General features: G+C 36.4%; 3 protein-coding genes across 11 annotated transcripts in view; 2 read left to right on the plus strand and 1 right to left on the minus strand.

Moving 5' to 3' along the window:
* Positions 1-3,046, minus strand: part of LOC141491090 (aldehyde oxidase 2-like) — a 144,924-nt gene extending 141,878 nt beyond the window's left edge. For both annotated transcript variants that reach the window (XM_074191678.1, XM_074191680.1), the window contains exon 1: positions 2,876-3,046. The gene's annotated coding sequence lies outside the window, so the exon portion shown is untranslated. The remainder of the gene's footprint in view (positions 1-2,875) is intronic.
* A 40,667-nt stretch (positions 3,047-43,713) lies between these two features.
* Positions 43,714-105,597, plus strand: CPB2 (carboxypeptidase B2). Of its 2 annotated transcripts, XM_074191681.1 has the most exons (11): positions 43,714-43,850; positions 53,881-53,956; positions 57,371-57,495; positions 59,532-59,670; positions 67,393-67,494; positions 83,473-83,577; positions 84,492-84,602; positions 86,389-86,482; positions 95,461-95,663; positions 97,564-97,651; positions 105,031-105,597. In XM_074191681.1, the coding sequence occupies exons 1-11, from the start codon at positions 43,780-43,782 to the stop codon at positions 105,213-105,215; spliced, it is 1,299 nt and encodes a 432-aa protein (XP_074047782.1). In that variant the 5' UTR covers positions 43,714-43,779; the 3' UTR covers positions 105,216-105,597. The 2 variants fall into 2 exon arrangements, with proteins under 2 accessions (XP_074047782.1, XP_074047784.1); XM_074191683.1 differs by lacking the exon at positions 83,473-83,577.
* A 1,425-nt stretch (positions 105,598-107,022) lies between these two features.
* ZC3H13 (zinc finger CCCH-type containing 13) lies at positions 107,023-175,302 on the plus strand. Of its 7 annotated transcripts, none has more exons than XM_074191685.1 (21): positions 107,023-107,068; positions 112,176-112,298; positions 112,620-112,729; positions 117,540-117,651; positions 124,608-124,716; positions 129,740-129,879; positions 130,650-130,813; positions 135,225-135,422; positions 140,015-140,188; positions 141,918-141,968; positions 143,981-144,291; positions 144,755-145,222; positions 149,450-149,632; positions 157,061-157,604; positions 160,060-160,163; positions 160,514-161,539; positions 165,100-165,600; positions 169,503-169,655; positions 170,995-171,195; positions 172,723-172,886; positions 174,436-175,302. In XM_074191685.1, exons 2-21 carry the CDS (start codon positions 112,182-112,184, stop codon positions 174,607-174,609), a joined length of 5,004 nt encoding a protein of 1,667 aa, XP_074047786.1. In that variant the 5' UTR covers positions 107,023-107,068; positions 112,176-112,181; the 3' UTR covers positions 174,610-175,302. The 7 variants fall into 7 exon arrangements, with proteins under 7 accessions (XP_074047786.1, XP_074047785.1, XP_074047788.1 ...); XM_074191684.1 differs by having other exon boundaries at positions 107,030-107,068; positions 112,173-112,298; XM_074191687.1 differs by having other exon boundaries at positions 107,030-107,068; positions 112,173-112,298; positions 169,506-169,655.
* Positions 175,303-288,358: the final 113,056 nt, after the last annotated feature.

The raw sequence follows: 288,358 nt of genomic DNA on the forward strand, positions 1-288,358 counted from the left end.
CTTCCAGCTTGCTCCCAAACATCAACATTCTAAATTCTGCTCTGTAAGTCTTTGCTAGCTTTGGTTTGTCAAAGAACATCAGAACAATCTACCTCCCTAATTGTGGAAGTAGAGTAGAGAGAGTGTACCTAATATCCTGGTGTACGGAATCAATCTGAATACTGAACTTGGAGTTAAGAGGATCTGAGTTCAAATCACAGCCTCAGATGTTTACCATCTGTATGACCCTGGACAGGTAATTTTACCTTTGTCTCAATTTCCTCATCTATAAAATTGGATAATAATAGCACCCTCTCTCCTAGGGTTATTGTGAGGATCGAAAGAGGTGCCCTTTGCAAATTTCAAAGTGTCATTTAAATTCTGGTGATTATTATTGTCATCCAGGGGACAGAAAGATGTCATCTTCCTGTAGCCAATACAAAAGGAAGTAGAAATTTAGTAAATACTCCATTGATATGATGAATGTCAGATAACTAAATTATTCAGCCAAAGAATCAGTTTAGGGAAATGAATTATTCTTATCTGGATGTCTGTTGACTAGGCAACATAGCCAAGTGGAAAGATATGGGACTGAGGCCAGAAGACCTTGATTCTGAAGGTCTGAGTTTGAATCCTGACTCTGCCACATATTAACTATGGGGCTTTAAGCAAATGACTGACCTTCTCGAGAGTCCACTTTCCCATATAAGGGAATTGGTTTTTCACCAACAAAATCACAGAATAAAGACCAGATAATTAAGGGTTAAGCTAACGAAACACTTAAATTTGACTACTGGACTCTTCTCAGGAGGTGTGAATTAGTTCCTTTCCTTGAGTGAATCAGAAAGAGACTAAGAGTGAAAAATGGTAAACCAGGTAATTAAAGTTCATTCACTGAGTCCTAGGACAGACTGGAAGAGAAGCCCAGTTTCTATCAGAAATGAATAGAAGTAGCATGGAGTTGGAGAAACAAAAGCCATGTAGCTCTGAGAAGGCATTTGCATTTGGGATAATCACAACAGAGAAAGGAGACAGGACTCTGGGAGAGAGGCTTTTTAGGTCCAGATAGAAACTGTGTTTCTGAATATTTCTAAAGCTCTGGGCCTCCTGATCTCAAAGAGATAACCCTCTATCTTCCACTCCCCCTTGAGCTCTTTTATGGTGAAGATGTCTCAGAGATCTCAAACTCACACATCCAAAGTCAACTTAAAAACCACTCCTCTCTTCCAAACTTTTCTATTTCTGTTGAAGATATCCCCATCCATCCAATCTCCCAGATCTTAAGCTTATAACCTCAGCATTACTGTTGACTCTTTTGATCTCCAGACTCTTATTTTACTCTTCACCTCAAATATTCAATCACTTGCCAGATCTTACCATTTCTACCACCACAGTATATCTCAGATGCGACTCCTTTCCACTCACACAATTAATTAACATGTCTAGATATTAGAGAGAAAGGAGCCTTAATTCAGATCCTCATCAACTCTTGCCTGATTATTGCAACAGCTTTCTAATTCATCCCCCTATTTCCAATTTCTAACCATTCCAGTTCACCCTACAAATCATTGCCAAAATAATTTTCCCTAGGTTCCGATCTCAACATGTCCCTCTTCTCCTCCAAATCCAGTGCCTTTAGAATAAAATATAAACTCTTCTGTTTAACTTTTAAAACCTTTTATAGCCTGTCCCCAATCCATCTTTCCAGAATCATTGAAAATTACTCTTCTGAAGATTGTGCTCTAGTCAAATGATCTTTGTCCCCTGTTGTACACACACACATACACACACACACACACACACACACACACACACACACACAAACATAAATCCATCTCCCTTCCTGGTGCCCAATTGTGCCATCATTATCATTATATCCCCTTTGGATGCAATGGATTTCTCAGAATCTGAGGGTTCAGCTAATTCCTTTAATAATGATGATGATGATGATGATGATAATAATAATAAAAAACACATTTTAATGATGATAATGAAGATGATAGTAATAGTAACACATATTCAATAGTCTTCAGGTTAAAAAGTCATCCTCTAGAAGGTAAAATCACATAAAACCTAAATGTAAGGAGATGAATACACATTTCAGCAAAAGACCTATGAAATTCAGTCAACCTTCCAAACAAAATCCAAAATCTGTCATTTTATAATCTGAAAGCAAAGCTAACTCAAACAATTCCAGTTCAGTTCACTCAATTCTTGGTTCTCAAGAGCTCTGTTGGTAGTGTGGAAGGGTGGGTGTATAAGCAATCTTTTTTCAGTTCTACAAAAGTTCTGGTAGAGGACAACCATTCACATCCTTCTAGCTGGTCATGGAAATCTTTAGGCCAGCAAAAGTACCACCAAAACCACAAAGTTGAAATTTTAGGCTCTAGAAGATCATTAGAATGCATCGTGGAAGTAAAACTGGGGTTTGTGAGTTTTCAAGATATTCAGTCAGTTCAAATGAATAGGGTTTTTGGTATCTTATTGAGCTTGGTCTATTGTGGCTTCCACCACAATTTGAAAATTTTATTGAGCATTCATATTTGGTTATTAGAACCCAGGATTGTTCTCTTGCCTCTTGACAAGGCCCATTCGATCAAAATGGCTCTTTTGGCTGGAAATGGACTAAAGTAACCCCCAACCTCCCAGATATTAAGAAAGGACTGAATGTGTTAACTGTACAGAAAATAGGATGTAAAAGGAATCCACTGGTTTCAGTGGCCACAGCCTGAAGAAGCTATTCCTAGAACAGAAAGGCAGCAGACCTATGATTTTTCCCCTGCCCCCTGCCTAACTGAAACTTTAGCTTTAATGAGTCCTGTGTGTTTCTCTCAAATCGATTTTTTTCCTGCCCAAGTCCATAATAATAATAAATAATTACAATGCCCAGACCTACCTTTTTCCCATTCACAAAGAAGACCAGCTCATTGGATTGCAAATGGGAAGGCATTGCTTCCAAAACAGATTCTCTCTTTTTTAACTCAGAGAGAATGTCTTTAAGAACTGAAGTATAAGTCCAGGAAACTAGGTAGCCTGAAGCTACTCAAAGTCAGAGAGCAAACAGAAAGACAAGAGCTTTAAAGTGTGAAAGAAAGAGGTGGAGAATGTCTTCCTTGGCTTTATAGGAAATGCACCAATCAGATCATTTCTCAGACTTATTAAGCCATGCCTCTCTGAACTAGTTCCTTACACAATCTCTTTTCCAACTTTCTCTGTAGTCTATTAAAAAAATCTGCTGCTTAGCAAGAGGAGCTTTGAACTGCCTACTTCAGAATAGTCTTCTGAGGGAGGAAGGACAAATATTCTTCATTCCTATTTTCTTGATATGGAAACTGAGATTCAGAAGGGGTTAAGGGATTCACACTAAGTCTCCAAATAATAAGAGACCATTCCCAGGGTAGAACCCTGATCTTCATAGTCAAGTTCAACAATCTTATCATAGAACTCCACTGTCTCTTGAACCACCTGCTTGAATTTTGCTGAAAGGGAATGTTAGTGGAATTACCTAAATTCCTAACCAGAGACCTGTAGATAGAGGTTAAGTTGTCCAGTATAGGGCCAGTCTTATGCAAAATTCTTGCTTTCAACTCAGTTTTTTGAGGTTCTCACCCCGATTGGGATTGAATAGGAACCTATATATATTTACATACTAAATTTCTGAACCTCCAAAACTGAAAGAGATGGAAGCAAAAATAACTCCTAGAGATCAGGACATTTAATTCAATCCAGAGACATTTATAAAATGCTTAATTTATGTCAGATAAGATGCCAAGGTTAACCAACAGCTTTCAGCCCAAGAGGGACACATGACACAGATACAAATAAATCTAGTACAAAATAGTGCATGATGCATTCACAGAAGTAGAAATGATTCACACACAGTTAACTAGTACAAAGGAACACATGAATTCATCATTTTATACTCCAGTTATTTGTTTATCATGCGCCTCATACAGAGAGGTACTATAGCTCAACATTAGAAACAGATGTGATTTTATCAAAGGAAAATATATTAAAGAAGATGAATCATCATTTCAGCTTCCTGAGACAATTCTGTCTTAACATTCTGAGGGTCGTTACATAAAATTAATTTCAATTATTACATCTTTCTAGGAATTATATATGATACTAACATAGGCATAGAAGACACATTGTTGAATGAGAGATGATTCAAGGCAGTATTTTGCTCTCTCACTAAATTTTTTTTTATAACAAAGAAATAGTAAGAAGTAGAAAGATTTTGAATTCTCTGAACAGGTCAGTCAACTGTGTGTGACTATGGAGATATTGCCTACTGACTACTGCCTACATATTTCCTCTTCATACCTTCCTTCATCAAGAAATCCTGTAATGAGACAAGTATAGATGGATTCTTATAACAATTTTGTAGAGATGGAAAGATGGTCACATGGTTCAGGAGTTATTAACATTCTCAGTCACTTATTTTGGTAACATTATTTAATACATTCTCAGGTTTGTTTCAAGACTTTGGAATCATTCCCTCTTTTAGATAGTTTGAATTTGGTGAATCAGACAATATACAATTTGAATTTTTTTCAGTAAAAAGAATTTGAATTTTTACAAATAAGGCATCTCAAACTGAAATAATATTTTCACTAAATGCCTTTCCTTTAAAATAGGTTAGTTACCAAAGTGATCACTAGACCAGCCTAGACATTATAACTGATAAGATTTCATCTGATCTCAAACTTATTGGCACTCAAACTATATCTCTGTGACAGTGAGGCAATTCAGTGAAAAAAAAATGAACCAATCAAACCAGTTGACTCTCTTTTGGAAAGTTGATCAGGTGATTATTCTCCTCCTCCCTCCTGCCTTTTGAGCTATTTGTTTTGTGGAGTTTGTTTTGGATTCAACAGAAACTTAGGGAACTGAACCAGGTGTTTGTGATATAACCCCCTGTTTCCTGTTTCCTAATGTTGGGATTAGTATCTACATGGCCAGTCAATCCAGTTTTGTTTTTTGTTTTTCCCTGAGAAGCTGATCTTATAATTCAATGTAAAAACCCTGGACCATGAAATTAGTGGCCAAGTAATCATCCCTGGTCTGGTTTCACTAAGATATTGTCTTTGGTTTAAGGATTCTAAAACCACAGGTGCATTATGTAGGACTATTTCAGTACCTTTGACAACTTGGATTTGTCAGAATTTCTAAGCCCAAATGAGAGATTACATTTATTTAAAATTTTTTGTTTCTTATTTTGAATTTAACAATCATAAAAACTCAGAAAAATCCTAATATACAAAAGACAACAAGAAAGATGATTATGCATAAAACATGCACTTTTATTTTGTCTTTTTTTTAAAGTCATCTCTAGGGTGGGGATGAGGGAGGGAAGAAAAAAAGATAAAAAAGGAAATTTACAGGATAATTTTGTTCTATATTTGGAGGGAATAACAAGTTGTATGTGATAGATTTGCAGTGTCACATGCAATCATCTTTCCCCCTCAATCATATTGTGTTATGGAAATGCTTGTTTTGTTTCTTGAATTGAAAATAAATAAAAAAAATTTAAGGCACATACACACTGAATTTAATGAATTAATAGCAAATTTTTATTCCTTTTTTTGAAAAAAGAAATATGTAAGAGGGAAGAATGAATTTAGATATTCATTTAATAAGGACTTAGTAAATCATCAACATTTTGAAGGTGAGTGCCTCCATGTTTCTTGTGATAGGTGATGAAGCTAGAATTAGAAGCAGATGTGGAGGGAAAGATATAAGCAATGTTTTGGAAATTTGAAATTGGAAAAAGTTCAAATAGAGCTCGATTTAGGAGAAGCAGGTCTACAGTGAATGATCAGGACTGTAGGTTTACGATTATAGGATCATAAATTTAATACTGACAGGGATTTTGGAGGTCATCTTAATCAACTCATTTTCTTTATATAAATATGTTTAAATATATACATGTATATATTTCTGCAAGGCAATGGGGTTAAGTGACTTGCCCAAGGCCACACAGCTGGGTAATTACTGAGTGTCTGAGGCCAGATTTGAATTCAGGTACTCCTGACTCCAGGGCCAGTGCTCTATCCACTGCACCTAGCTGCCCCCTTTTTTTATGTTTTTGAACTATACAAGCATCAACAAACATGACTATTTCCCCTGTGTGTAGAAGGACAAAACAAGAGAACTGTGAATGAAACTGGTGATCTCTTTTTGGAAAGTTTATTGCCTTGTTATTTATGGATTGATTGTGATCAGAATATTGGATCAAGCAATAAATTATAAAGAAGGAAGGAATCTTTGAATTCATCTGATCCAACCCCCTCATTTTAAAGAGGAAGAAACCGAGAAATGAAGTGATTTGCAAAAGTTCTGCAGGTATTCAGCATCAGAGGTGGGATTTGAATTTAGGTCCTCTGACTCTTTCCACTGTGACATGCTCCTTTCCTGATGATCCTGATGGTGAGTGGTGATCTACATTCTTCTATGTGCTCTAAACTATGGAAAGATCATTTTTTTTGTGGAACACTTGAACAATGGACTTTACTGCTGTCCAAAGAACACAACTCAGGTTAGAAACTGGTTTGATATTTTCATTTGTTATTAATGTCAATCAAATCCAGCTAAGTAAACAAGAGAACTTGGTGCTCCTTCAAAAATACCCTGGGCAATTAAGAGATTTCATTATCGTTAATCTAAACAAAACAAAGCCATGAAATGATTCTATCCCAGTTGTGAAGAAGCAACCTAGATCTCAACTTCCTCCTTGTTTCCCAGTCACTAAGAGACAAAATCTACAGAGATCCTGTGGCTATTGCCTAGACTCATATAAGAATGGGAAAGAACTCGAGAGGTCATTTCATAGATCACATTCATTTTGCCAATGAAAATTGACACCAAAAGTTAGGTGATAGCATCAAGCTCACACAGCTGCTAAGTAATGGAACTTGCTAAATTTGGAACCTGTAGAGATTCAAGATTTTAGATCATACTAAAGTTCAATCTACATAATATGAAATATTGTTATTAATAATATATTTATATAACATTAAAGTTTTAAGGGTGCTTGAAAAATATCTCATTTTATCCTTACAAAAACTCTAGGAGTTGGGAACAATTGTTATCCTAATTTTACAGGTATGGTAAATGAAACACACAAAGGCTTAAGGGATTTGTCCAGGGTCAAAAAACTATTACGTGTCTGAGGTCAAATTTGAATTCAGATCTTTGTGAGTTCAAATCTAGTCTCAGATAAATAGCTGTGTGACCCTGAAGAAGTCACATTTGCCTCAATGTCCTCATCTGTAAAGTGAGCCAAAGCACAAAATGCCAAGCTTCTCTGTGCCAAGAAAACCTTATGTTGAGTCATGAAAAGTTAGCCAGGACTGAAAAATGACTTAACACGACAAACTTATTTCTAGATCCAGAACTCCATCTACCGTGCTAACTAGCAGCCTTCTTATTCTATGTCCTGGTGTTCTGCAGATATACCAATATAGAAAATATTTTATTATATTGTTTTGGAAATCCTTATTTATGAATTTTATTTTCCCTTAATTTGATATGGTCAGAAATTGGATGAACTCAGAGATCTTCCCAGAGAGGTCAGATGATTACAGGGAATGCTTGGGTACCACAAGGTCTTGGAACCACCCAATGCTTGTATTTTGGGTTCCCCAAATTTGAATGTTTAAGTTAACTGATATATCTCAATGAACTTTGTCTGGAAACTGCCATCTCTCTGCCAAATAGTTAAACAGCTAACTGGTTGGTGGATTGTTACTCTTCTCCAAAACTTATAGAATGTTCTTCTGATTTCTTCTACTACTAAGTGATCAAATAAATTTCCTTCTAAAATTATTTCAGGTTTTAGGGTTTATTCTCATGAAAAACATTAATTCTATACTCAAATTATTTTTCTAAAATGAAAAAAAGTGATCACAGTTACACCTTCATGTATTTTTAATCCCTCATTAAGATTGCTTACAATTTATTTGGCATATTTGTATTTTTAGTGAACACAATAGAAAAGTTACTTAATATTTCTCCTCTTTTATGTCTCTTTGAATTAATACACAAAGGGCTGGTAGAAGGCATTTACATACTCTATAAAGTGATTGAAAATTGCCCTCTCTGTGCTAAGGCACACTAACTCATTCTGCTGTTGGTGGGCAAATCACTTAACCTCTCTGGCCTTCCTTTCCTGATCAATAAACTGTTAATGATATTGACACTATCTCATGAGATTGTTTGAAAAATATTTTGTTATCTTAAAGTGTTATATAAATGTGAGCTAATATTATTGATGAGACTTAAATTGTCACAAAAAGTACATACATGTCATGGAAAGAAGAATTTTCCAGAATGAAGAAAATTTGTATATATTTTAAAAGCCAGTAGTAGAAAGTATCCCTCATAGCATCCTACACAGGTCAAAAGTGGAGAAATATGGCCAGGGGGTTTGTGAAATCATTTGGTCTGGTGCTGCCAAGGTTACCACAAGTGGGCCTTGAAATTTAATCTAGGAGTTTTTAGAGGTGAATTAATTAAATGTATGATCAAATACAGAGGTTAATAATGATGTTATAAATATCCAAATGGCCCTTGGCAGAAAGAAGTTTCCCTACTCTTGTCCTAGGCGTTGCACTCTAGGCCAATAAACCTGCTTTGCCACTTATTCTTAATCTGAGTTCTGCTAACAACAATGTAAAATTTCCACCAATAACTAAAAATTGTGGTTAGTGAACTTTAAAACTTCTGGGTTCAATATTCTCTGGATTAATTTTTCAACTTGATAATAATAGTAAGCTTGCATACAGTATATGAGTCCTTTCCAATTCTTATTTCTCAAAAATATTCAGATGAATTTGAGAGAAATGGTTATTTCTCTCATATTAATAACCAATTAAATGAGGGGGTGTATCTAGGTTCTTTCTATTTTCCCATTCAAAGTTCAATCTTGGGGGTGGCTAGGTGGCACAGTGGATAGAGCACCGGCCCTGGAGTCAGGAGGACCTGAGTTCAAATGCGGCCTCAGACACTTAATAATTACCTAGCTGTGTGGTCTTGGGCAACCACTTAACCCCATTGCCTTGCAAAAAAAAAAACCCTAAAAAAAACCCAAAAAACCAAAAATCAAAGTTCAGTCTCTGAGAGGACATTTCTATCCTTGCTCTAAAATTTATTCCGCCTAGACCATCTTATTCAAGTGAAATTCTTACCCTACCCAACTAGAAAAACATTACAAAGAGAACCTAACCTAGGTGAATTACATCCCAAAGTTTTCTACTCAGACAAGCTTGAGGAAGGGGTAGATCCCTTTGTCTAGATTGTCTGAGACTGGGGGTGCTCTAGCACAGAGGAGTAAGAACAATAATCAGTCTCATTCTCCAGCTTCTCATTAGAATAAGCTCATCTCTCATTATAATTTTCATTCTCCCATTGTTTACCACTCAGAGTTGTTTTCTGCCCATAGGGAACACCTGCTCTTCCTAAGGTATATAAGCATTGAGAGGCCTCCATGCTTTGTCTTTGGTGTAAGAGGGAAAGTCAAATGACCATCTTTTTATTAATTATTCATTAGTCATAATTAATAAAATTAATTCATTAAATTAATTAAAAGTCTCTCAGACTTTTCATCCATCACAGATAATCAGAAATGCGGAAGACATTGTATTCATTTAATATCCAAAATATTTTATAGTAATTATATATATTTATATATATATCTAAAGATACATATATATATTTCAAATATGCTATGTTGTAAAAATGTAACATTTCTCATGCTCTTCAAACTAATTAAGCATTACTGAAATGATCAGGTTATTTTTATTTCAGGTCCCCAGAAAACAATAAAAATAGAGTTTCCTCCCAAGACCCCCAGCAGTGGGATATTTAGGAAATTTCCAGGGATCCTTAATTTATGGATATGACACATCCCACAGCATGTACCCACTAACCATTCTTATTCTGCTGGGGAAGAGTTACCCAAGCCACACCATAAGCTTTAGGAATAGGGGTCCTATGGACATGGATCCTTATATGAAAAACATCTGGGCACATTTGGACCAACTCTCTTGGAATAATGGTTCATACTGGTAGCTAGCATTTATATGGTGCTTTAAAGTTTGCAAAGTGCTTTATATATCTCATTTGTCAAGAGAGGTAAGTGATATTATTGTCCCCTTTTTACAGATGAGGAAACTGAGAAAGGTAAAAATTAAGGGACTTGCCCACAGTTATATAGTTAGTATTTGAAGATGGATTTGAATTCAAGTCTTCCTAACTTTAGGCCCAGCATTCTATCCTTTGTTCCAACTAGCAGCCTCTAGCTAAGAAGGTTTAAATCTACCTTTACATATTTTTCTATAGATAGGACCTCTTTTCTCCTGTGAAAATCCCAAACTGTCTGTATATTTCTGAGAGGTCTTATTTTTCTTAAATCTTTTCTCTCTTCATTTCCCACCTAGCTGTAATTATGTCTCTTCTTTCTCATACTTTCTGCCAAATACACTCTCATCTTTAGATGTTGAACAGGTTCTTCAGGTATAACCTCAGTTGCTTATTTGTGTTAAAATTACTAGGTATGTGGGGGGGGGGGGGTCCAGCCTCCCAGGGGTCTTTAGAACCTGACAGGAGGGATAGAGTTGGCGAAATGAGTTGAGTCAACACAGGGGTTAAAGGCAGGAGCAGGTTGACTGACTGTCAGCTGCTTGGATTTATTTTTATAGTCTTAGAATCATGTATGCATCAAGCAAGCAAGCTAAGATCATTTCCTTGGTTACAAAAATGTACAATTTTCATTATCAATCATATAGTTCATATGGTTACAAGTCTGATCATGTAGTGGTTACAAGTATGATCATGTAGTTAATTTTTATCCCTGCTCAGGCCATGATGACCTCAACCTATCTGCTACCTAGTTTTTTGGTGCATTGTAAAATTATTAGTTCATTTAAAATTATTAATTAAGCAATTCATTTAATGGAAAGTTTTTTATATTTTCTGTGTAAGTAATGCTCTTCAACACACTCCCTTAACAATCTATAGTGAGGGTCATTATGCTTGTCCACCCATCCATTAACTCTTACAATAACCAATTTTCCTTTCAGGCCTTGTTGGTAGAAACCATGGTTACTGTGACTTTTTTATTCTTTCCCAAGAAACTAAGGCTTTAGAGTTCATATATTGGACACCTATACTAACTATTCTCTCACCATCTTTTTCATATATTCCTGTAAGGGGGGGGAAAACTGTTAATTTCCTTGGAATTCTATCTAACCCATCTTTTATCTGGTTTCCCTCTATATATTCTGACATCTCCTTGGAATTCCCAGTGTTGGGTTTTCCAGAGATTTCATAATGTTGAAGCCTTTTGTATGCCTCAGGGAGAGGCAGTCCTGTTAAATTTGGACAGAGTTTACAATCTGTTTTATTCAGGAAATTTCTCTGGAATCCTTCCTTTATAGTCATTCCACAATTAGGATGAGTAAGTTTTGCAATCAATAATAGACCTATAAATATTGGTATGTATGGAATCCCTATATATATTGAAGGAAATGTTGTTCTATCAGTCAGTGTGACTGCCTTGAGTCTTCTTGCCACGTCTGTGTCAAGTAGCTTAGAGACCCTGGCTCCCAACATAGGTAGTCATTGAAAAATCATTTCTTTAACACAGTATGCTCCAGGCACTGCTGAATATTGAGGGGACAAAGAAAAACAGCAAACAACCAAACAAACCCCTCCAGTTCCAGTTCTCAAGAAATTCACAGCTTATTGAGGGAGACAACCTGCTAACAACTATATATGGAAAAGAGAGGATAAATGAAAGATAATTACAGAAGGAAGGCACTAACATTAAAGGGGATTACTAAGCAAGCAAAACACCTTGCTTTGGACTGAACATATTCCTAGCATCATAGTGCATTTAATTTGGAAGTGCAATTAAAAGTGATTAAAAAAAATGAGAGTAGGGAGCTACAGGGAGGGAGCTTAGATTAGTGAAAAAAATGATGGGGGCAAAAGCAGGAATATTGGGGTTCTTGTTCCAAATCTTCCACCAGTGAGCTGTGTGGGCTTTTGGGCATATACCCTGTTGGGGGGTATGTGCAATATGTAAGGTGGTATGGATAATCACAAACTCCTGGAATCTGTGGTATGTGCAGACTTGACCTGAGGTAAAAACATATAAAATTATTATTTACTCAAAACTGAAAAAAGAGATTTACAAATGGAGATGATGTGACTTTTCACTGTCAACCATCATTAGAATGTTAAGCATAGATTGAGTCTTATTTTTTTTTTTTTTTTTTTTTTTAGTTTTTACAAGGCAATGGGGTTAAGTGGCTTGCCCAAGGCCACATGGCTAGGCAATTATTAAGTGTCTGAGGTCAGATTTGAACTCAGATACTCCTGACTCCAAGGCCAGTGTTCTATCCACTGTGCCACCTAGCTGCCCCTTTAGTGAAAATTCTATCTCTTACTCTAAGAAAGAGAAAAATTGTAATATCCTAAACACCCAACTTGAAGATTAGAAGTAAGGCTGCATTTTGGTTTGGTTTGAGATATATAAAATCAGGCATAGACATAACTCTTTTCCATTCTTTCTCATTTTAGAAATGAGAATGGTCCAAGATTTGTAAACTAAAAGATCATTTCTAGAATTCCAAAAGAATGGACAAAAGAGAAAAATTAGAATATAATTGTTAATGGATTGTGTGATTACTGAAGTGGACCTGTGACCTCATATATCCTTCATTGATGTAAATCCCAATCTATCCATGCCTGTCCATCCTATGAAATTATCCCTTGTCCAATCTTCTCACAAGTTTGCAACAGTGGAGTCCAACTATTGTCCTATATACCATCTTCATATTCTCCTGACATCAAGAGGATGGCAGTGGAACACTTACTTGTTACCCCTTCCCTTTTTCTTCTTATCATATATATTTCTTTTTTCTTTTTTAAGGATTTTTTTTTTTAGGTTTTTTTGGTAAGGCAAATGGGGTTAAGTAGCTTGCCCAAGGCCACACAGCTAGGTAATTATTAAGTGTCTGAGGTCGGATTTGAACTCAGGTCCTCCTGACTCCAGGGCCAGTGCTCTATCCACTGCGCCACCTAACTGCCCCCTCATCATATATATTTCTCAGATAATTTCTTTTTTTATCTGATTTTCAAAGTTTTTCAGTGATTATAGAGTGCAGCCTGCTCACATTTACCATGGGTATTTCCATTGCCCTCTCCATTATACATCCTTTGGAAACTGTTGTGTTTCCTATCTCATAGTCATAATCCAACAGGAAAATAATGCAATTAAAAAAAAAAAGAACTTTGTTTATAAGAGAAACTTGCTGTCTTTTAAAGAACTTTGCATATTCTTGATGTTAATCCAACCTTCCTTCCTCCTCCTATTTCTTTGCTTGCAACTTTTACTCAGGTGTAGCTACCTTCCCACACTCCTTCCCTTTATGCATTATCTTCCCCCATTGTCTTGTTTGCTTGTATTTGAATAACTAAACCTCTAGCACAGAGCAAATGATTTAAAATAAAGGTTAGCATATGTTTCTGTCTATTGCTCTATTTCTTTAAATCGATGTAACAAAGAAGAGTCAAGGGGCAGCTAAGTTGGTGTACTGGATAGAGTGCTGGCCCTGAAGTCAGGAGGACCTGAGTTCAAATCTGACCTCAGACATTTCATAATTGCCTAGCTGTATGATCTTGGGCAAGTCACTTAACCCCATTGCCTTGCAAAAAAGAAAAAGGAAAGGGGAAAAAAAAAAGAAAGCGAAGAATCAGAGCCTGAAAGACCATGGACATTATAGAATAGTAATCATTTTTTCTAATTTTGGTCCTCTAAACCTGACCAGTAAATTGATCTGTTTATGCCATTCTGATGTCACTCCTCCCTCCATCTCCCTGTGCTACAACCACACATCAAAGAATCCATATGCTTCTGTGAACATTCCAACTTCCTCCAGTCCCTGAGAGCAGAGGAAGAAGGAACCAGGACCTCTTTCTTTAGGGATGACAAGTGACACATTCTGCTTGTGGATCTTTTGAAAGAGACAGATTTTTATTTTCCTTACAAGAGCCTCTTACATCCTCCATAACCCAAGTAATTATGTGAAGAGTTGTATAAATGCCACACCAGTGGCTTAGTTACTAGCCAGAACAACTGATCAATTCTGTTCCCTTTTTTGTGTTGTAAAAGTATAAAATGGAAGGATTAGCCTTCCTCAGTATCACAGGTCAAACTATTCATAATGGGAAACTCCATCTTTACAGCAGAATTTTTTTTAGTTTTTTTTTTTAAGGTTTTTGCAAGGCAAATGGGGTTAAGTGGCTTGCCCAAGGCCACACAGCTAGGTAATTATTAAGTGTCTGAGACTGAATTTGAACCCGGGTACTCCTGACTCCAAGGCTGGTGCTTTATCCACTACGCCACCTAGCTGCCCTTTTTTTTAGTTTTTAAAAAAATGCATTTATTTATTTATTTATTTATTTATTTTTAATTTTACAATTTTCCCTCTAATTTTCCTTTCCTCCCCCCACCTCCCACAGAAGGCAGTCTGTTAGTCTTTACATTGTTTCCATGGTATACATTGATCTAAGCTGAATGTGTTGAGAGAGAAATCATATCCTTAAGGGAAAAAATAAAGTATGAGAGAGAGCAAAATTACATAATAAGATAATGGTCTTTTTTTAAAAATTAGACCAAATTAAATTTGGTCTTTGTTTAAACCCCATAATTCTTTCTCTGGATACAGATGGTATTCTCCATGGTATCTTGCAGATACCTCAAAATTGTGCCTGATTGTTACAGCAGTATTTTAAAGACATAATTATGTATTAGTCATAGAATAATAAAAAGCAGAGAATGTTTGAGGGAGAAATAACCTTAGAGGTTGTTATAAATGAATGAAAAGAAAAACCTGCTAGAGTGAGAGGAAGTTGTACATTTTATTCACGAACCTTGCAAGATATACCTTACAAGATACAGGTACCTCACTCCTAGGCGTGAGGCATGCCTTAGTCTCAGGAGTCAGGTCATTTATTGTCCTCAGAAACTCTTTCCCCTCCCTCTTGGATGTTCATAGGCTCTCAGAGTTTGAGTTACAATCTAAAAGGTCCACCCATTCCATGATATTACCCTAATATGATCCCCCCCACACATCATCCAATGCATGATATGTCAAAGAATCCCAATCGTCACAGGGGGTGTGTGAGTTAATATTCAATTACCTAATTGTGCAAACTCTACTGAGCATTAGGTCAAGATCTCTAGGTCACTCTTGGGTTTGGTATCCCTGGAATGGGATTAGGAAGACTCTTCCAGTCTTGTGATTGGCTGGGCCATTCCCCCTTTGTAATGGATTCCCTGAGGCTCCCCTCCACATCCTGTGAAGATCAACACCCTATTTTCTCACAGAGGTCATATAATCCACTTTTTATTTTAAAGACTGAGAGATTGAAGTAAAATGATTTGAGCAAGGTCTCACAGATTGCTAATAGTATCAAAACTATTGTTGGGTTTTAATTTTTTTCATTTTCTTTCTTGGTGGAGAAGAAGCATTTTAATACAGAAAAGAAGAGAAAAATAGACTGGGCATCTTCACCTTAGATGAATGGAAGACTATTGACTTTTAGGAGTGCATTGAAGTGACATTGAACTTTTGGGGGCTATCTAGTGACTGTAGAGATTTTATAATTATCTGGACCCCAAGAGTAAAGAATACCCCTTGGAGAGTATTCAGTTATTCTATTGCATATGAAAATTAAAATATGCTGAATTTTAATGTTTTAGTATAAAAGAATGAGCTTTTTTAAAAAAAGTAATCATTTGGAAGGATGTAAAATTTGCTTATTTTAAAAGCCACTGACATCAACCTCTGTACTAAAACTCAAATATTCAAGAAATCCTTTTTTCCCTCTCCTAAAGAAATTATCATGGAGGATAGAGTTTGTGGTAAAAAGTGTTTTCTCCCTAAAATGAATTTGCTGGAATTCTCATGGGATAAAATGGAAAGAAAAGGATCAGTAGTAAGGGCCTCTTTCTTTCTTGCCTGAACTATTGCGGTCAATTACTCTAACTGGTCTTCTTGCCTCAAGTCTCTCTCAAATTCATCCTTCTTTAACTCCCAGAATGATTTATTTTTTTAGTGTATTAAAATAAATACATCTTTATTGGCAAAACATAATCAATGTAAAAATAGAACATTTTCCTCCTTTGTAAAAATGTCCAATAATTGTAAGAGAAACATGATATTTTAGTAGTCTTCAATATTAGGACAAAAACAAAAATTGTTAAACATAGCTCAATTTATAATACAAAACATTTACAAAATCTTTTTTTTTTGGCTTAGAAAAAAGAGAAAACTATTATAACAATTTATTTTATAATACTAAACTGCTTTCTAGTTAAACTTTTTTCAAGACTTTCACCAACTAATCGAATATCAATACTTTTGCCTTCATCAGTTTGAACCACTAAGAGACCTTCGAATTTTCCTGCTGACTTTGGTTTGAACTGGACTGGCATGTTGATATAATGCTGAGCTCTGTATCAAAGAAAAGGAAATATTAGCAGTATATTCTAATAACATGAACCATCCACTAAATTTTTCAAAATACCATAAGGCTACAACAATAACCTGAGGAAAATATACCCCCTTTAATGCCATTATTTCATACTGTACTAAGTATATTTTGATAATTTTCAACAATTGCTGAGTAATCAAGCAAAAAACTAAAGTATAAAGATAGCTGATGGGAATGAAGTTCTAAAAAAATTAATTTTCAGAGTGAAGTGTTGATTATTGGGGCTTCTAAAAAATTTAGGAAAATAAGTGTGACTGGTGACACATATAAGTAGATGCTATATCTTTTTTTTTTTTTGGTATGTTTTTGTAAAGCAGTGGAGCTAAGCGAGGTCCCACAGCTAGGTAATTATTAAACGTCTGAGGGTCATATTTGAACTCAGGTCCTCCTCACTCCTGCCCTGATGCTATATCACTTAAAGCAAGTAGCAACCTGTCAAAAGTCAATCTTTAAAGTTATTATCCCCAAATGATTTCTTGATAACTTGAACAGCATCCTATGAAAAAGATCAATGAACTAGGAATTAAAAGATCTGTATTATGAGCTCTTCCACTAACAAGTTGGTTAACTCTGAGTCACTCAATTTACTCATCTGTGAAATAATAGAAAGCCCTAAGATCCCCTTTGGCTCTAACTTCTTATGATCCTATTAATTTATCTAAAAACACTTTTTAAACCAAAATTTTCAGGAGACACATGTACACTTACACTCACACACATACACACACACACACCCCATTTGAAGAAATTATTTTAACACATGTGCAATTACATTAGAAACATCTTTAACAAAATGATACAACTATAACATCTTTTTTAAAAAATGTTGCAATTATCCTGCATTAAATAACACTCCACTAAGGCCTTACAATAGTATCTGGTAGTTTGCAATTGACTTTGTATTTTCTCTCTCTCTCTCTCTCTCTCTCCCTTTTTTTTTTTAGGTTTTTGCAAGGCAATGGTGTAAAGTGGCTTGTCCAAGGCCACACAGCTAGGTAATTATGAAGTGTCTGAGGCCAGATTTGAACTCAAGTACTCCTGACTCAGGGCCAGTGCTCTATCCACTGTGCCATCTAGCCGCCCCTAACTTTGTATTTTCAAAGAGAATATTTAGCTCTAGTAGCTCCTACAAGGAGCCAAAAATCTCTGGGCTTATGATTTAGATTGTGAGTCCATTAGAGGGACTACAAATCTGTTCTTCAGAATGATTTTTTTTTAAGATTTTTCAAGGCAATGGGGTTAAGTGGCTTGCCCAAGGCCACACAACTAGGTAATTATTAAGTATTTGAGGCCGGATTTGAAACCAGGTACTCCTGACTCCAGGGCCGGTGTTTTATCCACTGCGCCACCTAGCCGCCACCTAGCCGCCCCCTAGAATGATTTTCTTAAAGGGTAAGTTTGGCTCTATACTCATTATCCTCTAGGATCAAATATAAATTTCTCTGTCATTTAAAGCAGAGGTATCACATACCTCTGGCTGTTGGGAGCATGTGGTCAGCAACATTCTCTAGCACAACCTGAACCAGATTAAAAAATAAATGGGAAATATTGAACAAAATAAATAAAAATATAATGAAATACTTATAATTTTATGAATATCTACATTTTTTTTTGAAAAATTTGTGCTGAAATCCCTGAAATCTCAAGGACACTAGTGTAGCATACAGTCTGTCTTTCCAATATTCCTCAATTTGGTCACATGACCAGATTATTTTCTTTTTCATTCATATGTTTTCCTGATGACATCTTTCTTATGAATGTTAATTTATTTTATTTTTTCAATTACATGCAAAGATGGTTTTCAGCATTCATATTTTTGTAAGCTTTTGAGTTCCACATTTTTTCTGCCTCCCTTCCTTCTCTCCCCACTTCCCATGACAGTGAGTAATCTGATTTAAGTTAGATATGTACAATCATGTTTAATATATTTCCATATTAGACATGTTGTGAAAGAAGAATGAGAACTAAAGGGGGGGGAAAACTATGAGAATAAGAAAAAAAGCATAAAACAAGTTTTAAAAAATGAAAATAGTATGCTTTGGTCTGCATCCAGATTCCATAGTTTTTTCTCTCAATGTGGATGGCATTTTCCATCACAAGTCTTTTAGAATTATCCTTAATCATTGAACTGCTGAGACAAGCTAAGTCCATCATAGCTGATCATCACACAATGTTGCTGTTAATGTATTCAATGTACTCTTGGTTCTGCTTGCTTCACTCAGCACCTGAGGACATCTTTTATCTTAGATCTTCCTAGTTTTTTATGTTACAACCTGCTCACATTCACTTCTATACTTTTTTTTTAATGCTCTCTGCTCCTTTCTTTTTATTTACAGAAACACATATATTTTCCCCAGAGTTCCTAGAAACTGAAGGAATTGAATTCAATTCAAATTTGAAAAGGAATTGTTAGTTTGACATGCCTACTCATTTCATTTCTCTTTGAGGACTTCTGATGTGAGGGACCCACCAAACCTTATCCTTATGGATAAATCTTATTCTTAGGAAGTTAAATTAATTCTAAATTTGCTTCTTTGTTATTTTCATCTATTGCTTGTCTGCCCTCTAGGAACAAAAGAATAAGATTAATTTCTATTTCATATAACAGCCCTTCAAATACTTGAGGATAGCTGCCTTACCCCTTTGGAATTTTCTCTTCATCTTACAAAACATCCCCAGTTTATTAGGATCAGAATTCAATGTATTTTACCATTAAGGTTGCTTTCTACTATATATTCTTCAGGTTATCATTGGACATCTTAAACAGTAGTATCTGGAACTAAATCCAGTACTCTAGATGTGATCTGATTGGGAGAGGGCTAGGGAGAATTTTCGATCACCTCTTTATTGTAGCCCCAAATCAAATTTGTCTTTTTTTTTTTTTGCCATATTACATTGATGACACATTTGTTGTGGCTTGCTTCCTTGGGGCCCACAGCGGTGACCTCCCTCCAGGAGGGGAGCTGAGAATAAGGAGTCAAGCCACTACTGCCTTATGCCTCCAGCTCAATTTTATTATTGCTTAGCTATTACATATATACTGTTAGGTCTTCTGGGGTAGAACAAAGAATAATGAGGTAATTGGGGTGTAAGAATTGTGTACGTGCAGCATCTTGCATTACAGGATGGGGGATACATTAGGGAGGAGATGATAAGGCACAGCTGTGTCTAGTGCCCTTGGTCAGTGGGGCGGAATGTCCAGCTCCCAAGGATTCTGGCTCCCAAGGACTCTGGCTCCCCTTATCTCTCAGGGAGGCATGCCAGCTCCTGAGACTGTCCAGGTGGCGGTTTTACTTGGAGATGATTTGTGTCATGGCTGTTAGAATAGCCTGTGTACCCACACACATTCAGCTTGCAGTTCACTAAAACTTGCAAATCTTTTTCAGAAGAACTACTACCTAATCATACCTTCCTGTCCTGTACTAGTGAATTTTATTTTTGGAATTCAAGTGAACTTTATTTTTGAAATTCAAATTTTAAATTTATTTATCCCTATTTGATTCCCACCTATTGCTCCTGGTTCTGTCCTTTAGGGCCAAACAGAATATGTTTAATCTCTCTTCCATTTGATATCCCTTCAAATGCTTGAAGACATCTGTCATATCATTTTCTTATTATGCAGGTTCTATCCCTGTTAGTTTTTCAACACTCAATCCTTAACATAGGACATGAAGAGACTCAATCCTGTGGGAAAACCCCTGGAATTTTGGTTATTCAGGATCTCAATTTTATTTTGACTTCTATTTTTAAACTGAGTTTCAGTAAATGAAATCTTGCTTTTTTTGTTCACTTTGAAGTTATTTAGCATTTTTTTTTTTTGGATCCAGACTAGACATTTTCTTTATATAGGGAAACTCCTTTTATCATTGTGGATTATCAACTGGATCAAAACACACTTATAATTACATGAATGATAGGCTGTTGTGGAATGGGATTTTCTATATTCCAGATGAATTTTTGGAAAGTGATGATTATATTTTAACCAATATAAAGACTCCTTTCTCTGAAAAGGTCACTGACAAATGTTGGCCCCCTCCCTTATCCTTATTTTTTTAGGGGATTTAGAGAGGAAACCTTCATTTTAAAAATTTTAAAAATTTAGGAACATTAATTTGTTATTGAAGAAGGAAATGGGAACAAATTTAGGTTTGTATTTTTTTAACTAAGGTCCCTGAGCCAGGAACATCTCTATCAAATAGTGAACTAAGTGAAATTGAATACATTCTACATTGGAACTTGATTCCATACTATTTAATGCTGGTCCTTGGTAAAAATTTTTTATTGCAATTATTCCACCTTCTGCCAAAATTTAGTTTGCTATTTTAAAAAATATATATTTTAAATTGCCACTAGGTGGTGCCATAGCATCTTAAACTCTAAACATCTTTGATAGAAGAATCTGCCATCTTAAAAAGAAGAGCCTTCCTCTGTAGTTTCTAAGATGTGTACTTGAGTAGAAGTATTTTTCCTGATGTAAATTATCAGGAATTAGGATTAATAATAAAAAAGACCATTTTCTATAGTTGAGGAAACTGAGGCCCTGAGAGTGAGAGATTTACTTAAGAGCATACATCAAGGATCAATCCATACTGTAGTTATACCTTCCACCTTGCTACTTTTCCCATTATGATTTCAATATATCATGGATTAATATAAAAAAATTAAATGAGAATTTTGGGGAAGTTTTACAAAAGTTGCAGGCAACATGTGAAGGCCAGAAGATAACACAGAAAAACATTAGAAACTCAGAAATGAATTAAATATCTATCATCTCTCTCTCTCTCTCTCTTTCTTTCTTTCTTTCTTTGTTTCTTTCTTTCTATCTATCTCTAGTATTATATAATATTGGGACATTTTGTCTTTTTATACTATTCAGATTTCTTCTCTGGTAGAAAGGGAAGGCCAGAAAATTTTACATGGATTTTTCAGATTGAGGGTGTACCCCACCCCAACATCCTTGATGTGGAAGGGATAACTATAACATATTTTGATTTTGAAAAATTCCTAACTTTTAGGTTTTTAGGGTTTTTAGTAGGTTTAGGTGGAGATTCTTAATCTGAAACTCATGACTTTTTTTCTTAAAATATTTTGGTAATTTCAATAATTAGTTTTATTTGTATATGCATTTAAAAGCATTCTGAGAAGAGAGCCATACGTATTGCCCAATTACCCAAGAAGTCCACAATACCAAAAATGATAAAGAACCCTGGTTTAGAGGCAAAAAGAAACCATATAAAGTTATGAGCCTGTTATACCACTACAACTCATCTGCTTGTTTTATTAGCTCTATCACAAATAATTACTTTTACTTATTTTGATTCATACCATTTTAGTCTGAACTTTTAAACACTTTTATTCCCCCCAAATATGACTTATATAAAACCTGAATAGAGCCTTATAATTGATATTATATATACATAAATTTTTAAAAGAGATCTCATTTTGTGGATGTGGTCTTTATTAAGGGTAACTTATATTTGAATAAGTAAATTAGCCATGCTGTTTAGGATCAAAAGTTTTCCTGAGGAGATTAGGGAAGTGAATGAAAAGAATAGGTCATTTATCTTGGAGCATGAGGCATTTCCAGAAAAAGTAAATCTGGGCTAACATAGCTAGCAAACAAATAGCAAAAGGGTATTATTGGGTGTCTGGGGAGGAGAGTAATGTAGGAGAGAGGAGTCTAGAAAAGGAAGCAAGATAGCAAAACTTACTTCCTCTGCAGTTCTATTTTAAGGTCATGCACATAGTGATCTGCCAAAGAGTCTCAACTCCAGAGCTTCCCAACCAGCACAACCTCCTTTTAAGCTTGCTGACAATGCATGGAGACCTACAAACATAATATACTGATCATATTATATAAAGTATATTTGTATTTATTCAGAGAGTGGATCCTAGGAATAAAACCAGTGGGGATCCCAGGTGACAGTTACAGAGAAGTCACTCTCCCCAGTCCCCCAAACCCTTCAGGGTAACCTAGAACACTAAGGGAGAGATTTGGTAATCTGGCTCTGGGAAAATACTTCATATACTTAAAACATATTGAAACTAACCCCAACATTTGATTATCTTAAGGGACCAACACCCTCTTCATATCACTTCTGGGTTGCTGAGAACAAAGCCATCATTAACAAACACTAGGAGCTCTTTCTGATATTTGACAGGTGGAAAACAATGGGCAAATCAGGCAAGGAGTTTTATACAGCAGAGTTCACTTGAGGTGTCCTTCATGCATATCCTTGTTGAATACCTTTCTCCTGCTATAGCTCAGTCAATCTTTTGTTAACTATTGATGACTTACAAGTGTCCTAATAATCATCATAAACTACTAAAGGATTGGTCTGGGTCATGTCCAACTCAGAACAAATTCAAAAGCGGCATCACTTCTAGATGAATCTCATCTGAGTTATCACTAGATTGAGTACTGATAGCTGTTCCTTGTTCCTTCACTCACTGATGTTGGGCTGGCCAACAAAACCTTCACAAACTTGACTCCCAAACCTCAGGTGCCTAAATTTCTTGACTTTTTGAAACTCACAGAATTCTAAACTCCACTTTCCTTTACTAAAAGAACAAATACAGAGGCCACAAACTGACCTCAGATTGGGGAGAACCTAATGCATCCCCCCTCACTGCATTGTCCCCCACCCCATCTCTCATTAGAATGCTGACAAATAGAAGAGGCTGGTCAGTGAGGGCCTTTTTAATGAATCCTAGTCAATAAAACAGGCTCTTCCCCACGATATAGTTAGCAAAGCAGAGCAAGGTAAAGTCTAGCCAAGCTCTAAGTCTCTCCAAGGAACTTCTATCACACATGGAAGTCCATCACAAATATTCATGAAGTTTATTCCACAACCTCTCCCATGTGACAACTGCATCTGCAGTTCACTTAGGTGAACAGAGCTCAGTGAACAGTCCTCTATTAAATACATAATTACAAAACAAAAGACCTAAGGATTTGAACAGCTACTATATGGCACATACTATATGGCAAGAAAATCACATAAACAAACTTAAAAATCAAACAGAGGCACAACTATCCTAACTATCAATAGGATACCTAATTCTGTTGAAAAGAACTTGCTGACAAAAGTATCTCATTTAAAAAAAGTCATTATTTAAAGTAATTGAAATGTCTTTACCTGTTTAGGTTTCTTGGCAGTAGGCTAAAGTCAATGTACTCCTATTGCCCCACTAAGAAGTATTTCTTTTATATCTGAAAGTCCAATATTGGATTTTTATCATAGTTTGAACATCTTTTATAGTTTCAGACAATTTTGTCTCTTTCTCTAGAGGGAAGAATATAATTGTCCTAATTAAACATTAATATCACATGTTAATGATCTTTCTGAACAAAAATATTTCTTAAAATATATGTTCATCTTTTGATGCTTTTCTTTTGAAACTTGAGAAATGTGTTCTGGGCATAGCACCAACTCCCAGCTTTCCTCAGACTTCTCTTTTCTTCTCTTATTTCTCAGGGAACTCCTTATAGAGAGTAGATTATATTCTCTATTCTTTTTTAAATTCACAATAATTGATCATAGTATTCTACTTTTTTTAGTAGCAGGTGACAATAGAGAACATTCCAGCACCCCTCTCTTTATAGTAGAGAAGGAGCTAATCACACACACACACACACACACACACACACACACACACACACACACACACACACACACAAATACTTCAGGGAATCAAAATAGAGTGTATATACTCTGTGAACTCTGACTATTTGGGGATGTTATGTGGAAGGTAGGATTCAGTTTGTTCTGCTTGTCCAAGGGAGTAAAAAACAGCAAGGAGGCCAATTTAATTTCAGTAGAAGAAAAAAAAGTTTTTAAACAATTGGAACTGTCTGAAAGTGGAATAGGTTGCCTTATGAGGTAAGGAGTTACCTGTCACTAGATGAGTGTCTGAAAGTGGAGTAGGTTGCCTTATGAGATAGGGAGTTGCCTGTCACTAGATGAACATGTCAATCTGGATTACCACTTGTTGGAAACATTATACCAAGAATTCCTATTTCAGTATGATTTGGACTTGATAGTTACTGGCACACCTTCTATCTCTTAGATTCTGTGATTCTATTTTTACCCTAGAAAGACTTAGGGCAATAAAGAAGCTGTCTTCAAGTATTTGAAAGATGATGATAATGATGTTTGTCCTTTGTTCTTGAAAAGTCCATATCAGGGAGGTGATATCATGAAATGCATGTGAATTGAATTTGAATGAGGAGGTGCTATGCTAAGTTACCAGTCTCACTTTTTCCTCTGGAGCCATCTGAATCCGGTGGCCAACTATGGATCAGGATGCCTAGATATGGTACTGGATTCAAAGCAAACAGATTTAAGTGACTTGCCTATTGAAATTGGCAGACAGATGTGACTTTTTTTCTGTTTAAGATAAGGAAAGAGTTTTCCAATAACATTCAATTAAAAAATTGAATGCACTTCTTTGAAACTTTCCAGTAGTTGGAGATTTTCAGTTATAGACTGGTTAATCACTTGTTTGTTTATTTGATGTTGTTTTTAAACAGCAAAGAAATGCCTCAGATTTCTTATTTCTCATTATACATTTCCACCCTCCTATGTAAGCATTTGTTGTTTTTTTAAACAGCAAAGAAGCAGGTCTCAAGTTTCTTATTTCTCAATAGACACTTTCACCATCCTGGTTGTTACCAGTGTAGTCTCAATAACCTTGGATAGAGGGCCTGAAGGGGGTCCCCAGGTATTGTTCTTGCATATCTGTGTATTCCTGTCCAGAACTCGTGGTGCTAAGCGAAACATTCCACTACACTGCATTGCCTCTAGGCTACATTTTTTTTCTACTCTTGTTTTAAGATGCAAAGATTTTGAGAAAAGATATGGGTAAAAATTCTTTTATATTCACTTAACATAAAATTATTTAAGTGATCGAAATGACTATTTGGTTCTTTATTAAGCAGAAAGTAGACCCATCTACTGTGATACTAGCTAACAAATAGCAAATAACAAAAACCTGTCTGCATTAAATTATGACCCTCGATAGGCCAAAATTGGAAAAAAAATTTTCTGTTAACTTGGATTTGTAACCCTACTTGCTCCCCACTCTTTTTTCCCTCTGAGGAGGAGGAACCTTCTCATAATAACCACACAAGACAGTTGTAGAAAAGCAGATAGAGAGACAGTTTTGGAGTTAGGAAGACCTAGATTTAAGTTCTTGACATATACTGGCAGTCTGATCGAGAGTAATCAATTTGCTTAACCTCCCAAGGCACCAGGAGCCTTATTAAGGTTGATCTGTTTGGTAGAGGGAGTTTTCTGTTCTAATATCCATTTCTCCAAAGATCCATTCTAAGATCCATTTCTAAAATTCATTTCTCCAAACACTGACAAACACACACACACACACACACACACACACACACACACACACTCTGTGCTTATCAGCTAAAGAAACATTACTTTTCTATTAGTGCCTTTGGGGTATTTTTTTGGTACCATAATGATTTCTTCATATATAGTTCTCCACAGAACCATGGCTTTTCAAGGAAAAAACAAACAAAAAAACCCAGTGAAACAAAACTGAACATCTCAGGAATGGTGTCTTCCAGTGTATACTATATTCCAAACCTGAAGTCACCCAACACTCTCCTAAGAGGAGGGATGTGTACATCATCATCTCTCCTTCAGAACCAAGATTGGTCATTGCATTAAGTTGGAGTCCAGTGCCCTTCAATCTCATTTTTGCTTGTCTTTTGTGTAGCATGCTCTCTTCATTCTGCACCAGTTCTTAAAAGAAACTATTTCTGTCAGGCACAGTTTCACAAAGTGTTTTCTTCTCCCCATGTGTATGACTTGATCTCCTGAGATCCTAGAAAGAAAACCTAAAAAGATAATGAATAGTAACACACTGGGAAGGAGAAGCTGGATAATTGACTGCCTCTGAAAAATTAGAATAAATCCCAATGAGACAGAAATAATGATAGATATCAGTGGAAATCTGGCAAACTGTCTATAACTGCCCCCCCCAAACCATTGCTTCCATCCTGCCTGATCCCAGTAAACTCATTCCCTAAAGCTAGTAAACATTTGTATCTCAAGGATATTACACATTATCATCTTTTATATTTTAGATACATTCCAAGACAGATGGAGTCTTTTTAAAGGTTTGTGTGTGTCTTCAAATTTTGGAAAGAATATCAGGCAGTTCTCATTTTCACATTGTTTACATGCAATCTGGGAAAGATTGGGGACTCAGTAAGCTGAAAAAATATGGGCCAATGAATGGGTGAAGAAGATACCACCACAATCTGTTACTTGGAAGGGAATGAAGAACATATGCTGTTAGAATTCATCCTTCAAGTCTTATCTCAATTCTTACATATTCCATGTAGCTTTCTCTGACTGTCTCAGTTTGGATTGATCTCTTCTTTGAACAATTAGGGTTAGTACTTATCTCATTAGGGCCTCTGATCTCTCTTTAATCTTCAGTCTTTCCCCAACTACTAGTCCCTTCATTGCTGCATATCAACATACCCATCTCCCCTAGACTTAAATAATCCTCAATAGAACCTATTATCCCCTCAAGAAATCATCCTATTTCTCCTCTTTCTCTCAGCCTCTTCTCTCTTATAAAAAAAAGTTATATTATCCTCATCTCTTACTTTCTCTTCTCTCACTGATTTCTCAGCCCTTTGTAATCTGCTTTCTCAAAAAGAGCATTTTTTTAGCCATTAAGGTGGTGGTGGTGGTGGTGGTATCTTTTAAGGGAGGGGATCAGCAACTAGAATTAGCCCCTCATTGTAGCTGTTCTTTCTTCTTGATGGTGTAGGACTGAAAAGAGCCCTTGGTAGTATTCATGACCTTATCCACCAGAGACTCAGCTATAATCTTGATATTCTGAAAAATGGTTTTTCAGATGTCTGTGCAGAGCAACCACATTACATGGTAGAAGGAGAATATATCCGCATAATGGTGTAGTGTTATAGGAATAATATCCCAACCTTGTTCCCATACAAGTTAAGCTAATATTAGTCAGTCATTTTTAGTAATGTTCCACTCTTTGTGATCCCATTTAGGGTTTTCTTGGAAAAGATACTGGAGGGGCAGCTAGGTGGCATAGTTGGGGGGCGTCTAGGTGGTGTAGTGGATAAAGCACGGGCCCTGGAGTCAGGAGTACCTGGGTTCAAATCTGGTCTCAGACACTTAATAATTACCTAGCTGTGTGGCCTTGGGCAAGCCACTTAACCTCATTTGCCTTACAAAAACCTAAAAACAAAAGATACTGGAGTGACTTGCCATTTCCTTCTCTAGCTCATTTTACAGATGAGGAAACTGGGTCAAACAGGATGCCCAGAGTTGAATAGCAAGTATCTGAGGTTATATTTAAACTTAGGTCTTCTGACTCCAGACCCAGTGCTTTATCCAGTACTTCGCTTCATTGTCCCTAGGCAACTAGAGACAACAAGTCACTTATGCTTTTGCCACTTCTCTTTCCCTCCCCCAGGGACTTAAAGAAATTCTTGTTTCTTTTCATGCAAAAGCTGCCAAAGGAATGTATTCTTCTAATTGTGACTTTTTTATATTCATACCTTTATGGACCTATGGTCAGTTAAGTCTTTTTGACAACATATGATAAACATCAGGAAATAGAAAGAATACATGCTTTAATATTCTTAGAGAGAAAAAAAATGCCCCTTTATCACAGATTTTCAGAAGCAGCCTAGCTAAACCTTCATAAGGTTATACAGCAGTGCAAACATATCAGGATTTTTTTAATGGTTTATTTATTTTATATTATTATAGTAATCTTGCTGTGATAAGCCTCCCTCCCTCCTCAAAAAGAGAAATGAAGTGAGAGCAAAATAGTGTGTGCTCAGATTCCATCAGCTCTGTCTCTGGGATGAGTTTCCTTCTTTATCATAAGTCCACCAGAAGAGTTGCTTCAATATCTTTTCCCAGCTATTACTAGCTGTATTTCCCTCCATTCTATTCCTCCCCACTCCCAATAGTTCTGTTCTCTCTCTCCTTCCCCCGTCTCTGCTCAGAAGTTTGTGGATCTGATTACCCTCTCCCACTATCTTCCCTCTCTTCTATCGCCTACTCCCCCTCCCCTCCTAGTCTCCCTTATCCCATCCCTTTCTTCTTATTTTTCTCTAGGGTAAGATAGATTATTAACCTGTATGCTATTTCATCACTGAGTCACTTCTGATGAGAATGAAAGCTCACTCATTCTCCTTGACTTCCCCCATTCTACTTCATTTTCTTGACTCTTTTATATGAAATATCTTAGCCCATTCTACCTCTCCTTTCCCTTCTTACTAGTACTTTCCTTTATCATTCACTGACTTCATCTTTATACGATATTGTACCATTCATTATATTCAACTCTTTCACAAACATATCAGGATATTCTAAGGACAGGACCATCACTGGACATTTTCCCCTTTACACACTTAGAAAAATAAATCAAACAAACTAGATTATAAATTTAACTGCCATGGTTATTGTTGACCTGTTTCCTTATTCTGTACAATGGGCATTACCCTTCGTGCATATCTCTTCAGACATTATATATAGTCTATCCAACACCAGAGGGAGCTCTTGACTAATGCTAAATTCTGAATGCTGGTAAATCGATATTTTCTTAGAAACCATCCTCTTCCTCACTCTTTTCCATCGTCTAAATGTTTTAGTATGTATTCACCTAATCGGATTTTTGTCCCTTGTTGTCCCCACCCATTATAGTTCTTTCCATCTTTACTTAGTTTCAATTGTGATTGTAGGCAACATTTACCACTTACAATTCTTTAATTATAACATTATAAGGACATAATAAACAAAGTATGTTAAAGCAAATAGCAGAGGGATGGAAGCCAGATAATTTTTTCCAGACCAGGCAACCTACAATACCCTTTCTCTGTGGCAAGCCAAAAACTTAAGAATTCAATCCCTCCCTCTGCTCAGCCTCTACCTCAGGAAGTTAGCAGGTGACCACCCTAGAGTTTTCCCCATTCATAGCAAAAACTCTGGCCAAAGAAGGGGACTCGAACTAAAATCGTACCATCTCCTCTTCTCCTCAAAGGGAACATACTTAAATATGTAGGTTGCCACTAAGCAAACTGGATGAACTTGAATGATCATATTCATAACAATCATATCTATATATAATATTATCCATAACAATAAATAACATTTATATAGCACGTTAAGTCTTGCAAAGTGCTTTTCAGATTATCTAATCACCTTGTGAAGAAGGTGGTATTACTACCCTCCATTTTACAGATGAAGTCATTGAAGCTGAGAGAGGTTAAGTGATTTGTCCAGGATCACAGCTAATAAATATCTGAGACAGGATTTGAACTCAGATCTTGACTTCAAGCCCAGCACTTTATCTACTTACTGTTCCACTCAGCTGTCCTTAATCTCATATCACATCCCTCTCATCTCTGCACTAAACTCCATTCCACAATTCATCTAATTGCTTTTCTCCTTCACACTAGAAAATAGGAAGGAGAATGGGAATAAATAGGCCAGTTCTCTGAGTCCTGTCTTATCAGTGGGAGGAAAAGAATGTTCTGGTGACCCTAGTCATGTACCATTTTCCCAATTTCTCCATAGTCCATGCCATTCAACCAACTTTTCTTTCTCCCTCCTCCCATTGTTGCCCTTAGATAACACACCCTTTGCATCATTGTTTCAGAGTGGTTCTTCACTTGCTTCCTTTTTTTTTTTCAGTCAATCTGCATTGATAGGGGAAAGCTCCATAATCAAATGCCTTGAGTGACTTAGTTTGCTTTGCTTTGTTAATCATTTATCAACTACAATCATTTTTGTAGCTGATAGTCAGTTACAATCCTATATTAGAATGATGAAGTAAGAAAGCTATGTAAAGGCCTGAGACGTCATAGAAAGAACAAATTTAGGGTGTCATAAAGTTAGGACTTAAAGACCTACAAAATTCAATCTTGTGCCTTGCATCAATCAGCTTCTAGAGGACTTTGTTGCATCAAAAATGAATCATAAAGCCTATAAATAACTGTGAATTTTGTATCTCAGGGTCTCAGATTATACTGAGTGGAGACCCCATCTTAGTTTCTCTTAAAGTTTGGTTTCTTTGCTCAGAAGGCTCTTCAGTTTCTTTCTTACAACAGGCTTGACAATGTGGAAGGGATGGGACACAGTAAAGAACTTCGGCTCCTGAAGTTCATGAAGCAAGGCATATGTTTTTGTATACCTCCTAGACTCTAGAACAGTTCTGGCATGTGACAGATGTTCAATTAATGTTTGTCTAAAGAATGGATCATCAGGTGGATGGATACATGGATTCATGAATGCATGCATAGATGGATGGGTGAATGGAAAAAGTTGCAAAATCCTGCCATGCTAAGGGGTATCATAGCTCCCCCACTGGTGACCAAATAGGTTGATGGTGATGGACCATTCTAAGAATGAGAAATCCTTGTAGGAAGGATCTTTTTTCTTTTCCTGCAGCCCAAATCATAAAGTAAGAGCAATTACAAAAAAGATTTTTAGAAAGATGACCCACCAAAAGACATTTAATTTTCTAGATCTGTCAGTAAGTAGCACTTTTGTGTAGAGATCCTTTACTGTTACTCTACTTGTATCAATAGGGAATCCAAAGACATCTGTTCTCTTGCCTTATGTTAGCAGAAGAAAAGAAGGATAGGGAATATTTGGTTAGGACTCAAGACTTTACTTCTCATTTTTTTAAATTTATTTAAGGCAATGAGGTCAAGTGACTTGCCCAAGGTCCTACAGGTAGGCAATTATTAAGTGTCTGAGGTCAATTTTGAACTCAGGTCCTCCCGACTCCAGGACTGGTGCTCTTTCAATTGTACCACCTAGCTGCCCCTTTACTTCTCGTTCTTAAGGACAAAGTCATAAGTTTAGAATTGGAAAGGTCTTTAGTTGTCATTTAGTCCAATCTTCTTATGTCTTAGATGAGAAAAGTGAGTCCTAGAATGGTTGTGACTTGCCTAATATCACATAGATATTATGTGACAAGTGTCTTCTGACTTCAAATACACTTTTGTTATATTTCCTCAACCAATTAATACTCAGAAGAACAGGGACCAGAGTCCATTTCCCCTGAAGCAGTTCAGGGGCATAAAATTGGCATAAAGGAAATATTACATTGAGAGGAAGAAGATCATCCTTTAGCCTCCTGCAGGGGTTTGGGCAACTAGGAACTCCCCAACAGCTTATCTTCCATTTTTGACTTTTGACTACAGTGCACATATCCTCTTCTTTATGACTATGAGGGTGTTCAGCATCACCTTCCCATATTGGTGTAAGAAAAGGGGTATTTAGAGATTGTGCTTGATAGAATTTGTTCCAAATTTCAAGGCACTTTACCATTTACTAATCAAGTACACAGCACTTTTGATGAAACAGACCTTTATATCAATTTTTTTCATCCATTTTTATTCATAAACCATTTTTTATTATCTTTGCCACCCTGACATTAGGTGCTTATGCTCAAATTTAGAAAGAGCACTTTCTTGGGGAGTTTTGAGCTCTAAGAGGACATTGAGAATCTGAGATTGGGGGCTAATGATGAGGGAAATTGAAAGAACTGAGGAAAAGGCTTTGAAGCCACTGTAGGTCAATCAGAATAAGCGGATAACCCATCTATGTTTTCGTAAGTCCTTGGTTCCTCTCCTTGCTTTTTGTTTTTTGTTTTATCCAGAAATACCAGACCTTTTCTGTGAACTATTCAAATTATCCCAGAGAGGTGCCATTTTCCATGAATAAACATAAGAGATGAGGTGTGAGAAGAAAAAACAATGATCAATTACAGGCCTTCAAACCCCACCAAGATTATGCAGCTTTAATGGCTGAACGAGTTTGAAAGGGAAGCACATAAATTGAGAGCTAATGCTTTCTGGCTGCACTCATAATAAAATACCGTTAAATTAATTGTCTCTTCAAGTGCTTCCCCAGCAACAACACTGAACTACCTTAGAAACTGAGCTGAACAGGGATGAGAATCTCATTAACCTTTTAGGCACTGTCTTTTTCTTCAGTGTGAAATGAAAGCAAGAGCATTATTATTTAGGGTTATCATCACTGCTCCAATGTGGATGAGGGCAAAGGGTTGGGATTTTTTTTTTTAAGAATTCATATTACTAAGGCAATCCAATGGGACAGGCAACCTAAGGAATAAACATTCAGAGTAGCTAATCCCCAGGGGTGTTTTTGAATAAAATGGATCTACTAGTTGGTTATTACCTCCTGGTGTGGTAACTCACCTCCTTTTGGAAAGAAAATAATAGATTTCAATAAGTAGACAAGTGAAGAAGAATATCAGTCCCCCAAGTCCCTTCATGACCAAGACAAAATTTAGTATTGAAGACACAAATGGATCTCCTTCCCACCCATCTTCTGGCTTTTAAATTTTATTCATAGAATCAGAGCTGAAAGAGACTTTAGAGATTTTATTCTAACTTTCTCTTTTTTACAAATGAGAAAATGGAAGCTCAGAGAGATGAAAAAATGACTTGCCCAAGACTTAGTACACAGGTAAAATGGAGCAGAGAAAGAAATTAAAAACAAAACACAACATACAAAAAAGCAAAAGACTCTCTCACTCCAAATCCTGCCTTCTAAAAACACAGCAACAAATATATAAATATATGTAAACAGCATTCTTTCCTTGGCACTATGTTGCTAAATAAGTTAAAATTCAGAGATCTAGAGAGAAAAGTGCTCAAGGTCACACAGCAACAAGTTCTTGTTCCCCAAACCAGTTATTGACTTTCTATTTCCTTGTTTTAGGCCACCTTGGTCCATGCTCAGTCATAGAGTAAGTGCTTACTAAATTCCAGATATTGAGGGAAAGGAAAAAACAGTCCCTGCTCATAAGGAGCTCACATTTTAATGGGAGAGATAGCATTTAAATAATTAGATACGTATTAGATCTACTGAGACAGAGTAGATGGAAGATAAACTCCTTCCTTCAGGGAAAGGGATTGGGCAAATAGATATATAGATTCTAGGACGAGGGAAGTTCAAGTGTGTGAAACCAAGAATACCTTGATTTCTTTTTCTTTTTTTTTTTCAGGAACCAAAAATAAAGGTTTATTTATATGTTATTGTGCTTAGCAGTTGCTAAGGGAGAAAGGCAGTTGGGAGTGACTGATGCCCTGAGGAGAATTAGCAGCAGTTGCCATCAGGGGATAAGTAGCATAAAGTATAGTGTAGGGACCTGAGAGTTTATTTGGGGGAATCATGCTCTGCAGGAGCAGGTTGGCTTCCCAAAGGGAGACCACCAATTGCCTTGATGTCTAATTGACACCTTCTTTCTCTATTCTTTCTCTCTCCTGGAGACCTCAACAGCTTCCATGGAAGTTATAATGGGAATGAGGGGGTGGGGACTGGTCAATGAAGACCAAGACATTCTTTGCCTATTCCAGTTCAACATATATAACTTTGGAAACTAGTAAAAGCCATGATGATTCAGAGTTCCTATTAGATGGTAGCAAAAAACCTCCCAATTGGCTTATTGGATAGTATCAAAAAGTCTCCTAATTGGTCCAGAAAGACTAATAACTCAAGATGGGGTGCTGGAACTGAATTCAAGTACAAAGGCCTCTCACTCAACTCTCTTCCCCTTTTCCTTCCTGACATGAGTGTGACCAAGGCAAGAACTATTGTCCTCTGTTGAATGGGAGAAATTTCCTACCCAGCAGCAATGTGTCCATGAATACAAGGTATCATGGTTTCTTTAGCATTTATTCTGTTCTTAGGTAAATAGTATTTTGACAGGAGAATTCTGGGGCACCCAAGTGATCAGTAAGACCTTAGGATCAATCAAAACCAGAGAGAGAGATTTCCAATAGAAATCAGAGATGTTAGCAATAGAAACTGAGGATCCAGACTAGCAGCCAAGTGACAGTGAATTGATCCATTAGCTGAGAAAATGGTAAGCTTTACCCAAGAAAAAAACTCTGTGAAAATTAGAATAGAACAGAGTTCAGTGACTCCATGAGACAGCAAGAAATATTAGAACAGAATCAAAAGACTGAAAGAATAGAAGGTATAACTAACCAACATGGATACTCACCTTTGACCTTTGTCTTGCTGTCTTCAGGTGGGTAAGATTCATCCTTGAGCATTCTTGGAACTAAGGCTGGGAAACTCCCAAAATAATTGCTTCCTTTCACCCGACAATTTTTTCCTTTATGATTCAATATATATTTTTGTGCCTTCAGACCCTCAAGTATGCCCCCTCATTACCTTGGGCTCAGATGATTACATATGAAACAACATAATTTCATTTAAGATGAATTTAGATGAATTTACCAAGTTTAGAGGTGTGTTTCTAGATCATAGCTAAAGCTAGAATATAATTTTTTTTCCTATTCTCTTTTCTTAGAAGTGGGGAAACTAGGACTCAGAGAGTTTAAATAATTTCTCTAGAGTCATATAGTTAACAAGCAGTGGGATTTGAACTCAGGTCCTTTGAGCTGAATTCAGCATTCTTTCCATTGTGTCATGATGCTTTTCTATGCTATTAGAAGTAAGGACTTGAGTTTTAACCCTATCAGGAGAAAATGGATTAAAATTCTACTTAAGAGTAACTTTCTTTTTATATATATAATATATATATATATATATATGTATATGTATATGTATATGTATATGTATATGTATATGTATATGTATTTGCAAGGCAATGGGGTTAAGTGGCTTGCCCAAGGCCACACATCTAGATAATTATTAAGTATCTGAGGCTGGATTTAAACTCAGGTACTCCTGACTCCAGGGCCAGTGCTCTATCCACTGCGTCACCTAGACGCCCATATAACTTTCTTTTTATGTAGATTTTGTATCTCTGAACATAAAGAGATATAGTTCTTTTAGGATGGAAACGTGTGTGTTGTGAATTTACATTTATAATATATACATATATGATATATACATACACATATGTATGTTTGTATGTATATATAATATGAGTATATAATGTATGTATATGCATGTGTGTAATATTATATGTTATTATATTATATAATATATATTATATATAAAATATAAGTGGTTAGTACATCAGCTCTGGAGTCCCAATTATTTGGGAGTTTCCTAGCCTTAGTTCCTAGACCTGAATTCAAATCCAGCCTCATATACTTACTAGCTTTGGGACACTGGGCAAGTTACTGAAACCCATTTGCCTCAGTTTTCTCACCTATAAAATGAACTGGAGAAGGCAATGGCAAATCACTCCAGTATCCTTGCCAAGAAAACCGCAAATGGGATCATGAAGACATGACTGAAAGAACTAAACAGTAAAATATAATATACAATATGCAGTATATATATGTTATAGGCTTCTATAGGTAAAAATGCACTTTTGCTGCTGTTTCTCATACTAGACTTGCCTTTGGACATTTTTGACACTTCTCTTTAAATACCATTCCATTATTTATCAGTGATATGACAAAACAGAATGGTTCTCCCCAACAGAAACACAAAATTATATTTTTATTGCCATCCCATAAAGTACAAGTCAAATGAAAAAGCTTCTGCAATGGCAGTGAATGACGTTGAAATGCTCCTTTACAGACAGGACCAACCATGAAGAGCTCTCCTTCTGGAATGACATCAATTCAAGAGATGTGAGGGCTCTGGACTGAAAACCAGAACACTAGAGTCAATTCCTTCCCCTGGCCCTTAATAGTCCTGTGACTTTGTTAGTAGTGATGGGACCTCTGGATCTTAGTTTCCGCATATGGAACCCATGTGTAATAATTTTAGTATTACTTGTTTCCTAGGCATGTTATGAGGATCAAGTACAATAATGTATTTGAGGAAGCTAGGGATGCCATGCCTGAGTCTGGAGTGGAGAGGACCCATTCAAATCTGGTCTCAGACATTTACTAGTTGTGTGACTCTGGGCAAGTCACTTACTTCTATCTCAGTTTCTTCATTTGTAAAACAGTGAGAATAAAAGTATCTACTTCCTAGGTGGTTTTTTTTTTTAGCAAAGCAATGGGTTTAAGTGACTTACCCAAGGTTACACACCTAGGTAATTATTAAGTGTCTGAGGCTGGATTTGAACTCAGGTTCTCCTGATTCCTGACTGGTGCTCTATCCATGGCACTACCTAGCTGCCCCTGGATTTTTTTTGTAAGAAATAAATGAGTTAATTATTTTAAAGCACTTAGCACATTATCTAGTTAATAGTAAGTATATATAAATGTTAGCTATTATTATTAATATATATTATCTTAAATCTTAAAGTGCTATATAAATGCAAAACATTTTAAACTCTGATTCATGCTGACTGACTCTAGGCAAGTCACTTAACTCCTCAGTATTCTAGGCAGCTAAATTGCAGAGAAAATATGAATCTGCATTGGTAGATGGAGTTTCTTCACCCAAAAATTCCTCATTGGGTTTAATTCACAGGTGCAGTATAGCAGCTAGATAGTACAGCAGATAGAGTATTAATTAGGTTTTCAGTCAGACAGAGCAGAATTCAAATCTAGCCTCAGATACTTACTAGCTCTATGACCCTGGTCAAGTCACTTAACCTCTGTCTGTCTCAGTTTTCTCATGTATAAAATGGAGCTAATGATAGAACCTCTCAGGATTGTTGTGAGGGTAAGATAAGATAATATTTGTAAAACATTTTGCGATCTTGAAGTAAAATGCAGCTATTACTATTATTCCCCAGGAAAAACACTTCTCCCAAAACCTTGGTTATAATTTAATCTCAAGGTACTGCAAAAAGGCATAGACAACTCCTCAAATTTACCTTCTGGCAGACAGATAAATGATCTGGGAGTTCAAGAATCCTATGAAATCTTTAAGCATTTTTAATTCTATATCTAAGAATTATCCCAATTATTTTGTAAGATTATTATGTTTTAATAACTTATCCTTCATTTATAGATATGGAAAGACACATAGGTACACTAACATGGAACATTAATATGATCAGTTTTTATAATCACATAGAATAGGAGGTAGAAGAGGTATTAGTCTAGCCTCAGCAAACCTCCTTCTCAATCCAAGAAGACTTTCTGTGACATCTATAACAAATGATCATTTGAATACTGCTTCAATTCTTCTAATGATGATAAGCTCACATGTAAAATGGAAGCCAATTGCATTTTTGATAGTTGTAAAAAAAAGGGTTTTTTTAGGTTGAATTCATATCTATTTGTTAATAACTTACAAGCATGTGTTCTAGTTCTGTCTATGGAAACAACCTTGAACAAGTCTCCTCCCATATAAGAGTCCTTCACATATTTGAAGATAGGGATTATACCTTTCTCTCTCTCTCTCTCTCTCTCTCTCTTTCTTTCTTTCCTTCCTTCCTTTGTTCCTTCCTTCCTTCTTTCTTTTTCTTCTTCTTCTTCTCTTCCTTCTCCTCCTTCTTCTCTTCTTTCTCCTTTTTTAAAGCAAGTGTATTTCAATATTTCTATAAAATAACAATTTTTTTCCATGTAGTCATTTCCTCTACTGGGAACCTATCCATACCTTCTCATCTTGTGAGATTCTTGTCTTTTTTTTTTTTTATAAATTCCTCCATAGAGTACAATCTAATGACTCAGTGCTTTCCTGGCCTTCTAATAACAATGCATTATTCCTTCCTTCCTATTACCCTTCTGACCCACATTCTTTTCAAGTCATGTATGTCCTTAATGATTCACTTTTCACATACAAATCAATCCTGGCAATGTTCATCACCTACTTATTCCCCCCATGAATTTTTTCATTTTGATTCTTCTAAATAATGGTGTCCCATGATTCACAGGCACACAGCATCAAAAGGAAGAATGCTAGTTAGAAAGGGAGGCTCTTTGGGATCATTGGAAGCATTGTTCAGTTCCCAAATGCAATTCGGTCTGCATTAAATTCTCAGCTGAGCTCATTGTCTATCTGCACTATCTGACCAAAGTATAGGCACTAAATATACTAACTCAATGGATTTCCTGTCCCTGTAATAAGCTGACACTAGGAATTCTTCAACTTTTTTTTTAAAATGTGTGGATTTTTAGTCCAACTTTTTTTGAATGAATTTCATTGTTAAATGTTAAACATGCTGCTAGAGTAGGTCTATAGAAAGTTTGGCACAGTAATGTACTATTACACTCTTCTTGTTTGTTCATTGTTCTTGAAGAAGAACATGACATCAACAATGTGATGCCTTGACATGCAGGTCTTCTTTGAGAACAAAGGACAAACAAACAATCACCTCTTTGAGTAACAGGAGCAGCCTCACTGATGGCAAGTTGGGCTGCACAGCTCTTCCCCTTCTCTTTTTCTTTCTTTTTAAAAAATTTCTTTCTTTGTTTCTTTGTCTTTTCCTTTCTGGCCAAAGGCCTATTAAGATTTTTTTTGGGGGGGTCTCCAAAATCCCTATTACATTCTAATACATTAGTGATGGACCTGAGGAATCCAACCATACTTCAAAATATTCTGAAATTAATGATTTTTAAAAAGTGACTAGAATGTTCAGACCTTTTGATCCAGAGATACCATTAGGTAAATACCTCAAGGTGGTGAAAGAAAGGCTTCATGAATACCAAAACATTTATAGCAGGACTTCCTTATGATAGCAAAGAACTGGAAAAGAAGGAAATACCATTGCTGGAAGAATGGCTAAAAATGACCTTAAAGATTCTGTACTTACTTTAATTATGCTGGCATCACTCAGACATTTTTGGAACAAGTCTGCCTTTAGAATCTGTGACACATTCTTCTGAATATTCTCAACCTTGGCAAATCTCCTTCTTTTATTGTAGATTTGGTTTTTTGGGGGAAAAAAAGTCAAGAGTCATTTAGAGCCAAGTGTGATGAATAAATGTTTCTCACATGAACTGCTGCCAAGCTAGGCCTCTGCCATCTTGTACTAATGCAATTAACTTTAAAAATCTAAATGTACTACTAACTGTAGTTAAATTTAAATATAGTCTCTTACCTTTATCCTGTTAAATTTAATCTTTTCAGGATCTCAGAGTTAGAAGTCTTCAGTTAGCAACCCACACCTGGACAAAAATTCCCATCATCATCAAAACTTATTTTTAGATAGTATTTACAATGAACCAGGCATTGTGTGGTATACATGAGGAGTAGTCATTCAGTTTTGGCTTGAAGAGATCCACAGAAAAAGAGTTTACTATCTCTAGAGATGCCCCATCCCAGTTCTGGATAACTAATGAGAGCTGCAGCTAGGAATTTTTGTACCTTGGTCAAGCACCACAAACCATCTGGGTCATCCTTAATTGAGGAGAAAGATTGTGTTGACCCATGGAAGATGATAGAGAACCCAGGACTCCATGAGTCATTGCTGGGGTGCTTGCCTTCCCTAGCCAATCTCTTACCACAGAGGAAGCAGGCTTGGATTCTTCTTAGTTTAATTATTTTTTACAACTAGGAGCTAAGGTTAATTGTTTCTTCATGTCTGGTATTTGAAAAGCCTGATTACTAGGAGATGGGGGAAGAGCAGTACTTTTATAGTAAATGAGGTGCATGTTTTGGGAAAGGGCTTAAGACCATTTACTCTATTCACTGTCAAACATACCAAAAAAACCCTCAAAGTAACACATCGGAGACAGAAGTGATCTTTAAATCACTGAGTCAGGGGGTGTCAAACAAAAAGAATGCTAGCCCCATGCAGCACAACTCCCTGGTGTGACCAGAACCAGATTAAAATGTAATTGGGAAATATTTACGAAGATAAATAAACATACCATAAGATATAGATTATGTTAATATATATTTTCTTTTTTTTAAATATATATTTTCTAAGTCAATATGTGGCTTTTAGGGAGGGATTCTTATATATACTTTAGTTGATTCCATTTCTATTTGAATTTTATACCACTCATCTAATCCAGTCCTTTCATTTTATAGAGAAGGAAACTGGCCTCCAAGAGAAATGATTTGAACAAGGTCACAGAGAAGTCTCAGTCAACTTTTATTGATGTTGACTCTGAGCTAGAGGGGAGTCAGAAGGAGCTCAGATCTTGTGAACTCATGAATTGTTAAAGTTGGAAGTAATCTTAGAGACCACTTTCCAAACTCATTTTACTTTTATAAGTACTGAATGAATGTCAGTTATTATTTTACCAAGAAGGGTATCTCAACAAGAAATGCCTTAAAAAGAAAGTAAAAACAGCTCAACCAACGGAGACTCCTGCAGAAATCTTCAAGAGCTTCTGACTTTCAGGCATTTGCTTAGACAAAATCAGCCTCTAGCTCTAGCCTAAGGAAGCACCTCAGGTTCATTTCTCTAGGCTACTTTAATTTTAGTATCTAAAATTTTGTCCAACCTCCTCATTTCACAGATGAGGAAATATAGATCTAGAGTTAGTATCAGAAAAGGGATTAGAACCTAGGACTAGGATTAGTAAAGGGATTAGACTCCTAGTCAAGCACGCTTTCAGCTTTCTTCAGGAGCATTAGGGCCCCAACCTTTTCAGAAAAGTGACTCCTGGATTTATAATAATCATGTTTGCCCTTCATTTTCTGGTTTGTTTTTTTTTAGTTTTTTGCAAGGCAAATGGCTTGCCCAAGGCCACACAGCTAGGTAATTATTAAGTGTCTGAGACTGGATTTGAACCCAGGTACTCCTGACTCCAAGGCTGGTGCTTTATCCACTACACCATCTAGCCACCCCTTGCCCTTCATTTTCAAAGAAGATCACAACATTAGGGAGGTGAAGCCATGACAAGCACATGAATTGTATTTGAGTGAGGGGATGCTAAGTTAACCAGCTTCACTTTCTCCTTCAGAGCCATCTGGGTCCAGTGGCCAGATATGAATCAGGATGACTGGAGATGGTCCTGGATGGGAGGCTGTCAGGGTTAAGTGACCTCCCCAAGGTCACAGAGTTAGTAAGCGTTGGAGTGTCTGAGGTCAGATTCAAACTCCTGTTCTCTTGACTCTAAGGCCAGTGATCTATCTACTGTGCCACCTAAATGATTTATTATGATTTATTACAAGCAGCTAAGGAGGGGCAGGACCAGTTTTTAATACTTTCATGTACTTCTTGATCCTCAAGATCTCACCACTTACTCTTCTGGCTTCCTGGGAAGATTTAGACAGCCTGAAGATGATGGGGCAAAGGTTTCATGGAAAGAAAAGATCCCTAGGAAGGAAGTTAGAAGTGTTCTCAGAAAGTGTTGGCTTTTTAGCTGTGGCTAAACTTTCTAGAAGTTTAGGGTCAGATATCATGACATGCCATCCTTAGGGTACTTAACTACACTTCAATTCCAACATTTTCCCCAAATCCCAGCTTCATTTATTTCAAAAATCTCAAAAAGCAAAATTTTGACAGAAAGGAAAGGTCCCTGGTATCAGAAAGGCAGAGTTGACTTTAGAAAGGCATGGTTCTTTAGTAGAAGCCAAGGTGGTATCCTTTGTTTTAGATCAGAGTTTCTTGATCTTTGTGTCATGGATCCATTTAGTAGTATGGCATAATCTTTGAATCCCTTCTGAGGTTAAAAAAAAAAGATTTTTAAAAATTGAAGGACATACTAAATCTCAGCTATAGTTTGTTAAAAATAAAGATTTAATTTTTTTCTTATCTAAATGCATAGATCCCTTACAATCTATCCCTAGATCCTTGGCGAGGAGTCCAGAGGTTCTTAGTTAAGCAGAGGTATAAAGATATATAGGACTCTCTTCTCAAGGGGCTAGCAATTTGACAGAGGGAAGGACAAGTATATAAATAATTGTGATAAAAAGGAAAGTGTGATAAGTATAAAAGAAAAGTACAAACAATGTAATATGAGAAATTTTAGTAGGAAAAGATCATTTTTACCTGGGGGGGTGAGTATGGAGGTGATTATTGAAAATTTCATGGAGATGTGACATCTGAATTGGACCCTGAAGGAAGGGAAGAAGGGACCTTAGCAGACTGCAGAGCTGTTGTTTTTAACTTACGTCCTTTGTTTTCCTAGAGGACCAATGATATCATAGGGTGATGTCTTGATTTATACATGAATTGGATTTAAATGAGATAGAGTTGTGCAAAGTCATCAGTCTCACTCTCTCTTCCAGAGTTATCAAAGTCAAGACAAAAGTCATGGTGATGACTTGAAATGCATTGGATGACCTTGGTGTCTGCTAAGTCTACCCAAGCTCTAAGCATTCCACAGCTCCGGCTTCAGCCCCTTCATTGCCATTGGAACAAATTTTCTGATCAACCCATTCTGTTGGAGGGGGAAATCTTTGTACTTGGAGCAGCCATCCCACCATTTTGCCAGTGGTTTTGAGGTCTATCTTCTAATCAAAATAGTTTTATTGGGATGTGACTTCTGCACATACTACAGCTCCTTAGAACCTCAGGTGAGAATTGAGTGGCCAGTGGGCACTAAAGAAACATGAACAGTCCTGAAAAGTGCTCAGTAAGCCCTCAGACCAAAGGGGCTAAAGTTCACTGACCATTCTATTCACTTCTAGTTGAGTTAGTACTTAAATGAAGACTTCACTTTAAGTCTAGTGATCCTTTCCCTTCACCAGATTGCCTCTCTTGGCTTCATTCTCTGTACCATGTCAATACTTTTTGAATCTGAGTTCTATGACTCAACAAATTGGTTCTCCCTAATAACTTCTGGTTATTTATGGAACTGATAAGAATGCACACTATTTATATCTAAGTCACTGATAAATGCAACCTGGTATAGAGATACTTCTAATCTTTACACCTAGGAAGATCTCTTTTGTTCGATAGAGAATGATTGTTCAACATTGTTTGGGTACAATTGTTCTGCTGGTATTTTACTGACGGCACTATTAACCCATTTCTCTATCATCTTTCTCCTTTGAGATCCAAACACTTCAAAGCAAAAGAGAGAGCAGTGGACTTAGAGTCAAAGCACTGAAGTTAAAATCAGATCTCTGTCAGTTGATTTGAAGTTTCCCCATTTGCAAAGAAGGAAGTTTGCAGTAAAAAATTACTAAGGCCCTTTCTTTCTCTAAATTCTATGGGTAAAGAAAAGAATTGTCATTCAATTGCTTTGAGTTTCACAACCAGAATATTGACTTACCTATGAGAAAATGGAACTATTGAGATGAGACCAATAGAATGTATACTGTCCTTGTTCTCTCTTTAAAGAAGTTTGTGTTGATTGATTGAGTCACTACTGTGAAATCACAAGTGACATTACATTTTAACCACTATGTAAAGAAGGCTCTTTCATAATCACTGATCAGGACACTGGACCCTCATCTTTGCTCAAGTTGTTTTGACTTAGTTCAAATTCCTGTTGAGATGAAGTTTTATATCCTGGGATTCCTTTTAGCTATTGTCTGGCAGGAGCAGCATGTCATCGCATTTCAGAGGTAACTGAATAGATTTATGATGAGAAGTTTCCCTTTGTCTTTCCAGTTTGCCCTATATAGAACTAAGGAATTTGATGCTAAAAGCCTAGCCAGGTGTCTAACTATGCATATTAATTGAACCCAGAGCTGTAAGAAGGAAATTTTAATCCTAGGATAAATACCAAGCAAACTGACCTTGATTTAGGAGGACCAAAATCTGGGATGAAATACAAAGCTGCTAATATTCAGGAGGCCACTGAGGGGGTTGGGGCAACAGGCCAGGAATGGCTAATTAGTTACTTCATATTTTAACTTATTTTTCTTGCTAATTAAGAGCTAAATTTTACTGTTTTCATGATGCATAAAAGTTACAAATTTAAATTTAGCTCCTTGGAGCAAAACCCCAATCACCTACCTTACTTATGACTCTGATTACAATGGATGAAGTAGTAGGATTTAATCTAATTTGGTGCCCTTAGTTTCAGTGTCATCATTTGGTTTTTAGTTCCAAATTAGGAGAGAAGAGAGAAAGACCCTATGAAAATGTGGAGATTAAAAAGATATAGTATATAAAGAAAAAAATTGAAGCCTCCAAACTTATGCTGACATGAATGTTACCTTCTATCACATTTATGGAGATAGTTTGAAAATGGGATGGTAAAGTGCTGATAGGGGGAAAAGAGAAAGTGGGTAATTATAATAATAGTTCTCATTTGCATAATCCTTTCTAGTTTCTAAAGTACTTTCTTTACTACTGCATTGTGAAGGGGGGCTTACACATTTTATTAATTCTTTTTATAGCTCAAGAAATAGCCTCTAAGAGTTTGTGATTTTCTTAGATTCACACAGCAAGAAAATGTCAGAGCAAAGATTTGAACCTTAGTCTTCGGATTAGAAGTCCTGTGTTTCTCCCTCTTTGTAATATAGATTTGTATTGTGTAATGGGAAAAGCATTGTATTGGGACATAGGAGACAAAAGTTCCAGTCTTGGCTCTGCTACCTAGTAGTTAGCAGTTAATTCCAGGCAAATCACTTAACTTGTTTTTGTAAAATGTAAATGAGAGAATTTATCTGTTAAATGAGTTTTCCCTTAGATTATTTCCAATGTTCTTTCCTAGTCCTAAAAGTCTATGATTTGTAACATTTAGAACAGGTATTTATATACATCTAATTAACTGCTGCTTTATGAGATGGAGAGCCATTTTAAGGTTTTCACAAGTGCTATGATGAGATGTATAGACAATTCTGAGAGTTGTATTTTTACCTCTTTTAATTATTTGTGGCATTGGTACATTCATTTTTATGTATAAGAACTGTTGACCATAATTTTCCTAGGTTAAAAATAAAATAATAAAAAGTTAGTTTTATTCATGAAGTTTTATTCTCTAGGATCTGATGAAGCCTATAGGTGGATGGTATCATTAAAGATACCAACCATGATACAAAATTTTGGGAATATTTTATGCAGAAAAGACAAAGAGTCATAAAACTGAGTTAGGCAACCAATGAGATTTCATAGAGATGACATAGTTCTACATTGTGATCCTCTCTTAAGTTATAATATTTGCTCCAAATTTCTATCGATGAGAATTCCACTTAGGTTGGAGAGAAGAAATATTTATACTTTAGTTTTTAAAAAATTATTTATTTTGAATTTTATAATTTTCCCCTAATCTGGATTCCCTCTCCCCACCCCCCACAGAAGGCAGTCTGTTAGTCTTTACTTTGTTGAGGAAATGCTTATAAACAAGTAAAGGATTTTCTTTCCTCATCCAAGATGTCTCTTATCTTGGGATTTGTTGACCCAGGTAAAGGAATTTATTGGTATTATTATAAAGCTGATTAGGTAGTATTGACATTGACCAAGTCAATGTTCAGATGAAGGAGACAGGCCTTGACATAGCAAATTGACATTTTTATACACTGATACAACATTCAGACCTAAAATTCTTAATTGGAGACTGAGAAACCAATTTTCTAAACTAGAAATATAAAAAAAAAGACTTAAAATGTACCACATTTTCTTTTCTTTACCTTTTTTTTTTTTGGTAAGGCAATCAGGATTAAATGACTTGCCCAGGGTCACTTGCTAGTGTCAAGTGTCTGAGACTGAACTTAAATTCAGGTCCTCCTGACTCCAGGATCAGTGCTCCATCCACTGTATCAACTAACAGCACAAATAAGCCACATTTTCAAAATATTTTTCATTTGAAATTTCATTCCTAGCATTAGTAGTGCTAGTAATGGTAAGTTCCCACCCCAGTTTTGTTGAGTCTTTGGCTTAATTGGACACACTATCAAGTGTTTATTTGCAACTTCATGTTGTATACCTAATCTATTCCATTGATTAATCTCTCTATTTCTTTATTAATATTAAATAATTTTGATATTACCATTTTTTATAATTTCATATCTATATTGATAGACTTCCTTTCTGTTTTCCTTCCATTATTTATTTCCCTGAGATTCTTAACCTTTGTTCTCCAAATAAATTTCATTATTTTTTCTAGTTCTATAAAGTAATCCTTATTATAGTTTGATTGGGATAGCACTGAATAAATTGTAGTATTGTCACTTTTGTTATATTCACACAATCCACCAATTAACAATGAATATTTCTATAATTTATTTTTATTTTTATTTCCATAAGGAATGTTTGGTATATGTATTCAAATAGATCCTGAGTGTGTCTTCACAATAATTCATTATATAGTTAGCATTTTTTCTCATTTTCCCAGTCTTAATTCCAAATAAGGATTTTGATTTAAATCAAATTCTGTACATTTCTAGAGGGAAAATTAGAGCCTTGAATGGTCCTGGTCTATATAGCTAGCATGATGTCACTGTATTTTCTGGCTTTTGAGTACTGTGTCCTGTGATGGATGAAATCTGATTTAAATAATTGAGGAAACAAAGGTTGGAACTTCTGAGCACATTCATTTATTAAGCAATACATTCCATTTGCATAAAAAATCAGGAGCAGGTCTCCTCAGTGTGGCACTGGACCCTGATTACAGGGGAGACAGATTTTTTCTTTATGCATGAAAAGAAAACAATTAACAGGATATAAACTAGAATACAAGATTAGCTAATCTATTTTCTAATTGGAGAAAGAGAATAGGGGCTTTCCAAGTTAGGAGGTGAGAGCAAACAGGTACAAGTCTCTGATTTCAGAAAAAGAAGTGCTCCATTCCCTTCCCCATCATGCCTGTATTCAATTAAAGGAACATGGAAATAATAACAGATCGTCCTGTAGGGGGTCAGTTTTCAGATAAGACATAGGGGTTGCTTGAGTTGTATAATTGTATCGATCTTCAGATCTGACTGGGCTTCTGGTCAGCATGAACTATGTTTCTATGTAGGTATCTCTAAGCAACAGGTAGAAGTGGTCCAGTTTCTCAGTCAATCAAGGTTCAAACAATGCAATAAACTTTTCTCACAATTCCCATAGTTGAATAAAATTGTCTCACAACATAGAAATTGGACTAGATCTATAATGGAATAGAAAAGAAACAGTGCTAGATCCAAAACTGAGTCACAAGATACAGTGTGGTTCCCTCATTTCCACAGTTGAGTTAGTGAGCTAGAAATTTTCAGTTGACCCTATATAGTCTGATTTAGGACATGTTCTGAATGTTGCCCACCTAGTCTGAGCCTTGAAAGTCTTGATTTTGCTTTGGGTCTGTGCAAGCCAGCTACAGGAATGTACCCAGGTGGAGAATCAGTTGATGGCCACAACTAGATGCTGGCTAGCCAGAAGGCTCTGCAACTTCCAAGAAGCAAAGTTGTACCCCCATGTTTCTTTCTGCAACCTTTGCCTTGGTTAATTGACCTGAATCTCTGATCCTTTGGGGTCAGAGCTCCTTTTCTGAACCTCCTGATGGATGAAGCAGCTTCTCTACTATGTTTGGATCACTGAAGTAGGATTAGCTCTTTTAGCTAATAGTCCTAAACCGAAGGTTTGCAGAACTTCTCACATCTTTTGACAAGGAACTGAGGCAACATAACACTTTCAGTAAAAAGTAGTCTCTTTTAATCCTGATATATTCAAAGCTATTCTGGTCTTGCTCTCCATAGACATTGAGAAGTCCCCTACCCCCATCCCCATTCATAGAAGATGATAAAGAACAACACAGGGAAGACTTTAAGGGCCTTCTTCCATCTCAAGCTATAATATGGAATTCAAATAGAAATAGATTAGGCTATATATTGATTTAGAAAACCACAAATTAATCTGATCTATGTGGCATTATATTTTTATTTATTTTGCTAAACATTTCACAATTACATTTTAATCTGATTACCTCCTCACTTAACCTCTTATAGGTAGCAGGTCATGAGTTTCACAGCTCTGAGAAAGACAGTCTTTTTTTCCAGTCAACTTTCATGTACCATGGAACTTTTCTCCAATCAGATAAGCTCCCTGAATCAGCAATAGTTTCTTTTTTTTTTTTTTTTGTTTTTTTAGGTAATTATTAAGTGTCTGATGATGGATTTGAACCCAGGTACTCCTGACTCCTGGGCCTGTGCTTTATCCACTGCACCACCTAGCCGCCCCCAGCAATAGAGTTTCTAGTTAGTTTCTACCAGTTTTCTAGAAACTTCTCTAAGGAACTTTTTCATCTGCTTTTCTGTATCTTCTCAACACAGTTTCTGATCTTTCTGTTTATTTTTAAATTTTTTTTAAGAAACAAAGTTTTTGGATTTTGCTTGCTTTTTTGTTTTGTTTTTAGTTATCAACTACATTTTCCCTTCTAGTTCCCCCTTCCAGGAAAAAAAAGAGAAAGAAAAAAAAACTAAGCCAAACCAATGAATATACAAAGAAGCAGTTGGATTTCTTCTTTTATCTTTCTCTTTCAGGCCAAGTTTGGTCTGTACAATTCTTCAGTATTTATGTTTTATTATTTTGTGGTTGTTATTCTTTTCATTTAACTTGTCGTCATTATGGATACTGCATTCCTGACTCTTTTTACTTCACACAATGAATACAAATAAGCATGAAAAGACTTACATGAACAAATGCATTTCAAAAAAGTCTCCTAAGATTTCCTTTCTCATTCTGTCCCCTAATGTCTCAAATCAGGGATTCTTCATATATACAGTAATTTATATATGAAGGTTGAGAAATTCCAAATTCATATGTCTGTCATTTGGGAAACATAATCCATATACTATAATACCATAGTTTCAATCTTTTGATTCAAAGTTTCCCAACAATAAACTTTAAAGTTCTGAAAACAATCATATTAAAATTAGCTATTGGAAAACAATGTACTACCATCTCTATGATCAGTCAGTTTTTGCTTCTCTACCGCCTGCACTCAGGTTCTCTCAGTACTTTTATATGAGAGGCTCTTTTCTCTCTTGGATCCTCAGAACTATTTTTCTCCTTAAGTTGCTTTTCTCTATGTTTCATATAAAATGTCTTTTTGCTGCTATTTAAACTAACAAGTGTCCACTTATGACAGGGCCATTATTTCAGGGCCAAAAGGAATATGTTTTATCAAAATATATAAAGATATCCTGTCTTTGGCAATGAACTTTGATGAATTGTTGCATTGCATTGCCCTGCTGATTCTGTTACCTTTCTTCCAAGAGGAAACCCTGCCTGTAAATAAGATTACCAACTCTTCTTCCTTAAAGTGAAAATCAACTCTCTACTGAATTCTTGTGAATTCATCTTTTACTGAAATGGTACAATACTGAATAAAGAGAAAAAATAAACAAAGAAATTCTAACAACTCTTATTTCATTAAGAACAACAGGATTCAATGAGTTACTTTGAAGGGTAAGACTATAAAACCTACTGGAAAGGGCTAATAGCCTGGCTTCTTCCTAAAGTATTTTTTAAAAATTTTTTTGGTCTCTCCTGCTGTGATCATTTTCCTAATAACTTTTAGGGGCTGATGTAGTCTCTTAGTGGCTGATTTGTTGTTGCATTTTGATAAACCTTTCAGTGAGATGCCCTGGAACAAGAACAGAAAAAAAGTTTTAAAGACTTCTATACCATATGCCAAGAAGAATTCAGCCAAAGAACTCATATGTTCAAATAGTCATTTGCTTTTAAAACTCCAAATGCTGCAATGAGTAGAGATAAAATGCTAATGAGAACCTTGTAAACAAAGTCATTAATTGTGCTGGGAAATGGTTGCCCAAGTGCTGGCTGGCAGCAGAGGCCGCTCATAATGTTAAACAGAAAGGAGAAAGGTGGGGGAGGGGAGGAGAGCCTGTGAGGGAGACAAGGGGAGGAAAAGAAAGAAGCAGGGGGTACTGAGAGGGAGACAGTGGGAGAGGGAAGTAGAGAAAGGGATGGAGAGAAAAATAAAAGGAAAGAGAGAAGAAATGTGTAATGTTCATAAGAGTCAGAGCTGGAAAGGATCTTAGAGATAATCTTTCTACTTTATAGATGAGGAAATTGAGACCCAGAAAGGTTAAATGTCTTATCCAAGGTCACACAGCGTAAGATGAAAATTTGGAAATAAAGTCCCCTAGACCAGATCATATTGTCTTTTTTGGCAGAACAAATTCTGGACATGCTAAATTTTTATTTCACCACTGAAAATGAGACCATATAAAGACCAGCTTATTCTCTTCACTTAGTTCCTACAGTACTAAGTTCTTCTTTTCAAAAATTTATTTTTAAATTCTGAATTTAAATAACATTTCTATATGCCCAGTAGAATATAAGAAAATTCTTTTTTAACCCAGAAATATTTATTTTATGTCACTTTTTTTTAAGTTTTTGCAAGGCAAATGGGGTTAAGTGGCTTGCCCAAGGCCACACAGCTAGGTAATTATTAAGTGTCTGAGACCCGATTGAGACCCGATTTGAACCCAGATACTCCTGACTCCAGGGCCGGTGCTTTATCCACTGCACCACCTAGCCGCCCCCTTATATCACTTATTTTTAAGTGCATATTATAAAATTCTAAACATTACTTTCAAAACTGTCTTGTTTGTCTTTGTTTCCTTCTTAACCTTCTTAACTTTTTTCTCTTCTGTTCTGTGCATTTTAAAAAATGTTACATTAGTCATTTTTTTTGCATCACTCTTCTTAACTTTCCTCTCTCCCATTTCCCATCCCAGTTTAAAACCAAGAGAAAGAAAATCAACAAAATCTTGTCATAAATAAGCATAGTCAAGCAAAACAAATTCACACAGTGGTCATGTTTAGGTGTATGTATCTCTTTCTTCATGTTGTGTCCATCACCTCTTTCTGTCAAGGGGTGGGTAATTTACTTTATTATAGATGCTCTGGAGGTCTGACTGGTTATTGAATCCGTCAGAGTTCTTAGTTCTTTCAAAGTTGTTTTTCTTTATGTCACTCTCCTTATATCAATTGTTCACCAATTGTACTTACTTCTCTCTGTCAGTTCATTCTATCCAGGATTCTTTGAAATCATCTATTCACTTATTATAGAACAAAATATTCCATTATATTTATATACCACAATTTGTATAACAATTTTCCTATTATCTAAGAGGAAATTTAAGGCATTCTTTCAGATTCTAATTAGTTTCTTCTCTCTCTTCTTTTAATTTCCCTCTTATGATCAGGAAATTTGTTTACATCCAATCACTCCTCAGTATTACACTTCCTCTTAACATTCAACCTATAGCCTATAGACTGATTTATCAATAAACCATATTTACATATGTGTTTTCAACTCTCTGTTCATTTCAGATAATAGTGAGGTTCATCTGCGTCAACTCTTCTCATTCTTCCTTTATGTTTGTATATTCTTTTGTAATGTACTCTAATTTTGAGAAATGGGAAATCTGACTCCACTCTTCTTCCTCTTTCACAATAGTGTATTCCTTTTACCCTCCTTAAAAACCCTCATTCCAGAACAAATACACTCTAGGACTACTTGTTCTGTTCTTTTCTTTTTTTTTTTAATTGAATTCTCTCAATACCCTTTGAACACTTATAATATCCCTATACCATGCTAGCCCCCTTCTCTCATTTATGTGGTCCTCTCCAAACCTCCATTTTCAAGGTGGTCCCAGACAGGTCATTTTCTATTTCTTTCTACATTATGCTTCTTACTCTAAGGACTTTGGCATCATGATGGAACTACCCTCTCACTCTGGAACTTCCCTCAGGTCTTGGGAATCTTCTTATCTTGTGATAGGGCCTCCATTTTGAGGACAGACTCAGTCTGGCCTTGTTTTACTTTAGTCCTGTCTGTGCTTTCCGAAGAGCATAAGCATAAATATTATCAAAACTGCCAGATCATATTACTTCTATGAATATCAATTTCCCAATTTGTAAAACAACACAATTGGACTAAATTAACTCTAATTATTCCTTTCAGTTCTGACTCCTAAAGTCATTATTCAGAGGGACTCAGAGGGTCCCTCTCCATTGGAAATCTCTTGATTTTTACAATGAAAACATTAAGGAAGCCCTTTTGATTATTTCTGCATAAAAGACCAGAAAGAAAGAAGAGTATAATGTTTTCTTTTCTGTCTTGCTGGTCAGTCAATAAACATTTATGAAGTACCTAGTATGTGCCATGTTAAGTAGAGAGCTATTTGTTTGCATAGATTCTTTTTCTCATCTGTCCCTTTTTACCCCTTATCCTCTTTTCCCTCTGTCATTAATGAACCATTCATAAATGTCTTTGTACATAACACTGTGTCAAGTGTTTGTTGTTGTTGTTTAGTCATGTCCAACTCATTATATCCCTGTGGACCATCCTGTCCATGGAGTTTTTTTGGCAAAGATACTGGAGTAATTTGCTATTTTCTTATCCAGTAGGATAAGGCAAAAAGAGGTTAAATGACTTGCCGGAGATCACATACATAGTAAGTGTTTGAGACAGAATTAGGGGTTAGGTCTTTCTAACTCCAGGCCCAGCACTCTATCCTCTCAACCACTCAGCAGCCTGTTAAGTGCTTAGAAAGATGCAAAGGTAGGTAGGTGGGTAGCTAGATGCCAGATTGTGGAAAACTTTTTTTTTTAGGGTTTTTTTTTTGGTTTTTTGGTTTTTTGCAAGGCAATGGGGTTAAGTGGCTTGCCCAAGGCCACACAGCCAGGTAGTTATTAAGTGTCTGAGGGCAGATTTGAACTCAGGTACTCCTGACTCCAGGGCCGGTGCTCTATCCACTACGCCACCTAGCCGCCCCTAGATTGTGGAAAACTTTAAAGAAAAGGCAGGAAAGAATTGGAAATTGAGGTGTTGTCTATCAATTGGGGAATGGTTGAACAACTTATGGTATATGAATATTATGGAACACTATTGTTCTATAAGAAATCATGCCTGGTCAGACTTTAGAGAAGCATGGAAAGAATTACATGAACTAATGCTGAATGAAGGGAGCAGAACCAAGAGAACATTGTATACAGTAACAACAACATTGTGAGATGATCAAATATGATTGATGCAGCTCCTCTCAGCAGTGCAAAGATCAAGGACCACTCTGAGAGAAGTGCTATGGACAATGCCACACACACCACAGAATCTGAATGTACACTATGTTCACTTATGTTTTTCCTTCCTATCTGTTTAACACAAATATACATGAACAACTTTTACCAGACTGCTTGCTACTGTGGGGAGGAAGGAGAGAATGGAGTGTGGTAGAAAAATATTTAACTGATAAATTTTCAAATGGATGAATATTGGAAAACCATTATAGTATATAATTGGAAAAATAAAATAAAATTTCAATTAAAAAAAGGCAGGATGTTAAAGTATAGAAGGAAGGATATTCTAGGTGTCTGTAATAACTCTAACAAAGGGGAAAAATCAAGGAATATGTTTGGAGAACCCTAAACAATCCTGATTAGAAGGCACACAGAGGCACACAGAGAGTACTGACGAAAGAGAAATTATTGTTTGAGTTTGAGGGAGGAAAGAGAAGAAGAAATCAAAGATAGCAAACATTTTGAGTCTACATAGCTGGGAGACCTGAAGGAGAATGGAAGAAAGTGGTTATCTTAGGAAGGATAATGAGTTAAACTTTGGATGGGTTGGGTTTGGATGGACTGTAACAATGAAAGTCTCTTTTAATGTTTGTTCTTGATCCTGTTATTTCTTTCCAGTGGCCAGGTTTTAGCTGCTCTCCCTCGAACAAGCAGACAAGTCAGAACTCTCCAGAACATGACAATGACATTTGAGGTAACTTTACTCACAATTATCATTTCATCAATTGACTTTGACAAGCTTCATGTTTAGTTTTCTTCCTTATATAATATCTGGTGTATTTATACTTAGCTTTCCGTAACTCTGCCTAAGACAGTTACTGTCTGTGTAACCCTGGGTAAGTCAATGAACCTCTTAGTACTCTAGGAAATTCTTCAAGGCTGTAAGTTGCAAAGAAAGTGCCAATAGGCATTTATAAGTCTTCTCTGGGATATTGTGTTTGTCATTAAACCATAGGTCCAGTTCCTATCCCCCTTTCCATTTCTCCTTCCTTTGTTTGCTCAGAAAATTTTATTGTACATTGGCAAACATCATACTTATATCAGTTTCACTATTTTGAACTGAGTTAGAATTCAGGCCTTCAGAGAGCTGCAACTGACCCTCCCTTGTCCAAATCACTCACATTAGTCCCAGGAAGCATAATGGAGATGACCCATGTTGTGGTTTTAGTTCTTTTTTGCTGCAAGGGGTTGGTGAGTGAATCATTTCTTTTTGCAAGAGACACTGCTCAGCAGCAACCTCTCTACCTTGAAAAGGCTTTGATTCCAGGATCATGCTGCCTAATAGAAAATTTCCTTTTTCCTTTAACAAGAAGTTGGGATGTGGGAAAGTAGGGTGTGTGTGTGTGTGTATATATATATATATATATATATATATATATATATATATATATATATATACTCCAAGACTTCTCTCAGGTAAGTGAGAACTGGAAGTTCCCATGTTTCTGCCCCAAATCATTCTTTAATAACAATATATGGGCAAAATTGTGCCCATGTGTAGATTAGTATCCCATTTCAGAAGCTAAATCCTGGTTTGTCTTTCAAAAAGTGAAATGGTTAAAAAGAAAAGATACTACATATAGGTCAATGATGGAAAGAAATCTCCCATATACATCAAACTGTAGAATCATTTTTTTTTATTGTTGTAGTAAATGTAGAGAAGGGATTGAATCTTGTTTTCTCTGCCTTAGGAACTCATTTGTAAGGAAACTCCCTTTACTAATTCAGGTTAGTAACTCCTCTAAGAAAACTCGCTTAGAGAGCTATCTAAAGCACTGTAAAGTTGAATGACTTGCCCAAGGTCATACAGGCAGTATATATATCAGAGTCAGAATTTGGAACCCAAGTCTTTCTGGTTCCAAGATCAGCTCTCTCTCCACCCAGACTGCTTCTTATAGCAGCAAAAAAACTAGTAACAAAGTAAATGTTCAGTGACCTGGGAATGACTGAAAAAAATCGTGGCACATAGGTGTATGGCTTTAAGTGATAGAATGCATGAGAAGATTTATATGAACTGTTGCAAAGTGAATTAAGTAGAACCAAGAAAATGATGTATACAATGATCCAACTACATTAATGAAAAGAACAATAAATCAAATGGAGCTAAATCCTGGGAAATTATAATGACCAAACTAGAATGCTCAGAGGGGATATGAGAATGAACTTCCCTTCCTTCTTTGCAGAGGGGTGGGGATGGAGACATTGTGGATCAAAGCAATGCATATGATATTGGATTTGATCAATGTGGTGGTCAGTCTTTATGTACTGGTTTTCTTTTCTTTTTGTTTTATTATGTATAATAAAGAATTGCTTCCTGGAAAGGGAAAGAGAAGAATATACTGGGAAAGATAGGCAATATAAAACTAAGATAAATTAAAAACTAAAGAAAAATTAAAAAGGAACAAAGAGCAGTTTGTCTACTATTTTATATGCCAACACAGAAGGGTGGTTCTTCAGAAAAAAATTTATCATTCCAAAATAACAAGCAGTGTGATCTGGTGGAAAGACAGCTGAGTTTGGAGTCAGAGAACAGTAGACTAAGTCCTGCCTCTCTCTCTCATATTATCTGTGTGATCTTGGACAATCACTTATTCTCTATGGTCCCCAGTTTCCTCATGAATACAATAAGGGGATTAGAACAGAGGAGGAGACTGAAGTCCCTTCTATTTTTAAATCAAAGAATCCTTGATCTTGAGAGCAGGCCCAGCTCTGAGACTTAATCAAAAATTGTTTTTGATCTCCTTACATGTTGCCAATGCACACATCTCTCTCTAAAGCAAGAACAAGTAACATCCCACCCATAGGCCCTATAAGGCCCACCATCTTGTGCTTCCATGGCAACCTCAGGCAAGGTTGAAATTTATTAAATCTCAGAGCTTTTTAGGAATGAATTATGTTTGACCAAATATAGTAGTCTAATGATGTTATAAATATCCAAATGGCCCTTGGCAAAAATAAGGTTCCCTACCCCTGTCCTAAAGGGAGAGGTGTATGGACAACCAGACATTCTAAAAAAAAAGTCTCACCTCCTGGAAAACTCATCAAAATGATTAGGAAGAAACACCTCCATACCACCCTAGTTAGATGAACTCTTTCTTCATTAAAATTTTACCTTCTTCATTTGACATCCTTTTCTTTGTCATTACAACAAGAGAATATATTTGGATGCTGACCAGAGGGTATCACATGGAGTCAAAACTAGTGTAAGAAGATCAGGAATTTGTCCTAAGACATTAAATTTAAAGGGTATCAACTCTGAAAAATAAATTATCAATGACCTCAGAGCTTATATAAAAAAAACTTTATGCCAACTGTCAATTCTGAAAATAAAATGAAATATCAGAGTTCATGGAGGTTATAGACAAAAAGTCTTCTGTTGGAGGAGAAAAACTAGACTTCTGTGCCGGGGGTCCTATTCTAGGTCTGAGAAGACCCAAGGCAGCAAGGCTAAGACTTGATAAATATTGAAGTTGCATCAATCAGTGAGGTATAATGGCAACAATGTAGCAAGTTTTGCTTGTGGTGACTAAATTCTTTTCAGAGCTGGACTTCATGACCTGAATGAGGTTCCTGCAGGTGCTTGTCCAAGATCAAGGGCCACCTGAGACTGTTCAGGACAGTCCTGTGATTTAGCTGGAACAGAGTTCATCCAGGGAGTGAGTGTGAAGGACTGTTGTTCTGCCAAGCTCAGAGCACACCTTACTTGCTGGGTCTTACCTCTGGAAAACATGGTGTCTTCTATTAATGAGAAAAGAGAGGAGTGGTCTTAGTGTGGGGGTCCTGACAAGAGCAATGATGACACTTCAATTTTTTTTAACAACTTATAATTAGTTAATATGGTAAAGTACAAATTTGCTTTCTCTTCTTTCCCTGCCATTTTAGTTTTTCCCACTATGACTGCTTTGCTTCCCATCTCTACCACGTACTCTCATTTCCTGAGGTTTCCTCATGCTCCTGGCTCTAGATTTGATTTGTATTACTTGCCCTGAGTGCAAAAATTGATAGTTACAGTTTTAGTATCTTGAGATTCTTGTCCACTTACTCTTGTGTTTCTATCTATTGAAGGGTGACAAAGTATGTGTCTGTCTTTTGTTATTGAAAATGGCAGGTTGTTCTCTGGAAGCCAGAAGATGTGGAGTTCTTTAAAAAATCAGAAGAAGTTCATTTCTATGTCAATGATTCTTATGTGGACATAGTGAAAACCTTTTTAGACCAGAACAAAATCCCATTCAGGTAGGATCACCATTGCTTTTTTTTTTTTGCAAGGCAGTGGGGTTAAGTGACTTGCCCAAGGTCACACAGCTAGGTAATTATTATGTGTCTGAGATCAGATTTGAACTTAGGTTCTCCTGACTCCAGGGCCAGTGCTTTATCCACTGCACCACCTAGCTGCCCCTCACCACTGCTTTTTTTTTTTTTAGGTTTTTGCAAGGCAAATGGGGTTAAGTGGCTTGCCCAAGGCCACACAGCTAGGTAATTATTAAGTGTCTGAGGCCAGATTTGAACTCAGATACTCCTGACTCCAGGGCCGGTGCTCTATCCACTAAGCCACCTAGCCACCCCTCACCATTGCTTTTTGAAATAAACAGAAGCACCTTACCAAATTCCTGCTATACTCACTTAATCTACTGTGAAATGTTAGGTGGGAAAGTTGCTTAGCTTTTCTAGACCTCAGAGCTTCATCTGAAAAAGGACATTCAAATCAATTGATCACTAAAGCCTCTCCTGGTTAGACATTTTAAGATTCTAAGTTCAAATTGAGGAGACAGAATTTTTCCCCCACCTCTGCAAGCACTTTCCAAAAAGGAATCATGGACTGAAGGGATTTGTTTTTTATTCTGTCACTGAACCTTATCAACCAATTCTCATGAAAGTACTGCCCTAGACATAATCATGTGGTTGATGGATGAAGTTTGTCACATAGACTTTTCAAGCCTTTCTTTGTGTTTTTTTAACCCCATTTCACATCACTTTTTCCTCTCCTCCAACCTTTGTCTCAGATACCCAATGTCCTCATCCTGTTCCCAGACTGGTCAATCCAGTGCTCCAAACAACATTCCATCAGGAGCCTCCTCTCCCCCATCAAACCTCACCTAATCATGATTGATTTTCTTGGCATTCTGTTCTGTGCCATTGAAAATGGTGGTAATGGCTTACTGTGTTAAACCAGTTACAATGTATGCTTCATAAAAGAAAGTACCTTATTTTATAAAGTGCCTTTACAGGAAGGAGTAATTTTGATAGGAGAGTCAGATTTTAAATTACTTTCAAATCCCACCACAGAGGAGAGGGATTAAAATTTTTTTTTCTGTATGTAATGGGTCCCTTTGGCAGCCTGATGAAACCTATGGATTCCTTTTTTAGAATGATATTTTTAAATGCATAAAATATATAGGATTACCAAGGAAACTATATTGAAATATTGGCAACAAAATAATAAAAACAACAACCAAGTTTGTGGACTCAGGTTAAGAAACCTTGATATAAGGGAATGCTTTCTATTTATGCCTATGTGAATGGCTAAAAGGCTATGTGAATTCCTGCTTGCAATGATATTCATTTAATAAATATATTAGTTGCTGACTCTGTACAAAGCACTATGCTAAGGTGATGAAGTGGAAATATAAAAGTTCCTGCAGTTCCTGCCTCAGGCAGCTAGGTGGTTCAGTGGATAGAGCACAGGCCCTGGAGTCAGGAGTACCTGAGTTCAAATTTGACCTCAGACACTTAATAATTACCTAGCTGTGTGGCCTTGGGCAAGCCACTTAACCGCATTGCCTTGCAAAAACCTAAAAAAAAAAAGTTCCTGCCTCAAATGCAACTTAATTTCCTCTTCTTGTTAACTTTATTCGGAGAAACTTTCTATTACTATTGGGCCATTTTAGTGGTGGTGGGAGTAGCCACAGTCATAAAATAGTAATAGCTAACATTAAACTTTAAGATTTGCATAGCGCTTCATAAATATTGTCTCATTTGATTTTCATGACAACTCTGGAAGGGAGGGGCTATCATCAACTCCAATTTTACAGATAAGGAAACTGAGGCAGTTGGAGGTTAAGTGATTTGTCCAGCGTCACATAGCTAGGAAATATTTATGGTTACCTTTGAACTCAGGCTCCAACTACTACTGGCAGTAGTAGTTGGAGGGTCATGGTAATGGTGGTGGTAGTAGTAGTCTTAGTCATGGAGGTCTTTTCTAGGGAAAAACACACCTAAGCACAATAAATTGTCTTTGGAAACCAACTAATAATTTGTTTTTTATAATCTAGGATATTGGTAGAAGATGTTGAAGACATTATTAGAAAGCAAACGATCAATGACACATCTGGCCCCAAGCAAGACAACAATGCCACATTCAGTCCCCGGGCCCCTTCATCATATTACCAACAATATCACTCACTACCTGAAGTAAGTTCCATTTTTTTTCCTATGGTCATATCAAGTAAAGCAATTTCCCCAAAAGTATAATTTATCATAATCACAGAACTACTGTAAAAATCATGCCTACTTAGTGATTAAATTGAAGCACCTCAGATTTTTGGTATCTTTCATCCAAAAAAGACTATGATTACTTAAACTCTTGCCAGAGCATCTTCTTCCATTGTTGAAATTTAGATGCCTCTAGAACAGCAGCAGCAGCAGCAGTGATATAGGCCTATTTATAGCAGTCCTCTAGAGATAAGGTTACATGGAGAGGGGAGACTTGACAGAAAACATGGCCTTTTCAGTTAAAATATTTGCAAAGAATTCCATCACGTATTCACACTGAATTAGAGTTAGGTGCCCTGGAATCAGAGCTTTTATTTTTATTGAAAGACTGATGCCCATTTCATGCTAAAATGTAGCAGATTAAGGAAATAATAAATTGTTACCCTTCATTAATTCTTCTTTTTTGGAGGGGTGAAGCAGAGTTAAGTGAGTTGCCCAGGGGTCACACAAAACTAAGAAGTGTGACATGTCTGAGATCAAATTTGAACTTCGGTCCTCCTGAAATGAGAAGTAAGTCTGTAACTACTGTGCTACCTAACTGCCCCATCCTTCATTAATTCTTAAATCACCTATACATCATGTTTCAAAACTTTTACTGCAGTTTAAAGCTTTAGTAACTTTAAGCTTTAAGAGAGTTCTAGGATATCTTGTATTTTGCATTGTATTTGTTAATATATTTTATTTTCTTTAAAAGAGCTATATTTGACTTACCCTCTTATCAGAAAATGGGCAGGTTCACATGTGATATTTTTTAATGGCAGATTTTAGAAGCTTCGTTTAGGTTCTAACAAGTTAGATAATTATATTTATTTCTATTGTTTATTATGTGACAGAAGGAAAAGAGCTAGCCCAAATTGGATAGAAGAGGAAGGGTGGTGGGGAAAAGGAAATGTCTACATGTGTCTTGGAGTCTCCTACATGAAAGGACACTACTGAACACCAAATTTACATGTCTGGGATTGGGGTGGAAGATGTCAGTTAGAGGCACCTAGCACCTAGATGCTCACTTAGCTAGATGAGAGTCAATAAACTGTAATATGGCCTAGTCTCTCAAATGATGCCTTGAAGTTTAGGGTGATGTGTTCCTGAAGGGTAATTCCAGATACTTTAAGGTTCAGGGATAAAACAAGGCAGACCAATTTCTTAGCTGAAAAAATTATAAGTAGCACTCACCCAACTCAATACAACCAATTTTAGCAACTAAGGAATAGAGAAGGAAGAGAACAAATGTCTAAACATGGAAATGATAGTCTAGGGATAAGGAATGATTAGCTGGGAGCTCTACCACTTCAGAAAACGTAATTGGGGATTATCCCAGGGTGTCAAGCATGTAAAAATATTTCTTGATAGTAAGGAGGGAAATGTGAGTGAGGATTACTTTTCTAACAAAGTGAGAGAGGGTAAGTATAGGAAGTTCATAAAGAACCACCATATTAGAATGTGTATTATTGGATGAGTTACAAGATTGTGCAATAATTTAGCACCATAGTACTTTGGATTTATTTTTTAAATTTTTTTTAAATTTATTTTTATTAAAGATATTATTTGAGTTTTACAATTTCCCCCCAATCTTGCTTCCCTCCCCCCACCCCCCATGGAAAGCACTCTGTCAGTCTTTACTTTGTTTTCATGTTGTACCTTGATCCAAATTGGGTGTGATGAGAGAGAAATCATATCCTTAAAGAAGAGAAGAGAAGTCTAAGAGGTAACAAGATCAGACAATAAGATATCCGTTTTTTCCTAAATTAAAGGGAATAGTCCTTTAATTTTGTTCAAACTCCACAGCTCCTTATCTGGATACAGATGGCACTCTCCTTTGCAGACAGCCCAAAATTGTTCCCTATTGTTGCACTGATGGAATGAGCGAGTCCTTCAAGGTTGAACATCACCCCCCCATGCTGCTGTCAGGGTGTACAGTGTTGTTCAGGTTCTGCTCATCTCACTTAGCATCAGTTCATGCAAATCCCTCCAGGCTTCCCTGGTTTCTAATAGAACAGTAGTGTTCCATGACATACATATACCACAGTTTGCTAAGCCATTCCCCAATTGAAGGTATGTCCTGATTTATAATTTTGCAAGGTGAAACACTTTTCCAAAGGTTTCTATTTGAAAGCTACAGGATTTTAGATGTATGCTGAAATACAGGAATCTGTTTTCCAAGGTATAATTGAAATTTTTTTTGATTTAAAATAAAATATATGAATAAATATGACATTAAACATATACAGAGAAACATATAATGTATAATTTAAGATAATTGTTATGCTTCCAAAATTTATACTAATAAATATTTTAAAGTATAGTATATGTGCTGGGAAAATGAACTTGAGAGGATGTTGGGATGCTCATTAGATCTTGGTTATATTAGTATCAGAATAAAACATCCTTTATGCATTTACAAAAAAAGAGCTATATTTGAGTTAAAATAATGCAATACCATTCTCTTACCTATATGTAACAGAATTTGTAGTTTTCGTAGGGTCAAATTGATTTAGTAAGCCTCAGTTTACTCAATTGTGAGTAGAGGATCAAAAAAGCTGAGCAATCTATTTTACTAGATTGTCAATAAGGAAATTGAGTTATAAGTATCATATAAATGTGAATTGTGAATTGAGTTATAAGTATCATATAAATGTGAATTCCTTTTAGTGGCAGTATAGTCTATTGGAAAGTGTAAATCAACAGAATTGGAGGCAGAAAAACTAGTTTGAATTCCATATCTGACACTAGCAATAGAACTGTGGGCAAGAGGAAAAAGTAGTATAAGAAGAAGTGGTCAGCCACTTAGAAGAACCAGGACAAGCATATATGTATTCAAGAGTAGAGAATTAGCAGTATCAACAGCTAGGAAAGATCTAGAAAGACTGAGAAGAGGCTATCAGATTTTCATAGTGGAAAGGATAGAAGACCGAGATTAAAAATAATTTATAAAGTGTTATAAATGGCTCATAATTATAAATACCTAGTCTAAAGTGATTAAAGTAGACCAGTTTCCCTAGCGGAAAAATGCAGCGAATTATGACAATGTCCAGTCTTAAATGCAGTTTGAAAGGTTTGTTCCTCCACTTTGTGCTAGTCATTGATCAGGGTTATAATCAATTCAATATACTTATCCCTATACTACCCTCTAATAATGTTTTCTCTGCCCTGGTCATTATACTAATGAGCACAGGGGAGTATATGGTAGTATGTCACTTTTAAAGGACAGAGACCCTAGGTCAACTTGGGACCAGATGGATCAGGTCTGATCTAATCTCAAGTCTTATCAGGTTGGGGTCAATTCTTTTGTCTTTCACTCATATAGCTGTACATAGGCGCCAATAGCCACAGACAGATCCCAGTCTTTGTAATGTGTGTGTATTTCTATCTCTATCTCTATATTTAAACTAAAAATTTTCTCATATTCTGTGGAAGCAAAACACCCTTTATTTTTCACAAAAAGAAAAAAGAATATTGTATTTTTGTTTGATTAGATGAAAATGTTTTATTAGATTAAATGAAATTAGATTTTTATTAGATGAAATGAAAAAAAAAGTTAATACTCTGAGAACAAAGTCAACTTTGGCCTTAAGCTCACAAACATCTGGTCACTAATACTATTTAAGGGCTGAATTTTCAAATCCTATTTTCAGAATCTGATTTAAAAAAAAATCTGAACTTAAGCAAATAAGATTAATGTTTCCATATACAAAGGAGAACAGAAAAAGAGACTTACACAGAGCTGTGAACTTGTTTCCAATGGCTAGCCTACTTTTTAAAAAAAAATCTGTATTAGTGAAATGTTATTTTCAGAGCTGTCCTGCAGGTCTGTTTTTCCTAGTAACTTTCGTTCTGTTTTTTATTCATTTTAAAAAATGAGCCCATGACCTTATTTTCATACTTTAAAAAAAATTTTCTTTCTACTCCTTGTCCCCACATGGCTACCACCAGATTTACAGATAGAAAAATAAAACCCTTGTATCAGATATACAGAATTAAGCAAGACAAAGTCTTATATTAGCCATGTTTGCAAAAGTATGCCTCATTTTGCACCTTGGGAATGATCATGTTTACAATCCTTTGAAATTATAGTTTGTTATTATATTGATTAGAGTTCTTAAATCTTTCAAAATTGTTTTTTCTTTTCAATATTTTTATTAATGCTTTTAGATTTAACAAAAACAATTGAGAGATAATTAAGAGATCATAACCTTACAAAAACAGTTTCATTTGAGTGCTGAGAGTAGAAGCTAGATTGGTAGGGGTTGAGAAATGAGTAGCATTAGAAGAAATGAAGGCAAGGATTTTAGACTGTTTTTTCCTAAGAGTGAAAGGGAAGAGAAATATAGGATGATTGCTTTTTATTTTAATTAACTTCATTAACAAGGTGTTTGTTATGTCATTCCTGGTCAGTTTAGAGGTCCCAAGTTGGTGGGTGTAGGAATAAGGTTGATCCAACACCTTTCCCTACATTTGATCCTTTCCTCTGTCACCTTAATCCTAACCATCCCTTTCTACAAATAGATACAATCCTGGGAATGTGCTGATAGTAGATGAAGTTAGTTTTAGGCAGGCAATGCAAAAGAACTCCTTGCTTATCAGACCTAGAGTGAAAAGACCTATGCTTGAGTAATCTTCCCTCACCATGCATATTGAGAGAAGGGGAAGAAGGAGAAAGGAGGAAGAGAAAGAAAGACAGGATGGATTATACTGTCTCTGGCACATCCACCATCCCTTTCCTATAGGTAAAACATCAATAACTGTCTCCTCCTGCTCTGACATGAAAGGAAAAACTGACTTTTCATAGTCAGGTCAGAGTGGGAATTTATGGGGACTATCTTCAAGGATAACTCCTCCCACCTTCAACTGCTAAGCAGCCACTGCAGTGGTATGGTTGGTTCTATCCTCTGACCTACCCTGATGTTTCTTGGAAGAATGAGGTAGAAAAGGTATCCAGAAGATCAGAGCCAGCATAGGTAATGCGACAAATGGGGTCCAATTTTGGAAGGAAGCCACCCAAAACTCTGTTCCCCCTATATACAGGTACCTAGCTCTACTCAGGTGCTAAATGGGTTACATTGATTCTCCCAATTATATACCCTACTCTAGGTATGGACTGGGAGGGAGGTTGTAATGAAGACAAATGAGGAAGATATATGCTTGAATATAATATTCTCAGACTGTCTTGGGGGATCTAGGAAGATTTTTATCTCTGTTGTCTTTATCTTCTCAAGCTGTGAACTTCCAGCTATTCTGTTCATATCTAGGGTAAAGCTTGCTTACCCCCCCACCCCCATTGAAGGCTGAAGTGGGGATGGGGTACATTGAATAAATGTTTACTTCACATGCTTCCTCCTCCTCCAGATATATAATTTTATCTTTTAATGTTTATTTTGTTTTTTGGTCTTTTGGGTTTTCTTTTGAAGTAGTGGGGTTAAGTGACTTGCCCAAGGTGATACAACTTGTCAGTATCAAGTGTCTGAGGCTGTATTTGAACTCAGGTTCTCCTGACTCCAGGGCTGGTGCTCTATTCACCACACCACATAGCTGCCCAGATATGAAATCTCATGAAAGATGATATTATCCTAACCCCAAGGAGGAAGGGTAGAAAGAAAAGGAAGAAGAAAGGACTAAAATCGACTCTATGAAAAGGAGAGGAATTATTCTCCCTCATTTCTAAGAGTCTTACAGAGAGAAGAATATCCATTGGATCTTGGAAAACACATCAGACACTATCTTCTCACTTTCATACTATTTCTACTGGGCATTACTCAATAAACTCTACTTTGACCTAAATGGTACTAGTAACCAGCAGACAGGAAGACTTTTCTAGACCTGGACTAAAAGAAAAATGGAACTAGCTTCCATAATTGGAAGAACAGAAGACTTGCTTGTCCCTAAAATACTTATCAAAGCCCTGGAACAAGTGGAAATGAGAGCTGCTTCCTTAAAGAGTCTGATGATTTTTTTGAGGGAAGCTGGGTGAGTTCTGATGATTACCATCTACTTACTGACAATGCTATCCCTTAGCAGAAAGAAGTAAGCAAAGTTTGTCTTAGGTGCTTCATGGGCTATTTCTTACCCTTCTAGAAACAATTGGATGACCAATGCTTTCAAGCAGCCCTCAACTTATCAAAGTTGGAAGGAACCTTAGTGAGTTGCTAGCTAAATGACTGATACTTTACTATAAATTGATTAAACTTAGCTTCTGCCAGGATGTCTGGCAATTCAGAAGAATATCACAGGAAGAACCCTAGGGAATAAATTTCTCATATTTGTATTGTAGTCAATATTTCACCTGGTAGAGAGGATATATATTTTCAATGAGGTTGAATTTAATAAATTTATTAAGTATCTATTATGTGCTGGATACTATACAATGGGTACAGAATACTTTAGAAGACTTAAAAATAACATAATGTAGCTTATACAGTTACTTTGTTCTGGATGGGAAGGCAAATGATACTTCAATTCCCAAGTGCTAAGGGTTTTGCTTTATACCAGCTCTGAAGCTGTCTTGGAATGTACAACTAGAGCTTGGTCATCACTAATAGAGATGCAATCGTTGCTCATTGAACTGATAACTCTTCTCTAGGCTATTGGAGGACTCACAGGATCCTGTGTTATTCCACTGATCTGGTACCAGTGGCCCTCTAGTGGGGAAATGGTATTTAGACTGTTTTGCTTGGAGCATTGGGTTTTTCCATAGGCCATATTGTAATTTCTTAGACTAAACACCCCCACCTTCCTAAGTCACCCCCAAATGCTTGTCTTCATGACAATTCTTTATAGACTTTTTGGTGGAGAGATTACTTAGTATAACCACTTCATTCATGGTAGATAAATCAGCAGTCTATTGACATTTTCCTTGAAAGTCCAAATATGGAAGAACACAGGAATTGTAGAGATGGATTTTTAACAAAAAGGGATTGATTCTTTGTGAAGAGATTTTTCACAACTTTTCTTTCTTAAAAAAATTTTATAAACTGTTAACCAGTTTCAGGAACTACAATACTTATAAATATTAATTCATCTTTAAAGTTTGTATAGTGGTTATATAGCTTATATGTTTATGTGTATGTATGTGAATAGACATACATATATGCATATATAGATATATATCAGCTATATGTATATATATTTATATAGATATATGTGCATAATTCGATATATAATATATAATATAAGCTATATATTTGTGTTTATATGTATTTGTGTATTTGTGTGTATGTCAATGGATTTAGAGGCAGAAGAACTGGGTTTAAATTCTGCCTTTGAAATTTAGTTGCTGTGTTACTTTGAGCAAGTTAATGTCACCATTTAGGAGTTCAGTTTTTTAATCTATAGAATGAAAGGATTTAAGATAATTTCCAACTATCAATTTTGGATCCTATGATCTTGGCTTTCTTAGCTTCTGATATCATCTCCATATAGTTCAATTCTTTTTTCAGTGCTTTGTTTTTATTTTCCTTTGGAAAAAAAAAACAACCCCAAATTCCGGCTCTTTCCATATCTTCCCCATTGTGCCAAGTGATTTGAACATTCATCTACTTCTGCTGAAGAAGCTATGTTCTTATTGTGGTCCACTAAATTACATGGCATTGTCTATTGCCTTTGCAATCTGAAACTTTATTAGCTAATTGCTCATCTCTATTTTGACAGATTTATTATTGGATAAATGTTATAACTGAGACATATGCTGATATGCTTGAAAAGATACACATTGGATCCTCATTTGAGAAGAGACCACTTTATGTCTTGAAGGTAATATTTTGAAAAAGTAATTGCTCCGTCATTTTGGGGGGGGGGGAGGGAAGGAGGTGATGGCTCTTAGCGACAGATGGCTCTCAGTTTAAAAATCCATTTCCTTCAATCAAACAGCCAACCACAGCAAATATTTAAGTGTTTATTATAACCAGGCATTGTGCTAAAAATTGAGGATATAAGAACAAAGAGGGACAGTCCCTGCCCTACCCAAAAACTATCATGGAAGAGAGTTAGAGTTATCCCCTTACCATTATGTTAGAATAGAGTTTTCTTTTGCAAAGGAAGAGAAGGAAGCAAGTTAAGACTTTGTAGGACAACAGTCTGTTTACAATGTCTTTGTATGCCCAGGTCACGTCCAAGAATCCTAAAGCTATTTTCCAATGAAAATTTTCCTTAGAAATCTTTGATTTCTTCTACCCAAACTGTCTATGAACCAATTTACACAATCTCAGTTTACATCTCAGACTTCTTCAAGGTTTATACCTTGATATTGCTTCTAAACTCAGAGTAAGAAGAAATGGTCTTTTGTTTAATGAATTTATAATTTCAAATAATAAAAATAACAGTTCTTTTAAAACTTACATTTAAATGATTTAAGATAATTTATTTTTAAATATATATGTTATATTATATTGATATATGATTAACATATTAATTATATATAAATCAAGATATTAGAGGAATTGAATTGAATGAATGACCATAAGCCATGCACCAGCCTAGGTACTAGTATATAAAGATAACAATAGACTAATCTGTAACTTTAAGGCTCTTACATTTTATTGTAGGGAATAACATGTATATAAAAATTTAATTTAAAATTTTTTTCAATTACATATAAAAACTGATTTTTATCAATTCATTTAAAAAAATTTTTGAGTTCCAAATTTTCTCCCTACACTCCAACTTTCATTGAGAAAGCAAGCAATATGACATAGGTTATTCTTGTGCAATTCATTTCATATTAGTGATGCTATGAAAGAAAAATAGGCAAAAAGGCCCACAAGAAAAATAAAAAAAATATACTTTGATATTCATTCAGACTCCATTAGTTTTTTCTTTTGAAGTTTTTTCAGTTTTCTAGCATGTTTTTTATTATAAGTTCTTTGTAACTGCAAGTTTACTGAAGTTGTTAATTATTTCAATTAGTTGATTCTCCAGGATTTTTCAAGTATGCCATCTTATCACCTGAAAAGTGATAATTTTGTTTTCTTTTTCTCTATTGCAGTCCCTTCAATTTCTTTTTCTTCTCTTATTGCTATAGTTAGTATTTCTAGTACAATATGGTGGTTGTCATGGTCATTCTTACTTTACCCCAATCTTATGACTTTTAGCTTATCATCATTACAGATGATGCTTGCTGATGGTTTTAGATAGATACTACTTATCATTTTAAGGAAAGCTCCATCTATTCTAATGCTTTCTAGTTTTTTAAAATAGGAATAAGTGTTATATTTTCTCAAAAGCTTTTCCTGCATTTATTGAGATAATCTTATGATTTCTCTTGGTTTTGTTGTTGATATGGTTAATTATGCTAATTTTTAAAATAATATTGAATCAGCCTGGTATAAATTTCACCTGTTCATAGTATGTGATCTTTGTACTATATTACTGAAATTTCCTCATTAGTATTTTAATTAAAAATTTTTGCATCAAAATTCATTGTGGAAATTTCTCTGCTTTTGTTCTTTCAGATTTAGGTATCAGTACATATTTGTGCCATAAAAGGCATTTGGTAGGAGTCCTCTGTCTTCCCCCGCCCAAACATTTTATATAGTATTGGAATTAATTGTTTTTTAAATGTCTAGTAGAATTAACTTGCGAATCCATCTGGTGTTAGGGGCTTTTCCTTAGGGGAACTCATTGAAGGCTCATTCAATTTCTTTTTCTAAGATAGGGTTATTTAAATATTCTATTTCCTCCTTTGTTAATCTGGACAATTTATATTTTTGTAAATGTTCACCCATTTCATTTATATTGGGCAAAATAGCTCCTAATAATTGCTCTAAATTCATCTTCATTGGTGATAAATTCACTGATATAATTTGGTTTTCTTTTTTTAAATCAAAATACCCAATAGAAATAATTCCTATAGTTTTTTTACTTTCAATTTTTATTAATCTTTATCTGATTTTCAGGATTCTTAATTTAGTGCTTAATTGAGGATTTTTAATTCATTCTTATTCTAGTTTTTTTAGTTGCATGGCCAATTTACTGATATGTTCTTTCTCTCTTTTATTGATGTACACATATAGAGATATAAATTACCCCTTTTGGTGTTGCTTTGGCTGCACTGTATAAATATTGTTATGTTGTCTCATTGTTATCATTCTATTTAATGATATTACTTATTATTTCTATGATTTGTCTGTGGACCATTCATTCTCTAGGATTACATTATTTAGTTTCCAATTAATTTTTTAAGAAAGATTTTATTTGAGTTTTACAATTTTTCCCCATTCTTACTTCCCTCCCCCACCCCCACAGAAGGCATTCTGTTAGTCTTTACATTGGTTTCATGCTATGCATTGATCTCAGTTGAATATGATGACAGAGAAATCATATCCTTAAGGAAGAAAAATAAAGTATGAGATAATAAAATTACATAATAATATAATGGGTTTTTTTTCTAATTTGATGGTAATAGTCTTTGTTCTTTGTTCAAAGTCCATACTTCTTTCTCTGGATACAGATGGTATTCTCCATTGCAGATGGCCCAAAATTCTCCCTGATTGTTGCACTGAAGAGATGAGCAAGTCCATCAAGGTTCATCATCACCGCCATGTTGCTGTTAGGGTGTACAGTGTTCTTCTGGTTCTACTCATCTCACTCAGCATCAGTTCATGCAAATCTTTCCAGGCTTCCCTGAATTCTCATCCCTCCTGGTTTCTAATAGAACAATGACATACATATACCACAGTTGTTAAGCCATTCCCCAATTGAAGGACATTCACTTAATTTCAAATTTTTTGCCACCACAAACAGAGCTGCTATAAATATTTTTGTACAAGTGATGTTTTTACCCCTTTTCATAATCTCTTCAGGGTATAGACCCAGTAGTGGTATTGCTGGGTCAAAAGGTATGCACATTTTTGTTGCCTTTTGGGCATAATCCCAAATTGCTCTCCAGAAAGGCTGGACAAGTTTACAACTCCACCAGCAATGTATTAGTGTCCCAGATTTCCCACATCCCTTCCAACATCCAAATAATTTTTAATCTGTTTCTATAGCCTTTTATTGAATGTATGCATATTATCTGAAAAGGATGCTTTTAACATTTCTCCTTTTGGGCCTTTTGTCAAGTAGATTTTATAACAGTCAATTTCTGTGTAATTGCCTTGTATAGTTGAGGAAAAGGGTATATTTCTTCCAGAGGTCTATAATATCTAACTTCTCTAAAATTCTATTCATCTTTTAACTTCTTTCTTGTTTGTTTTTTGGTTAGATTTATGTAGTTCCACTAGTATATTTATTTTACTATTTCCTCCTATAAATAATTTATCTTTTTTAGAATAATAATTTGGGATGCTCTGCCATTTGGTGCACATATGTTTAGTATTGATATTACTTTATTGTCAATGGTATCTTTTAGTAAAACATAGTAGCTCTAGTTTTGCTTTTACTTTGTGATTAAAATTGCTACCCCTGCTTTTTTTTAAACTTCAGCTCAAGCATAATGGATTCTGCTCCTTATTTTTACTCTGTGTGTCTCTCTGCTTCAAGAATATTTCTTGTGAACAACATATTATAGAATTCTGATTTTTAATTCGCTCTGTTATCTGCTTCCATTTTCTGGGTGAGATCATCCCATTCATATTCATAGTTAAGATTACTAACTGTATATTTTCTTCCATCCTGCTTCCCTTTCCTCCCACTGCCCCCATTTATTCTTCTCTCTCTCTCCTTTCACTCTATCCCTCCTCAGAAGGCTTTTACTTCTGACTCATGCCTCCTCAAAATGTTCTCTCTCCTATCACTCCCATCTTTTCTGTTATCCTCTTGCCCTCCTACTTCCTTGTTCTGTATGATGGATTTCTATATCCAGTTAAGTGTGTATGTTATTCTCTCTTTTAACCAATTCTGATGAGAGTAAGGTTAAAGTATTGCCTATTACCCTACTTCCACCATCTTCCTCTCCATTTTAAAAGCTCTTTCATACCTCTGTTATGTGAGATATTCCATTCTACCTCAAATGTGGTAGTTAAAGTACTGGCCTTGAAATCAGGAGGACTTGAGTTGGAATATGTCTTAGGTACTTGACAATAACTAGCTGTGTGACCTTGGGCAAACCACTTAATCCTGATTGCCCCACATTCAGGGCTATCTCCAGTCATCCTGATTACTATTTGATCACTGGACCCAGTTGTCTCTGGAGGAGAAAGTGGGATTGGTGATTTAGCAAAGAGGCCCCTTACTTAGATCCAATTCATGTGCTTGTTATGACATCACCTCTCTTCAAGAATGAAGGACAATCAGTAGCAGCATGTGAGATACTCCTATCTACCTTCCTTTTCCCTTTTTTTTACCAGCACATTCCTCTTTCTCACCCCTTAATTTTATTTATTTGAATATCATCCCAATATAATCAAACTCATACTTATGCCATCTATGTTGGGGACTGTTGTATGTGGGAGCACTGTAAACTATCATTACCTGGTGTCGAGCACCAGAGCCTTGTTTTGCTAGGTGCCATGGAAGTGGCAGTGGATTAGAGACAAGGGAGGTATTTAAGCACTGGTGTTTTGGTAAATAAACAGAGACCTTGGAGACCTTGAGGACCTTGGTGTATAGGGAGAACTTGTCTTCCTTGTCCCCTGCCCCTCCAACACTTGCCTGGGGAAAGATTGAGGGAATCCAGAAAGGGACTCAACATATCTATATTTACTTTTTCTAACTTTCCTAATAATGATAAGGTTCTTAAAGTTACAAGTATTATCTTCCTGTAGTTAACCTTATTGAATCCCTTATGTTTTCATTTTTTTGTGCTTCCCTTGCATTTGAGTCTTGCATTTGAAAATCAAATTTTCTGTTCAATTCTGGTCTTTTCATCAGGAATTCTTGAAACTTCTCAATTTCACTGAATATCCATTCCCCACCCCCAAAAAAGAATTATAGTCTGTTTCACTGGGTAGGTGATTCTTGATTGTTATCCTAATTTGTTTGCCTTCCAGAGTATCATCTTCCAAGCCCTATGATTCTTTAATGCAGAAGCTGCTACATCCTGTGTAATCCTGCAACTGTGTCTCCATGATATTTGAAATATTTATTTCTGGTTACTTATAATAGTTTCTCCTTCACCTGGGGGCTCTGAAATTTGACTAAAATAATCCTATGTGCTTTCATTTTCAATCTTTTTATCAGGAGTTGATCAATGGATTCTTTCAATTTCTATTTACCTTCTGATTCTAGGATATCAGAGTAGTTTTCCTTGATAATTTCATTTTTTAAGATTTTTTTAAAAATTATTTTTTTTTACATATTACTAAAATAGTTTTGTTGTAAGAACAAACATAATTCACCCTCTCCGAACAAAAAAAGAAAAACCTTACAGCTGAACTTATATAGCACTTTAAGTTTTGTAAAAGATTTTATAGACTCTCTTATGTTCACAACATTAGGACTTCAGGAAATATTTTTAAAATTGCATTTTTTCCTGATGAACAATCATTTATTTTCTTTCCTACTCTTTTCCCTTTTGAAATAGGAAGAAAAAAGAAAACTCTCCAAAAATATGCATAGTCAAGCAAATATAATTCCTATATTGACCATATTTAAAATGTTTATGTCATTCTGCATTTTAAATCCATCACCTTTCTGGTTGTATATTTCATCTCTGGGTCTCTGTAATGGTAGTTTGCCATTGCATTGATCTGAGTTCTAAAGCTTTTCAAACTTGAATTTCTTTATAATGCTGTTGTCCTCATTCTGCCCATTTTTCTCTGAATCAGGTCATAGAAGTCTTTATATTTGTTATGAAAATGTTCATTTCATTATTTCTAATGGCACAATAATAGCCTATTATGTCATAAGTATTAGATTATTGTTATTTAGTCATGTCTGACTCTTTGTGATCCCATTTGGGGTTTTCTTGGAAAAGACTGACTTGCCATTTCTTTCTCCAGTTTATTTAACAGATGAGGAAACTGAGGCAAACAGGTTTAAGTGAGTTGCCCAGGGCCACACAGCCAGTAAGTGTCTGAAGACAGATTTGAACTCAAGTTTTCTTGATGCCAGGATTGATAATCTATCTATTGCACCACCTAGCAACATTCATTGGGTAACATTAAATGTTAAATTTATTAAATAACATTTAAGAAGTCAAACTATTCAAGAGATTGGCAGTTTATTTTTCAGCTTACTTTTTCTAGAACATCCACTAAAATACAGTACTATTTAAAATAATGGACTAAAATAAGGTTCTTAATGATCTATTTTTTAAATTTATTTTTTATTCTCATTTTGTGCAAATGTTTTTTTACATTAATAAAATATTCTTGTTTACAAGTAAACAAAATACCCCTCCCCCCATGAATATAGATAGACTTGCTTGGGCGAAAAAAGTAAAGGGGAGAGAAAAAAAAATTAAAATTAAAAAAAATAATGGTAATAATTGTAGGTATGGCCAGGTGGCGCAATGGATGAAGCACCAGCCCTGGAGCCATGAGCACTCAAGTCCATATCCAGCCTCCTAAACCCAACAATCACCCAGCCATGTGACATGCAAGCCACCCGATCCTCACTGCCCTGCAAAAACCAAAACGAAGGGAAAAAAAAGACCCAAAATAAAATAAAATAGTAATAATAGTAGGGGTGGCTGGGTGGCAGACAGAGCATTGGCCCTTGAGCCAGGAGCACCCAGGTCCAAATCCGGCCCCAGATACCCAAAGATCACCCTGCTATGTGGCCCTAGGCAGGCCACCCAGCCCCACTTGCCCTGCACCCTCCCCCAAATAATAATAACAAAAATGTGCTTCAGTCTTTGTTCCAACACCAACAACTCTGTCACAGGTGGATCACATTCTTTATGATAAGTCCATCACAAAAGTTACTTCCATATTTTTCCAATGTTGCCATTGCTGATTGCAATTCCCTCCTTTCTTTTTTCTCCACTACCTTGTACTATATTTTTTCTCTCCTTTCACTCTGACTCTGCTGTAGGGTTGCTGAGTGGCACAGCAGACAGATCCCTGGTCCTGGGGCCAAGAAGCCCTGAGCCCCCATATCACCCCTTAGGCCCAGAATCCACCTGGCCCTATGGTCCTGGGCAGGCCTTCCAATCCCAGCCCCTTGCAAGAAGTAAAAAAGAAAATGTGTTATATCTGACCACTCTCCCCCCATGGTCTATCCTCTCCTCCTTTATTCACATCCCCACCCCTTCCCCCTGCTCCCCCCTCCTTCTTACTCCAGATGTCTATACCCCATTGAGTATATTTGCTGTTTCCTCTCCTAGCCATCTCTGATGAGAACAAAGGTTCTCTCATTCCCCCTTGCCTCCCCGCTTCCATCATTGTAATAGCTCACTGTAATAAAAAAAATCTTATTATGTGAAATATCTTGGACTCTTCCCCCTCTCCTTTTTCTTTCTCCCATTCCATTTCCCTTTTTTTCTATTGACTCCATTTTTATACCATATTTTATCTTCGAATTCAGCTTTCTCCTGTGCTTCAACTATAAAAGCTCCCTCTACCTGCTCTATGAACTGAGAAGGTTCATATGAGTATTATCAGTGTCATTTTTCTATGCAGGAATACATGCAGTATATCCTCATTAAGTCCCTCATATTTCCCCCCTCTCCTCCAATCTCCATGCTTCACCTGAGTCCTGTATCTGAAGACCAAACCTTCTGTTCAGCTCTGGCCATTCCAAAAGGAACATTTGAAATTCCCCTGCTTCATTGAAAGTCCATCTTTTTCCCCTGGAAGAGGACATTCAGCCTTGCTGGGTAGTTCATTCTTGGCTGCATTCTAAGCTCTTTTGCCTTCTGGTATATTGTATTCCAAGCCCTACAAGCTTCCAATGTAGTTGCTGCTAAGTCCTGTGTGATCCTGACTGCAGCTCCACGATATTTGAACTGTGTCCTTCTGGCTGCTTGTAATATTTTCTCTTTGACTTGGGAGTTCTGGAACTTGGCTATAGTATTCCTAGGGGTTGGTTTTTTGGGATCTCTTTCTCGGGGGGATCGGTGGATTCTCTCCATTTCCATTTTGCCCTCTGCTTCTAGAATATCAGGGCAATTTTCCTGTAGCAATTCTTTGAAAATGATGTCAAGGCTCTTTTCCTGATCATGACTTTCAGGTATTCCAATAATTTTTAAATTCTTTCCTAAGTCTGTTTTCCATATCAGTTGTTTTTTCAATGAGATATTTCACATTTTCTTCTAATTTTTCATTCTTTTGGTTTTGAAGTATTGATTCCTGATTTCTGGTAAATTTATCAATCTCCCTGAATTCTATTCTTTGTCTGAAGGATTTGTTCTGCTCAGAGAGTTTTCTTTTGTCTTTTTTCCATCTGGCCAATTTTGCTTTTTAAAGCATTCTTCTCCTCAATAACTTTTTGAACTGTTTTATCCATGTGACCTAAGCTAGTTTTTAGCATGCTATTTTCTTCAGCATTTTTTTGGATTTCCTTGACTAAGCTGCTGACTTCATTTTCATGTTTTTCCTGCATCTCTCTCCTTTCTTTTCCCAGTTTTTCTTCCAGCTCCCTCATTTGATTTCCAAAGTCTTTTTTGGGCTCTGTCATAGCCTGAGCCCAATTTCTGTTTTTCTTGGAGTCTTTAGATGCAGGAGCTTGTGCTTCCTCATCTTCAGACTGAGTATTTTGATCCTTTTTGGGCTCATTTGCAAAATATTTCTCAATAGTCTTCCTCTTATTTCTCTGCTTGCTCATTTTCCCAGCCTAAGCTGGTTTTTTGGGGGTGCTTCCTGAGCTTTTGGGACACTCCCACAAGGGTCTCAGTGTGTGAGGCTCTGTCCTTCCTCCTGGTCTGTGAATAACCATAAGCGCCCCCCTCTGCCATGGGGCCGAGGTGGGGAGGCCCTGTTGTTCTATTGGGGGGCCTAGACTGGGATCAGGATCTGAATGTGGTCAGAGCCCCAGAGTCCTGTTCCAGAGGCAGAGGACAGAGCTTGGCAGTCTCTCTTCACTCCCCTCCCTCAGCTCAATGGGCTCATGCCCTGGGGGCTCCTGCTTACCAGCTCCGTCTGCTTCTGTTTCCTGGATCTGGGCTGGGGTGGTCATGCTGCTCGCTGTGTGCCCTGAGGGCTGGGCTCCACGTGCTTGCTCTGGCAGAGGTCCCCCGCTGTTCCCCCAGTTTGTGCCCGGTGCTCCCTGGGGTACAGCTCAGGAGACTCCCCCGCTGCTGTGAGCCCCGGCTCCCAGCACCCTGGAGGCTGAAGTTCTGTCGCTCTGGTGGGCCACCCCTCTGGCGGGACGCCCCTCCAACCCGGGGAGCAGAGCCTTTCTGCTCTTTTCCAGGTTACCTTGAGTAGGAGAACTGCCTCACTGGGTCCCTTTGTGGGTTTTGTCTCTCGAAAGTTTAGTTATAGTCCTTAGCTTATGAGTTTTATCAGAGAGCTCCTAAGACTCCATCCCTCCTTGTCACCATCTTGGCTCTGCCCCCCTTAATGACCTATTGCTAAATATTTGCCTTTAAAACATTTTTTTAGGTCAAAAATCTTCCTTTTTCATCCTTTTTGGCATGAAAATTCCAAATCTGCAGCTTAATTACTTTAGTAATTGATCAGATCTTTTAAAAATAAATATGCTGACCCTAGCACTGTATTATATGAAGTGAATGAGAGTGAATAGTGAAGAATAACAGTGAAATTGTGAACCTGAGTGACCAGAAGGTTGGTGTCTAAAATTGGGAAGTCAGGAAGAGTGATAGTCAGCTAGGTGATACCATTGTACACAGAGTTTCAGGCCTGGAGTCAGGAAGACTCATATTCCTGAATTCAAATCTGGCCTTAGATACTTTCAAGCTCTGTGACCCTGACAAGTCATTTCCTGTTTGCTTCAGTTTTCTCATTTGTAAAATGAACTAGAGAAGGAAATGGCAAATCACACCAGTATCTCTGCCAAGAAAAATCCCAAATGGGATTACAAAGAGTTAGACATGCCTGAAATGACTAATCAACAATAGCAATAACAAAGGAAGAAGAAGGTTTTGGGAGAGAGAATTAGTTCTGTTTTGAAGATGGTGAATTTGAGATGCTTTATGAACAAAGAGACAAGTTAGGCTTGAAAATATTCATATTACAATGGTCTCACTCACATTGCTCTTTTGAAGTCAAGAAAATAGAATATTGACACTTCAGAATTCCACTGCAAATTCAGTGTGATCTAGCATTTACCAGACTCCTTTGAGACATGTGATATTTGAAGCACTCACCTGGGTCCTTAGCATCATGAAATCTTTAGTTCAAATCCTGCTCTAGACATTTACTAGGCTGTTTGATGTTGGGTAAGATACTTCATTTTTCTCAGTCTTAGTTCTTTCTCTCTCTAAACTCCTTCCAAAACTTCCCTTCACAGAGAGCTTGTGACTTTCCTAGTAATTCCTTCTTCTAATCAGCATCTCTGCTTGGTTTCATCTCCAATAACACATGCTCCCTGGTTGAGTACCCTATAGTAAAACCCCACTTTTCACCTTCTTACTCTATTAGATTGTAAGCTCCCTAAGGGCAAGGACTGTTTTGTTCTTAGTGCTCAGCACAGTTTTTGATACACAGTAGACATTTAATAAATGTTTATTGAATTAAATGGTATTTATGCCCCAACAACTCCAAGGAAAATGCTAAGAACAGAACAGAGATCTGTATATAATTTTGTGGATCTGACCAAGGTCTGATACTATCAGTCATGAGGGTTTATGAAAAATTATGGCAAAATATGGTTGCCCAGAGAAGTTCATCTGTAGTGTATGTCAATTCCAAGACAGTTTCTAGATATTTAAGTTCTAGATAGTGGATGATATTCTCACTAGTGAAATCACCAATGAAGTGAAACAAGGATGTGTCCTTGTTCCCTTATTTTTTAACATCATGTTTTCAGCCATGTTATCAAATATTTTCATTGAGGATGAATACAGCATCAAGGTCATCTACTGCATGGATGGTAAATTCTTCAGCTCGAAAAGGCTACAATCCAAGATCAAAGTGGAGAGAATGTTGGTGCATGTTCTTCTCTTTGTAAATGACTCAATACAGCCTCTGAAGCTGAGGTGCAACAAAGTATGGACCACTTCTCTGTTGCTTGTGTTCATTTTGGTCTAACAATGAACAAATAACAACACAGGAACTCCATCAGGCAGAACCACATGATCCGTATGTGTATCCATTATTTACAACAAATGGAGAAGTTTTAAATATTGTAGATAAGTTCATTTACCTTAGCAGTGTCCTTTTTAAGGAGGTAAGCATTGATAATGAGGTTGGCACACACATCAGTATTTTGGAGGCTCTGTGGGAGAGAAGAGGTATTAGACTAACTACCAAACTCAAGGTCTACAGAGCCATTGTGCTGACTTCATTGCTATATGGCTGTGAAATGTGAACAGTCTACCAGTGCCATGCCAGGAATTGTTTCCATTTAAATTGTTTTAGGAAGATTCTGAAGATCACCTGGCAGGAGAAGATATCAGACACTGAAGTCCTTTCTTGAGTTATAAACTGACAAGCATTAATACATTACTACAGAGAGTGCAACTATGATGGGCTGGGCATGTTGTTAGAATGCCAGATGCAAGCTTGCCAAAAAGAACGTTTTATGGGAAACTCACATGGGGCAAGTATTTACAAAGGGGTGGGAAGCCATGAAGGTCTCTCTTAAGAACTTTGGAACTGACTGCACTGGAGCGAAGGATCTTCAGCCTCCCAGGAACAGCCCCAGGGTGCCTGGGAGTGCCAGATCCTGGCAGCAGAAGCAGTTTCCTGACCTATAACCCAGGGACATCAACTTGGAAGATCATAGGGAAACCTCTTCCAGAGTGAGTGCAAAGCCCAGGCCCTCAGTGTGGCCACACTGCAGCAACCCAGATCCCAGGAAATGGAAGCAGGTCCATAGAGCCACCCAGCAGACACCTCCAGGCAGCTGTGCCCTGCGTGATCAGCCTATAGAAGATAAGGAAATGGAGGGAGACTGCTGAGGTCTGTCCTCTGTCCCTGGAACAGCATCCTGGGGCTTTGACCACATTCAGACCCTGGTTACAGTCTAGCCCCACCCCCCAATAGAGCAGGGGTCCCCTCTCATAGCCCTGTGGCAGAGGGGTGAGCTTATGGTCATTCACAGACCAGGAGAGCAGTCAGAGCTTCACACACTGAGGTCCTTGCTGGGGGGGTCCCCAAAATACTCAAAAGCTCAGGAAGCACCCCAAAACCAGGCACAGGTTAGGGAAATGAGTAAACAGAAAAAAAGGAACCTGATCATAGACAATTACTTTGGTCCCATGGAGGACCAAAATACTCAATCTGCAGAGGAGAAAATCCAAGCTTCTGCATCTAGACTCCAGGAAATGTAGAAGTTGGGCTCAGTCTATGACAGAGTTCAAAAAAAGTTTTGAAAATCAAGTAAGGGAGGTATAAGAAAAACTGGGAAAAGAAATGTGAGAGAGATGAAGGAAAAACATGAAAACAAAAGTCAGCAGCTTAGTCAAGGAGATCCAAAAAAATGCTGAAGAAAATAACTTGTTAAAAACAGTTTAGGTCAAATGGATAAAACAGGTCAAAAAGTTATTGAGGAGGGGCAGCTAGGTGGCGCAGTGGATAGAGCACTGGCCCTGGAGTCAGGAGTAACTGAGTTCAAATCCAGCCTCAGACACTTAATAGTTACCTAACTGTGTGGCCTTGGGCAAACCACTTAACCCCATTTACCTTGAATAAAAAACCAACCTAAAAAAAGTTATTGAGGAGAAGAATGCTTTAAAAAGCAGAATTGGTAAGATGAAAAAGGAGATAAGAAAGTCCTCTGAAGAAAACAAATCCTTCAGATGTAGAATGGAGCTAAAGGAAGCTGATGACTTTGCAAGAAATCAAGACACAATGGTTCAACACCAAAAGAATGAAAAATCAGAAGAAAATGTGAAATACCTCATTGAAAAAAAGCAACTGATTTGGAAAACAGATGCAGGAAAGATAATTTAAAAATTATTGGGCTACCTGAAAGTCATGCTCAGGAAAAGAGCCTTGACCTCATTTTTAAAGAATTTCTATAGGAAAATTGCTCCGATATCCTAGAAACAGAGGGTAAAAGAGAAATTGAGAGAATCCACTGATCTCCCCCAGAAAGAGATAAAAAAACAACCCCTAGGAATATTATAGTAAAGTTCCAGAACTTTCAAGACAAAGAGAAAATATTACAATCAGCCAGAAGGACACAATTTAAATATTGTGGAGCTACAGTCAGGATCACACAGGACTTAGCAGCAATTACATTAAGGGCTTGTATGATTTGGAATATAATATTTCAAAAGGCAAAAGAGCTTGGAATGCAATCAAGAATCAACTACCCAGCAAACCTGAACATCTTCTTCCAGGGGAAAAGATGGATTTTCAATGAAATAGGGGAATTTCAAATGTTCCTGTTGTATTGACCAGAGCTGAACAGAAAGTTTGACCTTCAAGTACAGGACTCAGGTGAAGCATAGAGAGGGTGGATGAGAAGGGTAAATTATGAGGGACTTAATGGTGGTGAACTGTTTCTATTCCTACATGGAAAGATGATATTGATAATACTCATATGAACCTCATTTAATAGAGCAGGTAGAATAGATGAGGCACAGGAGAGAGCTGAATTTGAAGATATAATATATTGTAAAAATGGAGTCAATGGGTGAAAGGGAAATGTACTTGGGAGAAAAAGAAAGGAGAAGTAGAATAGGCTAAGATATTACATTTAAAAGATATTTCATGTAGCTTTCGCAATGGGATGGAAGGGGGAAAGGCGAGGGGGGGGCAAGGGAACCTTTATTCTCAATGGAAATGGCTCAGAAAGGAAAGAACATACAGATTCAATAGGATATAGACATCCAGAAGAAAATGGAGAGAAGGAGGATGGGGGAAGGGAGGGGGGATGGGGCTGATAGAGGAGAGGGTAGATCATAGGAGAGGATAGTCAGATATAACACATTTTCTTTTTTTTTCCTTTTTGCAAGATAGTGAGATTCGGTGGTCTGTCCAGAGATCACAGGGCCAGGTGGAATGTAGGCTTGGGGTCTCTTGGCTCCAGGGCCAGTGCTCTGTCCACTGTGCCACTCACCTGCCCCACAGTACATTTTTGAAGAGGGACAGAGTGAAAGGAGAGAGAAAATATAATAGATGGTAGTGGGGAGGAATGGATGGAGGAAATTACAATCAGCAACAGCATCTGTGGAAAAATATGGAAGTAACTTCTATGATGGACTTATGATACAGAAAGTGATACACCTGAGACAGAACAGACTGAAACACATATTTTTTTCTCTTTCTTTTACTTTATTTTTCATGAGGTTTTATATTTTTGTGGGGGAGAGGTATTGTTTATTTTAGTAATGTGTAAATAAATTAAAGAAAAATAAAAAAAGGAACTTTGGAATTGATTATTCAGCATGGGAGACATTGGCACAGGACTACCCAGCATGGTGTGTGCCCTCATTAGTGAGGGTGCTGCACTCCAAGCAGAACTGAAGTAGCTCAAAGGAAATGTATGATGCCTAAGTTTAGAATACCTACCCCAAGGTGTTTACATGGACTCTTTGTGCCTGACCTGCAGTAGAGCATTTGGAGCTTGTGTTTGGTAGATCAGTCACAGTGGGACACACTGTAACTTGTTTCTAACCTAGTGATGTCATTTTGGCCTTTTGATAAGGAAGGACAAGAACCAAACACTCACCCACCACCATTGAATTAAATCGTAAACACCAGAAAAATAAAAGTTTCTACTTATAGGGTTGTTGAGAGAATCAAATGAGATAAAATTTGTAAAGTACTTTGCAAACCTAAAAGGGCTATATAAATATTATTATATTATATAATTGTTATATTATATTATATTATATAAATATTATAATAATTTAAGCAATGATTTCTTTCAAATCAAGGTTTCTTAATTCTGGAGGTCAGAACTTTTATAAAAATATTTTGAAAACTTTTTCAATATAACTGATTTCCTTTGTAATTGTATTTTATGCATCTAAAATTTGATTCTGAGGAGTCTGTAGAATTTATTGTAGAATTATTTGAGCTCTATTCTTGAGTCAGGTTAGACATGAGAAGGTAATATGCTAGAACATTTATTCACTGACCTCCATAAGAAATGCTTTCATTCAGTAAAGATTTATAGTTATGCCTGCAGCTTTTATATAATTTTGATAAAAGAAACATTCATTTGAAAACTGGCTCCTAGGCTTTTGCAAGATTACAAATGAAGTGATGGAAAATGCTATTGCCACACTCAGAGAAAGAACTGATGGAATATGAATACAGATAGAAGCATACTATTTTCACTTTATGTATATATATAATATATATATTATATATATATATTTTTGGTGGTGTTCTTTTTCTTCTTTCACAATATGACTGTGATGGGCATATGTTTTACATGATTTTAGATATATAACGTATATCAAATGAACCATTTTAGGGATAGAGAAGGGGAGGAAAGGAAAGGGGAAATTTGGAACTCAATATTGGAAAAAGTAAAATTAGAAAAATTAAAAAGTTAAAAAGTAATTGGAAAAATTAAAATACCATTCAAAAAAGATTACAAGTAAAGATATTTTTCATGAAGTTATTCAACATTCTTTAGGAAATAATCTAAATTGTCCTGAAAATTCTGCATTTGGAAATTAAAAAAAAATTAGATGAAGGCTATATAATCCCTTTTTTCTATCTCTACTTAGCTCTCATGAGGAAGTAGGCAACTATCATCCAGAACACTAGTTCTCTGGACTCATATGCTCTATATTCAACTAGAAAATTTCTTTTTCTTGTACAGCTTTCTACAAAGAGAAATGAATCAAGAAATGCTATTTGGATTGATTGTGGTATCCATGCCCGAGAATGGGTAGCTCCAGCTTTCTGCCTGTGGTTTGTAGGATATGTGCGTACCTAGTACCCTTCTAGTGTTTGGAAGAATGATGACTGCCCTGTTCTTTCTTTTGTTTTCAATGATTCAGTCTTGATGGTTTCATCTTTTTTTCCTATCCCATGTTGAAAAAGGTGAAAGTTAATAATTAATATTATTAGACTTTGGAAGTGCTTATGCATACTAAAAGAAATGAAAAAAATGAAGCCATTATCTTGACAATTTCATTAAGAAAGATTTTTTTCAGTGTAAATGACTGACTTGAATTATCTATATTAAACCAATCTCCACTTTTCATAAAACATTGCTACAAATTGCATCATAAAGTGATTATCAGAATTTTCTGTAAGAACATATAGGGGCAGCTAGGTGGAGCAGTGGATAAAGCACTGGCCCTGGAGTCAGGAGTACCTAGGTTCAAATCTGGTCTCAGACACTTAATAATTACCTAGCTGTGTGGCCTTGGCAAGTTACTTAACCCCATTTGCCTTACAAAAACCTTAAAAAAACATATTATACTTTTTGATACTTCAAAGAGCGCTGCTTACAAATATTTTGTGATATAAGGGACATTTCTTTTTACTTCTTGAGTTCTTTGGCCTCATAATGATATTACTGAGTCAACTTTTGACACAATTTACTAATGTCATAGGAATAGTTCTAAATGTCTTTCCATAATAGCTGGAACAATACACAGCTCTACCAACAGTTAAAGAATCACACCTTCAATTTATGCCAATTGTCCACACCATGATGTACATGATGAACCACTGGTTGGAATGGAGTAGCATTGTACTGTGATTGAAGCTTCAGTCTTTTGTGGAGTGAAAACATTTTCAAGGAGTAAAGTCCACAAATTTACACATATGAGGCAAATCACTGAAAAAGGATTAAGACAATAATTCATTGCATCCTATTTTGATTTTTAGGCAACCCAATTTTATGGGAAAAAAGCTCCAATCACTAAGCTTCTGAATCATCTAGATTTCTATGTCATGCCAGTGTTTAATGTGGATGGTTATGATTTCTCATGGACAACAGTAAGTGAAATTCACTTAACATCTTTGGGAAATGCTCTGCATGAGGTCATGAGGTAGTGGACCTTTGGACTTAACAGTTTATCTCCATAGAATCACAGAGCCTGAATTGGAAGTATATCTAGTTCAGCTTACACCTTAATTAGGATCCCATCTAAAATATCCCTAAAAGAGACAGATTGTATAACTATTAATAGCAAATGAGTTAGCATATGAAAAGCCCTTTGAAAACTTAAAAGTCCCATATAAATGTTTACTTTTACTCCTCCTCTACCTCCTCAGCCTACTTCCTCCTCATCCATGGGTAAAAATTAGAGGCAGTCAGATGTACAGTGGATAGAGTATTATTTATTGTCCTTCTGACAGATTAGGAGGAAACTGCTTTGTAAATTTTAAAATGCTATAGAAATGAGAGCTCTTGACTTGGAGCCAAGAAGACCCAAGTTCAAATTCTGACTTGGATACTACTCCCTGTGTGACCCTGGGCAAATCACTTATCCTCTTTCCTTAGTTTCCTCATCAGTAAAACAGGAGAAATAATAGCACCCCCCCACTTTGCAAACCTCAAAGTGTTATATAAATACTAGTTATTAAATTAAAAAAGAGAATTTTAGGACAGAATTTGTAAACCACTAGATCTTTCCTGAAACAAAAAAAAAGACTTTTTTACTTTACCACTTGTAGAGTGGCATCTTGGGCCATCTTGGGCCATCACCATTGTCTTGACTTTTCTCTTGCCATTGGACTCTGATGACTCTGGAGGGCAGCATGAGACTAATAACTTTGAACAGCCCTGCCTCACTTAAGTCCAGTTTATGAGCAAGTCAAGACATCACTCTCCTAGTGTCATTGGTCCTCTTTTGAAAACAAACATCAACGTGTAGAGTAGTTTACTATTTGCCATGAAACCTATTTAAGCAAAGCTAGGTTTTTTTATAAAATGAATAATTGATCTGGATGACCTTTAATGTCCAGTTCAACTCAAAGATTCTATGAATCAAAGAAGAAAAAAATTAAAAGTGACTTGGCCCCCAAATTATTAAGACTAAGTATCTCTAAGCAAGTGATAATAATGAAACTATTTCTCTTCTGCCCTTTCCTGTTTTGATATATTTTTAGATGAATGCTTTATCCCATCCAGATGGGTCAGGGTATCATTGATACCTTCTCCTCCAGCATGAGTCCTAACATGCTACCTGCTCATGAGGGCTCATTGAGGTGTACAGGCGACCTTGTACAAGCTTTACTTAAATAACATCAGCTGTATTAGATTTTGCCAAGTTGGAAAGGCTTTGATTACTTGTCATCTGTTTTGGCCACCAGGTGATGATTATTTTTAAACATAAAAATCCATGGAATGCCTAAGGTTGTTAAGATGATGGTTTGCCTTGGTGTGAGGCACCATTGCTTACATTGTGATAGAATGATTTATAACACAAGTCATTATAAGCTTCTGAGAAGGGGCTCCAAATGACATTGAAGGAGGATATAACCTAAAATGTAGGATAAATTAGAGGGAAGGAAAAGTGACAGTAAGAAATCTAACTAGGAGACTAGTATAAGTAATCCAGAAATTAGGTGGTTGGCTTAGACATGGTAGCATGGTAGCATCTGTAGACATGGTGAGAAAGCGACTGCTCAAAGAATTATTATAGTAGAAAAAATAATAGAGTACAGCAGAGACCTGAGAAGAGTGAAGGAGATATTCCCAATGTAAACTGCTTAGGACTTTTCAGGTGACTTTTTCTTTGAAGCAGGTTGGTCTCTCACTTTTCCTATCTTTGTTTAGGACCGAATGTGGAGAAAGAGCCGTTCATGGTATAAGGGAAATCGCTGCCATGGGACGGATATGAACAGGAACTTTGCTTCAAAACATTGGTGTGGTATGATATGTCCTTTATACTGTTAGATGATGGGATGGTAAGTAGACCTGGGTTTTAACCAAGAATATTCTAATATGAGGAAACTCCCCCCATAAAGGCTGGTCAGTACCTTCTCTGTACCTCAGAGAATCAGCTGGAGTACAAAAAGGTTAAGTGACTTACCCGAAGTCACCCAGCCCATATGTTTCAGAAGTAGAACTCCAATCTGAGACTGACCTTCAATCCAGTATAGTCAGATATAGTAAAACTTCGTTTATTTGGAACACTGAAAAAGAAAAAAAAAGCTCTCTAGTGAAATGATTATAGGTAATGGACAAGCTATTTAACTTTTCTGAGGCTAAATTTAATTGGAAGAAATTGAAGTGACACTTTAAGTTTTAGATAGTGAGTTCTTTAAAGAGAACATTCTAGAGGGAAAAAAAAAGACTTTAAGGACCCAGACTTCTGCTTCTGGTAGGCTTGTCACTGAACAAAAGAAGACTCAAATCTTCTTTCTTAGATACTTCTTATCAGGTTACCTTTTTCTTTTCTTTTTTTCTTTCTTTTTTAAAGCACCCATTGGAATGATAGGAATTTAATTTCAGAGATACAAACAGGACTATCTGCTTACAGACCAGATCCAAGGTAAACTAAGTCACCAAGTGCTTAGTACATATTAGAGTATCTCATCATTCTGGTGACAGTTTAATTCAAAAACTGCTCTTAGGCATCAGCAATGAAATTACCTTCTCAGAAGAAAACTAACCCAAGTTAGAAGTTGAAAGTATCTAAGGCAGTGGCAAGAAATGAGGAGAAGGTAATGCAAGGTAGACTAATGTAGTAATATAAAGTCTCCCTCCTACAATCTTTATCTTCTTCAGAAATGACACCATACATTCATAATATAATATTTTTTTCAGCTGGAAGGGCTCATGGAGAATTTACAATCCCACTCCACTGCTGTCATTTTACAGAGGGGAACACTGAGGTCCAGAGAGGTTAAGTGAGCTGTTTAAAGACACATAACTAGTTAATGGTAGAGCTGAGACTAGAGTATAGATTTTCTATCTCTTGGGTCCAGGACACAGTTTTTCTCTAACATGATATTACAAATTCTGAGTAGCATAAAAGAGTCTAATTAAATAAAAACCTTTGTGGATTACTTGGTTTGGAAATTGGAGAACAAAAGTCATGGTCCAATCTTTGCTGTGTTGCAAATGGTCCTGGGCCCTAAGGGCTACTGTGTCAGAACCTGGGTCAGCTATATTAGCCAATCTCACTTCCCAACCCTTACCCTGCCCCCTGCTTCCCAGCTTGGCCTCATAATCCTGCAATAACTTAGCTACATCTCTTCTTCAGGATTCCAGTGGGCACCTCTGAGGCAGTGAGGTGGTCCAGTGGATAGAGAGTTGTCACTGAAGTCAAAGGAACCCAAGTTCAAATCTGACCTCACACAAATTTGATCTTTCTTGCTGTGTGACCCTGGTCAAGTCATTTTATTCTTTTGGCTTTGTTTACTTATTCATAAAATGAGCTGTAGGAAGGAAATGGTAAACTACTCCAGTGACTTTGTCAAGAAAACCCCAAATTGGTTCACTAAATGTTGTTCTTTTTCTAATGCCTTTGGTTGGAGCTCCTATTCTGTGGGGTTTCCTCCACTAGTAGCCACAAGTGACTAGCATCCAGACTCATTTAATCAGTTCACTTTTAAAAGGGATATTTATTTTGAAAGTATAGTAAGAACAGAAATACAATCATTCCACCTGCCCTGTACTTTAGGAGTGCACTCTCCCCCCTTCTACCTCCATCTCTGGGGAGACTGATCTCAGATTGCACACATTTTCTGTGTAACCTTGGTCCCATCCAAGTGAGGCAATGATGTTGGATGAGTCCTAGTCTCAGCTTCCACTTCACTGAGTCTTGAAGGTCACTCCTTTGTCCTTGAGGCATCAGTTCTGAGCTGGTTACAGAACATAGCATGGTCTTAACTCCCAGATGGCTCATTTTTGATTGACAAGGTTATAATCTTAAACTTCCTTCACTCAAAAAAAAAAAAACCATCCTCCAAGGCAGGCAAGGGAACTGAGGTACATATTCACAGGGTCATATGTCAGTATTGGGTGGAGAAAAGATCTTGTATACTGTCAGCAAGGAGGAAATCATTTGAAGAAAAGAGCCAAATCAAAAGAAACGGCTGATGCTGGCTAATGCCTTAGAAAGACACTCCTAGTTCCCATTCTTCAATTTTAAGCAATCAAAGAGGCTGCTCACTACACAGGAAGCGGTTCAGGATCAGTAACAGGATGCTTCTGCATGATCCAATGATTCTTCATTACATGTCATCACAAAGCTCCTGGAAGTAGACTCACCATACTCTTCCATGTGGAGAATTGCATCAATGTCACTCTAAAGTGGATTGGACTTAATGAACAGTCCCTTGTTACACACTGAAGTCCCCCATCCATCCAGTATTTTTATATCAGATATCTGGTCCCCTGGATAGGGACAATTTCCTGTTTCTCAGTTGAGGTTACCTCATTTGAGCCTCTCTCAACCCACTGGACCAGGATCTTCTCAGTTTCTGGGCATTTCAGGGACTCATCTACAAGGAGACATTACTTTATTATGCCAACCTTATTTAACCTTTTTTAGTTTTCATTTTTTTTTTTAGATTTTTCAAGGCAATGGAGTTAAGTGGCTTGCCCAAGGCCACACAGCTAGGTAATTACTAAGTGTCTGAGGTCGGATTTGAACCCAGGCACTTCTGACTCCAAGGCCGGTGCTCTATCTACTGCACCACCTAGCTGCCCCTAGTTTTCATTTCAATATAAATAAAATAGAGATAATTTTTACTTACCTATCTCCAAGAATCTTTCTTCCCAGATTGACTCCTGGAGGTCACTGTTCTGGAAGGAGACATAAGGGAAGTTCATGTGTGAGAGACTGAGATTTGAGCAAATAGAGACCAGAGAGTGGGAAAGGGTGGGGAATTCAGGGGTCTGATTTTCAGATTTGATTTACTACTTGGAGAATGAGAATGAAGGATGAGGGAGCCTGAATGAGGACTCTTGGTCTTATCACTTGAAATGTACCAATTTTAAAAGAGAAAGTAGTAACTGAAAGGAGGATTAAGTTTTGAGCAAAAGGGAATTTATAAAGGGAAGCTTGGGAGGGCAGCGTTATTCTTAACATCCCACTGGCCCACCTGTTTTCTGTATCCTTTGTTGGAGTCTTTACACAACCAGGTTAAATTACTGGAACAGAGGTCTAACTCAGAGCATAATGAACATTTTGGTTGTTTTTCTTCCCAATTAGGTTTCTATGTCCTTTGATAGTTAGAAATATCTCTAAGTGATTAGTTGAAATCAAGCTAGCCTGAAGATGATGGGTACTTGGGAAAATCAGAAGTGAGCTTATGGAATAAATTTCCTTCATTCTTGAGAATTTGTTTCAGTTTCTTTCTCAAAAGGAGCATATTTCTGAGGTTGGGGGAACTGAAGAATCCTTTCCCTGGCCAGAGAAGAGGGGTGGTAAGAGATACAGTAGCCCAGCTGTGATGTGAATCACAGGACTCTTTGGATGCTCATATCCATTCTGTGTCAGTTTGACAGAATCCCTCAATCTCTTGAAAACTTTCTATTTTTGTAGCTGAAGTGGGGGTGACTTCCCTGCTCCTATATCAATGTTTCAGTGTTAAGTTTGGATACATGTGTCTGGTTTGGCTGTTTGGACCATTATACTGTGAAAAGAGATACAGGGGAGTCTTTTGATTTGAAACAAAACCATTCTCATTTCTCACTGAGTTGTACCACTTGGAGACACTTCTCTAACTTTCCTACAATGCCCCAGGAAGCTCTTTATTGGGAAAACCTCATTATCCAAGAAAATTCAATGAGCCGTTTTATAATTCTGATTGATGAATGGAGCCATCAACCCCCAAACCCCCAGGGAGGGCAGGGATTAGTTCAGAACATTCTCACGTTTCTCACCTGACTGAACTATGCTGGGACTGCTCCACATTGTCTTCTTCCAATAGATTGTAAGACACTGTCTTTTTTTTTTCTGGTTTTAGTAAGGCAAATAGGGTTAAGTGGCTTGCCCAAGGCCACACAGCTAGGTAATTATTAAGAGACACGGTCTTTTTTAACATCTGCATCACTAGTGTTTGGAATAGTGCCTAGCATATTGTAGGCACTTAACAAATGTTTATAAACTATTGAGATTTTCTTGAGGTTTATGGTAAACTATTAGCTGATCTGAGGCAATGTGCTTGCTAACAACCAAGAAAAGAGAAGATTTAAAACACATTTAGAGTAGTGTTTTATTTTAAAAGTGACATTAAATATTTGACAATTTTTAAAGTAACTGTTAATGTTTCTGCCTTAAACCAGACACAACTATGTGTGTGCTTGTCTTTCTACAAAAGATTGCTTGTGTTTTTAAAAAAGCAAAATGAGCCTTTTTGATTTTCTTTGTATTTGGTTTTCTGCATTTTTAGTAGTTGCTATTTTAAGATGAATAAATATATGCATAAGTAAGATAATATATGTAAAGTGCTTTGCAAGGCTTAAAGCACCATGTAAATACTAGCGATTATCTCTGTGGTCTTTTTTGCTGAGGTTTATAGATTATGACCAAAAGTGGCATTATTCAACACGTGTGGTAACAATCACTTTGAACAACTGCTGATTTGTTGATGTTTTAAAACTCAAGTTTAAATTATTTAACAGCATATTTATTTGTCGATATTAACTCAAGTTTTTTTTTATAAAAAATGAAAACGGATGTTGGAATATTGAGGAGGAAGGATTTGATATTTGCTTAAGAGATGAGGAAAAATAAGTAGAAGATATTATGCTACTCCTTTCAATTAATATGATTCATTATCAAAATATGTGCTATCTGACTATAAATGTTCCTTGGTTAGATCTGTTTTTCCTGATAGCATAGTTCATACAGACACCATTATGGGAATTGGAATTAGGAAGATTTGGGACTATAATCTCATAGGGCATCTAGGTGGTGCTGTAGTGCATTGACTTCAGTTCAAATGAGACTTCAGATAATAGTTGTGTGACCCTGGGCAAGTCACTTAATTTCTGTTTGCCTCAAATTCCTCATCTGTAAAATGAGTTGGTAAAGGAAATGGCAAACCGCTCCAGTATCTTTGCCAAGGGAAAATACCCCAAATGGGATCACAAAAAAATTGGATATGACTGAACAATAAGTAATTCAATTAATATCTATGGGCTTCAATTTTATCATCTGTAAAACGGGGATAACAATCTCATATACTTTACTGAGTGATTATGAGGACCAAGTGAGATAATACTGGTAAAGCATTTGTAAATCTTAAAATACTTTATAAATGTGAGCTATTCATCTGTGGGAACTTGTACAATCCCTTGACCTCTACTTTCATTTTCCTCATATCTATTTCTTGCAGGCTAGAAACATGATAGCTGAAGACAAATTCAAAAGAATCATAATATTATAGCTGGTAGCCTCAAGTAGGATCTAACAGTTTTGGAGAATGCTTAGAGAAAGGAAAATGAAATGAGTGAAGGGATAAGCACCTACCTATGAAAACAGATTAAGAAAAGAGGAGGAAAAAAAAAAGAGGGCCCAGACTAATATGATCAAAGTCTATAAAAGCAGGTATGGCATGGACAGGGTGACCTTATCTATCAAATCTCAGATTAATGAGACTAGGGGACCTTCCTTTCAAGGAAAGAGGAGAGTTTAGAATAAAATAAAGGGTTATTGTTTTTTAACAAAGCAGTAAATTTATAGAATGTATTGCCCTGATAAATGGTCAAGGTTGAAAATGGCAATTCAAAATGTTTTTTTATTTTTATTTTATTTTTTTAGATTTTTCAAGGCAATGGAGTTAAGTAGCTTGCCCAAGGCCACACAATTTAGGTAATTATTAAGCGTCTGAGTCCAGATTTGAATTCAGGTACTCCTGACACCAAGGCCAGTGCTCTATCCACTGTGCTACCTAGCCGCCCCCAAAATATGTTTTTTTTAAAGAGAAATTAGAATGTTTATTACAACATCTATCTCATAGGGTAATTCTGAGGATCACTGAGATAGCATGAATAAAAAACTTAATTGTTCTGTCATGTCTGACTTTTCATGACCCCATGAACTTGGCAAAGGTATTGGAATGGTTTTCCATTTTCTTCTCTGGTGGATTAAGGTAAACGTATTACATGACTTGCTCAGGGTCACACAACTAGTTAAGTGTCTAGGCTAGATTTAAAGATGGGGTTTCTTGACTCCCAGTCCAGTGCTGAGCCACCTAGCTGACTCTACAATAATCTTTAGTAGTTCCCTAAATTTTTCTATGATAAAATACAGCTTCCTTAACTTGGAGAGGTGTGTTACCTACAAAATAGAAAGAAATGGTAGAGGGAAATGAGATGGTGCTTGAGAAGCAGTATATTGCAGATTTTTAGCTTGGGTTTGCCCTCTCTGTAGTAACAGGAGGAAGACAAAGTTTCCTTTGCTGCTGCTACAAACTTTTCTTATAGGACTAAGAAATTAAACTATTAATACTATATTTCTACCTTCATTACAAGTTTAAAAGACTTTCTAGAATAGTCTGAGACCTTCACCCTGACTTGTAGTGTTGTTTTTTATGCCAGAATATTATTTGGTATAGAGAGCTACAAAAGCCTTTATCAAGGTTTCCTTTATCAATGGATGCACTTCTGCAATTTATAGGAATTCCAATTTATAGGAATAGAGATTTGGTGACTCTGAAAGATTAAGTGACTTGTTCAAGGTCACACATAGCAATGTAGCAGAGCTGTGATATGAATACAGGTCTTCCTGACTTCAAGATCTTTATCCACTATATCCACTGTCTCTCAACATTGCTTTATGTTTTCCTTTTGTGGACAAGTGAATTCCAAAATCTAAATGGTAAAAAGAACACTGGATCTATTTTTATTCTATCTATACTATAGGCCAAATCTCATTATAACACATATTATCACGATACAAATCTCCTTATAAGTCTTCTAATCTTAGGCAATTTTCCACTTAATTCTAATTATATTCATAATAGCATTATTACAGAATAACAAAAGAATTATGAGAAGTCTCATAAAACCTATTTGAATTGGTTTTAAGTTAGTTCTACATACACTCATTTGGATCTTATTTTGTAAGAATTCTTGAGGGTTTTCTCTCCATGAATATTATGATTAGTATCTCCAGTTAGACTGACAGGATGGGCTTGTGTCTTTTAATTTTTTTTCTAATTCATTATGTCTATAGAATTGGTGGGTGCCCTTCATTGACATGTGAGCCTCCTCTCTAATACTGCCCCAGATAGATATATTCTATGGATTGTAATCATTCAAAACCATAGCTCATAAGCCTCTATGATGCGCTTGTTCTTTTTAAGAAGCTAGAAAATAAAGTTATTCAAAACAAAAGCATTTGTGAAATAGTAGACTAGGAAAGTAGCAATTGAATATTTTGTTCATAAACCTGGTACTTACCTTTAGGGGACACATGTAGCTAGATTATATTTGTGAATGGATAAACATGGAAAACATATTGACTAAGGCATAACAAAGAGCAGCAACTCAAATAGGGGGCAGTGATATCATCTGGTGATTTTATTGGACTTCTTTTGTTGGATCTGTTCCTTTCTAAAACTTGCTCAGGGATCTTTTTTAAATTTTTTTTAGATTTTTTTTTTTGCAAGGCAAATGGGGTTAAGTGGTTTGCCCAAGGCCACACAGCTAGGTAATTATTAGGTGTCTAAGGCCAGTGAACCCAGGGTACTCCTCACTCCAGGGCTGGTGCTCCATCCACTGTGCCACCTAGCTGCCCCTCAGGGATCTTTTTTTGTGCACTACATCCCAAAACATCTTAGCTACCCTTTACTTTTCTCTAAGTTTCACATGTCTCTCTTACTCTCCAGCTTTCTCTTCTGGGTTGCTCTCATAGCTTATCTCTACTAGGCTTCAACTCCCCTTAAGAAGGAGGTTGGATTCCTGCTCTATTTTAGTTTATAGTGCAGTCAAACCCTTTTCTCTTTTAATGAGAATGGTAGACCCTTTACACAGAGTCATTAGCTAATTAGAACCCCTCCCCTACTCTCCATCTTATCTGTTGAACATTCTCTTGTCATTAGGAGTCTCATGAACCTACTAAATCTATGTCTATCTTTGAATAAAAAGGTCTTACCCTGCCCCCACCATGGGGACCCAACTGCTCCAAAACTATTTAAAGTCAAAGAACTCTTATAGGATCTATATGGGTTGTGGCATCATCGTTTTCCTTCAACCCTTTTTTCCTCCCCCAACCTCACAATGGAAATTACACTGGGGAAGACAAGAAGAAAAAAGTTAGATAGAGTCACTGTTAAGACATCACTCTCATCTCACTCATTTGTCCCAAATTTCTGCTTTTATTTTATATATATATATATATATTCAATAATAAGCCTTCCTGGCTTTGAATCACCCTACATGGCCATACAGAAATGATAATAACTGGTATTTTATAGCAATTATGACTTACAAAGTATACTAATTCTTATTTAAATTATATATTATAAAATATTAATTATAATTAATTTAAATCCCATGCTTGTCATAATATTACTATTATTATATCATCCCACTTAACATACCTGAAAACTAAGACTCAGAGAGATTAAATTGCCTGACAATGATTACAATAGTAAAATCCAAGTCTTTTAACTCCACAATTAATTTTTTTTTTAAACTGGAAAGATTCAAATTTCAATTTTGACATTTACTACCAAAGTAAATATATTCCAGAAAAATAATAAGGCCAACATTCAACAAGCATAAGAGATATGCTAGTTGGAATGGAAACCATTCATAGAAGAAGTTATAGATGGGGGTGGGTGGGACAGGATAGGGATATAAATGACAATGGTTTCTGAGAATCCAGAAAAATCCATTTCTTTTGCATCTTTTAGTGATCATCTCTATTGATTTTTGTTCCAGAGGTAGGTGCATCGAACTCATCCTGCAAGGAAATTTACTGTGGACCATATCCTGAGTCAGAACCAGAAGTAAAGGCAGTAGCTAGTTTCCTCAAGAGAAATCTGGATCATATTAAAGCATATATAACTATGCATTCATACTCTCAGATGGTGCTATTTCCATACTCCTACACTATGAGCAAAAGTAAAGACCATGAAGAACTAGTAAGTGATACTTGAAAAATTTTCCACTTTTCATTAACAATTTCAGAAATATTTTAAAACTCAAGATCAATCATTTAATCAGTCAACAAGGCTTTATTAAATGCCAACTATGTACCAAGTAATGTGGATTCAAAGGAAAAAACTGGCTAGTTCCTGCTCTCAGAGAGCATACATTTTGCAAAACTCTTAGCAAAATTATTTACCATGATGGTACTGTAGAAACAGTAACAAAAAATATTCCTTCCACAAACCTGGGGTTCCACAAATATACACAACATTCCTAGGAAGAATGGGTTCAAATGTAGGGTATAGTGCTAGTTAAATATATCTGTGGAATGCATATGTGGCAAAAGCAACCTATGGCTCCTTGTGCTATAGGGCCTGAAAGCCCTTTCTTTATTCATAGTCCTCACAAAGCTTCCCTTGGTATAGCACCTTAGCTGGGGAGTTTGTTCCCAAGGTCTTTACCTCGCCATAGTCCAACTCTATTCTCTCCTTGAATCCAAGTCCATTGGGAGCTTATGTCTCTGCTCTCCTCTGAATATAATGTCAAGGAGTTTACTTACATTTCCCTGGATAAAGCAACAAGGACATGATCAAGTTATGTACAAAAATTAGGAGATGGGGCTAGACTAGTGATTTCACTGGTGTAGGGAGCTCTCAGGGGAGGATATTCCCTTTATCAATGCAGACTTCTTCTCTGATGTGTATAGTCTACAACTTACAGAACACTGAGAGACAAGATAGCAAAGGGATAGAGCACCAGTTCTGAAATCAGGAGGAATCTGAGTTCAAATTCAGCCTCAGATACTTCCTAACTGTGTGACCCTGGGAAAGTCACTTAAGCCCAATTGCCACCAAAAAAGAACATTGAGAAGTTAAGTGATCAGGGTTATACCTGTTGTTGGTCAAATGAGAATGTCAAGATTATAGGTCTGATTTAAAAAGTATAGGAAGTCAAAGAGATAAGGCAAACTTCAAATTTGGGCAGAGAGATTGTCTCCTATGTTAAAATTAGTATATTAGTTTTGATGGGAAAAGTTTTGAAGTCAAGGAAAATTTTAGAAAAGTAAAACAGGTATTCTAGAGAGTTAAAGAGGAGAGGAAAACACTATGGTATAGCAGAAAGAAAGCTATATTTGGGATCAGAAGACCTAGATTCTGAATTCTAGGGGCAAGTCAAGCAGCTCAAGCTATTCTGAGAGTTAATGAAAATACTTACTATTATTGTCTATTGCTATAGATGTGTGAACTTAGGCAGGTCAGTCTCAGTTTCACTTCCTTAGTATGAAAGGATCTACAAATAATTGCATTACTTCTAGCTTGCAGAATTGTGAGGAACTAAAGAGATAATAGTGAACTCTAAAGAGCTAGAGAAATAGTAGCTATCATTAAACTATATCACACAAGTAGCATTATTTTAAACTGGCTTATAGATTAAATATAGATATATTTAGCTTCACATAAAAAATAAGACACTATGTATAAATCAAACTTTTAAAAACAAGTATATTTTCAACATGCCTAGAGGAATTGTTACCTAAAGCTATTACACTATAAATATGTATGTGAAACAAATAAGCCTTTCATAGTACAAGGCTCTTTTATATATTATGTTATATTATATTATATTATATTATATTATATTATATTATATTATATTATATTATATTATATTATATTATATTATATTATGTTATGTTATGTTATGTTATGTTATGTTATATTATATTGACATGGGTTGGGATGTATTGTTGTAAATCTCTATGTTCAAATATTCCCTTTATTAAAATTGAGGTAAATCTACAAATGAAAGGTAGTGTTATCATCTGCTAACACATATACCATTCTGCTTGTTATAGTTGTGCTCTAACAAAAATCCCATATCTTACTATTTCAGTCTCTAGTGGCAAGACAAGCAGCACAAGCTATTCTGAAAGTTTGTGAAAATTCTTATTACACACATGGCCCTGGTGCACCAACAATCTGTAAGTATTATTTCTTAAGTTCTTTGAAAACAATCAATTATTATGTAATTGTATATATTATCTTGTTATAACATATAACGTAATTACATAATTTTTCTCCATATAATCTTCTATAAGCTCTATAGAATAACTATTTCTCTCCCTTCAACTATCACTTTCCATATATACTGCATATAATATATATGTATAAATATATCTGTTGCATTCCTCTCTGAAGTCATTTTAGAAATAGAAACTTCACTTGTTCTATTTAGTATTCTTTCTCCCCACACAAGTAATATATTATATACATATTATAGATTATAATTATATATACATATATGTAGATATATACACATTTGTATATCACATTCTTCTCTGTAATAGTTATTTTAGAAACAGAAACTTCACCTGTGCCATATTAGTAACACACACACACACACACACACACACACACACACACACACACACATAAAATACTTGTATTGCAGAGTTCAAAGCCTCCCCAGTCTAACCCCAAACTGACTTAGAAGTCCAAGTTTAAGTGACATTTACTCTTTGCCTTACCACAGAGGAGCATTACTGCTAACATTCCATAATCACTGTCAGTCATGACAAAGAACCCTAACATCTGAAATAGTTCTAGAAAGAAATTTATTTGGTCATTTGACAGAGGAGAAATCTGAAAGAAGAGGCAGCTCCCTGCCCAGTCTCTACAAGGTTTATATTAAATAGTGTTCAGATGAGAGATCCAGTGCAAGCAGTTAAGCAAGGTTGCAGAGGAGGAAGTTTCCAGACAAAATCCACTGAGATGTACATCAATAAGTATAAATATTCAAATTATTGAGATGTAAGCATAAACATTCAGATTTGGGGAACCCAAAACACAGCATTGGTGGACCTAAGACTGGGTGTGATATAAGCATTCCTTGCAACCATAGACACTTCCCTGGATTATCTCTCTTCAGAGAAAGATTGGACAGAAAGCACAAAAGATCTAGAAGACATAGTGTGACTCTCAAAGAGAGAGGGGGATGACAAAACAAACATATATGGCAAAGATGATATGATTCAAGGACAATTGTAAAACAATACATTAAGTGTAAAATAAAAGCTATAAAATATACATATGTGTTGGGTGAATGGGGAGGGGAATAAGAGTAATATCAGAGTAATAGTACCTATCTAAAAGACGTGAATTTTGAGTTGAAACTTGATGGAACTAATGGATATATATTGGTATAAATGAGGGAAGCTAACATTCTATATAGGGAAGAATATTTGAGCAAGAGCAGATCACACTCAAGGGATAAGCATGAGCTAAATCTGACTTGATTAGAGACATTGAAGTAGGAAAAATGGAGAAGTGAACTTGGAAAGGTACAGGATATTGAATGCTAAACTGAGGAGTTAACATTTCATATAGGCTAAAACTTGTAGTACCTTTGGCTTTTGAATAGCGTAATGAGTTTTTTAAAAGTTGAGTAGGATTATTTTGGGAATTTTTCAAAATATATTGGAAAACCGAGGACAGAAAAACTAATTGTGAAAGATTATTGTTACAATGTAGGCATAAAATGATAGCCTAGATTTTGGTGGTCACTATGAAAGTAGAAGAAACATATTCAAACAACAACATTAGGAGGGAAAAGACTATAAGACTTGGCATTGGAATGAAAAGATTGAGGATAAGGGGAAGGAAGCACACACACCTCACATAGCGCTCTGCTCACAGAAGTTGCTCAGTGAAAATTTGGTGAATTTAATTGGGAAAGCATATTGGGGTTTTTTTTTTTTGTTTGTTTTTTTTTAATATTTTTCGGAGACTGCAGAGCTCTGTCCTCTGTCCCTGGAACAAGACTCTGGGGCTCTGACCACATTCAGACCCTGATCGCAGTCTAGGCCCCCCATAGAACAGCAGGGCCCCGCCACCTCAGCTCTGTGGCAGAGGGGGGCGCTTATGGTCATTCACAGACCAGAAGGGAGGACAGAGCCTCACACACTGAGACCCTTGTGGGAGTGTCCCAAAAGCTCAGGAAGCACCTCAAAACCAGGCTCAGGATGGGAAAATGAGCAAGCAGAGAAATAAGAAGAACACCATTGAGAAATATTTTGCAAATGAGCCCAAGAAGGATCAAAATACTCAGTCTGAAGATGAGGAAGCACAAATTCCTGCATCTAAAGACTCCAAGAAAAACAGAAATTGGGCTCAGGCTATGACAGAGCTCAAAAAAGACTTTGAAAATCAAATGAGGGAGTTGGAAGAAAAACTGGGTAAAGAAAGGAGAGAGACGCAGGAAAAACATGAAAATGAAGTCAGCAGCCTAGTCAAGGAAATCCAAAAATGCTGAAGAAAATAGCATGCTAAAAACCAGCTTAGGTCAAATGGATAAAACAGTTCAAAAAGTTATTGAGGAGAAGAATGCTTTAAAAAGCAAAATTGGCCAGATGGAAAAAGAGATAAGAAAATTCTCTGAGGAGAACAAATCCTTCAGACAAAGAATAGAATTCAGGAAGACTGATGAATTTACCAGAAATCAGAAATCAATACTTCAAAACCAAAAAAAATGAAAAATTAGAAGAAAATGTGAAAAATCTCATTGAAAAAACAACTGATATGGAAAACAGACTTAGGAAAGATAATTTTAAAATTATTGGAATACCTGAAAGTCATGATCAGGAAAAGAGCCTTGACATCATTTTCAAAGAATTACTACAGGAAAATTGCCCTGATATTCTAGAAGCAGAGGGCAAAATGGAAATGGAGAGAATCCACCGATCCCCCCGAGAAAGAGATCCCAAAAAACCAACCCCTAGGAATATTATAGCCAAGTTCCAGAACTCCCAAGTCAAAGAGAAAATATTACAAGCAGCCAGAAGGACACAGTTCAAATATCGTGGAGCTGCAGTCAGGATCACACAGGACTTAGCAGCAACTACATTGGAAGCTCATAGGGCTTGGAATATAATATACCGGAAGGCAAAAGAGCTTAGAATGCAAGCGAGAATTGACTGCCCAGCAAAACTGAATGTCCTCTTCTAGGGAAAAAGATGGACTTTCAGTGAACCAGGGGAATTTCAAATGTTCCTTTTGGAATGGCCAGAGCTGAACAGAAGGTTTGGTCTTCAGATACAGGACTCAGGTGAAGCATAGAGAGTGGAGGAGAGGGGGGAAAATATGAGGGACTTAATGATGATGAACTGCATGTATTCCTGCATAGAAAAATGACACTGATAATACTCATATGAATCTTCTCAGTTAATAGAGCAGGTAGAAGGAGCTTTTATAGTTGAAGCATAGGAGAAAGCTGAATTTGAAGATAAAATATGGTGTAAAAATGAAGTCAATAGAAAAAAAAGGGAAATGTAATGGGAGAAAGAAAAAGGAGAGGGGGAATAGGCCAAGATATTTCATATAATAAGATTTTTCTTTATTATAATGAGTTATTGCAATGATATGGAAAGGGGGAAGGCAAGTGGGAATGAGGGAATCTTTGCTCTCATCAGAGGTGGCTAGGAGAGGAAACAGCATATATACTCAATGGGGTATAGACATCTGGAGTAAGAAGGAGAGAAGGGGGACAGGGGGGAAGGGGTGGGGATGTGAATGAAGGAGGAGAGGATGGACCATGGGGGGAGAGTGGTCAGATATAACACATTTTCTTTTTTACTTCTTGCAAGGGGCTGGGATTGGATGGCCTGTCCAGGACCATAGGGCCAGGTGGATGCTGGGCCTAAGGGGTGGTATGGGGGCTCAGGGCTTCTTGGCCCCAGGACCAGGGATCTGTCTGCTGCGCCACTCAGCTACCCTACAGCAGAGTCAGAGTGAAAGGAGAGAGAAAATATAGTGCATGGTAGTGGAGAAATAAGAAAGGAGGGAGTTGCGATCAGCAATGGCAATGGTGGAAAAATATGGAAGTAACTTTTGTGATGGACTTACCATAAAGAATGAGATCCACCCATGACAGAATTGTTGGTGTTGGAACAAAGACTGAAACACACTTTTTAGTATTACTATTTGGAGGGGGGTGCAGGGTAAATGGGGCTGGGTGGCCTGCCTGGGGCCACATAGCAGGGTGATCTTTGGGTGTCTGAGGCCAGATTTGGACCCGGGTGCTCCTGGCTCAAGGGCCAATGCTCTGTCTGCCACCCAGTCACCCCTACTGTTATTACTATTTTATTTTATTTTGGGTCTTTTTTTTCTTTTTTTGGTTTTTGCAGGGCAGTGGGGTTCGGGTGGCCTGCATGTCACATGGCTGGGTCTACAGGGCTGGTGCTCCATCCATTGTGCCACCTGGGCATACCTACAATTATTACTATTATTTTTTTTAATTTTAATTTTTTTCTCTTCCCTTTACTTTATCACTCAAGCAAGTCTATATTTATGAGGGGGAGGGGGTATTTCATTTACTCTTAAACAAGAATATTTTATTAATGTAAAAAAAACATTATTTGTATAAAATGAGAATAAATGTTAAAAACTGAAAAAAAAAGAGTTTTCAAGGTAATGGGGTTAAGTGGCTTGCCCAAGGCCACACGGCTAGATAATTATTAAGTGTCTGAGGTCAGATTTGAACCCAGTTACTCCTGACTCCAAGGCCGGTGCTCTATTTACTGGGCCACCTAGCTGCCCTAAGCATATTGGTTTGGAAGAGCTAGATGATGAGCTCAGTTTTAATTGTTACTGGGATGTTGGAAGACGAGGAAGCAGTAAAGGTTACAGAGAGGGCTGGAGGAGATTCACAACGACAAAATGGAGAACCAAAGGAGAAGAGAATTTCAAGATGGGTTTTAGTCAACTATTTACTATTCATAACTATTTACATCAAGTGGTTTTTGAATGTCTGCTATGGGCACACCACTAGTATTAAATGCCATTAGTAATGTCAATTGTAGTTGAAGGATCCTCATCCCTCATCTCTCTAAAGATGAGAACTTAAGAGTCCACTGGAAAAAGCAGTTTCACTGGAGAGGTTAAAGATGGTTAAAAGGGGATTAGATGTAGCTAGTTAAATCATTTAATAAGAATTTACTATGTTAAATGTTGGGAATGCAAATAGAAAGCAAACAAGACAGATCTTGAGGATCATTCCTTTGAATAGGGCAAGACAAAACATAAATTGGAGCTAGAAGGGGGATGGGTAAGAGAGTTCCTTGGTGGGATCAGGCAGCTGGTATGAAAGTGTATGGTATAAAGAATTTCCAATCAGTGGGCAGGTCTTAGCTACCATAACAAAAAATAACAATCTCTTTCAGCCTTCTCTGTTTTTTTTTATTGCCTCCCCATCTTCTTTCCAGCCTTTAACTATTAGGGTCCCTAAATATGTCTCCTCTTGATGTACCAATAACAAATAAAGCCGTACATGTTGAAAACTGAGTTCATTATCTAACTCCTCCAAACCAATATCTTTTCCCAATTAAATTCATTCATTTAACTACTTTAACAACAGCTGACATTTATACAGTAATCTGAGCTCAGTAAATCACTTTTTATGTTATTTCACTTACTCAAGAATCAATTAATAAGAGTTCTGGGAAGATCACTGAATCAGTGTCCACATCTAATCCCAGTTTTCTTTTATCACATCAAGAAAATATAATCTAAAATAATATGCTCTAGAAGAAAGGCCATTTGGAAATCAATTCTTCATCCATGGGAACCTATGAAACAAAGACAACTTCACAATGGCTCTCACTTTTGATTGGCCATGTCTTTCTTTAGACTGGAAAAGGAGACCAAGAGTACCAAGAATCAAAGAGCAGGTGGACACAGGAAGAAATGAGTGATATTATTCTTAACATTCTGGATATAATCAACTAGAAGACAAAAGGAAGATGCAGCTAAACAGGCAGATATTTTATAGATTTTCTTTGGAGAGGAAAAAAATGAGTTTTTTAATCACTTGTCCAAAAGTAACATGAAACACTATTTCTTGGGACATATGGTCATCTTTCACAGCACTGATCATGATAAGTATTTGCAAAACCAGTTTCAATATGAAAATAATTGCAACTTTTATATCAATATCTTTTATGAAGAGATAGTAGAATTTTGGGAAGAACATGAGACTCTCTAAATTAAATCAATATATTCTTTGATACAACTTCTAAAGGTAGGCATGGGGCTGCTGGGGAAAAATATGGTTCAGGAAGGAGGAACAAGATGTCAGACTTATTTGTTGTTATATATGTGACTTCAATCTGCCCTTTTCAGTTTTACTGGTATGGAGAGTGCAAGCAAGGGAATCTGTTGTCAAGTTATCTGCTGTACCTTCACATCTCTAGTATACATCTTCTCTTCATTCAGAAAGCTGTCTTCTTGGTGTAGGCCCTTGTCATCTCATGCCTTGCCTATTGCAATGGTCTTCTACTGGCTCTCCTTATCTCATTCTCTATTCAACTGTCAAAGAGATGCCTCAAACATTTACTAGCTGTGTGAGCCCGGACAAGTCATTTAATTTCCAATGGTCTGTTTCCTCATCTGTGGAATGAGATGGAGGAGGAAAAGGCAAACTAACTCTAGTATCTTTGCCAAGAAACCATCAAATGAGTTCACGGAATCAGACAAGAAGTTAACACATAGAGATGGGGTTATATTTATATGCTCACAGCATGAAAATCCTTTGAAGAATTTAAGGTTGACAAAGCATGTTGAACAAATTATGAACAAATTTCTGAATAAATTGTCTCTATATTAAGATGAGGAAACTGAAATCTGTTACTTGCTCAGGGCTAAGAGATGAATCCAGGTCTTTTGACTACCAGTCCAGTGTTTTTCTCATAACTATTTTGTCATGGGATTTGACTGATGCTATTTTCTATCCATCCTAAGTTTAAAAACTTGAAAGTAGGTAACTATTCTGAATTCAATCCAATATTTATTAAGTACCTATTTTATACCAGGCCCTAGGGTTAAAAAGACAAAATTCATTTTTTATTTGAACGTCACAATTGAAGTAAAAAAAGGTTGAGTTACTTGCTTGAGGTTATATAGCTAGTAAAGTGTTTTCTTGTCTCTAATTCCAGACTTTAATCCACTTTGCAACCCTGCATTTCCATGTACACTTTAGAATTTAGTAAAATAAATCTTTACTAAGTGCCTCTTCCTCACAGGTAAGTATAATTCAAGATAGTTTGAGGAGGAAACAAGCTCATAAAATTGGGAGTGGAATGAATCAAGGAGTGGCCAGGTAACACTTGAGGTGAATTTTGAAAGATTCAGAAAGAAGGTGAAGAGGGAAGAGTGCATTCCAGGAATGAAGAATCCCTTGATTCTATTAGTTTTTTTTTTTTTTTTGGTGGGGAGCATAATTTGAGATCATAAGGTAGTCATTATGTAAATTAGTTATTCTGGGGCATCTATATTTCACAAAGTAATTAACTTATTCATATTTTTCCAGATTTAGCTCCTGGAGGTTCAGATGACTGGGCTTATGATTTGGGAATCAAATATTCTTTTACTATTGAGCTTCGAGATAAAGGCAAACATGGATTCTTGCTTCCAGAAAATTTAATCAAACCAACAGTGACAGAAACTTTTGCAGCTGTCTATACAATAGCTTCTCATGTCATCCTCAAAACTTAATATACCCCATTTCAAATAACTGATTTCATGATAGCATTTCCCAATTATTTTGCCAGATTTTAAAAACAAGTCTTAGATAAGGGATTTCCTACCCTTTCAGGTTTTTATCAAAGGGATATAGTGGGCATAAATATTACTTCTTTGGTGGGAGATGAAGATGGGATGAAGATGTTGGTAGGAGCAGCCCAAGTTTTATAAGTGATTTAAAAAGCCAACCCTATGCTTTTGTTGAATGGAAATGTTAATATGAAATTCAATGACTACCATGGAGGAATTTGAAAAGGGTCAAAGTCTTATCAACTTTTGGTCCAAACTTTCAACAAATTTCTTCTTGTACTTCAAATAAAAGGAAGCAATATGTTAATTTCTTATGTCTTAGATTTTGTTGGTTTGTGATTTGTGGATAACCTAGATCTACTCTTTCATCTGTGTGATGGATCTCTATTGTAGTAACTTTTCCGACTGAAGTCATTGAAGTGACTTAGCCAAGGTCAGACAGCTAGGAGAGGCCAGATGGAGGTCTTCCCTACCTAGCCATCTTATAACTGCAGGATGCTGTCCTTAATCCTGCTTCCTGAGGGCAGCAGGATTTAGTCTTTTTTTTAGACCTTGAATTATAGATTTTTTCCCCCCCTGATCTTGCTTCCCCCTACAGAAGGCAATCTGCAAGTCTTTACATTGTTTCCAAGGTATGCATTGAACCAAATTGAATGTGATGAGAGAGAAATCATATCCTTAGGGAAGAAACATAAAGTATAAGAGATAGCAAGATCAGACAATAAGATATCAGTTTTTTTTTTCAGGCCTCGGTCTTTCCAGACATTTGCTACCCTCCACTTGCAACGAGCAGGAAACAATATTATACAGAAAAGTTGTGGAGCCCAAACTAGTTTGGAAAATATTGCCTTTTCCCTCTTTTTTAAAAAAAAATTTTTTTAGGCTTTTGCAAGGCCCAAGGCCACACAGCTAGGTCATTGCTGAGCGTCTGAGGTCGCATTTGCACTCAGCTACTCCGGACCCCAGGGCTGGTGCTCTGTGCACCGCGCCACCTTGCCTCCCTTGCAATGAATGAACTGAGTTATTCAATTCCCAAAGTTGGTATAAATGGTAGACATAATTAGAAGCTTCACCAAATATTCTTCAATAAATATGTTAAGTGAGACAAACCCTAAGACTTAATGTAGCCCTTCATGTCCTTCGGAAGCGTCCCTATTAGAAACTCTGATTAAAAAAAAAAGAAAGCGGTAGAGAGGACCCGGAGCCCCCGGAAGCGCCCAAAGCCATCCGGGTCAAAGGCTGTCCGGGAGGGGGCGTGGCCGTGGCGCGTCGGAGCCTGCGCACCGACGACTACGCGGCCCGCCGGAAGCTGCCTCTGCCCGGTCCGGCGATCTCTCGGCTTCCGGCGGCGGAGCGACGCGGGGCCCGGTGCGCGGCGCGGTCGTCCCTTCCCGGAGGCTTCCTTCCCGCCCTTCCTCGAGCCCTCGGCCCCCCGCCCGACCTCCGCCTCCTCCTCCCGCGCCCCCCGCGCCCGCTCCCGGCCTCCCCGCCCGCGGCCCGTCTCTTCTCCCAGCTTTTCCCCTCCTCGCCCGACCCTGGCGAAGCGGCGGGCGGGCTCCGTTTCCCAGCAGCCCCCGGGGGCCCCCGCGAGCCGAGGGTCCGTTCCCGGGAGCCGCGCACGCTGCTCCTCCTCCTCCCGGGGCTCGGGCCGCGGGCAGGGAGTCGCCTCCCCCGCTCCTCGGGGCGGCGGCGGAGGTGGCGGCGGCGGCGGTGGCGGCGGCGGTGGCGGCGGCGGTGGCGGCGGCGGAGGAGGAGGAGGGGGCGGGGAGCGCCCTCGGAGGGAGCTGGGGACGGAGGTAAGCTGTCCGTGTCTGCGCGGCCGGGCCCTCCCCCAAACCCGGGCTTTGCACCGGCCGCCTCCTCCGGCTGGCCTCGGTTTCCCCCTCTGCAAGACGCAGATAACAATTGTAAAGCGTTGAACCCCCACGGAGCAGTAGGGAGATTTCGTATGTAAATTTGTAAGCAATAGGCAAAAATGTGACCCAAAGCGGCGCGCGGTGCATTGTGTTCCCTCTCCTACATCAGCCTTAGGACGATCTGAGTTGAGCCGCGACTTCCCACTGCCTAGCGGTGTGTGACCTTGGACGAGTCACTCGGCCGATCCGCCAGGGCCACCTCCAGGGGGAAGCCGGGCTGCTGACCCCTCACGCAAACCCGAGTTCAAATCCGGCCTAGCTGTGTGGCCTCGGGCAAGCCGCTTATAACCCATTGCCTTGCAAAAAAAAAAATCCAAAAACTTCAACTCACGTGCTTGTCATGACAGCACCCCCGATGGACAGTCTTCCTAGAGAATGAACGGCCAGCGTCACTACATGCTGGACAGTGTAAGTGCTGAGAATAAAAAAAAAAGGTTCCTTTTCACGCTGGGAGCTTCCCCATCATAGAGCTAGCTGCTTTATTTTGGCCATTCGAAGTAGTGCTTAATTATCTACCAAAAACAAGGCAAAAAAAAAATAATTCCTGCTTTGCAAGAACTCAAGCTTAAGGGGAGCAGCTATGTACAAATAAAATATGTACAGGATAAATTGGAGAAAATCTCAGGGAAGGCACTAAGATTCAGGACTGGAAAAGACTTTTTGCAAAAGATAAAACTTAGCTGAGATTTTTAAGGAAGCCAATAGGTAAATCAGGTGGGCAAGCCGTTGAAAAATCACTTTTTTAGTCCTTGTGGTTTTTTTTTCCCTGAAGATGTACTGTTTTTTGTTTGTTTTCGCGTTTGCAAGGCAATGGGGTTAAATGACTTGCCCAAGGTCACGCGGCTAGGTAATGAAGAGGTAGCTGAGTTCAAATTTGAACTCAGGTCCTCCCGACTCTAGGGCCAGTGCTCTCTATCCACTGTGCCCCCTAACTGCTCTTGAAGATGTACTCCTAGACCACTTCTTTTTTTTAGGTTTTTGCAAGGCAAATGGAGTTAAGTGGCCTGCCCAAGGTCATGCAACTGGGCAGTTAAGTGTCTGAGGCCAGATTTGAACCCAGGTACTTCTGATTCCAGGGCAGGTGCTCTATCCACTGCATCACCCAGCTGCTCTAATTAGTGAGCTTGTTAGGTAAGAGATTTTTAGATTGTAGAGCCCTTGACATTAATAGGGAAGTTTAGGGGCAACACTGGGTTCAGTTTTGGAATGAGTTTCAGATGTCTATTTCATTGGCTCAAATATATTTTCCTTTAGTCTGGAGGATACAGGAGAATTCTACTTAACTCTATATTTTTCCATTTTTCTTTATGAAAATGGAACTTTATGAGTTAGAATTTTTCAAAAGTTTGGGAGTTGTTTTATTTAAACTCTCAGTTGGAGATAACAGTTAAAAATTGATAGGGAAGGAGCAATGTTGCTGCCCAGTAAGCAAAAGCTGAATAACAATCAGAAATGGAATAAGGAAGTAATGAATATGTAGAAAACAAAGATTAGGAGATCTGAAGTGTATACCAAAGACTAGTGACTAGAGGGACACAGTTTAAATTTATTGGAATTTAGTTATAAAACTCAGAATGACTGGGTTGATAGGCAAAAGAAGTTAATTCTGAAGAATTATTTTTTTGAGTATGTGAAAATGGTTGGTAGGAAAATATTCTACTTTTTATCTTCTAGATGCCCCTATTTTTTTTTTTAATTTTTGCAAGACAATGGGGTTAAGTGATTTGCAGTTGGTCACACACCTATTTAGTGTCTTGAGATTAGATTTGAACTCAGGTCCTCCAGACTCTGGGACCAGTGATCTATCCATTGCACTACCTAGTTGCCCCTAGACCCCTGTCTTGTATATGCACAATACTAAATGTTAGGTTAATTTTTGTGGTTATAAAATGCCTTTGACAAAGCCATTTGGGAATAGATGCTCAGTGGGTAGTCCCAGAAATTCTCACTTCCTATTCCATCACCCTATGATGAGGCCAGGAATCCAATCAATCAATAGACATTCTTTAATCACCCACTATATGCTAAGGTACTGTGCTAAGGTCTGGGGATGCTGAAAGAGGCAAAAAACAAAACTATGCCTACCCTCAAGAAATTTCTAATCTAATGGGAGAGTCAGTATATAAATATATGCAAAGTAAGCTACAATTAGGATAAATTAGAAATAAGTAACTGAGGACTGGCACTAGAATAGAGAAGAGTTGGGGCAACTTGGTGATACAGTGGATAAAGCACTGGCCTTGGGGTCCCCAGGAGGAGCTGAGTTCAAATATGACCTCAGACACTTAATCCTTACTTAAGTTTGTGACCTTGGGCTAATCACTTAACCCCATTGCCTTTCAAAAAAAATAAATAAAGAACCCTTAGAAAAACTTGAGAAAGCCAGATGCTTTATTTGCTGTCTGGGATTTCCTTCTGTTCTCTTGATCATTATCCTATTTTTTGCTCAGTAGAGTTACTGAATTTTGGTGTTTCACATTTGTTTTTCAGAGGCTTAGTTTGGTGTACTCTGTGTATCTAAAGATCCATTGTTATTATTACCTTATATATCTTTGCATTTGATATATAAAGGGGGAAAAAAAGGACACTTTGTAATAGTAAATCTATTAGAGGAAGAAAACTGAGAAACAGTTTTCTTTTAGCTAAGGGCCAGGGAAGGAAAGAAACCTTTGGAAAGCAGTTTGTAAGAGTGGAAAAAGAAATGAGGCAGAGCATTTTCTGGCATCTTCAGAAGATTTTTTTTTTTTTTTTTTTTTAGATTTTTCAAGGCAACGGGGTTAAGTGGCTTGCCCAAGGCCACACAGCTAGGTAATTATTAAGTGTCTGAGGCCGAATTTGAACTCAGGTACTCCTGACTCCAAGGCCAGTGCTCTATCCACTTTGCCACCTAGCTGCGCCCAGAAGATTTTAAAGTGGGCATTAGGTCTATAAGTTATGGAGTACTGCACTTTTGGAAGTACTGTTAAGGATTAGTCCGAGGAGAATATAAAGATTAAGGATAAGCTCATGGTTTTGCACATTACACAAATAAACATGATGTTGATGTAAAATATGCCATTGAGGGAGAATATTTGATCAAAAATGATAAGAATGAAAGGTAACCAGCAATTCCATTGAGCATGCTTAGGCTATCAAGATAATTTGAGCATATGGGGAATTTGTGGGTGGACAGGAGCAAAAATTCCCCAAGGATGGTTAGGCCATGGAGACCGATAAAGATGAAATCTTTGGAGTAAAAGTTGTGAAGGGGGATCCATTTGGAGAAATAACAGCCAGAATTTCAAAAAATATTGATAAGCTAGAATGTTGTAAAAATTTAACAGTGATACATGTAAAATCTTAGACAACATCTTTTTGACAATTTTTTTTTAGTCTTGCCTTTTTTAAAGGTTCAATTATTTATTTATTTATTTTTTGCAGGGCAAATGGGGTTAAGTGGCTTGCCCAAGGCCACACAGCTAGGTAATTATTAAGTGTCTGATTTGTGTCGGATTTGAACCCAGGTACTCCTGACTCCAGGGCCGGTGCTTTATCCACTACGCCACCTAGCTGCCCCTTGAGTTTTGCTTTTTTTATGTTAGTGAGACAGTGCTCAGATTCAAAACTATTTGGAGATCTTAATGTTCCTTGAATGTATAAGAACTTAAATTTAAAAACACAAGAAAAACACCCTCAAAATTAGAAATTTTACTTTAATGTTAAAACATACTCATGATAAAATTTTTATAAAGCTAAATGATTTTTAAAAAAATACTTGAAATTAAAAATGTTCAAAAAACTGAACATAATACTTAAACTTTTGTGATATGTAATCCTACAGTTCAAAATACTTAATGTATTCTAAATGAAATTAGTCTGATTAATAATTATGCAGGCAATCATAATTTCTGGAGGGTAAATTCTTTTTTGGCAACAAAAGTCTATGTAATCTTTCCTAATAATCAATATTCTAGTTACAACCACATTGTAGAAGAAACACTAATAAACTAAAAACCTTCAGAAATTTTTAAAAAGATAGTTTAATTTAAAATTTTTCTTTCTGATCATAGAATTCCTCTCTCAAGTAAAAGAAAATGTGGAAATAGTGCTCTTAAGTTTAAAAAATTCAGGAATAAACAGGATACAATTGTGAATATTTTTAGATTTTTAAAATGATTTGAAATAGCACTTGATATGGTAGTTAAAAAACAAAATTTCATATAACAAGAAGTGTATAACACATTTTTTTCACAAGACAGTATTCCTGTGAATAATAATAAAAGAATGTGCAATACTAGTATTTTCTTTTCATTGGACTGGAATATGAGTAAATATAATGAAGAAAGGAGTAGTGTGATCTTGCTCTACTAGAGCAACATTAAATCCATTTCTAGTCCTTCAAAAGTTTTTTCCCCCTTACCAGCCAAAAAGAATATATTTTTTAAAACTGAAATTTAATTCATATTATCTTTATAAGGATTAAATCAATACTTTCATATTCCTCTTAACTTTGACAAAAATTAATTTTGACTCTTTGCCCTCATTTTTGGCAAATACTTTTGACATCTTTTCACCATTATTACTACTACTATTTGAAAAGAATACCTTCCCCCTCCCCAAAGGATAGAACTTAAGCACAAATTACAAATCACAAGTAGAAGGTTGGGTAAAATTTAATACTGATACATGTAAGATCTTAGACATTTTTTTCTTAAAACTTCTGCTTTTTATGTTAGTGAGACAATATTATAGAGCCTTTGTGATAGAGGAAGACGATTTTTAAAATTTCAGTCGCCTTGTTTTGTTTATATGATGTGTATATTTAAAGTGAAAACAAAATGCTTAATGTCCTCACCTTCTATCTGTGTCTGAATTTGCATATTCATTCTTGATTTCATCCATAGCCCTACCCAGTTTTATAGTGTAATAGGTCTTTTTGTGAGTTTGGTCTCAGTTACTTAAGACCAAAGTATTTTACAGTTTTCGTCTCTTTTTTTGGTTAAAGTAGTACAAGATGTCAAAAATTAGAAGAAAGGTCACAGTGGAAAATACCAAGACCATATCTGAAAGCACATCCCGAAGACCAAGTGTATTTGAAAGGCTTGGACCCAGCACTGGAAATACAGCCGAGGTGAGTCTTTAGCAATATATGAAAGTCCTTTTGGAATTCCTAATACTATTTATTGGTTTGATTTAGTAAAGAAATGTTAAAATTTAACATTTCAATATGGGACTGTTGATAAAATTGGTTTTGGTAGAGTTTATGAATTATCTTTTGAAAAAGTTAAAATTAATATCTTTTTCAACTTTTTTCCTTATCTGCCTTTTACTTGTATTACTTTTAGAATGTTAAATGAGTAGCTGGAATGATTAAATTTACTTTGTTTTACTCTTAGGCATCTTATTACTAAAATTTCATGGAATTCATCCAAAAATAACTATTTCTTTTTAGACACAGTGCCGGAACTGGTTGAAGACTGGCAATTGTCCCTATGGGAACACGTGTAGATTCATACATGGCCCTTCACCTCGAGGCAAAGGCTATAGTAGCAGTTATAGAAGGTAAGTTTAGCTTTAAAAATTTTATTTATTTTTATTCTTTATTGTAAAATGTCAACATTTGTCTTATGTAAAATTAGAAAATCTATTGAGTTTTTGGGAAATGTAGGGAAGAGGAAATAGTAAACTTATAAATTAAAAAGGAATATTGCTATGTCTATATTGGATTTTTAAAAAACTTTTTTGTTTGATTTTTTGCAAGGCAGTGGGGTTAAGTGACTTGCACATGGTCACATAGCTAAGTAAATGTCTGAGGTCAAATTTGAACTCAGATCCTCCTGACTCCAGGACCTGTGCTCCATTCACTTCACCACTTAGCTGCCCGAAAACATTTTTCAAGCTTAGTTCTTCATTTGATTTTAATAAATTTTTCTTGTTCAGTATTATTTCATTATCTTTGAATAGGGCTTATGAGGATCCAAATTAAGTAACTGACAGCAAATGGCTTATTTTTGTAATTTTCTTTTATTAATAATATCTTAAAGCAATGTTACTTGGAGTTCAAAAATCTGAAGAATTTGATTGTTGTTTAACCATTTCATTCATTCATTCATTTATTTATTTATTGGTATTTTATTTTTCCAATTATATGTTATGGAAGTTTTGTAACATTCCTCCACATGCATATTTTCTTCTACCCACCTCCCTCCCTTCAGTGGCAAACAGTCTAGTGAACATTGTACATGGATGTACATTTCTGTTTAACATGTTTATATATTAATCATTTTGTGTATGAGGAATTAGAACTAAGGGAAAAGACAGAAAACCATAGGATAGGAAGAAAAATAATAAGAAAATTTTTAAAAAGTGAACATTGTGTTCATTCAGATTCTTTAGGTTTTTTCCCTTCTTCTATTGGATGACATTATTCTAAACAAGTCTTCCAGGGTTGTCCTAGCTCTGAACTGCTGAGAAGGAGCTACATCCATCAAGGTTGATTAACTCACAGTGTTGTTAATGTGTGCAATGTGTTCTGTTGGTTCTGCTATCAGATCCTGTAATTAATTTCTAGAGTCTGACTATTTATGGTTTCTTATAGAACAATAGTGTCCCATAACATTCATGTATCACAACTTGTTCAGCCTTTCCCCAATTGATGGATATCCCTTCAATTTCCAATTCTTAGCCACTACAAAAAAGAGCCGCAGTGAATATTTTTGACCATTTTATTTTTGTCGGAAAAGGGAACTGTAACTTTTTCAAACAAAAGTATTTCAGTAGGGGTAGCTAGGTGTTGGCAGTGGATAGAGTACTGGGCCCTGGAGTCAGGAGAACCTGACCCCAACTGTGTAATCTTGGGCAAGTCACTTAACCTGATTTCCTTTCCCCTTCTTCATTCTCCCTCCCACAAAACAATACAGCTTTAGTAATAGTTTTGTAAACATTATAAATTAGTGGCTTTGATTAACAAGTAATGATGAAAATGATTTAAATGAATATTTATTACAAAGAATGTAAAGAAAAACTTTAAAATAACTCTGCTCTTGTAAAAATATTCATGAACCCATTTCTCTTTAGTTTCCTCTTTTAAATTGTACTTTGTAGAATTTATAATAATAATTCCTAACCTTTCTGCACCTACTATGTGCCAGGCATGACAACAATTTGGGTAGGTCGGTGCTATTATCATCCTCATTTTACAGATCAGGAAACTTAGGTGAAGTGACTTACCCAGGGTCCTACAGCTAAGAATTGGCCTTGGATTCAAATGTGTCTTGTCTTATCCATACCTACAAACTCAAAATATCTAAAAATATTACTAAGAAAATGTGTTGATACTTTGTTTTTAACAATTATTTAATCCTCAGTTAAGAATGCCTCCAAAATAGTAACAAGAAATGGCGTTTAGCAATCTACTACTTATTTCTTCTTTTGGCACAGCCATTAAATTTAATTTTAGCAAAATAAAGCATTATGAGAGACATTTTAAAAGGAAATTAGATTATTTTCTCAATTATAACTCAATCTATTGTCCTTAATTTGTGAAACATATGGATACCCTGTGAATAGAGGCAGTAACCTATTTATAATAAAACTTACTGTTTTTAATGTTCATTTTGTTGATGTTTTTGTTGGTGCACTGGTCATTTCCCAATATTCTATTGCCTTCATGTAGCCCTCCCTTGTAATAAAGTAAATGTGAGACAAAAACCAACTGACATAGTGACACGATTGTGTCTTTGCAACATTATTCACATGTTTTACATCTCTGTTAGAGGAGGAAAATATACTTTATCATGTCTCCTGAGACCAAGATTGAATTTTGCATTTAATTCAAGTTCAGCTGTCTTTTGGTGTTGCCTTAATACTATTGTCATTGCACACCCTATGATTCTTTCTGTTCCTCATTTGTTATTTCTTAGAGTGCAGTAGTAATATTCCATTAGATGAACATATAATATGTCATTTTTTAGCTATTAACAGAAAGTGTTTTGGTGAATGTTTTGATTGTCTATGGGATCCTTTCTATTTTAAACCTTCTTGGAGAATATGCCCAGTGGTGTGTGATTGCTGTGTCAAGGATAATAACTGTTCAGTCACTTTTGCCCCTCAATTAATTTCTGAGAGTTTTCCAAAATGATTGGACTAGTTTAGAGGCCCATGGGGGCTTACTTTCCCATAGCTACTCCACGTTTTAATATTTCTACCTTTATTGTTTCCACTTGCATGACCTCTTCAGAGTATTAATTATATCATTCCTGTTTTTTAGAAGCCTATTTTAAAAGGTAAAGAAATTTACCTGTCCAGAAGATAGTCATCTTAGTGTAATTAATGCTGAAACTCTAGATTTTGAAATCTGTTATATTTGACGTGTCCCTTTTCAACTTCTCCTTCTTTGTCCCTTCTTCCTTAGTGTTTGGCAAAAAATAGTTTTAATTCAAACTAAAATGAAAATACTTCAGAAAATTTATTTTGCATAAGTTTAATATTCAAGGAGATAATTTGTGGGATAATCTCTACATAGAAAATTGTAAGCTTTGATTGTATACTCTGTTTAAAAAAAGTACTCCAAAACATTTAAGACCTTGTTATTGATAAAGAAATTTCTAATATGATGTCCAGTTAATGTAAACTCTTTGAGGGCAGGCACTAACTTCCTTTTGTAGTTGCATCTCTAGGGCCAAGAACAACCCTTAATAAATGCTTGTTGATTGGTTGAAAACATCTTTTTTAATGTCACTGTATTAGAACTATTTAAATTTGAGCAAAGATGATTTTTGTAAATATAACCTAAACTGAACTTTCTGGTTAAGAACTTTTCTGTGGTCTGGAAGCTTTTTTGCAAATTAAGGTATTGGAATTGACTATAACTTTAAGAGTTTTTAGTGACTTGTGCAGTCAAAAAGCTTTTGTGTATCAGAGCAAAGGGGCAGCTATATGGCATGGTGGGTAGAGCGCCGGCCCTGAAGTCAGGAGATACTGAGTTCAAATATGACCTCAGACACTGCTTAGCAGTGTGACCTTGGGTAAGTCACTTACTCCTGATGGCTTCACATTCAAGGCTATCTCTAGTCTTCCTGATTCATTTCTGGCTACTAGACCCAGATGGCTCTGGAAGAGAAAGTGAGGCTGGTGACTTGGCTTGTGCCCCCCCCCCCCCATCTAATTCATGTGCTTGTCATGGCAAATTCATGTGCTTGTCATGGTATCGCCTCCCTGATGTTATGGTCTTTGATAAGGAAGGACAAATAGTATGTATTAGAGCTTGAATTTGAAATCCCTCTGTGTTTGTGCCTGAGGCTACTCTCAATGTACTACGTAAACCATGCTGCCTCTTAAAATCTTGCTAATATTTTCTTCTAACATAAAAAATTTGACAAATATCACTGTAATTTTTATTTGTTTACTGAATATATATCATCTGTGTTTAGATCATTACCCTGAACACCTAACCTGAATGGTTCTTAAATTGACTTACATGACATTTGTAATTAGTTTGTTTTTTTCCCCAGACAGTTTTTGTCAGTGTGATAACTATTACTTAATTGTTTATTTCCCTTGTACCAGAAGAATGTGTGTGATAATTATTACTTAATTTTGTTTCCTTTATACCAGAAGAATACCAGGAATGTTTTTAAAAGTGATATATTTCTCTTTCCTTTTTCTTTTTTATCATAATCTGTGGGCTAATATTATTGTCAATCAATTGAACTCTGACAATTAAAATAAAAAGATATATATTATGCATTATTTATGCTAATGGCGTGTGCCCACAAACACAAATCTTTTCTTTCAGTTCTTATTTCCTTTACTCTTCCTTTCCTCATGTCCTTAGCTGAAATTAAATCAACATTAATAAATTTTACTTGACATAAGACATGTTATTTTTCTTAGTTATTGCTATTTTTATTTGCAGATGTGCTGCATAGCAAATATATAAGTTGATGATTTTCCTAGTGAATAATTCCCTTAGCTTAACAATAATGTTAGGTGTCACCAACTCCATTTCTCAATTTTATTGCTTGAACTTTTGTTTTGAAAAAGTAATCTCAAACCCAGTAATTATACCTAATGATTGAATATTTTGAATTATTCAACTTTCATTTCCAAATTTCCATATCTAATAGCGTGCCTGATCTCCCATTTAATTCAATGTCTGACCAGAATAATATCTAACTAATAATATTTTGAATGGTATTGAGTACTTTGCTTATTTTTTCTACCTATGTAAAATTGAATTACATGGATTAATTTTTCCAAATTGAATATTATTAAAATTTTGAAAGTCATTAAGATATATAAGAGTGAATTTTCTAGTTATTTCTTTAAGTCATATCACATAATATTTTCTTTCTTTTTCTAAATTATAAAGGTCACCAGAAAGACCCACTGGTGATCTTAGAGAAAGGATGAAGAATAAGCGGCAAGATGTGGAAACAGAGCCCCAGAAACGAAATACTGAGGAATCGTCTTCACCAGTTAGGGTAAGAACAAATTTCTCCAAATATCAGGTAACTTTAAAAGACCTCTCTTTATGTTCCATATTGTTAGAAAGTTAAAAGTATGATTTAAATTTTTTATTTTTACGTTACATTTTTTAAAACTATTCTTTAAGGTAGCTGGAGGGATGTTATTAGCAAAAGTGCCTTTTAAGAATGTATCATGTTTTAAGTTTTTTATTTTGATTGAGATACTGTAGCACATGAGAGGGAGGTTGACTATCTGGAGTTTAATCTGGGCTTTGGATGGGGTGTCTAAATTCTGATCTGGGGCTGCTCCTTGTTTTTAAGAGTTTCAAATGTTTGGTTTTATTAGTTCACTTACAGATGATTAGACTCTGGGGGAATTGAATCATGTCAGCAAAATGAGAACTTTTGTAGAATCCAGTTTACAAATTTATAAGGAGACATTTGAAAACATGATGAAGTTTGAATATTTGCCACAAAGACATTTCTTCTTGGTGTATAGCTCTTTTCTCAATTTAAAAAGTTTAAATCATTGAATTTGATGGTTGCTTGATAAATATACAATTACAGTAAAAAGACTTGGATTTTTTTAATAGATTGGCATTCTATCTTGGTTACTTGGTCATATAATCAGCTTTTTCTCTGAACAATATAGGGTAAAACGTTATAGCTTATTATTCTTTGATTCTCCTTTTTCTGAATTCTGCAGTTTACTTCTCTTTGAAGACAGTTTGACCCTAGACATGTTAAAATTAACCAAATATCACCTTGACTAACTAAATTTGGAAATTAAATTTCCTTTTGTGCATTTATTTTCTTTGACTCTGATTGCAATGTTTAATTCAATACAACAAGCATTTATTTCAATCACTGTGCTAGAACCTGTATATTTAGGGACAAAACCTAGATGGTTCATGCCCTTAAAGGAACTTAACTCTATTGTAAAAGTGTCTTAGAAGATTGGGACCTGGAAATGGTAGAGTTAAAGTCTGTGCCACATGGAGTGCTATCTCTACTACTCATATTGCCTACAGTATCTTGACATAGCAAAGAACTTAAAACAGTTTAGATTTTTTAGATGCTAAGAGTCATTAAGAACCCCTTTTATAAGTTACTTGATGAAAAAAATGTTTTCTTGCCCAAATTCGTGAAGCATTTCTAGGATGTGATTTTAGGCCTATCTTTTTTTCCTCTTATAGAAAAGTCAGAAAATTGGAAAGACTGGGTCCTTCTGTGTAATTATAACAGACATTGTTTTTATTAAATCTGCATGAATTGCTATCTATTTAATGTATATCAATTCTGGGAAAAGTATAAGGAAAAACTAAGACATTTGAGTCGTTTGTAAAAATGTTTAACTACTAAAATGAATTTTATTATCAGTATTCAGTCTTAAAGCTGTTATGTTAAAGAGAAGTTTGGCATACTAGCATATAGTTTAAGACCATGAATATCAATAAAAATTTAACCAAAATAAAATTTGCAAATTAATTTTTATGTGTCTTGGTGAATGTTACTTTTCTTTGTGCAAAATACCTGCCTTTAAGGCTATCAGAATAGTGTTATAGTAGATTTTGGTTCCATGTAAGGAAAGCTTCCTAAAAAAAAGTAGAGCTCTCTTAACAGTGTAATGAAGTAAGAGACAAGATGATTTAGTAGGTAGAGAGTTGACCCTGGAGCCAGGAAAATGAGTTCAAATCTTTGTTCTTCACCTGCAAGATAAATGGTTAGGTCTTTTTACCTTTTAGTATCTTTTTTTTTTTTTTTTTTTTTTTTGGTTTTTGCAAGGCAAATGGTGTTAAGTGGCTTGCCCAAGGCCACACAGCTAGTTAATTATTAAGTGTCTGAGACTGGATTTGAACCCAGGTACTCCTGACTCCAAGGCCGGTGCTTTATCCTCTACGCCACCTAGCCGCCCCTACCTTTTAGTATCTTAAGCAACTTCAACATATAGTTATTTTAGGAGATGTGTAATATACACATTGCTTATGTATATTTACTTAACATTTAAATACTCTTGTATCTATAAAATTTCCCCATTAATTGTTAGATGTCTCTTAAGTCACATGGTAAAATTTTACTTTACTAGCAAAAGTTCCTGAGAAGATTTTATATAATTTATAATTGAGTAATTTCATTTACTACTCTAATAGTAGTATAGTATTTTTGTTTAGGTATTTCAAAGGCTTGAATCAAGGATCTCTTCATATTGAGCTTTAATTAGGACTATATTGCAATCTATAGGAGATGAGCAATCTTTATTTTGGAAAAATGAAGATAGGAACTTAAATATGTGTATACATCCACACATACGTCCAGAGCCATTTTAAATGATGGTTCCCATATAAACCATAACATCCCATTTCATATGTATTAATCATATACATATATACATACATACATATATTTTATTTTTTAACTTAGTGCAGTATGATTTCTATGAGAGGGTTTCTTTCTACAACCTCCAGACTCTGAGTTTGTACTTAATTGGGCAGCCAGGTTACTCAGTAGATAGAACACTGGACCAGAGTGCTCATCTGACCTCAGATTCTTGGTAGCTGTGTGATCCCGGGCAAATGACTTTACCCTGTTTGCCTCAATTTCATCAATTGTAAAATGGTAATAATGAGAGTGCTGGGAGGATCAGATGAGGTGCCTATTTGTTTTTTTTTTCTAATTGATATTTTATTTTTCCCATTACATGTTATGAAAGTTTTTCAACATTCATCCACATGCATATGCATATTTTGAAGTTATATAATTTCCTTCCACCTTCTCTTTCCACCCACCTCCTGTCAGAGGTAAACAGGTGAATGTTGTATGTATACATTTGTCTTACACATGTGTACAGAGTAGTCATTTTTGGTATGAGAAATTAGGATTAAGGGGAAAATAAAGAAAACTAAGATAGAAAAGAAATACAGAAGAGAAATTTTTAAAAAGTGAAAGTGGTGTTCATTCAGCTTCTGAAGGTTTTTTTGGTTGTTGTTTTGTTTTTCTTCCTCTGGATGGGGATAACATTGTCCATAGCCAGTCTGATACGGTTGTCCTAGCTCTCTGAACTGCTGAGAGGAGCTGCTTCCATTAAAGTTGACCTCTCACAGTGTTGTATTGTGTATATTATTCTCTTGGTTTTGCTCCTTTCACTCAGCATCAGATCCTGTAAGTCATTCCATACTTCTAGAGTCTGACCATTTATGGTTTCTTATAGAGCACTAATATTCCATAATATTCATAAACCATAACTTGTTCAACCATTCCCTAATTGATGGACATCCCCTCAATATCTAATTCTTGCCACTACAAAAAAATGCTGCTAATGAATATTTTGGAATTTGTGGGACTTTTCCCATTTTTTTTTTTTTTATGATTTCTTCTGGATATAGGCCTTGTATTGAAATTGCTGGGTCAAAGGATATGATCAGTTTCATAGCTCTTTGTGCATAGTTCCATATTGCTCTCCAGAATGGTTGGATCCGTTCACAACTTGACTAGCAATGCATTAAGGTCCCAGTCCTCTCAAGCCTCTCTAACACTGGTTGTTTTTCCTTTTTGTCATCTTAGCCAATCTACTAGGTATATGAGATGGTAGACGTGGTACTATTTGTAGACTGCTTAGCAAAGTGCTTGGCACACAGTAGGTGCTACATAAATGCTTATTCCCTTCCCTTCCTTTTCTCCTTTACAGCTGATAATGGACTTGTTGAAGCTTGGTTTCAGATTTGTTCCTTTTGAGTAGAATGGGGAAAAAGAATGTGATTGATAGGAACTAAGGACCACCAGCATTTGCCTGGGCTGTCCCAGTGACCATCCTAACCAAATGTGACTGACTTCTTTCAGCTTTTCTAGAAGGTTCTCAAGGCTTTTGGGAACTTGAAATTTGAGCTTAACTTTTAAATTGGGCTTTTGGATTCTATGTAATTACACACTGCCTTTTTTGTTTCCTCATGGGGTTTGTCTTTTCTGGAAAGTTTTAATGTCTAAGTCTTAAGCTTTTGGGGTCCACTTCTAGATACAAAGGGATTTTTTTCTAGTTCTGTTGGAGACACCCACCAAAATGCTTTGATTTTTGTACTATAAATTTTCCTTGAAGCTTGAACAGGCTAAGTTATATGAGATTTCTGTGACCCAGTACTTCCCTTTTGTTCTAAGTGGATGTTTTTATCCTTTATGTCAAAACCACATTTGCTCTTCCCTGGGTGCTCTCTGTCCATCTTCCTGCTACATTGCTGTGCTCTAGCCTTAAGCTTTTACCTGACAAGAATCCAGTCCTTAACCACTGATTGGTGAGAGTTTACCATTGTGAACTGTAACTTCTTTTATCATCTTTGTGATTTTCCTGAGCCAAAACACCTAAGTCACCACTCCCCTTATAAATGTTGTTTTCCCCTATTGCCTACTTGCCTGTATCTGTTTTTTTTTTTTTTTGCAAGGCAATGGGGTTAAGTGGCTTGCCCAAGGCCACACAGTTATTAAGTGTCTGAGGTTGGATTTGAACTCAGGGACTCCTGACTCTCTAGGGCTGGTGCTCTATCCACTATGCCACCTAGCTGCCCCATGCCTTTATCTCTTAACTTATAACCTGCTTGAAAGTTTTTTTTGGTATTTGTTTCTCCAGTCGTTAGCATGGAGTATTATAAGCATTTGCTTATGTGCCTATTTTGTCATTCTTCAATTTTCTCAAAGGAGAAATAACAGCCCAGTGATTGCTCTTTTCTCCATTACTGTCCACTCCTCCTACCTTTCAGTGATATGTTCTTCCCTGGTAAAATTTTAGATTCTCTACTCACATGTTCCCTGTCAAGCCTTGAAATCTTTTGGAACATCATATAGAAGTAACATTATAATATATTTTAAATTTAAAACATTTCTTTAGTTCATCAGTGCTCCCTTTAAAAAACAAAATAGAATTAAAGTTTGTGCTAATATTGGGCTTACCACCTGTATTTAAGATTCTAGATTTATTTTCTCTATCCAGATCTTTGTCCCAGTTTCATTTAACTATAAAGTCAGAGTTTTACTTGCAAATTGCCTTTACTTAAAAGGTGATCTTTATTTGACTTTTCCTGGTTATATCTCTCTGGAAAGGGAGAGCTTCTGGCTACTCTGAAATAGCTTACAGATGAGGTTTGTAGTTTTAAAGAAAAATTTACAAACATTTGTTGGGTACTAAAAATGATAAGAGAAAATTATGAAGGTATAAAAAATCATTTATCCTGGTCTTTAGTTTAAAAGATTGAAAAATAACTTATATTGACCTTAATTTTGAATATTAATTCACTTAGCAAAAATAAATTTTATCTTTGTGTTGGCTCCCATCACATTAATAAGAAATTGCTATTAAGACATTTATAAAATGTTTTTAAAGATTGGTTTTGACAACTTTTATAAGTGCAAATAAAATGAAACCTGGTTTTGAATCTTTTATTTATTCCTTGAGTTCCTTTAAGTTCTTGACCCTAGAGTCAGCCTCTCTGAAACTTCTAACTATTGTAGTTAGTAAGTTTGGATTTTTACTCCTTTTCTTTTGCCCTAGAAGCCAAGGGAATTTCTTCTTTGCATTTCATATTCTGCTACTTCTGTTAGTTTAACCCTGTGGACCCCATGTGTGATACTGTATATTAATCTTTTAGTTACATAATATGATTGCCCTCAAATACGCAGTCTGAAGAATTCCTGTATGTCACTTACCTCAGTTTTTTCTTATGTATAAAATAAAGGGGTTAAACAAGCGAAGTTCTCTCCCTGTTCTAGATTTATGACACAACATTTTATGTGTTGTAAAGAATTAGTTACTGCTTAGCACCACTTGTCCTTATCTGCCAATTTCTGTATCTATTACATGTATCTCTGATACTTACATGGTAAGCTGGATCATTGTTTAAAAATATTAAGAGAAGAGATTTGGCATCGTAATAAAAAGGTATAGATATGGGGACAAAGATATATGTTTCATTAAGATAGGGATTGGATTGTAATTTCCTGTTGTCTGGAAACTCTTTAGATAATATACATAATTGATATACATATAGCAGACATTTAATTGGAGTTTTAGGTCAGCTAGGTGGTACTTTGGATAGAGTACTGACCCTAAAGTCAGGAGGACTTGAATTCGTGTCTGGCCTCAGACACTTACTACCTGTGTGACCTTTAGCAAATCATATAACCTTGATTGCCCTACATCCAGGGCCATCACCTGTCATCCTGATTTATATCTGTTCGCTGAACCTAGATGACTAGAGGAGAAAGTGAGGCTGGTGACTTAAAATCTTTTACTTATCATGGCATCACCTTCCTGATATCATGGTCTTCTTTGAGAATCATCATCATAATCATCATCCTCTTCATCAAATGGAGTTTTAAAATAGCTATTTTTTTTGTTGTAAGATTTTTCTTTTTAATCTATGACTATGCCTGGATTAAAATGAAATCCTTCATGTGAAGTTTAAATATTTATTTGCCTTTTAATGTTGTAAAAACAATATATATATATATATTCCTATTTAAATAATTGTAAGTTTTTGTTATTAAAGGTAAAAAGGAGATAGTTATTTTCAAGAGTATTATGTTTCTAGGAAAGAATAATTTTGAGATATTCTTAATCTGAAATAAAGATATTAAATGTTTGAGAGTACCCTTTGGTAGTGAATATTTATGAAATTGTGCTCAATCCCAGATCATTCCTGTATATTGCATACATGTTTTAACGACTATTTTCCCCAGTACATATCACACATAGAAGCCCACAGAATTTGTGTGTTTTTTCTTTCAATCAGCTATGTAAATTGATAGAAGAAAATTCATGCATTTTTAGCTTCTTGTTCTTTATAAAGATAAACTAGTAGAACAGCAGAATGAAATGTCTAGAACTTAATGTTTTGGACAAAATTAGGAATAACTAAATTCAAATATCTCTTAATAAGTCATACATTTAAAATAATAAAACCTTTGTAATTTATGTGTGTGTAATTTAGAAAGAGTCTTCAAGGGGAAGACATAGGGAGAAGGAAGACATCAAAATCACCAAGGAGAGAACTCCAGAAAGTGAAGAAGAAAATGTAGAATGGGAAACTAACAGAGATGGTAAGTTTAAAAAGATGTGACTAAAAAAAAAAAAAAAATTTTTTTTTTTTTGCTTAGTCAGCTCTTACTTTACATTGTAAATTTTCTGTGACCTTAGAAGCCTTTCCATCTGTTATCTTTTAACTTTCTGTCAGGCTTTTGTGTAACCTGTATCATGATGGATGATTGGAACAATAACAGGGAATACTTTCTTGGAGTAGGCAAGAAAAGGCCAGCTGCTCAGCAGTTTTTAGTCAGCCTTTTCTAATTTATACTGGGAGCCCTAGACATCCCCCAAACCTTTTCATGACAATCCTTTAGCTGTTTAGTTCTGTTTAGGTAGAAATTAACTTCTTGCAGTCTTCAGTTTGTTCCTACCTTCATTTGAGATTTGACCATTCTGTCATTTCTCACAGCAAGGTTCATTACCTTTAGGTAGTCTTTCATCCAGATTACTTATTACTTATAATGTAAGCAGATGCTATAAAGCCTTTAAGTGCTGGAAAATGTACATTAACTAAAATCTAATTTAATTCATTTAAAAATTGCCTATTTATATTCGTAATTGTCACAGCACAAATAAATTTATGTGTCTTGGGTTTAGGCTAACATAACTGATCCAATTATTGAGGAGGAATACCAGTGAAGTCCAATAAATCTTAATTAGCCAGAATAGTCAGGAAATTTGATGTTCTAGTTAGGTATCTTCTATTTAATATTTTAAATTCATTTGTTGAGTTTATTTAAGATACCTTGAACATTTGAGATATATTAACATAATAGTGGCTGGAATTCTTTGCATCTCATTTTATTTCAATACTTGTTGGGAGTCATTTTAAAGTGTAGGGTACTGAAGAGAGTACTGAATGCGAAGTCACAAGATAATTCAGATCCTTCCTCTGCCACTTAAAGCCTGAGGGATGTCACTTAGCCTCTCTATCTCAGTTTTTCTATCTGAATAGGTTTCAGATAGAAGGACTAAAGTACTTTAGAACCTCTAAATCTTTGATTTTTCAATTCAGAATTACTGTAGTAGCAGAATTTCAGTAGAGGCATTGTTCTTATAGGCACTTAGTAAATGTTTATTTAATAAATGAATGTTATACTAGAGTGGTGACTTTGCAGTAGCCACCAGTACATCTCCTTTTCCACAGTGTCAGGTAAGAATAGTTTATATTTCTTTATATAACCTCTTAGGATTTAGAAAATGTTGTATATCCATTTTCTCACTTGGTTCTCACAATATATGAGATAGGTTCAACATTATTATTAACCCCATTTTGCCAGATATGAGAACTTAAAAACACTTAAAGATGTTTTATGACTTATCTATAGTCACAGGTGGTACTTAGAAGTAGTATTTAATCCAGACCTTTTCTGAAGTAAAAGGTGGAGTTGCAGAACTACAGGAATGTGAACTAAGCCTCATGGTCACACCATAAGTCACACTGTATATTTTATGTGACAGAATTGAAAAGTGGCTTAGGATAGATAAGTGGATAGAAGGGAAATGGGAAAGATTAGGGAATGGAAATGCATCCTGCCAAGTCCATGGATAATAGCAAAAAAGATGATTACTGTAATCTCTTGGAAAGAATGACCAGGGATGGGGCAGGGGTTGGGGATAAGGAGGGAGCTTCAGGGCAGTGGGAGAAGCAGCAGAAGGAAGGGATTAAATCTTGGGGTCTGAAGGGGCAGAGTTTACATTTAACAGCAGGGAGGGGCTGCCCTGAAGAGCACTCTTCATGGGGGAAAAGATGTGTATCTATGATGGGAGTTGAGTTCATCATTATAGATTTAATTTAGAAAGAAGTTTTTCACTGAGAGATCACTTTTTCAGGGAGAATATTGTGCTTTCATGGACAAAATCCTTGTCTTGGAGTAGTTCTGTGAGCTTCTATGGGCTATAGGCAACCAGAAAAAGGAGAAGGGGGACAAAGACTCATCATGGCCAATAGGAAGGGAAATAGTTATATATAAGTAGTGAAAGGGGTTGAACATTTTAGGATATGCTAATTTCTACTGTATAGTGCTATGTTTTAGGCAACATTAATTCTAACCTTATATTGATCACAAAAATCTCACTATGCAGTATGGACAAAATTTCAGAATAAGTTCGAAAGGAAGGATGTTAGGGAAAAGATAAAGCAGACAAAAAAATTTCTTAGGAGAATATGTAGTAAAAAGAAAATTAGCAATCAAAAAAGTTGGAGAAGAGGGAAGATTTTGAGTGGGGAAACAGAAGGGACAGAAGAGGGGAATAAATATTAGAACTGAATAAATTACAAAAAGAAAAATAAATTAAACTCTAAAATTAGGGTAAGGGTTGATCAATATTAACAAGGGGAAGTAATAGGATAGGTGGAAGAGAGACTGGGAATAGTTGCAACAAAAATTATAAATAAAACTATCATCAGAGGCGAAGTGTTTACCTCTAAGAGAAATGAGATTAAAAAACTTTGGAAAATATGTCAAATAAATAAATGGAGGAAAACATAAATCTAACTGAGAATTTTATAGTTGAATGAACAAAGCAATTCAGTAAAATAAAGGGAATGGCAAAATGCTTAAAATACAAAAACCTACAATCTGGTTTATCAGAAACAAAATGGGAGGCTGGAACAAAATTTGCTATTCATTGAATAAAATAAAAAAAACCACGAGTTGCTATAATGCTATCAGGTAAAGCAAAAAAATAAAAATTCACAATATAAATATGAAAATTTTACTTTAATAATAGTAAACTAATATCACCATTAATAAACACACATAAGTCAAATCTCATAGCATCTCAATTCATGCTAGAAAAGTCAGGGAGTGAATTATAAACCCAGCAAAGGAAAGAATTGATTGCCAAAGGTTGCAAAATGACTGCAGTTACATGAAGTTGAAAAGCTTTTATATGAACAAAATCAATATGATTGCCATAAGAGGTCACCTGGGAAAAGGTCTTATCAGATTCTTCTGATAAGGATCTGAAAGTTGAGACATCCCAGTTGAGAAGTATTCAGAGGACATGAACAATTCTCAAAAGAATTACAAATTATTAACAACTGGATGAGAGAATGATCCAAATCACATATAATAACAGAAATGGCAGACAAAACAACTCTAAGGTTTCACTTCATTCCCACCAATTTGGTAAGGATAGAAGAATAATAAGATTAGAGAGTATATGGAAAGATAGATGGGTGCGTTTTTGGTAGAGCTATAAATTGGCCTAACTATTCTGGAAAGCAGTTTGGAATTAATGCAAAGACAATGATTAAAATATTGATACATTTCAACCCAGAGAATCCATTGCTAAATATTTCCCCAGGGAGATCAGTGACAGCCCCAAAATATTCATAGTGGCACATTTTGCTATAGCAGAGAACTGTAAGAAAGGGTAGATCCCCATCCATTGGAGAAGGGTTAAACAAATTGTAGTACATGAATATAATAAACTATACTGTTCAAAAATGAATTGACTATCAGTGTAGAGAAGCTTTGCTAGACATAAGCTTAAGAACAGGTAAATAGATCCAGGAAAATCAGATCCATCAACAATGCATATCAATGGAAAGAACAATTGGCAAAATAATAGATACAGAATTCTGTAAAATTATAATTTCCAGATTTATTAATTTTATTTTTGCAAGGCAATGGGGTTAAGTGACTTGCCCAAGGTCGCACAAGAAGGAATTATAATTTCCATATTATAATAAAGCAAATCTTACTCCAAAGAAGTATCAGTAGTCAATATTTAAGCACTTGCTTTATGCTAAGTGTTGGGGATGCAACAAAAGAAAGATGAAAAGGAGGAAGATGTGGAAATGGGGAGCAATCTGCCAGACATGATGAGGTCATGGTGAGAAACCAAAGAAGTCCAAGATGAATTCATCTGGGTGAATTCACCAAATTCCAAATTTTTCCAAGTCCAAAACAAATTAATCTGGTAAATGAGATGTGTAAGATGTCTGTCCTGATCCTACTCATAAACTTAGAGAAGTTTATGGCTCCATCTTCCAGTCAGAGGGGCAGAGGGTACTGAATGTGTGAGTACCATGGTTAATTGGTTATTGCAGTTTGCAAGGTGATGAGATTTCCCAGTGATGAGGTGGGAAGAGGGGGAAATGGATGAAGTCAAATCTGAAATGAGCTCAGCTGAGTAAGCTGTCCAAAATAGGGGAAATAGAGGGGTGAGGACTAGGAAATTGGAACATAACATAACATGAAGTATCTTTTAAAGCAAATACTTTTTCTGAACTATTTTTTTCCACTTTTTAAAAAAAATTGTAAGGAATTGGTTTCTGTAAAGGAAGAATTTGGCAAATGTTGTAAGCAATGCAAACAAAAGATTATAGTATCATAGATTTAGAGCTTGAAGGATCCATAGAAGCCTATGATTTTTACAGATGAGAAACTGAGATCAAGGGATATTAAGTGACATCGCTCAACTTAGTAAGCCTATAACTATCTATCTGAGGCTGGATCAGTCTTTCTTACTATAGATTTAGCACTGTTTACACTGTGCCATATTATTCATAAAAATTTACTTAAAAATAATTAACTTTAACACTTTCTTGTTGATAATACTTTGACAAAAATATTAGCTGTGTATTTGCTTGTTTCCCTACCTCTTCCTAATCCATTTTAAGTGTCACACATATATTACTTTCTGAGCTCTAATTATTCTTTAACACTTGAGAAAATAACTGTAATGGATACATGTAGCCATTAAAACATTGTAGCAATAGTGTTGTTTTTCATCTCAGGGCATAATTAAAAATATGGGTTATAGGGAAAGACAACTTGGTAGTATATATAGGGGACTGACCTTGAATTCAAAAGAAACTGGGTTGTAGTTCTACTTTGGACATATTAGCTATATAACCATGGATGAGTCCCTCTCTGTAATTCTTTAATTCTCCTCTTCACTTCTTTATCCTCTTGGTGATACTTCCTTTTTCACCATTTTTTTTCTCTTCAATATTCTATTTAATTATTTTTAGTATAGCTCTGATATTTGAATTGTGTCTCATTGATGACTTTTATCTTAAAGATTCTGACAATGGAGACATTAATTATGATTATGTCCATGAATTGTCACTGGAAATGAAGCGCCAAAAGATTCAGAGGGAACTAATGAAATTAGAACAAGAAAACTTGGAGAAGAGAGAAGAAATAGTCATTAAAAAAGAGGTGAGTTCATTATCCCAGTTTTGTAATCACAATAAATAATTATCTGTTAACAGGGTTTTTTACAAATTTAATTTAAAGATGAACATGTTTTTGTCATACAAATGTCTGAATTTCTTTTTTATTATCTTAGACTTCAGATCTGTGTTGGCATAATTCATTCTAGATTAATTGGAATGTTTAGGAAATAGAGGGGATAGTTGACTCTTTGTTTCAATTAAGAATTTCCACCTAATGGTTATATAGAAACTTTTCGTTTCAACTTAATTAAAATTGTTGAAAAATACTATTTTCCTACTATATTTTATAGTGATTGATTTATGTTTTATATGTGCATTTTGAAAATGTGCACTTATAAAGTATTTCAATGTCTTGTATATTATTATGAAGGCTCATTTTGTGGACTTTAATGATGTAGATGATGTTAAAGAGTAGCCTGAATATATACTGAAATAATCTTTTTAAAGGAAATCCTATCTTTAAAAACTAATTCATCTATTTGCCTACTTGTTATTTGTCTCTGTACAATATCAAGTGTTTATAGGAAAAAAATACTTATTTGTTTTAATTGAAATTTTATTATACTTCTCTTAAAGTGAGATATTTTATAGAAAAAAATTAAATATAAAATATGCTTTTTAGATATTCTTAGGTTTAAAAGGCAGTATTTGTGTTGAAAGCTAATTTTATTTTTTTAGTCTAAAAAAGTTTTACTCTTAATGTTCTAGTAAATCCATTAGTAAAACTTATTGAATTCTTTTCTTTTTAAAAAGATTTCTCCAGAAGTGGTTAGATCAAAATTGTCTCCATCCCCTTCTCTGAGAAAGTCAAGTAAATCTCCAAAACGAAAATCAAGTCCAAAGTCATCATCATCTTCAGCTAGCAAGAAAGATAAGAAGATATCTGCAGTGTCTTCTCCTCTCTTGGACCAGCAGAGGTCAGTAGGTAAACATGTATTAGAATAAGGGGCGTAGTTTTTCATGAAAATTTTTAATGAAAAAAACAAAATGTTATCTAGTGCTGGCATAGAATTGACTTTTGGTAACTGGCCCAAGTTTTATCATCTGTACAATTTTGTCTTGTATTTTTATGTTACTCTTGATTTCTTGTCTAACCTACTTATTCATATCTTCAGGATAGGGATAGTCAAAAGACACTGACTTTGGAGTCAGAGGATCTCCTGGGCTTTCATCCTGACTCACTTTACCAGCTTTGTGCTCTTGGGAAGGGCCTGAACTTTTCAGAACGCTTCCCTTGAGTAAAGTGAACATCAAGTTGATATAAAAGTCTTTTCTAAACTAATAATTGTTTTTCCAAGATAAGGGTTAGCGAAGATGATGATGATAGAATTAAATGAGATGTGAAAGGGAGAGGGCAGCTCCAGCTAGCCAGCTCCTTCCTTCAGAGGCCTGAATAGGAGAACACATATGGAAGAGTACTCACTGTGGCTGACTTTGGGAATACTGTTAGGAAAGCTGCAGATCTCAGACTCATGTGCCACCAAGCCACCCTGGCCATCTGTTTTGCTACAGCAGTGTATTCTCCCATTCCAACTCTGCTTTCTATCTCTACTTTGAGAACAGTAATCTAATCAATATTGCCATTGCTTCAGGAAAGGGGTGTTTAAATGGACTGACTCCTGTCATTGCCTAGCTTTACTTTCCAGAGCAAAAACACCCTTCTGGCCTCTTCCCCCAGACTGCCAGGTGTTGTTTTTTATAGCCTGAGGGCTTGGCTTGTAGCTGATCAGTGTTTTTATTCGTTCAATTCCTTAAGTTAGGAATGAAAACATAAAACTTAGTGATAAATATCAGACTGCAGAGTGTGATTTAGGAAGCAAGGGAAATATTGTGATTTTAAATTGACCTTGGGGTCGCTTGTTTCTCCTGGCCTTCACATATTTATTTTAACCAAATCTTGCTGATTTTTATTTACATTCAAATCTGTATTCAGATCTTAATACATTTGTGTAATAGCTGAATACTTTTTTGTCACTGATAAATACTTGATCCAGATTTTGCCAAGTTACATTTCTTGATGGGTTTGTTCTCTTTTTGCCCAAACTCTCCATTGTCTATTAGACTTCACTCATGACATTACATCTCCTGTCTTCATGCCTTTATTTTGATCAGCCTCCCTCCCTGGAATCCCTCTTCTCGGAGACCCTCTTTTCATGTCAGATGAAGCTTTTCCTGTTAACCCTTGTGTTACTCTCTCAAGCTGCCTTGTGCTTAACTGCTGTGTTTGGGTATATGTGCTTTCTGCACCGGATTATTGGCTAGATTCTCTTTTTTACATGTACTGTATTTTTCATGAACTTGTCTTCTCTGGGCATGGCCTCATTACAAGTAGTTGTTTTATCTTTGCACTTGGATTCTTGGGTCATAACTCTGGACCAGGTACTTCAGATTTTAATAACTTTATATTGTTCGAATGAGCATGCTATGAGAAACCTTAGTTTGCTTCAAGAATTAGCCTTCCTTAAGCCTTAAATTAGCCTTCCTTAGCCTTAAAAAGCCTTTCTAATTCTTCTCCCCCATTTTTAGGCTCTACTCCCAAGTTACTATGTATCATGTCTACATGTACATGTACTTCTACATAGTAAGTGTTCCCTGAGTGAATGTGAGCTCTGTAAGAACGGGGATGGAGTATCTCTCAGCTCTGTGCCTGCCACATGGTGGATCCTGAAATGCTGGTGAATTAATGCTACCTGCATCTTAGTCCCCTTTCTTCTTTTTTCAAAACAGTGGTTTTATTCCTTGCCTTCTTTTATTTATGTATATCCTGATGATATTTCACTTCTTCTTAATTTTTAGTTTTTATCTCACTGTAGCTATATATTAATATCACAATCCCTCATTTTATCAGATTTCCTTAGAGAATCATAATGCTGCTTTATAGTTCTATATCCTGTTAACGTTTACAGATCTTTTCCCTCTCAGTAGCCCTGTAAGGTAGGTGGAATAAATAGTATTTCCATTTTTACATGAGGAAAGTGAGGCTTAGAAGTATGGGAGTCTTGACTAGATCCTTGTCTTCTGATTCCAAATCCTCTGTTAATTTTCACTATACCTAGCTCTCTCTGCATGAGTTGTGGTATGATCTAGAAAACTAAAGCCTTGCCAAAAATATTAAAAACATCTTAAGTAATGTTTTGGATTTTTTCAAAAATATAATATAGGCCATTTTGCTAATGCAAAACATAATTTAACATTTACCTCCTGATTCATATATAAACCAATTATTATGATAATATAGTAATATCCTAAGATCTATTGTTTTATCTCCCCTATAACTAACATATGATTTCAAACTACTGTGCTTATCTAGCTGATGAACATTTTCTTTCCTCCCATCCTGCCATTTCTTAGTTGTTATGTTTTCAGCAACTCACCTGATTCTGCTAAAGTGTGGCTTTGGGAAATTAGATAAAGTCTCTTATTTAAAAAAAATAAAAAATCATATAAATACTCCTAGCTACAAAATTAGAAATATCTATATTTTGAGTAACAAAATCATAAGATTATCTTAGTACAAATTATATTAAGTTTTAATATACAAAAATAGACTACTGTTGTGATACGTATTTTTCTTGAACTCAAAACCTTTTTTTTCCTCCTTTTTGGAATCTAGATCTGAATCTTTAGATTCCTGAAAATTGGTTTATGCTTTCCCAAAACTCTTTCATATTTATTATCTTGTTTGGCTGTTAACAATTGTTTTCCTAGTTTCATGTATGAGATATGGCTGTAAGAAAAGATTTCAAAAGCAAACATGGGAATTTAAAGAAGTGTCTCCTTTTTAATCTCTGTAGCTGACAAGAATGTTAATGATCAAATATTTTTTCAGTTTTTTTTTTTTTTCGCTTGCTGTCAAGAGTCTGCAACATCTTTTTCTGAATAGCCTGGTCTTATTGATGCCAGATTTTTATCCTTTGAAAAATGATTTTGGTTTTGAAAACAGTGTCACTTTGAGCCTAAGTTTCTCCATTCTTTTTTTTTTTTTTTTGGTCAGGCAATGAAGGTTAAGTGACTTGCCCAAGGTCACACAGCTAGGTAATTATTAAGTGTCTGAGGCTGGATTTGAACTCAGATCCTCCTGACTGCAGGACTGGTGTTCTATCTACTGTGCCACCTGGCTGCCCTGAACCCAAGTTTCTAATAACTTGGATAATATATTTTTTAAGATATATAGCTATTTTTTATTTAATACATGAATTGATTACTAACATCCAGGCAAATGGGGCGTTTAGTGGTGCAGTGGATAGAGCACTGTCCCTGGAGTTAGGAATACCTGAGTTCAAATTTGACCTCAGACACTTAGTAATTACCTAGCTGTGTGGCCTTGGGCAAGCCGCTTAACCCCGTTTGCCTTGCAAAAACCTAATATCTATATAGCTATATCTATATCCATATCTATATATTAAATGTCTCTCTCTCTCTCTCTCTCTCTCTCTCTCTCTCTCTCTCTCTATCTATATATATATGTATATTCTCTCTCTCTCTCTCTCTCTCTCTCTAACATCCAGGCAAGGCAGCATATTTTTAAGTGCCAAATGAGTAAAATAGTCAATGAATGCCTATTATTGAAAGGTGTGATTTTTTAGTAATTATCTAAATGTCAAAGTCTTGTGATTAAGGTGAGTGATAATTTTTGGTCAAAGTAGAGGCATCATAAAAAATTATTTACCACTAGAAATAATCAGATGAACTTTCTTTTGTAGTGCATATGCAATTTTTTTTTTTTTTAGGTTTTTGCAAGGCAAATGGGGTTAAGCGGCTTGCCCAAGGCTAGATAATTAATAACTGTCTGAGACTGGATTTGAACCCAGGTACTCCTGACTCCAGGGCTGGTGCTTTATCCACTGCGCCACCTAGCCGCCCCTGTGCATATGCAATTCTATAAGAAAAATTGAAAAAAAATTGTACAATAACAAATGAAAATTGGTAATTTTGCTGTGACAAATGTGACTTCCATTGAACTTTTCAACAAACTACATCAGAAGAAGGCAGCAGTTTCCTTCAATAATATTTTATTTAAACCTAGATTGTTATTCTAATACAATTAGCATTTAACTGTTTTTAAATATATATATATATATATATATTTATGTGTTTGCAAATATGTATGTGTGTGTATATACAAATAGAAATATATTTGTGTGTGTTATACATATATTGTATTTTGGATGTTTTCCCTGGGCCTGTGATTTATTTCATCAGAGTAGGTAGATCCTAATGAGTCTCCCTCAACCAAAGCAGATTATAGTTTGTCTCCATCCTACTAGAAATTTGGACTCCACTTTTAGTTTCTCTAAAGATAAACTAATGCTTTTTTGCTGCCATTAGGAGTTCTAAAAGCAACCAGAGTAAAAAGAAAGGACCTCGTACTCCTAGCCCACCTCCTCCTATACAGGAAGAAAGTGCCTTGGGGAAAAAACATAAAGAAAAACATAAAGCAAAAGAGCGAGTTGAAGAAAAGCCAAAAGAAGTGAAAGAGAGAGGAAGGGATATTGAAAAACATAAAGAAAAAAAAGAGAAGCAGAGGTAAGTAGGATTGTGTTCTGAATTTTAATCTTGTTTTATCTTTTGTGTTTTTATTTTGTTCATTTATCCTCTAACATAATGTAGGAAATTAACATTTGATAAACTTTTCAGCTGTAGCATTTTTTAGTACCTTGGAAAATAATTGGGTAGAAGCATGACCACCTAAACATTACCTATTTCATCAGGGAGATCAAGAAAAAAGGAATCCCTTTTCATTGGAAATAGGTTTATTTTGAAATAACAAAGGGAGAAAGGTAATCTAAAATTTCTCTTGGCCTTCCAGATTTTAGAACCATCTCTGTGTGACCCATCATAGTAGACTCACTGTTAGTTCATGCATTTTATTCATCCATTTATTTTTAATTCATTTAAAATATTTCCCCCCCAATTATATGGAGAGTTTTCAACATTTATTCATTTGCAGGCTTTTGTGTTCCCCATTTTTCTACCACCCTTCTTTTCTGCTCCCCTTCTCATGACAAGGAACAGTCTGATATAAGTTGCACATGTACAGTCATGTTTAACATATTTCCATATTATTCATGTGGTGAGGGAAGAATTAGAACTAAGAGGGAAAAAAACACAAGAAAGAAAAAACATAGAAATTTTAAAAAGTGAACATAGTATGCTTTGCTCTGCATTCAGACTCCTTAGTTTTTTCTTTTAGATGTAGATGGTATTTTCCATAATAGTAGATGATGCATTTTAAAGACTACATTTCAAGATACCTTTCCCACCTTCCTGTGGCTTTAGAGATGTGCTGTGTTTGATGAGTAGGATTAAGAATTTAACCTAATTTTCCTTTTTTTTTTCTTGCTATAATGGTTTCCTGTCAGTCTGAAATACTTACTGCTAGCTGGTTAGTTTTCAATTCGTGTGTACAGTTGAAGTCTTCATAAATTAGAATTCTTTTGTTTTTGAGGTGAGATAGAAAGTATTAAAAAATTTCTACCAGTTATTTCCATCTGTGTTTTTTTACTCTCAAATAATAATTGTCAAATTTTTTAAGTGATTACTTGTGCCTTTATGAAGGTACTTTTTATGAAGGTATGCTTTCAAAAAGTATATTTAGGGTGTTTAATCAATGTTGTGTGAATTATCTCATTGTGGGAGAAAGCTGTTTTCAACACTATATGATTAGGAAGTTCAGAACCTACAAATTTCTGAATGCTGCCATTTTGCATCTATTTCTGAATAAATTCTTTATCCAGTAACAAGTTAATCTAAGCTTTGTAGTTAGGGGCTGAGGGCAAATATTGTCAGATGATAGGATTAGTTTTTTTGCGAATTTATACAAGTAAAAGTGATACAAATTCATGTGAGTAAATTAGGCAGAGATGGAACTATTTATCTGTTTACTGGGATTGAGGAAGCACCTAGTAAGTACTTAATAGATGCTTGTTGCTCTGCATTTCTCTATGGCACATGGCCTTTTAAAATTACTCATAAGTAAAAGAGAAAACAATTTGGTCTCACTTATTACTCCTAAATAAATTCCTGGTAAAATGACATTTTTAAGTCTTGACAAGTCTCATTTTGTGATCAGGATAAAAGTCTCTTTTGCATCATTATAACTCCTTTTTTATAATAGATGTTGTCCTGAATAGTGACATCAAATAAATGATTATAAATGAAATCCAATAATTGATAATTTCAGAGCTTTAGTTTTGGAATCTGCAGTGGTTTTTTTTTTAGCATTTTAAACAGTTTTTAGCTTCAGTTTCTCTGCCTTGAAATTCATTGTACTGAGAGAGCTTATTTTCAAAAATCCCATTGGGAATCGTTTTGTAATTTGAATAATTGCTGCCTACAAATTAGGAAATAATTATGTATTTTCATATTTTTTAAGTGGTGCTCATCCATATCTCAAATTGTACTTTAGAGAAAAATGCATGCCTTTTTGCAGCTGCAGGGCACTTCTGCCGCACCCCCCCCCCCCCCCCCCCCCCCCCACTCCCTTGGTGTCCTGGCTTTAGCTCCATTGCTCCCAATTCAATACTGGTAACTTTCAACTTTGCAGCCAGCCTCCAACCCGACCAGGAATTCCAGGATGTAATTTTTTGTGGCTCAGGAGAGAGTCAGGGCTCAGAACTTGAACTTTTCACTCACATTGGAGACTTTGGAGGAACAAAGCCCAGAAAGAAAGGGAGTATTCTTGGATCAAAGGTTCTGAAGCTCAGAAGCCAGGTTGAATTCTATGGTTTTAATTTAAGGAAAGAATGTGATAACGTGCTTGCTTTGTGTAAGATAATTTGCAGCATGCTGGAAATTCAAACAAGAAGTAAATCGTCCCTGTCTTCGAGGAGCTTCCATTCTGGAGTCATATATAAATGGTAGAATTGTTTATAATTTAATTATTAATTGTTTATAGCTAACTCTTCTCAAAGGACTGGTTTGAAAAATTTTTAGGTTTCTCTCATGGTAAGTGTTCATTACCATGAATTTTAGAAAATGAACTAAATTTTTTTAAAGCCAAATACTAAACCAAGATAGGAAATACTTTTGATCCCTTCTTCATACTGCTTGGGTAGCAACCATAATTCCTACTTAGTACTCTTAAGGTAAGTAACTTAAAAGTTAGTAACATATTTTTTCTTTATGATAAACTTTATTGAGTCATTTTTTACTTATAGTATCTGGAAAGAAATACATTAATTATTATCAGTGTTGTTAATTAGAAAGTAAAATATCTTCTTAAACATTTTATTTTTAGAAACCTCAATACCACAGGTAAAAGTAATGTAGAAATCATAGGGATTCCTTCATTCCAGGTCATACATTTTCAATCCTACTCTGCATTACCCTACTCTCATCTTCTTTTCATCCCTTCTTTCTCAGTGAAGGAGGCCCTCTCAGTTTGCATAGTTACAGAACTCTCTCTGAATTGCCCCACTCTAAGGATACTAAAGCTACATATAGCTACAAGATGCCTTCTTTCGGGTGATTTGTCAGTGGATTGTCTAGGTGTGCATCCATTCTCTTTGGTTACTGGTCATGATTAAGAAATACCAGAATTTCACTTAACTATATCTATGCTTTGATTGACTTTGTTAATCGAGGCCTTGTTTCTAGGAATTATACTTATCCTTATAGAACAATGTTGCATCAACAAATGTAGAAAGATTGATTTGAATTGGGAAATTTGATGACTGCTTTTTTTTTGAAGTAGGATCTCTTGATAAGTTAGTTTGTCGAATACACTTTTTAAATTTATTTATGAAATAGTCTAACAGGAAGGAAATTTCAAGGTTTACCTTGAAATTCAGATTCTTTTATATTGTCATAATTCTGGAAAATATTTTTTATAATACTTAATATTTTGAATATTTCTAATTTTTCAAATTTAAATTTAGAATTAATACCTTTCTTTGCTCTTTTATTACATAAAGAGCCTTAAGTATTTCATATTTACTTTCTATTTGAGTCACGACTTCCTGTATTTTGGATAGTAACAGTTCAGAGGTAGTTTGACATTTTCTTCAGCAACCTTTCAAATGTGTTTGCCATTTCAGTTCTAAATGATTCTGAACTTAAGCTGAGATCAAGACTATCAGTTAATTTTGGAATAATTTTAATTTTTTATTGTGGTTAAACATGTTGGTCTTTCCCTTTAAGCCTTAAGGCTTCAGTGTTTTGTTTTGTTTTGTTCTTTTTTTAACCACAACCAGCTTGGCTTAAGTCACACTTTTATTATAGATATCTGTAAAATGACATTTGTAATTTTAAATTTTGTATTTTTTGATTTCCATTTAAAAAATAAAATGCTTACTCCTAATTAATTATTTTTTGAACCTCTCACCAATAGGTATAAATCTTAAGCTATGGGAAAATTTAATCTTAAAAATTGATAAATTTTGGCCTTATTTCCCAAGTTTGTCTTCAAACACCCCCCGCACATATACACACACACAATAATAGAAAATTGTAGGTGATCTTTCCACTGACTGTCACCATAATTATTTATTTGTAGCAGTTATAACTGAGTCAGCACAGATTGGAAGCATTGCTCTCCTCAATTCTGGAATTCAAAATAAGATTGACATTGTCTTTGTATGTAGCATTCCAGCTACTTGTCTTCATTGTCCCCAGTGCTCAATGTCAGGAACAGATTTTTTTTTTCCTTCTTGGTGGAATAACTGTTTGCAAGATTCTTTTGTTGAAACCTGTTCCCCAGAAATTAAGATTTTTTAGAACTTAATTGAGACTAAATGTTACATGAATTTGGGGGTTACCTTGACATACCTAATTCTTCTTAAATTGAGAAAAAAGATAAATGTGTATATGTGTGTGTCTGTATATATAGACACACACTTAGGTTTGTGTATATGCACACCTATATTTGCATATATGTGTGTGTGTGTGTGTGTGTATATATATATATATATATATATATATGTGCACTTGTGTATTCCCCCTCAGACCCCCACATCCCTCCATCCTATATCATCTCTGCCAGATGCAAAGATGAAATCCGATGCAGACTGCTTCAAGGTGCTTTGGTTCAGATGTTATTTGCTTATTTTATCATTTCTTCTATCAACTTGTTTACATCATTTGTTTAACAAGTTACTACTTGTATGTTTTCTGAATAGAGATCCTTCGGAAGGTTCCCATAGACAAAAGCGTTCCCCCAGTCCTGCAGATCATTCTGGCAGTAATTCTTCCCCCTCCAGGGAAAATTCACCCCCTGCTGCAAAGAGACGACAAGCTTCTCGGGCTCCAACAAAATCATCGACTCAAAAGCATTCTTTTTCTCCATCTCGCAGGTGGGAGAACATAGGCTTATATAGGGAAGTAAGATCTAGATTCAGAAATTAGTCTAATTTTAACAAGAAAAATTCTCTTATATAAAGTAAAGGAGCTTGGATAACTACAATTTGTGGTGCTTTTTGTCATCTATTATATAGATGGTATTAAGAAATTTTAGTCTGTTTCATAATCTATTTACTCATACTTTTCACATGATTTATTGAAGAGGTTGAATTATAATTTAAGTGATATTGCATAATCATTTTCAGAGAAACAATTTGTGGAAGAAGGTTGGTAAGTGTTATCTACTTTTTCCGGTGAGAAATTTTGTTTTGTCAAATTGGTTCATACCTAACGTGTTTGCCTTCCTGAGCTAGAGAAACTTTCTCCTTTAGCTTCTCCTTTTTAACTTTGGGGAATTTTCCTTCAAAATGGAATATTCTGACTTGAGGTAGTAAATTAGTAACACCTTTTTTGATTGGTTTCTGATCAATATAGACCTTTATTGGCTATATGTCAAGATATTCTTATAATCTACAAATTTAAATTTTAGAGTTCCGGAAAGACTTTGTTTATTTTCCTTTTTTTGTTCAATAAAACATTCTTGTTTTCCTTGAAATTTTGACTTCTTGTTCACATGTTTGTTTGGTATTGAGTTTGATTATTTTTACATGTGTTAAGAAGATTGTATAATCTTTTTATTTTATTTTTTATTTTTGTTATTTTGAACTATCTTGTATGTATCCATTATAGGGTTGTTGAATCAAAGACTTGCACAACAAAAAACAAACTATAAGATATGTGTGTGTGTGTGTGTGTGTGTGTGTGTGTGTGTGTAAAATATCACATGACTCAGATCTGATCCAAGTTCCCAAGCCTAATTTAATCTCCCTGTGCTTGTTTGGTGTTGTTACCTGGGACATGGAATGAATCATAGTTCAGCCTCAGACTGCTTAGATTATTCACTGTGACTTTTTTGGCTGGAGACCATATAGATTTGAAGTCATAGTATCTAGATATACTTTAGTATTGTGCTTTCAAATGCTTCTGTCTGTAGAAATTACTTTTGAGGGAAATTTTTTTCTCTTGGTTTTAGAAACCTACTTTTTGCTGAATTTTGTTTAGGCAATTTCAAAATTTCATCTCTAATGCAGTTCTCAAAAACTTGACAACCCCAAGAGTGATCAGTCTTGATTACTGGTATAAAATATCTATCTGGTTATAGATGGGCCCCTAAATTGAACACATTATCACCAACTTAAAAAGTAATAACTATGTGTTTATTGCATTGACTGGCATTGATTGTAGTAGGGGTGCTTTTGCAACATTTGAATGCATAGTAGTCACATTTTGAGTCACCTGTTTTTTATACTAACATTTCTCACAGTCTATGTTGTTCTCAGTCATTATAAAAATATGGGATTTTTATTTAGAGCAAAGGGTCTGTGTGTGTGTGTGTGTGTGTGTGTGTGTGTGTGTGTGTGTGTGTAAACCTATGCAAAGTTAAATGAGACATTGACCAAACTAGAAGTTAAAGGAATAATGTTTGAAAAAAATTTAAAGTAGTTAAAGAAAATGTCCTGTTGTCATACAACATAAGTCTTTGAATTCTTCACAAGGTCAGTTAACGTGTGTAGGAGACTTGGTTCCTATAAAACAGATTAATTAGGAAAAATAAGCATGAAATGAGCATACATTTTGAATGCTGAAGAATGGCAAACTTAATGTTTGTTCTGGTCTTTCAAGGAATGCTGCCTGGACCCAACCAAATGATGTTTTAGAAGAAAATAATATCTGGTAATGAAACATGGTCTTTCCTGTATGACCTTGAAATATGGTATGAGATTGGAATGGGAAAATAGGACATTCACCTAACTAACAATATATATCAAAATCAAAAGTGAAGGCAAAATTAATTTTTTTATTTGAAGTGTAGAGTTGTTCTTACCTCAAACTATTAGGTCTCTTGGAACTTTGAAGACATTTAGAAAGTTTTGGTCATTGGCTTTAAAATGATCTTGGAAGATTTTTAGGTGTTTAACTTCTTTACCATGACAGCATATGGTTGATAGATAAGATAGGCTTATGTAGGAATTTTGAAGCCCTTGAAAGATTCTTGACGTTAAACTTCTTTACCATGATAGCACTCCTGCTCATATTCTTTCTAAAAGATATATTTTGAACAAGTATTATTATCTACCTTGATCTGTTTTCATTATTTGTGAGAGAATTGCTCCTTGTTTATAGCTTTTTATAAAAATTAAACTAAACCTCAAAGATGGAAGATTTTTATGAAGATTTGAAAGAATGCTGCAGGCTGTGAAGGTGGTTTCAGAATTGTTTTGGGTTTTATCAGGGTTATTTGGATTTATAAATTCTAATGTTTGTTTAGAAAAACACCAAAAATCTTATTACTTCATAGTTACTATTATGTTATCTATCTGTTTGAGTCTCAGAGAAACAAGAGAAAGAATGTTTGTGTGTGTGTGTGTGTGTGTAGAAGGAAGAGTTTTTCAGGCAACTCTACTAATCTTAAATTTTTTTTTAATTTAAGGCAGTGGGATTAAGTGACTTGCCCAAGGTCACACAGCTAGGCAGTTATTAAGTGTCTGAGATCGCATTTGAACTCAGGTACTCCTGACTCCAGGACTGGTGCTCTAATCCACTGCGCCACCTAGCTGCCCCAAGCAAATTTAATTTTAATCGTTTTATTTTAGGAAATTAGTTGAGGTTTTTTTTAAGTATCTTCATGTAAATGCCAGAGAAGAAGGAATGAATAATTACTTTTCTTAGCAAGTTCATTCATGTTACAGTTTGAATCAAAATCAAATGTATAAGTAGAACCCCGGGTCAGAGGTCCCTAGAAATAGAAGAGGTGTTGATCACACTGTCAGGTCCTGATGCCTCCTTCTTCTTGTCCTCTCTTGATTGGACACTGATCTCCTCTACCTCTGTATCTGTCTGAAACTTTTCCACTTGACACATCCTCAGGATTCTTAGATCTTGCCATCTGCTATGTAGCTGGGCCACCTGAACTTAACATCTATACTCTTCTGTGCATTGGCTCCCCTCCTAGAAATGGGAGTTCTTTGAGAGGAGCTGGTTTTTCTGTTTATGTTTCCAGTGCTTAGGTTTAGCACAGTGCTTGGCATTAGGAAGCATGTAATGAGAATTTATTCATTCACTCATTCATTCATTCATTCATTCACCATTTTCAATACAAATGCATATACCAGAATATTTAGGAGTAGATAGTGAGTTCAGGGTGACCCTTTTAAGATTATTAACTGTCTGTTAGCAGTGTTAAGTGTATAGTAACCACTCACTAGTAAGAAAATATATCTAAGAACTAGAGAAGAGTTCCTCATGTGCCAGCCTGTAAGGTGGAGGCCAGTGGAGTGTTCAATTCTGTTCTTTGCTAATCCATGGTAGATATCCTTTATTCTACTGTCTTTGCTGAGTTGTTGGAAATAGCCAGTACATATTGTACCCTTTTCATATAGTAACAGTTTTCTCATCCCCTGGTTTTCTACTAGCCTTTATAGCCACTTTTCCTTGCATGTATTTTTCAAGTAATTCTCACTATTCATGTCCCTTAAAGTCCAGATAGAGCTATCATTTTAAAATGCTTTATTTTTCCTGCTAAAACTAAGATTGAAAAATGAGTTTAATGATCCTAAATGTCTATTTAGCTAATTTTTATATCTCATCTGTTTTTTTATATCCAGTTTTAGTAGTGAAGATTTTTTTCTATCACATAGAAAATAAAGAAATTGTTGTGAGATATTTCTTTGTTATTTTTTCTATAGGTCTGCTTCCCCAGCAGGACAGCGTCATTCTCCCTTATCTTCCAGGCATCACTCATCTTCATCACAATCAGGGTCATCCATTCAAAGACATTCTCCTTCTCCTCGTCGAAAACGAACTCCGTCTCCAACCTACCAGAGGACAGCATCTCCGCCAGTGAGGCGCTCTCCTTCTCCTTACCCACCAAGGTCTTCATCTTCTCCTCAGAGAAAGAGAAGTCCATCACGACATCGATCTCCAGTGCGTGAAAAAGGAAGGCATGATCATGAGCGGACCTCACAGTCACATGATCGAAGACATGAAAGGAGGGAGGGTAAGCACATTTCTAGTGGTATTTTTTTTTTGTTCTTGGTATTTTGTTTCTAATTTGTAGATGTAAAATTCATTTATAGGGGCAACTAGGTGGCGTAGTGGATAAAGCACCGGCCTTGGAGTCAGGAGTACCTGGGTTCAAATCCTGTCTCAGACACTTAATAATTACCTAGTTGTGTGGCCTTGGGCAAGCCACATAACCCCATTTGCCTTGCAAAAACCTTAAAAAAAAAAAAAAGGATTCATTTACAACAAATTGCATATACCTCCAAATGGTTTTGTTGTAACAGAGCCCTTATACTGTTCATAGTAATGTTCTTTTCCTTTTTCAGGATTCTCTAGTCAAAGGCCCACTCTTTCATAATGTTTTCTAGGGTCCAAGAGTATTTTTATATAGTTTCTTCCTCATGGGAAATACTTGATGAAATTGATGGAGTAATTTTATTTTCAAAATTCCTTTATAGAGACTAGAGGCAAAAGAGATAATAGAGAGAAAGAAACTAGAGAAGAACGAGAGTATGAGCAGGACCAGAACTCTTCTAGAGACCATAGAGATGACAGAGAATCTCGAGAGGTCCGAGATCGGCGAGAAACTAGGGATACTAGAGACCGAAGGGAATTGAAAGAATCCAGAGATGCCCGAGACTCCAGGGATACAAGAGATTACAACAGAGATAACAAAGATACCCGTGACCAGAGAGACTCACGTTCTACAAGGGATACCCACGATTATAGGGACCGTGAAAGTAGAGATACTCATCGAAAGGAAGACACATATCAAGAAGACTCAAGAAGTTATGGAAGAAATCATGGTAGGGAAGAGAGTTCTCGAACTGAAACAAGGAATGAATCTAGAAATGAATCTCGAAATGAAAGTAGGAGTGACCGGACTGGCAGAAGTAGAGGCAGAGGTCCAGAATTACCTGAAAAGGGTACTGTTCAGATCTTTTATGATCTTATTCAATTTACTTATTTACTTACCTATCTTATTTATTTAAAAGATAATTACATTTCATTTAATGTCTTTTCATTTAATGTCTTGTCTAAAGTTTCTTACAAATACTAGTTTCTTGTTTAGGTGCTTTTCTAGATTTTTTAAAAAATTCTTAATATTTTTTTTTCAATTGCATGTAAAGTTAATTTTCAATATTTAGTTTTGGTAAGATTTTGAGTTCCACATGCTCTTCCCCTGCTACCTCCCCATGACATCTACTAATCTGACGTGGGTCATACATACACAATCATGTTTAACTTAATTATAATGGTGATTTTCTTATCATTGTTGTAGCATTATACCACTTTGGCTAAAAAAATTGAACTGACCCCCCCCCCCAAAAAAAAAAACCAATCCAAATCCCACAACCAAATCTATTATACTCATTAGAAAGTCAAAGGCAAATGTCAGGAAGACACATGCATGCAAATGAACACATACACAGATAAATCGAGAGGAGATGATAGCTCTTATAGATGAATTTGATATAACTAATTTCATCTTATGGATGAATTTGATATGACTACAGTTAAAGTAATAAACTAAAAAATGAACAAAACAAGAATGAATCAGCTGAATTTAATCCTAGGTTTATGAACTCCTAAATTATCAAACTTACTCTCTGACCCCCTGGTCTTTTATCTTTCCCAGACCTTCACCCTTCCCTCTCTTCTGCCTTCCTTTACTTTAGTACTCATTATTTCCCTGAGTCTTCTATTGAATTCCACATCTGGATTAGTTCATGCCTTCTCTCTCTCCCCTCCCCCATATCACCCCCTTTCCCCTTTTTGATTACTAAAGACTGTGCTCTAGGATGCTCACTCACCAGCATATATGTAACAGATACCCAGTTTTTGCTTCCACTGCCCTTTGTGTATGTACATTGCTAACATTCTATACTTTTTTTCTGACTCCTAAACTGTCTCCAAACACAGACTGAACATCAATATTCAGTTGAATTTGATCCTTCCCTAGAACCATTTCTCCATGTTGACCTATATTCACAGTCTTGCATGAAGTGTATGTTTTAATAAACCAACCTAATAAAAGTTCTACCTGGCCCTCATTTCTTTCCTGTTCATTTATCTTCTCCTAATTTGAAGACCATTTAAATTCCCCCATTCTTCAACTAAATAGCTAAAATTCTTTTTTTCCTCTTTTAAAAACACTTTGGTTTTGATGGGGGGGAGGATAAATCCAGATATTATTAGAATACATGTAAATATGTATGTATGTATATACATATGTATACAAATATATATGGTTAGAGCTTAAAACTGAACAAGACTTTTGGCATACCCGATATATTAATTTTTTAAATTGAGCATAATAATAATAATAATAATAATAATAATAATAATAATAATAGAAACATTATTGTACTTTACGGTTTGAAAAGCACTTTAAAAATATCTCATTTTAGCCTTAGAGTAGGGAAGTATGGGTACTGTTGTTATCATTCCCAACCAACCAATGGGTAAAATGAAATGTACATTAGTGACTTGCCTAGGATCATATAGCTAGTAAATTTATTAGTATTTATAATGCACTTCATCCAGTTGAAGTTAATTTGCAAAATTAAATATTAGTTGGGCCTTTAAAACCATATATTATTTGTATGTATTTATGTAGTGTATATGTTTTTAAAAGACCAGAAATAACTTCGTAAATCAATAAATCCCTGTTGTGTAATGTATATTATAGCTGTTCATAAGTATAATGTAATTTTGGTATTTCCTATGAAATTTTAGTTAACTTTACTGAGTTGCTTCCCTTTCTAACCCATCCTTGAATTTCTTTCCTGACTGGGTTTGGCCATTCCACATCTCTTTTTATTTTCTCTCCATGATGTAGACCTTGAGTAAAAGAGATTCTTATTTCTTTAGTATTTAAGCTTTCCCAAGATACTTCCATTTTAACTTAGGACAAGTTAACTAGTTTTTAAAATTCCTCTAATTTCTTTTGTTTGCCTTATTTTCTAGTTTTCCCAACTGATTATAAACTAAAGACACTGTCTTTTTTTTGGGGGGTGGGGTTCTATGAACTTTTTTATAGTGCAACAGTATCTATAGATTCTTCTCCTAAAGACATTGTTGCTGGTGTTTTGACTATTAGTCCTACCTGATGTCTTCATTATTAGAACTTAGCAAATCATGACTCATCAGTCACCAGAATTGTGACAGCTTTAATTATTTAGAGCATTTTGAATTGAAATCCAGCAAAAAAGGGCTGCAGAAAAAAAAATCCTGTGCTCTTTAGTGAGAAGCTGCAACTCCATCTTTTCCCTAAGAGTCTTTTCTTGGTGTTATGTTGTATATATAAAAAAAGCATGCTATTTTTTGAAGAAGGTCTAGCTGTTCCCAAAGGTATGCTTTAGGCTTAAAACAAAGCTGAGTGGTAAGATACAAAAGACCTGAAGGGAGATGGTGTAAGTTGACAGATTCTTATAAATAATCTAGAGTAGGGCTATAAATGATGACTTCATTTCAAAATTCTAGTGAGAAGAGATTTCCTGATGATCTTATTCATCAGTGTGGTAGATGGCTAACTGTCTGGTATGGTGCTTTGAACACAGTTGATAACCAGTAGGTGCTTATAATTAACTGAAGGCCAAATCAAGCAGTATAATTCCCAGTCCTCTACAGTGACCAGCAATTTCCCCTAAAGCTTGGTGGTAATTCTATGTTAGACAATTTGTTCTTGAGTAGCTAAGTGATCTGTACTAGCCTTACTTTTATTCTAAGGAGTTATGGATATTAAGGTAGCAACTGTGATTTTCTTTGAAAATGGAATTTTTGTCTGCATGTTTTTTTAAAGAAAGATTTTATTTATTTTGAGTTTTACAATTTCCCCCTAATATTGCTTCCCTCACCCCATCCCCCCACAGAAGGCAGTCTGATAGTCTTTACATTGCTTCCATGGTATACATTGATCTAAGTTGAATGTGATGAGAGAGAAATCATATCCTACAGTTTTTTTCCCCTAAATTAAAACAGTCTGGTCTTTTTTCAGACTCTGTAATTCTTTCTCTGGATACAGATGGTGTTCTCCATCGCAGCTAGCCCCAAATTGTCCCTAATTGTTGCACTGTTGGAATGAGGAAGTCCATCAAGGTTGATCATCATCCCCATGTTGCTGTTAGGGTCTTAACAATGTTTTTCTGGTTCTGCTCATCAGTTCCTCTGCATATGTTTTTTTGGAGGTGTTCCAGAAAGCCATGCTACTACATCTCTTAAATTTTTCTTGATTTATTACCAGGAAATTGTCGATAATATTCTTTGACATCGTTAGGACTTTCTGGTAAGTCAGGTGCAACTTTAGTTAAGTGACTCCCCAGGTCTTTTACTTTCCAATTCTTTGAAGATTTTGTAGCATTGGATCTTGCTGAATTGAGCAGAGAATATGTTCTATGATGATTACTCTGGTTAAGCACTTTGAACTTTCATCAAGATTTCTTAGCTGTAAGCTGTATTCAGAACAAAAACATAGGACATAATTTATTTTTGTAGCATTTTTTTTGTTACCTTTGGAGAGCAGCTGGCATTTACATGGTAACAGGAAAACTCTTGTGTGCATATGTTTTTTTATTTCATAATTGTACAAACTGTATCTTTTTAGAGAAAGCATGTTGATTTAACAAAATCTGAATATAATGTAGGATTGGAGACCAGGTCTTCTAATTCAATATTCTTATCTCTTTAATGCCCTTTTAGTTTACAAATAGATAAAACACTTTTTTGATGCTGCAATCAGAGCAGGGAAATATGATGGTGAAAAGACTTAAACTATGTCATTCAAAGTGGATTTGAAGAAATTTTTAGCCTGGTGAGAAACCTTGTGGATTTGGTAAACAGCATGTTCACAGTCCTCACATTCTTGAAGATATCAGGTATAGAGAGGAATTGTACTTTCTTAGCAAGTGCAACTATCCAAGAATAATATGTCAGGGTAGTGGTTTCCATATATTTGTGGAACCTGGGTGGCTTCTTGTGATGGTGGGAATTCATGCTTCAAGTAGAAGCTTGATTGGATGCTTGATTCCTCAAATCTCTTTCAACTGAATTTTTATGATTTACTGGACTGCTTTATGGTACTCTGTGAAGTTTATATTTTCAAAATCCTGGTAAACAAAATAACCTATACATTTGGAATATCTTCTGTTTAGGAAGCCGAGGTACAAGAGGATCTCAAGTTGATGGGCATAGTAGTAGTGGAAACTACCATGAAAGCTGGGAATCTCGAAGTGGATATCCTGAGAGAGACCGTTATGATGCCAGAGATCAAGCTCGGGATTCATCCTTTGAAAGAAGACATGGAGAAAGGGACAGGCGTGACAACAGAGAGAGAGGTACAAAAGTTTGATCATGATAATGCATGCATGTTAAATTAGGGTAAGGATTAGCAAGTTTTGTTTTTAATGGAAATTAAGTTTTTAGGTAATCCTGCTTCTCACTAAGTACAGTGACATAAATGCATACATATATTTAAAACATTCTCTAACATTCTTCCATGATACTTTCTCTTAGGATAAAGCAATTATGGTGGAACTATTTGGCTACTGACATCCCCTAGACAGACCTTTGACAAATCTGGAAGCTTTCTTCCTTTTAAGGAGAACCATTGTCTCTATATTTTTCTTCCTAAATCTGTCTTGGTTCCCTCAAGCTTGTCAACTCCTGATCCAAATAGTAATTCAGGAAGCCTGCCTGTTAGCTTGCCCTTTTTTGGTCACCCTAAAAGATTGAAGGCATAACACTTTTAGGCCTAAGTACTGGGAGATGAGGAAGTTAGCTCTCTTGTCCTTCCCATTCATAGTCCTTGGTTTTAATGCCTAATTAGGGCCTATGTGACCCTACAGGGACTTAGACTGATATCCCATCAAAGCCATCTTCCATCTGTAGTGAGAATTTCTATAAATAGTATTTACTCTCAGAGAGATGAGAATTCATCAGGAAAATTTTTTAATTGACAATTTTATTTATAAACTGATATTGGAAAGGAAACAAGTAGCGGAAATATCTTTTGAGGGTCAGGCCTTATGCTTTGATATATATTAAGCATGCAAGTTTCTGTTTATATAGCAAACATCCATAAAAAAATTTTGATCCTATAATTGATGCATTTAAAGGATAGTTTTTGAGCCAGCTTTTTTTGTCTGTTCTTGTTAATGTATTTAAATACTTAATATTTTATGGAAAAGGTCTAATAGTATGTATCAAAAGTCTTAATGCAGTTTTAAGACATTCAGGGCAGCTTGACTATGCAAATTTTATGGCAAACCTTAAAATGTGTTACAAAAGTTAGCTTTTATTATAGGAGCCATATGAAAAGTATAAAACAATTTCAGAGAAAGCTATTTTTTATGGCTGAGGTGAACAAGAAAGATCAAGAATAGGAGTTTCCAGTTCTTGCTGAAGAATATCTCCCTGATAGTTTCTCTCAATCCATTTTATCATTCCTTTTTGACAATCTGAGTTTGATAAAATGAACATTAATCTTTGTATATAAAAAGAACTGAAAAATAAATTTGTATATGGAACCATGCATGTACTTTTTAATTAGTTTTTTTTAGGTTTTTTTTTTTGCAAGGCAAATGGGGTTAAGTGGCTTGCCCAAGGCCACACAGCTAGGTAATTATTAAGTGTCTGAGACCCGGTTTGAACCCAGGTACTCCTGACTTCAAGGCCAGTGCTTTATCCACTACGCCACCTAGCCACCCCTTTAATTAGTTTTAAAGCTAGTCTTGATTGTACATTTTCCCTTTCAGCTACTTTCTGTTCTTTAATGTGGATTAAAAAAATGTTTCATTGATGTTCATTTCTTTTTTCTTTTTTTTTGACAACACCATCACTAGTTCCCATTTGCTCCTTAGGCCCCCCCCCCCCCCCAAAAAAGCCAATTCAATAAATTTCCCTTGTTATAAGTAAGCACAGCCAAACAAAATAATTGTATACATTGATCATGTCCAGAAATGAATGTCTCATTTTGCAACTATAATCTATTTTGTCAGAGGTGAGAAGCATGATATCATTGGTCCTTTACAGTTATGGTTGGTTTTTGTATTGAACAGAATACTTAAGAATTTCAAAGTTGTTATTGTTGTTTTTTTCTTACAGTGTTGTAAGCATTGTATAAATTGTTCTCTTGGTTGTGTTTGTTTTACTCTGTTTCTATTCCTACAAATTTTCCCAGGTATCTCTAAATCGAGCCCTTTCATTATTTTTTATGGTGCAATAAGAAAAACAATTCATTAATATACTGTAATTTGTTCAACCATTCCTAGCTTGGAGGATACCAACTGAAGGAGTTTCCAGTTCTTTGCTACAACAAAAAGAACTGTTGTGAATATTTTTGTATTGATGGAGTAATTCACAGGCCACTAAGAGTATCCTGTCTTCATATATTCCCTTTAATAGCTGTCATCTTTTTGTGTTGGGTTCCACAAATAACTACCATTTAGACTTGAGCTAAGAATGGTTTTTAAATTTAAAAATAATTTTTTTATGTTTTAAAATGTAAAAAATTATTCTTTTGCTACCCTTAACTAAAATTGACATCAAGCTTACTTTACTGACCCCTGATCTTTATCAGTCTGATTGATCCTCAGATTTTTTAATTTTTAATTACTTTTTTATAAGTCATCTGGAGCATTTTTTATATGGTAATTGATAGCTTTTCTTCTTTTGAGAACTGCTTTTTACAACCATTTATTTATTAGAGAATGACTTTTGGTCTTCTATATTTAAGTTTCTTTTATCAGACCTTTATTGGAGAAACTAAAAAGTTTTTTCCCCCACTTAACTAGCTCTCTTATCTGTGTTGATTTTGTTTGTGCAAAAGCTTTACAGTTTTGTATGATTGAAATTGTTTATTTTTTCTTCTGAAATTCTTTTATTTGCTCAAGAATTCTTTCCTATTCATAGTTGCCAATTCTCGCTCCTCTGATTTATTTATGAGGTGACCTTTTTTACCTAGATCGTGTATATTCCTTTTGAGGTTATTTCTTTGTATCAGTATGACCTATTTTTCTGCATCTGATTAATTTCCAGTTTTCCCTGCAGTTTTTGAACCCTTACTTCCACAGTTCTGGTATTTGTTTATTGAAAACTATGGCAAACCTTGTTGTATACCTAATTTGACCTATTGGCTAACTTTTTTTTTTTAATAGTACCTAATAGATTTTATGATTACATTTTTATAGTTTTTAGTTTGAGATCTAGTGGTTTGAGTTTCTTTCCTTGTCACTTGAAAGCTTTGATCTTTTGTTCTTTGGAATGAAAATTATTTTAGCTGTATGTTTGTTTTTGAGATATTATTGAAATGGAACAACCATGAGCATTTACTATCTCATCAGATTTTTAGGTCTAGCTGTATTCGTGTTTAGAGAGTTTTGTAGTTGTATTCATGTAATTCCTTAAAAAAAATTTTTTTTTTGTCTCAGGTAGATGTTTCTGAAATAGATATTTTGTAATTATTGTAAATGGAGTTTTTTTTCTGTCCCTTTCTCCTGCTGGGTTTTGATGATAATATGCAGAAATACAAATGACTTTTGTGGGATTATTTTATGTCCTGTTACTTTACTGGAGTTATTATTTTTCTCTGCTTTTCTCTCTCTACTTTGTCTCTTTCTGGTTTTAGGTATCAAGACCATATTTGTATCATTGAAGGAATTTGGTAGGATCCCATCTTTTCCTATTTTTGCAAAGAATTTGTGTAATAATGGAATTGTTCTTTGAATGTTTGATAAAATTCATTTGTAAATCCATCTGGTCTTATGTTAACCCTCCCACCTCCCCTTTGGATAGCTAATTATTTTTTCAGCTTCTTCCACTTTGGGAAGAGTCTCATTTGCTTATCTCCTAGTTTCTGAATGATTTTTTCTTCTGTTCATCTTTTTTTTTTTTTGTTTTTTTTGTTTTTTGTTTTTGCCCTCCAATCCCCTCCTCAGTATTCCACTCTTTCTCTTTGATTTCTTTTTTTCATTTTGTTTTCACATTGGAGCCTTTCCTTCTCTCCTTCCCCATTTCCCTTTATAAGAAATACTTGTTCTCTCCTATAATCTGGACAGTAGATGTTCCTGGAACTTGCCTTTTCTAGGAAGGGGACTAGTCAAAACTGGAGCATGAATATTCTCTTCTCTGTAACATATAAATGCCACATATTCTTTGAAGATCCTTGTAAAATTTTTCTTGCTTCCCATACTTATTGGACATGATCTGTGTTGTTTTTTTTTTTTTTTCCATTTGTGCCGGTTGGTTCCCTGGATAACATCTGGGGCAAACTGGTTATAGAGTCTTCAATCCAGAATTTGTGACTCTTCCTCTCTACCATACTCTACCCTTTTAGTACCTTAGCTCAGTCTTGGTTAACCATTTATAGATTTGTTTTTTCTTATGTTGTACAAATTGTTCAATCTTACCACTACTTACATCTCCTTAAGTCCTTTTCCTATTTCATCTTCCTTTTTCAATTTGAGTTCTCTTGCTACTCCTGTTCATCTTCCTTCCCCTTAGGACCCTTCACCTTTTTTTTTTGTCACTGCTGTTCTTAACTCTCAGGTCCTTTATCTTCAAATCTGAATCACCAGTTGCCTATTGGGCATTTCAAACTGGAAGCCCAGAGACAGTTTAAATTTAGCATATTCAAAACTAAAACTTGCCCCTTTTTTTCTTTTTGGTGAGGTAATGAGATTAAAGTGACTTGCCTAGGATCACATAGCTAGTAAATCTCAAAGTTATTGAGATCTGATTTGAACTCAGGTCCTCCTGACTCCAGGGCCAGTGCATCCACATCATCATCTAGCTGACACCAAAACTAAACTCGTTATCTTTCCCACTTCCTCAAACATTTCTATCAAATTTCTACTAAACTTCCCTGTTTCTTTTGAAGGCACCACCATCCTTCTTATTCCTCAGGTTTGTAATCTTCACATTTTGAACTCCTGATTCTCCCTCACCCTTTGTATTCAGTCACTCTTCTACTTTCTACATCATTTCTTTTTTAAAAACAATTATTTAAGGCAGTGGGGTTAAGTGACTTGTCCAAGGTCACATAGGCAATCATTAAGTGTCTAAGGCCTGATTTGAATTCAGGTCCTCCTGAATCCAGGGCCGGTGCTCTATTGACTGTGCCATCTAGCTGCCTCTACATCATTTTCTTGTAGCCAACTCTCCTTCCATTTCCAAGCTCTGCTACTTTTTTGAGACCATTATTGCCTGTCTTTTAGACTATTAATATCTTCCTGATTAGTCTTCCTACCATAGCTCTTTCTCCACTCCATTCTATCCTATATGCAATTGCCAGGGAATCGTCTAACCACGTGACTCTAACTCAGTCAATTCCAGTGGGACATCTTAGATGGCAACTTAGCCATCTCCTGTCTCTCTGCCCCTTTCCAATTTTAGAATGTGTTTCCCCTTTACTCCCTGTCTCACAGCGTTCCTTTCTTTAAGCTGGAGCTCACACACCATCTTCTATGGACTAGTATCCTCCTTCCTGAACTACCTTGTATTTATCAATCTTAGATTGATGCTTCACATGTTTTCTATGTGTATTTGTTTTTTCTCCCTCCTTGCCAGCAGGGTCTGTTGCATTCTTTTATAACTTTATCCCTAGAACCTGGCACCATTCATGTTTTGATGTATAGTAGACCCTTCAAAACTATTTGATTGATCCTGAACCTTTTCCTCTGTGAGTTTGGATCCCTTGTTCCTCTGTTAAAATCTGAACTTCTTGTGAACAGTGACTGTCTTACTTTTCTCTAGTATCCTTAGTACTTAACAGTGTTTTGCTCATAGTGAAGATTTAGCACATACTTTCTTTAAGCCCTCCTAAATTGCCTTCTCCCATGGTCTCTAGTCTTTTTCATGATTCCATATCGATTCAGTTCATTCTACCTCTCTGTTCACATTGGAGCAAGAAGTAGATTCTAGACTTTTTGGTCATAACTATAAGAATTTTCCTACAAAGTAATTATAGTTTTCTTCTTATTAATATAAAGAGTTTGGATTAAATGATTTTAATGCTGTTTTTTATCTTTAAAGTTCATGATCTTTTATATCCTCTACCTGCTTAAATGTACCTTGTACATTTATCTAGGTAGACGTGAGTATTTTATATTAGGAAAAACCAGATTTCATGGGGATCATAGACATTGCTTTTAAACATTTAGAAACCTATTGTCAATATTATTTATATGTATACATATATATACACACATAATAAATATTAATATTTCATCAATATTTTAAGTTTTTCAAAATTCTTTTCTCAGGACAGTCTTTTGAGTCAGTACATTATCATCCTCATTTTTTTGATTAGAAAAAGGGAGCTTAAGTGACTTGTCCAGGGTCACATTGCTTATAGGTTTCTGAGCAAATGCTTAAAGCCTTTTTTCCTGACACTGAGACTAATTGTCTTCTCCAATGGATTGATAACCATATCCCCTCTTTTTTTTTTTGCCAGGCTGCTGCCTGAGCTATGTAATAATGATCTTTTATTTTTAACCATCCACCAGTTCTTAGCTATGAATATAGGAAAATTATAACAGCCTTAGAGTTCTTTATTGAACATTTTCTAATGTTATACTGTATCTCAGGGCCTACCCCTCAACTCTTTAGTCATAAGCTGAACATAACCACTCAGTTTAAAAGTGGGGCAATTTTAGCATTTCATTTTCCATGAAGCTTTTCTCTCTCTCACACAGAAGTAAATTGAGTAACTTACTTGTAGGTTAAAGCAGAAAATAGCTGGGCACTCATAATGCAGTAATAAGGATTTATTTTACTTGAAAAATTGCATTATTGTAATTTGCAATATTTTTATTTATTGACAGTGCAATTGTTCATAAATGCAGTTGTCAAAAAATATCTTAGATAAAAGTTAACCTGAATAATCAGCAGTTTGAGTAAACATTTTAATTACTAGACACTATGCTAGTTCTGAATATCACATGATACTTTTCAACTTTCATTGAAAGCCAAAGCAAAACCTCTGCTTTTTTTTTACTTTTGATTATTTCAAAGTTACTAACCTTTTGACATACAAAAATCCTTAAAATTCTTTAGCTTTTTGAAATGAATACATACTTTGTTTAAATGTATTTATTTCCCAAACCTTTGTATTTTTTTGCCTGTTGTGGCCAAAAGGTATGGGCATAAATATTATGAGTGTGATTGTTAGTCTTCCCTTAGCCTTGCCTTCCTGCTATCAATTGTATTTTATATGTGCCTATGCTACTGCTTTTTTTCAATTTGTGAGTTGCCTCCCTAGTGTCTTGAGAACATAGAGATCACACCTAAAGAGCAGAGGGCATATGAAAGTAGGGTTGGTGCAGTGTAATGGAGCCCATGTTTGCACGTAAAGATATGAATGCAATGGGAGTTGTGGATTGGACAACCTGGGGGTATTGCTACTTTAAAATGCTGCTGTGATGATTGTACCCAGCTTATTTTTAGTAAACCTAATAGGTGCTTTTCCCACTGATGTAATACAATGAATAGAGCATTGGTGTAGTGTCAGAATCTTGTATTAAATCCTGCCTTTGATGTGGGTCAATACCTGTGTGACACTGGGCAAAACACATAAGCTCCCTACCCTATTACTTCTCTTATGTAAATGAGGGGGTTGAACTAATTGACTTCCAAGGTCCCTTTTAGCTCTTAAGTTGTGGTCTTGTTATCAAATGGGATAAAATTTGAGCTTTTTAATGAAGTATTCTGATTAGAAAAACATGTCAGTCAAATTATTCATGCGTAAAACTTTATTTTTGTTGTAGATCCAAGACCAAACTCACCAGTACGCCATCAAGGGAGGAGTGATGAACTTGAACGTGATGAAAGAAGAGAGGATCGAAGATTAGACAGAACTGATGACAGAAGAGATGAGAGGGCTAGAGAAAGAGAAAGAGAACGAGAAAGGGAGAGGGAGAGAGAGAGGGAAAGAGAACGTGATAGGGAGCGAGAAAAAGAGAGAGAATTAGAACGAGATCGTGCTAGGGAGAGGGAGAGAGAGAGGGAAAGGGAAAAAGAAAGAGAACGTGATCGAGATAGAGATCGAGAACACGATCGGGAGAGGGAACGAGAGAGAGAACGAGAAAGGGAAAAAGAAAGGGAACGGGAGCGGGAGCGGGAAGAACGGGAAAGAGAGAGGGAACGTGAAAGGGAGAGAGAACGAGAACGAGAACGAGCGAGAGAAAGAGATAAAGAACGTGATCGTCAAAGGGATTGGGAAGACAAAGGAAGAGAAGATCGAAGGGAAAAAAGAGAAGATGTTCGAGAAGACAGAAATCTAAGAGATGTTCATGATGAGAGAAAATCAAAGTAAGAATGATTATGAATCATCTTATTAGTCCATTAGAGTCTAAAGTTAAAAGGCTGTTTAATTTTTAATCATACCCATCATTTTGTTTCTCATCATTGAGTCCTCATAGGGTCCTCATAGAACCTTGAAAATAACATCAATACCGTGTTTAGAATTTTTATTCAAATGTGAGCATTACCTACATTCAGTTTAAGTGACTATTATTTCCTCTTTGTACTGTTTTCTCATTTTCTGTTCTACATTTGTCCCTTCCTGTTTTTTTCTAATTTTGTTAGAAGTTCTATGTTTAATGTACATAGGACAGATAAAAATACTTTCTTCTTGTATATTCCTTGGGACAAGAGGAGATAATTCAGCTTTCTGATTTAAAAGGCCTTTTTGGATTGAATCATGTTTGAAAGGGAATCTCAAGCATCATTCTGTTGGGCTAAAATGCATTTTCTAATAAGGGTTAACTTGAAGGTGATAATTTCAACAAAACTGTTCCTACAATCAAAAATTTGGAGCTGAAAGGGGCCTTAGACACCAGTTAGTCTTAATTCTTTCACTTTACAGTTGTGGGAAATGAAGCTGAGAGAAGTGACTTGTCCATTGTCACATAGATGAAGCTAGGATTTAAAGATCCTCCTCCAACTTTAATTTCAACGCTTTTTTCCTGTGTACTATACTGTTAATAGAGTCTACCATAACATATTTGAGACACTAGTATAGAATTCTATTCAGAAGGTCTGCGGTTATTTATTGTAGATCTAATCTCTTAGCAACCTCCTCAGCCCCCTTTTGCTCATTTAAATATTTAACTGATTTGTAAATACTTCAGCATTGCTTACATAAATTTATATGCTAGTTAAATAAAATAGTGGTGGAAAATAAGAGGTCTAAATGGAAATAGAAGTACCAGAGTAATTTAGATTCCCATCAGATCTTAATCACAACTGACAAAAGTTCAACCTAGAATAAAAGTGTTCTTATATACACACTGTAATTAAGAAATGAAAATGTAAAATTCTTAAAATTTGTTATTAAGTAGACTTCTTCCTCTGTCTTTCTTCCTTTGAATAAATAGTCAAATATTGAGTATAATGAATACTTTATCTTACTGATTTGGTAATTACTTCCCACATGTGCTACAGAGAGCACCACATCCATTTTTGCTCATCCTGTGATTCTTGTCAGTTTTCTCTCATGAGTTAGCAAAAGGGTTCATCCGTCATGATGGAAGCTTTCCTTCCTTCTGATATTGTCAATAGAACTAGGGGAGCACTTGGGCTATATCCACCTGTTATCCCTTATTACTATGCTAACAACTCATCTTCTTGAGAGTTTCTTGGATGATGTCTTTTACATCTTCAGTGATTATATATTGCAGCCTGGGTGGTTACAACCCACCATTTGCCTCTCCATTGTCCTCTATGTAATGTACATTAAAAAATTCTTCAGAGGCACTTGTATTCTATGAATTAGTACACCAACACTGGTAGAATGTTAGTATAAAAAAGGTGAATTTTTGTTTTCCTTGTGTAGTTTGGCATAAGTAAAGGAGCTTGACAATTTTCTGAAAGTAGTCCAATCTGTTGTCATCCTACTTTTCAATCCTGGGTCCAGTTGATTATCCACCTATATTAATATCTGTCTCAGATCCTGTTGCAGATCCTGATATATGTACATGTTGTTGCCTTACCATATTGAAAGTATTCTTCATCCATCTGGTCTTTTCCATGTGGATGATTGGAGTGATTGCAACTATCCTCCAGGAAGTTTCTATGTATTGTCTTGGGCTGATGTACCATCTACAAGGAGTCCCTCTTCAACCTATATTCTCTGATGTATATCGTTCTCTGATTTTTTTTTCCTCCTGCCCTAAATTTTCTTTGCTTTATGAGTGGATATTTCTCATAATAGTTTATTTATTATCCTTCTTTAGAAGATTTTATAAACAAGTTTATATATTCTAACTTAATTGCTTTTGGAAATCATTTTTCTTTATTTGGCAAAAAAAAGTCAGACTTTTGCTAAGGTTCTTTCTGTATTCTGTTTTGGTGATTGCTTTAGTTAATTTCAGGATATAAAATTAGCATAGTCCATGTCAGTGTCCCCATTTCAAATTGTTTAGATAGTAAGGGTTATATTGTTTTATTTGTACACTATATCTTTTTTTTTTTTAAACTAATTCTGAACTCTAGCAATTTCTGACTGAACAAAGATAAACTGGTATAACTCCCACATTAGTAATAAATTATCTTCCTATTTGTTAAAGAATAATGTGTTTCGTTCTCTGTTATTTGATATATCATGTGTAGTTCCTATTATTTTATAAAGCAGATATTCATAATATTAATTCCTGAACCTTTGGTGTATCTATTATACAGGGCTCTGACTTCTCTCATTCCTTCTCCCTAAGCCATGCTTTCTCATATCTGGTTTTGCTAAATTTAAATTACTTCCCCAATTTAGGAAGCGTCATAGAACTGAAAGCAGTCCTAGTCCTCGACAGTCACCCAAACGCCGACGTGAACATTCTCCTGATAGTGACACCTACAATAGTGGAGATGATAAAAGTAAGCATAACTTAATTTTACTACAGTATTTGGACTCACTTTTAACTAAACTTTGTGACAGAGCTGTTGACTTAACTATGACATTTTCTTCATTACCTCAGTTTTTGAATACCTTCTTTAGGTACACACTTGTTTTAGAATAATAATAATATTTTTGATTAAACGCCTGCCTTAATATTGACGACCAAGCTGCATGTCTATGTAGTGTGTGTGTGTGTGTGTGTGTGTGTGTGTGTGTGTGTAAATGTTTTCACTCTTTAAATCTTGGAAGATTTGGCAGGAGACAGAAATGTGATTGTTACCATTTATTAAATGTAATGCTGTATTCTTGCATTTCTCTCTTTGAATAGACGAAAAACATAGACTGTTGAGCCAGGTTGTTCGACCTCAAGAATCTCGTTCACTTAGCCCTTCACACCTGACAGAAGACAGGCAGAACCGATGGAAAGAGGAAGATCGAAAGCCAGAAAGAAAAGAGAGCTCTAGGCGCTATGATGAGCAAGAACTCAAAGAGAGAGTCTCTTCTGGAGACAAACAAAGGGGAGAACAGCCAGAAATACCAGAAAGCTCAAGAACTCGTGCACAAGAAAATGTTGGACACCATCAACCTGAAGAGCGAGATGGGTCTGATCGAGTGCATGAGGAAAATAAGAAAAAGTCCAAGGTACCAAAAAGGACCACTAAGAGAAAGAAAGAAGATGATGTTGGAGTGGAGAGATACAGCACTGAGTCAGCAACAGAGGAAGGTCAAGTATTTTCACCTAAGAAAGGACAGAAGAAGAAAACTGTTGAAAAGAAACGTAAAAGATCTAAAGGAGATTCTGATATTTCTGATGATGAGCTAGTTCAACATAGTAAGAAGAAAAAAGGCCCAAGGACCCCCCCTGCAACAACAAAAGAGGAACTGGTTGAGGTGTCAAATGAGAAAAATGGAACAACTGGAGAAGTTTCCCAGAAAAGAGAAGATACAACATTTAGTGATTGGTCTGATGAAGATGTTCCTGACCGTGGAGATATGATTGTACCAGAACGTTCATCTGAAGATTCTCATAGAAAGTGTCACAGAACCAGAGTGGAGAAAGTAGAAACACCTCATGTTACCATAGAAGATGCACCACATCGCAAGCCAATTGATCAAAAACGGAGTAGTAGCTTGGGAAGCAATCGGAGCAATCGGAGTCACACTTCTAGTCGCCTGCGATCACCTTCTAATGATTCTGCTCATCGCAGTGGAGATGACCTGACTGGGCGAAAGAGAGTCCTACACAGTAGCTCTAGAGATAGAGAAAAGACAAAAAGTTTAGAAATTCCAGGAGAGAGAAAATCCAGGATTGATCAGTTGAAGCGTGGCGAGCCTAGTCGTAGCACTTCTTCAGGTAATTAAGTGGAGTGTATTTTTTAACCATGGGAAATAATGAAATTGTGCCTCTTGATAGATCTCTTCCCTTTAGCCCTTCCTCTTCATGGAATGGTTTAGTGACTTTCTAGTTAATAGATAAAAGAGCTTCTTTGTGCTTCTTATATTAGGCAGTGGATCTGAAAAAAGCTAGTATAAATTAAAGTCTTTTTGAAAATGATGCATATACAATTTTGGCATTTACCATTGTAGCTTACATTCTAGCATTTCAAGTAGCTACACTAATGCTGTCAGGTAACTAAAGTTGTGCACAGTTTGATAGCTTTTCAAATTATGGAAACAATTGATGTCTTCTATGCTCATATAATTTTTGAAAAATATAAGAAGGGTAGTTTTATGGAATGCTTTAAAATAATCTCTTAATCTTGAAAATAAGTTTTTAGGATTATACCTTCAAATAATTATTAACCTCCATCCTACTTTTTCAATACTGAATGCCAGTGTCATATTAATAGTATTTGCAGTAATGCCATTCATTTTTAATTTGAAGTAGTATAATAGTAGTACTTGATAAAGCTCAGTAGAGGGGACAGCTAGGTGGTGCATTGGATAGAGTACCAGTCCTGGAGTCAGGAGGACCTGATTTCAAATCCAGCCTCAGACACTTAATAATTGCCTGCTGTGACTTGGGCAAGTCACTTAACCCCATAACCTTAAATAAATAAAATTGTTTTAAAAAAGCATGATAGAGATGATTAAGTCATTGAGGACTTCACATTGGAGATTAGAATTATATGGAACAAGATGAAATAGAAGTAGTAAGGGAATGTTGACATCCTTCTATATAAACTGCCTAGTTGACATAGAACAAAGGAGTAACATTCCTTTTCTTCTTGTCTGCTTTACTCCCTCACTTAGTGAGCATATTACTCCTGTTATGGACTGTCATTTCCTTAGCCTTAGGTCCTCCTCTTAATGCAGATTACTCTTGTGTTTCATTTCTTGGTTGACATATCATAATTCATATTGTGTTAAGTTCACTAGTTGATCATCCCTGGATCTTTCCCCCTAATTTTTATCTAACCATGCCTCCCTAATTTGTTTTTGAACATTTTTTTTTTGTTGGGGGGGGGATCCAAATGTAAGACTTTTATGTATTTCATTATTAAATTTGGCCCAAAGTTCTAGCATGTTAGAATTTTTTAAGATCTTGATTATGACTGACTCATATGTTAGTTAGCCTTCCCAGTTTTGGGTGTTTTATAAACTTGAGAACCATGGTCTCTCTGACTTAGTCATTGTGAAAGATGTTAAACAGCACAGGACTAAGCTCAGATCCCTAGAGACCTCTTTCCAAGTTATCACCAAATAATAAATTACTGTTTTTTAGTCTAATCATTGTTGAATCCACGTAACTAGTATCATCTGGCCTTTACCTTTCCATCTTTTCCATAAGACTAGTACAAAGTAGTTTGTTAAGTGATTTGTTGAAATCTTAAGTAAACTAGAGCAGAAGCATTTCCCTTCTCTACCAATATAGTAACCCTGTTGCAAAAGAAACTTTATGTTCTTTAAAAAAAAATGGGGGGTGGCTAGGTGGTGCAGTGGATAGAGCACTGACCCTGGAGTCAGGAGTACCTGAGTTCAAATGTGGCCTCAGACACTTAATAATTACCTAGCTGTGTGGCCTTGGGCAAACCATTAACCCCCATTGCCTTGCAAAAAAAAAAAAATCTAAAAAAAAGGAAAAAATGGAAGAAAGGCTTCAGTTTGAAACAAAGAAAAAAAAGGCCTGAAGAGACAAAGGGGACCTCCTCATCTGGGAGATAGTGACTATCACTACTCATCCTTTCTCCTTCTTAACCTTACTGAAGTCACTTCCCTTTAGCACTTGTGGAAGTCATAATTCTTAGGATAGTTGTTTTTACCATATCAAACTTTTGTCATTAGGTAAAGCTTCGTCTTTGTTTCTTTGGCTTGAGTGTTCAGTTATCCTGCTTCCCTTTCTCTTTCTATATCATTTCTATCCTTGAATTTAAAATCTGGATCCTCCTTAGCCTCTTAGTGTTCACATTGAAGTCCTCTCATTTTTAAAAGTAGCACTTAATTCTTCCTTATTACTTTGATCCCCTAAATCTTGTTTCCCCTGGAGACAAGCTATTACTTTTACTATTGATAGCCATCCTTTGTTTCAGAAATACAAAGAGCATGGCTAGTTTAGGATATTGCACATGAACAAAATCCTGGAGACAGGAAACAAAATGACCTATATGGAACCACTTTGCCTGGAATGTATAGTGTATAAGGGGTAGCAAGAAATCCATCTAGGTAAACTTAAGAGACAGATTGAGAAGGGCTTTAAATGCCATGCAGGAATTTGTATTTAATTCTTGAGGCAATAGGGAGCCTTTTTGAGGATGGGAATGATATAGCTGAAACAATGCCTTTAGAAATAAGTTTAGCCACCAGTGTTGAGGACAAATTAGAGACTTGAGGCATAGAGAACATTAATAGTAGATTTTGTAGTAATCCTACCAAATAGTGATGATGGTCTAAATAGGATGGTCATGATGTCAGGTGAGGAGAAGTAGATGAATGAGAGTTGTGAGGTAGAATTGATGGGGCTTGCCAATGATTGGCCCTGGGAGGGGGAGAGTGAACAGTCAGGATGGATGAGAGTGCTCTTGATAGAAGTAGGGGATTTAGAAGAGGCAAATAATTCAGGTGAAAGATAATTAATGACTTCCATTTTGGATGTGCTTGAGTTTGAAATACCTGGGGGACACCCAAGTTGAAAGCATCCAACAGACTATACTGGAGCAGAAGGTTGGATCTTTTCCTACTCTTAAATCCTCATCCTTCTCAGTCTTTTTTTCTTTCTTTTCCTATCTTCCTCATCTTCAGATTCCCATTCTTTTCTCTGAACTTTCTCCATTTTTTTGTCACATTCTTCTTTTCCTCTTGACTTTTCTCTTCCTTTTCTACATTGAACCTTTTTCTGACTTTGAACTCACTGCTACCACCACCACCTACTCTTGTTTTTTCTGTAGAGATGGTCCTCTAATCTTAATCTTCTTTCTTTTATTACCACGTTCTTTTGCTTTAAGCCACTCCTCACCTTGCCTGATCCTTATATTGCTTAAGTCTCCTTCTGAAGTGCTACCTTTCCTTTTTTTATTTTAGAAAAGATTCTTATCCCTTCAAGAACCTTCGGTAAAAGAAACTTAATATTATTGCCTTATGAGGACGGAATTATCTGAAGGGTCAGTTTGGGGACAGAGTTGCTTCTTGAGAAACAAGAAGAAACAAGTTTCTTTAGAGACAACCTGTGCCTGAACAAAGTCATGTTCTTAAGGAAGTAATATGTGCAAATGTGGTGGTATTGTTGGCTTTTTGAACATGTTTAGAGAATGGGCGTGAACATCATACATTAGATTAAATTTATTTTTCTTCAGAGGATTACCATTTATTTCTTCTTACAATAAAGGGGCATTTAAAAGATGAAACTCTTGTAACCTGTTTCCTTTCGTGTTACAAGTTTAATGCATAACCCAGATGTATTTATAATATTTATTTTAGATCGTCAAGATTCAAGAAGTCACAGTTCTAGAAGAAGTTCCCCTGAGTCAGATCGCCAGGTTCATTCAAGATCTGGGTCTTTTGATAGCCGAGAAAGGCTTCAGGAACGAGATCGACATGAACATGATAGAGAACGGGAAAGGGAGAGGAGAGAAACAAGGCAGAGAGAATGGGACCGAGATACTGATAAAGATTGGCCAAGAAACAGAGACCGACTCCGGGAACGAGAGAGAGAGCGAGAAAAAAGGAGAGACTTGGACAGGGAAAGAGAGAGGCAAAATCCTGATTCTAGTGAAAGAGATAGAGACAGAACTCTTGATATTTCTTCACACATAGAGTCTTCAAAACGCAGTGAAACAAAACTGGATGAGCATGAGAAAGACTTTGAGGGAATTTGCAGAGATTCGGTAGCTATGGAGAAAGAAAGAATAGAAAAAGATCTGGGACCTTTGCATGGATTTGATGATGTGAATGAAGCCGAGAAAACTGAGAGCTTAGAAGGTAAGCTCTATGATAGTCTGCAAATTGAATAATTTTTTTGTCTCTGAAAACAAAATACTTTCTCCTTAAAGGTCTTCTTCATGCTAAAAAGTTTTTTTTTTTTTTGGAGAGGAAGTAGATCTGGTGAAGAGAAAAACCCCATAAATTTTATTTTACTATATATTTCCTTTCAAGGCAGATCAAAGAAGTATAAAGGAGATTGTTTGCTCTATTAAGATTTACTCTAAGCAATCAAAGATTTTTCTTCTCTATTGCCCTGTTAATTTTTTCCTTAGATGTTTTAGCTATGACAAAGCTAAAGGTCCATGAGTATTTATTCATTTGTTCCTACATAGAATAAATTAACTGACAGTGTGGAGCAGAGGTAAAAGGAGATATATACATATTTAATGCATTCAGTGATTAGAGTATAATTGGGAGAGAGGCAAGACACTGGTATGTAATACCAAAATTCCCTGAGATCTAGCTTACAGATTCTTAGTAAATGCTCATTGCCAGAGTAACAACAGCAATAATAATATAAAAACTATTACAAGGCAAAATGAGTTTTTTATTTTTATTTTTGTTTTGTCAATTGAATGGTATGATGAAGAGTATTTGTAAATTCAGAGGAGGGAAGAAATGACAATGACCAAGAGAGGGTCTGGAAAGTTTTTCTTGGAATGGAAGGCAATTGGCAGGTAGGTTGAATTTAGAAAGTGGAGCAGAGGGGAAAGGATAGCACTCATTTATCTAAGAAATTACTAAAAACCCAACATAGAGTAAAGGGAAGGGAGGGTTTGTTTTTTTTTTAAGTTTTTGCAAGGCAATGGGGTTAAGTGGCTTACCCAGGGCCACACAGCTAGGTAATTATTAAGTGTCTGAGGCTAGATTTGAACTCAAGTACTCCTGACTCCAGGGCCGGTGCTCTATCCACTGCGCCACCTAGCCACCCCGAGTTATTTATTTTTTTATTTTTATTTTATTTTATTTTTTTAGTTTTTGCAAGGCAATGGAGTTAAGTGGCTTGCCTAAGGCCACACAGCTAGGTAATTAGTAAGTGTCTGAGGCCGGATTTGAACTCAGGTACTCCTGACTCCAGAGCTGGTGCTCTATCCACTATGCCACCTAGCCACCCCTCGAGTTACTTTCTTTTAAGAGATTTTCATCTCTATCTTTGTAGCTCATGGGATAGTTGATTTAGAAGGAACTTTTAAAAGGTTTTTTTTAACTCTACCTTCTCATTTTACAAATAAGAAAACTGAGTTCCACAAGTTTAAGGACTTCCTTAAAATCAGACAATACATGACAAATCTGATTCTACTAAAAAAAGAAGTCTTCATTTTTAAAGGCTGATAGGGATATTTTTATTGTGTTATAGAGGAAGTTAGCAGAACATTTTGCTTTATGAATTCATTGTGGTGAATCCTGATGTTAAATTTTAAGAATTTTTTCTTAATTATTCTGTTTTTAGACTAGAAAATATATGTTATTCAAAAGTGAAAAATGTAGTAGAGTTACATCTGGTGATCAATTCTTGCATTTTTATTCTTCCATATGACCTGAAATCTCTTGCTTAAACTCCTTAAATCGTCTTATCAGCCATCCATTTGAAAATAGGCCTTATTTACTTTTATTCTTCTGCTGCAATTATTTTATTAATTTGGTCCGATTCAATATGGTGGGTTGAGAGCTTTGGAAGAGGGGAGTTGATGGCATTAGACAGATTTGTGGGCACAGAACGAAAGGGTCATAGAATGCTTACTAAACCCTTATTAGGTACCAAGCCTGGTGTCAAGGACTGAGAAAAATATATAAGCAAAAATAGAGACAGAAGCTGACTTTCTAATGGAAGAGCTGAAGGACAGAGGGAAGAGCAGAAATGGAGGAGTATGGATCTTCAAGATTGGAAAATAATGAATATGGATAGTCTTGGCTATGCACTCTCTAAATGGGAGTAAAGGGCTATTTGAAGTTTTTGCACTTGGGAATTAATTTTTTGCATTAGAATACTATATTACCTTCAAAACTCTAGGTCAAAAATAAACCTTTTCCATTTCTTAGGTATTGTAGGAGGCAGAATCATAAAATATCATATGAGTCCTTGTAGCCCAAGCAGTGTTGTAAATGGCACTCATGATTAGAATTTTCACCTTGTGGAACAAATCAGTGTAAATATTAAGTTGCAGCTCAGTGGTGTAGTAGGTAAGAGTGCTGAGCCTGGAGTCAGGAATACCTGAGTTTGTATCTGGTCTCAGACATTTATTGGCAATATTATCCTGGGCAAATCACTTAAACCAGTTTGCCTCAATTTTCTCTTCTGTAATTGTGCTAGAGAAGAAAATTGCAAACCACTCCAGTATCTTTGCCACGAAAATCCCAAATGGAGTCATGAAGAATTGGATGTAACTGAAAAAAGGCTGAACAAAAAAAAAAGTCTTCTGAAAGTTTAAAACACTTTAAATTTCTGTAATTTTTAAGGACCAACTAATTTCAAAAGGACTTCATTGATATAAAAATCTAATTCAGAATAAGATGGAATGATGGTGGCCATCCTGAAGTTTTAATAACAAATTAAAATTAGCCAAAAAATTTACTTTTTAGTTAATTTAAATTGTAAATGGAAAATATCAAGCAAAGTGAGGTAAATGTAAGTTATAATTATAATAGGCTTATATTATATATGTTATATTTATGATAATCTGTATCTTTTAATGTAAATACTTTCAAAAATGCTTAATTTTATGATTAATCAAATATACCAAAAATTCTCAAAGGATAAATAATTGCAATTTTTGGTACTTAAGTATCATGGCATACCATGTCTAGATTATCATAATTTTAGGAATAGTGAGATTTTATTGCCCATGTGCTAAAAAAATTTACTTATGTGACTTTGGGAATAGCTCAGAAAATTTTATGGACAGTTAGAAATATTAACTATATCCTCTAGTTTCAGTGTTATACAAATTCACATTAAATTTATAGTCCCTATACCTTTGATTTCTAGAGTGTAACATGTAAGTTTATACTGATATCTTAAGTGTATACTTGCTAAAAGACAAAACTCAGCCTACCCTGTTAAAAATAGCTAAAATTAGACAAGGAATAGAGCCTCCATTGTACTGATTTAAAGGTGAAAGAATTAAGATGTAGCCATCTTCCTTTCTTCTGTATATAAATCATAGAATTCTGATGAAATAAATAAAATAGGCAGTGAAAATTCAGTATTGAAAAAAATGGGTTAAGTTAAGTATGGAGAAAATTAAAACTTTTCATCTGATTGTAGCCATATGTAAAATGAATGTATAAGATGAATTTTCAGATTGTGTTAAAAGCATTTATTTAAATAACTATGACAATGATACAAAAATACTTTTTGTCTTTAGGAGTAAATAGATCTGGATTTAGTTTTTATTTTTACTAACTCATGCTGACACATCATGAACTCAATCCAAGGGCAAATCATCTTTTTGTCAATGAACTGAGAATTCAAATTGGAATTATGACTGAAAAATGAAAGGAGTTATCTTATGACCCATTCTGATATGTTGAAAGGCTTCACTATGTTGATCTGAATATAAGCTCCATTCGTATAAAACTTGATTGCTTTGTGTATTGTGTTTGCATGAATAAGGTTTTTTTTCCCCCCCAAAAAAAGGAAGTAGCCTGTGTTTGGTTCGTTACTATATTTTTGTCTCTTGCCATTATAGTTAGTTTGGGACAAAATAAGTTTTCTTCTGATTTGATTCTGGAACCCTTCAGATGATTGAATCATGCAAAAATTGAATTGTTTATGCTCTTGATATTTCATGACTTGAAGAGCCCTCACCTTACTTAGCTGCTTCAGTATAGAATCTCATATCAGGTTCTTCATTGGTAAATTAAATCATCTATATAATGCAATTCATTTGTCTTCTTAGCAGGAGATGATGAAACCAAGTTAGATGATGCACATTCATTAGGATCTGGTGCCGGAGAAGGATATGAGCCAATCAGTGATGATGAACTTGACGAAATTCTGGCTGGTGATGCTGAAAAGAGGGAAGATCAGCAAGATGATGAGAAGATGCCAGGTATCTTTTTTAATATATTTTTTCCCCTCAGCTTAACAAATCTCAGATAAAATAAGCACACAGTAAAACCAATTCTCCCTCTCCAAAGAGCATCTTAAGTCATCCTTGCATTTAGCATTATGTTCCTCTTTCTGAGTTTGTTTATTGTGAGTTATGACTTAGTTCTTCCAATAATATATTCATTTATTGAGAATTGGACAGCTATGTTAATATTTATGTAGATCTGGCCTGTCTAAACTTACTTTTAAAAATTTTTCTTGGAACTACAAACAGTATATTTTGAGTTGCCATTTTAGTAAGAGCTCTGCAGTAGCTCAGCCTTGTTTACCAAAGCATTTAGTAAAACCCATAGGTAGCCACATAAATTCATACTGTGGGCCCCGTGGGCTGCATTTTGGACAGCCTTGATGTGAGTTCATCTTAAAATTATATTTCTTAGCACCCTCTGCCTCTCATTTTTTCTGCTCTGTTACTATCATTGCAAAAGAGAAAGGGCATAGAATTGTGGACCATTTTGTATTTTTATTTCATAGGTTTCCCATGATCAAAGGATTAATCACTAAGTGGTTATCCTACTTTTTAACTTTGAAAGCAGATAGATTTTTACTAATTTTTAATCTTTATTTCTAGATAAACAGATGTCACCAAAACAAAATTTAATAACTAAAACCTATAAATATTTTATAGTAAATATTACAGTTCACAGTCTGTAAAGACAATATCAACACAGGCACATTCTATGACTATGAAAATGTAATGTTAGATAAAGTAGGCTACTTAATATAAATTCCAGTACTTCAAAAGAATAACAGTTTAATCAGTGTTGTCATGAATAAAAATCCCTCTTAACACACACTTTTAATGAATTGCCATAGCCAAATTGGTTATCATTATGAGAATTGATTTGCTTATGAGTCTCTAAACTGACCACCTCATAATAGCTACCTACTCTGCTGTAGAGCTTACCACCTTCTAAGACATGCCAGAGTTCATATCACATTGTCAAAAACACTTTAAAGAACCTGAGGTCACCTCCATACCGCAATGGCATCCTTGGAGTTAAGTTTATGGGGAAACATCATAAAAAAACTGGTCTTATCCGTATACAGTTTTTGATTATAATGTATTGGTTTATAAAAGTTAATGGGCAAGTATGCTTCTTGTAATGTTTATATTGTTTACTTAATCAAACTTAAAGTATGCATTGATCTCATTACTACTATTGGATAAATTTGGCTTAAATTAACATTTTAGTCCTGTCATATAATAACAAAATACCCTTATAATCTTTGCCAGTATGATGATAGTCCTAACTTTAAATAATCCATATCCTTTGTAGATCCTTTGGATGTGATAGATGTGGACTGGTCTGGCCTAATGCCAAAACATCCTAAAGAACCACGAGAACCTGGAGCTGCCCTCTTAAAATTCACACCTGGAGCTGTTATGCTACGAGTTGGAATTTCTAAAAAATTGGCAGGTTCTGAACTATTTTCTAAAGTTAAAGAAACGTGCCAGAGACTTTTAGAAAAGCCCAAAGGTAATTATTTAATTTTATTTATATAATTCCTTCCTATGACTATTAAAAAGTCTTTGAATGGAATAGAGTAGAATCTTGTTTTGCATTGATATATAGCATTTTTTGCTGGCGTAATTATTATTTCAACTGTTTATCTTTATAATCAGTATTTAAGTTTACAAATGAGTAAACTAACATATAAAACTGCTAAACATGTTGCAAAATACCATTGAGAGAAGCAGAAACTTGTAATGTAGGAGTAGGATAGTAGTTAGCTATGATTTAGTTCCTACTTCTCAGAAAGCTGGGTTTTCCCCCCTCCTTGTCTGTGGGGTAGCTATACTTACTATAGAGAACCTGAAGACAATTTGAGCTGGAATTCCTTTATCTGTAGGTCAGCTTGGCCTGAGCCTGAGCTTTCAACATTATTTAACATAATTTACAGAATTGAAAATTTCCAAAAATAGCAAAATCCTGTATGCTTGTGAATTTCAGTTATTTTCTTAACACTGCAAGACTAAATGTATTTTATTGCACAAGAGGGTTAGTGGAATTGAGAATAAAATAAGTCACTGATTATGTCTTTTGAGACATAAGCTCCAACTCCTTCATTTTACAAATGAGGACAATTGAGTTGTTTGCCTTTTAAGAGAAATTAAGTGATTTACCCAAGTGTGCATTAAGTGTATTGGCAGAATTGGCTCTGACTAGGAACAAAATTTTTTGGTTCTTTAAACTATACTATGCTGCTTGTAATTTTTACAAGAAAGCTGCCTAAATTTGGGGTAGTGACTTCTCTTAGAGTTCTTGTGTACACTAGACCATTTTAGAACCTGAGTTTAAATCCAACTCACTGTGTGACTTTTTAAGGTGATTTTTTTTTTTGCAAGGCAAATGGGGTTAAGTGGCTTGCCCAAGGCCACACAGCTTCGTAATCATCAAGTGTCTGAAGTCAAATTTGAACTCAGGTGCTCCTGACTCCAGGGCCAGTGCTCTATCCACTGCGCCACCTAGCTGCCCCTCACTGTGTGACTCTTAATAGCAACTACCTCTCTGGATTATTGTCTGTATAAAATGAAATATTGTAAAGTATTTTGTAGACCTTAAATCACTTACGAGTTTTAAGTTTTTTAGGTATTCTCTTCCCATGTCACTCTACTCCCCCACCAATTTGTTGAGGATATAAATTATTCTTTTAGTCACCACCTTTTTTTGGAGGTGCAGTATGTGGCTTGGAAGAGAGCAGATAAGAATGGGGGATTGGTATCTACTTTTATCAAAGCAAGGGAGTGAAAAAAGGTTAAAACTCAAATTTGGTTCACTTGATATTCGATGATATTTTTAAGTTAGAATATAAAATGAAGGAAGAGCATGAAAATGTGAACTAATAGGAAGTTGCAATATTTCTGTAGTTTGGTAACATTGAACTATGTATCATACTGACTCTCCTGTACTATATCTATACTTTTTAACTAGTTTTATTTTGGATATTGTGGAATATTCTTTCTTAATTAGCAATGTTTCTTTTTTCTTTATTTTTATTGGTAGATGCAGAAAATCTTTTTGAACATGAATTGGGAGCCCTAAACATGGCAGCATTGCTACGTAAAGAAGAGAGAGCTGGTCTTCTCAGTAATCTTGGACCATGTTGTAAAGCACTATGCTTTAGGCGGGATTCTGCAATTAGGAAACAGCTAGTGAAGAATGAAAAGGTACTATCAGTGCCTTGTATTATATTTGAAGTATATTGACTTATATGAATGGTATGTTTTCATTTTGTTGTTTCAGGTAGGATTGTGGTTGCATTATGTAGACGATTTAAAAAAAGTAATATGTACCCATTTATTGTGATCACCATGATGAGTACTAACCATAAGTAAACATCCCTTTCCTTCCAAGACTATGAATTATGGAATATGGTGAATGTTTTTCTTTGTTCCTTCTCCATATTGAGGGTCACCTTCTATAAAATAATCAAGATGAATGCCTGCTTGTATGTTGTATGTGGAAGCATATAGGGACAGCTAATTATGGCAACTCTTAATACATGCACTGTCATTAATAGAAAGTAGATGTTGCTTCTTCCTAGGCAGGCTCCTGAGAGATGCCACTGGATGGAGGGGGTAGACTGAATGATTGATTTGTAACTGGTTGCATGTCTAATTCAAGAGTGATGGTCAGTGTTAGATCCATTAGTACTGGGATGACACTAATGATTGGCCACAAGAGCCTTCCCATATGCAAGCATTTTTAACAGTGACTTAAATGAAGAGAGTTTTCAAATTTGTGGATTTCACAAAGCTGAAGATGGTTAGTTAATTTACAAAAGAATAGAATTAGAGTTTAAAGATACTCTAAGTAGTCTGAAATCAAATTGGGCCCAAACTAACAAGTTAAGATTTAATAGGAATTTATGTAGGGTCCTACATATAATATGAAATTTATTATCTTTTTTTTTTTTTAAGATTTTTTCAAGGCAATGGCATTAAGTGGCTTGCCCAAGGCCACACGGCTAGGTAATTATTAAGTGTCTGAGTGTCTGAGGTCAGATTTGAACCCAGGTACTCCTGACTCTAAGGCCGGTGCTCTGTTCACTGTGCCACCTAGCCGCCCCTAAATTCATTATCTTAAGACTAGATTGAGGATATCTTGGTTTAATAGCAGTATATATACACTTAAAGACCTGGAGCTTTTAGTTTACTTAAGGCTCGGTTTAGGTCAGCTCTTTGGAGTGGCTGCCCACAAACCCAGCATGATCTATGATCATAAGTAACCTAATGATTGAGTCCAGACCAAGATGAATAAGAAAATCATTGTCATACCTTGATCAGGTCACTGATAGGATGGGAGGGACATGTCATAGGAGTGAAAGATTGAGAAGCTGTGGCATGTGAGTAGTCTTTGAAGGAACTGCAAGGAGTTAACTTGGAGAGTAGAACACACAATTAACTGCTCAACCATTTAAAAGAATTATATATAACATAACAGAGGTTGGATTTTACCATGTTTGGCTCAGTAGTAAGAACTGGGACCAGTTGGGGTTGCAAGAATTTTTCAGTAGCTATTTATTCTTCATTGGTGGCATTTGAAGCTGGACTGGATAAGCGCTAAGATATCAATTATTAATAGGTTTGTGAATATAATTCTCATTAGAGAGGCTTGTTCAGACCTTTTAAGCAAAACCAGAAACTGAGCTCAGGAACTGTTAGCACTTTGTTTAGCAACTTGCATCCCTCACTCTTAATAACTTTTTGTTTTCAGGGAACTTTGAAGCAGACATACACAAACACTCCAGTGGTAGACAATGAATTGCTGCGGTTAAGTTTGCGATTGTTTAAGCGCAAGACAACTTGCCATGGAGCTGGGCAGGAAAAGACAGAAGAGAGTAGTAAACTTTCACAACCTAGTATCCAGCCGGAAGTGTGTGTGTCATAACACTGAAGCTCATTTTGCCGTTTCTTCCTAGTGAAGAGTTGTTGGTGTGGTAAGCCTGCTAAGAGAACAAGACAAAAGACTTGTCCATTATTCTAATTGGGTGAGGCACAACAACTTTTATTTGAAATGTACCAGTTGGGTTTTGGGGGTGGGGTAGAGGAGGGTTCATATTTTGCATTCATTTTTTACACAGCACTTGATTCACAAGTAATGTTGTAATGATGTGAGAACATTTAGATTTGGTAGTTTTTTGCAGCACTTGGCAAAACTGAAGGATGGCATGTGCACTTCTTTTTCTAATCTCAACATATTTTTTATGACGTGGAACTACTGATGTCTGCTAATAGGATCTTCATAACAGAAATGAAAACAATGTCCATCAAACCAAATTGAATGCTTTGAGTTAACTTTGTACAATAGTGTTACATAAAGCTTTTAGTGTTTCTCTAGCATTGTGAGTATATACAGTGTGTATACACACACACACACACACACACACACACACACTCTCTCTCTGCCTATATACTAAAGCCAAAATATTCTACCACAGTATCCCTCCCCCCCAAGTCATAAAATTAATAAACCTAATTTGCTGGTTCTTTTTGGTTTAAAATTAAATGTGTGTTGATACAATGTATGATATGTATTTGGATTTTTAAAATTATATATATACACTTTTTTTAAACTTTGAAACCGTGTCCTTAGTCTTTATTTTTAATAAACACATCATCTCCTTTTCTCTTTCTGATTTTGACTTCCCTTGGTTCTCCAACTCTTTTCTCTGTGTTCTAAAGAGTTTTAGGGTTAATATTACATCTTTGTACTTCGACTAATCCATTTGTTTCTTTGTTGGTAGAATAATTTTGAGTAATATTCTTAATTTAAAAGATAACACGTGTATTCCAAGAGCATTAAATGCTTATCCAATAATTCTGTATATAAGTTGAATGTTTTAGATCATTACAAGCAATTATATTTAAAACTTGTTTGTCCTTCACCATTTAAGAACAATATTTGTCCAGAATTGCCTTGTTAATATGCCTGCAGTTCAGAAAAGGTTTGCCAATACTTCTCCAACCACTTGTAGAGTCCATGTAGTTTTAATTTTTTTTTAACTTGGATGAAGTTAAGGGTACTACCTCATGAAGGAAACTGACAGAAATTCTCACTTAGTCATTTGTTCCTCAAATGTTTTTGAAAACTGAAGTCCAAGTTCCTGACTCTGTTGGTTCGTATGAACTTTGCAGGGAAGAATATATATATATATTCTTAGTCTTTTGTTCATATACTTTTAAAAGGAGATAAAACAGTGTGATTGGTCTTAGCATATGTATTTATACGAATAGAACATTTAGCTCAGTACTTTAATTGAATAATCATAAGTTTGAGAAAACATTGATACTGCCACACCTTGGAATTATTGGAATTTTACTCCTTGACTAAATGGGGGTCATGAAGAGTCAGACACAATGAAATGAATGAACATCAAAAAGAATAAAATGAAATAATACTTTGCAAATATTTGGAAACCTAAAAAGCCCTATTTGAGTGATAGCTATTAGCTAAATGCTAGCTTCTTCCTGCTTTTAGGGAATTCTTCATGCTTCAGGAGACAGAAGGTCTTCTGTACTGGCTTCTTTGCAAGGGGACTGAGAAATGCCATTTCTTCCCATCCTTTTGCTTGTGAGAGAAAGCCAGTTCATTATACTCCTTCCATTGTTTCCTGCCTGGCCTTGCCTATCTTAGGGAAAGGAGAGAAATGCCATTCCATTCTACACCTACACCCTACCCCCAACTACCTACCCTACCTGAACTATCTTCCTGAGAGGAAGCCACAATGAGAATAATCTCAGCTCATTAGTAAGTGATTAACATCTTTAACAATCATTTCCTCCCCATATCAGGAATTTTGGATGCAGATCTCTCATTCAAACTATATTAGTCTGCCCCTCATTGCTCTCTCTCCCTTATTCCCATCCCTTTAACTCCCTTCTTTTCCCATTATAAACCATCCTTTACAGTGGGGTGTCTGGAATGTTTGCTCCAGTGATAACAAACTTGATTTCCTTTTAAAGCTAACTCTTCTATTCCTTCCATTTTCTCTCATTTCGCTCCCTGGATACCCTTTCAAGCACTGGTTGCTCTTGAACTCTTTCTCCCCCACCTTTATTTTTCTTGAATGCTCACTCGCATGCCACATAACTCATTCAGTTACCAGATCATTTCCTTCTCTACTCTGTTGGATATGTCCCCTTTCTCTCCACTTAGAGCCAGCATGTAGTTCAAGTCCCTCATTGTTCACTTCTCACCTGGACTACTGCAGTAGTAATTAACTCATACAAATCCATCCTCCACACTTTCTAAAGTGTAGGCCTGACCATAGAGAAATTCTAATGTCTTCTCATTACTTTTAGGAACAAATATAAATTCCTCAGCTCTTTGCAATCTGGTCAATTTATATCTTCATGATCTGCCCTGCCCTTTATTCATTGTACTCTTATTCTAGCTATATAGGCTTATTTGTTTCTTATACGTGTCCTGCTTCAGTGTCTTTCCATTAGCTATCCCCCATGCCTGGATTGCTCTTTCTCCACAACTCTGCTCCTTAGAACATCTGACCTTCTCCTGAATATTATCTTCCATACACTCTGTGGTATCTTGTATATGCCTATTTATATATACATATCATTTCTTCCATTGGAGTACAAACTCATCGAGGGCAGGAACTTGTTTTTACTTTTATATGTATTCTCAGAGTATGTAATTAGCACTTAGTAAATATTTATAGATTGATTGAATTGTATTTTCTGAAAAGGCAAAGGAGTATTTAAAAAGCAAGGGAGATCAACCTGAAGCTCTGAGTAACATACCCTGTACCAAGGCAACAAAAAGGGTGGACATTCAACAAAAGGCATTTTTGAACATTTCTACTTCCCCACCCAAAACACCCAACACTGAGAATTTGACTTGTAATCACCCCTCAAAAAATAAACCCAAGAAAAGTAAGTGTAAAAATCCAAAATAAATATGAGAAACCAAGGTAAGACTTAGTGAAATTACATTCAAAGAGAAATGCTATATGGTTTAAAAAAGGATCATTGAGGGATTGTTAAAGAAGCAAATTCAAAGCTAAAGAAGGACATGGAATGTAATTGAGAATAGGAAAGGTCACAGGATGACTGAAAGGAAGGATGGGTCCCTCTGAAGAGCACACATTGGAAATAACAGTGTGCCATAAGGGTAGAATGGGACCTTATTTGTGATGGGCAGAATTCATTCACTGGGAAACTACCTCCTTTAACTTCCTCTGAGTGTGTTGTACCTTTTTGGACATCCTGTCCTTGGATAATGGACGTGTCAGCACACACATAGATAATCTGGGAAGGAGAAAACAAAAGTGAGATAACCTTGGCCTCCAGGGGAAGGCAGGGCATAGAACTGAACCTCGAGACTTGGAACACAATACTGCTTTTATTTATGTTACTTTTTTTTTTTTTAAGGTTTTTGCAAAGCAGTGGGGGTTAAGTGGCTTGCCCAAGGCCACAAGGCTACGTAATTAGTGTCTGAGGCTGGAATTGAACTCAGGTACTCCTGACTCCAGGGCTGGTATTCTATCCACTGTGCCACCTAGCTGCCCCTATTTATGTTTTTTTTTTCCACAAATTGAATCTGAGTCACAGAAATATATTTTGTGGTTTTCTGAAATAGGAAATAAGAGAATACAATTCAGAATGGACTGAAAGAAAAGAGAATTAAAAGTCATGGAAGAACATAAAGAACAATTTAGGACTACCCTTTTTGTCACATAGCCAAAAACTTAACATCTTTTGTGAGTGACATACAGGGTAGGTACTCAATGTTTATTGACTGAATGCCTTTTGTTAAGTTTTTTGTTGTACTTTTTTGGTATTCTATCACATTTTGAAAATGTTAAAGGGAATTCATCTATATTATGTCAAAGGACTAATATTAAAATAGAGTACTTGATTCCATAGATTTTGATGTTTCCCATTTCCTTGAGCTACTTTTATAATTTACTGATGTCCTTTGTTTTTATAGCAGTCATTTCCCTCCTCCACTCTGTCTTAAACTCTTCTATAAATAATGAAAAGAAGAAAAAAAAAATCTAATATGGGCACCATGTCGGAGAATGCAGTTTGTTCTAGTTGTCCTCCATATCTGCTGTTAAAGAGGAATTAATGTTTTATTGCTTCTTGGGGGCCTTGGATGGTTTTTTCTATTTTTTATTAGTTATATATTTTATTTTGATTCTGTTGCTTTGCATCAGTTCATATAAATCTTTCCAAAGTTTCTCTGCATGTCATTTCATACCTCAACAGTATTTTCATTTATCAGTTTTTACAACCATTATTAGTGAATGGGCATCCACTTTGTTTCCAGTTTTTTGCTACCACAAATAGTACTATGAAGATTTTGATATAGATAGATGAGCAAATTTTTGGTATCTGTCTTTCAGATTGTGTTGGTAGTAACTTTTCATCATACTGGGTTCTTTTAATTGTAAATCAAAGGTTTAGAACTATTTCATAGATAGTTTTTGTATATTATTTATACCTAGGAAACTTAGAATTCTTTAGATAGGACTTTAGAGTTATGAAAAAGTATGCTTTAACTTCTTTTTGAAGATGAATTTGCTAATACAAGGTTCATTCAACCAGTTCACTTAAAGTACCTTTGAACTGTCTTGTCTTTTAAGCATTTTAGTTCTTAATTATTTGCATATGTAGGTAAATCATACTGTATGGTTCATTCAACTTTAGAGTTAGAAAGAGAACAGAAGCTTATATGACTTTGGATAAGTCATTTAATCACTTGTTTTTTTCTCTCTAAGATGAAGAAGTTGCATTAGCTACTATCTTTAAGGTCATATCTAACTGTAACATGACTGATTCTGACTTATCCCCCACATTTTGCCTCCCCTCACATAAATATATCTCAGTTATCCATGGTAAGCAGTTATAGATTTTTGTGCAGAGTTCAAAATTCAAAGGTCCTGGAATTTTAGCTATTCATTTTAATTTTAAAATTAATTGACATTCTCAACAACCATACACTTTCACTTAGACTATTACTTGTCCTAAGTAATTGTAAATGATACTATCCTTCCTTTCTCTTATTCTGTATTTAGCATAGCCTCCAAATGCTGAAAATGTCCAGTTTTCCATTGAATGACTCATACTTAAATTTTGGAGTTTTGTACTTTGTGAATTCTAGGAAACTACTACAGCTTATAGGATTGCTCAGATAACCCCCTATTTGTATAATAAAACTGCATCAGAACAATGGAGAACAGGTGTCAATCAGCTTTTGTTGTTCTGTAAATCAGATTTTAAGAAAGAAACCTTTTTTGTAAAATGGGAAGTCATTTTACATATTTTATGAATCTGCGATTCATCCAGGAAATATTTTTGTTTTGTTAATGCCTTTTGTTTTATACCAGTCCTTTCCTGATATTATTTCCTTCTTTTTTTTCTTTTAAATTTATTTTTTATTCTCATTTTGTACAAATGTTTTTTTACATTAATAAAATATTCTCGTTTACAAGTAAACAAAATACCCCTCCTCCCCCATGAATATAGATAGACTTGTTTGGGTGAAAAAAGTAAAGGGGAGAGAAAAAAATTAAAATAAAAAATAATAATAGTAATAATTGTAGGTATGGCCAGGTGGCGCAATGGACGAAGCACCAGCCCTGGAGCCACGAGCACCCGAGTCCATATCCAGCCTCGTAAACCCAATAATCACCCAGCCGTGTGACATGCAAGCCACCCAATCCCCACTGCCCTGCAAAAACCAAAAAAAAAAAAAGACCCAAAATAAAATAAAATAGTAATAATAGTAGGGGTGGCTGGGTGGCAGACAGAGCATTGGCCCTTGAGCCAGGAGCACCTGGGTCCAAATCCGGCCCCAGACACCCAAAGATCACCCTGCTATGTGGCCCCAGGCAGGCCATCCAGCCCCACTTGCCCTGCAGCCTCCCCCAAATAATCATAACAAAAAATGTGCTTGAGTCTTTGTTCCAACACCAACAACTCTGTCATGGGTGGATCTCATTCTTTATGATAAGTCCATCACAAAAGTTATTTCCCTCCTTTCTTATTTCTCCACTACTATGTACTATATTTTTTCTCTCTCCTTTCACTCTGACTCTGCTGTAGGGTTGCTGAGTGGCACAGCAGACAGATCCCTGGTCCTGGGGCCAAGAAGCCCTGAGCCCCCATACCACCCCTTAGGCCCAGAATCCACCTGGCCCTGTGGTCCTGGGCAGGCCATCCAATCCCAGCCCCTTGCAAGAAGTAAGAAAGAAAATGTGTTATATCTGGCCACTCTCCCCCCATGGTCCATCCTCTCCTCCTTTATTCATATCCCACCCCTTCCCCCTGCTCCCCCCTCCTTCTTACTCCAGTTGTCTATACCCCATTGAGTATATTTGCTGTTTCCTCTCCTAGCCATCTCTGATGAGAGCAAAGGTTCCCTCATTCCCCCTTTCCTCCCCCCTTCCATATCATTGTAATAGCTCATTGTAATAAAAAAAACTTATGTGAAATATCTTGGACTATTCCCCCTCTCCTTTTTCTTCCATTCCATTTCCCTTTTTTCTATTGACTCCATTTTTACACCATATTTTATCTTCAAATTCAGCTTTCTCCTGTGCTTCAAGTATAAAAGCTCTCTCTACCTGCTCTATTAACTGAGAAGGTTCATATGAGTATTATCAGTGTTATTTTTCTATGCAGGAATACATGCATTTCATCCTCATTAAGTCCCTCATATCCCCCCCTCTCCTCCAATCTCCATGCTTCACCTGAGTCCTGTATCTGAAGACCAAACCTGTTCAGCTCTGGCCATTCCAAAAGGAACATTTGAAATTCCCCTGGTTCATTGAAAGTCCATCTTTTTCCCTGGAAGAGGACATTCAGCCTTGCTGGGTAGTTCATTCTTGGTTGCATTCTAAGCTCTTTTGCCTTCTGGTATATTGTATTCCAAGCCCTACGAGCTTCCAATGTAGCTGCTGCTAAGTCCTGTGTGATCCTGACTGCAGCTCCACGATATTTGAACTGTGTCCTTCTGGCTGCTTGTAATATTTTCTCTCTGACTTGGGAGTTCTGGAACTTGGCTATAATATTCCTAGGGTTTGGCTTTTTAGGATCTCTTTCTTCGGGGGGGATCGGTGGATTCTCTCCATTTCTATTTTGCCCTCTGCTTCTAGAATATCAGGGCAATTTTCCTGTAGTAATTCTTTGAAAATGATGTCAAGGCTCTTTTCCTGATCATGACTTTCAGGTATTCCAATAATTTTTAAATTATCTTTCCTAAGTCTGTTTTCCATATCAATTGTTTTTTCAATGAGATTTTTCACATTTTCTTCTAATTTTTCATTCTTTTGGTTTTGAAGTATTGATTCCTGATTTCTGGTAAATTCATCAATCTCCCTGAATTCTATTCTTTGTCTGAAGGATTTGTTCTCCTCAGAGTGTTTTCTTATCTCTTTTTCCATCTGGCCAGTTTTGCTTTTTATAACATTCTTCTCCTCAATAACTTTTTGAACTGTTTTATCCATTTGACCTAAGCTGGTTTTTAGCATGCTCTTCAGCATTTTTTTGGATTTCCTTGACTAAGCTGCTGACTTCATTTTCATGTTTTTCCTGCATTTTCATGTTTTTCCTGCATCTCCTTTCTTTTCCCAGTTTTTCTTCCAGCTCCCTCATTTGATTTTCAAAGTCTTTTTTGAGCTCTGTCATAGCCTGAACCCAATTTCTGTTTTTCTTAGAGTCTTTAGATGCAGGAGCTTGTGCTTCCTCATCTTCAGACTGAGTATTTTGGTCCTTCTTGGGCTCATTTGCAAAATATTTCTCAATAGTCTTCCATTTGTTTCTCTGCTTGCTCATTTTCCCAGCCTGGGCCTGGTTTGGGTGTGCTTCTTGAGCTTTTGGGACACTCCCACAAGGGTCTCAGTGTGTGAGGCTCTGTCCTCCCTCCTGGTCTGAATGACCATAAGCGCACCCCTCTGCCATGGGGCTGATGTGGGGGGGGCCTAGACTGCGATCAGCATCTGAATGTGGTCAGAGTCCTGTTTCAGGGGCAAAGGACAGAGCTAGGCAGTCTCTCTTCACTCCCCTCCCTCAGCTCAATTGGCTCATGCCCTGGAGGCTACTGTTTACCAGTTCTGCCTGCTTCTGTTTCCTGGATCAGGGCTGGGGAAAGACCAAGCTGCTTGCTGTGTGCCCTGAGGGCTGGGCTCCACGTGCCCGCTCTGGCAGAGGTCCCCTACTGTTCTCCCACTTTGTGCCAGGTGCTCCTCGGGGTGCAGCTCAGGAGACTCCCCCGCTGCTGTGAGCTGAGACTCCCAGCTCCCTGGGGCTGCCTCTGGGAGGCTGAGGTTCTTTGGCTCTGGCGGACCACCCCTCTGGAGGGCCGCCCCTCTGACCCCGGAGAGCAGAGCCTTTCTGCTCTTTTCCCGGTTACCTTGAGTAGGAGAACTGCCTCACTGGGTCCCTTTGTGGGTTCTGTCTCTTGAAAGTTTAGTTAGAGTCCTTAGCTGATGAATTTTATCAGAGAGGGCCTATGACTGGATCCCTTCTTGTTGCCATCTTGGCTCCGCCCTCCTTCCTCTTCTTGATAACAGCCTATCAGGGCAGTTACCATGTTTCCCTGAGTCTTCTCCAGACTAAATATTTCCTGTTTCTTATATTATTTCCCTCATGATTTTGGTTGCTTTCCTTTGGATTCCATCTTGTTTATCAGTATCCTTAAATGTGACAGCCATCCCAGACTGAACACAATACTCCAGATGAGGAGTACTAAGGAATAGAGGGAGTATCATATCCTTTTTGAGCTTCTTTTAATGTAGCCCAAGATGTTATTAGTATTATTGGCTATCAAAACACTGTTGACTGCTTGGGTTTGTAGCTCACTAAAATCTTCAGAACATTTCTAGAAAATTACTTCTTATTGTCCTATCTTGTACTTATGAAATTTAATTTTTGTATTCAAGTTTTAAGATTTTCCATTTAAAAATATTTTGGCTTAATAGATTTAAGCCAACCTAACCTGTCAAGATCATTTTGAATGCTTTCATCTATAAATCTTTGACTTAGATCTTATAATTATTAAGTTCAACCCTCTCATTTTACAGATGAGGGAAAAGAGGCAAAGAAATTAGATGGTTGTCCATCTAGTATCTAAGGTAAAGATTTGAAACCCAGGTCTTCTGATTCCACTTCCAGGGCCCTATGTACTATGACCATTATGCTGCCTCAGTAAGTTAGCTGTGCCTCTTGGACTCGTGTCTTCCACAAATTTGATTCATGTGCTGCTTATATCTTTATTTAAATCTTTAGTAAAAATGATAAAAAAAGAAAAAAACAACTTCAGATCCCTAAGAGACTATACCAGAAACCTACTGCCATGTTGATGTCAAACCATTAATCACTCTTCTTAGTCCAGCTATATAACCAGTTCTGAATTGATCTAATTGGATTATGCTGTAGTGACATATCCCCATCTTTTTTTTTTTAAACACAAATCAACATGAAAATTTTTATCAGCTTTATCTCCTTTCAGCTACCAGTTAAGTAACCATGTCAAAAAAAAAGTAATGAGTCTTATCTGACAGGACCTGCTTTTACTGAACACCTTTTTATTTTAATTTTATTTTCCAATTACATGTAAAGATAGTTTTCAGCATTCATATTTATAAGATTTTGAGTTTACACATTTTTCTCCTTTCCTCTCTTCCCTCCCACTTCCCATGACAGCAAGTAATCAATCATATTCAACATCTTTCCAGATTAGATATATTGTGAGAGGAATTAAAACAATAGAGTAAAAAACTGGAAAAAATTACAAAAACTTTAAATAGTGAAAATAGTATGTTTTTGTTTGCATTCAGGCTCCATAGTTCTTTCTCTGGGTATGGATGATATTTTCTAGCACAGGGCTTTTAGAATTATCCTTGATTACTATTTCTGGAAAGAATTAAGTCTATCATAATTGATCATTATATAATGTTGCTATTATGATTTCTTATAGAACAGTAGTACTCTATCACATTCATATACCATAATTTGTTAAACCATTTACCTATTGATGGGCCTCAACTTACCTCATTTACCTCAATTTCCAATTCTTTGCCATTACAAAAATGCTATAATTATTTTTGTTCATGTGGGTCTTTTTCCCTTTTTTAAGATCTCTTTGCGATACAAACCTAATAGTGATCTTGTTGGATCAAAGGACCTAATAATGGTATTATTGGATCACAGGGTATGCCCAATTTTATTGTTGTTTTTTTGAGCATAGCTCCAAATCGCTCTCCAGACTGGTTGGATCAGTTCATACCTCCACCATCAGTATATTAGTGTTTCAGTTTCCCCACATCCCCTTTAACATTCATTATTTTTCTTTTTTGTCATATTAGCCAATCTGATAGGTATAAGATAGTACCTCATAGTTATTTTAATTTATGTTTCTCTAATCAATAATGATTTAGAGCATTTTTTTCTTAAAACGCTACATATCTAATTTTGATTTCTTCATCTCAAAACTGCCTGTTCATCTCCTTTGACCATTTATCAATTGGAGAATGACTTTTATTCTTAAAAATTTGACTCAGTTCTCTGTATTTTAGAAATGTTGGCTGTAAAAGTTGTTTCCCCAGCATCTGCATTCCTTCTAGTTTTGGTTGCTTTGGTTTTGTTTGTACGAAAACTTTTTTTGTGGAATTTGTTCTAAGGAGTAGAAATCGAGCTAACTGGCCTACTAGAGTTTGCAAAGTAGGCTCTTTCCTTGGTAAAAATAGATCGTCTATCTTTTCCAATCTTGTGTTATTTATCCCTTCTGTCAGCCATTTTCCAGTTCTTTCATTATCCAAAGATGTAATTCTTGCTAGATAGGTGACTTGAATTCATCAAGGACAGTTGTTCATTTTCTTACTGTCTCCTTATTTACCTCAAGTATCAGCTCCTTAGTCATTTTGGTCTATCATTTACAATGCAAAAGTATTGTCCTTGGAAGCAGAAGGAAAATAATAATTGAGCAGCTTTGTCTTCTGATCAAATATTGGCTCAACTACCCCAAACAAAAACCCTAGGCTTTATTTTTCTTCCAATAAATATAACTCCTTCTAACATCTTTTTGGGATTTTTTATATTTATGTCTCTAGTTTCCCTTTATGTCCTTCTGTATTCAATTTCCCTTGCCAACCTCAGCCCATTCTGAGCTTTACCATTTCTGATAACTATCTTTATTGGACCCTTTCACAACTTTCTCCTCATCCTATGCTACTGGTCTTGTTTTCATTGTTTCTACATTTAAAAAAAATATAAGTGGGTTTCTACTTTCTACATTAAAAAAATATGAGCTACATCAATAATAACATATCTCCCTTCTTCCCCATATTGTAACTGCTGTATTTCCAGAATTCTATTCTTAAGGTTTTCACATCCTTCCTAGGTTGACTTTCCCAGACTGCCAGTCATTTACCTATATTCTTAGTTGTATTTCACTTGATCTCATACAGGCAAACTAAACTCAAGATCTGTCTTAGGCCCCTTGTAATCCCATTTCTGTTTCAGTTCCTCAGGCTGTATCATACTGAGAATCCTGGTTCATGACTGGGTCAAACCATCGGTTTGCAATTTTTGTTGTTGCTGTTTTTTGCAAGGCAGTGAGGTTAAATGTTTTGCCCAGGGCCACACAGCTAGGTAATTATTAAGTGTCTGAGGCTGGATTTGAACTTGGGTCCTCCTGACTCCAGGGCCGGCGCTCTATCCACTGCGCCATCTAGCCGCCCTGATCACTTTCTTTCATTTCTAAATAGACTTCCTCCTCTCCTTTCTCTTCTCCCCTCCCTCACAGTGAGGTAGCTCTTGCAATGACTAATACAGAAAGGGGAAAGGGAGAACATTTCAACTAAATATGACACTCTATAACTATCCATACTTTTCTAGTTCCTCCCTTTGTTCAAAAAAGAGGCAGAAGCATGATTGCAGAAGCCCCTTCTAGGTCCACTCATGTGACCACTTCAAGGAAGCCTTTCCTGATCCCTGCTAGTTCTTGTTCATTTATGTCCCAACTCTCCGTGACCCCTTGGACCATAATATACCAGGCCCTTTTATCCACTGTTTCTCCAAGTCTGTTCAAGCTCCTGCTCATTGCTTCCATGATTCCATCCATCTCATTCTCTGTCATCCCCTTTTGCTTTTGCTTTCAATCTTTCCCAATAACAGTCTTTTTCACTGAGTCTCACCTCATTATGTGGTCAGAGTATTTAAGCTTCAGTATTTGACCTTCCAGTGAATAGTCTGAATTAAGTATTAGTGCCATCTCCATCTTCCTCAAATTTTTTTATTTTTTAAAAAACTTATTTACATTTGTATTTTTCCCCAGTTGAATATAAATTTCTTGAGTCCAAGGACTATCTCAATTTTGTACTTACACGCATAGACACTTAAATGCTGATTAGATTGAATTTCTGCCTCCCAAGATGCTTTCTCTGTAGTTAAGGAAAAAAGTGAAAAATTAATGATAGTATAAGACAATATTTAATGTTTTTATAATCTTTTATAAGCTTTTGTGATCATACCCCCTCAACAATGACTACTAAGATTGAGAAGAGTGAGAAGCAGCATGATAAAAGTGCCCAAAATACTGAAACTGGTGTTAAGACTCAGGTTTGAATTTTGGCCTTGACATTGATTTATTACTCATGAGACCTTGAGGAAATTTCTTAAATTTCTCTGGGCAACAGTTTCCTTCTCTGTAAAGAGAGAGGTTTACACTTGGTGACCTTTAGGCTTCCTTCCAACCTCTAATTCTATGGGCCTATGAACTGAATAGTCTCTTTTTAAAGGTAATTTTAGCTGAATCAGACTTCCACTTTCTCAGAAGTTTTTGGTGATTAGATTGAATAGTTGATTTCCTTAATGGGCATAAATTCTAATTCTGAAATTAAAGGAAAATAGCAGTGGTCTCAGTGATATGGGATAGATATACTTTCCTTATTTGTGAATATACTAGATGAAATGGATTTTTTTTTCTAGAATGCATTCTGTATGAAATACTGTTTTGTCACTGGTGTTCATTGATAGTGAAACATTCAATTTAAAGCTTGAGTATGTTTTTAAAGGAAATTCCAAAAAAAAAAAGAGGAATCATTTAATATTGTACATTAAATAATGTAGCATTAAATGCTACAATTACACCTCAAATTACTGAAGCTTGAAGGAAAAAAAAACAACTCAAGTTCTTCCCCTCACACTGCAACCCCACCATATGCACACATACACTTTGATGTTTTTATTTTTTAATAGTGTGTACATACCAGTTTCAGTACCCTATAAGCTCTGTACTTCTGAATGAAGAGCAATGCAATAATCACATTTTTGAACAGGAATTCAACTCTAATTTTCACCTGCATAAAACAGACTGAACTGTGAAGAGAATGACATGATTAAATTGATATACTCCTGGAGTGATAAATCCAATATCTGGAAAGATGTGTTGCTTCTCAGCTTGCTTTTGAACTGAAGAAATTGGTTTTTAGTATTTTATGCTTTAAAAGGTAAGGAGGCAGGCTTTTAGTTCCTTGTCATAGATATTGTATGATTCCCCCCCCCCAAAAAAAAAAGCCATGACCACCCTGTATAAGAGCAACTACTTAGTGTTGTATTGATTTGTCTGTCAGAGAAAAACAACTGCAATAGTTAAACAACAGCATCTTTTTGCTTTTGTTGTGGGTCCATGATTACTACTGTGGGATTTCTCTTCTGTTGGAAAGTAAAGATTTCTAGAATATAAGTGTATCTGACTGTGACCGGCACATTAAATGGGAAGCAGGGAAACATCTGTGCTCAACTTACACTAATTTGAATCATTGAGCTTTTGTAATCACACCCCCTCAACAAATTGATTCTGAAGTATTCCCAGTACTTGTTCTGATTGTGGTTCAAAGAGAAATCAGACTAAAATGAGCCAGCTCCTACTGTTACCACTTTGTATTAGAGCCGTCTTTAACAGTGGGTACCATGTGCTGGCACATGTGTTTGCTCTGATCTCCTTGTGCTCTGGAAGATAGAAACAGCTTCCAAAACTTTTGAGTGACAGTGCTTAGACTGTTCTTTTTCTTCAGGATTTACTTCCAAGTGGAAAGGAAGCAATATTTTTAGACTTAATATCAGTGAAGACAACAACTGAAAAAAAAATTGAATTTAAAGTTAGAATCTATAAAACTTTTTGAAGTGTCTTTATTTTTCAATGAATGAATTAAAAAAGCATTGTCATTCCTTTTTTAAAAAAGATTTTATTAATTTTGTGTTTTACAATTTTTCCCCTAATCTTGCTTCCCTCCCCCTACCCCCTACAGAAGGTAGTCTGTTAGTCTTTACATTGTTTCCATGGTATACATTGATTTAAGTTGAATGTGATGAAAGAGAAATCATATCTTTTTTTTATTAGGTTTTTGCAAGGCAAATGGGGTTAAGTGGCTTGCTCAGGGCCACACAGCTAGGTCATTATTAAGTGTCTGAGACTGGATTTGAACCCAGGTACTCCTGACTCCAGGGCTGGTGCTTTATCCACTGTGCCACCGAGAAGTCATATCCTTAAGGAGGAAAAATAAAGTATTAGAGATAACAGAATTACGTAATAAGATAACGTGTTGTTGTTTTTTTTTTCTAAATTAAATTTGGTCTCTGTTTAAACTCCACAATTCTATCTCTGGATACAGATGATATTCTCCATCGCAGACAGCCCCAAAATTGTCCCTGATGTTGCACTGATGGAATGAGCAAGTCCATCAAGGTTGATCATCACCCCCATGCCACTGTCAGGGTGTGCAATGTTTCTCTGGTTCTGCTCATCTCACTCAGCCATCAGTTCATGCAAATCCCTTCAGGCTTCCCTAAATTCCCATCTCCTGGTTTCTAATAGAACAATAGTGTTCCATGACATACATATACTATAGTTTGTTAAGCCATTCCCACTAGTAGAGTTTTGCTGTCTTTGTCTTTCTGTAGCTCTTTCAACTTCTCTAAAGATTTTGGATACTATACCATTAGGTATGTACATATTTAGTATTGAAATCACTTTATTGTTTTTGGTACATTTTAGGATGATATAGAGTCCTTATCTCTTTTAACGCTATCTATTTTTGCAGCTGCTTTGTCTGGGATAAGGATTGCAACCCCTGCTTTTTTTACTTCAACTGAAGCAAAATATATTTTGCTCTAACCTTTTATTTTTACTCTATATGTATCTCTCTGCTTCAAATCAGTTTCGTTTAAGTAGCATGTTGTAGGATTCTGGTTTTTAATACACTTTGCTATTCACTTACGTTTTAAGGGAGAGTTCATCCCATTCACATTAAAAGTTACAATTATTAACTCTGTATTGCCCTCCATGCTATCTTCTCTCTGTATTTTTCCCCAAAACCTTTATCCATATTCCCTAGTATTTTGTTTCTGAATACTGTCACCTTCAGTGTGTTTGTTCTCCTATATCAATCCCCCTCCCCTTTCCCCTTTCCCTTTTTCCCCTTTCTCCTTCCTTTCCCTCTATTAGTTCCCCCTTTTCTCCCCTCCCCATTCTCCCTCCCCTTTTGCCCTTTTAATACTTGAAAGGTAAAATAAGTTTCTTAACTGAATGTTTGTGTAAGTTAACTTTAAGCCAAGTCTGATGAGATGAAGATTCAGGTGGTTCTCACCTCCTCCCTTCTTCCCCTCTATTACAATAGGCTTTTTTGTACCTCTTGATGTAATGAGATTTACCCATTCAGTCTCCTCCATCCTCCCATCTCCTGTCCCCCCCTTTAAGGAGGTATTGTTTTTAAATCATTCTGAGTCACAAAAAAGTTATGAGTGTCTAAGACTTCTGGCTAAGTATATTCTCTCTAATAGAGTTACAATTCTTGAGAGTTTAATTAGAGTCTTTCTCTAAGGTAGAGATTTAGCTTGTTTCATCTTATAGATGGATAGCAGTTTTTTTCTTTACGTTTTTTTTAACCTTTTCATGTGCCTCTTGAGCCTCTTGTTTGATGTCCAAATTTTCTATTTAGCTCTGGCCTTTTCATCAGGAAATGTTGGAAGTCTCCCAGTTCGTTAAATGTCCATTCTTTCCCCTGGAAGAGTAGGCTCAGCTTTGCCAGATAGTGGATTCTTGGCTGCATTCCAAGCTCCCTTGCTCTTTGGAATATCTCATTCCAGGCCCTTTGATCCCTTAATGTTGATGCTGCCAGATCCTGTGTAATCCTTTACTGTGATTCCTTGATGTTTAAATTGTTTCTTTCTGGCTGCTTGCAGGATTTTCTCTTTTATCTGATAGTTCTGGAATTTTACCACAACATTTCATTTTAGGATCTCTTTTCAGAGGGGATCAGTGTATTCTTTCAATAACTATTTTGTCCTCTAGTTCCATTATATCAGTGCAGTTTTCCAACACTAATCCTGCAATATTAAGTTCAGTTTTTTTTTTCTTCACATGATGAAGTCCTATAATTCTCAGGTTGTCTCTTCCTGATTGGTTCTTGAGGTCAATGGTTTTGCTTTTGAGGTATTTTACATTTTCTATATTTTTGATCTTTTGATTTTGTTTAACAGAATTTTATTGTCTCATGAAATCATTAGTTTCTACAGATTCCATTCTTTTTTTTTTTAGAGAAGAATTTTCTTCATTTACCTTTTCCAATTGGTCAGTTCTATTTTTGAAGGAGTTTTCCATTTGCCCAATTGATTTGAGAGAATTATTTTCTTTTTGTATTTGTCCAATTGTATTTTCTAATGTTATGTTTTCTTGTTGCAATGTGTTAATTTTCTCTTGAATTTCTTTGCCAACTTTTCCCATTGATTTTTAAACTCCTTCCTGATTTCTTCAAAGGGAGTCTTTCTGGACTGGGGACCAATTCATATTTTCAGAAGTGCTAGATCTCTCTGGGTTAGAATCTGGTCCTTATAAGTATTTCTCCATGGGTCCCCCTTTTTGCTGGTTTTTCTTCATTTTTCTAGGATCTTGTGTTGGAGGGCTGTGGGGCTGGAAGCTAATATCCCTTTCAGCTGAGTGACCTCTTTAGTCCACACACCTGTGCTTGAGGGGATGGGGGGGGCAGGGGAGGGCTGTGACCATCCTGGAAGAATGATTCAAAAATATGGAGTTCAGGTCCTGCACTGAGCTAGATGATTTCCAGGCTGCAGATCTTCCCCTCCCCCTGGCTGAAAGCTCTTTGGCTAAAGTTGTTTCCCCACCCACCTCTCACCAAGGTCTCTGAGGCTAACATGGGTCCTTTGACTTCTCCCCCCCTTGCTGTCCCTGTGTGCTGATCCTCTGGTCTCCTCTCCTGGTTCACCCACCGTCCCCTGAGATAGACCTTGTTAGTAGATGTTCTTCTAGCTTCTTTTTCTGGGTTTTGTTGATTGAGTTTCTGTTAAGAGGTTTCTTTCATGTTATTTTTGAGGGATTGAGTTTCTGTTAAGAGGTTTCTTTCATGTTATTTTTGAGGGGGACACAGGGAGCGCTTACTGCAGTGCCTGTCTTCTTTCCTCCATCTTGGCTGGAAGTCCTTGAAGCTCTTTTGAATAGAAGAGTGCCATGATCACTTGAGTGCTGATTGTCTAGGTTTTTTTTTAATTTAATGTTTATTCTCATTTAGTACAAGTAATTTTTTTTATATATTTATAAAATATTCTTTAAGAGTAAACAAAATAACCCCCCCCAAAATATAGACTTGCTTGAGTGATAAAGTAAATGGGAGAGGGGAGAGAAAAAAATTAAAATTAAAAATAAATAGTAATAATTGTAGGTATGGCCAGGTGACACAATGGATGGAGCACCAGCCCTGGAGCCAGGAGCACCCGAGCCCATATCTGGCGCCATACGCCCAATAATCACTCAGCTGTGTGACATGCAAACCACCCTAACTCCACTGCCCTGCAAAAACCAAAAAATGAAAAAAAAGCCCAAAATAAAATAAAATAGTAATAATAGTAGGGGTGGCTGGGTGGCAGACAGAGCATTGGCCCTTGAGCCAGGAGCACCCGGGTGCCAATCTGACCTCAGACACCCAACGATCACCCTGCTATGTGGCCCCAGGCAGGCCACCCAGCCCCATTTGCCCTGCACCCCCCCCAAATAATAATAATAAAAAATGTGCTTCAGTCTTTCATTCGACACCAACAACTATGTCATGGGTGGATCACATTCTTTATGGTAAGTCCATCACAAAAGTTAATGTTTTTCCAACATTGCCATTGCTGATCGCAACTCCCTCCTTTGGTATTTCTCCACTACCATGTACTATATTTTCTCTCTCCTTTCACTCTGACTCTTCTGTAGGGAAGCTGAGTGGCGCAGCAGACAGATCCCTGGTCCTGGGGCCAAGAAGCCCTGAGCCCCCATACCACCCCTTAGGCCCAGAATCCACCTGGCCCTATGGTCCTGGGCAGGCCTTCCAATCCCAGCCCCTTGCAAGAAGTAAAAAAAGAAAATGTGTTATATCTGACCACTCACCCCCCATGGTCCATCCTCTCCTCCTTCATTCACATCCCCACCCCTTCCCCCTGCTCCCCCCCTCCTTCTTACTCCAGATGCCTATACCCCATTGAGTATATATGCTGTTTCCTCTCCTAGCTCTGGTTGTTTCAACAGGAACAACTGAAATTGCCCTGGTTCATTGCAAGTCCATTTTTCCCCCTGGAAGTGGATGTTCAGTATTGTTGGGTAGTTGATTCTCAGTTGCATTCCAAGCTCTTTTGCCTTCTGGTATATTATATTCTGAGCTCTGCGAGCTTTTAATGTAGTTGCTGCTAAAGTTCTGTGAGATCCTGACTGCAGCTCCATGGTATTTGAATTGTGTCCTTCTGGCTGCTTTTATTATTTTCTCTTTGACTTGGGAGTTCTGGAACTTGGCTATAATATTCCTGGCGGTTGTTTTTTTGGGATCTCTTTCTTGGGGGGATCAGTGGATTCTCTGCATTTCTATTTTGCCCTCTGCTTCTAGAATATCAGGGCAATTTTCCTGTAGTAATTCTTTGAAAATGATGTCAAGGCTCTTTTCCTGATCATGACTTTCAGGTATTCCAATAATTTTCAAATTATCTTTCCTAAGTCTGTTTTCCATGTCAGTTGATTTTTCAATGAGATGTTTCACAATTTCTTCTAATTTTTCATTTTTTTGGTTTTGAAGTAATGAGTCCTGATTTCTCCTAAATTCCTCAATCTCCCTGAATTCTATTCTTTGTTTGAAGGATTTATTCTGCTCAGAGTGTTTTCTTATCTCTTTTTCCATCTGGCCAGTTTTGCTTTTTAAAGTATTCTTCTCGATAAAATTTTGAACTGTTTTATCCATTTGACCTAAGCTGGTTTTTAGCATGCTATTTTCTTCAGCATTTTTTTGGATTTCCTTGACTAGGCTGCTGACTTCATTTTCATGTTTTTCCTGCATCTCCTTTCTTTTCCCAGTTTTTCTTCCAACTCCCTCATTTGATTTTCAAAGTCTTTTTTGAGCTCTGTCATAGCCTGAGTCCAATTTCTGTTTTTCTTGGAGTCTTTAGATGCAGGAGCTTGTGCTTCTTCATCTTCAGAATGAGTGTTTTGATCCTTCTTGGGCTCATATGTGAAATATTTCTCAATGGTGTTCCTCTTATTTCTCTTCTTGCTCATTTTCCCAGCCTGGGCCTGGTTTGGGGTGCTTCCTGAGCTTTTGGGATGCTCCCACAAGGGTGTCAGTATGAGAGGCTCTGTCCTCCCTTCTGGTCTGTGAATGACCATAAGCGCCCCCCTCTGCCACAGGGCTGAGGTGGGGGGGGGGCCCTGCTGCTCTATGGGGGGGCCTACACTTGGATCAGGATCTGAATGTGTTCAGAGCCCCAGAGTCCTGTTCCAGGGGCAGAGGACAGAGCTCCACAGTCTCTCTCTCTTCACTCCCCTCCCTAGGTTCAATGGGCTCATGCCCTGGGGGCTGCTGCTTACCAGCTCCACCTGCTTATGTTTTCTGGATCTGGGCTGCAGTGGCCAAGCTGCTCACTGTGTGCCCTGAGGGCTGGGCTTCATGTGCTCCCTCTGGCAGAGGACCCCCATTGTTTCCCCAATTTGTGCCCGGTGCTCCCCTGGGGCATAGGTCAGGAGACTCCCCCGCTGCTGTGAGCCGCAGCTCCCAGTGCCCTGGGGCTGCCTCCAGGAGGCTGAAGTTCCTTCACTCTGTCGGGCCACCCCTCCGACCCCAGGGAGCAGAGCCTTTCTGCTCTTTTCCAGGTTACCTTGAGAAGGAGAACTGCCTCATTGGGTCACTCTGTGGGTTGTGTCTCTCGAAAATTTAGTTAAAATCCTCAGTTTTGAAGTTTAGTACCTAAGAGACTTTACTCTCTTGTCGCCATCTTGACTCCGCCCCCTAATTGTCCTTTGTTCTTGAAGAAACTTTTAAGGAGATGATATAATGACATGCATATGAATTCGATTTGAGTGAGGGGGTGCTGTACTAAGTCACCAGCTTTCTCCTCCAGAATCAAGAGAACTGGAGATGGCCCACATAATAGACAAATTCTCGAAGATGATGTTTTCCTTTGTTGGGCTAAGTCACCAGCCTCACTTTCTCCTCTGATGCCATCTGGGTCCAGTCGCAAAATATGTGTCAGGACAACTGGTGATGGCCCGAAGGTACTTAGAGATCTCTCAGGGCTCAGTCGAAGCCCCTCCTCCAAGACAGACAACAGGAGCTTGGTCGGAGCAGCTGGGAGAGGACACTTGGGTCAGCCGAGGTTGTTCCCTTGAGCAAAGCTTCCCAACCCTGTGCTTAGCAAGTGCCCACTCTCCAGAGCCTCCTCCGCCTCCATCTCACAGCGTCCTAGTCATTCTTTACTATTTTCCAGGTACTGTGTGAAGGGTTAATACAAATACAAAAAACAAAAATGTCCTTTGCTTTGTTTTGGTAAGGGAAGTCATAGGGATACTGAGTAGTCATTGGGCAATTGAATGGTAATATTGGGGTTTGATGATTATTCCCAAAATTGAGGGTGAAGAAAAAAAGAGGAAAGGAGGACCTGGTAGGTTCAAACTATCATGGCCAACTGGTGTGGTGGGTCTCAGTACTGTGAATTCTTCCCGATCAATGTTCCAGTTTCAAAAAAAAATTATGGTAGAAGCCATTGATACTTTCGGTAATGCAGGTCTTGTTAAATGAAGTTCTCCCTTTCCTATGACCCTGGCCTTCATTCTCTTAGTGCTGAGGAGTGCCTAGTCCCTGTCCCAATATCTTTTGAAGTCTGGAGACAAGCATTTTTCTGTCTGTCTGGATTTGATGAGGAGATGTTGGTATGTGTTCTGCTATCCCTTCTTTCCTCGACATATTTGCTTAAGTGCCCAGATCAAAGGGAGAAACAAAGATGAATTAGACAGTGTCTCCATGACCTTCAACATGGAAGACTACCAACTTATAATATACCACTGTATGGATGAATACAAAGACACAGAAAGCAGGAAGGGCATACTCCAGTGAAAGTTGTGCTTCAAAGTGCCCTTCTGAAAGTGGGGCTTTTGAACTTATGATTTTGGGGAGCCCTTCTAGAGCTGGCAGATTTGCATATCAGGAAACAGGGAAAAATATTTTGGGAGTTTGTCAAGGAGAAAATCAAGTTGGTGTTAAACAAAACATTTTATGTACACAGTTGTATTAACCTTAGAAAAACATAATTGACAGTATTCTTCCTTGGGTACAGACCCAAGTACAGACCTTGACTCTGTGAGTTTACACATTCTCTTAAAGGGAGACTGTCAGTGATCTCAGAATCACAAGGCTCAATCTTATTATAACAAAGTGACATGGTTAGATCTGTTCTTTAGGAAGATCAATTTGATAGCCTAGTGGAGGCTAAGCTGGTGTGGGGAGAGGCTTGAGATGGCGCCTGCAATAGAATAGGCATGAGGTAAAGAGGGCCTGCACCATGGTGGTGGCTGTATCATAACAACAGAGCATGTGGGAGAGATGTTACATAGAACTGCAAACTATTAGCAACAATATTCAATAATTCTTCCATGATAAAAAAATGTGGTTCAAAAAAATCTTAAATTTTACCTCATGCATCAAATTATCACAGATAGCAAAAAAATTGGAATTGTTAACATGAGAGGAGTTGTGGGAATTTAGGTACACTTTTTTGGTGGAACTATGAATCATTTGCCACCATTTTGGAAAGCAAATTTGGAATTATGCAAATAAAATAACTTTAAAAAATTATGTAAATAAAATGACCTGCGGGGTGGCTAGGTGGCATAGTGGATAAAGCACCGGCCCTGGAGTCAGGAGTACCTGGGTTCAAATCCAGTCTCAGACACTTAATAATTACCTAGCTGTGTGGCCTTGGGCAAGCCATTTACCCCCATTTGCCTTACAAAAAAAAATAAAATGACCTGAGTCTACTGCTAACTTATATACTAGGCTTATTCTCCAATAAAGTCACTGATTAGAAGAAAGCTTCCATATAAACCAAATATTTATAGCAGCATTTTTTATAACAGCAAACAACCGAAAACAAAGTAAATACTCATCATCTGGAAACTGGCAAACAAATTATGGTATGTGAATGTAGTGTAATATTACTGTGGTCTAAGAAATGACATATGATGGATGAAGAGAAGCATGGAAAACAAGAGCTGAGGGGGTCAAGTAAGCAGAACTAAGGAAACAATAGTCAACTACAACAATGTAAATGGAAAGAGCAACTATCACGAAGTGATTAGAAGTGAAGGTTGCAAACTAACAGAAAAAGAGAAATAAGAAGATACTTTCACCCTCCTCCTTTAGACAAGTTGGTGCAGGTCTATGGTATGGTACAGTACATATATTTTCAGACCCCCCCATTTATACACACACACACACACACACAGATGTATTTATCAGTTTTTTGATTTTTCCTATTTTCATTTCTTTAAAATTATTATTTGTTAAATAGGATTGCTCTCTGGAAGAGACAAGAAGGAAGAATATTGGGAAAAGTCTTGGCTATATAAAAACAAAAGATAATAAAATATATGCTTTTTAAAAAAGCATAGTCTCTGCCCTTGATTTTAGTAGAGGAACTGACAAAGGAAAATACACTCCCAGGGTTAAAAATCTTCCACAGACCTGGATGGCATCCTTTTTGTTATCTTTTGAAAGCCAGGGAGACATGAGTGTTTGTAGGAAGAAATTGAAGAATTTGGAAAGGGAGTAATTGGAGTTAAAAATGTCTTTGAGGACACTTACTGAAGACATTCAGTAGCCCAAACTGTATTGGTATATTCAGTTTAAAAGAATCCCAAGGTCACAGATCTAGATCTGGAAGGGACCTCTTTTTATTCTAGAGTCCATTCCCTATATTTTATAGATGAGAAAACTGAGACAGGGGAGGTACATGACTTTGCTGAAAGTCCCATAAGTATTTTCTCAGGTGGAATTTAAATCAAGGTCCTTGACTCCAGAGCCTTTCCTCTATACCACATCTATTTCGTTGAAATTCCTTTATGAGAAATAAATAGCAAAAATGATCCTAAGATACAGAAAGTTGTCAGTCTTTAGTATAAGGAATCCATAGCAAATTCATCCCATTTGATAACCAAAGATTTCTAAGAGATCTTACATTAATAAACAATGTAAGATAATATCTTAATAAACAAGAGTGATGCATAAGAGAGCTTACTTTGGGAAGATAAATGAATGGAATATTAGATAATTTCCTTTCTGAATAAAGAACTGAAAACAAAAAAAAGGTCCAAGCAGGATTTAGGGTGCATCTCTTTTTCTTTGAATCTATCTCTTATAGAATATTTCTTTGTTTTTGGAGTGTTTTTCTATTGGAAAATTATTTTCCTCTAAAGAGTCTTTCAAGCTTATTGCATTCCTTATTTTGTTGTTTATAATATTTAGGCACTAGACTTTGAAGGATCACAGTTTTGGTTTTAAAAATGGAATGTAAGCGAATTTGATTTGCTGAAAATTGGGTTATAGCCAACTTTTCAGGCACTCATCTATTTTGTAAAGTATCCACTTTAGATATGTATTGTTCTAATGGCATAGAAATGTTCCTGAATTAACCTTTATAGAGGAATTACAGAGACAGTTTAGTTATACAGCTGATGTATACAAACTTAACTAGTGAAGCCAGTAATTAGTAATGACTCCTGACCACTGGCCAATTAGAAGTTAAAGGTAAGCATAATTACACATACAGCATGTTTACTTCCAGCAACAGTGTATAATACTCACTGGATTTGGCTGAGAAACTTTACGGAGAAAGTTCCTAGTTTCACCTGGTCCTCATTTCCTTTCCCTAAATAAGCAGTGTTCAGTCCCATTATTTTCAAGCTCCCTGATTCCACTGCCCACAGATTAAAGGGAAATAATTACCAAACTAATTACCCTTAAAGAAAACATAGATGAAAGAAGAGTATTGGCTATTAGGATGGACGAGATGAGGGCAAATAATTCTCAACTACCCTTTAGTTTCCCAAGAAGTCTTTTTCTACAACTGGCCCCACAATTTCCACAAGTTCCTACATAAATCAAAGCTATTCACTCTAGAATCATCAGTGTGGAGTATTAGGGCTTTGCCTCCTGGTATGGGCTTGTATAGGGTTGAGAAAATTTTAAGAATTCTTCCTCTGTGGTGACCACTATCCCTGGGTTTACCTCAAGGTCCCATAGTCTTTTGCTTGCAGTCTCCACACAAGCCCCAGGTTCTGACACATTTCTCCCATAGCCTGATGCCCTCCCCAGCCCCTGCCAGAGTATTGAATATATTCTCTACCCTTTCCTATTTTGATTATGGATGAGGTTGGATGGGCCACTTGAATGTGGCCTACATCCAAAGAAATTCCTCATGTGACCCCATATACATATGGTTTCTTCAGTGTTAAACCCCAAGATGGTTTGTAGCTTAGATACTAATATTAATTGTTGGGCAGCTAGATAATGCAATGGATAGAGTCAGGAGAACCTGAGTTCAAATGTGAACTCAGACACTTGATACTTACTAATGACCTTGGGCAAGTCTGTTTTTAACTCCATTATCCCACAAAGCCAAAAAAGAAAAAAACAAAATAATACAAAAGCTAATTCTCCTTGTTTCACTTCCTTTCCCCATAGAATGCTCTGTGAAATCTACCCACTAGGAGACTCACTGAATATTGTAGGCACTCTGAATTGAATTGCCCAAAGACCATGGGATCTGGACCTTAAATTAGAGTTTGGTCATTGTTTCCCCTTATGAAAATTGGAATCTTTCTGTTTCTAAGAAGAAGGTACTTGGATTCCAGGTGGGGAGCCTTGTAAATAGTGGGACTGAATACTAATTATTTAGGGAAAGGAAATGAGGACCAGGTGAGACTTGGACCTTCTTAAAGTTTCCCAATCAAATCCAGTGAGTATTATACGGTTATTGGAAGTAAATATGTATTATGTGTAATGTGTGTAATCTAATGTGTAATCTAACTTCTAATTGACCAGTGGTCAGGAGTCATTTATAATGATTGGTTTTACTAGTTAAGTTTGGACGCCTCAGCTCTATAACTAAACTATCTTATGGTTGACAGTACCATATTGTTCTCTCTCTAATGTCTCTAGCAGTAGTGAACTGGAAGTCAGAAGAATGGGGGCAAAATCCATCATGTTCCCTGGCTATGTTAGTTCAGGACCGACAAGCTGTTGCTTGGAAGGTAAGAGAAGGCTTACTCTTCATAGAAGATGGGAGGGTCATGATCAGGACCAGAATGTTGACTCTTAGTTGATGAATCTCACTTTTTCATTTCTCTTTCTCACATGAAGCATCCCTAAAATCCACTACCTTATCACTCATTTACATGCTGTTGGCCCTAGCTTATTGTTATCACTGATTGTTCCATCTACACTATTCTTCCTTTGCATTCCTCAATTATTTGTGCTTTTGCCAGAAAATGAATTCAGGTCATTTGCTTGCTAAGTCACCAGCCTCATTTTCTCCTTGGGAGTCACCTGGGCCTGGTGGCCAGATATGAATCAGGACAAACAGATGCCCTGGATGAGGCAATTAGCATTAAGTGACTTGCCCAGGGTCACACAGCTAGTGTCGTGTCTGAGGTGGATTTGAACCCAGGTTTTCCTGATTCCAGACTTAGCTCTGTCCATTGTGCCATCCAACTGTCGTATTTGTAATTGTTATTATTCTTCTTGGTGGTAATTCAGTCTTTGGTGAACTTGGTTTTTGAAAATAATCATATAGCATTTGTTATAGGGAATAAGGCAGGACATCAAACTGGCTATCTGGTCTAGTCATGGATACTCTGGGGATATGAGAGAAGGCATAGTTCCTTTTCTTGGGGAGACAGGTCAAACATACACTAAATAATTTATAATCCAAGAGAATATGGACCTAGACATTTTCCCAAAGCTAGTGTTTGCATAGTTCTTTGACTAACCACCTCAACAAATTAATAAGTTATATTAATAGATAGTCTAGATTAATAATAGTATCATATTTAAAGTCACATATTCTTTTTTTAAAGAGAGATTTTATTTATTTTGAATTTTACAATTGTTCCCCTCTATTCTTGCTTCTCTCCCTAAAGTCACATATTCTAATGCAATTATCATACAATTGAGGAAACTGAGATCCAGGAAAGTTTGGCAACTTGTCCAAAGCCACACGGCCAATAACTATCAGAAAGAATTCGAACCTACCTTTTGACTCCATATCTGAGGATGGCATCAATTATAATTGATTTTATAAATGGAAAGAATCATAGAGATAATCTAATTTGATTCTCTTATTTTATAGGTGATAAAGCAAAGAATCATAGAGATAATCTAATTTGATTCTCTCATCTTATAGGTGATGAAGCTGAGGTACAGAGTACCTCTAATGACTTACTCAAAATTACACATCAAAGTTAGAATTAGGATCAGCCCTCCCACCGTTCATTTCTCCCCATCTATCTGAATCTCAGTTCTATATATTTGCTATAGCACCATCCCTAATTCATTGCAGCCCTCTACTCAAAGACAGCAGCATCCTTTTACTTATCTTTGAAAGTCTGCTTTTTCACAATTGCTATTGATTCCAAAGACTCCTCGGAAGAACAAGTGATAAATCCATACAATCCTGCTGACAACAAGAGAGAGGTATAATATCCTATAGCTTTGATAGGAAACACTTTGGGATGAATATGATAGGTATCTTCAGGTATTTGAAGATCTATTTTGTTTAAAGAGAGTATGGTTATCCTATGTGACTCCAAAGGACAGAACAATGAGTGAAAGTTACAGGAACCTTTTGAAAATGAAATGACAAGTTTCCTTTCATTGGAAGGTTATCCATGACTGGATAACAACTCCTCAAGGATATTATAATGGGGGTTAAAATGAGGTAAGGAAGGGTTGAACAAGTGACCTCTGAAGATCTTGTCCAGCTCTGAAAGTCTATGGATAATAATATTATTGTTCAAAAACAAGATTTGATGTAGCTGTTTTGTTTAATTGTACTACTTTGCTATATATCTTCTTGATCCATAGATAAGTCCTTATACCTTGTACATCCCCAAAAGTCTATTAATCAAGTACTTAATTCCTTTAGAAAGGAGAGAGAATGACCTTGAAATGAAGATCTGGATAAAATGATATAGAGAGAGCCTCACAGAAAGACAAGTTATTGTATATTTGTTTTAGACATAAAACATTTATGAAGATCCTATTATGTGTGGGGACTTGTGCCAGATACTTGTGCCTTGTAGTTCTTGATGTCTGGGGCAAACTTCACCTAACCTGCCCTGGCCATGTGGCTGAAAATAACCCTTCAATCAACTTTTGTTTTTATTTGTTTGTTTGTTTTAGGTTTTTCCATTCATTTGAGGGCACTCATGACCTCTTGGGACAGAGACCTAGGCTTTTGAACCATGAATTGGGAGGAGGCTGAGACACTTTCAGATTTGGCAGCCATCAGAAGGGAGAGAGTCAGGAAGTGAGTGATAAGGAAGCTAAGCCAGGGAAAAGACTTTAAGTACCACAGATTTCAGGAAGAAAAATTCAAAGGTCTAGGATGTAAATAGGTAAATCAATAGGAAAACTAGTAGCAGCCAAAGAAAAGGTGACCTCCAGACCTAGTTAACTAGTTCAAATTTCTATGATTAAATACTGCCCTAAAAAAAAGGAAAAGGAAGAAAGAAAAAGGAAATATTCTAACATGATGTGAAATTTAGGGAGAACATGGAACCACAACATACTATCCCTGAGTGATTGAAAAGAGAAATGAGAATTAAAAGAGTAGAATTTATGTCCTGCATAGCAAAAATAATAAACAGAATAGAAAAATTTGAATCTGAAATGACTTCACCAAAGAAACAAAAGAGAGAATAACAGATTGGGAATGAAAATATACAAAACTGAAGAACAACCTAGAAGAAGGGAAGCAAAAATCATTAGAATAAAATATACTCACTAAGAAAGTAGAAGATACTGTGCTCAAAGAAAGGACCCATAAAGACAATCTAAGGATCATGGGTCCACTATAATTACACAGCAGTACAAAAAAACTTGAAATATAGAAGACAATTACATAGAATTTCCAAACATAGAAAATGAAATTATTTTTTCCCCCAAAATTTATTTATTTTGAATTCTACAACCATCCCCCCAATCTTGCTTCCCCCCGCCAGAAGGCAGTCCTAGTCTTTACATTGTTTCCGCAATATACATTGATAGAAATTGAATGTGATGAGAGAGAAATCATATCCTAAAGGTCTTTGGTCTCTGTTCAAACTCCACAATTCTTTTTTTTTGCAAGGAAATGGGGTTAAGTGGCTTGCCCAAGGTCACACATCTAGGTAATTATTAAGTGTCTGAGGCCAGATTTGACTCCAGGGCCAGTGCTCTATCCACTGCACCACCTAGCTGCCCCCACAATTCTTTATACATTGCTAAAATATTCTTGTTTAAGAGCAAACATAATACCCCTCCTCCACAAAAATATAGAACCTCATGAGAAATAAAGTAAAAGAAAGAAAAAAATGTTTCAGTCTGTGTTCTGATACCATCAACTCTTTCTCAGGTGGATTGCATTCTTCATCATAAGTCCATCATAAGTCCATCACAGAAGCTACCTCCATACTTTTCCACAGTTGCTGCCACTGACTGTAACTCCCTCCATCCATTCCTCCCCACCACCATATACTATATATTTTCTCTCTCTCCCTTCACCCCATCCCTTTTCCAAAATGTGCTGTAGGGTAGCTGAGTGGCACAGCAGACAAAGCACTGACCCTGGGACCAAGAGGCCCACAAGCCCACATACCACCCCAGAGACCCAACAAGCACCCAGCCCCATGGTCCTGGACAGGCCACCCAATCCCAGCACCTTGCAAAAAGTAAAAAATATAATGTGTTATATCTGACTATTATCTCCCATGATCTACCCTCTCCTCCATCACCCATCCCCCCTCTTCTCCCTGTCCCCCTTCTCTCCTCCTTACTCCAGATGTCTATATCCTACTGAACGTGTATGCTGTTTCCTCTCTGAGTCATTGCTGATCAGAGTGAAGGTTCCCTCATTATCATTGCAAAAGCTCATTGCAAAAACAAATGTTTTTTATATGAAGTATCTTAGCCTATTCCATCTCTCTCTTATACCCAGTACATTTCTCATTTAGTCACTGACTCCATGTTTACAATACATTATATCTTCAAATTCAGCTCTTTCCTGTGCCTCATCTATTAAAGCTCCTTCTACCTGCTATATTAAATGAGAAGGTTCACGTGAGTATTATCAGTATCATTTTTCTGTGCAGGAATACATGCAGTTCATCATCATTAAAGCCCTCATATTTTACCCTTCTCCTCTACTCTCTATGCTTCACCTAAGTCCTGTATTTGAAGATCAAACTTTCTGTTCAGCTCTGGTTGCTTCAACAGGAACAAATGAAATTCCCCTGGTTCATTGAAAGTCCATTTTTCCCCTGGAAGAGGATGTTCAGTTTTGTTGGGCAGTTGATTCTCAGTTGCATTCCAAGCTCTTTTGCCTTCCAGAATATTATATTCCAAGTCCTACAAGCCCCTAGTGTAGTTGCTGCTAAGTCCTGTGTGATCCTGACTGCAGCTCCATGCTATTTGAATTGTGTCCTTTGGGCTGCTTGTAATATTTTCTCTTTGACTTGGGAGTTCTGGAACTTGGCTATAATATTCCTGGGGGTTGTTTTATTTTTTGGATCTCTTTCTGGGGGAGATTGATGGATTCTCTCAATTTCTATTTTGCCCTCTGCTTCTAGGATATCTGGGCAATTTTCCTGTAGGAATTCTTTAAAAATGAGGTCAAGGCTCTTTTCCTGAGCATGACTTTTAGGTATCCTAATAATTTTTAAGTTATCTTTCCTGAATCTATTTTCCAGATCAGTTGTTTTTTCAATGAGATGTTTCACATTTTCTTCTAATTTTTTCATTCTTTTAGTGTTGAAGTATTATGTCTTGACTTCTCATAAAGTCACAGCTTCCTTTAGCTCCATTCTACATCTGAAGGATTTGTTTTCCTAAGAGAGCTTTCTTATTTCTTTTTCCATCTGGCCAATTCTGCTTTTTAAAGCATTCCTCTCCTCAATAACTTTTTTTTAAAGGTTTTTGCAAGGCAAAAGGGTTAAGTGGCTTGCCCAAGGCCACACAGCTAGGTAATTATTAAGTGTCTGAGGTGGATTTAAACTCAGGTACTCCTGACTCCAGGGCCGGTGTTCTATCCACTGTGCCACCTAGCAGCCCCTCCTCAATAACTTTTTGAACTGTTTTATCCATTTGACCTATGCTGGTTTTTAACATGCTATTTTCTTCAGCATTTTTTTTTTTTTGGATCAAGGATCTCCTTGAAGACTTCTGACTTTGTTTCTATGTTTTTCCTGTATCTCTTTCATTTCCTTTCCCAATTTTTCTTCTATCTCCCTTACTTGATTTTCAAAATATTTTTTGAGCTCTGTCATAGCCTGAGCCCAACTTCCATCTTTCTTGGAGTCTTTAGATGCAGAAGCTTGTACTTCCTCATCTTCAGAATGAGTATTTTGATCTTCATTGGGATCATAGACAAAGTATTTGTCAATGGTCTGGTTCCTTTTTTTTCTCTGATTACTGTTTTCCCCAGCCTGTGCCTGGTTTTGGGGTGTTTCCTGAGCTTTTGAGTATTATTGGGACACCCCCCCCCCCCAAGGATCTCAGTGTGTGAGGTTCTGACTGCTGTCCTGGTCTGTGAATGACCCAAGCACACCCCTCTGCCACAGGACTGGGGGCTCCCTGTTCTATGGGGGGGCCTAGACTGCGATCAGGATCTGAATGTGGTCAGAGCCCCAGAGTCCTGTTCCAGGGACAGAGGACAGACCTTGGAAGTCTTCCTTCCCTACCTTCGCTGGGCTGAGCACTCAGGGCGTAGTTGCCTGGAGGCTCCTGCTTGCTGGCTTCTGCTTCCATTTCCAGGATCTGGGCCCTGCTGACTGCCACAATTGCCCTGAGTGCCTGGGCTTCAGGCTCACTCTGGCAGAAGTCTCCCTGCTTATCCTTCAAGTTGTGCCTGATCTCCCTGGGGTGCAGGTCAGGAAACTGCTTTTGCTGCCGAGAGCCAAGGCTCCCAGGCGCTCTGGGGCTGTTCCTGGGAGGCTGAAGTTTCTTCACTCTGGCAGGCCGCCCCCTAACCCAATAGAATGTAGCTTTCCCACTATTTCCAGGTTACCTTGTGCTAGAGAATTGCCTCACTGTATCTTTCTGTGGGTTCTGTCTCTCAAAAATTTAAAGTCATATTTTTAAGATTTTGGAATATTTTTGAGAGAGCACCTAGGAGAGGCTCTTCTCCTGCCACCATCTTGGCTCCCCCCCAATGAAATTATGATAGAAAGAATTCACAGACTGCTTCTAGGAAAAAACCCAAGCTACAAACTGTATGACGTGTAATTTTTAAAATTTAACGTTACAATTTGGAAACTAGAAGATCTGCAAGCCATCAGGAGAAAGACTTTTAAATACAAAGAAAAAGATGTTTGACTAACGCAAGGCTATTCTGGTAAACACTAAAAAAAAAGGAGGAAGGAATAGAAGAAATTGTCCTTAAGAGCAATAGAGCTTAGGATGCAGTCTAGGGTGTGCAAATCCAAACTTGGTCATCCTGAACAAAAGACGGATATTCAATTTCAACGAAGAATTTTAAACATTTTTCAAAAGAAGACAAGAACTGAAGAGATTATTTGCTTCTTAAACATCCCAAACAACAGACATACAGAAAAAATGCAGAAATGCAGGAGGCAAAGGCAGCAAAAGCAAAAGAGTAACCACAAAGAGACCAGTAAGAAATTTCTAAGAGCATACTAGGAGATAAAAGTGAAGGTGGAAATGTGTGGTAGAGGTAAAAGTGAAGAAGTGAACAGGGACTTAGCAATACCTTGCCTACAGGTGAATGCTTCTTTTGTGAAACTGCATTACAATATAGCAAAGTACATAGAAAGAAGGGAGAGGAAAGAAGGATGAAGAGGAAATGATATAGAGTGGTCAATTAAGGGCTAGGAATAAGGAGAAGTGATTCTCTGGTCTCAGAGAATAGCCCACAGGAGAGTAAGTGTGGATGGGGGAAATATTGAAAAAGGAGGGGAGAGGGGAGGAAAAAGACTTGGAGGTGGGAGAGTTGAAGAAAGATGAAGTTGTTACATTGGATGAGGGCTGGGGGATTTGAGTCTAAAAAGTCCACTTTTCTAGGAATGGGGGAGATTTGAAACCTCTGAGGACAATTGCTTTCTGGAAGAGGGAGTGAGCAAAGATAAAAGGGGAGCTTTCCAGGCAAATGTAGAAAAACCAAAGGTCAAGAAGAGAGGGTATAGATCAGCTATGGGTTGTATAATCCAAGTTGTGCACAGCCAAGGGGTCCTAACAGGAGCCAGTGTCCTCTCTGACAACTGCAATAATAGCAATTGTTCTGGAAGTGAAACACATAGAAAAGGCAAATAAATGAGGCAATTCCTATGAGACAAAAAATCAGAAAGTGCCAAAGGGAAGAGCCTAGAATGTGTAACTTGGAAGCTTTGACTGCCTGGAGAATGTGAGGAAAAGAGAGAGAGAGATCAGATATTTATAGGAATTATGAATCAAAGAATGAGGGTAAGGGGCGGCTAGGTGTCATAGTGGATAAAGCACCAGCCTTGGAGTCAGGAGTACCTGGGTTCAGATCTGGTTTCAGACACTTAATAATTATCTAGCTGTGTGGCTTTGGGCAAGCCACTTAACCCCATTTGCCTTGCAAAAACCTAAAAAACAAAACAAAACAAAACAAAAGAATGAGGGTATAGAGTAAGCAGAAAGAGAAGATGGATAAAGAAGAGAGTGAGATATTCCTTTTGGAAAGGACTGAAGAATGGCACTAGGAAAAAGGGACTATCAAATGAGGATCAGGGATTAGAAGAAGAGAACCAGAGGGAAAAGAACTATCTTTTAAAAAAAAGATGAAAGTAAAGCAGTCTTTTAAAGATTAAAGTAAACTGAAAAAAAAATACAAAAGGGGCAACTTGAAATTGCAAAACTTTTACATAGATACCATTAATGTATTTTAGATAAGAAGAAAAATGATTGGATAGGAAAAAATCTTTGTATCAAATTTCTTTGATAAGAGTTTGATATTAAATATATATAGATAATTAATAAATATATATGACTAGCTTCCATCCTCAAAAAGATATGAATCAAAAGATTTGAACAAAATTCTCAAGAGAACTACAAAGTATTCACAACCTCATGAAAAATTTCCTCTAAAACTCTAATATCAAGAGAAGTGCAAATCAAAACAAACCTTCTATTGATATAGTTATATCCAAAAAAGTTTTGAGTCAGAGAACTTGGTAAAGTGATGAAAAATAGCAACAGTTGGAGGGGTTGTGGAAAGATAGGCACACTTTGTGGAACTGTGAAATGGTACAAACATTTTGGAAAGCAATTTAGAATTATTCAAATAAAGTTACTAAAGTGTCCATACTCTTTGATCTGGAGATTCCATTATTGAGTTTATACTCTAAGGAAGCCATCTAGGAAAATAGTCTCCATCTACTCAAAAATATTTGTAGCAGCACTTTTTTTTTGTGATAGGTAAAATTTTGAAACAAAGTAACTGTCCATCAAAAGGGGAATGATTAAATAAATTGTGGTATAAGAATATAATGAAACATTACTGGCCTGTAAGAAATAATATGTGCAATGAATAAAGAGAAGTCAGCAAAGAATGAACTGATACAGGAAGAAATAAGCAGAGCCAAAAAACAATGTATATGGTAACAAAAATAGTATAAATGGAAAGAATGACATCAAAAAATCAGCAATGAACATAACAAAATTATAAACATTAAGTGGGATCAAATGAAGAGATATGAGAAGACATCCCCACAACTTACTTTTATGTAGATATAAGAAATAGAAAATATCATTAAAAACTGGTTTTAAAAAAAAGAAATATGCAAAAAACTCCTTTAAGTAGTGAATAGAATTATTTTTCCATACTGTCTACCACTAGTTCACAGACTTGTTTTGCCCTGTGGTGTGGTCTTACCTTGGAAAGAATTTTTAGAGGGGCAGTTTTTTTCCTCCTTTCCCTCACTACATTCCCCTCTTCATCCTTGCTTTTGAGATCCATTTGGTAAACTCTCAAACTGTGATTTATAAAGGAGGTGATTTTTCCACAATGGGAGTTCCCCATGTTAATGAAATCCTAGAATCAGATGCCACCCTGTTTTCCCCACTGGAGCCCCGAGTAAAGATTTGGAATTCTATCACACAGATTCAAGTAATACTAATAAATTCTATTGATATAGTTATATCCAAAAAAGTTTTGAGTCAGAGAAGAAAACCCTTTTATATTATATGCATCAATCTGGTCTTTCCTGATTATTCTGCATGGGATGATGAGTTCTGAGAAGATTATGGTATAATGTATTGAGGAAGAGCCTTTTTCCCAATCTGTTCTTTGAAATCTAAGTAGTTTTAAAATGGAATCAATATATTCTATCAGATTCTACTTATGAGAGTCTAACTAGGGCCTTCAGTTGGGATGATAGTAAAATGTAAGGTAGCCACAGAGCTTTTTGACAGTAAGATTTATTTATAGACTTAAGATACTTTTAAAAACCTCATTGACTTCACACTCTCTTCCAGCCAAACTCCTCCACATAGTTTTCCCTTGACAAATATGGTTTCTTTTGTGGAAGTGAAAATAGATTGGTCAAAATGGCAAAATGGTAATAAAAATAGTCTTCGAAATTATGTGTGTGTGTATGTATGTGTGTTTTAACATGAAAGCACTATCTGTTCTATCTTATGGTCTTAGTATGCCTTTAAACTGATCCCAGCAATTTGTACTATTGGGTTTTTTCCCACTTTAAAGATAAATATTTAATCTCCATTAGGATTATTGCAAATTATAACTTCCATTCAAAGTCACAATAATCCATCCCAGAATTGTTCTCTAGTTAACTAGGTGCTTCAGATCTTCAGCAAGTGGATTTGGCCTCAGGAAGCTAACCAACAAACCTGTTATTAACTATTGGTGAGCAATTTGGAAGAGAATATTGCTTAATTAATCTTTGTATTGTGCTAATAAAGATGTTAAATGAGTTCATCCTTGAATTTGATTGTTAATGGAGGATGTGAATTCCCTAAAGGGGAAATGTGAGCAGATTTGATATGAAAGTTAGCCAACCAACCTAGAAGCTATTTTAATCATTTTCAAGAAGAGAAGCAAGTGCATAATTTCATTAATATCTTGGATATTATTTTGGTATCTACATGCTAGTTATTATGACCCCCCCACCCATTCCTTTGGAAAAGAAACTTATATTAAGATACTTAAATTGTGATTATATGAGTTTTTTAAAAAATTAATGAAGTTTTCTCTGTGTGTGGCATAAATTAAGTCTGACACACTTATCTTGAACAAGCAGACTATGGTAGGGAGGGGGACATGACACAAGCCAGTTATCATGCCATTCAGTCAGGAATCTATTTAACTTCAATTTAAAGAAATCTGTTCAAAATCTAGGATCACATTTTCTGCAAGTAAATAGGAAAGAAATCATATTGGATGACCTTTTAATAACAGTTGGACACAGTCTGGAATGTGATATCTATTTCATGCTGGATGTCTTTCCATTCTGTCAAAACTCCAATCTGTGTATTTATCAGTGCCTGTCACTGTTTAATTCTGTACCTTCTCCAGTTGACTTGCAACTGAGATTCATGTATATTGTCCCTGGTAAATATTTAAACCCAAATTTTTAACCCAATCTTATTTGTGCCTATGAACCAATTATTATTTCTTGTATCCTCGATTAACAGTAACACCACCCCCTTTCATTCCTTCTCTGTTGCATTAAGTTCAGAAAATGAAAAATATTTTAAATATTTACAAAGCAAGTGAATCTAATGCAAATGGTGGCGTTAGGCTCAGTGTAAATGATAGCTAATCAAAAACAAATCAAATGTCAATATCATTTCTTTTGGAGCATAGAGTCATTTCTGTATTCGAATGGTTTGTGGGCAACTATGGAGAACCAGAGTAAAAAATGCCCTTAAAGAAAGATATGAGCAAAAAAGATGAGCTGGTCCTGTGACAAGAGTGAGAGATAATCAATGAAATGCCTTTTTATGCTCCACCAGTACTTTCATGATGACAAGAGAATTCAAGGAAGGTAGAATGTTGGGTGGGCTTCCTGTAACAAATGAATGGGAAGACCATGGATGAGTCAAGACTAGGTTGTGATCAGCATTCTTGGAGGGTAATGAGAGCACATACACATTTCTGTATTTGATTACTCACAAAAAAAATCTCATTTGAGTAAAGCTTCATATTGAATAGTCAGAGTTACATCTTGCTCCCCCCCCGCCCCCTTTCTCTCTGTATCTATCTCTCAATAGGAAAATTCACTATTTATGAAGTATAAGAGTAGTCAGGGAGCATTTTCTTTTCTTGAATGTGTTTTGTACATCTAAATTGAAAATGCCTTCAATTATGAAAATAATTTTTCCTGCTGTTGGCTCATAATATGGAATAAGCCCTTTTGCTGTTTTAACAATGAAAAGCTGCTTAAATTTTGAGGCTTGAAAGACACCTACTGAGCTTAAGTAATAACTGATTTTAATGACTTTTTAACATTGAGTTCATAAAATATACTAAATAAATGTTTTTAGATTAGCTCACAAAATGTTAATATATACATATTTATCTGGTAGATTTATTCATCTTAAGAATTATCCATTTGGAAATGTATGATTTGTCTGTGTTCTGAACTCCTGGTGAGTAACCTTCCATCAATAAACATTGGCAACTTGAAGTTTTAGAGATTTGCCTGGGGGTAGTGAAACATCAAATGCCTTCCCTTAGTAAGGTTGCATAGGCCATATGTGAGATAGAATTGGAAACCAGTCTCAGATTTTCTACTTACTGGGTCACACTAAACCTCATGAGTTAGTTTGTAAATGTTGCAAATTCATAATGGTAGGAGGAAAAAGACATTAAAATAATATTACTCTAATCTTGCCCAAAACATAGACAGAAATGTGATTTTTTTAAAATTTAAATTAAAATCCCTGTTTCAAAGACTTTTTGAACAAAAAACTATATTTATTGTAGTTCTACACATCTCACTCGAAGAAAAACTGATGCACAAAAACATTTGACCTTAGATTGCTTGGTTTCAGAAGCTCACAGTCTCCTGAGTGGAGACACTCAGGTTTGTCACTTCCACTCACTCTCCCATTGGAAAAATGGATTCTAATGAGGCTGGACCTTGAGGAAGGATTTTGAATTGTTTAACCATTGACCTCCTTCAGCACATTTCTGTCTTACCACATACATTATGTCCAGACTTTTTTTTCAGTGACATATTCCCACTCTCAAATACTCTTCCAAGTGACTCTACCTCTAGTTGCCAGTGTACAAACCCATTTCTCATCTTCAACAGCTTGCTACCTTATTCCTGTTCCCCTTGAATCTACCTCCCAAAATATTACCTTCCAAATCATCCATTTTTTTTCCTGTGGAATGCTTTTTCCATAATTAACAAACTTGTTTTCATTTCAATCCTCTCCTTTCTCACACCCACCATAATAGACTCTTTCTCTCTAGTCATAGCATGATCACCTTAGTTCAGGTCCTCCCCATCTCTTACCTGAATGATTTCAATAATGTCCTGATAAGTCTCTCTGCCTCCCATCTCTCCCATATTGTACAACTATTGCCCACATAGCTACCCCTGTGATATTTCTAAAATACATAACTTATGGTGTCAGTACTTTGCTAAAAAAGTCTCTAATGTAAGGGGTGGCTAGGTGGCACAGTGGATAGAGCAGTAGCCCTGGAGTCAGGAGTACTCAAGTTCAAATCCAGCCTCAGACACTTAATAATTACCTAGCTGTGTGGCCTTGGGAAAGCCACTTAACCCCATTTGCCCTGCAAAAAAAAAATCTTTAATGGTTCTTTTGGTTTCTAGGACAAAATACACTTTTTTTTTGACATTTCAAGTCCATTGTTTGAGGCCTGCTTTTCCAGGTGTTCTATTCATTTTAAGAAAGGAAGATGAATCAGAAATGCCTCTAAAATTATTATTTTAAATGAATGAATAAAAAAAGTAAAATTCAAGTTATATATTACCCTGAAGGAATAAACACATAATTTCCATTATGTCTGTTACTACCCTTCCCTGTCTATGCCACCATCTTAACTCCCTGATCTTGGTGTGGTTAGCCAAATGTCATCTGAAGTAACAATATGGTTATATGCTCCTCTTGGCTTCCAAAACCAAATATTATCCTTTTTTTGAGCTTTGATAGTCATTTTTGAAATAATGTGTGCTTTTCCTTTTGAGCATCGCCCCATTCTGTATTTAGGAGAAGCACCTTAATTAGTCCAGCAATTTAAGATCTTTAAATAATGATGGTCTAATGATCAATATAACCTGAATTGGCTTGTTTTAGATAGGACTATTAAATAACTAAGATGCGTTTTATTGTGTGGAATTGTCCAATAAGGACAACCAATCTGTGCCCTAGATTCTATTTTCCTATGACTGTTTTCTACTATTTACCTACTGCTCTATCAGGAGAATCTTTCCCCAGATGTTGCTGATATTTCAGTTTGAACAGTGATCTGCTGCCTTCAAATTGTTTGGAAAGGGCTTAGTACCTATCATTAACTAAAAAGGCCTCTTTAACATTTTTCACTACCTTTGCCAGAATTTGTTTTGAAAAAAAAAAAACTAGAAAATTTAGGAGAAAGGGCTTAATCCCTGATGGATATGTTAGCTTCCCCTCCCCTCATTTCATTTTCCTCTCCTCTTTCAGTTGACCTTTTCTTATCCTCTCTGAAGATAATCTTATGTAAAAGTAGCACATTGGCATGATGCTCTGCTTACAGATAATTAATATTGTAGGATTGCCTTTTCTCAATTATTAATTCCCAGGGGCCGTAAAGATAGTTTAGAGACAAACCTCCAGCTTGATGCAAGTGCTCATGGACACAGACCTGGGTTTCCCGAAAGAGAGAACCTTTATACTATGTAATTTTTGATTATTCAAAGTGCAGCAGCGCCATCCTCTCTGTTTACTCTTCAAACACACATTTGCCCTATGTTTTATATGCTCAGTTAAAGGTTAAGCAGAAAATCTGCATGTTTTCTTTGCTTGTCAAATGATTCTTTTGACATTAAGGAAACACTGCAAAGGATTCATCTAGCTAAAGTGGGATAAATCACTATTGACATTAGCAACCTTTTTTCTAGTGCTTTCCCCAGCCATTCAGGGTTATTGTAGAATCCAGACTAGTCACTATACTAGACTTCTGCTTCAGATATTCCAAAAGGCCAAGAAATGTTTCCTGGGATTTTCCTTAATCTCTAATTGTAACCTAATTCTTTTTTAAAAATACTTTATGTAATCTAATTCTTTATGGAATTCTCATCAGATCTCATATCATTCGCTCCATTTCTGCCATTTGTGTGATTTTCCAAGTCTTCCCAATTGAAATGATGATGAGAGTGATGATGATGATGAGAGCAACAAAGGCCTTCCAAATGACTATTGTCTTTTTACAGTAGACCCCTTTTCAAAGGGCCTGTGAAAATACAAGGATACTTTCCTTCGGGAATGCACTTCAAGGAGAGGAGAAAAGATGAAAAGGGGCTGAGAAAGATAATAAGATTATTATCATTAGAAAGAACAAATTAGGGGCGGCTAGGTGGCGTAGTGGATAGAGCACTAGCCTTGGAGTCAGGAGTACCTGAGTTCAAATCCAGCCTCAGACACTTAATAATTACCTAGCTGTGTGGCCTTGGGCAAGCCACTTAACCCCATTGCCTTGCAAAAACTAAAAAAAAAAAAAAGAACAAATTGGAACTTAAAAAGGGCAAGAGACTTCAAGTAAGCTGACGTGTCTTTGGTATATAATTATAATTATAATATTAGAGAGGTCAAAAGATGACAAATAGGAAGCATTTACTGTACCTTGTAAAGACTTGTATGCACTGATGTAGAGCAAAGTGTGAAGAACCAGGAAAACAATTTTTATCAGGACTGCACATAATTAAAGAAATTTTTTTTAAGATTTCAGAAATCTGGTCAGTATAGCAACTAATCATCTCAGAAGACTGAGATGAAATATACTTCCCACCTTTTGGAAGGAAAAAGTTGGAGTAGATATGCAGAATGATACATGCCTTTCCAAACATGGTCAATATGTTGATTTGTTTTTCTTGACTGCTAAAATTTGCTATAAGGGGAGGGCTTTCATTGAGGAAGCAGTTAAGTTAATGATAAAGATGACAGATACATAAAAGAAAATCAATAGAACATTAAAGTGAAAACAGACAAAATTGCAGAAGGAAATGAAAAGGGTAATTTTGTTACTGCTTTTCTAAATTGAATATTCTTTTTTAAAAAAAATTCATGGTTTTATATGCTATTTTCTCTTTTGTTTTCTGAATATGGGCATACTTAACTTCAGTCATTCAACAAGCAGTTATTAAGAACTTAATATGTGTTTGTTGATGATTCTAATGGTAGGAGTAGTATTCTAACCCTTCTTCCTATGCAAGTTAGTCTAGTTTTTCCCTAAAATGTATTAAAACCCTTCTGGAGTTTGATTGACTTTAGGGACTAAAGACTCAGACTGGTGACCTACTTGCTGGTCACTTGAGAACAAAGCAGCTATGCGAAGCTCCAAGGGCTCCCTGATATTTAAACAGTGGGTCAGAATGGACAATTCAAGCAAGGGAACGTTGCTCAGATGAATCAACTCAAAGTATCCCAAAATCCTTTCTATGTTGGATATTCTTTTCTTGCCATGACCAAGAAAATCTCCTTTTGGACTAGGAAGGACCTTAGGAATCAGGAGAAACATTTGAGTTGGATGATTTTGGACTGGTGATTTAATCACTTTGATTCTCAGTTTTCTCATTTGTTCAGGGAACACTAGTTCCTCTGATGTGAAGACTTGAGTCCTTTTCAGGGCTGCTTATCCACCTTTGGTATCTTCCTGGTACCCATCTCTCACCTATGATTCCAAGAAACTGTAGCATGCATAGTGGCTATACACCAGTAAAAACCATCTCAGTAGATGGGCTAAACCAAATCGAGGGAACTGACAGGATTCAAATTTGTTGGTGAGTTAGGGGTTGTTTATCCTCTAACAGGGGAACAGACAGTTGGGAACAATTTGTTCCGATGGCCATGAAGGAGAGTGAAGCAGGCACTATGGAACGTTTAGAGCTTGGTCAGACATCAAAGACACCAGGGTCACCCATTGCATCCTGGACCACTGCCAGTCATCTTAACTTGTGTTTTGCCCCTAGACTTTAATTACACTGGGAAAGGGAGTGAGGCTGACAATTTTAGGTAACTCTGACTTAAATCCAACTCTGACCTAAATCCAATTCACACATGAATCAAGACATCATCCTATGATGTCATTAGTCCTCTAAAATGATGGATAAACAACAAAGCAATAGTAATACTTGTATTACCTGCTTCTTAAGGTAGTTGTAGAGAAAATACTCTATAAACCTTAAAGGGCTATATATTTTGGCTTATAATGATCCAGATGTGCATTACTATGAGAGAAAGTCTGGTATGATCAATCATTTGGTTCCCAAGCATTTATTAAGGGTTTATTATTATGCCAATCACTGTGAAAAGAGCTTAGGATACAGAAAAAGACAAAAAACAATGCTCTCGAGGAGTTCATTTATTTTTTAACTTTTGAAAAGCTTGCCCAAGGTCACACAACAAGGTAATTATTAAGTGTCTGAGGCTGGATTTGAACTCAGGTCCTCCTGATTCCAGGGCCAGTGCTCTATCTACTACACTTCCTAGCTGTCTTAGAGTTCATTCTAATGGATAAAACAACATGCAAATAACTATGAATATAACATATACATATATATGAATATATAAATACAATAAATGGGATTTTTATTATATATTTAGTTCTTTGAGTCTGAATATTATATAAAGATTTCTATACATAAAGATATTTCAAAATTAGTTATTAAATTTAAAAATAAATATGTTCTAATAAATATAAACTATTTAAACAAATCTTTATTGTATATTTTTATGTAATATAATATTAGGATGATATGTTATGTAATAAATATATAAATATAAAATATATAGATTTGTAAAATTTAAACAACTAATATTATAAATATATATTTGGAAGTAATCTCAGAGAGAAGGTACTTGTAATGAGAAGGGGCTAGGAGAAACTCCTGCAGAAGATGAGATTTTAGCTGAGACTCAAAGGAAGTTAAGAAAGGCAGGAGACAGAGGTGAAGAGAGGAGCATTCCAGTCATGGGGGCAGCCAGAGAAAGGGAATAGAATAGAGAAATGATACACCATGTCTGAGCTACAGCAAAAAAGACCTATGTCACTGGATCATTAAGTATTGATGTATGAAAGTAAAATGTAAGAAAAGTAGAACAAATGACTTCTGAGGTTCTTTATAAATCTAAATTCTATGATTTTTTGTAGAATGAATGTACAAATGTACATGACTAAAAAACAAGTAAACAACAAAAATGAAAAATTTACAAATAGTAAAACACAGAAGAAAAAGAGGGAGCATGGCAGAATGTATGAGCCTCTTGTGTAGAGGCATTGAATGTTCCTCCCTTTAGGACTAAGTACAGATGAGGCAGGAAAAAAGTAAAAAAAAAGTGAATTGTAATTTTATTAGTGTGGGTGCTGTATTACAAACTTCTTGACTTCTCATCTTGTGCAGTTCTTATTCTTCCTGCATTCCATGATTCAGGAGAAAGAGAAATGGATGGACTTAGGATCCAAAGACATTATGAAAGCATGTACTGACTGCGGGAGGTTTGAACAAAAATTACCAGTGAGTCAAATGCTTAAGAAAGCTTGTCCCTATATGTCTGAGGACATCAAGGTTATTGGCATTTATTCTTCTTTTAAACAAGGAGAGTGATAAAGCATCCAATACTTTTCTTTTGTGATTGAAACTGTGTTTATAGAACAAAGATACTGGCAAAATGTCATCATTTTTCTTCACAAAAATTGCCTGAAATTTCAGCCCCAAATTTCAGCCACTTCACAAAATTGCTTTAAGAAATAGAACCAGAGCATAAATCCTTAAATGAAAAGTGATTTAGTGGTAAAGAGGGCCAAAAGCTGGACAGATAGACCATCTATGATATTATTCAGTTGACTTTGGCTGGTATTTCCAAGCTAGGGATATCAATGGCCATTGTCTCTGAATAGCACCAATTTTTTCAGGTGTACCCTGTTCTATTTGTAGATATTGTTATTGTTAGATGGCCTAATATGGTGAGGTTAGACAGGTATTTCACTGAGAAGAAAGGGAGGACATCACAAATCCAAGTTCTCTGGGCTGCTCTACTTGACCTTCAAGGGGTCTTTGAGATTTACTTTTTCCTTTCATCATTTGATGTCTCTGTATTTTGAACTATATTTAAAAAATATTAAACAGCACCTCCTCTCTCCATTGATATAAAAATGTCATTGAGAATTTATAGGAATAAAATTCTTAATGTATATGAAGGAAAAAATAGAGACTAAGGCTTCAAAATGAGTCCAGAAGGGACAGCTAGGTGGCATAGTGGATAAAGCACTGGCCCTGGAGTCAGGAGTACTTGGGTTCAAATATAGTCTCAGACACTTAATAATTACCTAGCTGTGTGGCCTTAGGCAAGCCACTTTACCCTGTTTGCTTTGCAAAAAAAAACAAAAAAAAAAAAAAAAAATGAGTCCAGAAATCAAATTAAACCAATGGATAAAGGTGAAACTTATAAATATCTTTTTCCTCTAAGTAAAATACTTTTAGCACAAAGCAATAAAAACGAATGATAAGACTGCATGTCAAAAGACTATCTAGTGTCTTGAAATCAAAACTCAATGAGTGGGGACAGCTAGGTGGCACAATGGATAGAGTACTGCCCCCTGGAGTCAGGAGTAATGGCCTAGCTGTATGACCTTGGGCAAGTCTGCCTTGTAAAAACTAAAAAAAAAAAAAAAAGACACCCAAAACTCAATGAGAATACAGTTAAAGCAATTATTATTTATGCAATATCAGTCTTTAGCATTCACTTTTGGAAACATAAATTGAACCATTACACAACTGGAAAATATTCTAATCAAAAGTTGCGCAAAGCAAAGTTAATGAATCCATCCTCTTAAAGCAGCTATAGAAAGATGAATATTTCCTTATCAAGAATGAGGAAGACGATCAATAAATGTATTCAGAGCAATGAATACTTTTGAAAGAATCATTTCTATAGCTATCATTTATATAGCACTTTAAGCTTTACAAAGTGATTTATAAATATAATCTTACTTTTTCATGTTCAGTGGTCTTGGGAAGTAGATCCTATTATTGTTTTTCCTTATTTCACAGATGAAGAAACTGAGGCACATAGAAATTAAGTGATGTGCATTTGAACTCAGTTCTTCCTAACTCTATGACCAACTCTCTATCCAATGTGCCTCCCACTTCTTATTACTTCAATTTGTAAGTTGATAATAGACTTTCTGACTGTAACCTAGTAATTCACTTCTAGATGGTGTCCATGAACTATCTAAAATTAAAGAGTGGCCCTCTATTGGTAATATTCATATGAACATAACCAACAATGCATCAGCAAAGAGATGGACATGTGGCTGAGTCATGTGGATTTGATAAAGTATTCTAGGAAAATTTTGAGAAGAAAGAACTACAAATGGGGATTAGGAGGGGGTGCGCTGCAAACACTGGGAGGTGAAAGAAGAAATTACTTATGTGAATCATATCAGTATGAAAGTGTAGGTTAATGAAGTAATGTGGTAGAGTGCAAAGAACATTGGTTTTGGGGTAAGAGGACTGTTGTTTAAATCCAGCTTTGCCACTTACTATATATAAGCTTAGCTGGTGATCTAAATTCTCTTGACTCCGAGGGATTTGGACTAGATGGTCTTGAATCTCCTTTCTAGTTCTAAAGTTGTGAGTCTATAATGCTATGAGACAGGGACATAGTTTAGTACAGTTTGTCTGGAAAGTGGAGGGGACACAGGAAAGTAGCATACAATAAGGCAAGAGATGGTGGTGGGATCTAGATTTTAGGAAGCTCTTACATTCTTTATCCTATAGGCAACAGAATCATTGATGATTTTTGACGAAGGAAGTGACATGGTCAGACTTGTATATTAGGATCAATTTGGCAGCTCTGGGTGTCAAAAGAAGAGTTAATGTAGCTGGAGTAAATATTAACAATCTCAGATATGCAGACAAAACCACTCTGATGGCAGAAAGTGAAGATAAATTAAGAAGTATCTTGGTGAAGGTGAAAAAGGAGAGTAAAAGCTTGCTTGAAGTTCAATATTTAAAAAAAAACCTAAATCTTGGCAACTGGTCCCCATCACTTCCTGGAAAACAGACAGAGAAGAAATGGGAGCAGTGTCATATTTTATATTCTTGGGTTCAAAGATCACTGCAGTCAGTGACTACAGGCATGAAATTAAAAGATGCTTGCTCCTTGGAAGGAAAATGATGGCAAGTCTGGACAGCATACTAAAAAGCATCACCTTGGTGACAAAGGTCTATATAGTCAAAACTCTGTTTTTTTCCAGTAGCAATGTATGACTGTAAGAGTTGGACTATAGAATTAACACTTTTGAATTATGATTCTAGAGAATAATACTTTTAAGAGTCCCTTAGACAGTAAGGAAGTCAAATCAGTTAATACTCTATTCACTGGAACAACAAATACTGAAACTGAAGTTTAATACTTTTAACCATATAATGAGAAGATGAGACTCACTGGAAAAGACTCTGATGATGGGAAGTATTGAAGGCAAAAGGAAAAGGGGATGACAGAGGATGAGATGGATGGTGTCATGAAAGCGATAAATATGAACTTCATGACAGATTTGGGGAGATAGTGGAGGATAGAAAGGCCAGTCACACCATGATCCATGGGGTCAACTGAACAAAACTAGCAAACAAAAATATAGGATAGATTGGAAAGAGGAGAATCCAGAGGGTAGGAGATCATTTAGGAACTCATTGCAATTGTTCAGATAAGAGATGATAAGAGTCTGGATTGGTATAGTAGAGTGAGAGAAAAGTGATTGATGTAGGAGAATTGCCTGGGCTTGACAAATAATTGGAGAAGGGGAAAAATATCTTATATTTCTATAATACTTTAAGGTTTGCTAAATGCTTTCCACAACTCTGTGACACAGGTTCTTGTTCTACAGCCAAGGCAACAAGCTCTGAGAGAGAAAGCAACTTGTCATGGTCACATAGCTATTAAGAATCAGAGGTAGAATTTGAGTCTGACTCCTAAGTCCCATTTCCTATATTCTTTCCACTGTCAATTTTCTTGTGAATCAACATGAATTTTGAGGGTTTGACTTATGTGACTGAATCTATCAATAGGAAAAAAGGAAATTATTAAGGGTTATGAAGGACATTTTTCAATTTGAAGTTCTGGTGGACCACTCAGGGTCAGACACCTGGCAGGTAACTGGAGATACAGGACAGGAGTTTGGATCTCATGATGGAGTATTGAGAGTCACTGTATCCTGATCATGTAAGCAGATGAGATTACCAAGGGAGAGAATGTAGAGAGAAAAGAAAAAAGAACCCAGGACAAAACCTTGGGGTGCATGTATACTTGGAAGATAAGGAGAATAAATTTACAAAGTAGGATGAGTAGATAGATGAACATGGAAACCTACATGAGACTGAGAAGTCAGTCAGTCAGTCGACAAATTTATTAAGCACTTAAGTTGAACCAGGATCTGTCCTGAGCAAAGAGGACACAAAGAAAGACAAAAATTGAAGTGAGGAGATGGTGAGAAAATGGAAGAGGATGAATGACTTTCTTGGAAAGACATGAAAATGAAGACTAGTTCCAGGGGATGGAAAGTTCAAGGGAAGGATAGGACTTTCTCTCTCTCTCTCTCTCTCTCTCTCTCTCTCTCTCTCTCTCTCTCTCTCTCTCTCTCTTCCTATCTATTTCAATCATCTATCTATTGACAGGTGAGACTTGACCATTTTTGTAGTTATTCTGGAAGAACCCAGTAGAGAGTCAGATTGAAGACTATTGTTTAATTATTTCAGTCTTGTGCGACTCTTCATTATCCCATTTGGGTTTTCTTGGCAAAGATACTAGATTTTGTCACTTCTCCAGTTCATTTTGTAGATGAGAAAATTGAGGCAAAATAGGTCACACAACTAATAAATATCTGAGCTGAATTGGAACTCAGGTTTTCCTGGCTCCAGGTCAGGGAGAAATAGGAGACAGAGAGTACAGGGAGTTAGCGTCAGCAAGAAGGAAGTTTATTTTATCCCTCAAGACTGAAGTAATGGAAGACGTAAGATTGAGGATATAGGCTCACAGAACTGGAATGGGTCTCAGAGGTTATCTCACCCAACCCCCTTCAAGCTATAGATGAAAAAAATAGAGACCCAGAGAAGGTGACTTATCTAAGACAATACAGGCAATAAATCAGAGCTGGGATTTGAACACAGTTCCCACTATGCCCATTTCAGTTCCCTTTCTGCTCTTCTTTGTTGCCTCTCACAGAAATGTGCCCCATGAAAGGGTATGGCCTCTTTCCTTTCTTCTACTTTCTTTGCATCCTTCCTACTTTAAGCACCTGGGTTTTGAATAACCTTCAGACTTGATGTATTGAATGTCCCTCAAGGATACTTCTCTCTGACATTGAGCCTACTGCAACATGGAACTCAGCAATAAAGGGAAGAAATTAATAGGCATTTAAATTCCAAAATTAATGACAAGATGTCTGAGTCTTCTGAACATCTGTTTCCAGTGTTTTTCAGTGTGTGTGTGTGTGGGGGGTGACTTCGGTTTGTAGTCTTGGGGCTCTCAGCAATGAATTGTGAGTTAGGAAAAACATGTGACTTGGAGACTGAAGCTGGACTTGAGAAAGAAGTGACTCAATATACTCATATCCTAATGGTCATAGAGGTATCCAGCACATTTCATTAAGGCATGCACCTAGGAAATCTCATTTTTATTATTTTTCTTAAAGGGAACACATTGAATACTCAGTCATAAAGAAAATTATTTTTTGTTATCATGTAAGTTAAAGCAAATAAAACTTCCCTGAAATACCCCTCTTCTCAGTTCCCCAATATATTTTTCACAAATTAGTCCTCCATTATGAGATATTTATGAGACATTCATACCCTTCATTTTGTTATCACTCAAGAATATTCTATTTCTATATTAATGAATTCCAAAATTATCTTACCAAGACCCACCCTTAGATTACTACTACCATCCACTTGTCTTTGCCCCTCTTTTTTCAAAATAATATTTTATTTTTCTCACTATTACATGTAAAATAATTTTTAACATTCTTTTTTAAGTTTTGCATTCAAAATTCTATCCATCTTTCCTCTCTTCATTTCCTTGAGATGGCAAGCAATCTGATAAATGTTATATATGTGCAATCATGTAAAGTATTTCTATATTAGTTATTTTGTACAAGAACAAAGAAAGGAAAAAGGAAAGTAAAAATAGTATGCTTCACTCCATATTCAAACAACATTAGTTCTTCAATCTAGAACTGGATTAGCATTTGTTATCATGATTCCTCTTGGATTGTTGTTTTGCTGAGAATAGCCAAGTCATTCAGAGTTCATTATATAATATTGTTGTTACTATGTACAATGTTCTCCTGGTTCTGTTCACTTCACTTTGTATCAGTTAATGTAAGTCTTTCGAAGTTTTTCTGAAATCATCCTGCTTGTCTGCCTTTGCCCTGGTTGCTGAATGGAACTAGTCAAAATCATGAAGTCATTGTGATTGAGTCCATTATCAATTACATAATCCCAACTAGTCAAAATCATGAGCTATCCACAGTCGTATGGAAAATTGATCTAAATCATTACTGATCAGAGAAATGCAAAATAAAGCATCTCTGAGGCACCACCTAACCTCACACCTCTCAGACTGGCCAATATGACCAGAAAGGTCAATGATCAATGTTGGAAGGGATGTGGGAAATCTGGGACACTAATACATTGTTGATGGAGCTATGAACTGATACAACCTTTCTGGAGAACAATTTGGAACTATGCCCAAAGGGCAATAAAAATGAGCATCTACTTTGATCTAGCAATACCACTACTAGGTCTATACCCTGAAGAGATCATGGAAAAGGGTAAAAATATAACATACAAAAATATTCATAGCAGTTCTATTTGTGGTGACAAAGAATTGGAAATTGAGTGAATGTCCATCAATTGGGGAATGGTTGAACAAATTGTGGTATATGTATGTTCTGGACCACTATTGTTCTATCAGAAACCAGGAGGGATGGAAATTCAGAGAACCCTGTATGAACTGATGCTGAAAGAGATGAGCAGAACCAGAAGAAGATTATACACTCTAACAGAAACGTGGGGGTGAGGATCAACCTTAATGGACTTTCTCATTCCATCAGTGCAATAATCAGGGACAATTTTAGGGTATTTGTGATGGGGAATACCATCTATATCTAGAGAAAGAATTGTGAAGTTTAAACAAAAACCAAAGATTATTACCTTCAATTTTTTTAAAGGTTGTCTTATGTACTCCATAATTTTGCTCCCTCTAATATTTTATTTTGTCCTCAAGATTATGTTTTTTTCTCTCAACACATTCAATTTTGATCAATGCATAGCATAGAAATGATGTAAAGATGATCAGAAAGCCTTCTGTGGTGGGGGAGGGGAAGGGGAGGGGGGAAAAGGTATAAAATTCAAAACCTTACCAAAAAAGATAGGTAGAAACTACTATTGTATATAATTGCGAAACAAATAACAATTATTTATATAATAAAAGAGAAAAAAGACAAAATCATATAGTCATTCTGATTGAATCCATTACCAATTTATGTTACATAATCCCAATTGAGCCAAGATATATAGAGAGAAAGACTACTTCCCTTTAGGCTGGATAACAACCTGATTACCCTGCCATCTAGTTTTAGAACCTACTTTATCATAACAAGGATTTTGCTTATGCTTAAATTCTTTGAACGTACGTAGCATTTGGAGCCCATTACATTCTCTATTACCTTCAGGAAAAAGAACTAGTCATTCCTTTCTCTTTCTAAAGACCAGGGTTGTCCTGAGCATTCCAATATTCTTATGCAGCATCCCCTCTTAATTATTCCTCCATCCCACCATGTTCTTCAAGAAAGAAATGTTTAAAGAAACTATTAGAAACTTTTGAAATAAACTATTGAAGAAACTCACTCAGACCATTAGACTAAAAAGTACAGACTAAGTGCCAGAAATACCACCATTTTAAAAGAAGGGAAATATGAAAACATGAAATAATGTATATGCAAGGTAGAGGTTTTTTTTGGAGGGAACTGTCATAGAACAAAATCACTTATTCATCTTAGTAGGTCATATTTATCAAGAGTTTTATTAATACATTTATTTGGTCAGATGGAGAAAATCACTTTATGATGATTTTCATCATGATCAATGACATCTTCAAACATGAAGAGGAAGTCTTTTGTATAAGGAAGCTCAGGATACCTGCTAGATCTCCCAGACAGAGGCCTTGGGTTCAAATTCTGACTCTGCCTAATTTTATCACTGGTTTAGGCATCCAGTCATGAAACACAGGTGGTTACTTGGACGAGGGTGTAAACCTAAGATCTATCTAAGAGTCACTGAGATTAGATTGAGTTTAACATCTGAACAAAATATTCCTAGACATGTGATTATTTGGGGAAAATGGGATCCAAGGGTATGCCCAGTTTGATAACCTTTTAGGCATATTCTAAATTGTTCTTGAGAAAGGTTGGCTTAGTATACTTCTAGTGTACCTATTTTTTCTCTCATCTCCAACTTTTGTCATTTCTGATAGATATGAAATGACACCTTAAAGTTGTTTTTGGTTTGCATTTCTCTAATCAGTAGTGACAGCTAGGTGGCACAGTGGATAGCACACTGGGCCTGGAGTTAGGAAAACTTGAGTTCAAATCTGGTCTCACTCTGGGCAAATCACTTCACCCTGTTTGTTTCAGTTTCTTCCTCTATAAAATGAACTGGAGAAGGAAATGGCCAACGACTCTAGTATCTTTGCCAAAAAAAAAAACCAAAAAAAAACCCAACTCCAAAAGGGGTTATGTAATTGGAATGACTGAACAATAACAAAATTTTTCAAAATAATAAAATTATAATGATATTTTCCACCAATGTAGGACTTTACAATTTGCAAAATGTTTTAGGCACATTATCTTATTGGAGCCTCCTGATAGTCTTATAAGACAAGTGCTTTGACCTCTATTTTAGATGAAAGATACTACCTTATAGAATGTTGGCCTTGAAGCCACGAAGACCTGGCCTCTAGGTCTACCTCTAATTCACAATAGTTGTGTGACATCAGATAAGTAATTTAATGTCTCAGTGGTCCTGGCAACTTTCTTAAGACTAGAAGTTGCAGAGAAGATTAGGTAGAGGGAATTTCTACAATGTTACAAGAGTTCCTACATTGATAGAAAAAATTTATGCATTGGTTGAGGGGAATTTTTTGATTCAGGGAATTTTTTTGTACTAATGAAATCATAGGTTCAATCCCTATCCCTGTATAGTAGATAAGGAAATGGGGGTTCAGAGAGATTAACAGATTTGCCCAAGGAAACAAAGCTAGGAAATACCTGAGGCAAGATTCAAACTCAGGGTTTTCTGATTTCTAGTTCAGGTTGCTATTCCCCTCAGGTAGTCTATAGACATAATATTCTAATGGTATTTATGTTTATAGCATAATTACACATTTTATTTCTGATTCAAACTAACTACTTTGTGAAATTTTTTTTAAGTTTTTCTGTAAGGCAATGGGGGGTTAAGTGGCTTGCCCAAGGCCACACAGCTAGGTAATTATTAAGTGTCTGATGCCAGATTTGAACTCAGGTACTCCTGACTCCAGGGCTGGTGCTCTATCCACTGTGCCACCTAGCTGCCCCATACTTCATGAAATTTTAAAAATCCTTTTTAGTAATTCATCGAAGGAAATGTCTTCCCCCCGTCAGTTTTCATCTTAAGGAGATTTTTTTTAATGAGAATATGGAGGTTTAAGTAAGCATTGGATGATTTTGCCAAAATGCAAAAGTGTCTGTGACCTGGAAAGTCATGCATTGAAATCCCTTTATTATATACAGTGAAATGAAGTTTCTTTCTTGTAGAAAGGAGCCCTTTAGATCATAATGGATAATTTTGAGGAAGAGGAGGTTTAAAAGAAATGAATCTAGGTAATTGGTGAATGACCTAGGTTGAGGGGACAAGGTAGAAGGGACTGGTTGGGAATAACCAACTCTGGAATGACTAAGTGGAAACCCCTCTCAAGGAGACCTGAAAGCTTTCAGATACGTGTTTTGGAAATCTTAGCAATGAAGGTCTTTGGATCAGGATAGATATATGTGCCAGTGTGTGGAATGTGGGGTAGGTATGGTGTATGTGGTGTCTCTCTGTGTGTGTGTGTGTGTGTGTGTGTGTGTGTGTACACTCAACTTTCTGGGATCCTGATCTTCTTTCTCATTTGCATTATTGATGACCCAAAACTTGACTGGGAAGCAAAAGGTTTTAAGAAATCACTTAGTATGATGAGGTCAGAGGCATGCAGAGGCTGAGTAATGACTGTTTGAAGAACACATTCATCCCTGGCGCCAGTGACTCTCACCTTCTCAGTCATATGGAACCTAGAAGACTGCTTGTTTTTTTTCAAAGTCAAATGGTTCTTTACCATCAATGTTTTCCATAACACACATAAACACACAAAACAAGAGGTCCATCTTCTGTAACAAATTTCATGCAGACTTTAAGGAATTTAAACAATGAATTATTTAAGGTCCTAAATCTTTTTAAATGTATCTAAAAAGGGGGAAATCTTCATTTGAAAAAGAACAGATCCCTTGTGGAGTCATGGATGTGACTTAAGTAGGGAAAGAAGGAAAGGAGTCCAAACCCACATTTATCATAACAAATATCTAGATTGTTAAAGTCTCCCTGTGTGACTTTAGACCTTAAGTCTTTGGGCATTGCTTTTTAATTTGAAAAATGAAGGTGTTGGATTAAGACAGTCTCTTAAGATCTCAACACTGCAAAAAAAAAAGCTCACCAATTTTGTTGTTGGCTCATATTCCTGCAAAGGGAAAGATCATAAAATTCAGAGCTGGGGAAAGGTTCATCTAATACATACAATTCATCTAATTCTCATCCAACCCTCCTCATTTTACTGATGAGGAAATTGAGTCCCTGAAAAGTGAAGTCTCTTGTACTAAGTCACAGATAATAAGGAGCAGAGCCATGGGATCAAATCCAGGTTCCTTCACTTGCTTTGACATCCAATGTTCCTTCTACCACATCAGCTTGGCAGGTAATTCAGTTTGTTGCTATTTGCCATGTTCTTTTGCTCCACTGACTGCAAGGGGCTGTTTTTGCTATCCTGTTCAAACAAACCAACCAGTTCTCTGAGACAGCCTGGGAGAGATCCTGGTGCTATATCTGAACACAACCTTCTTTCTCCTGTAGTGGCTAAGGAAGGAATTGGGGATGGATTATGCTGGTCCCACTTTTGGACAAAGGGCCAAGTTGACTAATTGGGAACTAGATTCATCTGATTGTTCTCTCAGTTATATTAGGATTGCATTCCTTATTAATCAATTTTGTGATAGCCTTTCCAATCCAAAGACCTATTTTAAAATTTTTAATTATTTTTCAATGAATAGATATCTATAGTTTCTCCTTTCCAACTCCTTCCCTATTGTCAAAAAAGAAAAACAAAATGTATAACAAATATTCATTCAAAACACATTTCCACATTTTCCATGTTCAAAATATATGTATCTGTCAGGAAGTGGATAATACACTTTACTGATCCTTTGAAATCATTATTGATCACTGCTTAGATTAGAGTTCTTAAGTATTTTTTTAAAATTTAATTTTCTTCAATGAGCAACAATCTTTCTCTTCTTTTCACCTCTTCTCTCTCTAACTGAAAAAGAATAAACACAAAACTTATAACAAATATACATAGTTAAGCAAAACAAATTGTTGACAAAATTTACATCCAAAAATATATTTCAGCATGTACCCTGGGACTATCACCTCTCTGTCAGGAAGTTAGTATCATGTTGCATCATGAATCCTTTGGAATTACAGTTAGTGCCTGTGGCAATAAAGGTTGTTTGTCTTCAAAATGTTGTTGGTATTTTATCAGTTGTTCTGGCTCTGCTTGCTTCATTGTGCATCAGTCTATACAGATCTTTTCAGGTTTCTCTGAAACCATTCCCTTCACCATTTCTTGCAGTGCAATAGTTCTGTAATGAAATAAAGTGAAAGCTTTTTAAAAAGGTAGGTACGGTCCAGGTTGTGAAAACTTTTAAATAGGAGGGAGAAAGACAGACAGAGAGACAGAGAGGCAGATAGAGACACAGAGAGAGGGGGAGAGAGAGAGAGAGAGAGAGAGAGAGAGAGAGAGAGAGAGAGAGAGAGAGAGAGAGAGAGAGAGAGAGAGAATTCTACCTAGTAAATGTCTGGATAGTTGAAGTTGCCATCACCATAATATATTGCTTCCATGACAGGTATTTAATATATTTCTCAAACTCCCCCTATAATTGCTCCTTCTGTGGTCCATTATAGTCCCCTAATAACATTGTCATGTTGTATCTCCTTCTGCAGATTTTTGTTCAAGTGAACTATACCATGTTTCACCCCCACAGTCCAAGTTTTCTTAACATAAGCATATTTTCCTAATATATATTGCTCTTCTCTCATACTTTTTATTTATTCCCTTAAGGATTTAGGTGGAAAGCTAAACTTGGAGTAACAAAGACCTGAGTTCAAATCCTACCTCACTTAATTAGTTGTATGACCTTTCTTGCTTAGCCTATCTCTCCCTCAGTTTCCTTATCTAGACAATGAAATAAAAATTGTACCTACCTTCGAAGGTGGTTGTGAGTATCAAATGACATAATACACATATATGTATATATATATATATATATAATATTTTATAAGTCTCAAGACTCTATATTGGTTTTTTAAATTTTGTGGTTACTATCACATCATCCTTTTTGAATAAAATATACCATTCTAGAGCCATATTCCAACTATGAGTCCAATTTCACTGAGACTTAGCAATATTTCTGAGGTCAAATATGCCTCCCTGCCTTAGGATTTCTTATTACTAATACTTTGTATTAGTAATGTAAAGGGACATGAAGTCATGGTTGTTTTGGGTATTGTCTCTGGTGAAGTCTTGGTCCTCTTTTTGGCTCTTCTTATTGTAATGTTTGTATTTGCTATTCTGCATTATTTCAGGCCTATGTGGTCATTTTTGTTCTGTAAATTTCCCTTTTCAGTTTAAATCCTCTTTTCCATATTCACAAAATTCTAGAGAAATTTGTGTTTACTGACTCTTGATAGATATACTTTCTCTGTTCCAAGAGTCTATAATTCCTATATTTTAAGAAATGCAGATTTTGTAAAGAGTCACACAACAGTATCAAGAAAAAGCTTTTGCAATGGAGTGGAAGGGGGAGGAAGGTGAGGGGGAGTGAGTAAGTCTTCATTCTCATTGGAAGTGGCTCAGAGAGGAAACAATATACACATTCAATAGAATATAGAAATCTATCTTACCCTAGAGAAAAGGGATGGGAGAAAGGGGAAAGGGGGAGGGAAGGGGGAATGTAGGTGATTGAAGAGAGGGAAGATCTTGGGAGAGAGTGGTCAGATACCACACATTTGAGGAAGGACAGGGTGAAAGGAGAGAGAGAATAGAATAAATGGGAGTGGGGATGAATAACAGAAGGAAATACAGTTAACAATAGCAGCTGTGGGAAAAATGTTGAAGCAACTTCTCTGATGGACCTATGATAAAGAATACAATCCATTCCAGAGACAGAGCTGATGGTGTCTGAATACAGACCGAAGTACACTCTTTTTTTCTCTCATTTTATTTTTTGAGGTTTCACTATCTTTTGGGAAGGTACACAAGATTATTGTAGTAATGTGAAAGGAAATAAATAAATCATGAAAGATTAAAAAAGAAAGATCTTATATAAATCAAAATATTTGCAGTAACACTTTTTGTAGTAGCAATGAACACGAAATAAAATTGATGTCCATTGATTGGGGAATGGCTAAACTAGTTGAAGCACATACATAGAATGGGATTTTTCTGCATTGTAAGAAATGAGGACTGATGAATATAGAGAAGAATGGGAAGACTTACATGAACTGATGCAAAATGAATTTAGAAGAATCAGAAAATAATATACATAGTAATTACATTAATATAAACAGAAAGCAATAAAATAATTGAAGCTGAATGCAATAAATTATAAGACTTAGATTGGCCCCAAAGAAGAGACATGAGAAGACACTTCTTTCTTCTTGCAGAGGTCAGGGGGGCAGGAACTATGAGAATGGAAATCTGGATATAATGCCAGAGTTTTCAATATTTTGGTTAGTTTTGCTGTACTATTTTTTCTTTCTCTTTTCTATCTTTTGTTAAAAAATAGAGCTGACTCTCCGTGTAGAGGATAAAGGAAGGGATACATTGCAAAATGTAAGTGATTTGAAAATAAAAGTTGACAAAAATTAAAAAATAATTTTAAAAGTGGAATATAACTATCTCCAAATGCAAATATGTATTTTTCAGATTCCTCAAAAGACTGTTCATTTCCTCAGTCTGTCCTTTTCTTCTAAATTCTTTTCTTTTCTAGCAGCAGTGATGAAAATATCACTTGTGTTTCTAAGTTCTTTATTTTTTTGCCCAAGACTTTTGAAACCCTAGCAATATTTTTTAGGTTTATCACTTCTGTGTATAATCTCCACCAGTGAGTAGTAGTTTCAGATTTGACAAGTCTTGGAAAGCTCTATGTCACATCAGGAAGGCAGCAGATCACTCTGCTGTTAATAATCATATACCTTTATACTGCACTGATTCTATGTGTGGGCAGAGTCCCTATTTGAGTGAAGCGAGAGATGATAAAAGGCCATAATCAAATCTTTCTTCTTTCTAAATTCCTGAAACCCTAGTTACTCATTTGAAATTAGGATCATTATCAATGGCCAAATAGTCAATTACCAATCTTATTCTCTGAACCAATGCTTCCCAAACTCCTTTTATTTTCACAGTTAACTTTGGCACACTTGGGGGACGGGGAGAAGTTCAACCCCTCCTCTCCCCTCCAACATGTCATTTGGAAGCAGTAGTAGCTGTTGTTCCTACATAAAAGCTTCAGTTAGAAGGAATTCTTACCCTTTTTTGTGCTGTGGATGTTTTCACAGTCTGTTGGACATACAGATAAAAAAACTGATGGACTTGGAATGCAGATTGAAGCATACTTTTTTCACTTCATTTTTTTTCATGATTTTTTTTCCTTTTGATGTTTCTTCTTTCACGACTGTGGCTTTTATGGAAATATGTTTTACGTAATTGCACATATATAACCTATATAAAATTTCTTACCATTTCAGAAAGAATGGAGAAGAGTGAGGAAAGGAGAAAATTTTGGAACTCAAAAATCTTGTAAAAATGAATGATTAATCTTGCATTTGCATATAATTGTAAAAAAAAACATTTTTTATTAGTCTGGTGGACTCCTGAACCTATGCACCTCTTCTCAGAATAAATGCCTAAATAAAATAAAATACACTGAGGTGGAATCAAGATGGTAGAGTGAGAGGAAGCAGTAGGACCAATGCTCTGGACTGAATTCTCATCAGGAAAGTGAAGAAAAAGTCATGGTAAGTCATTTTTCTACCCTAGGGTAGTTGGAAGACAGGCAAAGGAATAGGACAAAGAGGTCTTCTGACAATGAATGGATCTAGCTAGGACTAGGGGGGAAGGGGGTCATTCCTCAGTCCAGGGACCAAACAAGGGTTGAGACAGGGCATTGGAGCAAGAAGTCCTATGGTAGAAAGAGATTCCAAGGGATTATTTAATTAGTGCCAGGTCCATGAATGGGTGCCATCTGGCGGCTCGGTCACCCAGTTCTGTCTTCAGTTCAGGTGAGCAGAGACCCTAGAAGTTTATGAGCAATGACCAAGTTCCAGAAATATGTCTGTGTGGCTCAGATCCCAGGCAAAAAGTGATGATTCAGTTCTAGCTGTAAGTCTGCAGTGGAGCAACCAGGGCAGGAGTTCCAGAGCAAAGGGGAATTGGCATCTCTTTGAGTCCCTTTGAGTTTGCAGGGTCTCCCAGTAGATTAATAGGGGCAGAGTCCAGTAGCAGTCTACTGAAACTTCAGTTAGACTGAAACCCGGGTCAGGAACTTGCAGAGCTTAGACCTGGAAAGCAGTGAGGAGATTGCCTCAGATCATTTGGGAGAACTGAAAGCTTGAAGGGTTCCAATGGTAGAAGAATGGAAGAGGATAGAGGTTCAAGTCAGGCATCTCTCCCACCCTTGAGAACTGCATGGATCCCAGCTTTGACATGAAGTCCAAAGTTAAGAAGAAGACTGGAAGAATGAGTAAACAGAAAAGAATCCCACTATAAAGAACTATTATGACACAAACCCAGAAGAAGAGGATGACTTGAAAACATCTATAAGCAAAGGCTCAAATCAAAATGCATCTTGGATACAAGTTCAATAAGAATTCCTAGGAACACTAAAGAATTTTAAAAATAAAAATGGAGCCACAAAATGGTTTTTTAAATGGATTTTTAAAAACCAAATTAGATCAGTAGAGAAAATGGGGAAAAGTGAAATTGATATGAAAATAGAATTAATGGCTTGAAAAAAGATATTTAAAAACCTTACTGAAGAAAATAAAATACAAACTATTGCAAAATAAATCAATTATATTTAAACACAATTATAAAATATTTTTAAAATATCAACTTCATGGTTAAAAGCCCCTAAATTAGATATTATAAGTTGCTGCTACCTTAGAAGAACCCCAAGAACAGTTCTAACTCTGGAGGATGGAGGAGTCTGAAATGATGAGTTGGCGGTATGTAGCATCAGACATAAGAGGAAATAGTTGGGAAAAAGATTCTCTTTGTGTCCGTAAACAACGGCATAGCTTTTGGTGCAAAGGGAAATTTGTAGATTGAGATGAGGCATTTGCACAGACAGGGAGTGGGTAGAGAGAATGGTGATAGAAACATTTGGGGAATATCTAGTAAAGTCCTCATGTACAGAGACACCTAATTTCACCTAATCATCTCCCATCTCTCAGTTCAGGGTATTTTAGCTTCCTTTCCAGGCAGCTATCAAATCACAGAACATCTTCTGAGGGATTTGTAATGCCTGAAGCATATAAAGAAATAAAAAAAAATATAACTGTCACTGTGCATCTCTTTCTGCCCCAGTCAATCCCAAGTGGAATTCTGGAGAACATTATAAATTACAGCAAGGTGACAGCTGAGAACAATACAAACATGTCACAACCCTGACGCACTTTACTGAGAATAACAGAAACAGACTGAAAAATTAACATGTCACACGTATACCTCCCCATCTTGTCTCCTTCTCTGGTTTACCAACTTTTAGACTTTTATCATTCTCACTAGTGAAATGAACTTTGACCAAAACAAAACAAAACAAAACTAGTATTAACAGGACCCACAGATGCCTTTCAAACACGATCCTACCTAGAAATGGAACAGGTGGGGACTCATATTTAATGATTGTTTTTCTGTTCAGAACTCTTTGTAACCCCTTTTGGGATTTTCTTGGCTAAGATACTAGAGTAGAGTTTGCCATTTCCTTCTCTAGCTCATTTTACAGATGAGAAAACTTAGGCAAATAGGGTTAAGTAGCCTACCAGCATCATGCAGTTAGTAAGTATCTGAAGTCAGATTTAAACTCAGGAAGATGAATCTTCCTGACTCCAGGACCAAGATTATCCCACTTTGCCACCAAAGCATCCTTATTCATAACTCACTCTCTTCTAAAACATTTTCCCAAATGATTTAAACATATTCAACTACAATTTTGCTAAATACAGTAAATCTGTCAGGTTTTTGATAATTCATTTGTATTCTAGATATCAAGAAGGAGTTAGAGTAGTTTAACGAATTAAAACTTATCTTCCAATTGAGTAATAGCTTGAGTTAAGCACTTCAGTATTCAAATAAATGTCATCTTGCTACAGGAGTTCTTTCTAATACTATAGATTGAAGTCTGTCCATATCTCCCCATGTAGTGGCTCTCTCTTGCATGTCCTCCAGAAGGTTCACCATGAGAGGTCTACCTCTCTACTTTCTACTGAGGGGCTTTTTTGATTTTTCTGAACATTGAGAAGTTTTTAGTGAAACAGTATAGTGGATCACTTGTCAGCTCTCCCTCTTGCCATGTGACCGTCCTAATTTCTTTTTTGGTCTGACAATTCCTTGATGGTAGACTTTATTCCTATTTGGCAGCATTCTTCATTGATTATAAATTATAGCTAAGCCTTTCATATACACTATCTACCTTGTCATTGTCTTCTGTGTTATATTTGTCTTTAGTTTTTTGGAGATAGGGGTATTCCAGGTGTCACTAATGTAGAGCAACTCTGACAAATTGTATATCTTGAAAAGATGGATCTTTGTTGTTATGGAAAGTTGGGGGGTCAGTTAAAATGCTTTACATTTTCTTCAAAGTAACCCAGCCCCATCTCTTCCTCTCTTTTCAATTTTCAGCCCAGGTTCATTGCCCCTCTGTATTGTTTGTCTCATATACATACATACATACATACATAAATACCTACACACATATGTATATACACGCAGTTGGAAATATTCTATAGGATAATCATTCATATGCCTATTGAAATTTGGGCAATAGATTTGTTTAATCTGTTTGAGCATTCCTTTTCAGACACACTGGATAAATTCCTTTAAATAATTATACATCTCTTCTTGCAGGCTGTGTAATGTCTGGAGGTTTGATGCCAGCAACACAGTGTCATATGAAAACAGGAGAATTTCTAGGATAGCATCATCCACAAGCAATGGAATTTTATATTTTTTACAACTTTGATAGAGATATGGTCCATTGTTGAATGTCATGTTTGAATCCCTGCTTTTTCTATACTAATATCCTCATTGAAGGGACCTTTAATCATGGATAAGTGATTCTCATAAAGAATTTATATAAATGAGAGAAGGAATATAGTTCAGTCATTAATATTCTCTAGCTCAATTTTTGAAGAGTATTTAACAAAATTTGAGATAATTTTCCATGTCTTTGGTATCTTTCCTTCCTCCAGATGCTTTATTTATTAGTCCCTCAATACCCTCACAATTATATTGCCGCAATCACACATCTCTACATATACTTGATCCAATACAGCTGCTTCCCCCATCTTTTTCCCTTTAGTATAATTTCAATTTCCTCTATAAACATCTCAAAGGCTGTGATGTTTCAATGCAAGTGGGGGTAGTTCTACTATCCTTGTTGGAAAAAAATAAACCATTTAATGGAAATGAGGTTTTTGATAAATCTTTTAAAAAATTTTTCTTCTGTTTTAAGTCTTTTTTCTATTTTTATCCTTGAATGTCCTTGGGATGACTTTGCTTAGTTGAATATCTTGCCAACTTTCCTTTAAATGAGATTTACACTCTGCTACTTTTCTCTGTTTTTTTTTATGAAATGAGAAAGCTCACATTTATCCATCATTCTCCAACATAAGATTTTACAGAAGAATTTGTATTTTAACCTAGTGTTGCCTTTGGCAGTCATCTCTCTCTCCATTTGGCAAGTATATCAAATGTTTGCTGACTGAGGTGCTTTCTGAGCTCTATTAGTTGCTTTGTTATAGCAAGCAATTTATTTTGGTTTAGCTTTTGAAAGACATTATTATAATTGGCATTCATGTCATTGATGTTTTCTATTCCCCATTTTTTGATTTTCAAAACTCTATTTAAATAATTTAAATCTTCATTGTAAATCATATGTTTTTATTATTACCCCTTTTACCCTTATTATTCTTTTAATCTTATTACTCTTATTATTCTCTTCTAATGTATGATCTCAGCTCTGATGAAATAGTCCAATTGTAAAAAAAAAGTTGACTGACATCCATACATCCATGTTAATATTGTCTTTGCTAAAATATAATGTTTCATTCTTTGATATGTTATTTGGTGTTTGCCATGTCTTGGACCTTCTAGTTCTATACATTTTTAAGTTTTTGGCCTCTACTATTTCTTTCTTTTGAATCATATTTTCCTGTATATTTCTTCCCATCCTTACTTTTTCCTCCACTTTTGCACATGTCATTAAATATCCAGATTGTATGTTGATGTAATTTGGAGGTTCTTATTAGAATAGAGGTAGTTAAGAGGCATAGCAGACAAACTGAATGATTCAATGGATAGAACACTGGGCTTGGAATCAGAAAGAAGACTTATCTTCATGACTTCAATGTGATTTTAGGCAATTACAAGTTGTGTGACCCTGGGCAAGTCATTTAATGCCATTTTCTTCAGTTTCCTCAACTGTAAAATGAGCTGGAGAAGGAAATGGCATCCCGTTTAATATCTTTGCAAAAAAAAAAATCCAATAGACCCAAATGAGTTTACAGAATAGGACATGACTGAAACAACTGAACAGCCACAATTGTTCACAACCAATGTTCAGAACCAAATTATAAGTGGGAATTCAGAATTACGAATCTGAATAGACAATTACTTTAATGTACCATGAACTTAAGTGAAGCTGAAGGGACCCCAGGAATACACAATCAATACACAACTGAAATGATTGATCAACAGAAACAAGAGGCATAGTAGACAGACCACTGGACTTGAACTGGTGAAGACCTGAATTTGAATCTTGACTTGGCATTAATTAATTGTGTGATCCTGGGCAAGTCATTTAACATCTTATCTAATATTCTCTGTAAAATGGAGTTAATAATAGTATCTATGTTATATAATTGTTATGAGAATCAAATGAAAGAAAATATTTAAGATGCTTTAGAAACCCGAAAATTCTCTGGAAATTCTAGGGTCTTTTTGACTTCTCTACCTTTATCTACAGCAACCAACATTAGTATACAAGTTGTATTTATTTTCATAGTAATCTTTTTGCAAAAACATTCTTAGTATTGTAACATACAATGATCAAGTTTCCTGTGAGATGATCTTTCTTGTCATTTTGAGGTATATCAGAAAACGCACTCTGTTACCTCCTTTCTTTGCTTCTCCAAGTAGTAACAATGAATTATGCTTCTGTTTAACTTCAACTTTCTTCTTTTCTTCTGGCTTTGCTTATGGTAAAATTGATTGATGTGAGTCACCTCATTCAGCAACAATAAATCCATAGACTGATCAAATATCCTACTTTTAGAATACCAAAAGTTAAATTAGAGTTTGCTGATGGACTAAAAAACCGTGTGCTTCTTAGTACCAGATATCCTTTTCTCATCACTCTCCGATTGTCCCTAGAGAAGTGGAAGGGGGCTATGTAAGACTGACAATCTTTTTCACTTTTTCTTTGTTTCATGGGCTGTCACTGGGGATTGGATGGGGGAGCCTAGCACCTGGTGGCCAGACTACTTGTGATGTACATTTATGTTTAACTTTAGTGGCTTGGTCTATTCTTTCTAGTATGATACAACTGAACAGAGCTCACACTCCTTGGACATGGCTTTCAATAACCCGAGAGTGTCTCTAGGACAAAATGAACTGTCAGGGCGGGACTTTGTGGAGGTTCTGAGAAGTAGTAAGGATACAAAATATACCCACAAAAATCACTGGTCTTCATATAGCAACAACAAAATCAAGGAGGAAATAATAAAAAAGAAATTCCTATTCTAAAAAAACTACAGAATACATAACATATATAGGAATCAACCTATAAAGACATAAGCAAATATAGTTACAAAGAACTATTTAAAAAATAAAGTATGATCTAAAGAAATAAAATATGACTTAAAATTAAAAAAATGTTTGTAATGTAATAAAAAAACCAAACAATGCTTGACTTTCAGATATAGTGCTATAGCAATAAGATCAAGAAGGGGTATTAGGTAAACTTGAAAAGATTTCATTTGGAGAAACAAGAAGTCTAGAATCTCAAGGGAAATAACCCTTTAAAAAAGTAGGAATTAAAGTCGCTATCCCAGGTTATTTTACAAAACAATAATAATTAAAACTATTTAGTTCTGGTTATAAAATAGAAAAGTAGGCCAGAAGAATTAGAAACAATATAATTCAATAATGAATCAGTCTTTGCTATATCTAAAAACATAAATTACTTGAAAGAAAACTCCAGGGGCTGCTAGGTGGCGTAGTGGATAGAGCACTGTCCCTAGAGTCAGGAGTACCTGAGTTCAAATCCAGACTCAGACACTTAATAATTACCTAGCTGTGTGACCTTGGGCAAGCCACTTAACCCCATTGCCTTGCAGAAACCTAAAAAAAAATAGAAAGAAAGAAAGAAATCTCCATATTTAACAAGAATTTTTGAAAAGGCTGGAAAACAGTTTGGCAAAAATTAGATTAGGCCAACAATTTATACCAAACTGTGGAGATTCCCAAATGTTCTCAATTCATAGTATTCAGTATATTAGTAATTTTTTCTCAGCACCTATAGGCCAAAATCCCAATATTTCCATTACGTATTCCAAACATAGTATTTCCATCTATTAAGAATTCAAGTCTAAACAACTTACTCAGTTTTGTGTCCTAACAACTTAGTAGCTGTTTGAAAAAAAATACACATCACTTGGAAGAGAAAATAATGTTTTTCTTTCTTTCTTAATTAACCACAATTGCTTAATAATGGAATATGTGTACCTGTTAGACATTGTGCAATGTCTCAATCCTCAGAATCAGATTGGATACTCCAGTCTCATTTCCTGTTCTATATTCATTTTTATGTAATTGCTTTTTATCACAGCAACCACCCAAAATACAGCTTTATAAGAATATAGTGTTACATTTGGAATTAGACTTCACTGATCTTTTAACACCTGGCAATGGATATTACTCTATTATATTTCCCTTCAAAATTTAGACTTTTCTATGGTTTCCCTTTGAGTTTGCTTTGGTGCCACTAAAACATACAGTTTAGGAACTGTCTTACCATGGCCATAATATTCGTATTATAATAATCTCAAAATGGATATGTAATCTGAAAATATTTTTAAAAATTTTAATGACTTTTGGTTTTTCTATCAAATCATCCATCTTTACTTGTCAATATATCCCTGCTTCTCACTCACTCCAAAAGCCATTCCTTATAACAAAAATGAAAAAACAAAGAAACCCAGAAATGAAGGTAATTAAGAAAAATTAACAATCACAGTCCAGTCCAATAGTTTAGTCAGTGTTCCATATCCATAGTTCCCTGCCTCTGAAAAGGCTGGAAGTAAATTGTTAAAGCTTTTCTTTAGGTCAAGCTTGGATGTGAGCTGAATATTAAAAATCGTACTGTTAAAAATTAGAAAATAACATGACTAGGGGGAGAATTCTGCTCCAAATAAGTAAAAGAGGTCAATAGATTGTTTTGATGACATAAAATTGAAAAGCTTTTGAATGGACTAAACCAATACCATTAGGATAAGAAGTGAAGCTATTGAATGGTGGGGAGCACTGCGGGGAGGGGGAATTCTCAATACTTCATGTTTTTGACACAAATTTTCCAGAAACAAGTTTATTAAGTCATTCTAAGCACCTTAATTTAGAGCCAGATAAATACAGAGGTAAAGAATTCAATTTTTGCTTTTGGAGATTTGTTTGTCACAAACCATTTTCACTCACAGTTTATGGCATTACCAAACATGTATCACTGTCAAAGTAGGAATGGAAAGTGTCTTTCCCCTTCAAAGCTCTCAAACCAACGCTGTCCCTCTTGCAGTCTTGCAGCATCACATCAGTATTCTCTTCATCAATCCAGAATCACATCATAACATTCCTGTCTCTTTCTAGCTTGGTTAGGAGTCTGGTTAGAAATGAAAAAGGAAAAAAAAACCCAAACAATAATTCTTCAAACAAACACATTGATCAAACTCAACACTAGAGATTGTATTCCATATCCATAGTCTTTCTCCTTGTACAAAGAAGGGAAGTACATTCTCATATTTCTCCTTCCATACAGGCTCAGTCAACATAATTCTACAATATTCATTTCTTTTGCCTTTTTCATTAAGCCTTCAACTATTCTTTTCAATTGTTATTTTGTTGTCACTTTTTGCTGGAGATGCAAAGAATAAAGGAAATAAATATTTGCTTCCCTCAAGGCAATTACATTCTACTGGGGTGGAGAGGTGGTGTGAAATGAATATAAGAATATTCACAAATATGTAAATATAAGTTTTTCTGGGGAAGGAGAAAATACTAGGAACCAGTAGAATCATACATAGAGGGCAACAGTAAATATTTTTTGCATTTCTTTGTATCCCAAGGACTTAGCACAGTTCTCAGTATACAGTAAGTACTTATTAAATACTTATTGATGACTCGATTGATCTCAGAGGCTATTATTTTAATACTCACCTTTTTCAGATGAGGAAACTGAGTCTCAGGAAGCCAAAAAGCACATAGTATGTAGTAGGGTGAGCCCACGTCCTCTGATTTCAGAGACAGTGTGTTTTCCACTTTAAGTAGTGTGGCTTGTTCAAATTTGTGCAGCTCATAGATGTTAAACTCATTTAAAAAGTGTTTATACCTACAAGCTCCAGAAAGGGTTAACATGGTTAACATTCCCATCAGGTTACAAAGGTCTCTGATCGTGAAAGCACCAATAATTTACTCTCCATTAAGATGTTGGAGCTTTCGGCTATTCAAAGGTTGACAGTAACGGTTTTCTAAGTAATGGTCTCTTCTTGTGTAAAAATGTTATAGGTAATAGAAAGAGGGAGGGAGGAAGGGAAAGCTTCGACTCTCACCCAATCTATATATCCAATCAATGCCACAGCCACTGTTCCTCACTGCTTTAATAAGAACAGACTATGAAGACTCAAAGAATTTCCAGGAATGGCTGTTGGTGGTTTTACTATTTTTATTTTTACTGATTGAAAAAAAATCTATGGTAGGAGTTTGTTTTAAATCATTTTAATTGGAGCTGATGGGCAGTGGGGAGGCAAGGACAAGAGAGAGAATTGCTACTGGTGGTGCTGTGCAAATTGACACATGTCACAAGGGTAGAATTAGGGGATGGGGGGTCCATGAGAGTAGAAACATCGGTTCATGTGGTAATATTAATTTACACAACTAACTAGTCTTCTAAACTCAGAGGTATGAGTATTTGGATGTATGCTGTGTGTAAACTGACATGGCTAAATAGGCACTGGTATCTTAAAGAAATTAGGGATATATTTTATCCCTAATAATATATATATATATATGTATAATTTATCCCAAATTAATTAAAATGTCTGATTATGAGCTTAAAGACCTCCCCAACAATGAATTACCCTTATTCTATTCTATTTCAGGGATGTATTTTCTTTTATACCTCTTACTGTATCCTCTTTTTTTTTAAACTTGGCTCAAGATCCTTCTCTTTTAAAATGACCCAATGATTCTTCCACATATCCCACTCCTTTACTGACATTTTTGACACTTTATATTTGTTTGTTATCATCTTGCCTCTCCATCAGATGGGAAGGTCCTTGAGGGCAGGAACTACTGCCTCTATTTCCTAATCTTATAAGGCATCACTTGAAAACATTTTATAAACTTCCAGAATTTATATAAGATCCAACCTGTCCCTCTACACTGACAGATCAGATACTCAGAGTCAGATTGATGTAACACCCTCCTCCCTCTCATCCCCAGTTCTAGAGTATTCCTGAGGGTTTATAGTCCTTTCTGAGGTTATAGCTCTTGAGTACCCATATATATATAACTTCCTTTCATGATTTTCAGTTAATATCAATTAAGGAACCAGATTTAATTAACTTTTTAAAAACACGCATTTGTGGTACAGTTGGTATAAACATCTCTTCAAACTGAGATCACACTTTCTCACATACACAGACTGAGTCCAGGGGGAATTGGGCTCAATCTTAGACAGCATGTGTGACAAAGGATACAAATTTTAGAAATTCTTTTCTTGTCTTTGTTTCCCTTAGGCAAGCTGAAGCTTTTCTTCTGGACTCCTTGGAAAGTTCTGGATCTACCTTTCATCATTACATGTAGTCATTTCTTGGTTTTTGATTCAGACACTGCCACCAGGTCACTGCTGTCCCAGGGATAATTTTGGGATGATGATGGGAATACAGGAAATCTTAAATCTTCTGGACTTTTCAATGCTCCCAAGATCACAAGGGAGTGAGGGAGAAGACCAAAGCTCACCCATCTTGGTCTTTCCTTAAGCCACTTGATGCTAGAATTACATATCTCTAAATAGCTCTTGATTTTATATAAACCCCAAAGGGTGTGATCAAATCCTTCATACAACTAGAATGGGCTTCCTGTAAATGGCACTCCATTTCATTCAATGTCCTTCAAAGATTTTCCATATTAAATGGAATGAATATTAAATTAAAATGAATATAAATACTAAAAATTTGAAGTCTTTGATTGATTAGATGTTTGAACTGTGTTCTCACCTGGTTGAGGTATGAGGAAATAGTATCTTAAGGAGTAATTATTTTGTCTGAACACCACTCTCTCTGTCGGCCTACTGTTCTTCCTACTTTAACCTTATCTAGTAAAACCCTCCTCTAAAAATCCTATATTCCAAACACACTGCCTCATATAACTTAAGCAATGCTGGCTTTCAGTCTTAATTTATGCTATTTTCAATATCTGGAATAGCTTTCTCTAATCTTATATTCCATCCCTCAAAGACCAACTCAAATTCTGTCCCCATTCCCCACCCCCTTCACTTTTTGTGGAACTTTGGGAGCCAAGGATAGACTGGAAATAGTTCTTCAGCTTTACAAAGAACCCATAGGAAAACTACACCATACTTAAGGGGAATACTTTAAGGACTTCAGCAAAAGAACTTTTAGGATCTTCAAGTTACTTTTTTGTCACATTGTTCTCTAATTTAGCGCCACTCTCCCTGGACTCTATTTATTTATGAGAGATTCTTTCACAGACTTTTAGGAAGAATCTTTTTTTTAAACCAGTTGTTCATACTGTACTGCTTTAGTAAATGTCTCTTTCTAAGAGCTACTTAAGTCTTGTCTACTAACAATATTGAGGAGTAAATAGAATAGAAAAGTCACTCTTCCTAGGGTACCCTTGGGACCCTCAGGGAGGAGATGTAACTAGATTTGCTCTCAAGGTCCCATCATCTTTTTTTTTTTTTTTTTTTTTTTTTTTTAGGTTTTACAAGGCAAATGGGGTTAAATGGCTTGCCCAAGGCCATACAGCTAGGTAATTATTAAGTGTCTGAGGTCATATTTGAACTCAGGTCCTCCTGACTCCAGGGCTGGTGCTCTATCCACTGCGCCACCTAGCTGGCCCCCCACCCAGTCATCTTTTGATTGGGAATTGGGTCCTCCAGAACTTAGAAGGGCCACACTTCCATATATTCTGTATTTATCTCGTATTTATTTAGTTATTTATATATTGTCTCCTTAAGTAGAAAGGAACTTCCTTGAAGATAAGAGATTCTTCTTACCTTTCATTGTATCCCTAGACCTTTATCATAGGGATACACAGTAGGAACTTAATAAATGCTTATTATTACTAACTGATTATGGCTAGGGTATAAAGTAAGCCCAACTGGTCCCCTATTTTAGAGAGTACTGATTTATTTCATTACTGACCTGGGAATTTTATAGGAGTCCGATGGTCTCTCTAATCCTAATTTAATTCCGCATGGTTTAAATGTCATTATGGTGAAGGAACATAATTGCAATTAGACTATGGTTAGACCATGTGATTACATTATAGTTTTAAGGTGGACCACATTAAAATATCCAGTCAATCAAGATGGCTTAACTGTTTGTTAAAACAGTGTGAATTTGCTCTGTTACATTCATTCAATGAATGCTAAGTTTCTTCTCTGTCTAAAGCAAGGTACTAGATACTTAGGGTAGACACACACACACACACACACACACTCACACTCACACATGTAAGGCATGTTTCTTGTCCTCTAGGATCTTATTCTGTCTGGGGGGGAACAAAAAATATATACACAAATCAATTTATTTTTTTTCTTTTAGGGTTAAGTGATTTGCCCAGGCTCACAAAGCAAGCAAGTTTCTGAGATCAAATTTAAACTCAGGTCTTCCTGACTTCAGGGTTGGTCCTGTATCTACTGAATTATCTCATTGCCCCTATAGAAATCATTTTAGAAAATATAGGAGTATAAGAACCGAAATGAGCAACATAGCAATAGGAGAGTACGTATACCTGTATCCTCTGTTCTCACAGTGCCCGGGGATGAAAGAGCCTTATTCATCGAAGAACATTTTCTTTGGGTTGCACTGCCATAAATATAATGCGTTGCAATATGGTGACATTAATTGGTCCTCATTCTAATTGATTTGGCACATTTCAAGCTCCCTCAGTTTAAAGACCTATGGGATTCTATCAAAGAAAATTGCATAGTGAAGTGAGAGAGATGAGAGAAAATAACAGTTGGTGTCTACCCTGCTCTGATTCACATTGCTGGCAGAAGTAACCATGCTTCTGGGACAGTTAGCTAAGTTGTATTGCTATGAGAAGTCAATACATTGCTGTTGTGGTCAGGTAGAAGGGGGAATGGACAGTCCTGCTGTTTACACTATCACTTTCCCATGAGTGAACTGGGAAGCTTGAAAGCTTCATTGAGAGTTGAGTAGTACTCCAGGGAAGTATGTAGAATGGGTGCTAAAAGTGTTGAGAACTGATTTAACTCCTCATTAATATTTTGTCATTCTGATTTAATTAAATGTGTTTGCTTTTTATTCAAGTGTTATCTGGTTTGGCCGAGCTTGAAGAAATACATACTGTAGGTGGTGGGGCAGATAGGTGGCTCAGGGGATAGAGCACTGGACCTGGAGTCAGGAAGCTCTGAGTTCAAATTTGACATCAGATACTCACTGGCTTTGTGACTCTAGACACATCACTTAAGATTGTCTGCCTCCATTTCCTCATCTGTAAAATGAACTAGAGAAGGAAATAGCAAACCATTCCTCTATCTTTGCTAAAGACAAACTTAACAAACCTAAAGAGTCATAAAGAGTCAGATATGACTGAAACAACTAAACAAGAAGAATACCAAATTGTAAGTGGGGGTTCAGAGCTACAAAAATGAGAAAACAATTACTTTAGTAATACCATTACATTTAGTAATACCATGGGTGAAGATAGGGGGAGGGATGTCCCAGAACTATACACTTAATACATACTATAGGAGTTTCAATAAGGGGTACATTAATGTGAACTGAACAAGGCTTCATGGAAGAAGGGGAATTTTATCTGGAATATGGAGGATGGCTAGAATCTGGATAGGTAAAGAGAGGGAAGATCATTGCTCCTAGGGTGAGCAACTCAAGCAAAGTCATGGACTCAATGTAGGAAAATGATATTCTTGGGGACAGTAAGAAAACCAGCATGACTAGAATAGATGGAAGTTTAGACAGGAGTGAAATGAAAGTGGATAGATTAGTGTTGGATTATAGAGAGCCTTTATTGGCAGGTTGAAGAGTCCACACTTCATTTTATAGGCAATGGAGAGACAATAGGAGACTTTGAACAGAAGGACTTGATGAAATCAATGTTTTAGGAAGATTAATCTGGTAGCAAGTAGTGTATGGGATATAATGAAGGAGCAAAGAATTCATTATAAGACTGTTGCTGTAACAGCAATGAGATAATAAAAAATTCAGACTAAGGTGGTGGCAATAGGTGTTGAGAAGTATGATATGACAGACTTTTTAAGATTATACATGTACAGTCATGTTAGGCATACTTCCATATTAGTCATGTGAAAAAATAGGAATAAAAAGGGAAAAAATGAGAGAAAAAACATAAAACAAAATTTTAAAAGTGAGAGTAGCATGTTTTGGTTTTCATTCAGACTCCATTATTCTTTTTCTTGATGTGAATGGTATTTTCCATTCCTCCATAAGGTGCAACAACCCAAAGAATTGTCTTTGATCATGGCACTGGTGAGAAGAGCTAAGTCCAATATAGTTGATCATCACATAATGTGGACATTAATGTGTACTCTATAAGAGACATTTTGAAGGAAGAACCAATGGAGTTGTTGACTGATGAATATTGTGTAGGGACAGAGGTAAGAGAAAAAAAGAGTGGAACATTATTGTGACTTTTCTTTCTCTTCAATTGCACATTCTTCTGACCTTCTCTGAAGCCTTCTTCTTTGCAGAGACTAGTCTTTCGTCCTCCATAGGTTAATCTCAAATCAGGTTATATCTGAAAACTAACTGTTCTAGACACCTCACCAACTATTTCATGAGGAATACTTTTTTTTTAGGTTTTTGCAAGGCAATGGGGTTAAGTGGCTTGCCCAAGGCCACACAGCTAGGTAATTATTAAGTGTCTGAGACTGGATTTAAACTCAGGTACTCCTGACTCCAAGGCCAGTGCTTTATCCACTACGCCACCTAGCCCCCCCAGAGGAATACTTTCTATAATCTTCTACTTGGGCCAATTTTAAAAAGTGCTGCCTGGTCTTTGAAAATAATATACTAGATCTGAAATCCATAGAAATCTTTCTAGTCATAGATATTATCCTAAAGCATTGATTAGCTGGTGACCCACACTTGACCCTCTTCAGAGACCTGTGCTAAATAAATTAAACACATGTGGTTCCTGCTTCCTAGAAGCTTACAATCTGACTTTAAGAGAATAAATTTTAAGAAGCTCAGAGATAGAATAGGAATGATCTCATTGCCTCAGCAGCTGACTCCAAAGGGGAAGGGAAGAACTCAGGAATGGAATAATAATAACTGACAGTAATGGGATAATTTGCATTCATTATCCCATTTGAAACTTGTATCACTCATAAGGTGCAACAACCCAAAGAAGTAAGTCCTATAAATATTATTATCTCAGTTTTACAGTTGAAGAAACAGAGGCTCAGAGATGTTTAATGAATTTCCTATGTTACACAGATGTGAAACCCAGGTCTAGTGCTCTCTCTCTTCTGTGTCTTCCATGTCTCTTCTACTAGCTTTTATGAGATTTTGGTGACTCAGTAATGATTGATTTCTGATGAAGAATCAAAAAGGAAAGCATCTAAAACAGTGGTGTCAAAGTTAAATAGAAAGGGAGACTACTAATCCGTACATAATTATCCTTGTGGAATGCATGTTGATTTAGTTTTAAGATGGAATGTTATCCATGTCATATTGTCTTTTTATTTTTTTTTGTTAACTATTTGCCAATTGCATTTTAATCTGGCTCAAGTTGCAAGAGGTAGTTTGACTTTTCTGCTCACCTTGATATATTTAAACCAATAGAGCCGTATAGGAAGCTTGTAAATAGGCTCAGATTTTAATGTATAAGGATAGAGATGGGGAATGAAGTTTAAATATCTGTAAATGAGGACAGAGGAGTGGTAAGGACATAAAAAGGCCAGAAAAGCTAAAAATCCTTCATTGTTTTCCTTGATGATCACAAGTCATCAGATGACATATATATACTAAAAACACTGACAGAGGGTTTGATAACCAATTGTCAGTGCTCTTTGAAATATCCAATGTCAAATCTTAAAGTCCTCTATAAATTTAGCTAGGATTGTTATTTTTTCCTATGAGCTACTATTCCTTTCACTAATTTCTTAGTTTTTTTTGTTTTTTTGTTTTTTTGCAAGGCAAATGGGTTAAGCGGCTTGATGAAGGCACACAGCTCGGTAATTATTAAGTGTCTGAGGCAGAATTTGAACTCAGGTACTCCTGACTCTATCCACTGTGCCACCTAGCCACCCCTCTGTCACTAATTTTTTCAGGGATCTTGAGTTCACTCTGTCCTAACAGAGCACTCCCAAACCTCAGTGTCTTCTTAACCTCCTTCCCTTCCTGATCGATTCTCTGAACTCAAGTCAAATACTTTTCTTTTAATCTCCCCTATCCTTAATCCAGGGCTGTCCAACTTTGCCTTTCCCTCAGTTCTAAGAGCTATACTTGCATTTTCCAGCATATTTAATGCTAAATTAGTAGTTAATGAAATCATTGAGATCAAACTGAGGAATTCTTAGAGACCCTCTAGTTTAATCTTTTCATTTAAATAACTGAGGAAACTGAGGTTCAGGAGAGTGAAATGATCTGGTCAAAATCATACAGGTAATAAAAATTTGGAGGTGTAATTTGAATACAGGTCATCTGATTCAAGAACAGTTCCCTTTCCACTATACCACATTGTCTCTGATATCATCTTTTTTTTTAATTTAATATTTATTCTCATTTTGTACAAATGTTTTTTTACATTAATAAAACATTCTTGTTTAAGAGTAAATGAAATATCCCCTCCCCCATAAATATAGACTTTCTTGAGCGATAAAGTAAAGGGGAGAGAAAAAAATTAAAATAAAAAAAAATAGTAATAATTGTAGGTATGGCCAGGTGGCGCAATGGACAGAGCACCAGCTCTGGAGCCACGAGCACCTGAGCCCACATCTGGCCCCATACACTGAACCAACACCCAGCCATGTGACATGCAAGCCACCTGAACCCCACTGCCCTGCTAAAACCAAAAAAAAAAAAAGAAAAAAAAGACCCAGAATAAAATAAAATAGTAATAATAGTAGGGGTAGCTAGGTGGCAGACAGAGCATTGGCCCTTGAGCCAGGAGCACCTGGGTCCAAATCCGGCCTCAGACACCCAACAACTACCCTGCTATGCAGTCCCAGGCAGGCCACCCAGCCCCATTTGCCCTGCACCCCTCCCAAATAATAATAATAAAAAATGTGCTTGAGTCTTTGTTCCAACACCAATAACTCTGTCATGGGTGGATCACATTCTTTATGATAAGTCCATCACAAAAGTTACTTCTATATTTTTCCACCATTGCCATTGCTGATCACAACTCCCTCCTTTCTTATTTCTCCACTACCATGCACTATATTTTCTCTCTCCTTTCACTCTGACTCTACTGTAGGGTAGCTGAGTGGCGCAGCAGACAGATCCCTGGCCCTGGGGCCAAGAGGCCCTGAGCCCCCATACCACCCCTTAGGCCCAGCATCCACCTGGCCCTATGGTCCTGGACATGCCTTCCAATCCCAGCCCCTTGCAAGAAGTAAAAAAGAAAATGTGTTATATCTGACCACTCTCCCACCATGGTCCATCCTCTCCTCCTTTATTCACATCCCCACCCCTTCCCCCTGCTCCCCCAACCTTCTTACTCCAGATGTCTATACCCCATTGAGTATATATGCTGTTTCCTCTCCTAGCTACCTCTGATGAGAGCGAAGGTTCCCTCATTCCCCCTTGCCTCCCCCCTTCCATATCATTGCAATAATTCATTGTAATAAAGAAAAATCTTATTATATGAAATATCTTGACTTATTCCCCCTCTCCTTTTTCTTTCTCCCATTACATTTCCCTTTTTTTCTATTGACTCCATTTTTACACCATATTTTAGCTTTGAATTCACCTTTCTCCTGTGCTTCAACTATAAAAGCTCCCTCCACGTGCTCTATTAACTGAAAAGGTTCATATGAGTATTATCAGCGTCATTTTTCTATGCAGGAATACATGCGATTCATCATCATTAAGTCCCTCATATTTCCCCCCTCTCCTCCAATCTCCATGCTTCACCTGAGTCCTGTATCTGAAGATCAAACCTTCTGTTCAGCTCTGGCCATTCCAACAAGAACATTTGAAATTCCCCTGGTTCATTGAAAGTCCATCTTTTTCCTTGGAAGAGGACATTCAGTCTTGCTGGGTAGTTGATTCTCAGTTGCATTCCAAGCTCTTTTGCCTTCCTGGTATATTATATTCCAAGCCGTACGAGCTTCCAATGTAGTTGCTGCTAAGTCCTGTGTGATCCTGACTGCAGCTCCACGATATTTGAATTGTGTTCTTCTGGATGCTTGTAATATTTTCTCTTTGACTGGGAGTTCTGGAATATGGCTATAATATTCCTGGGGGTTGATTTTTTTGGGATCTCTTTCTCGGGGGGATTGATGGATTCTCTCCATTTCTATTTTGCCCTCTGCTTCTAGAATATCAGGGCAATTTTCCTGTGGTAATTCTTTGAAAATGATATCAAGGCTCTTTTCCTGATCATGACTTTCAGGTATTCCAATAATTTTTAAATTATCTTTCCTAAGTCTGTTTTCCATATCAGTTATTTTTTCAATGAGATATTTCACATTTTCTTCTAATTTTTTATTTTTTTGGTTTTGAAGTATTGATTCCTGATTTCTGGTAAATTCATCAGTCTCCCTGAATTCTATTCTTTGAAGGATTTGTTCTGCTCAGAGAGTTTTCTTATGTCTTTTTCCATCTGGCCAATTTTGCTTTTTAAAGCATTCTTCCCCTCAATAACTTTTTGAACTGTTTTATCCATTTGACCTAAGCTGGTTTTTAGCATGCTATTTTCTTCAGCATTTTTTTGGATTTTCTTGACTAGGCTGCTGACTTCATTTTCATGTTTTTCCTGCATCTCTCTCCTTTCTTTTCCTAGTTTTTCTTCTAACTCCCTCATTTGATTTTCAAAGTCTTTTTTGAGCTCTGTCATAGCCTGAACCCAATTTCTGTTTTTCTTGGAGTCTTTAGATGCAGGAGCTTGTGCTTCCTCATCTTCAGACTGAGTATTTTGATCCTTTTTGGGCTCATTTGCAAAATATTTCTCAATGGTATTCCTCTTGTTTCTCTGCTTGCTCATTTTCCCAGCCTAAGCCTGTTTTGGGGTGCTTCCTGAGCTTTTGGGACACTCCCACAAGGGTCTCAGAGTGTGAGGCTCTGTCCTCCTTCCTGGTCTGTGAATGACCATAAGCACCCCCCTCTGCCACGGGGCTGAGGTGGGGGGGCCCTGCTTTTCTGTGTGGGGGCCTAGACTGGGATCAGGATCTGAATGTGGTCAGAACCCCAGAGTCCTGTTTCAGAGGCAGACAGAGCTTGAAGTCTCTCTTCACTCCCCTCCCTCAGCACAATGGGCTCATGCCCTGGGGGCTCCTGCTTGCCCTCTCAGCCTGCTTCTGTTTCCTGGATCTGGGCTGCGGTGGTCATGCTGCTCGCTGTGTGCCCTGAGGGCTGGCCTCCACATGCTCGCTCTGGCAGAGGTCCCCTGCTGTTCCCCCACTTTGTGCCCAGTACTCCCCGGGGTGCAGCTCAGGAGACTCCCCCGCTGCTGTGAGCTGAGACTCCCAGCGCCCTGGGGCTGCCTCTAGGAGGCTGAAGTTCTTTCGCTCTGCCGGGCCACCCCTCTGGTGGGCCACCCCTCTAGTGGACCGCCCCTCTGGTGGGCCGCCCCTCCGACCCTGGGGAGCAGAGCCTTTCTGCTCTTTTCCAGGTTACCTTGAGTAGAACTGGTTCATTGGTTCCCTCTGTGGGTTCTGTCTCTCAAAAATTTAGTTAGAGTCCTTAGTTTATGAGTTTTATCAGAGAGCACCTAAGACTTGATCCTTTCTTGTTGCCATCTTGGCTCTACCCCCTGATATCATCTTTATATAGGTTGTCCCCAAAGTCTCAGTGCAAGGTTTTAGTGTTGGTTTTTTTGGGGGCATATACATTATTTTATTTCAGTCTCATGACAACACTGTGAAGTAGTAACTATAGGTAGTATCTGAGACGTCAGGTAACTTGAGGATGGTCACAGAAGTTTAGAATCAACCCTCATTTTCTTCATGTATAGCAAGCAACTCTTTTAATACAAATGAAGTGACTTTTCTGATACCTGTGTATTCTCACATTTTATGCAATCAGGAATAGATGTGTTATATCATACTTATAAGAGTGAAACTATTGACTACAAACACTGGCCGAGCACAAGTCATTCTCTCTCCTGCCCCTCTCTCATCCCACCCCTAACCAGAACTTTAGAGATGGGTTTCTCCAATTCCTTCAGTGTCTGCATTGTACTTCTGCTCTTCCACTTGTCAATCCTATCAATTAATTATTCATTGCAGTTTTAAGATTTATTAGTTTAAAAATTGCACTGAAGCACCTGCATCTGGAAATATAGTTCCTGACAAACTCTGAAAACATAACCTTCATCTTCATAAAGAGAAGTTATCTCTCAATTTCCTTCCCACCTTCCCTTCTTCCCTTCCTCCCTTCCTCCCTTTCTCCCTCCCTCCCTCCCTCCCTCCCTCCCTCCCTTCCTTCCTTCCTTCCTTCCTTCCTTCCTTCCTTCCTTCCTTCCTTCCTTCCTTCCTTCCTTCCTTCCTCCCTTCCTTCCTTCTCAGTAGTATGCTGGAACCAATGTTTCTTCTTCCTTCCCTCTTTCTTTCCCTTCTTTCTTCCCTTCCTCCCTTCCTTAACAATTATTCTAGTTTTTCATTTCCTTTTCCTCCTCCATTGCTAAACATTTCTTTCATTTTAGTTCAATCTCATCAAGTATTATGGAAAACACATATTAAAATTTGGTAATGGCATTTTATGCCAAGACTAACATATATCCACACACATTTTCCAATCTACTCCTCACAAATAAAATGGGTTTTTCTTGTTTGGTTTTGTGACTAGTCCAGCTGTTCACTTTCTGAAGGAACCATTTCCACACTGGTAAAATGATTTAAGATGCTACTTAAGGATAAAATTCAATCTTTTAAAAAGAAACATGCCTGTGCTTAATTTGGTATGGCAATAGGCCCAAGAGTACCCCAGCTGAGACCTAGATGGCCAATCCAACCAGCTGTGATATTTGCATTTTACACTAAAGATTTTTATGCTGCTATAAATTTCACATTTCTACATTTTTAGGTCTTAGTCACAATGAACACCATTTCTGCACATATCTTTGGCAAATGTATTGAACCTTTCCACATGAATTGGAAATACATAATTACTAATAGCTCCTCTGGAGTTCTTTTTTATTATTCTTGCTATGACCTCTTTGATGATTTCATCATAGTCTTGATATATAAAAATATCATAGTTTAGGTTTGCAAACCTGACATTTTCCAACTGTCAGTGACTTGACTTCTGCAAATATAGAAATCCAATATATTATGCAAGGTAGCTTGTGAACCTGGAGAGTGGATTGAGCACTGAGCCTGGAGTCAAGAAAAGCTGGGTTCATATCTGTCCTCAAATATTTATTAGCTCTGTGACCCTGGACAAGTCACTTTGCCCTGTTTGCCTCAGTTCCCTTATCTGTCAAATGAGTGGAGAAGGAATCACTTCCAGAAAAATCTCAAATGTGGTCATGAAGAGTTGGAGATGATTGAACAACAAAGCTTTTGAACCAAATGCGCAGTATTGCATGGGTCCATTGATTGGGCTCCCTGTATCAGGAGGGTTTGGAACAAATTGTGGTTTGAGTCTTTTAGGTCTCAACTCTCTGGTGTACTGCTGTGTGTCTGTGCTTCTTAATCTTTCTGATCTGAATTTTCTGACTGGAAATCAGTTTAGTTATTCATCTCAGCCCTAGAATCACTGTGTGTGATCTCATCAGTATAGAATTCAATTATTATCTCTATGCTGATGATTCTCAAATTTATCCAATCTTAATCTCTGCTAACCTCCAGTTTTACATTTTGAATGCCTTTTGGACATCTTGAACTGTATGACCCATAGACATCTAAATTCAACATGTCTAAAACTGAACTTTTTGTCTTCCATCCCAAATCTTTCCCTTTTCCTAACTTCCTTTATAACTGTTGAAAGCATCACTATCATCCCAGTCACCCAGGCTCAAAATTTAGGTGTCATCCTTGACCTCTCATCCTCTTTAGCCTGATCCTTCCAATCTGCTACCAAGGTCTATTAAATTTACCTTCCCAGTGGAAAGAATTTTGAGAATTACATGAACCAACTTGATTCCATCTTGTAAAACTGATTCCATTTTGAGACTTAAGTTTTATTTTCCTATAAATTCTACATGTTTGTTAATTGTGAGAATTAAGTGATCTTGTTTCATATCTGGGGGAAGTCTACCTGCTTGCTTTTTTCTCCTAACTCCTGAAATGTGTTCATTCCCCTCCCAACTCAGAAAGTCCTTAATCTTTTTTTCCAATTAAAAATCAGATTATTTAATCTAGTATCTTGGTTTATATCCTATTAATTGTTTTCTTTTAGTGTTCAAAAATCTGTCTCCCCCTGTATTTATGGTCCAGTGCCAGATGAGACTTGCCCTGGTCTTGATTTGTTAGGCAATTGGCATGTATTGATTAATAAATTAGGTGCTTGGAAGCTCAAACTTTTGTTGTCTCAATTATTTCACATTTCTCCATCACCCAATACATCCCCTTCTCTCCTCTGACACTGATGCCATATTGGTAAAGGTCCTCATCTCCTTCTACCTGGACTATTGCAATAGTCTGTTGGTGAATCTGCCTGTCCCACGTCTCTACTCACTTCCTTCCATGCTTCACTCAGTTGCCAATAAATTCCAGGAACCCCCTTTCACCCCTAGAATCAATTTTAAAACTATCTCTTGGATATTTAAAGCCCCTCATAATCTGCTCTCCTATCCTCCCATCTTTCTAGGCTTCTTACAAGTTTTAATCTTTTCCCAACTCATCTGTTCCCATCATTATTGACTTCCTTGTTGTTTCTCAAAAAAAGATAACCAGTTCTCTGACTTGTGACTTTTTTCCTGACTTTCTACTATACTCCCCCCATCTCATTTATGCCTCTCCTTCTAGTTTATAACAGTGCTTTCCCTCCATTATTCTAATTTGCTTGTACAGAGCTGTTTTTAAACTGCCTCCCCCATTAAGAGATTTCCCTAAGAACAGGGATTGAGTTTTCTTTTTTCTTAATTTTCTTTGTATTCTCAATATTTATTGCCAGGTGACCCGTAGGTATTCTTGCCACTGATCTGACCTGGCTTTTAGGTTATATCTACTTTCTTCGAGTGTTGGACCCTATTACTTTTCCTCAGGTGAAGATTATCTTTCTATCCCATCTGAACATTTAATCATTAGTTACTAGAATATGCTGTCCTTGCCTGAATAAAAAATGGGAATTGATGCTTACCATCTTAGGGAGGAGGGAGTGGGAAAAGGGAGGGAGATATTTGAAACTTAAAATTTATTTAAAAAGAATATTAAATTGTCTTTACATGTAATTGGAAAAAATAAAATACCATTAAAAAGAGAATGAAAATTAGAAACACTGCTTTGTAGTCCTATGTCTGTCATAAGGAAAAGCAGAAAAATAGATTAAATAGAGTGCTGAGGATATGAGTTAGACTCCCAGATCTGCTATTTATCCACCTATATCACCTTAGGCAAGCCACTTCTTCTCTCTTAGCCTCAGTTTCTTCATCTATAAAATGAGAAGTTGAGCTGGATCCCTTTTAGGGAACTTTCTGCCATTCCTCTCCTCTGTCAGGAGCTCACTACATTAGTGTTGAATTTAATGTAGCTACCCAATCAACTTAAACTTTCTTTGAATTTGAATTTCTGAGCTCAAACCATCCACCAGTTTCAACCTCATCTAGTACCAGGAAGGGCAGGTATTATTGCCACTGTGACTGACTCTTTTCTATGACTTTGATGAAAATAGTTTCAATAGCTATCATTTCTTAGAAAAGTCTTTCAGCTCCCCTTCTTAAAATATTGACTTTATTTTCTTAGCCTTGTTAGCTTATTAGGATACATGCCTAGCATGGCACAGTTTATGCCTAAGTTCCATGCATCTATTAAGTATAGCAAAATTAGAACGCATACTTTATCTGTTACAACACAATAGGAAATTCATTTGAATTTTTAATTTAGAACCAAACACATTTTCTTGATTAGTTTTATTTTTGCATTTTTTGATAAATAAGATACAACAGGTGGTAAATGTCATGGTCATTGGAACTACATTAATACTGATAGCTAACATTTCAAACATAAGTGTTTGAAAAACATTTTACAAATATTATTTCATTTTCATCTTCACTATACTTCCTAGAGCATTATTGCTACCTGGAAGATAGCTATTATCATCCTTATTTTACAGTCAAGGAAACTGAGGCAGACAGAGGAGAAGTGGCTTGCCCAGGGACACATAGCTGCTAAGTGTCTGAGGTTGTTTATGTTCTCCCTGCTTTGATGACCAATGTGCTACTTAGCTGTCTTCAATAACTGTGATGAATTAAAGGTTTGAGCTGCCTCCAAACTATCTTTAAGGTTTTTCTGACTCAACAGAGGACAATACACTGTTTTAGAAATCACTGCCTACCCTTCTAATTCACTTATGTGAACTCTTTAGAGGTGTATCTATTCGGCAGCAAAAGAATAGGATGCCAGCATCTGGTATTATAATTAAGCCAGTGTTCCTTGTCAAACCTCCCTGGCTGACATTGAGGAAAATGGAAATGTGAATATGTCAGGTGAGGTTTTGAAAACTGTTATGGTATAAGGGATGTAATGCTGATCTTGGAATCAGAGAGATCTGAGTTCAAATCCCACCTCTGAATTTAAGGGCTCTGTGACTCTTGGCAGGTTACTCAACTTAATATGCCTCACATATCTCTCCAGGAATCAGCTGCTAAGTCAAAAATGAAATAGAGATGTTGTGGAAGGAATTTTGTCATTTCACACTGATTTTAAAATCACAGCTCCACTTAGTAAGTGGAGTTTTTACCACTATCACAATAACTATAGTTTCCTCTATGATAAATGAAAATTTCAAAGCTTGGGGATGTTTTAAAATGCTAGGTAAGGTCTGCCCATAAGATCAGTCAGTGTTATGAATGACTAGCAAGCTTTGAAACAATTTGTGCCATCTTATGGAATCAGGGCAATGTTGTTTCTACTAGATAGGCAGAACAACTCCCCATTTTAGAAGATGGCAGAAAGTCAGTATCAGGACATTTATGAAAGGAAACCCTTTTTGATTTGACAGCATTCCATCTTATTTTTTAATGTTATTTCATTTTTTCAATTACATGCAAAGATAGTTTTCAACATTCATCTTTTTTGTAAGCTTTTGAATTCCACATTTTTTCTAACTCCCCCTCTTTTATCTCTCCTCCCCATGACAGCAAAAAAATCTGTGCAATGTATATGTACATAATAGATACACAATCCTGTTCAACATATTTCCACGTTAGTCAGGTTTTGAAAGAAGAATCAGAACTAAAGGGGTAAAAACCATGAGAGAAAGAAAAAACATTAATACAAATAGTATGCCTTGGTCTGCATTTAGATGCCACAGTTTTTTCTCTGAATGTAGGTGGCATTTTCCAGTACAATTCTTTCAGAATTGTCCTGGTCACTGAACTGCTGAGAAGAGCTAAGTCCTTCATAGTTAGTTGATCATCACACAGTGTTGCTGTTAATGTGTACAATATTCTCCTGGTTCTGTTCACTTCACTTAGCATCATTTCATGCAAGTCTTTCCAGGCTTTTCTGAAGTCTGGCTGCTCAAGATTTCTTACAGATCAATAGTACTCCATAACATTTATATACCACAACTTGTTCAGTCATTCCCCAATTGATGGCTATCCCCTCAATTTCCAATTCTTTGCCATTACAAAAATTGCTACTTTAAATATTTTTGTACATGTGGATCTTTTCCCCTAGTAGTGGTATTGCTTGATTAAAGGGTAATTTTATTGCCATTTGATTGTAGATTCAAATTGCTTTCCAGAATGGTTGGATCAATTAACAACTCCACCAACAGTGGAGTTGTTATCCCACATCCCTTTCAACATTGATCATTTTCCTTTCATGTCATATTGGCCAATCTGATAGGTGTGAGGTAATACCTCAAAATTGTTTTAATTTACATTTTGGTAATAAATAATGATTTAGAGCATTTTTATTTGATTATATTCTTTCATCTGAAGACTACCTGATCATATTCTTTGACCTTTCATCAATTGGGAGATGACTTGATTCTTTATAAATTAGACTCAGTTTTCTATATATTTTAGAAATGAGTCCTTTATCAAAACACCAAGTGTGAAAATTGTTTCCCTGCTTTCTGCATTTCTTCTAATCTTGATTGCTTTGCTTTTATTTGTGCAAAACCTTTTAAATTTAATGTACTCAAATTACATTAAACTATCCATTTTGCATTTTATATTATTCTCTAGCTCTTGTTTAATCATAAACTCTTCTCTTCTCCATAGATCTGACAGATAAACTATTCTTTATTCTTCTAATTGGCTTATGGTACCACCCTTTCTGTCTAGATCCTGCACTGCACTCCAGTTTATAAACCTTCCCTGTGAAGAATGAGTTTGACCCAATTCATTTTTGTTGTTGAATCATTTCACTCATGTCTGACTTTTAGTGAACTCATTTGAGATTTTCTTGGCAAAGATACTGGGGAAGGAACAAAACATCAAGGTTCAGTCTTTATCTCAGTCTTGGTTTCTTTTCCTTCTCCTTGACTGGAGGAGAATCTCATGAATTTCAGAGATCAAGATGATTTTCCATCTTTCCCTTGTCATCCTAGCCAAATCAGCTGATAACAATGACAGACTGGACACAGGCTCAAAGTTATACCAAGAACTCAGGAGAAAAGAGATCCCATGTCTAAGTGGAATAATCTTCAGGGTTCTAGGAAAAAAACACTTTATGATGAGCTATATATCTTTGCCACATGGGATATCTAAACTAGAGTCACCTTCCTCTGGATTCTATATGCACTTGTGGGAGAATTTGTCACAGAGTTGTGGGAGACATGTCTTGTAATAACTATTAACTCCATTGCTTAACTCCATTAATTCCACTTTCTAAACATAATTTAGTCTGGTTGACTGACTCTTAATCATGATGGGGAGCATACAAGTTGGGGGACCCATTAGCCATAGTAGTAGAAAATAAACCTTAAGTTTAGTTTTAGTTTTTAGTTTGCCTCTAGAATGCTGAAGGGAGACATGGTGGATAAGCTCTGAAGGTGTGACCTATTACTGTCAATGGGGGTTGGGAATACAACTCCAGAGCAAATATGACATCTAGATGAAGGCATGATGTGTTCCTCAATAGAATGTTAATTCCTTGAGGGCAAAGACTGCTCCATTTTTGACATGATGTCTCTGTCTGGTATATAGTAGGCAATTAAAAAAGTATAGTGATAGGTGTAATAGGTGCTGGGATCCTTTCCCCTCCCCCTCTTATAGGGATACATGAGGAAAATGAATGGAATAAAAATAACTAGATAGATAGGTGGCATGAAATAGTGAATGTCTAGAAGGTATACATTGCAATAATTGGGATTGTTAATTAAAAAGAAAAAGGGAGGGAACGGTAACACATTTCAAAAGGAGAACTCAGGAGTGTTTTTGTTTTTCGTCTTGCATGGTGAAGGTGGGATTGGAAAGACTGGAGAGCCTGCTATTTCCATTTCTAAGGAAGTTGAGAATTAGGTTATCAGCTACAGCACTAGGTAACACACTGAGAAATGGGAGGAAGTTAGAGCGAAAAAGGAAGAAAGAAAGTTATCTTTACCTTGTCCCCTTCCCTCTTCATTTGGCAGAGAGAAGTAGGTCAAGCTGGAATCTTTTTGTATGGAGACATTCATTTTCCCTTCCTTCCTCCCCCTCCCTCCCTTCCTCCCCCTTCTCTCCCTTCCTTCCTCCCTCCTTCCCTCCCTCCCTCCTTTCCTTCCTTCCTTCCTTCCTTCCTTCCTTCCTTCCTTCCTTCCTTCCTTCCTTCCTTCCTTCCTTCCTTCCTTCCTTCCTTCCTCTCTTCCTTCTCAGTAGTATGCTGGAACCATTGCTTCTTCTTCCTTCCCTCTTTCTCTCCCTTCTTCCTCAGTGTTTGTCATGATTTCTCCCCCAACTCACAACTCAGCATTAAATCACAGTGGACCCACATACCCCTGTGAAGGGGCCACACTTCCTGGGTGGTTGAATATTCCTCTTAGGCATTCACTTTTTTGTTTTCCTCTGGGGATGTTGCTTCTCTGGATGCTGCAACTTTCTCTCTAACTAACTACCATGTTCTAGAACCCTGCTTTTCTCTTGGTTCACTGGCAGCACCATCGCTGCTCCAGGCTGGCCTATGAAAACTCCATATCTCTTGACCTTTTAGAAGCTCCTTTTTGGGGCAGTGGTGAAGGAGAAAGTTTCTGGAGTCAGCCACTCTGACCCCCTTTATGCATACAGATGAGCAATGAAGTCCAGAGTGGGGAAGTGACTTACCTAAGCCCATAATTGTGTTTAATGATGGTAGAACTCATTTATGTTAGACTTAGGATGAAAATAATTGTTCATGGGTAACATTGTAGAGAAGAGCAATGAATCCCAGAATGAAGATTAAAGGGTTAACTCAGAATAATCGGTCCTCCTCAGGCTCAAAACTGGAGGATGGAGGGCAGCATGATTCATCAAAGTTTACTGTGGGACAGACAGGTGGCTAAGAACCAAGGAGATAGCAATCATATTCCTTTGTTCACCCCAGACCTTATTTTTTTTAGATTATTTTTTTTTTAGATTTTTTTTTCCCCAAGGCAGTGGTGTTAAGTGACTTGCCCAAGACCACACAGTTAGGTAATTATTAAGTGTCTGAGGTCGGATTTGAACTCAGGTACTCCTGACTCCAAGGCCGGTGCTTTATCCACTGCACCACCTAGCCACCCCTATCCCAGACCTTATTTAAGCTATGCCTCTCCTAGGTGATCTTTTCTAAGGTTCTTAGGATAATGTCCCCTCTCCTCCACTTTGCTTTGCTTATGGAAATTCTCCCACCCTTCTCCCACCCAAAGAACTAGACTGACCCAAAGGCTGTTTGAGAATACTGATTCTGTTCCCACCCCCCTAAGAAGATGCAGGAGGCTCGTTTGGCCTTGGTTCTGTGTGGGTATGAAAAATCTGTTGCTGAGGGACCAGTTGTTCAGGCATAAAATCAAACTTGGCCAGTAATAAGAAGAGTTATTATTGCAGTGTCCACAGCATGACTCCACTTTGGGATTCTGCCAGAATTTCCATAAAATTCTCTTTCTTTTGGAGTCTACACCATGCGCTCTTATGTAATTAACTTAAGAGCCTTTATGAGATGCCAGGGCACTTTGTCTTAAAGGGTTCTCATTTATTCTGCTTTACTTTTTTTTTAAAGTTACTTACAAAATTTGAATTCAATTCATCTGACATTATTTGATTAGGGAGTAGGAGAGGAGAGCCAAGAAAAGAAAAGGAATTTGTCTGTGAGAAGAGCTCTTTCAACATGAGGCTCCTGTGTCTCCTTGCAGATGGGCAAAGCGTAACTAGGTAGGCACACTAGGAAGGAAGATGTGGAGTGCCTCTGGAGTGCCCACTGGCTCTTTGGGACATCTGAAAAAGTGTTTCTACTTTTGGAAGTCAGTCCCTTGACCAGTAAAATCAAATAAGGGAGCTATTTTTTCTCAGTTTCCACTTGTTTTATGTGATGCTTCATTATGGTTTCAATTTTTCCAAACTTCTCTTCATGTTTTTCTAATTCTGCATTGAAAGCTCTGAGAAGCACAAAAGTGAGAAAAAGACCCCCCCGACCTTGTCTTCCTCCTTCCCTCTTCCTGAATTGGGCAGATGTGTCTGTATTTCTGGAGTAATAATAATAATAACTTATTTCTCTGAAGAAAGCACTTTTCATGTTACAACATGAAATCCCCCAACAATCCTATTTTATAGAGGACAAAACAGATGTGAAATGGCTTGCCTATGGTCACATAGCTAATAAGTGTGGGAGCCAGGATTTGAAGCTTCTTCAGGTGCCATAGTCTATTTGCTCTACATGAGCCAGCTGGCCTCCTAAGGTACATCTCAGAGAGGGATAGGATGACATGAACAAAATTCTAATCTTGACTTTGTATTTTTTCTTAGTTTCAACAACCACTTCAGAAAAGTGGCCTTGTTCTCAAAGGTTCAATTTTTTCTATAGTCATAGCTCTTCTCTATAATATAAGCCTTAATACGTCTTGGAAAATATGTGAGGTAAGCAATGGCTAAACTCCATGCTTGGTACCCACACAATGGCACTGGAACTTGGAGAAGCCTCTTCTCTGTTAGGTGGACATTCTGGGGCAGATTTATGGGGGGAGGACATAGTCAAGAGTCACTTCAGATGGGCAGACGTGGATGGTTGATGACCTGAGAGCACAGGCTACTTAACTATTGAAAAATAACATGCCCTCATTCCTCCTTGTTTAAGTGGTTGTGGATAAAAGGTGCCACTCTGCACATTTTGCAAAGGAAAATCATTACAGCATATGTCTAATCAGCCTAAGAGGGGACTATCCCCCAAAGACACCCACTGCTCTGGGAATGGCTAATGTGAATTCTTGAGCAGACATCTCTCCCTTCATTTATGCTTTTCAACCTCTCCTGCCAAATCTAAAGAGCCATGATTATCTGTTCTCTGTCATGCCCACAATCATTTGTTATTTTTCATAGCATTCAAAGGTATTCACCTTTGTGTTTGGATCATTGAGAAAAATGCCTGCTAGGTTCTGATTATTGAGTACTAATTGTTAGTGATGAGTTATTATCCTCTTCTTGCCTTTCCTCCTCCTTCAATTTACCCCATTCATTCTCTCCTCTTTGGAAATAATAAGCTCCATTCCCTGCTTTATAGGATTAATCTAATAATGTTTAGTAAGAGTTTGGTGCATGGGTAGAGAAAGGATGGGAACTCCATGGTTCTGTTTTGTTCAAGTTCATCTTTTGCCAGTATTCTTGGTTTATCTACACAGTTCCATAATCTTGTACCTACGTCCTGGTCTTTCTCTCCAAATTATGGACATATCTCCTCTTCAGCTTCTTAGGTCTTAGTTTTCTTACTTTTCAAATGAGAAGTTGGTATTTACAGATCCTTTCCAGTTTCATAGCTCTGTGATTCTGAATACAGAGAAAATCACAAGACCACAGCATCTTTTAACATTTATTTTGGAGGTTTTAGTGGGAAGGAAAAATGGTGATATTGTCCAAATTTGTTGATGTCTTCCTTTAATTTTCCCTTGACATAATTCTGGCTTACCCAAACACTTTTCCTATTTCCTATTTGGAAGAATCTACTATTTTACTAAGGTCTGTTCAGCATGACCCTGATTAGTTACTGGCAGGTGGAAGAGAGAGAGAGATGATATGATGATGTATTTTTTTAATCTTTGGGAAAAGAATAGCATATATTAGAAAACATGACCTTCCAACTATGCTACCACTTTTCCCCCTATGATAAACTTTGACTCTGCCCTGAAAATTATCTTGGGTTCTGAGAGATGAGTTTTCTTATCTTCCTTAGAGCCAAGTCTCCAAGCTCCAAACCAGAGCTCACAGAGTCAGTGCCTCAGCAACAAGCCCCTGAGGAATGAGCTTTGGAATCCTACCCAGTAGCAAAGCCCTAAGGATTGACCTAAAAGATCCAATACTGTGAAAGATACAATGATTTATCCAATACCTAAGCCATATTTAGAAATGAACTTGATGGGATGAATATTTGTAAATCCTACTATAAGTCTGATTTCACTAAAGGGTCCATGGCAATATTGGCCTGAGTGTGCCTCAGATGTTCCTGGATTATCTACGTATTTCTATGCCCAGCTTTTGGCTTCTTCTTCTCTCTCTCTCTCCAAATTATTGACATACCTCTTCTTCACCTCTCTAGGCTTCAGTTTCCTCATCTCTCAAATGAGGGGGTTGGACTAGAATAGCTTTAAAATCATTTCCAATTCCAACTTTCTGTGATTCTAAATTTCAGAGGCAATCACAGAATAATAAATTTATCAAGAATATATATATTTATATATGCACATTACATTTATTCAAATATCACAAATATACATATAAACATAAAATTTGTTTTTGTTCAGTCATTTCAGTCATGTTTTACTCTTCATGATCACATTTGGAATTTTGCTGGCAATGACACTGGAGTGGTTTGCCACTTCCTTCTCCTATTCATTTTCAGATGAGGAACAGGGTTAAGTGATTTGCCCAGGGTCACACAGTTGCTAAGTGTTTGAGGCTGGATCTGAACTCATGAAGATGAGTTTTCCTGATTCCAAGCCCAGAGACTATGTAAATATTTATATTGCTTTTGCTATATCTTTGCAGTAAATATCCGATCAGAAAAACTGACTAATGTTAATTGGATAATAGTGGGGAGGGTATTGGAGGAATTGGGCCTTGAGTCAATAGCATTTGAGAAAGACTATTTCCCCACCACTCCTAGAACCCTAAGGGAAAGATGTAGCTGACCTCACTCTGGAAGAATCAGTCCAGAAATTTGCTACATTAAAAAAAAGACAAATAATAACTCAACTTTATATAGTATCTGGATTCAAATCTGATAGATACTGGCTAGAATTCAGTAGGTGATTCATTTTAACCTCTCAATGCTCCAGGAATCTCTCTAAGACTTGAGTTGCAGACCATTGTTGATTTAAAGTTTTTTTAATCCACATTTTATCAATGAGGAAAATGAAAATCAGTTTGGCGAAGTAACTTGACTTGCTAGGGTTCCAGTTCCTCCAAATATTCTCTCTGCTCTAGCAGAATGTGAGATTCCCCCTCCAGTTCCCCCCTCCCCACAAGGAGGTATGCAAGTCTTCTGCAGTTTAGAGGTGGACATGGAACACAAGGAATCCAAAATTAATATGACCGGGGATGGGGGTGGTTGCTGCAGCCCAGTCAATGTGTTCAAACAAGGATGCAGGAAAAACAGGTGGGGGTGAACAGAAGCAGGAATTTTTATTGGGAAAGGGAACCTGGTTGAGGTGGGGATTTTGCTGGAAGTAGTGTGTTTGGGGGAGAAATTAGAGTTCAGACCAGTCCACAAGATCCAGGAAGGTGACTCTAAATGCAAATTTTAACTGTAGGGTACCCTTTAAGTAAGGGTGCACAATGATTAAAGATAGCTAAGTGGTACAGTGGATAGAGCATAGGGCTTAGAATCAGGAGGATTTCTCTTTGTTAGTTCAAATCTGACCTCAGATACTTACTGTGTGACCCTCTTGACCTCAGTTTCCTCATCTTAAAATGACCTGGAGAAGGAAATAGCAATACTTTAGAATATTTGCTAGGAAAACCTATAAAGTGGGTCATGATGAGTTGTACATAACTGAACAACAAATGACCAAAGGAATCATTTCAAAGGTTTAGTAGGATATTTGAGCGGTTCCTTTACAATGCTAATAAAGAGCATAGGAAGGAGACCATCATGAAAATGTGGCAATATCTATTACAGAAAATAAAAGAAAAGAAATTCCTTCAAGAACTTAATAAAAAAAACCCACAAAGGAAGTCAATATACATGATGATTTGATACACATTGACTTCAGTAATAAGAGCCATAGGGAAGATAATGAAAAATATATTGAAAATTATGGTTTGGTACTAAGAAAGGAAAGATTCTCAAGATTTAGAATCCTAGGTATAGAGATTGAAAGATTCTAGAGTCAATTTAGACCAACCCTTTCAACAGATAAGGAAATAGGCCCAGAGAGATTAATTGTCTAAAATCACAAAGATTAAATGTGACAGTTCAAATGCCTCATTTTATAGATGGGGAAGCTCAAGTTCAGGGAAGGGAAGTGACTTTTCCAAGGTCATACATTCCAAGGTGGTAATCAGCAAAAGGGAGATTGGAACTCAGGTCTTCTGACTACAAAGCCAGGATTCTTTCTACTATACTTTATACTCTATCCCCATATCATGATGCTCCCAAGTCACTCAGATGCCCCATTTTTGTCTATGCTGAATATTTCCTTTATGAAGAGAAAGTGTTTGACATGGCAAACATCTAACAATATCACAAAAAAAGACAAAATTAACTATATCTTAAGAGACAGGAAATGACTAGTTACTGAAGTGGGAGTCATTTCTGCTGTCTGTAGAGCTGAGGTTACATGAACATTAAAGCAGAAGAAAAGATAAAGATGAGAAAAAGACATTATGCTATGATAATGCTGTTTATTGAAGCTATTGATGCTGGAAAAGGGATAAAAGTAAAAGCTTTGACTGGTTATTGCCATTTTTAATTAAGTTTAAATAATAATAATGATAATGTATGTTAATATTGTGTCTTAAAATTTTCAAAGGACTTACCATATATTATCTCATTTGAAAATCACAATAACTATGAACAATGGGTGCTATGGATATTATTATACTCTTCAAACAGATGAAGAAACTGAGGCTCAGAGATGATGATCAGAAATAAAGATCAGTTTCCACACTAAGGAGGATGAAAGAACAGAAATTGTTTCAGTCAGGAGACATTTAACCCCTTTACCATGAGACCTGGAAGCCCCTGGCAGCCCCATTGCTTAGAGTGCAAGCTCATTTGCAAAATGTCACAAAGGATGAGGAGGAGGATCCAAGCAGTGATCACCTTTCAAGGCAGTATAAGAATTTTGTTGTTCATTTCTTTCAGTCATGTTCCACTGTTCATGACCTCTTTTGAAGTTTTCTTGACAAAGATACTGGAGTGGTTTACCATTTTCTATTGATGATGAGTCTTTCTGATACCAGGGCAGGCACTCTGTACACTAGAGTGTCTCCTAGCTGTCCTTAGTATAAGTATAGGAGAAAACAAGTAAGTCAGGTCATAGGGAGAACATTTATAAATGAAATAAGAAGGAGGAAAACAAATAGCTAGAAAATCGAACAGATTAATCAGCATTTCTATAGGGAATGATTTTTATTATCAGAGCCAGTGGATCAGTTTCACTTGCTCTTATTACATTAAGATTCAATATGCTGCACCAAAAAAACCAGAAAAGTAGATTGCAAGTTCCTTGAAGGCAGGAACGAGTTTTCATTTTGTTTTTGAATCCACAACATTCCGTGTAGTGCTTTACACATATTACAGACACACTTAATAAATGTTTTTTGCATTCAAAATGGTCTCTGGAAAGTTAAATTGGGAAAAGCAGCTTGATGGAGGAAATACATTCTTTTTGTTTTAGAGTTTTTGCAAGGCAATGGGGTTAAGTGGCTTCCCCAAGGCCACCCAGCTAGGTAATTATTAAGTGTCTGAGGTCGCATTTGAACCCAGGTACTCCTGATTCCAGGGCTGGTGCTCTATTGCGCCACCTAGCCACCTCCTAGAGGAAATTCATTCTTCAGGAGATATAAATATTTAAAGGCTTCAGGGACCGCTGACCATGATATTGCAGGGAAGTGAATTACAGACAGTATTACTCAAACCCCAAAATGGATCTGTGACATTGATACAAATTCCAACCTATTTACACCTAATTATCCTTAACTGATCTTCTCCGTGGTCTCCTGTCAATTAATTCTCTGACATCATGGTTACCCCCAGGCCTTCTTTTTTTTTTATTACAAATTTATTTGTTGACATTCTTTTCACTGATTTTCCTTTGTAATTTATTTTATATGTTATTATGCTAAAAGGCAGCTAAGTGCAATGTAATCAAGAATCATCTTTCTGAATTCAAATCTGGTCTCAGACACTTATTATCTGTATGACACTGGTCAAGTAACTTTACCCTGTCTACCTCAGAGGACTAGAATCCTGGTCTCAACTCTTGACCCAGTGTTCTTTCTGCTACATACTGCTTTTCAAGTTTCTTTGCATTCATAAAGAATAAGCCAGCTTCAATGCAGTTAACCCAACAACTACTTAATAAACATCTACTATATTCAAGGAACTATATTCATCTTTTAAAATGCAGACAAAATGAAAAAAACGTCTGAGTACAAGACAATTTGAAGAGGGAGGGGGCAGGGGGCAGAGGGCAGGGACCAGATAGATAAAGGGATTGGGAAAGGCATTCTAATAGAAAATAAATTCTTCAAGAACAGAGGCATCCTCCTGGCTCCCAAAGAAATTAAGGAAGACCTATATTATCTTGGGTAGAGTCCCATTGATGAACTTTGGGAGAATTAAGGACATGGGCCCATAGCAAAATCTGGTGCAGATGGGTTTTTGGACTGTATCATTGGAAAAAATGTCCGAATCAATGATCCTTATGAATATTTGCGCATTCCAAGGTTTGGCACAAGAGCTTAATAAATATTTGTTGAATTGACTCAAAGAAAGTGGTACTTGGTTGGTCTTTGAAGGAAGTAAAGGATTCTAAGAACCAGAAATGAAGAATGAATAAATTACGAGCATGAATAACAGCCTGTGCAAAGACACAAAGGAAAGAATATAATATTGAGTCTGGGAAACAGCACGTAGGCCATTTTGGCTGCAATATGTATTGTATGGAGGAGAGTTATGTGAAATAAATCTGGAAATGTAGGCTGGAGCCAGACTATAGATGGCATGAAATGCTCAACTGAGGAAATTGTATTTTATCCTACATGCTCTAGGGAGGTTCTGGAGATGGTCTTCCAAAATTCAAGACATATATTTAGCTTCTCTCCAGTAAGCATTTTCTGATGGAAAGGGGCATATTCTGGCCAAAAATCTTCCAGAGTAGACAGGGAGGACTAGAGTAGGTTTTGTCTCCTTGGATTCTACTCCTTTTCATCAGTTGACTGAAAGATAAGTTTGGAATCCTGATTTAAGAAATTACAACATTTTCAATTTTCTGGTGACAAGCCCCTGTCAATGCAGAAGGTTGCCCAGGGAGTAATTTTATCTTGGTCCTCTTAGACTGACCCCCTTCCAAAATCTTCTGTCTTCCCTAGTTTCAATAGGGCAACAAGCTTTCCCTATCAAAGGCTCCTTCCTCCAACTGCCAGATCCCATAATGGACTTCAATTTCTTATGCTGATTTTTAATAGTAGGTGGTAGAGTGGATAGAGAGCAGCTCTGGAATCAAGAGGATTTGAGTTCAAATCTGGTCTCAAACACTTACTAGCTGTATGACCTTGGGCAAGTCACTTAACTCCTTTTGCCTCAGTTTCCTCAACTGTAAAATGAATTGGAGAAGGAAATGACAAACCACTGTAATATCTTTGACAAGAAAATCCCTAATGGGTTGTGAAGAGAAGAAATGATTGAATAATAATAATAGTGGAAGAGGCAAATGTCTCATTTGTGAGTGAGTAAGGAAACAGTGTTTAATGGAAGAGCGAAAGGAGGTAGAAAGCAAAAGGAGATAGCGAATCATTGCAAGGGACTTATTCTGTCATTTGGGTTTTTGCGCTTGAAATTATTTTACATATTTTCTCAGGAAAATTCCATCTTCTGCTCACCTTCAGCAGGGGCAGATGTCTGGAGATCTCTATGAGGTCCCCTTATTATTTTCACTTTTTGCTTCATTTATTTTTTTAAACATATTTTTCATTTTGTCACCTCTTGGGGCTCTTATTAAGTCCCACATTCTCAATTATCACCTCTACGTGGGCAACATTCAAATTTACACCTGATTTCTAACTCTCAGCTAACATCTGCCAGGGGATTTCTCATCCCTTGACAGCACCATCTCTTGGAAAGCACATTTTTTTTTTCGTTTTTTTTTTCTTCCCCAGCTCCATAGACAAGGGCAAGATGGTAGTTCAGTTTATAAACTTTTGAAGATAAGTCAAAGAATTTTAGAGCTGCAAATGCTATTAGAAGTCTTGACCACCCCCCTTCATTTTACTAATAAAGAGCTAAGTGTCAGAGTATTGAAGTCCTTGCCTGAGACCACATATTTAGGGATTCTAGTTAAGGTCTTCTAACTCCAAATTCAATATTCCTCCCCATTATTTCACACAGCTTTGTTTTAAGAATATCAGCCTACTTGTAATGGAAATGCCATCCACATCCAGAGAAAGAACTATTGAGTCTGAATGCAGATCAAAGTGTACTATTTTCACCTTTTTAATTTGGTTTTTCCTTTCTTATGGTTTGTCCCTTTTATTCTGATTCTTCTTTCACTATATGATTAATATGGAAATATCTTTAGAATGAATTTGCAAGTATAGCCTATATCAGAAAAGGGAGATGGAGAAAATTTTACAAAAATGAATGTTGAAATAAATGCTGATTGACTGTAAAAAATGTAAAATGAAATACTGAGATGATATAGTCTAAAGTGAATTTATCTTGTGTCTACCCTTCAGGTTAGAAAATTTGAAGTCCTTTCCTTTGGATGTATCATTCAACTTCTGCATTCCAAATAAAAAATAATTTAAAATGTAAAAATTCATATAGCATTCTTTTCATTTTTAAGCAGGTGGGTTTTTGATCTGACTATTTCAAATAGCAACTAATTTAAATAAGTGAAGCTCTCATCTAATAGACCAGTGACTCCACTTGACAAGAATTAGCTTTCTCTCATTCACTGATTTCCCATTCTTTTATTCACATTCCTTTATAAGCACTGGACTTAACCCTGGAAATGTAAACTTAGAAATGAAACATATCAGACTTGAAGAAGATTAAATTACATGAGAGAAGAATACACAGTTAAATAAAATTTCAATATGTCCCTTTAAAAATGGGGATCTCCAACCATTTTGGAGAACAAAAGGGCTATAAAGTTGTGCATACCCTTTGATCCACCAAATACCACTGGTAGTTTCTATCTGAAAGACAACCAAAAAAAAAGAGAAAAAGGACTTATTTGTCCAAAAATATTTATAGCCCCTCTTTTTTATAGTGGCTAAGAATTGAAAATCAAAGGGATACCCATAAATTGGGGAATGACTAAATAAGGTATGGCATATAATTGCAATGGAATATTATTGTGCTTTCAGAAATGACAAGCAGGATGATTTCAGGAAAACCTGGAAAGACTTACATGAACTGATGCACTGTGAAGTGAATAGAACATTGTACACAAGTAGCAGCAATATTGTCTGATAAAGAACTGTGAATAATTTGTCTCTTCTCAGCAATACAAATATCTAAGATAATCCCACAGGACTAATGATAAAGCATATTATTCACCTCCAGAGAAAGAACTGGTAATGATTGAATACAGACTGAAAATGCTGTTTTTCTTTCTTTCATTTTTTCATTTATTTGAATCATCTTATTCAAAATTACTAATATATATATATATATGTTTTACATAATTTCACATGTATAACCTGTATCTGATTGCTTACAGTTTCAGGGAGGGAAGATGAGAGGGATAAAATTTGGAACTCAAACTTTAAATAAAAATGTTAAAAATTAGAAAAAAGAAAGAAGAACAGGGACATAAAAATAGGGGTCTTAGTTCAAGTCACCTTCTTGCTTTACAGAGAGGTTATTGTGAGCATTAATGAAATGATGTTTGCTCAAGGCTTGGCACTCTTGGAAACAAGGCTCTCTGTCAATAGAGAGTATTACTATTAGATGAGAATGAATTTTTAAAAGCCACCCATCTTGCCCTTTTCATTATTATAGAGTCTGATTCATGTTTACTTACAAGTTTGCACTTTCTCTAGGAAGCCCACTTCAGGGTGAATCCAGTGTACTTAAGGTAGAATCAAATGTCATTTTGTAGAAATGTCCATCAATGTCACTCACTGGGACATATTTAGCAATATGCAAAAGGAAATAATCACAGACCTAGAGCCAAGGGGGAACTCAGGGATCTTTGATGACAGGACATAGATTTAGAATTTGAAGGGACCATCAAGGGACAATTAGAGTGCCAGGCTGGAGTCAGGGAAGAGCTGAATTCTAATTTGGCTTCAGAAACTTATTAACTGTGTGACCCTGGGCAAGACACATGGCCCTGTTGGCCATAGTTTCCTCTTTTGTAAAATAAACTGGAGAAGAAAATGGCAAGTCAGTCCAACATCTTTGTCAAGAAAACCTTAAATGAGGTCATAAAAAGTTGGACATAACTGAATAACAAGCAAGTCCAATCCCCTCATTTTACAGATAAGGAAACTGAGGACCCCAAAGAGGTGAAATTCTCTTTCCCAAAGTGACTCAGGTAGAGGTCAGAGGAAAAATTTGAACTCTAGTTTTAGTGTCAGTGCTTTTTCCACTGTACCATGCAATATTCCAGTCTTTAGATGGTAGAATAGAGAGGCTGCTGGGCTTGGAGTCAGGAAGATCTAGTTTCAAATCCTGCCTCAGTCACTTACTAATTGTGTGACACTGACCAAGTCATATAACCTTTCAGGTTTAGTATCTTCATCTATACAATGGGGATAATTTTTATTTTTAAAATTACTTTTATTATCATTTTAATGATATAATTATATATTTTATTATCATCATCATTATTATTATTATTACTATTCCCTCACCTTGTTGGGTATTCACCTCATCAGAGTGAGAGCCAGCATACTATATGTAATATTAACCTGTGTTTGAGTGGAGCTTCCGATACTTGCCATGGGATCCAGGCTAAGGGTTATTTCTTATTGCTCCAGCCAATTGACTTAAGAGTTTGAGTGATAGATGAGTTGCTCATCAGTATCAAAGGAGGTGGAGGAAGTTTCTACAGAGGCATTTTGCCTTACCCTGATGAAATAACAGGTCTCAACCAAGATCTCTTCCTGTGTGTAGTTCTTCAGAGGGCTATGCTGGGTCAGGAGAAAGCCTTCTAAAGTGTGAAAATTATAGGATAATGTGACTAGGATGAGTGGGAGAGCAAATGGGGCAGGGGACCTTAGTGCTGGGGCAGATGTAACTTGGGCAGCCTGTTGGGTAACCGTCCACGGAATATCTTCTTCCCAGGTCATACACCTGCTCTGAGGACTGGTCCAGCTCTTTAGAAAGAAAATGTGATTAGAGAGAGAAGAAATCAGTCTCCCAATCCTTAACATTGTGAAAATGCTTGGGAATGTAAATCCTTGTTGCAATAATTATTACTTATTGAATAAATAATTTTATTTTAAAATATTATTTCCAGAGAATTTATTTTATTTTATATTTTTACTTTACCTCCATTTTCATCTTTATTTCCTGAGAGGTTTGTGACATCACCCCTTTTTTTTTTTGCCCAAACCAAACCTATTCAGTTATCAGTGCAATGTTTATAGCTAACAATAATATTATATCTTGGGGATTTTAAACTTTCAAAAAGCAAAGATCAAGAATCAGAATCAAGATCAGAATCAAGAATAAAGTCTCCCAGTGGACAGGTGCTAAAATGATGTTTTTGGAATTCAAATCCAGGCTCAGATATTTATTAACGATGTGATCCTGAACAAGTCATTTAACCCTGTTTGCCTCAGTTTCCTCCTCTGTAAAATGGAGATATATTGGGCCAATTTTTCCCCCAAAGGCTATTATATCAAATGGCTGGAGTTGACTGAGCCACATAAAGGTTAAAAGATTAATTTAGGATCAAACAACTAGTAAACTGCTAGCATATTACCCATCATTACATGTTAGCAGTTAGGGCAACCGGGTGGCACCTTGGAAAACAGTGCCAGACCTGGATTCAGAAGGACTCAAATTTAAATACAGTTTCAGACATTTGTTAGCTGTGTGACCCTGGGCAGGTCCCTTTATCTCTTTCTGCTTCAATTTCCTCAAATGTAAAAATAGAGGTGACAATTGGAAACTAAGAGTATACACCTATTGGAAAGTAACTAAACAAATTATTGCTTAAAAAGGTAATGGAATTATATTTACTGTATATGATATATTATTATTCCATAAGAAATGACAAAATGTGCAGTATCTGAGGAAACTGGGAAGACTTTTGTGAACTGATGCAAAGTGAGCAAAGGAAGATCAATTTGTGACAATGACAACAAAAATATAATTTTGAAAGGCTTTTGATAAATGCAATTTTAAAAAAAAGTTGTAGAAAACCAAGAATTAAAACATTCTACCTACCTCCTGACAAGTTACCTCTCAGGATCATGGAAAGGATACAGTGAGATAAAATTTGTAAGGGGCTTTGCAAACCTTAAAACATTATATAAATGGTAGCTATTATTCTAGTAAAGGATGGTGAGACTTGAGCAAAGCCCTGTGGAGGACTGTGAATGAACAGTAATATCAAGTTGATTTCTGTGGCTGATGAAAGCTTTTATAATGGTACATTTGGATTTCATTTTGATATTTAGCTCATAAAAGAAGTTATAAATTTTTTGGGAAAGTCCCATTGACCAGGGAAGAAGACTTAAAGGACTCCAGCCTGGATCTATAGCTAAAACTGGGTGCTACAATTTAGGGATTTGGCTCAGAAACCTTTTGGAGGTGATACCTGGGATTGCCATGGTCACTCCCTATAGGTATTCTCATTGCAGACAGTTTCATCACAAAACATGAAGATGGTTGGTGAGGAAAATCTATCTTGACAAATAGTTGACATTTTAATTTGAGGCAGAATCAGGAGAATTTTTGCATGAAGTTCACAGTGACCTCTTCAGTGGTGAATTTGAGTGATCAAAGTAATCCCTAATGCCTGTAATAAGACTCCACAGGGAGAGAGAACAGTGGCTAATGCAGGCCTCTTTGGGGGGTCCCTTGATGAGAAAGCCAGCTAACGGAGACATGCAGTTAGTGACTGCTGGTGAGAAAATAAGGGATCAATTATCCTGACTCCTCTTAGCAAGAGAAATTGGTACCAATTTGTTTTCTTCTTTGCATCATTTTTCTCCCTCTGGATGTATTTTTTGTGTTGTATAACAAAAGGCGACTCATTTAGGTTATCTCTTTAGTTTTCTCAGTCACTGGATTCTTGGTTCTGACACCTGCTTGAGTGTGATCTTGGATAAGTCACATAACCTCTGTGAGCACAGGATAGTTTTCTTTGTATGCCAACACCTAGGATAGAGCCTGGCCCATAACAAATAAGCTTATTTGGCCTCAGCAACCACTTAATAATTAGCATTTAAATAGGGATTTAAGTTTGGAAAACACTTTAAATATGTTAACTAACTCATTTGATCCCTATAACAATTCTGGGAGGTTGGTGCTATTTTTATTCCCATTTTATTGATGGAGAAACTGAGGCTGAGAGAAGAGAGGTGATATGCCCAGGTTTGTACAACTGGTAAACTCCAAAATCAGGATTTGAACTCAGGAACCTAAGAGAGTCAAGAGAAAGATAGCATCGTTCAATCAGATAATCAATATGGTTGAACTCAGCATTTTTGCAGGCCCTGATGCGGTGAGGTGCGTTATAGATATCCTGAGGCTATTCAGGGTTAAAAAAATTAATGTAATTTGTACATTAAATAAAGAAATTAATCTATTTAAGGTTGCTAACACACACACACATATATCCCATGTTATTTGTTTAAATATATAGGCGATTATTTTAGTGTCTGAGTCTGGATTTGAACTCAGGTTCTCCTGACTCCAGGGCCAGTGCTCTATCCACTGTGCCACCTAGCTGCCCCTTATAACCCACTGTTAATATGGAACAGGCTATTTTTCAGAAAAGTCATTCAACTACATTGATCACAAGCCTCCCTTCCTATCCATTTCAACTAGGATGACATACACACAAATGCTGGTAGGCAATCTTTTAACATAAGCATTGGGTTTTCTCTTTAAATGCCAAGCATATTTTAACCCTGAAGGTAAATTAATCTCCATGGGATTGCAAAATAATTAAGACAACAGTGTTTCTGATGGCATTCCTCAAGTCTATTGGGAAGGGAGGGAGGGAGGGAATCATTGCAGGACATGGCACCCCATACCTATCTTAGGCTGCTCTCAAATCCTAGGCATGGGTTGATGCAATTGGACAGGATCCACTGCATCTGTGACAAAAAATTATTTTTAGCTTTGCACAGAAGGGGATTCTGTTAAATTACTACTTAAAAGAGTAAAAAAAAATGTCAATTATTGAATGTAATTAGGCTGGTTTTCTTCAGAGAAAGGAAAGAAGAAAGCGATTTCAATACTACATTGCTCTATGGTTTTCAGACTGGAGGAGAGTCTATTTCCAGGAAAAATGTCAATCATTAGCTCAAGAACTGAAATGGAAGGAGAGAGCTTATCAGGGAGGCTCTGGATAGAAACAGAAGCACAGGAGAAAAACCTTTCAGATAAGGGAACTGGTGAATAAATTCAGAGTGAGATGAACAGAACCAAGAGAACCGTTTACACAGTGACCACAATAATGTAAAGGAAAACAACTTGGAAAGACTTAGGAATTCTGATCAGTGAGGTGACCAATCATGATGACAAAAGATTGGCAATGAAGCATGCCTCCTGCCTCCTACCACAGAAAAGGAGATGATTTATACATTCAGAATAAGACATGTCTTTTCAGATATGACCAATTCTGTGTTTTGGTTGCCCATAATTAGGGCTGGGGAGTGAGGGATATATTAGTGGGAGCTTTTGCTTCTTTTTGTATTCTGCAGCTCTCACTGAAGCTTAATAAGTGAGGGACTAATTGGGAGGTGGTGGGGGGGGGAAGGAAGGAAGGAAGGAGTGGGAGGAAAGAAGGAAAGAAAAAGAAGAAAGGAAGGAAAAGAAAGAAAGCATCAGGAAGGATTGAAGGAAGATAAGAAAGAGAAAGAAAAAATGCATTAATAAAACTGGTAAATGTTCATGGAAGAAAACAAAATGAAAGCATAGCATTTAATCTCTCCTTATTTTGGGGAACTATCTAAATTACAGAAAATAGATTATTTTCATTGAAAGTGAGGATTTCTAAGGAAGTTTTAGACAAGGATCCAAATAGGATAAATTTGTTACTAGCTTATTAAATTTAATATGTACTTAACAAAAAATTCCTGTATTTAACAGAAGCTCATGACTTCTAAATAAGCTCTTCATATATTAGAATGTTAATGATGACTGATAATTGTTAAATGACTAATAAGTATTTTTTTAAAAGAGAAGAAAAGGGACAGATTGTGATTAAAGAAAACCTTGAGAAAGAAAATAGAGCTCCTGAGTTGTTATAGTCATTCGGTTTTTTTGTAGAAAAGAGCAGAGGGAAAAATTGGACCCTCCCAATTATCTTACATTAGAGTAACTGAGAAGACTTCTGTTGCCACTCTATAATAAGAGATATGATTATTTGGGGGTGGCGGGGTGTGATCACAGGGAGCAGATCACAGAACATCATACTCCTGACAACTAGCAGGGGAGACTTACAAATTACCTGGAATGATACCCTCAAAGAAGAAGTTAGTAAGTAACACCAGACCATAAGGGATAAATCTGGCAACCTTTCTCCTGAATTTCTGGTATAATGTTAAAAAAGTCTCAGCCTCAATTATACATTTATGACTCACAAATTTTCTGCTCAATTTCTACTCATGATTCAGCAGGGAGTGCAGATGAACATGGTTTCTCAAAGACTCTGCCAGTGAAGGGTAAGGTCTGGTAGTTCTTACCAATTTGAAAAGGATTCAAGTAGAAGCATGATAATGAATTACATGTCTCATCTGAGGACCAGCGTAATTAAGATTGGAAGGGGCTAGTCACTAGAAGGTTAGCCACAAAGAGATGAAATTTTTTGATCATCTCCTAAAGTATAGAAGGGGTTGGAAATAGCTTTATAGAAGAAACAATCACACCAATAAAATCCAAGATATTTTGATGTATTCAAGTGAAAAGCACATATTAAAAGTAGTTAGGCTACACTTCTGTGGCATAGAAGGGAGTTTAGGTTATTAGGGATAGCTCATTGAATACAAATCTGTGTTTGGGTATGGAATAAGATGGCCATTTAAAGTAGGCTTATCACTATATGGACTTATCACTATGTGCAATCAAGACGAGAGTAGTTTTTTTAATCTTTAGTAGCAAGTTCCTCATGGGATTTTATATTATCAGTCAACCTTATAAATAATTTCTATTGTAACTCAGATGTACTTAATTATCTATTAACCATTTTAAGATTCTGCTCTGACACAGAAATAGGAGGTATAATAGGTAAGAGTCCAATGTACACAAAAGATCTCATTACTGCACAAAATCTTGGAGCTTCTTTTTGAAGAATAAGTTTTTATTGCTTTTGTTTTTTTTTTTTTTAACATCACTTAAATTTCCCTAGAATCCTTCCCCTTTATTATCCCCCGCCTAGAGGGCAAGCCTGTATAACAAATGACTTTTTGAAAAAGTTGAAAAATTCTTTCTGATTAAATCTTTTAAAAAGAGAAAGAAAATCAGCAAAATCAATTGCACAATGAAAAAATAAGCATGAATTATAGTCAACGTTCTACACTCTTGAACACTCACTTCTGCAAAGAAGGAATCAATGTCTCCTCATATCTCTTCTTTGGGACCAAGCTTGGTTTTTAAAATTTTACAGACTTCCATTTTGATTTTTTTGTGCTTATTCTTTGTAATAGTTATTGTAATATTGTTTTCCAGGTTCTGCTTACATGATTTTGCATCAGTTTATATGGTTTTCCATTCTTCTCTGTATTCAACATGTTCATTTTTTCTTATAGTACAATAAATGTTCCATTACAATTATAATTTACCTAGTCATTCACCCATCTATGGGCAATTCTTTATTTACAGTTCTCTGCTACCAATGTGAGAGTTTCTTGGTCATTTTAAGGATACTATGATACCCAGAGATGCCACCACAATGACATGATTTCTTCAAAGTTTGCCTCTTTGTATGTACATTCACTCAGTTCCCCTCTGCTTGGGTTCAAATTAGGATAAAAGAAAGACTAGTTCTCCAGCTACCATCAACCTTTAAATTTGGACAAAACAACTTTTTTGTGCTAGCTCTGAATCAGTGCAACAAAGTTCTTAAAATGGCAGCCTCTATGAAAGCAGACAAATGATGACTTATAGGAATTTATTGGGGTTTTTTTTCCATAAATGTATCTCAGCTATGGCTTCCTTCAGGAATATCTGTCTCAAGTTACATGATGCCAGGAAACTCCCTTTGACTCCATATTCAGCTCTTATTCCAGAGTAAAACTGTATCAAAAAAACTGAGGAAAGACTGTCAAGAAAGGGGCAGTCCATAGTCCTCAAAGCAGCATTGAGAGGAACCCTGTGTTAGGTCAAGACAGCCTTCTCTCTTTATACATTGTGGCTCTTGTCAGCATACGTAGCATTCCATTTTATAGTAGAAATATCAAAATTAATGCTATACTTCACTTTTTCCTAAATCACCAAGATCCTTTGCAATGTTTAGCAATGAACAATATACTATCCCCCCCCCCAAGCAAATAAACAAAATCTCCAAAACATCATTTTTCCTGAGAAAGGCTTTTCTCTTTTTGAGCTATCCATTTGTCTTTCAGCTACAAAGCTTTCCCCCTAGAAAGTCTGTTTGGGGAATAATTGCTTATTATTTATTTTCCAGAATCAGCTGCTCTCATCATCTGTTTCCAATATCTAAAAAGAGTGGATTTGGGGGGCTGTTTGTCTGGTGTAGAATAACAGTATTTTAGAAAGGTGACCAGCAATGGAATAACCAAGACAGAAGATGCAGCAAGGAGTAAGAACTGCAACTAGCATATCTTTGAAGGACAAGGTAGACTGAGTTGAAAATAGATCCCTAATCAAGCTCTTAGGATATACCACCTTGTTCAGACACTTTCCTGTTGTGGTCGGCAAATTACGTGGAGGGGGCAGCTTGTGGATGAAAGAGCAACAGAAGAAACAATCAATAGACAATCAGCAAAGTTTCCCTTAGTGCTTAAATTACTTAGAATATTGTTCTCAAGTAATTCACTGTAGGAATTACATTTTAAGGCCAAAAACAAATCAGTCCTTCAACTCAAACCTATATGTACCATTTGCCCCACAACGGTGGCGGGACAGGCCAGTTGGAGGGAGCTGGAAAACTGCATCGCATTTCTATTGCTACTTTTCCTAGTTTTCTTACAGAAACCTTTCATTCAAACAGACCTCGGGGCCCTGGCCTCGAGGCTGCCAGCTGGCCCTAATGAAAGGATGTATATTGGCCTCCCAAGATTTCTCTTTCAGCCCAGAGCCTGTATGAAGGCCCCGAATTTTCTGGTCCTGACTTGTCCTCACAGATTTTCTTTTAGACTGTATCAAAAAAGAAAACCAAGGGGTGACTAGGTGGCGTAGCGGATAAAGCACCGGCCTTGGAGTCAGGAGTACCTGGGTTCAAATCCGGTCTCAGACACTTAATAATGACCTAGTTGTGTGGCCTTGGGCAAGCCACTTAACCCTGCTAGCCTTGCAAAAACCCCCCAAAAACCCCCTCCAAAAATAAAACCACCTAAGACATAATTGTGTTAGAATTTCTCTAGTTTATAGATTGCCATCAGGGATTTAGAGCTCAAAGGGACCTTAAATACATCTAATCCAGGCATTCTAAAACTTTTTTTTATGTCATGAATCCCTTTGGGAAGCTAGTACAGTCTTTTTAGAATAATGTCTTTAAATCCATAAAATAAGTTACAGTGATATAATAAAAATAAAACCCCCAAAGATCCCAGACCCTAGGTGAAGAATTTCTGATTTGACCCAGTCCCTCCCCACTCCACTGATTTTAGAGATCAGGAAAGTGAAGTCTAGAAAGGTGGAATGTCTTAGCCTAGGAAATATAGCTGCTAAGTGACAAGACAGGGGCTTGAACCCAGTCCTTGGATTCTCAATACAGCACTCTTGTCATTCTGCTGCTTCTTGGCTCTCAGCACACTGTTATTTCCACAAGAGTTTCAGAAAGAGAAATGGAAGTAGCAGTAAGACTTTTCTCAGGGGAATCCAGAGGTCAAATTTAATTTCTTCATAGCTCCTAGCATAAAATCATGGACATGTGGGTGCTATGAAAATATTCATCTCATACATAAATGACCCAGAGACAGGATGGGAACAAGACAATCCTATGGGTCCTGGATGATCTTTGAGTTAATTACAGGAGAGTCAGGGTCCATAGGGAATTGGTAAAGGGGAAAGGGGGGGAGGTTACAGAATATACAGTGTTTCCCTTCTTTTCTCATTTATGTGTTCTCTGACAAACCTGTCAGTGAACCAGAATAATACACTTTGCCAGAATTCCCAAATCTCAGAGCCAGTTAGTGCAACTTATAACTGAGCAGGAATCCCCTCTACAAGAAGACATCGAATAAATGGTTGTCTATCCTCTATTTGAGGGCACTTTAGTGGCAGAGACCTCACTTAGCTCTCAAGCCAGCCCCTTCTTTTTTTGGATAAATCTAGTTTTTCCTCACATGGAGCTAAAGCCTTTCTCTTTATAACATCTACCCAGGGCAAGGGAAGAACTATAGATCTGAAGTCAGAAGATCTGGGTTCAAATCCAAGGACTAGCAATTGCTAGTTATGTAAGCCTCAGTTTCCTCACCTGTAAAATGGAGATAATACTTGTTCTACTTGTTTCAAAGGGCTGTGAAAAAACTTAAAATATTAATGTGAGCAATATTAATATTATTAAGAAACAGTATAGGAGGACATTCAGGAAGACCTGAGTTTCAGTCCTGTAGCATGACCCTGGGATGTCATAGAAGTTGTCAGTGCCTCAGGGAATTCTCTAAGACTATAAATTTCAGGGCAAGTGATGATCTTTGGTAAATGGAGTGTGTCATTGGGATCTCCTCATGCCAGTGAAGCCACATATCTGCATATACACAAAATTGTTTAGTGTAATTGTCCCCCACTTCTTTTCTCTGGTTGCAAACACAATAAAAACATTTCTTCAACTAATTATCATATATCCCACTGTCTCAAGTCCTCTTCCTCTCCTGATCCCCTCTCTCTGGATATAGCTCATCTTGCCACACACAAGTTGACCCTTTCCTAAAATAGTTCTTTTCATTGACAAATGGTTCAGTGGTTACTCAAAGAAGTTCTTATATTCTTAAATTCTGTCAAAGCTATAAATCCCTTGGAGTTACATTTTTGAAGAGGAATATCTTGAACCAATGTGTAGCCATCTTCCAGACTTTTCTTTTGCATGAAAGTTTTTGGGCTATGCAGAAAATTAAGTTCCTTTTATATTTTGAAAGAATGCATGAGGAAAAAATATGCTGCGATAGCTAGAATTTATATAAGCATTTTAAAGATTTGTGAATATTACCTCATTTGATTTGAGGTGGTATTATTTATTTTTTTATTTTATTTATATATGTATTAGAAAATTGAGGTTGAAGACTTTCCTGGAGCCACACAGCTACTGAGTATCTGAGACAGGATTTGAATTCAGGTCTTTTTCAATCCAAGTCAATGCTCTACCTGCTATACCAACTAGTTACCTCCTGAAGACACAAAAACCTAGGCACAAAGTATTTTTCCCATCCTGAAAAACTGCTTGCAATTCTTTTGTCTTTTGTGGCCAGGAGAATGTGATTTTGGAACCTAAAGGTAGAATGTGTTTGTCTATATGGACAGGGAAACACAGATACTGTAGTATTAAGGGGGTGGTGGTGGTGGTGACAATATATTTCCTCTCAAGAGCCCTGAGTTCTCAGATCCCATTAACCCTCCATAATCAATTACTTGACCAAACTATTCAACAAATATTTATTTAACTCTTATTCACTAGGTGCCAGGTGCCAGGTGCCAGGTGTCAGATACAAAGAAAAAGCAAAAACAATCACTGTTCTCAGGGAACTTCCAATCTAATTGGAGGGGATGCTGATCTATAAAACTCAAAGACATTTTCTCTCTCTAAACTTCCTCATGAAGAAAGAATGAGTGTGAAACACATAGCACAAGTGACTTACTTGCCTGCAAAAGGACAATTTAAGTTTGGGGAGATCCTTAGGAAGGTATCCTTAAACAAATAAGATTTTCAGTCTTGGTTTGCTCTTCTTGGTTAAAAAAAAATACTCTGGCATGGATTTTTCCTATCCCACTTGTAAATGCAGCCAAAGGGCAATAAGCTATGAGCACATCCAATAACTATAATAATTGAATAATAACTAAGCACACAGTGATGACAGACAGTTTAGACCTGGAGAGGAGCAATTCAGCCAAGTTAGAGCAGTATTTTCCCATCAACAGTGCAAAAGCAAAGTTGAGACAGATCAAAAAGAAAATATTATGATAACCTTCTATAGAGTTCCTGTTCTTGGCATTGGTCCAGGTCTAACTGTCACAAGCAAACCAACCAACCAACCAGTCAACCCCAGAATGTGCATCCTTGCATACCCAATCTCACTGCAACCCGGAGAACACCTGCTGGCCAAGCCCTTGTTTAGTATGTGGTTAAGAAAGCGTTGACTGCTGCAGCAATTCAATGATCCCGAGTCATACAGACCCTCTTTGCTAAATTGGATGGATTGTGACTAGAGCATCAATCAGCTTCTTCCACCCCAGGGTGAAGGCGGAGGGAGATGGAGAAGAAGGAATGAGACTATTGGGTAGGAGAAGAATTAACATAATGGAAAGGGGGTAAAGTGTATGAATCCCTTAAGGAATGTGATTTGTTTGCAAGGTTCTTTCTTTCAGGACTCTTGGCCGACTCTCATCAGTCTCATTTAGGGAAGTAGCTTTTTCTTCCATTTCAGTGGCAGATGGGGTCATGTGGAAGGCCCTCTCTGTAGCAAAGAAAGCACGCTGACCTCAGACCCATGGAGAAGGCCAGTGATACATCTCACAGCTGTTTGCATTTCATGAGGGAGTTACAAAGAAAAGCACAATCTAATTACAAGGGACACCATTCTTCCTCCAAGAAGTTTCCTATCCATTGCTGCCATGGCTACGTTTGATTCAAATATAGAACTGAAGGCCATCTTACTTTGGACACTGGTGAAGAGGAAGGAACAGATGCCAAATGCACTGTCATGCATCCTTTTATTAATGAGTATTTTTGTTAAGCACCTACAATGTACAAGGATATTATTCAGAACTGAAGACAGGTCCCTACTTTCAATCTAAAATGGAAAACCAAGCCATTAAAAAGATTTATCTGTGCAGACTAATCTCTTACATTTGCAGAGCACTTTGCAGTTTAAGATCGGAGATTTATAGCTGGAAGGGATCTCAGAGGTCATTGCATCTAACTCTCTCATTTACAAGGTGCTTTCATACACATTATCTCATATGATCTACGCAACAATCCCATGAAATAGGCAGGAAGGACCACATGAATACCACTTTATAGATGAGAAAACTGAGTTTCAAAGAGGTTGTGAATTATTCAAGGCCATGTAATAGTAGGTTGATTTTTGGTTATTTTTTTTGGCAGGGCAGTGGGGTCAAGTGACTTGCCCAAGGTCACACAGCTAAGTAATTATTAAGTATCTGAGGTCGAACTTGAACTCAGGTCCTCCTGACTCCAGGGTCTGTGCTATATCCACCATGCCACCTAACTTCCCTAGGTCATGTAATAGTAGGAAGAGGAATTGGAGACTTAAGCCAATGTGTGTGACCTTGACTTAGCCTCCTTAGAAATGGAGGCAGGAAGACCTGAGTTCAAATGTGACCTTGGACACTTACTAGCTAGGTGACCCTGGACTGTTTTTTGTTTCCTGTTCTCACCCATTTTCCCATATAAAATGATCTGGAGAAGGAAATGACAAATCATTCCAGTATCTTTGCCAAGAAAATGTCAAATGGGGTCACAGAGTCTGAAAAATGATTGAAACCAAACAAGAAGTTTAACCCATTGGCTAGCAGGTCTACCTCATCTCCTAGGGTAATAATGATGTTCATGCATCTACTGAATAAAAGATATCAGAAACTGCAGGAATCTCAGTCTTGTTCACCAAATATTAGAGCTTGATACCCTCATTTTACTGACGAGAAAGCCAAGATCTAAGTGGGCCAAATGCCTTGCTCTCGTGAATATCCATCTTGACCTTTGTCTTAAAGAGCCTATATTTCTTAATTTCTCTGTCAAGTGATGCATTTCTTATTTACTTGAATATGTAGAAAAGAAAAGAAAGCCAACTCATCATGGGGTTCCAGTTACCAAAGTCAATCTGTGATCTTTGCAATCACATCACCCATCTGAGTTTCTACCCAGTAGTCACTTTGGAAGAAATGGAGAGATATCCTAGCTTGTGATTTTTGTTTTGCCCAATGTCCAGAAGCCCGAGTCGCCTTCAAACAGCAATATTTTTGTCCAGTGAGTAAGATGAAACCTTGATTACAACTCAGCAGAGGAGATAAGCATGCCATTATAACTTAATATTCTGACATTACTGCAATGTTCCACCTGAAATATTGCTCACGTTGGGGATAAGTATTCATGGCAAGAGTGTAGACACCAAGAACACTGCAGCTGGAAAGGTGCTCAGAGAATGGTCAGACAGGCATTATTGAGAAACTAGAGCATCTTCAACCTCAGCATCCCAGACACTCAACATGTTCTCCCATTAACACATGCACAAAGGCATTTTCTTTGATTTTTAAAAGCTATCTTGTATCATGATTATTAATGATATCATTTACACTAATTATTCAATTCAATACATACTTATAGAGTGAAGCAGTGGGGCATTTGATAGAAGACCTATGTTTAAATCTAGCCACAAATACTAATTGAGTGACTAGGAGGTATTGTGAGGCTCAAATGAAATAATGGATGGAAAGCTCTTTGTAAACCTTAAAGTTCTATATAAATGCTAGTTATAATAATAATTACCAGGCTAGAGATAACTTCATTTGTCTGAACCTTCTCTTTCTGAGCTCAAGCAATGTTTTTACAGCAATAGAGGTATGTGCTGGTAAATGTTTAACAATTAGGCTCTCCCAGAAAAAATGCACACTCACTTTTAAGTTAACACTTTCTTTAATCTATATAATTAACAACAATAAATCAAGCTCTGATTTTTAGTAATTTCCAGTTTCTGAGATATAAATGATCCCATTGAAATGATATGTCTATGCTGGAAAGTATGTTACTGACCATAGGTTAATGAAAAACATTATCTGTCTCAATTTCCTGATTGGAAAAAATAGGGATAATCATAACATATACTTCCCAGGGTTGTTGAGAGGATGAAATGATGTAATATTTGTAAAGTGCTTTGCAAACATTACAGATTAGCTATCCATAGGGATAGGAAGATGAAACAGAACACATCCATGCCAGAAAGGAAATTCCAGTCTTATAGGAAAAATACCATCTATATCTACATCCACATCCACATCCACATCCACATCCACATCCACATCCACATCCACATCCACATCCACATCCACATCCACATCCACATCCACATCCACATCCACATCCACATCCACATCCACATCCACATCCACATCCACATCCACATCCACATCCATATCCATATCCATATCCATATCCATAACCATATCCATATCCATATCCATATCCATATCCACATCCATATCTATACCCACAGCTATACCTATACCTATATCTATACCTATACCTATACCTATACCTATACCTATACCTATACCTATATCTATATCTATATCTATATCTATATCTATATCTATATCTATATCTATATCTATATCTATCTATATCCATATCCATATCCATATCCATATCCATATCCATATCCATATCCATATCCATCTCTATCTCTATCTCTATCTCTATCTCTATCTCTATCTCTATCTCTATCTCTATCTCTATCTCTATCTCTATATCTCTCTATCTCTATCTCTATCTCTATCTCTATCTCTATCTCTATCTCTATATCTATCTATATCCATATATCTATATCTATATCATCTATCTATCTATCTATACCAATAATTATAATGAAAAATAGGCACCATTACCAGCAAGTGTTTATTGAGCATCTTCACTGTTTCAGGTCCCAAGCTAAATGCTGAGGACAGAATGGTTAAACAGGGTCCATGATCTCAGGTAACTCACATTCTAATGGGAAAGACAACCCAGAGACAACTCTGTACAAAGAAGATAAAGTATAAATGGGAAGAAAGATGAAATGAAGGGAGTCGGGGAGAAGAAAGGCAGGAAACAGACATGAAAAGGGAGTCCATATTAAGGAAAGGGATCATGCAGTCAAAAGGAATGGAAGGTGTTTGTAAGGAACTCCAAGATGGTGGATCTCTCTGGTTCCCTCAGAGGAGAGTGAAGTATAGGATAAATGATAGGGAAGGAAAGGGTCAGCCTATGAAGAGTTTTAAAATGCTTGGTGATGTTATTGAATGTGAGAAATACAAAGGAAAATCCAAAGTGTAAAAAATAGTGCTTTGAGGAAGAAGTCACTTTCAGTAGTGGGGATCAGGAAAGGCTTCCAGGAAGAAGCTGACCATTGGGCTGTGCCTTGAAAGAAGAGAATTCAATAAAGTAAAGGATAGTGCCTTTGTCCAATAGGTTAGGAGGGGTGAGACTGAAGGATGCAGCCAAAGAAGAGCTGGCAGTTCAGTTTGGTTGAAATGTCAGATAAGGCAAGTAGCATGAAATGAGTCTGGAAAGGAAGGCTGGAGCCAGACTGAAGAAGGTTTTAAATGCTAGACTAAGGAATTTGAGTCTTATCCTATAGGCAATTTGGAACCACAGAGGGCTTCTGAATAGGGAGTAAAATGATATATTAGGACTGGCTGCTACTTTGGAAAATTACTGGAGGGGGAGAAACTGGGGAAAAAGGAGACAAGCAGGAGGCTATTATAATGGATCCAATGAGATGTGAAAAGGGAGATGAACCAGTGAAGTAACAGGCGTGGAAGTGGAAAGGAGGTATATAATA

The sequence above is a fragment of the Macrotis lagotis genome, chromosome 6 (assembly GCF_037893015.1).
Source record: "Macrotis lagotis isolate mMagLag1 chromosome 6, bilby.v1.9.chrom.fasta, whole genome shotgun sequence".
In the NCBI taxonomy this organism is placed as follows: Eukaryota; Metazoa; Chordata; class Mammalia; order Peramelemorphia; family Peramelidae; genus Macrotis; species Macrotis lagotis.

Coding starts and splice junctions, on each gene's coding strand:
- CPB2 (XM_074191681.1), top strand. CDS start 43,780: ATGAAGTTTTATATCCTGGGATTCCTTTTAGCTATTGTCTGGCAGGAG. Junction 53,957..57,370: donor ACATGACAATGACATTTGAG/GTAACTTTACTC, acceptor TGAAAATGGCAG/GTTGTTCTCTGGAAGCCAGA. Junction 97,652..105,030: donor CCCTGGTGCACCAACAATCT/GTAAGTATTATT, acceptor ATATTTTTCCAG/ATTTAGCTCCTGGAGGTTCA.
- ZC3H13 (XM_074191685.1), top strand. CDS start 112,182: ATGTCAAAAATTAGAAGAAAGGTCACAGTGGAAAATACCAAGACCATA. Junction 141,969..143,980: donor TTAGAAGAAAATAATATCTG/GTAATGAAACAT, acceptor TTTTTTCTATAG/GTCTGCTTCCCCAGCAGGAC. Junction 171,196..172,722: donor ACTTTTAGAAAAGCCCAAAG/GTAATTATTTAA, acceptor TTTTATTGGTAG/ATGCAGAAAATCTTTTTGAA.